We start from the raw sequence: 277,494 nt of genomic DNA, 5'->3' as shown, positions 1-277,494 counted from the left end.
CTAGTGCTGAAGGGGCCTGGCTGTGGGAGGCAGGTGGGCGCTTCAGGTCTCAGGCAGAGCTTCTCACCTGGGTGGCTCTTACCCCGGGGCACACTTAGCTGGGCAGCATCTGGGGACGTGAGTGGTTGTTGCAATGGTGGGGGTGGAGGCCAGGGTTGTTGCTCAGCACACTGCAGGGCCCAGGACGGCCCCCTCCAGAGAATGATCTGGCCCCAGTGTCCACAGAGCCGGGGCGGTAGAAGGGGAACCCTGGATGAGCGATGCATTTTAGACTGTCCTCAGCTCAGCAGCAGCAGCGTGGCCTGGGGGCGCAGTAGAAACACCAAGTCTTGGGCCCCACCCCAGGCCTAAATCAGACACTCCAGGCCAGGCGCCCTGGCTCACACCTTCAATCCCAGCACTTTGGGAGGCCAAGGCGGACGGATCACCTGAGGTCAGGAGTTCAAGACTAGCCTGGCCAACATGGTGAAACCCTGTCTCTACTAAAAATACAAAAATTAGCTGGGCGTGGTGGCGCAAGCCTGTAATCTCAGCTACTCAGGAGGCTGAGGCAGGAGAATCGCTTGAACCTGGGAGGCGGAGGATGCAGTGAGACAAGATCGCACCACTGTACTCCAGCCTGGGCGACAAGAGCGAAACTCCGTCTCGAAAACAAAAAATAAGATGGTGAGCCTCCATCTGTACCAAAAAAAAAATTAGCGAGACACGGTGGTGCTCACTTGTAGTCCCAGCTCCTCAGGAGGCTGAGGCAGGAGGATCACTGGAGCCTGGGAGTTTGAGGTTGTAGTGAGCCATGATCACAGCACTGCACTCCAGCCTGGGCAAAAGAGCAAGACCCTGTCTCGAAAAATTAAAAATAAGTCAGGGCCGGGCTCGGTGGCTCATGCCCGAAGCAGGACAGAGACGGACCACTGGGTCTTAAAGTTTGGTGGGTGTCAAGAGTCACCCAGAGGGCTTGATGAACACACAACTGGGGCCCACCCACATGTATCTACATTTTTTTTTTTTTTTTGGAAATGGAGTTGGCTTTGTCGCCCAGGCTGGAGTGCAGTGGTGCGATCTCGGCTCACGGCAAGCTCCGCCTCCTGGGTTCATGCCCTTCTCCTGCCTCAGCCTCCTGAGTAGCTGGGACCACAGGCGCCCGCCACCAAGCCCGGCTAATTTTTTGTATGTTTAGTAGAGACGGGGTTTCACCGTGTTAGTGAGGATGGTCTCGATCTCCTGACCTCGTGATCCGCCTGCCTCGGCCTCCCAAAGTGCTGGGATTACAGGTGTGAGCCACCGCGCCTGGCCTACATTTTTTTTTTTCTTTTGAGATAGAGTCTCACTCTGTCGCCCAGGCTGGAGTGCAGTGGTGCCATCTTGACTCACTGCAACCTCTGCCTCCTGGGTTCAAGTGATTCTCCTGCCTCAGCCTCCCCAGTAGCTGGGATTACAGGTGCCTGCTGCCACGCCCAGCTAATTTTTGCATTTTGGGTAGAGATGGGGGGGGGTTTCACCATGTTGGCCAGGCGGGTCTTGAACTCTTGACCTCAGGTGATCCACCCGCCTCGGCCTCCCAGAGTGCTGGGATGACAGGCGTGAGCCACCGCGCCGGGCCGGATCTGCACTGTAGACAAGCAGCCCAGGTGATCGCGATGCCTCTGTTTGGAGAATCCCACTCCCGGAAACACCTGTGGACACTGTCGCAGGAGCCGCGTATCCCAGCCGCAGCCGGCACGCTCTTCAGTCTTCGTAGACGACCTCGGCTCATTTCCTCCCATCTCGTGTCCATCACCGGGAAAGCCTGCACAATCTCTTCCCAGTTGACCCCAAACCCAGCCCAAGCCTTTGAGAGACCTCCAGAAAGTTTCTGTTTTGGAATCACCAAGGGGTGGAGAAGAGGAGGGGTGGCGAGGGGGAGCTGTCATCTCATCCCAGAACCAGCGGCTTCTCTGCGCGACTTGATGAGAAGCGTGTCATAGATAATGGCTGCTTGATCCCACACAAATTTGAAATAGGGTAGTTCTGAATATTCCTGTCAGAGATGCGCAGAGCAAAGAAGCGGTAATTAAACTTGGGTTTCATGTAAGTCGTGACTTAGGGCTCCAGGAGTAGGTTGAACCTCCAGGTGTAATCGTGGAATTAGGAAGGCTCTGCCCTCTGCTTCTCTGCACGCTTGGGGTGCAGTTCCTACAAAGCCTGACCCAGCAGGGACTATGTTGCAAACCCCTCCAGGGTAAGTCCCAGGAAGCCACGAGGAGGAAACAAATAGTGTTTTTCTCTTTTGCAGAATTGGTGCTTCTCAACGGGCGCAGTTGTCCTCCCCGGGACACAGGGCGATGTCTGCGGACATCTGTGGTTGTCACAACTGGGGGGTGCGCCTGGCATGGAGTGGGTGGAGGCCAGGGACGCTGCTCAGCACCCTGAAGTGCCCAAGATGGCCCCACCCCAGAGAATAATTCAGCCCCAAATGTCCGCAGCACAGAGGAGGAGAAGCCCAGCCACATGGTACTCTCTAGATAAATGTGTCAAATCCATGTCCCAAACCGTTTTGCCATTAGGAAAAATAATTTGTCACTGACTCTGGAATGTCCCGGTATCTTTGAAGGAAAACATTTCACCCCAAACTGAGTAACTTGAAAACCTAAAACGAAGTGACCTTCCCCATCCTGTTCTCCATCTTGCAAAAATATCTTATTTCAAATTATTCTTTTTAGAGACAGGGTCTGGCTCTGTTGCCCAGGCTGGAGTGTAGCACCGTGAGCATAGCTCACTGCAGCCTCAACCTCCTGGGCTCAAGTGATCCTCCCACCTCAGCCTTTCAAGTAGCTGGGACTACAAGCATGGATCACCATGCCCAGCTAATTTTAGTTATTATTTTTAAATTTTATTTATTTTTTGAGACAGAGTCACGCTCTGTCACCCAGGCTGGAGTGCAGTGGGGTGATCTCAGCTCACTGCAGGCTCAACCTCCTGGATTCAAGCAATTCTGCCTCAGCCTCCGCAGTAGCTGGGATTACAGGCATGTGCCACCATGCCCGGTTAATTTTTTTGTATTTTTAGTAGAGATGGGGTTTTGCCACGTTGGCCAGGTTGGTCTCGAATTCCTCACCTCTAGTGATCCACCCACCTCGGCCTCCCAAATTTCTGGGATTACAGGGGTGAGCTGCCGCGCCGGCCTGTTTTTAAATTTTAGATTCAGGGGTACATGTGTCCTCCCTCCCTCCCTGCCTCCTTCCCTTCCTCCCTCCCTTCCTCCCTTCCTCCCTTCCTTCCTCCTGCTTTACTATGGTATCAAGATGAACCTGGTCAACATGGTGAAACCCCATCTCTACTAAAAATACGAAAATTAGCTGGGCGTCTTGGCAGGTGCCTGTAATCCCAGTTCCTCGGGAGGCTGAGGCAGGAGAATCGCTTGAACTGGAAGGCGGAGGTTGCAGTGAGCCGAGATCACACTCCAGCCTGGGCGACAGAGTGAGACTGTCTCAAATAAAATAATAAAATTAAAAATAATAAAATAAATAATAAAAAGGCCGGGCGCAGTGGCTCACGCCTGTCATCCCAGCACTTTGGAAGGCCGAGGCAGGAGGATCACCTCAGGCCAGGAGTTCGAGGCCAGCCTCACCAACATGGAGAAACCCCATCTCTAAAAATACGAAATTAGCCCGGTGTGGTGGTGCACACCTGTAATCCCAGCTACTCAGGAGGCTGAGACAGGAGAATCGCTTGAACTCGGGAGTTGGAGGTTGCAGTGAGCCGAGATTGTGCCACTGCACTCCAGCCTGGGCGACAGAGTGAGACTCCGTCTCTAAATAAATAACTAAATAATAAAAAATTAACATTGGATTGGAGACCAAGCATCCGGGATGTGGTCTCGGAAATGGGGAGCCGGGGCGATTCCGCACAGAGCCGCAAGGGGGCGCGGCAGCCACGGCCTCTCCCGCGGGCACCCACGTGCGTCCGCAGCTGCCAGGGCTGTGATCGACAAGGCGTGGCTCCTCCTGCAGCCACCTGGGCCAGAGCCTAGGGACCGCCCTGCTGCTAGAGTTTTGCTTTTAGAATCGGGTCTCCTTTCAGAATGACACGGAGAAAACATCCTCCGAAGCAGGGATGTCCTACCGGGTGCTCGTGCTTTGATGGAGCCAAGAGGATGCACGCAGTGGACCAGGGAGCCGGGCTGGCCCTGAGATACCTGTGGGATGCAGGGTCAAAGACATGAGGCCCGGCAGCGTGGGCGCGCGAGAACCCGCGAAGCCCACCAGAAACCAGAAATTCTCATCAGCTCACGGTGGTCCCGAATTCTTGCCAAGCCCAGGTAGACTTGGGGAGCCCCGTTCCTCTGTCTCCCTCTCTTTTGTTAATGGTGCTTTTTCAACCTTTATACATTTTTATTTACTTATTATTTTTTAATTTTAATTTTTGTTTTTTTGAGACAGAGTCTTGCTCTGTCACCCAGGCTAGAGCACAGCCCCATGATCTTGGCTCACTGCAACCTCTGCCTCCTGAGTTCAAGTGATTCTCATGTCTCAGCCTCCAGAGTAGCTGGGACTACAGTCACACACCACCATGTCTGGCTATTTTTTTTTTTTTTTTTGTATTTATAGTAGAGACGGGGTTTCTCCATGTTGGCCAGGCTGGTCTCGAACTCCTGGCCTCAGGTGATCCACCTGTCTCGGCCTCCTAAAGTGCTGGGAATACAGGCGTGAGCCACCGTGCTCAGCCAGTTTTTATTTTTGAGACAAGGTCTCTCTTTCTGTGTGTCTTCTTTCCAGGCTGGAGAGCAGTGGTGCAGTCACAGCTCATCGCAGCCTCGACCTCCTGGGCTCAAGCAATCCTCCCTCAGCCTCCTGAGTAGCCAGGACTAGAGGCATGTGCCATCATGCCTGGATAATTTTGTTTTCTAGAGATAGGGTCTTGCTGTGTTGCCCAGGCTGGTCTCAAACTCTTGACCTTAAGCGATGCTCCCGCCTTGGCCTCCCAAAGTTGGGATTACAGGTGTGAGCCACTGTGCCAGGCTTCTCCTTCTTCTCCTTCTTCTTTTTTTCTTTAAGAGATGGGTTCCCCAGGCTGGAGTGCAGTGGCGCCATCATAGCTCACGGCAGCCTTGAACTCCTGGGCTCAAGTGATCCTCTTACTTCAGCCTCCTGAGTAGCTGGGACTACAGGCATTTTAAAGACTTAATGCAAGTGTAACATACCTACACCAAAGTGTGAATGATAAGCAAACATCATGGGTGGGGTGCTGTGGCTCACACCTGTAATCCCAGCACTTTGGGAGGCCGAGGCGAGTGGATCACCCGAGGTCAGGAGTTCGAGACCAGCCTGGCTAACATGGCGAAACCCCATTTCTACTAAAAAAATACCAAAATTAGCCGGGCGTGGTGGTGGGTACCTGTAATCTCAGCTGCTCGGGAGGCTGAGGCAGGAGAATCGCTTGAACCCAGGAGGCGGAGGTTGCAGTGAGCCGAGATCATGCCACTGCACTCCAGCCTGGGCGACAAGAGCGAGACCCCGTCTCAAAAGAAGCAAACATCATGATGAATTTTCACGAGGGGAACACGCCCATATCATTGGCACCTACACCAAGAAACCAAACCTAAGCAGTGCCCCCACATTCCCGCTACTCACTGCCTCCCAGTACCCCCACACTCCCGCTACTCACTGCCTCCCCAGAGGGTGACACTGACCTAGCGTTTGATACCATGGGTGGGTGCTGCCTGTTTTTGAGACTTATACAAATACAATCTGCAAAAGGTAAAGCCACAAGGGTTTCAGAAGAAAATATAGAGTCTATTTTTGGTTAGGCAAAATTTTCTTAGAGAGAAAGCAAAAAGCGCTAACCATAAAGTTTTTTTTTTGTTTTTGAGACAGAGTTTCACTCTTGTTACCCAGGCTGGAATGCAGTGGCGAGATCTCGGCTCACCACAACCTCTGCCTCCCGGGTTCAAGCAATTCTCCTGCCTCAGCCTCCCGAGTAGCTGGGACTACAGGCACCTGCCACCACGCCCGGCTAATTTTGTATTTTTAGTAGAGACGGGGTTTCTCCATGTTGGTCAGGCTGGTCTCGAACTCCCAACCTCAGGTAATCCACCCACCTCGGCCTCCCAAAGTGCTGGGATTACAGATGTGAGCCACTGCACCTGGCCAAGTTTTTTTTTTTTTAATCAACAATTAGACTTCATTAAAATAATGATGCCATTAAAATAGAGGGATAAATTGAGCCATTGAGTGGGTGAAGAAATTTGCAATATGTACTTTATAAAAATATCAAGTACTCCTACAAATCAGTGAGAAGAGAGATGACCCAATTCTCTTAATGGGCAAAACACTTAGACATTCCAAAAAACAGGATAGGCAAATGGCCCATGAGTATGAGGAAAAGAGCTCAATGTCATTAGACATCAGGAGAACACTAATTAAACCGATAGTAGTGGCTGGACGCGGTGGCTCACACCTGTAATCCCAGCACTTTGGGAGGCCAAGGCGGGCGGATCACGAGGTCAGGAGATCGAGACCATCCTGGCTAACACGGTGAAACCTCATCTCTACTAAAATACAAAAAATTAGCCGGGCGTGGTGGCAGGCACCTGTAGTCCCAGCTACTCGGGAGGCTGAGGCAGGAGAATGGAGTGAACCTGGGAGGCGGAGGTTGCAGTGAGCTGAGATCGCACCACTGCACTCCAGCCTGGGCGACAGAGTGAGACTCCATCTCGAAAAACAAACAAACAAACAAAAAAACTATAGTAACAAACAAACAAAAAAACCATAGTAGCAAACAACTACACCAGGATAGCTCAAGTTGAAGGACCTGAAAAACAAGTGTTAGCCAGGTGTGGTGATACGCACCTATAGTCCCAGCTATTCGGGAGGCTGAGGCAGATGGATTGCTTGAATCCAGGAGTTCAAGACCAGCCTGAGCAACATGGGAAGAGTCTGTCTCTACACACACAAAATAATTGGTTGGGCTTGGTGGCTCATGCCTGTAATCTCAGCACTTTCAGAGGCTGAGTCAGGACGATCACTTGAGACCAGGAGTTCAACACCAGCCTAAGCGACACGGTAAAACTCCAGCCTGGCCAACATGGTGAAACCCCATCTCTACTAAAAATACGAAAAGTAGACAGGCATGGTGGCGGGCACCTATAATCCCATCTACTTGAGAGACTGAGGCAGGAGAATTGCTTGAACCAGGTAGGTGGAGGTTGCAGTGAGCTGAGATCATGCCATTGAACTCCAGCCTGGGCTACAGAGGGAGACTCCATCTCAAAAAAAAAAAAAAAAAAAAAAAAAAAAAGAAAAGAAAAGAAAAGAAAAAAAGAATAAGGATCTTTACAGTAGAAAAACCTGACAACTATTATGTCAGCCAGGTGACCCAGTCAGTGTCAACAGTGGTAAGCCATGTTGACTGCATGGACTTTGCTATGATGTGATGTGATGGGGACGGCCTCTCACTTCTATAGTCTTCCTCAAAAACAAACAACAGAAACACAGCTCTAGTCCAACGATGAGAAAACTATCAGGAAACCCCAGTCAAGAAATATTCCACAAAATATCTGAACCGTCCTCCTCAAAACTGTCCAGATCATGAAAAACAGGGAACATCTGAGAAACTGTGACAGCCAGGAGGAGCCTAAGAAGATGTAATAATGAAATGTCATGTGAGGCCGGGTGCGGTGGCTCATGCCTGTCATCCCAGCACTTTGGGAGGCTGAGGCGGGCGGATCACTTGAGGTCAGGAGTTCGAGACCAGCCTGGCCAACATGGAGAAATCCCGTTTCTACTAAAAATACAAAAAATTAGCAGGGCATGGTGGTAGGCACCTGTAGTCCCAGATACTTGGGAGACTGAGGCACGAGAATCGCTTGAACCTGGGAAGTGGAGGTTGCAGTGAACCAAGACTGCACCACTGCACTCCAGCCTGGGCAATAAGAGTGAGACTCCGTCTCCAAAAAAAGCCCCCAAAAACCAAAAACCAAACCAAACCAAAACAAAAAAACCACGTTTATATTTCAATGAATTTCCTTCCTTCCTTCCTTCCTTTCTTTTTTTCTTTTCTTTTTTTTTTTCTTTTTGGAGACGGAGTTTGCTCTTGTTGCCCAGGCTGGAGTACAATGGCGTGATCTCAGCTCACCACAACCTCCGCCTCCCAGGTTCAGTGATTCTCCTGCCTCAGCCTCCTGAGTAGCTGGGATTACAGGTGCATGCCACCACGCCTGGCTAATTTTTGTATTTTTAGTACAGACGGGGTTTCTCCACGTTGGCCAGGCTGGTCTTGAACCCCTGACCTCAGGTGATCCACCCCCCTCGGCCTCCCTGGGATGATAGGCGTGAGCCACCGCGCCCGGCTTTCAATGAATTTTCTTATGCTTTTCACCTAGATTCACTTATTCTTCACATTTTGCCAAATTTCCTTTTTTCTCTTCTTATGTGTGTGTATACGTATAATTATTATTATTTTTTTGCCGAACAATTAAAATGAAAGTTCCAGACATCATGTATTTTGTATCTCCTAAGAACAAGGACATTCTATTACATAAATACAGTATAATTGTTAAATTCAGGAAATTAAACATTACTGAATATTGACATGATTATTTAATAAAGTCTACATTCAGATTTTTTCAATTTTTTCTGTTTTTTTTGTTTTTGTTTTTGAAATGGAGTTTTGCTCTTGTTGCCCAGACTGGAGTGCAGTGGACCAATCTCAGCTCACTGCTACCTCTGCCCCCTGGGTTCAAGTGATTCTCCCACCTAGCTGGTATTACAGGTACAGCTAATTTTTGTATTTTTAGTAGAGACAGGGTTTCACCACATTGGTCAGGCTGGTCTCAAACTCCTGACCTCAAGTGATCCGCCTGCCTTGGCCTCCTACAGCACTGGGATTACAGGTGTGAGCCACCTTGCCCAGCCCTTTTTGTTGTTGTTTGTTTGTTTTGGGTTTTTGAGACAGGGACTTGCTCTGTTGCCCAGGCTGGAGGTCAGTGGCATGATCACAGCTCACTGTGGCCTTGATCTCCTGGGCTCAAGCAATCCTCCCTCCTCCCAGTAGCTGGGGTGACAGGAATGTGTCACCACACCTGGGTAATTAATTTTTTTTTAATTTTTTATTTTTTTCTTTTGTAGAGACAGGGTCTCACTATGTTGCTCAGGCTGGTCTTGAACTCCAGGGCTCAAGTTATCCTCTTGCCTCAGCCTCCCAAAGTGCTGGGATTATAGGCGTGAGCCACCGTGCCTGGCACCTTGTTTTATTTTGTATTTTCATGATTATCTTCATGGATTGAGACTCTTTTCTTATATTTATTCACCTCTTATATTGGTTCCCCTGTGAATTGCTCATTCATCACCCTTCCCATTTTTATTTTAAGATGTTTATTTTCTATCAAGGGCTCTGTCTCATATAGTATCAACATTTTTGTCCCAGCCTGTCACTTGTCTATTAAGCCCATTCATGGTGTTTTTTATTATGGAAGATTTTTGAAATACTGAAGTCAGTCAATTTGTCAGTGTTTTTTTTTTTTATATAGAGAGATAGGGTCTCATCATCTTGCCCAGGCTTGTCTCCAACTCCTGGGCTCAAGAGATCCTCCTATCTCAGCCTCCCAAAGTGCTGGGATTATAGGTATGCACCACTGTGCTGCTTTTATGTTATTTTATATTTTATTAGTATTTTTTTTCTGTTGCGCTCTGAAGACATCTGCTCCTACATAGCTTCTGGTGCACAGGAGGTTTTCAAAAACACGTACTGAATGAATCAAAGCCCAAAGCTTACGTAGCTCTTTCCCTGAGCAGGCTGATTCTCCAAAAAATTATGAATAAATATCGCATGCTATGAATTCCCCTTAGGAATGAGTCGTCCTGTGGCATCTACCTGGTGTGCTTATGTTACAAGCCATCTTTTTCTTGTCGTGAGTTATGGAAAACAGAAACAGAGTCAGATCACTCTGCATCTAATAATAAAAATAGCTACCAGAAACAGTGTGTTCCACATGATGACATCAGCTCCACGCAGGCAGAAAATGGCATTAAATGCTAAGAACTTGTAGATGTCTCATTTATAGCCTCTGTGAAACTGAACTCTGTCTTTTGACGCTTTCAATCTCTGTGCCTCCTCCAGTCTTTCCTATTTTAGTGAGCACCAGAATCCATCGGATGGCTCAAAGCAGAAAACCAGAAGTCACCCCCAACACCTCCTTCTCCTGCAACCCACACAGACAAACCAGTGCTAAGTCCTGTCAATTCACCCTCCAAAATATTTCTCAAATTCACCCACTGTCCTTTCTCCTGTCAATGCCCTCAGCTAAACTACCATCAAGTCTTTTCTTAGAAATAGAGATAGGGTCTCACTATGTTGCCCAGGCTGGTCTCGAACTCCTGGGCTCAAGCGATCTTCCTGCAATGGCTTCCCAATGTGCTAGGATTACAGGTGTGCACCAAGGCACCCAGCCCAACTCTTGCCCAGAGGACTCTGAAGTAGTCTCCCTGCTTCCATTCTTGCTTCTCTATAATTCAGCCTTTCTTTACACACGAGTCAAAATAATCTTAAGAATTAAAATTAGATGACAACCTTCACCTACTTAAAATCCTTCAATGAATCACACTGTAATTACGGTAAAATCCAAGTTCCATAGCACGGTCTATGGGACTGTCCCTAATCTCCCATCTCCCTACTGCTCACGAACATTCAGCCAGGCTGGCTTTCCAACTCCTCAAATGCAGCAAGCCCTTCTCCATCTTTTTGTCAACTATCCTCTCTCCTCTCCCCACTTCTCAGTACTTTTTTTTTTTTTTTTGAGACGGAGTCTTGCTCTGTCGCCCAGGCTGGAGTGCAGTGGCATGATCTCGGTTCACTGTGACCTCCACCTCACAGGTTCAAGCGATTCTCCTACCTCAGCCTCCCGAGTAGCTGGGATTACAGGCGCCCACGACCACGCCCTGCTAATTTTTATATTTTTGGTACAGACAGGGTTTCACCATGTTGGCCAGGCTGGTCTTGAACTCCTGACCTCAAGTGATCCACCCACCTCAGCCTCCCAAAGTGCTGGGATTACAGGTGTGAGCCACTGCACCCAGCCTTCTCAGTACATTTGACTTGGCTAATTCCTGCACAGAAGTCTCTCTCATTCTTTCTTCACAGAACTTAGTACAACCTATAGTTTTTCTAGTATGTATGTGTATTAGTTACCTATTGCCATATGACAAATTTTCCCCCAAACTTAGTGCCAGCAGGCATTGTGGCTCATGACTGTAATCTCAGCACTTTGGGAGGCTGAGGTGGGAGGGTTTCCTGAATCCAGGAGTTCAAGACTGGCCTGTGTGACATCAGGTAAAAAATTAGCCGGGCATGGTGGCACATGCTCCCAGCTACTCGGGAGGCTGAGGTGGGAGGACTGCTCGAGCCCAGGAGGTCATGGCTGCAGTGAGCTGTGATTGCACCACTGCACTCCAGCCTGGGTGATGGGGCAGGACCCTGTCTCAAAATACAAGCAAACAAACACAAAACTAAGTGGCTAGAACAGCATGTGTTATCTCAGTTTCTGTGGGTGAGGAATTCAGATGCAGTTCATATGGGTCTTCTGTTTTCAGGGTCTTTGTTTTTCTTTCTTTCTTCTTCTTCTTTTTTTTTTTTTTTTGAGACAGGGTCTCACTCTGTTGCCCAGGCTGGAGTGTAATGGTAATGATTTCAGCTCGCTGTCACCTCTGCCTCCTGGGTCCAAGTGATTCTGATGCCTCAGCCTCCTTAGTAGCTGGGACTACAGGTGCCTGCCACCATGCCTGGCTAATTTTGGTATTTTTAGTAGAGATGGGGTTTTGCCGTGTTGGCCAGGCTAGTCTCAAACTCCTGACTTTAAGTGACCTGCCTACCTCAGCCTTCCAAAGTGCTGGGATTATAGGCATGAGCTACCACATGCAGCCCTGTTTTAGGGTGTTTCAAAGGCTGCAGTTGAAGTGAAGCAGTCATCCAAAGGCTCAACTGGGGCAGGACCCTCTTCCATGATCACGTTCATGGCTGTTGGTAGCATTTGGTTCCTTATGGACGCTTGTGCTGAGGGTCTCATTGCCTTGCTGACTGTTGGCTGGAGGACACCCTCAGTTCCTTTCCCTCTGGATCTCTCCAGCATCTTAGCTTGCTTTGTCAAGGCACGTAGGCTGAGAAGGCGAGAGACAGGCTCTGCTGGCAAAACAGAAGTTACAATCTCTCATAGCCTAATCGCAGAATGACATCCCATTCATTTGCCATTTTCTATTTGTTAGAATCAAGTCATCAGGCTAAGCGCAGTGGCTCATGCCTGTAATCCCAGCACTTTGGGAGGCCAAGGTAAGAGGATCACCTGAGGTCAGGAGTTCAAGACCAGCCTGGCCAACATGGTGAAACCCCGTCTCTACTAAAAACACAAAAATTAGCCGGCATAGTGGCACACGCCTATAATCCCAGCTACTCGGGAGGCTGAGGCAGGAGAATCGCTTGAACACGGGAGTCGGAAGTTGCAGTGAGCCAAGATCGCGCCATTGCACTCCAGCCTGAGTGACAAGAGCGAGACTCTGTCTCAAAAAAAAAATTTTTTTTTGTAGAGATGGGGTCTCACTATGCTGCCCAGGCTGGCCTTGAACTCCCGGACTCAAGCGATCCTCCCGCCTCGGTCTCTTAAAGTGCTGGGATTACAAGTGTGAGCCACTGCGCCCTGCCAAGATTTGGTTTTTAACTTATGCGTTACCTCCTATACTTATTTTTTCATGGTTTGAACATGTAACATCTACTTTCTTAGCAATTTTGCAGTATGCAATGCATTGTTACGAGCTGTAGCCACCATGATGTACAGTCGATCTCTTGGACTTACTCCTCCTGCCTATCAACAGAGATTTGTTGAAGGGATGAATCTGCTTCTTCAGCCGTCGGTAAGGGGATCAGCAGCGAGGACGCTGAGAGAGGAGCCGCCTCCGTTGGAAATCGCTTCCCATCCACCTCCAAGCCTCTTTCCAAGCGGGATTCAGCACCAGGCGCCCCTGGACAGCTCTGGAAACCCAACCCTGCCGGAACCGTTCCTCGCCAATCCGAGTTTCCCGCCGGGGCCGCTTGGTGGCTGCGCCCGCCGCTCAGCGGGAGGAAACCCCTTTCCTGTGCCGGTAGGAGAGGTGGAGTCGCATATGAGTGGCAGGTTTCGCAGCCAATAGTATGGAAAGTTCTGCCAGCGGGTCTCGGGGAGGCCAATGGGCAGGGGCGTGGGCGGGGCGTGAACCAGCCGCGCCGAGCGGGGCCTCTCCGGGCCGCGTCTGTGGGGTCGAGACTGCGCGGCGGTTGGGCGTGCAGCGGCGCCAGTCGGCGGACGAGGGGCCCCCGGGAGGTAGGTGCGGGCAGAGAGAGGACCTGGGGCGGCGGGGCGGGGCGGCGCTGAGCGGCCGGGGGTCTGTTGGACTCTACCCGCACGTTAGCCGAGGCCCGTCTCCGGTGTCCGGTAGCGCGAGGCACACAGAAGGCGCTCAATAAGTGCTGATTGAATGAATGAGCCCGTGCCCTCCTCATCCCGGCCCAAGCAGCCTCCGGTTTGAGAGCGTGCAGGCCACCCTCACCTTCACTGTACAGACTGAGGCATCCAGATGCCGGACAGGTCTTTATTGGGCACCTACTGTGTGCCTGGGTGGCTCTGCGCTGGCTGCAGCTGGCCCTGAGCAAGACAGACAGCCTGGTCCCGCCCAGCTCACCGCCTGGGGGGAGGGACGACTTTAAATGACTTAAAATAATGTAATTCCTAGCTCCCTCTGTAGCACAAAATAAAAGAAAATAACACCAGGGAAGGGGGCGGGGAGAGCTCTGAGTGGAGACATCTGAGCAGTGACCCGAAGACCTGAATGCAGTGAGGTAGCGGGGCCATGAGGCGCTTGGGGCTGATGGTGGGGGAGAAAACCCAGTTGGGGAAAACTCAAGGACAGGGGAGGAGCTGAGATTCCTCCTAAGAACGGTGACATTTTGGGGTCCAGGGTGAAACCGACTTCACCTTGGCCCATTGCATCAGGTAAAATGCGGCCCTTATCAGTGGCCACACGCTTCCCCTCGTCCATGTGTTCAGCCAGCGGTTTTTGAGTATCCGTTCTGCAGCAGGCCTTTCGGCGGGTACAGGGATATGGTTTAGGGCAGGAGTCAGCCAGGGGCAGAGAAGGAGGCCCTTTTTTTTTTTTTTTTTTTTGAGACGGAGTCTTGCTCTGCAGCCCAGGCTGGAGTGCAGTGGCGCGATCTCGGCTCACTGCAAGCTCCACCTCCTGGGTTGAAGCAATTCTCCTGCCTCAGCCTCCCGAGTAACTGGGATTACAGGCGCGTACCACCATGCCCAGCTAATTTTTTTTTTTTTTGAGACAGAGTCTTACTCTGTCACCCAGGCTGGAGTGCAATGGCGTGATCTTGGCTCACTGCAACCTCCACCTCCTGGGTTCAAGTGATTCTCCTGCCTCAGCCTCCCAAGTAGCTGGGATTACAGGTGCCCACTACCACACCCAGCTATTTTTGTATTTTTAGTAGAGACAGTGTTTCACTGTGTTGGCCAGGCTGGTCTCGAACTCTCGACCTCAGGTGCTGGTCTCGAACTCTTGACCTCAGGTGATCTGCCCACCTCAGCCTCCCAAAGTGCTGAGATTACAGGTGTGAGCCACCACTCCCAACTGAGGAAGGCCCTTTTGAGGGGTCCTGGATGCAGAGAAGCAAGAAAGAAGAAGGAGGCCTCGTTGGAAGTTCAGGGGAAAGAGAGCAGTGTTCCAGGTGGAGAGAGGAGAACCCATGCAGAGGTCCTGAGGCACGAGCAAGCTTGGCACAGAAAGGACCAGTGAGGGCCGAGGCGAGGCAGGAGCTTGTCATGCAGAGCTTCAGCCTCAGGGTACAGAGTTTAGACTTTATTTCGGGGCATGGGGAAGCCATGGACCACCACCATCCAATAGCACATTCTGCAGTGATGAGAGTGTTCCCTTTGCTGTCAAATACGGTAACCACAGAAGTCAAGTAGGCTTGTGTGACTACTGAGCGCTTGAAATATGGCCAGGGAGACTGAGGAGCGGAATTTTGTATTTTATTTAGTTTTTTTTTTTTTTTTTTTTTTTTTGAGTTGGAGTTTTGCTCTTGTTGCCCAGCCTGGAGTGCAGTGGTGCCATCTTGGCTCACTGCAACCTCTGCCTCCTGGGTTCAAGCGATTCTCTTGCCTCAGCCTCCAGAGTAGCTGGGATTACAGGTGCCTGCCACCACGGCTGGCTAATTTTTGTATTTTTGGTAGAGACGGGGTTTCACCATGTTGTCCAGGCTGGTCTCGAATTCCTGACCTCAGGTGATCCACCCACCTCGGCCTCCCAAAGTGCTGGGATTGCAGGTGTGAGCCACTACACCCAGCCTGGATTTTTTTTAGTTTTGATGAACTTTTTTCTTTTTTTGAGACAGTGTATTAGTCAGGGTTCTCTAGAGGGACAGAACTAATGGAATAGTTATATATATAAAGGGAAGTTTATTAAGTATTAATTGCACACGATTACAGGGTGTCACAATACATTGTCTGCAGATTGAGGAGCAAAGAGAGCCAGTCCGAGTTCCAAAACTGAAGAACTGGCCAGGTGCAGTGGCTCACGCCTATAATCCTAGCACTTTGGGAGGCCGAGGCAGGCGGATCACGAGGTCAGGAGTTCGAGACCAGCCTGGCCAACATGATGAAACCTCGTCTCTACTAAAAATACAAAAAAAATTAGCTGGGAGTGGTGGCGCGTGTCTGTAATCCCAGCTACTAGGCAGGAGAATCGCTTGAATCCAGGAAGCGGAGGTTGCAGTGAGCGGAGATTGCGCCATTGCACTCCAGCCTGGCAACAGAGCGAGACTCTGTCTAAAAAAAAAAAAAGAAAAAAGAAAGAAAGCTAATGCAGTGCCCCTGCTGTTCACAGTTGCTGGACTGAGACATGAGCCTCCAACTGCGTGGTTGGGCTCGGTAGCACGTCGTGGGACTTGGGTGTGCGCCCACAGATGGTTTGGCCCTGCGGTGACCAGAGCAGCCCAAGCCGCCACCATGGTGAAATTGCTAGTGGCCAAAATCCTGTGCATGGTGGGCGTGTTCTTCTTCATGCTGCTCGGCTCCCTGCTCCCCGTGAAGATCATCGAGACAGATTTTGAGAAGGCCCATCGCTCGAAAAAGATCCTCTCTCTCTGCAACACCTTTGGAGGGGGGGTGTTTCTGGCCACGTGCTTCAACGCTCTGCTGCCCGCTGTGAGGGAAAAGGTAAGGGCTCCCGGGGCGCTGGCAGCAGCCCTTGGCACCTTATGGCCAAGGGACTCTGATGCATTTTCAACACTGATGCCAAGTTCAGTGGAGGCCTTGATGCTGTAAGGGTGACGGAAAGTAGGAAGTGAATTTGCTGTGTGATTGTGAACTGGTTACTTTCTGTCTCTGTGCTCTACCGGCCAAACAAGGGGTTTGGACCAGACCTGGGATTCCCAACAGGTGGACTTGTCGGTTGTCACCTGATAATCAGACCAGACTACCCACCTAGGTAGGGCACACTCTGTCCTGAAGCTGGAAAGCATGGCCTCTCTTCGGTTCCCATATCAGTCAGCTACTGTTGCGTAACAAATTATAGCAAACTGAGCACCTTAAGACTACAGACGTTTATCATCTCACAGTTTCTGTGAGTCAGGGGTCTGGGCACTGCTTCAGGAGCTCACAAGGCAGCAGTCACAGTGTCTCCTGGGCTGTGGTCTCATCTCAACGTTCAACCGGGGATGGGTCGGCCTCTAAGCTCATGTGGTTGTAAGCCAGGTTCAGTTCCTCATTGGTTGTCAGACCGAAGGTGTCTGTTTGTCAGTGTCTTTTGGCTGGGGCAGCCCTCAGAGCCTGGCCACGTGGGCCTCCCCAGCATGATCAGTTCCTTCATCAGCAAATGGAGAAGATGGCCATGACTCTGTGTAAGACAGAGGGCACAGTCCCATGTCATGCAGAGGTGACAGGGTATCCCTTCCCCTCTGCCCCAGTGTCCTGCTGGTTAGAAGCAAGTTCAAGTCCTTCCCATACTCAAGTGGCCAGGACCTCACAGGGTATGGCTGTCAAGAGGCAGGGGCTTCTGGGGCCATCTTGGAGTCTGTCCACCCCAACTCCTGACAGCATCATCCTCTGCTGACCTGTTCCTTGAGCTCCCCCATATCAGCAGCCCAGAGTGTGAGTCCCCTGTCAGGCCACAGTGTGACCAGCCCTGGCCATGCTTGCTGGGTGACCCTGGGTGAGTGGCTTCCTCTCTCTGGGCCAGTGCCAGATGTGACATTGAATTTGTGTTGGTTACATACTTGGTGGAGATGTGAGGACCCCCTGTTCTTCCTCCCAACGAAAGCACGGAAGCCCTAAGCTTACCTCCCAACCCCTGGCCCTGCTTTTCCTCGTGCCTAGTGTCCAGAAAGGAGGAGAAGGGCTGTTGTCTGGGATTAAATCATCTGAGCCTGTTAGTGTGGCGGAGTAGAGTTCCAGGGTGGCTCCCTGAGCTTCCAGCCCCTGCTCCGCATGCCCCATGCTTTTCCCTCCCCTCGAGTGTGGGTAGGGCTGGGACTGCCGTGGGTGTCACTCCTGTCATTATGTCAGAATCCCAGCAGAGGGGATGTTGCAGCTGTGATGACCGCCCCAGATCGGTTAGCGCTGAGTTCATCAAAAGGGAGGGGGTGGGCCCGGCCTAATCAGGTGAGCCACTCACCCTCCTGCTGGCCTTGGAGAAGCAAAAAGCCAGGGTGTGCCAGGAGAAGGGCATGAAGCGAGGACCCGAGGGCAGCCTCTCGGTGCCAAGAGCCGTCCCCGCCAACAGCCAGCCAGGACACGGGGGCCTCAGTCCACAGCCACCAGGAGGTGGACTCTTCCGACCTCCAGTGAGCTTGGAAGAGGACCCTGGGTGTCAGTGAGATCTCAGCCCTGATGACACCCTGCGAGACCTGGAGCGTAGGGCCCAGCTGGCCCGCACCTGGATTTCCACCGTTCAGAGCCGAGACACCGCATTCCTGCTGTTGCGCGTGGCTGAGTCTGCATTCGTTCGTTACGCGGTGTGTGAAGACTGACATCTGCACTGCGAGGATGGAGATCTTGGTCATCTCTGACGTCTCCTGCATCCCAGAGGCCACTGCCAGCCCCCCTTTTCCCCCATGGTCATGGTGTCACCCCCGTCACCCTCTGACTGCAGGCCTGGGTGACTGCGGGGAGCTTGCTCTTCCCCCCCCCTCATCACAGTGGCCTTCTCATGGCACCCAAACCTTTCCCGCCGTTCTCCTGCCCTCGGGCTGGTCAGGCGGATGAGGTCCCTACTCCCGAGCCCCCAGCCTCACCCACTGCAGGGCCAGGCTCTCAGTCACCCCTGGAAAATGGTGCCTGGTTCACAGCTCCCGTGCATCTGCCTCATCTCTCCTGATCAACGTCTGTCTCTTGGGAGTAGCTAGAGTTCCTCGTGAGCTTGTCCTCAAGCGAGGCATGCGTGAGGCCTCCAGCCGGTGGTCAGTGAGGGAGTTAAGTGGCTTCTCCGTGGAAACACAGCCTTCTGCTGCAGCAGAGGCTCACCCAGCGTGAACTGCCCCCAGGGAACACTGGGCGATGCCTGGGGACATTGTGGTTGTCACGATGGGGGGTGCTCCTGGCCTGGAGTGGGTGGAGGCCAGAGACACTGCTCAGCAGCACCCTGCAGTGCCCAGGACGGCCCCGTCCCAGAGAACAATCCAGCCCCGAATGTCAGCACCTTCCCCCTACCCGAGTTGTGAAAATAAAAAATGTTTCCAGACATTGCCAGGTGTCCACACGGGCAGAATCGCCCTGGTTGAGAACCACTGTGTGCGCGTGCTTGTGTGTGCACCTGCGTGTGCGCGTGTGTGTGCGTGCATGTGTGCACATATGCGTGTGTGTGTGTGTGCACGTGCGCAGGTTGTAATGAAGTCTCCGCTGGGAAGGAAGCAGGGAAGCAGGCATTGTTGAGTGTCGAGCGTGTTGTGATTTTCCTCCACTTTGGTCTCGAGGTCTCTCTGGAGGGTGGCTGTGAACTCTGGCCCTGCCGTGACGAGGCTCCAGGGAGCTGTTGTGGGCGTTTACAGCCTGCCTTTCATGAGACATTTCATCCTGGCGCATAGCCTAATGCCTGCGTGTCCGCCCCGTGAGCAGCTGTCCCTCCCATAGGAGTGTGTACCTCTTGCAGACGCCCTGTGGCTCCCGTCTGACCCACGTCTAGTTTCTCCCCACCAAAGTCTCCCCTCGCTAGGAGAGCCCTGACCAGGAGGAGAGTCGGGCCCAGGCATGTCGGTCAGGGAAGCAGAGAGGAGGCCCCGCGGCAGAGCACGCAAGGCCAGTGCAGCTCTATGTGTTTATTTTGAGCCGGAGTCTCCCTCTGTCGCCCAGGCTGGAGTGCAGTGGCACGATCTCGTCTCACTGCAACCTCTGCCTCCTGGGTTCAAGCCATTCTCCTGCCTCAGCCTCCTGAGTAGCTGGGATTACAGGCGCTCGCCACCATGCCCAGCTAATTTTTGTATTTTTAGTAGAAACATGTTTCCCCATATTGGCCAGGCTGGTCTCGAACTCCTGGGCTCAAGCAATCCGCCAGCCTCAGTCTCCCAAAATGCTGGGGTCACAGGCATGAGCCACCGCGCCTGGCTGGTGGTGGTGGTGTTAATTCATCACAGGCGAGCCCTTCCTCTCCCACTTGTTTTAACCTCTGTGTGAATCGGGGATTTCTGGACTTTGCTTTGAACGGTGACATCTGGCCAGCCCTGTCGCCGCCACCCCTGAGCGTGGGTCTCTCTCTCTCTCTCGGGTGTCCCCGGCTGCAGCTCCAGAAGGTCCTGAGCCTCGGCCACATCAGCACCGACTACCCGCTGGCCGAGACCATCCTCCTGCTGGGCTTCTTCATGACCGTCTTCCTGGAGCAGCTGATCCTGACCTTCCGCAAGGAGAAGCCGTCCTTCATCGACCTGGAGACCTTCAACGCCGGATCGGACGTGGGCAGCGACTCGGAGTATGAGAGCCCCTTCATGGGGGGCGCGCGGGGCCACGCGCTGTACGTGGAGCCCCACGGCCACGGCCCCAGCCTGAGCGTGCAGGGCCTCTCGCGCGCCAGCCCCGTGCGCCTGCTCAGCCTGGCCTTCGCGCTGTCGGCCCACTCGGTCTTTGAGGGCCTGGCCCTGGGCCTGCAGGAGGAGGGGGAGAAAGTGGTGAGCCTGTTCGTGGGGGTGGCCGTCCACGAGACGCTGGTGGCCGTGGCCCTGGGCATCAGCATGGCCCGGAGTGCCATGCCCCTGCGGGACGCGGCCAAGCTGGCGGTCACCGTGAGCGCCATGATCCCCCTGGGCATCGGCCTGGGCCTGGGCATTGAGAGCGCCCAGGGCGTGCCGGGCAGCGTGGCCTCCGTGCTGCTGCAGGGCCTGGCGGGCGGCACCTTCCTCTTCATCACCTTCCTGGAGATCCTGGCCAAGGAGCTGGAGGAGAAGAGTGACCGTCTGCTCAAGGTCCTCTTCCTGGTGCTGGGCTACACCGTCCTAGCCGGGATGGTCTTCCTCAAGTGGTGAGCGGCCTCGCCATTGTCCCTGCCGCCGGAGCCCGCCGGGAGCCCCGGGCCGGACACAGGCCGCGTCCCCCGGCCCCGCGTCTCCCAAGAGTGAGCACTGTGGCCCTGGGCCACCACCTGTGCACAAGGGGCCTCCCGGGACCAGGCTGTGCCCCCGATCCTACACCCTGAGCCTCAGAGCACTGCTACTTTTTCAAATACTTCTTTCTCTTAAAAGTCTTTACCAAAGCTGTGTGGCCATGTCAACCTCGGGCCGTGGGGTGCGGCAACCCACGGGCGGGAGGGCCAGGGCCTGGGTCCCGGTGAGATCGGTCAGGACCCTCCTCTCCCTGCCGCACACCCCCAGCCTGTGAATAAGGACAGGAGCATTTGGCTGCTGTGACCAGAGTGAGGGCCGCGCCGCCTGTGCCTCAGGAGCCAGCTGGGGGCCCTGAGGCCCCATCGTCTACCCTGCTCTGTTGCCAGGATCTCGCCGCCCGAGCCCCGAGTGTCTTGAGGCTTATTAGAGGTTGGAGTCACTGCGATGGGACAGCCGGGCTCCGTCCCTCCTGCCACACAAGGCTGTACCCCCTGTGAGTGGGCCGTGTACCCTCAGGAGTGCCCTCTCCTTTTCCCTTTGCTGGGTGGCTCCTGGAGCGGGGACCCCTGGGCCAGGACCCCCCGGGCCAGGTGAGTGTCACAGTTTCCTGAGACTCACGAGCAGGGCCAGGAGGCAGCTTAAAGATCAGTCCTCAGCTCTGCTTGCACACGCCGGGGCCTCCAGAGGAAGATGGACCCCACTAGCGGTGGGGCAGGGGCCCCGCGGTGCGATCCCTCCCGTGGACACAGGGACGCTGCTCCCGAGAGGGCAGGAGCACGGGGGACGAGCAGCCGGGCGTGGGCTGGGGCAGCCCTGGGCTCCTGGCTCCGTGGCAACCTCCGGAAGGCCTGAGCCGTCGTTGCGGCAACCCTGCCGGGTCTGGGGAGGTGAGAGCTGGGGAGGGACGCCTTTCCTCGGGGATTTTGCTCTGCCTGGCTCGAAGCCGCTGTGGCGCCGCGGAAGGGAGCCGGGCCTGCCCGCCTGGGCTGGGTTTTTCCACGGGCTTCGCCATCTCCTTGATCTGACCTGGAGCCCCGGACCCCATCTCTGGGCCTTGGCGTCTTCCAGCCCCATCAGGGCTGTGAGGGCCTCTGGCTGTCCCCACCTCCTACCTCGTCACTCATCTTTGAGCGCCAGGCCCCAGGTACCCTTCTCCCATCCCATGCCCTGCCTCGCCACCACGTCTCCCTACACCTACCCACAAGACTGACTGTGGGGGGCTACACGGAGAGGTCCCCATCTGGCCTGTGGGCTTGGGCCTGGCGGGGCCTCCTATCCATCAGTCCATCACTCTAGTCAGATGGGGAGCTCCAGGGCCAGCCAGTGACTGCTCTGTGGCGTGTCCCGGCCGGTGGCCCTGCTGCAGCCAGCTCAGCTCCCAGGTGCCAGTCACAGGAAGGGACGACCTCGAGAGGGCGGTGGCTGCCTGAAGCATTGCCATGGGGGTCCCAGGAGGCCAGAGTAGTCACACAGCCCCTGTAAGTAACTTCCACTCCAGGGGGTCGGTACGTAACCTGGGGTTCCGCCTCTGTTCCTGAGACCCCCCAACTTCCACTCCAGGGGGTCGGTATGTAACCTGGGGTTCAGCCTCTGCTCCTGAGACCCCCCAACTTCCACTTTAGGGGGTCTGTAAGTAATCCGGGGTTCAGCCTCTGCTCCTGAGACCCCCCAGCTTCCACTCCAGGAGGTCCTTACCCCACTGCTGTTGGAAGCTTGGGGCCTGTTCTGGGAGCCTGTGTCTGAACCTCTTACCGGGGATCCATCTCTGAACCCTGTGCAGCCTGGCCCTGGCCCCAGGGGTATAGGAGCTTCGCAGTGTCCTGAACCTGATGTGGTTCTGCCCGTCCCTCCCCTGGCTTCACCCCACCTGGGCCATTTGTCCTTTATCCCAGGTGGGTGGGTTGTGAAGCTACTGGGTCCCTGCACTGGTGGGGGATGTGGCTTGAGTTTCGTGACTGCCAGGGGATAGAGACATCCAGGACCCCCACATGGGAAGGCTCAGGGTCCCCGTCCCCTGAGTCCAGCAGGAGCCCACGTGGGGCAGAGCACCGGCTGCTCCAGGGATCCCCATCCACCTTCGCCCATCACAGCAGGAAGCACAAAGTGGGGCCCTACCCTCCACCAGCCATCAGCTCCCCAGGGTGGCCCGAGGGACCCAAGCTGTCGACCCCTGCAGGCCCAGCCACCCCACCCCAAGGATCCCAAGCGGCTTCTTTCCCTTCCCTCCAGAGGAGCCTCTGACACCACGTTGTCCCCCACTGGTGCTGGGTGGGAGCTCAGGGCTGGCCCTGCTCCTTTGACTGCAGCAGACTGGAGGCAGCGGCCAGAAAGCAGGATGCAGGCGGGGGCGGGGGCGAGCAGGCTGTGGCCTCCAGACCTCTCCGTCCCAGAGTCCTCAGGAGGCACGAAAGGAGCTTTCCTGGGGCCAGCGGGACCCTAAGGCAGGAGGATGTCTCTTGAGCCACTTTTGGTCGGCTGTCACCACTCTTTTTTTTTTTTGAGATAGAGCCTTGCTCTGTCGCCCAGGCTGGAGTGCAGTGGCGCGATCTCGGCTTACTGCAACCTCCACCTCCCGGCTTCAAACAATTCTCCTGCCTCGGCCTCCCAAGTAGCTGGGATTACAGGCACGCACCACCACGGCCAGCTAATTTTTGTATTTTTAGTAGAGACAGGGTTTCACCATGGTGGCCAGGTTGGTCTCGAACTCCTGACCTTGTGATCTGCTGGCCTCGGCCTCCCAAAGTGCTGGGCTTACATGTGTGAGCCACTGTGCCCGGCCCACTTTTTTTTTTTTTTTTTTTTTTTTGAGATGGAGTTTCGCTCTGTCTCCTAGGCTGGAGTGCAGTGGCATGAGCTCGGCTCACTGCAACCTCCGCTCCCGGGTTCAAGTGATTCTCCTGCCTCGGCCTCCTGAGTAGCAGGGACCATAGGTGCCCGGCACCACGCTCGGCTAATTTTGTATTTTTGGTAGAGATGGGGTTTCACCGTGTTGGTCAGGCTGGTCTCAAACTCTTGAGCTCAGGTGATCTACCCACCTCGGCCTCCCGCGGTGCTGGGATTATAGGCGTGAGCCACCGCGCCTGGCGGCTTTACCCGCTTTTGAGGAGGAACCCAGCATATGTCCATGTTGGGGTAAAGACGTGGAGTGGTCGTCTCGCCCGTCCGATATAGAGTCCAGAGGCGCAGGGCTCATTCCCAAGGTCCCTTGGCCGACGGCGGCTGGGTCCGGCCTAGACCAGGCTCCTGTGAGACAGCCCAGCGACTCTGTCTCCTCTGGCTCTGCCCACAGGCACACTGTCACCCAGTGCTAGGAGCCACTGCTTGAGGAAGCCCGGGTTTGTCACTGCCTGCAGCCACAGACTACTCCTGCCTCAAAACGACGTCACGACACTGCAGAGCAGGCCAGCTCCAGCTGCACATGGCCGCCTTCATCTCTACACAGCTTTGAGTCACAGAAATGTCACGTGACCTGCAGAAGCCAAGGGTCCTCCTCCTTGGGGGTCTCTTTTACTGACTCTGTGACTGCCAGCCGGGGATCTTCTGCCCCCAGGGGACACCGGGCCATGTCTGGGGACATCTGTGGTTGTCTTGACTAGGGGTGCTCCTGGCATGGAGTGGGTGGGGGCCAGGGATGCTGCTCAGCACCCTGCAGTGCCCAGGACGGCCCCACCCTTGAGAACAGTTCAGTCCCAATGTCCACAGGGCCCAGGGGGAGAGACCCAGCCCAACTCACAGAAGACTCAGGAAAGGTGATGGTGGGCTGTGTCGACCACCTGTTCATGAGAGAGACACAGGGAGGAGAGGGGGCACCTGCCAACCGTTTCATGCGCTGGCAGAGACCGGGAATAGCTTGGACAGATCGTTCCTGGATAACACAAGACAGCTTCCTGTTTAAAAAACAAAACTCCGGCCGGGAGCAGGAGCTCATGCCTATAATCCCAGCACTTTGGGAGGCTGAGGCGGGCAGATCACTTGAGCCCACAAGTTGGAGACCAGCCTGACCAACATGGCGAAACCCCGTCTCTACTAAAAATACAAAAATCAGCTGGGTGTGGTGGCAGGTGCCTGTAATCCCAGTAACTTGGGAGGCTGAGGCAGGAGAATCGCTTGAACCTGGGAGGCAGAGGTTGCAGTGAGCCGAGATCGCACTACTGCCCTCCAGCCTGGGCGACAGAGCAAGACTTGGTCTCAAAAACACACATAAAAAACCAAAACTCCAAGCGCAGAGCACCCAGTGCCATCTTCGTCCGAATGCAGCACTCCTGGCTGGGTCACGGCCACCCCTAGGCCCATGCCTGGCCAGGGGCTTGTCTTGTCTATGACCAGGCAGGTCACAGGCGGGAGGGACCCAGGTCAGGCTCAGCTGCTGCCCCACCGGAAACAGACCCAGCAGCCTTGCCTAGACCCCAGGCGGGTCCAGGTTTTTCTATTGGGACAGAGAGGGTGGGCCAGGATGGGGGCGTCTCTCAGCTCTGCAAGCTGGAGAATTAACTCCGGGACTTGAGCTCGGGGTCCCCGCTGGGCGCAGGCGTGGGCTTCAGTGGGAAGGAAGCCCCTCGTTGGGTTCTCAGCACGGACAGCTGGATGGCATCGCTGGATTCCCTCACCTGGATCCGGAGACAAAAGGGGAGAAAACGATGAGGCAGCGCCCAGGCCTGCGGGGTTGAGTCAGCCGTAATAACAGCCCGTTGGCCCTACGTGTCTGTTGTTTGCATTTCTGTTGCACAAGTTATTAGCTCGGGGCGGGGCGGGACGGGGAGGTCGGTGGTAGATGGGACGGTGTCTCCCAGCCCTTGGCACCATCAGACTGTCCTGGCCAGCAGCTCTGGACCCTCTGCCCCACCGGGAAGAGAGGGGGCTGCGTCCCACCTGTTCCAGATGCCAGCCTGCACGCAGCTTGTGCCCTGAGCTGTGTCTGCTTTTGGGACAGCCGGTGAGCAGCCTGTCACCAATAAAGACTCCTCGGCCTTCACCTCGATGCTCGGAGGCTGCCCCAGCCTTTCCAGGGTCCCCCTGCAGGTGGCAAGGAGGCGGAGGCTCCCGAAGGTAGAGGAGTCACCTCCCTTTCGAGGGAGCACAGGCTGCTGCAGGATGTGGGGGCTTGTCTGGAAGACCCCAGAACTCTTCTCCTGGCTGTCGGGTGCTGAGGCCAGACGGGGCTGGAGTGGGAAGATGCCCCCACCTCTCTCCCTGCCACCCCTCAGGCCTCGCGGCTCGGCACCTGCAACCCCTCGGGGCAGTGACACAGCTGGCCTCGGTGTCCTGGCGGAGGGCAGGAGTGATGGCGGGTTGCGGTCCTGTAGGGTGAGAATCGGGTTAGACGAGCGAGCGCTTCAGAGCCGGGGAGCTGCACGCGGAGGGGAGGGAGTGGCCAGCGCTGCGTCGGGCTTCTCCACGAAGAGGCGAGCGGGCTGGCTGGGCTTCCGTCTCAGCTAGTGGAGGTCCAGCCAGACCCAGGCTAGATGAGCTGGCCCCCAGAACAGGCTTCTGCACCTCGGCTTTGTGGACATCTGGGGCCATCCTGTGCCTTGTGGGAAGCTGAGCTGCAGCCCTGGCTCTGGGGTGAGGCCTGAGAACTTGCATGCCACCGAGTTCCCAGGCAACGCTGGCCATGCTGGGGTGGGCAAAGTTTGAGACGCATGGACCCCTCCAGGGTCTCTGCCTGTGGGCACTGTGGACACTGGGGCCAGATAGTTCTCTGGGGTGGGGCTGTCCTGGGCACTGCAGGGTGCTGAGCAGTATCCCTGGCCTCCACCCACTCCATGCCAGGCGCACCCACAGCTGTGAGAACCACAGACGTTCCCATCTAGTGCCCAGTCTCCCCTTGGGACACAATCACCCCCCCGTGGGAACTGCTGCCCCAGAACTAAGGCGGCTCACATTCTGGAGAGGGAGCCGACGCCAGCATGTTAGGCAGTACCAGGTAGCAGTAAAGGCCCTGAAAAGAATCGGGACACGGTGAGAGACGGCAAAAGGAGATGATTTTAGTTCTGTGGTCTCCTCAGGAGCAGTCTCTGGGGTGACGTGAGGGGGACTGGAGGAAGTCAGTGAGAAGGAGATGGGGGAGAGAGAGCTCGTCTGGCTGAGGCAGCAGCATGTGCAAAGGCCCTGGGGCCTCTCTGTAGTTCTCAGCCTTTTTTCTCTGATGATCAGAGTGGCTTCTTCTCTCTAAGAAGACCCAGGCGTTACCGGAGTTTATCCTGCCAATGCTAAAGATTCAGTAACCCCACTCCTCAGAGGTGGTGATGAAACAGCACCCTGGCCAGGCGCGGTGGCTCACGCCTGTCATCCCAGCTCTTTGGGAGGCCGAGGCGGACGGATCACCTGAGGTCAGGAGTTCCAGACCAGCCTGGGCAACATGGTGAAACTCCATCTCTACTAAAAGTATAAAAATTAGCCGGGTGTGGCGGTGGGCGCCTGTAATCCCAGCTACTTGGGAGGCTGAGGCAGGGGAGTTGCTTGAACCCGGGAGGTGGAGGTTGCAGTGAGCCAAGATCACACCACTGCACTCCAGTCTGGGTGACAGAGCGAGACTCTGTCTAAAAACAAACACAAAAAATCATAGCACCCTGATGTTAGAGAGGAACCCAATGCTGACTCTAGGGGCCAGGCAGGGTGAGGCGTGGGTCTTCCATGGTGGCCTGGGGGCTGGGGGAGCAGCGGTGAGCAGCTCTGCAGATGCCGAAGGGCAAAAACAAACAAACCAACAACAAAAAAAATGGGCTTGGGGATGCCAGCCTGTTCATCTTTGAAGGCAAACTGGTTTTTGACAAATGGTCTCTGTATTTTAAAATATTGATGCCACCAGCCTGGGCAGTATAGTAAGACCTTATCTCTACAGAATTTTTTTTTTTTTGGAGACAGAGTCTTGCTCTGTCGCCCAGGCTGGAGTACAATGGCGCGATCTCGGCTCACTGCGACCTGTGCCTCCCGGGTTCAAGCGATTCTCCTGCCTGGGCCTCCTGAGTAGCTGGGTTTACAGGCGCCCGCCAGCACTCCTGGCTAATTTTTGTATTTTTAGTAGAGACAGGGTTTCACCATATTGGTCAGGCTGGTCTCAAACTCCTGACCTCATGATCCGCCCACCTCAGCCTCCCAAACTGCTGGGATTACAGGCGTAAGCCACTGCGCCCAGCCCAGAATTTTTTTTTTTTTTTTTTAAGACAGAGTCTTGCTCTGTTGCCCAGGCTGGAGTACAGTGGTGTGATCTCAGCTCACTGCAACCTCCGCCTCCCAGGTTCAAGTGATTATCCTGCCTCAGCCTCCCAAGTAGCTGGGATTACAGGTGCAAGCCACCACATTGGGCTCATTTTTTATATTTTTAGTAGAGACGGGGTTTCACCATGTTGGCCAGGCTGGTCTTGAACTCCTGACCTCGTGTGATCCACCCACCTCAGCCTCCCAAAGTGCAGGGATTACAGGCATGAGCCATCGTGCCCGGCCCAGAAAAATTTTTTAAAATTAGCTGGGCCTGGTGGTGTGTGCCTGTAGTCCCAGCTACTCAGGCGGCTGAGGAGGAAGGATTGCTTGAGCCCAGAAAGTGAAGGCTGCAGTGAGCTGTGACCTCACCACGCACTCCAGCTTAGGTGGCGGAGTGAGACCCTGTCTCGATAGATAGATAGATAACTTATCTAGCATCTAGTAGATGATTGATAGATAAGTAGATGATTGATAGATGATTGATAGATAATAGATGACGAATAGATGACAGATGATTGATAGATAATAGGTAAATGATTAATAAATGATAGATGATAGATTATTGATAGGTGATAGATTATTGCTAGATGATAGATGATTAATAGATAACAGATGATTGATTAATTGATAGATGACAGATAGATGATTGATAGATGATAGGTGGTAGATTGATTGACTGATTGATTGACAGATGCTAAACTTGAAAAGCAACTGTGTGGCTGAGCCCCTGGGGTGACTCTGCCCCCTGAGGCCAGGATGTGCAACCTCGGCTTTGCCCACATGGTCCAGAGACCACTGAAGAGAGCTGAGGCCGGACCCCACTGCCCTCCTCTCCAAAGGCTAGCCGGGGCTCAGTGAGGCCCACGTGGCCCTGGTCAGGGCAGCAGGGTGAGGAGAGCGGTCGTGGAGCTGCAGGGCCGGGTGAGGAGCCGGACATTGCAGATGAACGCCGTCCCTTGCTGTTCTGCTGAAAGGAGATCTGTAAGGCAGGACGGGCCGAGTGTCCCCAGGACAAGACTGCAGATAGCCAGGGACAGGGCAAGAGGATCACAAGGGGGTGGCCGTCCATCCCCAGCAGGCTGGGCTATGGCTTCAGAGCCTGATGGATCCGGACCGACCTCTTCCCCACTAGGCCACTGTGGGCGAGCCGCTTCCCTTCTCTGAGCAGCATTTCCAGATGGGAGCAGGGACAGTGGCCTTGTACAGACTGCTGAGGGCCCAGCACCCACTACACTGGCACTTTGTGTTTGCAGGACCCATGCAGACTGCCCCGGTGGGTTTCACCCTGGGGACTCAACGTGGACGCCTGTGGATCCTGCCCAGCTCGCGAGCTGGAGAGGTTGACAGGTCCTCTTCTCTTTGGCAAAGATGCAGCCGGACTCAGTCCTCCTCGCCCACCTCTGTGCCTCTCAGGACGCCGAGGGACTCTCCAAAGAGGGACTCGGCTATGAGAGGCAGCAGGGAACCCAGGAAACTCCAGTGCCAGCCCCGGCTTGCTCAGTGCCCCAGTGTGCAAGTGCCCTGGCCCCTGAGATTTGGATCACAGACCTTTCCATGGAGAGGCAGAGCTGGGGCGCCCACCCACCCCCACTCACAAAGGCCAGGCGGAACCCTCTGCTCCCCGGCCCACCATGGGGGAGAAGCTCCTGCTGTCCTAGTTTGGGTGCTCGGAAGAGCTCACTGCCATCTGTGGCCTGGGCACCGCGGGCCATGTGTGGAGACCCCGTTCCTCAGGGACAGCGAGGAGGGGAACAGGGCCTGGCCTCGCCGGCTCATGCGGCCCACAGTCTGGCCTGGGAGCTATAAATAGCAGCCGCAGCGTGGAGTTACCGCCCTGCCCACTCTCCTACGCATGAGTCAGCCTGCCCCGGCCTGAGCTGGTGCCCGGAGGAAACAGGGAGCCGGCCCGACGCCCTGCCCCACGCTGGTGGGTCACTCAGGAGACGAAGGCAGGCAGGCGGACTGGGAAGGGGCAGGGCTGCCGTTTGAGTGCTTGGGTGCCCAGCAGCCCCGTGTAGGTGGGCACCCTGCCCATGTGTTCCCAGCAACTCTACAGGCGGGCAACAGTGACGTCACTCACAGATGGGGGAACCGATGCTTGAGAAGGCACATCCCTGCAGACAGCCACGTAGAGCAGAAGCTGGGATTTGTCTGCCCTCAGGGCTGTCTCCATCTCCTGCTGAGGGCACCCCCAGATGAGGGTCAGGGGCCGGGCCATGCTCTGAGGTGCTCCCGCGGGGCTGGGGTCAGGGTGGGAGGGAGGTGCACGCCAGGAGCACTCAGGCCGGGCCATGGATGCCAGGCTGAGAAGCTGGACCTTGACCTGGGAGAAGGGAGCCATGGGTGGCGTTAGAGCAGGGGAGGCCCATGTTCCAGTTGGAGCATTGAGTGGCAGAGTGGAAGGAGGGCTGGAGGAAGGGGTCTGGAGGCCAGGAGGGGGAGTGGGGTCAAATCAGGGAGAAATAGAGCTCTTTGAGCCCCAAAGCCGCATGAACCTCAGTGCCCCAGCCTCAGTGGCAACAGGAGAGGGGACTGAGTGGTCTTGGGGGCAGTGCCAAGTCTCCGCAGAGGCAGATGGGCCCACCTCATCCAGGGCCATGGAAATGGTGGGTCATGGAGAACCCAGGAGCTGAGGGCCCAAGGGGTTCCCCGGGCTGCAGCACCTGCTCACAGGCCTGGTGATGGGGAGCTCACCACCTTCCAGACCAGCCTCTCACCCACTGATGGCTCTGACTCTGGAGAGACCCCTGTGGGTCCCAGAGTTGGCCTCTCTACCAAGGGGCGCCTTCCTCTGACAGCCTTGCGGCCTGGGACTGTCCCGCACCCACCCCTGAGAGCACCTTCTGGCCTGGTCACTAGACCCCAAAGTCCAGTCTCCTCTGGGATCTGCCCGATGAGGCCAAAAGGAACCTCGGCCTCCCGGTCTCCAAAATGGAGGTGGAGCCATGGTCTCTTGTGGACACACAGACGCATCAGAAAAGCCAGTGCTCCCCTAAGATGCCTCCTGTTGGGGGAACACAAACATTTTCCTAACCGAAAACGGCAAACCCATCCTCTGCAGAGCAGCGCCAGCCCCCTTTGCTCACCCCCCCACCTCCCTAGGCCTGACTGCCATATGCTGCCTCCGCCTCCACAAAACCAGCCCTACAGAGCGCTGAGTCCGCTTCTGCCCCCATCCCGCCCCTGCCCAGGCCCCTGGGATGGGTGGGCCTCCAGGTGCACCCCATTGACCTGAACCCTCCCGCCTCTGCCCGCTTCTAAACCTGTTCATTGATTGTTGATTATCGACTTACTCATTTCACAACGCACCCCTCTGATTCCCCGCCCTGCGTGTGACCGGGCCCCAGCCGGCCTCAGGGGTCCCATTCTGCACCCCCTTTATCCGCATTTCTGCCAAAGCCCCCCACCCCCGGCTGGACTCTGCTCCTCCCAAGCCGGGCTCCTGGCCCCCACTCGGGGTTTCCCGGGAAGCGGCCCCAGCTCCCACCCCGAGGGAGGGAGCGCGCAGGTGGCCACGTGGCAGGGCGGGGGTCCCGGATCCTGGCGACCTCTCCCACCCCGGGCGCGGGCAGGGGTCCCGCGTGGGGCGGCGGTGACCTTGGCCGGGCGGCGCGCGGGCCCCGTGGGCGCGGGTCCCCGGGGCGGGGCGGGGCGGGGCGGGGCGGAGCGCGGGGCCCGGCGGGCGGGGACGGCGCGGGCGCGACTGCGGCGGCTCGGGCGGGCGGGGGGCGGCGGCGCCAGCGGACACCGGAGCGGGCAGGAGCAGCGGCCGCGGCGCCGCAGGGACCAGAGGGCCCAGGTAGGCGGCCCGGGGCGGGGAGGGGGTCCCTGTGCAGCCCCCAGCCGGCCGTCCTCCCCGCCGCGCGTCCCTCCTTTGTCCCGGCCCCACCCTCCCGGGCCTTGGGGCCGGGCCCTTCCCCGCGTGGCTCCAGGGCCCCTCGCCGGGCGTCCCCCGTCCCTTCCCGCCGGGCCCGGCCGGCCCCTCCGCGCTCACCTTGGACAGCTCCCGGCCGCCTCCCCTCCCCCACCCGGAGGGCGCCCCCCTGCCGAGGCCGCCCCACCGAGGCCCACCCCGCCGCCCCTCTCCGCATTGGTCCCCTCGGGCAGGGCCTCCTCCCTCCTGCAGCCGCCTTCCTCGCCCTCCGCCCCGCTGCCCAGCCAAGCCCCTCCCTCCGCGCCCCCTCCCCGGGGTGGGCTCCTCCTCTCCACCACTGAGGTCCCCCTGAGTCAAGGGTCGCCCCTGGGCTGGCCCCGCTCTGTGCCTCTGCGCCCTCGGGCCCCCTAGAGCAGGCCCTTTCTCCATCAAAGCCCTCACCGGCCAGGCGGCCCTGGGTCAGACCCCCGCCCCACCCTTGGTCAGGCGTGACCCCCGCTAGACCCCTGGGTCGCGGCTCTCTCTGCTTTCCTGACCCTGAGCTTTGCTTTGACACCCCCGCCCCCACCAACCACGCCGTGCCCGGCCGGGAGCCGGGCTTCAGGGACCCAGGGCTGGGGTAGATTGGCCCTGCCTGGACGTCTGGGGGTGGGCTGCCCCGCACAGGCGGGAAACCCCAGGAGTCTAGCCAAGCAGGGTGGGCTTCCAGCCCCGCTGTGCGCCTCCACCCCCCTGCTCTGTGACCTTGAGCCAGCCCCTCCTGCTCCTGCCTCGGTGCCCACAACCCCCTCCCTCCACCCGCACCCCCCAGGCGGTGGAGGTGGGAAGTGGCGTGGGCTTCGGGGCTGTTGAGTGCAAGCGCCTTTCTGGTCAGGGATTCCAGACCCAGCGGGGAGGACAGTACTGCTCATGGGGGCTGGAGCTTCAGTGCCCGCAGCAAGGCAAAGGCTGGATCTGGGTCCACAGAACCCATGGCCATTAGGACCCCAGGCCGGTCTTGGTGGCGTCTTTCTGCACAGCAGCGTGCCCGCCTCTCAGGGCGCCCACCCAGGAAAGGGCAGGGTCTGCAGCGCAGGCCGCCTCCCCCCCCCCAAAACAGCACCCCCAGCCTCCTCCGAATGCCGAGAAATTACTATGCATGTAGTCCACAAACCCAGCAGCCAATCACATGAGTTGGCATTGCCGAGGCGCCCAGAAGTTTGCCTGGCTCATCACAACTGGGGACTGTGTCAGCTGGCGCTTTCATCAGCCTCTTTTCTTTTCCTGGCAAATCTGTTACCCTTGATAATCCAGAAGGTGCCTTTGCAACCAACAGGCACAGCCAAGTGCCCTGCCCACCGGCCCTGAGCCCTTGTGACTGTGATCACAATTGTGATCGGGGTCTCCGCTGTACAGGGCACTGCCTAGGGCCTTTCTCCACCTTGTCACCTTACTTGTCCCAACAGTGGCTCACATTTCACAGAAGAGAAAACGGAGGCTTAGGGACTTGAATTTGCCTGTTTAGGTTCAAACCACTGACACCCGGGGAACCTCTGGACCCTCCCCATAAACACACCCCCACCCCCAGTGCAGCAGGTAGAAACTGGTTCCTCCTCCTCTCCCACTGTAGACCACCTTGCTGGGGAACACTCCCCCCCCCGCCCCCCACCCCTGCCCCAGAGCCTGGAAGGAGGAAGGGGAGGGGAGGACATCAATTCTGGAGATAAGCCACCCGCCCTCCCCCCAGCGTTCTTCCCCCACCTCCATCATTTCAGGATCTGCTGTGCTGTGTGACCTCCTCAGGCTGCTGGACCTCTCTGAGCCCAAGAGAGAAGAGAGGGGCTAAGAGGTGCCCCTCCCAGGAAGTGCTATTGTAAGGATCCGTCAGACCTGAACGGGAGGGGCTAGGGCACACCAGGCCATAGTTTGATTTTAGAGTTTAGGGAGTGGGGATTTTCCCGTTCAGCTTCTGGATTTTGTATTTTTGTCTCCCACCTGGGCTGCAAGACCCTTCCTCCCTGGGGCGGCTATTGGGAATCAGTGCCCTGATTTGCAAATTGTGGTTCTCAGATTCCCAGCCTCAGGATCCCATTTATGGCAGGTGAGGAGAGCAGGCTTGTAATACAATTTCCAGCTGGATGCGGTGTCTCACACCTGGAATCCCAGCACTTTGGGAGCCTGAGGCGAGAGGAGCACCTGAGGTCAGGAGTTCAAGACCAGCCTGGCCAACATGGCGAAACCCCGTCTCTACTGAAAATACAAAAATTAGCCGGGTGTGGTGGTGCACGCCTGTAATCCCAGCTACTCTGGAGGCTGAGGCAGGAGAATTGCTTGAACCGAGGAGGCAGAGGTTGCAGTGAGCCAAGGTTGCACCACTGAACTCCAACCTGGGCAACAGAGCAAGACTTGGTTTTTAAAAAAATAAGAAGGCCAGGTGCAGTGGCTCACGCCTGTAACCCCAGCACTTTGGGAGGCCGAGGTGGGTGGATCACCTGAGGTCAGGAGTTCAAGACCTGCCTGACCACCATGGAGAAACCCTGCCTCTACTAAAAATATAAAATTAGCCGGGCTTTGTGGTGCATGCCTGTAATCCTAGCTACTTGGGAGGCTGAGGCAGGAGAATAGCTTGAACCCGGGAGGTGGAGGTTGCGGCGAGCCAAGATTGTGCCATTGCACTCCAGCCTGGGCAGCAAGAGCAAAACTCTGTCTAAAAATAAATAAATGAGAAGAATAAAATAAAATACGAGTTCCCAGGGCCGTTGCCCTGGCCGACCGATTCATCACACCTAGGGCTGCGGCCCTGACATATGCATCTTAAACACCCGACCATGTGCAGCTTCCATGAGGATTAGCCATCTCTAGGTTGGCGGAAGAGCAGGGGACCCATGGTTGTTGGAGACGGGCACCGTTTGAGCCACCAAACAGGCTCAGGGTGGCATGATGGCTCAGCAGGGTCTCAGAGCCAGGCAGGTGTGGAGCGAGAGGTGGAAGCCAGGCCTGCTAGCTTCCAGGGGCCCCTGCCACGCTGGGAAGAGAGGGGGAAGCCGGCACAGGCTGGAAGGGACACCCACACCCAGGGAAGGAGTTTCGTGGGCATCCCGGCGTCTCCCACGCCTCTCCTAGCTCAGCGTCCCCCGGGGAAGCTCAGGCCCCAGATTTTGTTAGGGAGAAGTAAGCAAAGGGTGTTGGCTGTGCGCCCGCCTGTGGGACGGAACTGCAAAGTCAGCCACAAGCAAATGGGCCTTTTCAGGAGGCAGGAGGCACGGCAGCCACCTCCTCTGAGAAGCCGCCATGTCCTCCTCCCTCCCCGGGGCGTGGGGCTGTCCCCTCAAGCCTGGGTGGCCTTTGACGTCTGACCCTCCTCTCCGCACAGGCTCGGTCTGGGGTTCTTGCAGCTGGCACCAGCCCTCCCGGCCCCGGCCGCCCACCCGCCGCGGGGAAGATGCCGGAACAGAGTAACGATTACCGCGTGGTGGTGTTCGGGGCGGGCGGCGTGGGCAAGAGCTCGCTGGTGCTGCGCTTTGTGAAGGGCACGTTCCGCGACACCTACATCCCCACCATCGAGGACACCTACCGGCAGGTGATCAGCTGCGACAAGAGTGTGTGCACGCTGCAGATCACAGACACCACCGGCAGCCACCAGTTCCCGGCCATGCAGCGCCTGTCCATCTCCAAGGGCCACGCCTTCATCCTGGTGTTCTCTGTCACCAGCAAGCAGTCGCTGGAGGAGCTGGGGCCCATCTACAAGCTCATCGTGCAGATCAAGGGCAGCGTGGAGGACATCCCCGTGATGCTCGTGGGCAACAAGTGCGACGAGACGCAGCGGGAGGTGGACACGCGCGAGGCGCAGGCGGTGGCCCAGGAGTGGAAGTGCGCTTTCATGGAGACCTCGGCCAAGATGAACTACAACGTCAAGGAGCTCTTCCAGGAGCTGCTGACGCTGGAGACGCGCCGGAACATGAGCCTCAACATCGACGGCAAGCGCTCCGGGAAGCAGAAGAGGACAGACCGCGTCAAGGGCAAATGCACCCTCATGTGAGCCCGGAACGCCCGCCTGCCCGCCGCCCACCCCCACTGGCCCCCGCTGCCTCCCCCAACACCGACACCCTCCTCGGCCTCCTCCTCTTCTCTCATCCTTCCTCCGACACCTCGGCTGGGGAAACCGAGGCCACCCCCCCTCCACTGCCCCTGCCCACCCCGAGGCAGGGCTGGGGCTTTTCTTCCTCCCCTGCTCTCTCTCCACCCTCCTGTTCTGTCTGTACCCTCCAAAACCAAGAGCCGGAGGTGGCCCCCTTGTCCTGCAGATGGGAAAACAGGATGGGGAGCTGGCAAGAGGAGCTGCTTGTTCCCACCAGGACCAGAGGAGGCTGCGTTTCCCCATCTCCATCTCTTTCCCTGGGGTGTCCCCAGCCAGACCTGCGCGTCCTGTCCCTCACATTTGATCACTGTGACCTTCCGGGGGAGGGGGGAGTTGAAAATGCACATCAGCCTCAGATATTTTTTTCTTTTTTCTCCTATTTGGTGTTAACATACACCCAAGCCCACCCGGCCCCTCGTGACCTCTGATCTGTGCCCATTCCTCCGGTTCCAGAACGCACCTCTCTCCTCTGTCTTCACAGCGGGGTGTGGGGCCCGTGGGATGGGCCTCAGGCCACCAGGCAATAACCATAGGGCCTGCAGCAGTGCCCCTGCCAGCCCCGAATCCCACCCCCCGGACCAGCCACATCCACAGCACAACTGCCCCGCTGGAGAGGCACCATGGGCGTGGAAGGGCTTCCCGGACACCGCCCACCCGGGACCCGCCTCTTCCACCAAGACAGAGACGTTAGCAACGCATGGGGGGTGGGGACCTGGGGTGCTCAGGAGGGGGTGCCCGGGGCCCCGGCCAGAGATACATCAATTACACCCCCGTGGGGGGACAGCCGATGGGAGCCAGCACCAGCAGGATCCGAGGGTGCCCCGGACAGAGGTCTGCCCCACCCACTTCCTCCCCACCACCTGTGCCCCAGAGAGCAGGGCCTGCCTGGGAAGGTGGCGTCCTGGAGTCGAGTGTACCTGCAGCCATGAGGTTCTGGGTGTTTTTTGAGAGAGTCTGAGTGACACCACACTCGTGTGACCCCACAGGGTTGTGTCCAACATACACGGAAGTGGCTACGGAATGGTGTATTTGTGCAACCTGGGGTGCACGGATGGGTGACTTGTATCTAAGTGCATCTGCGTGTATACCTGTGTGTGTCTGTCTGGGATGATATGTTTTTGTGGCAGTCTGTGTGTGTAATAGTGGTGTAGGGTATACAGAGAGGTGGGTAGTTGTGGATACCTGTGTGTGGTTGTCAACAAGACTGGATATGTGTGATGTGTCTGTGTGAATCTTTGTGCCTGTTTGAGCATGACTATATTTTGGGGAGTGGGTGATATGGTTTACCTGAGAGCATTTATCTGTAAATATGTTTGTCCTGATTGAGGGACACGATCTGTGTTCCACTCTATAGCAACATGACTCTAGCAATGTGACTTTTGGTCCCAAATCTGTATCAGTCAGCTACTGCTGTGTAACAAATGACCACAAATGTAGCAACCAGAAACAACACAGGCTTATTATCTCATAGATTCTGTGGGTCAAGAGCCTGGGTGCAGGTTGGCTGGGTCCTCTACTTGGGATCTCAAGAGGCTGCCATCAAAGCATTGGCCAGGCAGAGGTCTCATCTGAAGGACTGATCGGGGAAGGATTTGCTTCTTAGAAGCTCATGTGGTTGTTGCAGCATTCAGTTCCTTGCTGTTGCAAGACTGAAGGCCTCTGTTCCTCGCTGGCTGTTGGCTGGAAGCTGCCCTTTGTTCTGTACCATGTGGGTCTCTCCACAGCGGGGCTCAGAGCACGGCAGCTAAGTTAGTGAGGGAAGGTGAGATGGAGGTTTTGGTCTTATTGGGTGTGAGGAAGCAACGTGTGTGTGTGTGTGTGTGTGCGCACACGCTTTTGTGCAGTGAGAGAGAGAGATTGCACACATGTGTCTCTGTAGTCATGTGGTCAGGTGGGACTATGTAGGTAACAGATTGCTCGTGTCTGATTTAGTACAAGCATGTTTGTTTTCCTCTGTGTTCATGTGAGTGTTTACTCAACAAATGTTTACTGGACACACTCAGAGAGAGGGAGTGTGCATACGTGCGTGTGTGTTGCTATCCAGCACGTGGACTGGGCTCCCAGAAGAGCTGGCATTGTGTCTGAGCAGAGCTGGGTCCCCCCAAAACTTGGGCTGGCCCAGGGCCCACCAGCATCTGATGTTGCCTCCTCTCCTGTCCTGGCAGTAGCTTCTGGGTTCTGAAGGTGCTGGAGAGAGTGAGGCTGGGTAGGGGTCTGCGGCCCTTTCTCAGGGACACACCCTGATAGCACAATCTCCTTGGGGCCCTGCCCACCTCCAGGCCTCTCCCACCTCAGGCCCTGCCCGACCCTGGGGAGAGAGGGGATCTGCAATACGAGGGGGCCCGAGCCTGCCCTGGCTGCTGGCCCATCCTGCCTGGGCATCCCTGGTGCCGGGGACTGTGCCAGGCCATGCTTGCTGTGACACCGCCCCTGCCCCCTCTCCCCCCGCATGTGGGTGCCCCCACTCCCCCATCGTGGGGTCTGTGTAGCCTTTGCTCTAGACATAGTCTTCCTGCAATAAAAAAGTGGATCCTGAATTCCCCATCAGCATGGCGCCCTGTCTCTGTGGTGGGTGTGGGGTGTCAGCTCACCGCCTGTAAAGGATCAAGAAGGGTGGGGAGGTGCAGGATGGGGTGAAGGGTGAAGGAGGTGATGGGTGTAGGGAGTGAGGGATGGGATGAAGGGTGGAGGAGGTGGTGGGTGTAGGAAGTGAGGGATGGGAGGAAGGGTGGAGGAGGTGGTGGGTGGAGGAAGTGAGGGATGGGATGAAGGGTGGAGGAGGTGATGGGTGTAGGAAGTGAGGGATGGGGTGAAGGGTGGAGGAGGTGGTGGGTGGAGGAAGTGAGGGATGGGATGAAGGGTGGAGGAGGTGATGGGTGTAGGAAGTGAGGGATGGGGTGAAGGGTGGAGGAGGTGGTGGGTGGAGGAAGTGAGGGATGGGATGAAGGGTGGAGGATGTGATGGGTGGAGGAAGTGAGGGATGGGATGAAGGATGGAGGAGGTGGTGGGTGTAGGAAGTGAGGGATGGGGTGAAGGGTGGAGGAGGTGGTGGGTGGAGGAAGTGAGGGATGGGATGAAGGGTGGAGGAGGTGGTGGGTGGAGGAAGTGAGGGATGGGGTGAAGGGTGGAGGAGGTGGTGAGTGTAGGAAGTGAGGGATGGGATGAAGGGTGGAGGAGGTGGTGGGTGTAGGAAGTGAGGGATGGGATGAAGGGTGGAGGAGGTGGTGGGTGTAGGAAGTGAGGGATGGGATGAAGGGTGGAGGAGGTGGTGGGTGTAGGAAGTGAGGGATGGGATGAAGGGTGGAGGAGGTGGTGGGTGTAGGAAGTGAGGGATGGGGTGAAGGGTGGAGGAGGTGGTGGGTGGAGGAAGTGAGGGATGGGATGAAGGGTGGAGGAGGTGGTGGGTGTAGGAAGTGAGGGATGGGGTGAAGGGTGGAGGAGGTGATGGGTGGAGGAAGTGAGGGATGGGGATGAAGGGTGGAGGAGGTGGTGGGTGTAGGAAGTGAGGGATGGGATGAAGGGTGGAGGAGGTGGTGGGTGTAGGAAGTGAGGGATGGGATGAAGGGTGGAGGAGGTGGTGGGTGTAGGAAGTGAGGGATGGGATGAAGGGTGGAGGAGGTGGTGGGTGTAGGAAGTGAGGGATGGGGTGAAGGGTGGAGGAGGTGATGGGTGGAGGAAGTGAGGGATGGGATGAAGGGTGGAGGAGGTGGTGGGTGTAGGAAGTGAGGGATGGGGTGAAGGGTGGAGGAGGTGGTGAGTGTAGGAAGTGAGGGATGGGATGAAGGGTGGAGGAGGTGGTGGGTGTAGGAAGTGAGGGATGGGGTGAAGGGTGGAGGAGGTGATGGGTGGAGGAAGTGAGGGATGGGATGAAGGGTGGAGCAGGTGATGGGTGGAGGAAGTGAGGGATGGGGTGAAGGGTGGAGGAGGTGGTGGGTGGAGGAAGTGAGGGATGGGATGAAGGGTGGAGGAGGTGATGGGTGGAGGAAGTGAGGGATGGGGTGAAGGGTGGAGGAGGTGGTGGGTGTAGGAAGTGAGGGATGGGGTGAAGGGTGGAGGAGGTGATGGGTGGAGGAAGTGAGGGATGGGGTGAAGGGTGGAGGAGGTGGTGGGTGGAGGAAGTGAGGGATGGGGTGAAGGGTGGAGGAGGTGACGGGTGTAGAAGGTGAGGGATGGGATGAAGGGTGGAGGAGGTGGTGGGTGTAGGAAGTGAGGGATGGGATGAAGGGTGGAGCAGGTGATGGGTGGAGGAAGTGAGGGATGGGATGAAGGGTGGAGGAGGTGGTGGGTGGAGGAAGTGAGAGATGGCATGAAGGGTGGAGGAGGCGATGGGTGTAGGAAGTGAGGGATGGGGTGAAGGGTGGAGGAGGTGATGGGTGGAGGAAGTGAGGGATGGGATGAAGGGTGGAGGAGGTGATGGGTGGAGGAAGTGAGGGATGGGATGAAGGGTCGAGGAGGCGATGGGTGGAGGAAGTGAGGGATGGGGTGAAGGGTGGAGGAGGTGATGGGTGGAGGAAGTGAGGGATGGGATGAAGGGTCGAGGAGGCGATGGGTGGAGGAAGTGAGGGATGAGTTGAAGGGTGGAGGAGGTGATGGGTGGAGGAAGTGAGGGATGGGGTGAAGGATGGAGGAGGTGGTCGGTGGAGGAAGTGAGAGATGGCATGAAGGGTGGAGGAGGTGGTGGGTGGAGGAAGTGAGGGATGGGGTGAAGGGTGGAGGAGGTGATGGGTGGAGGAAGTGAGGGATGGGATGAAGGGTGGAGGAGGTGGTGGGTGGAGGAAGTGAGAGATGGCATGAAGGGTGGAGGAGGCGATGGGTGTAGGAAGTGAGGGATGGGGTGAAGGGTGGAGGAGGTGATGGGTGGAGGAAGTGAGGGATGGGATGAAGGGTGGAGGAGGTGATGGGTGGAGGAAGTGAGGGATGGGATGAAGGGTCGAGGAGGCGATGGGTGGAGGAAGTGAGGGATGGGGTGAAGGGTAGAGGAGGTGACAGGTGTAGAAGGTGAGGGATGGGATGAAGGATGGAGGAGGTGGTGGGTGTAGGAAGTGAGGGATGGGATGAAGGATGGAGGAGGTGATGTGTGGAGGAAGTGAGGGATGGGGTGAAGAGTGGAGGAGGGGACCTGTGTAGGAAGTGAAGGGTGGGATGGTGGTGGGTAGGTGGAGGGAGCGGGGTGAGGACATGCAGCAGGGGAGGCAAGGCAGGACCCGTCTGGGACTCTGCTTGGAGATGTCTTTATGTGGCTTTTTTCTAGGGTGTTGGTTTCCAGATTCACTCTGTGCACATTAGCTGGGGACATCCTCCCAGCTGGACTTCCTGTGAACGTGGACAATTTCCTTGCAGGCCCAGTGGCGTTGGGGCAGAGGAGACTGTATTAGTCCATTCTTGCAATGCTATAAAGAAATACCCAGGCCGGGCACGGTGGCTCATGCCTGTAATCCCAGCACTTTGGGAGGCCGAGAAGGGCATATTACCTGAGACCAGAAGTTTGAGACCAGCCTGGCTCACATGGCAAAACCCTGTCTCTACTAAAAATACAAAAAATTAGCTGGGCGTGGTGGCGGGGGTCTGTAATCCCAACTACTCGGGAGGCTGAGGCAGGAGGATCACTTGAACCCGGGAGGCGGAGCTTGCAGTGAGCTGAGATCGTGCCACTGCACTCCAGCCTGGGTGACGAGAATGAAACTCTGTCCAACCCCCCGCCGCCCCACAAAAAGTAAAGAAATACCTGATACAGGTAAATGATAGAGAAAAGAGGTTTAATTGGCTCATAGTTCCACAGCCTGTACAGGAAGCATGGCAGCAGCTGCTTCTGGGAGGCCTCAGGAAACTTACGGTCATGGGGGAAGGCAGAGGGGAGCAGGCAGGTCACTCGGCCGGAGCAGGAGCACAGGGGAGGAGGTGCCATACCGGATCTTGTGAGAACTCTATTATGAGACAGGACTGAGGGGGTGGTGCTAAACCATTCATGAGGATCCACCGTCATGATCCAGTCGCCTCCCATCAGGCACTACCTCCAACACGGGACTACAATTCAACATGAGATTTGGGTGGGGACACAGAGCCAAACCATGTCAGGGGACCTTCCCTGCTTGTCCCATCTGCCAGCCCAGCCCCCACCCCTCACCCCTAACCCAGAGCAGGCTGGGGCAGGGATCTGAGCTGAAGAGGTAAGGCGTTGTTCAGGAACAGACTGGAAGGAAGGAAGAGCTGAGACATCATTCATTCACGTATTCATTGGTTCATTCATTCATTCATCCAGTATGTAAGAGGCACCACTCTATGCCGGGTCCTGCCCTGATGCTGGGGACACAGCAGTGACAGACACCAGCCCCAGAGCCCCCTGCCTGCTCAGAGAGCATAACCCACTGGGGACGATGATTCCCTATGACGAAGTGGATCAAATCATCGCAGACACATGCTCCCTACGCAGAAGATAAACCTGCATCACAGAAGTGACGTGGCTGGGAGTCCCAGGCCTTCTGAGGTCTGACTCAGAAGCCGACGTGTTTGCTGATGTGGGAAGCAGGGGGAGAGGCCAGCTCCAAGGGGACCTGGGACGCAGCACTGGACAGGGGGACCAGCAAAGGTGTCAAAGCAGGAACAGGTGAGGCCTGGCTGGCAGGAGTGGAGGGAGGAGAGGGAGGGTGGCCAGTGAAGTTGAAGGTCACCAGCAGGGGTCAAACAGTGCCTGGTGGGCTGTGGGAAGAGTTTGGACTTTCACAAGAAGGATGCCAGGGGGTTACGGGAACATTTCAGCACTTCCCTCAAGAGACCTCGAGGGCCCCGCTGTACCGTGTACTTACCGCAGCTGGCTGAGGAGGTTGGACAGGCACTAAGAGCCCTATTTTACAAAGGGAGGAACCCACAGGACCTCAGCTTCCCTATCTGTGTAACGTGAATGTATGGTTGGAGTCTGGCTTGCCAGGATCCCAGGAGGCGGGAGACGGCCGTGGTTAGTGATATGTCCTCCAGGTCAGATGTGAAGATGGTGGGATCCCAGCTGCAGCTGCAGGGAGCATAGCACCTGCCTGGGACCCCCTCCTCTATTTCTCCAAGTGACCATGGGTTTTGAGACACCCTCTTTTAAAAATTATTTTTTTTTTGAGACGGAGTCTTGCTGTGTCACCCAGGCTGGAGTGCAGTGGTGTGATCTCGGCTTCAAACAATTCTCCTGCCCCAGCCTCCCGAGTAGCTGGGATTACAGACGCCCACAACCATGCCCGGCTAATTTTTGTGGTTTTAATAGAGATGGGGTTTCACCATGTTGGCCAGGCTGGTCTCAAACTTCTGACCTCAGGTGATCCACCTGCCTTGGCCTCCCAAAGCGCTGGGATTACAGGCATGAGCCACCGTGCCTGGACTTCATTGCAATTTTTAAAACGTTTTATTTATTAATAATTATTGATTCACGGGAAGGTACAAGGAGGTCTGATGCACCCTTCACCCAGCCCCCCAGCTATGTTTACATCTTGCATAACTGCAGTATAACCTCAAAACCAGCACAGTGGAAGGATGCAAGCTTCACTGGATTTGCATGCACTCATCTGAGTGTGTGAGTGTGTGTGTGGTTTATGCAGTTTTATCACACGCATAACTTCCTCTAAACACCGTCACGAGATAATTTTTTTTTTTTTTTGTCAGGGTCTTGCTCCGTCACCCAGGCTGGAATGGTGCAGTGGTGTGAGCACAGCTCACTGCAGCCTCAATCTCTTGGGCTCAAGTGATCCTCCCACCTCAGCGTCCCCCGAGTAACTGAGTAGCTGGGACTACAGACACATGCACGTCACCACATGTGGCTAATTTTCTTTCTTTTTTTTTTTCTTGAGACGGAGTCTGGCTCTGTCGCCCAGGCTGGAGTGCAGTGGTGCGATCTTGGCTCACTGCAAGCTCCGCCTCCCAAGTTCACGCCATTCTCCTGCCTCAGCCTCCCGAGTAGCTGGGACTACAGGCGCCCACCACCACACCCGGCTAATTTTTTGTATTTTTAGTAGAGACGGGTTTCACCGTGTTAGCCAGGATGGTCTCGATCTCCTGACCTCATGATCCTCCCGACCTCATGATCCTCCCGCCTCGGCCTCCCGAAGTGCTGGGATTGCAGGAGTGAGCCAGCACGCCCGGCTAATTTTCTTATATATATATTTGTAGATATGGGGGGGGTCTTGCTATGTTGCCCAGAATGGTCTTGAACTCCTGGGCTCAACGGATCTTCCTGCTTCGGCCTCCCAAAGTGCTGGGATGACAGGTGTAAGCCACTGCACAAACAAGACACTTAAGCGACACCAAAGACTCTCTCGTGATATCCCTCCTAGCCACGCTAGCCACCCTCACTAATGCAATATGTATGTATTTGAGAGTCTTGCTCTATTGCCCAAGCTGGAGTCCAGTGGCATGATCTCTGCTCACTGCAAACTCTACCTGCCAGGTTCAAGCAATTCTCCTGCCTCAGCCTCCCGAGTAGCTGGGATTATAGGCATGCACCGCCATGGCCCAGCTAATTTTTATTTTTTGTATTATTAGTAGAGATGGGGGTCTCACTATGTTGGCCAGTCTGGTCTTGAACTCCTAGCCTCAAGCAATCCTCCCATCTTGGCCTTTCAAAGTGCTGGGATTACAGGCATGAGCCACTGCACCTGGTCCTAATGCAATATTTTTTTAAAAATTGACATGAGTACAAAAAATCTGCATTGAACAAAATTTTAAAGTCCCAAATAAAGACAGCATCCAACATTCCCCCGAGAGCCTCAGGCAAAAGGAAAAATGTGTGCATGTGTACATATACCAAATATTTAAGCATCTTTACATATCTTTCTATTTTTTTGAGACTGTCTCAATTGGTTGCCCAGGCTGGAGTGCAGTGGTGCAGTCTCGGCTCACTGCAACCTCCTCCTTTCCCGTTCAAGCGATTCTCCTGCCTCATCCTTCCGAGTAGCCGGGACTACAGGTGTGTGCCACTGTGCCCATCTAATTTTCTTTTTTCTTTTCTTTTCTTTTTGTTTTTTTTGAGATAGAGTCTTGCTGTGTTGCTAGACTGGAGTGCAATGGCACGTCTCGGCTCACTGCAACCTCCGCCTCCCGGGTTCAAGCGATTCTCCTGCCTCAGCCTCCTGAGTAGCTGGGACTACAGGTGCGTGCCACCACGCCCAGCTAATTTTTGTATTTTTAGTAGAGACGGGGTTTCACCATGTTGGCCAGGATGGTCTCGATCTCTTTTTTTTTTTTTTTTTTTTTTTTTTGAGACGGAGTCTCGCTCTGTGGCCCAGGCTGGAGTGCAGTGGCGCAATCTCGGCTCACTGCAACCTCCGCCTCCCGGGTTCAAGCGATTCTCCTGCCTCAGCCTCCTGAGTAGCTGGGACTACAGGTGCGTGCCACCACGCCCAGCTAATTTTTGTATTTTTAGTAGAGACGGGGTTTCACCGTGTTAGCCAGGATGGTCTCGATCTCCTGACCTCGTGATCCGCCCGCCTCGGCCTCCCAAAGTGCTGGGATTACAAGCGTGAGCCACCGCGCCCGGCCGGTCTCGATCTCTTGATCTCGTGATCCACCTGCCTCGGCCTCTCAAAGTGCTGGGATTACAGGCGTGAGCCACCGCGCCCGGCCCAGCACCTTTGTATATCTGTATGCATTTTTAGTGGTTGATTTTTTCCAGAAGTAGATTTTGAAAATATGACTGATGATTTAGTCGGATTTGCTTCTACTAAAACTAGGACAGTAAAATTATAATAAAGTCTATTTGGACATAAAGAAACTTAATAATAACATTGTAAAAAGACACATGACATTGTGAGTTTGAATACAACATCTTTTCAATCCTTGAATACTTTCAACTGCTTTAGTGTTCTGGAAAAAAATTAACCATTAAAAAATACAGGCTCATGCCTGTAATCCCAGCACTTTGGGAGGCTAAGGCAGGAGAATCACTTGAGCCCAGGAGTTCAAAACCAGCCTGGGCAACCTGGTAAGACCCTATCTCAAAAGAAAACATTAAAAAATATATAACTCTCTGGAAGAATATTTGGCAGTTTCTTCAAGAACAAATCATGCAGCTACCATATGACATAGCGATTGTGGTCCTGGTCATTTATCTCAGAGAAATGATTTATGTTCATACACAAACCCTTACAGGAATGTTAACGGCAGCTTTGTTAGTAAGAGCCAAACACTGGTCTTCAGTGGGTGGATGGTTGAACAAATTGTGCCCCATCCTCATTGTGGAATATTACTTAGCAGTCAAAAGGAGCAAAATACTAAGACAAGCCACCACCTAGATGAATCAGATAATCATAAAAAGTGAAAAAAGTTGGCCAGGTAAGGTCGCTCACACCTGTCATCCCAGCACTTTGGGAGGCCAAGGCCGGCAAATCACTTGAGGTCAGGAGTTCGAGACCAGCCTGGCCAACATGGCGAAACCTTGCCTCTATTAAAAATACAAAAATTAGTCAGGCATGGTGGCAGGCGCCTATAATCCCAGCTACTTGGGAGGCTGAGGCAGGAAAATCGCTGGAACCCGTGAGGCGCTGCAGTGAGCCGAGATCACGCCACTGTACTCCAGCCTGGGCAACAGAGTGAGACTCTGTCTCAAACAAATCAAATCAAAACAAAACAACATAGATGATGGGTAGATAGGTGCAGCAAACCACCATGGCACACATTTACCTATGTAACAAACCTGCACATCCTGCACATGTATCCCAGAACTTAAAATAAAATAAAAATACAAAATAACTAGCCAGACATGGTGGTGCACACCTATAGTCCCAGCTACTTTGGAGGCTGAGGCTAGAGGATCGCTTGAGCCCAGGAGTTTGAGGCTGCAAGTAAGCTACGAATGTGCCACTGCACTCCAGCCTGGGAGACAGAGCAAGACCTTGTCTCAAAAAAAAAAAAAAAAAAAAGAAGAAGGAGCCGAGCACAGTGGCTCACTCCTGTAATCCCAGCACTTTGGGAGGCTGAGGCAGGTGGAGCACTTGAGGTCAGGAGTTTGAGACCAGGCTGGCCAACATGATGAAACTCCGTCTCTATTAACAATACAAAAATTAGCCAGGTGGTGGGCGCCTGTAATCCCAGCTACTCAGGAGGCTGAGGCTGGAGAATAGCTTGAACCTGGGAGGCGGAGGTTGCAGTGAGCCTAGATCACGCCATTGCACTTCAGCCTGGGCGATAGGGTGAGACTCCGTCTCAAAAAAAAAAAAAAAGATAAAAATAAGTGAAATGGTGAAGAGATTGGTGATGGCCAGAGGTTAGGGATGGGGTTTGGGGATGGGAGGAAGGTGAGTGTGGCTCTTAGAAGGCACCAGGAGGGATCCTTGCAGGGATGGAAACATCCTCTGCCTTTGTTTGTTTGTTTGTTTGTTTGTTTCTTCCTTTCTTTTGAGAAGGAGTTTTGCTCTTGTCGCCCAGGCTGCAGTACAATGATGCGATCTCGGCTCACTGCAATCTCTGCCTCCCAGGTTTAGGTGATTCTCCTGCCTCAGCCTCCTGAGTAGCTGGGATTGCAGGCATGCGCCACCACGCCTGGCTAATTTTGTATTTTTAGTAGAGACGGGGTTTCTCCATGTTGGTCAGACTGGTCTCGATCACCTGACCTCGTGATCTGCCCACCTCGGCCTCCCAAAGTGCTGAGATTACAGGCGTGAGCCACTGCGCCCGGCCAACATCCTCTATCTTAAGCTTAACAACGTTAATATCCCGTTCATGACATTTCACTGCAGTTTTGCAAGAGTTTGCCATTGGGCGAAGCTGGGTAGAGGGTACTGGCCCTCCTTCTATGTTATGTCTTACAACTGCATATGAATCTACAGTGATCTCAATATTTACAACTTTAATTTAATTTTTAATGTTTCTTTTTTTGACCAGGGATGCTGCTAAATTTGAAAAAGGGAAATTGGGCCAGGTGAGGTGGCTTCAAACCTGTAATCCCAATGGGTGCCTGCAGTCCCAGCTACTCAGGAGGCTGAGACAAGAGGATCGCTGGAGCCCAGGAGTTGGAGGCTGCAGTGAGCAATGATTGAGCCACTGCCCTCAACCCTGGATGAGAGAGTGAGACCCTGTCTCAAATAAAAGGAAAGAAAGAAAGAAAATAAATAAGGCAGAGGCGGGAGGATCGCTTGAGCCCAGGAGTTCGAGACCAGCCTGGACAACATAGCAAGATCCCATCTCTAAAAAAAAATGTAAAAATTAGCTAGGCATGGTGGCATGCATCTGTGGTCCCAGCTTCTCAGGAGGCTGAGGTGGGAGGATTACTTGAGCCTGGGAGATCAAGGCTGCAGTGAGCTGTGATAGAATCACTGCACTCCAGCCTGGGCGACAGAGCAAGACCCTGTGTCCAAACAACGTCATCATCAACAACAACAAAAACCCAAAAAACAAAAGAAAGGGGCCGGGCACAACGGCTCATGCCTGTAATCCCAGCACTTTGGGAGGCCAAGGTGGGTGGATCACCTGAGGTCAGTAGTTTGAGACCAGGCTGGCCAACATGGTGAAACTCCGTCTCTATTAAAAATACAAAAGTTAGCTGGACATGATGGTGGGCGCCTGTAAGCCCAGCTACTCGGGAGGCTAAGGCAGGAGAAGAGCTTGAACCTGGGAGATGGAGTTTGCAGTGAGCCGAGATCACGTCACTGTACTTTAGCCTTGACGACAAGAGTGAGACTCCATCTCAAAACAAACAAACAAAAAACAAATAAACAACAAACAAAACAAACAAAAAACCAAAGGGATGTTGATGGGAAAATATATGTGAAAATATGTTTATTGGGATATGCCACCTTTTCCATTTGTCTTAGGCTCCAACATGGTTTCACATGACACTTTTTCAAAATTGTTACAAATACTTGTATCTATGTATGGGGTACATGTGGTATTTGTTATATGTATAGAATATATAATGATCATGTTTGGGTATTTGGGGTGTTCATAACTTAGACTATTTCTCATTTCTATATGTTGGAAACAATTCAAGGACTCTCTTCTAGCTTTTTTTTTTTTTTTTTTTTTTTTTTGAGACAGAACTTCTCTCTTGTTGCCCAGGCTGGAGTGCAATGGCACGACCTCGGCTCACCACAACCTCTGCCTCCTGGGTTCAAGCCATTCTCCTGCCTCAGCCTCCCGAGTAGCTGGGATTACGGGCATGTGCCACCACACCCGGCTAATTTTGTATTTTCAGTAGAGACGGAGTTTCTCTATGTTGGTCAGGCTGGTCTCAAACTCCTGACCTCAGGTGATCCACCCGCCTTGGCCTCCCAAAGTGCTGGGATTACAGGCGTGAGCCACTGTGTCCGGGTGGGCGCCTGTAATCCCAGAACTTTGGGAGGCCGAGATGGGCAGATCACGAGGTCCGGAGATCGAGACCATTCTGGCTAACACGGTGAAACCCCGTCTGTACTAAAAAATAAGCTTGGCGTGGTGGGACGTTCCTGTAGTCCCAGCTACTCAGGAGGCTGAGGCAGGAGAATCGCTTGAACCCAGGAGGCGGAGGTTGTGGTGAGCTGAGGTCACGTCATTGCACGCCAGCCTGGGCAACAAGAGCGAAATTCCATCTCACACGCAAAAAAAGAAAATAATAATAATAATAATAATAATTAAATAGAGATGAAGCCTCGCTATGTTGCCCAAGCTGGTCTCGGACTCCTGCCCTCAAGGGATTCTCCTACCTTGGCTTCCCAAAGTGTTTGGATTAGAGGCGTAAGCCACCATTATTCTAACCATTTTGAAATGTACAATACATTGTTGCTAACTACAGTCACCCTATTCTGCTATCAAACATTAGAATTTATTCTAATACTATATTTGATAGCAGAATACATCCTATTCTGCTATCAAACATTAGAATGTATTCCTTCTGTCTAACTGAATGTTTGTACTCATAACTCACCTCTTTTCATTTCCCCCCCACTCAACCTACACAACTTTCCAGCCTCTGGTATGGATCATTCTACTCTCTACCTCCATGAGATCGACTCTCTAGTTCCCACGTATCAGTGACAACATGCCCTATTTGTCTTCCTGTGTCTGGCTTATTTCACTTTTTCACTTAATATAATGACCTCCAGTCCCATCCATTTTGCTGCAAATGACAGGGTTTTATTCTTTGTTATGGCCGAATCATATTGCATTGTGTATTTAACACTTTTTTTTTTTTTTTTTTTTTTGAGACAGAGTCTCACTCTATCGCCCAGGCTGGAGTGCAGTGGTGTGATCAAAGCTCACTGCAGCCTCAACCTCCCAAGCTCAAGCGATCCTCCTGCTTTCGCCTCCGAAGTAGCTGGGACTACTGGTGTGCGCCGCCAGGCCTGGCTAATATTTTAATTTTTTTGTAGAGTTGTGGTCTCAGTATGTTGCCAGCCTGGTCTTGAACTCCTGGGCTCAAGCGATCCTCCCGCTTCAGCCTCCCAAAGTGCTGGGAATACAGTCGTGAGCCACCGTGCCCTGCCCAAGCTCTATCTAGACAGTCATTCCTCTTGGGGGTTGCCAGCTGGGGAGAGCCTGGAGGAGGGCAAGCAGGGAGATGGAGGTTTCTCTGTGCCCTGCAGGGCAGGCCACTGGAGCCCAGAGGATGAGCAGGGAGGTTCTTGCAGGGATGACAGGAACCCTGGGGAAGTTTATCTTGGATTTTGGCCAGCAGCTCTAATCCCAGGGCTCAGGTGGGGTGGCAAGGACACACAGTGTCAGCGCTGGATGAAGTCCCTGAGGTCACAGAATATGGTGGCTCCATCTTCCTTCCAGGGCTGTGTGCTGCTTTTGGAGACATACAAAGTGTTTTCCAATATTCCCAAGGGAGCTTGTGGAAAATGAAGATTCCAGGCCTGTAATCCAAGCATTTTGGGAGGCAGAGGCAGGAGAATCACTTGAGCCCAGGAGTTCAAGACCAGCTTGGGCAACATAGCAAGACCCCATCTCTAACAAAAAAAAATTAGCCAGGGCCAGGCACGGTGGCTCACGCCTGTAATCCCAGCACTTTGGGAGGCCAAGAAAGGTGGATCACCTGAGGCCAGGAGTTGGAGACCAGCCTGGCCAAAATGGTGAAACCCCGTCTCTACTAATAATACAAAAATTAGCTGGATGTGGTGGTGCGTGCCTGTGGCCCCAGCTACCCGGAAGGCTGAGGTGGAAGGACTGCTTGAGCCTGGGACTTCAAAGCTGCAGTGAGCTATGATTGCACCACTGCACTCCAGCCACGGCAATTGAGTGAGACCCTGTCTCAAAAACAAAACGAAAACAAAACAAAACACAGAATTCAGGGTCCAGTTCCCTATAGGATTCTGGTTCATTCCATCTGTGCTGGGGCCCAGGAATTTGTGGATCCAGGGCCATGAGTTAGGAAACTGAGAAATCTTGGAAATGATGAGACAGGCTTGGGCAAATGACCTTAGGTTTCACCTTTTTGAGACCCAGTTTCCACCTCTGTAAAATGTGGATAGTAATCTCGCCTTCTGGCCTTATGCAGAGGGTCCCACGAGAGGGAGCCTATAAAGTCTTCAAGAAAGCGGTGCAGCAGTTATGATCACTGACATTCTTCCCCAGCAAATGAGCCCCCGGAGCTGGCATGCAGGATTCGAACCAGCTCACCTAGCGCGGGATTCGAACTCGCGAAGCGACACGCGCCTTCCTGACGTCACGAAGTCACCCTGGAAAGCCGCTCTTCGCCCCGCCCCCGGCCCCGCCCGCGCCCGGGGCCCCGCCCCACTCTCCTGGGCGCAGCCTACCCCGCTGCCTGCCCCGCGCCCCGCCCCCGCTCCGGCCTCCCGCAGCCGGGGCTCCCGATTGGCCTTGCCGGGACGCCAGGGCCCGCCCCCCGAGTGTCGGCCCCGCCCCCGCAGAGGGGAGCGAGCGCTCGCGGGCCGGGGCGGAGGGTTCGGCTGCGCGGCGGGGCTGAGGCGGCCGCGGGGCCCGAGCGCAGGTAAGGGCGCCCGCGAACCGGGCCAGGGGAAGTGAGGGCGCGGCCGGCGTCCCGGAGAGGGGACTGGGACAGCTCGGATTCGGCTGCGGACCGAGTTGGGGGTCGGAGTCGGCTGAGGAGGGGGGCTGGGGCTGGGGACCCGGGCTGCAACTGGAGGCTGGGGTTGGAATTGGGGACGGGGCTGCGCTTGGGGGGTCGAAGTTAGCTGGGGAGGGGCTGGGGCTGGGGATTGGGACTGCACTTGGGGCTCAGGGCTAGCTGGGGAGGGGGCGAGAGTTGCAGGTCGAGGTTAGCTGGGGACGGGGCAGGAGGTGCAGATCGAGGTTAGCTGGGGAAGGATTGGGTCTGGGCATTGGGACTCCACTTAGAAATCAGGGCTAGCTGGGGAGGAGGCTGGAGTTGCAGGTCCAGGTTAGCTGGGGAGGGGGCTGGAGTTGCAGGTCCAGGTTAGCTGGGGAGGAGGCTGGAGTTGCAGGTCCAGGTTAGCTGGGGAGGGGGCCGGAGGTGGGATTGGAGGTCTGAGTTAGCTGAGGAGGGGGCTGGGGGTGAGATTGGAGGTCTGAGTTAGCTGGGGAGGGGGCTTGGAGTGGGATTGGAGGTCTGAGTTAGCTGAGGAGGGGGCTGGGGGTGAGATTGGAGGTCTGAGTTAGCTGGGGAGGGGGCTTGGAGTGGGATTGGAGGTCTGAGTTAGCTGGGGAGGGGTCTGGAATTGCAGGTCCAGGTTAGCTAGGAAGGGGCTGGTGGTGGAATTGGAGGTCTTGAGTTTGCTGGGGAGGGGGCTAGAGTCGCAGGTCGAGGTTAGCTGCCGAGGGGGCTTGGAGTGGGATTGGAGGTCCAAGCTAGCTGGGGAGGGGGCTGGAATTGTAGGTGGAGGTTAGCTGGGGAGGGGCTGGAGGTGGAATTGGAAATCTGAGTTAGCCGGGGAGGACGCTGGAGATGGTGTTGGGGGTTGAGATTAATTGGAGAGGGGAACAGGGGTTGAGTCAAGGGTGCAGCTTATTTGAAGAGGGAGCTGGGAGTGGGGTTGAGGTTTGCAGGGAGCTGGAGAGGGGGCTGGGGATGGAGTTTGAAGTGGGGTTCATTGGAGAGGGGGCTGCAGAGGGAATTAGATGTTGAGGTTGTCTGGGGAGAGGACTGAGGAATGGGGTTGGTGAAGATGGGGGCGGGGTGTGATTGACGGCCCAGGGGTTAGGGTTGGCTGAAAAGGGGCAGAAGGACAAAGTTGGGGTGAGCCAGGGAGTGGCTGGAGCATACAGGTGGGGGTCAGGCTTGTTCCAGAAAGGGTCTGGGGGCTATCAGGGGAAATGGGGAGCTTGTGAGTGTGTGGGGTGGAGGGGGGTTCAGGGAGAAGGAAGTTAGGGTGAGTTAGTGAGAAGGGAGGTGGGGGTAAGGTCCCAGGCTGGAGACACCTGGGGGCAGGTGTTTTGCTAGACATTGACTAATCAGGAGGAAAACGGGGTGTGGGGAGGTGTCTCAGGTAGGATCCAGTTAAAAGGAATTTGGAGAGGACTCACCCCTCTACTTTTGGGGGAGATGTTAATTGTTTGCTTTAGAACTGGGCAGAACCCCCGGGAACAGTGAGTTGAAGGAGACGGGAGTTCGGAATACTTTTTGAGGTTTATTTCTAGGATATAGGGTGCCAAGGAGAACGCTTCAGGAAGGAGAAAGGCTCCTGTCGGTGACTGAATTTTTCAGGAACTAAAGTGGGAGTTTTTGGGACGGTGCTATTGAGCGACGTGGGTGGCACTTTATTTTTCCTGGGGAGCGGGGGTTGCTAGGGGTTGGGAGGTGGGCGGTGGAAGACAGGCTTGATGAACAGAGGCAGCGGATCCCCAGCTAAGCGTCTTCACACGGTTGCTAGGTGTCAGCGAGGCAAATGCCAAGTTCACAAACTTGTTCCCGTCGTGGGATGCTGCGATCTTGCCTTGATGGAGTGTCGATCTTGCCTTGATGGAGTGTCGGGGGCCTCTGGGAGGTGCGCCTGTGTGTGTTCCGACCCAGCCTCTCGCTGCGGATTTGGCTGTATCATCTTTTGGAGGTGTTGTTTACTCCCCTGCAAAGCGGGAATAATAAAAACAGTAGCATGTGCCTCTCAGGGTCGAATTACAGGATGTATGCATGGACTATTTCCTAGCATATAGTGAGGGTACCTGAAGCATGGAGAATAATGGACTCAATCCAGTTTTTTTCTTTGGTGGGTTTGGAGATGGAGGAGTGGGATGACTGGGTTGTCACAGAGGAGAGGAAAGGAAGTGACTGGAACTTGACTCTAGTCCTGCAACCTCAGGAGCACACATCAGGGTCACCCCCAGAAGCTTTAAAAAATAATCTGCATGGCTGGTTGTGGTGGCTCATGCCTGTAATCCCCGCGCTTTGGGAGGCCGAGGCGGGCGGATCACCTGAGGTCAGGAGTTCGAGACCAGCCTGGCCAATGTAGCGAAAACCTGTCTCTACTAAAAATATCAAAAATTAGCTGGGCATAGTGGCGTTTGCCTGTAATCCCAGCTACTTGGGAGGCTGAAGCAGGAGAATCGCTTGAACCCAGGAGCTGGAGGTTGCAGTGAGCCGAGATCACGCCATTGCACTCCAGCCTGGGCGACAGAGAGAGACTCTGCCTCAAAAAAATAAAGAAAGAAAAAAAAAAGGACTGCAACAACAACAAAAATATGTCTTATTATTATTGTTATTATTATTGTTATTATTATTATTATGTTGAGACAGAGTCTCAAATATGGAGCCTGTTTCCATATTACTAAAAGTGAGTAAAAAACTGAAAAGAAAGAAGACTTTGCCCACACCTGGTGGCAGGAGAGTCTCAAAGCTCGTTAAGTAACAGATGCACCTGTTCAAGAGAAGGCTGCCTGGGTCATTCTGATTTAGGGGCACCCCGTAAGGAACCACATCGAGCTGTGATTATACGCTTGAAATTTTGAGTTTACAACTTCAGTTCATGGGGTGCGTTTGGGTCTCTCTATCCCAGCGCTGCGGACATTTGGGATCTGATTGTCCTCTGGGGTGGGGCCTTCTGGGCACTGCAGGGTGCCGAGCAGCGTCCCTGACCCCCACCCACTCCACACCAGGAGCTCCCCGCATTGTGACAACCACAGATGTCTCCGGACATCACCCAGCGTCCTGTAGGGACAGAGATACTCCAGTGTGGAACCCTTGTTATAGACAAAACTGATTTATTTTCTCCTTTAACGACCTCATCTCCCCTTTGATATGCAGGAAGTGGGGTCATTCAGAATTGGGGATTGTTTTTAAGTCATTTAGTGCTGTCGTTTTGAGAGGGGAGAAGTAAGGTCTCACTGCTTTTAGAAAACATTAGAAATGCCTACTTATGGCTGGGCGCGGTGGCTCACGCCTGTAATCTCAGCACTTTGGGAGGCCGAAGTGGGTGGATCACTTGAGGTCAGGAATTCAAGACCATCCGGGCCAACATGGTAAAACCCCATCTGTACTAAAAATACAAAAACTAACTGGGCGTGGTAGCACACGCCTGTAATCCCAGCTACTTGGGGGGCTGAGGCAGGAGAATCACCTGAACCCAGGAGGCAGAGGTTGCAGGGAGCTGAGATTGCACCACTGCACTCCAGCCTGGGCCACAGAGTGAGACTCTGTCTCAAAAAAATAAATAAATAAAAGGCTACTCCTTTCTAGGTGGGCCTTTTATGTGGCTTTTGAACACTTAGTACTGATTTAGAAGATGGGCTGAAGTTGTCAGTTGCAAGCATTGGAAGATGACAATGTTTGCAATGTGCTTTCTTTGTTTTAGCCTGGAACGTGAAGCTTCCAATGAAGTTCAGATTCTGCAGGTGTGTCTCGATCTTACAGAGGAGCTTTATTTAGAAAACATCCTTTGACTGATACCGTTATTTTCTGTTCTTGTTTCATGCTTAATAAACCCTGGGGCCCCACTGTTTGAAGGCAAAGAGAACTAAACACAAATTACCCTCACGTGTAGACAATTCAGCTTCGTGTTTACTGAATGGAGGCATTTTTCTTGTTCACTTGGTAGTAGTGGAAAACACTCCTTTCTTCATTCAAGGTGTTATTCGGATTTTTTCAGTTCCATCTGGAAGCAGCGATGGTCTTTAAAATCGTATCCAGAGTCATTTGTATTTTTGAAGATGCTTCATGGTTTCTTACAGGAAGGTCGTGCCTGGACTCTATAGGCTTGGGAGCTGGTGCTTTCTTTTTTTCTTTTCTTTTCTTTTTTTTTTTTTTTTTTTGAAACACAGTCTTTCTCTGTCACCCAGGCTGGAGTGCAATGGTGCAATCTTGGCTCACTGCAACCTCCGCCTCCAGGGCTCAAGCAATTCTTCTGCCTCATCCTCTCGAGTAGCTGGGATTACGGGCGTACACCACTGCACCCGGCTAATTTTTATATTTTTAGTAGAGACGGGGTTTCACCATATTGCCCAGGCTGGTCTCAAACTCCTGACCTCAGCTGATCCACCTACCTCGGCCTCCCAAAGTGTTGGGATTACAGGTGTGAGCCACCGCGCCCAGCCTGTCCTTTTTTTTTTTGAGACATGGTCTCGTTCCGTTGCCCGGGCTGGAGTACAGTGGTGCGATCTCGGCTCACTGCAACCTCTGCCTCCCGGGTTCAAGCCATTCTCCTGCCTCAGCCTCCCGAGTAGCTGGGACTACAGGCACCCACCACCACACCCAGCTAATTTTTGTATTTTTAGTAGAGACGGGGGGCGGGGGGGGGGGCCTCACCATGTTGGCCAGGCTGGCCTCGAACTCCTGACCTTAGGTCATCCACCCACCTCAGCCTCCCAAAGTGCTGGGGTGACAGGCGTGAGCCACCGCGCCCGGCCGCTGTGTCCTTTCACGGTTGATTTCTGCAATTCTGCATCCTTGTTGATGTCAGGCGCCTCTCCCCGCTCGTTGACATTTCTTGACTTCACTTGTCACTGCTTTTTATACATGCACTCTTTGGCCTGGCCTCTGTCTCTTAAGGGTTAGAGAAAAGTGTTCATGGTTTACGTCACCCAGGAGACCTTACAGATGAGTGTGAGAGCCAAGGAGAAGGGCTGACCCGTCCTCAGTCACACAGCGGCCCCCGAGGGGACACTCCTGTCCTCCTCCTCCTCCCCCATCCTGCGGCGTGAGTGGGCCACGCTCTCTCTGTGTGGTTGCTCCCCCACATCGGCTCCTGACACGGATGGGCGGTGGGGTTCGTGGGCAGCTCCGAGACGCTTCCACGAACAGTTACTTGAACCTCGCAAAAGGAAAAGTCTTACTGCTTTTTATGACAAAAATTGAGGTATAATTTACACTTCATAACATTCAGACCTTTTAAGGATGCAATTCCATCTTTTAAATAAGTTTATCAGCTGTGCAAACATCCCTATAAGCCCCTTTCAGAACATTCCTGTGATCCCAGCATTTTGGGAGGCCGAAGCAGGTGGATCAGTTGAGGTCAGGAGTTCGAGACCAGTCTGGCCAACATGGCGAAACCCTGTCGCTAGTAAAAATACAAAAATTAGCTGGGTGTGGTGGTGGGCGCCTGTAATCCCAGCTACTCAGTAGGCTGAGGCAGGAGAATCGCTTGAACCTGGGAGGCGGAGGTTGCGGTGAGCACTGCACTCCAGCCTGGGCAACAGAGCGAGACTCTGTCTCAAAAAACAAACAAACAAAAAACCATTCCATCACCTAGTAAAATCTTTTGTCCCCATGAGGGGGACTCACCACCCCCTCCTCCAGCCCTGGCACCCACGCCTCTCCCTCCTGTCTCTGGACTGGCCTGTCCTAGACATTTCAAAGAAATGGGTCACACACTGTGTGGCCTTTTGTGTCTGGTGTCTCTCACTGCGTGTGACATGCTCAAGGTGCATCCGTGCTGTGGCCTGCGTCAGAGCCTCGACCCTTTTCAGGGCTGAGTCGTGTTCCGGTGCGTGGACAGGCCGGGCTGTGCTCATCCATCCATCCAGCAACACACGCTCGGCTGCTTTTGCCTTTGGGCAATGAAGCACGGTGCTGGGATGTAAATGGCTGTTTCCTGGGCACAGGCAGCCCACTGCACTGAAGCTTGGGTTGTTTGTTTAGTGGTTTCTTTCTTTCTTTCTTTTTCTTTCTTTCTTTCTTTCTCTCTCTCTCTTTCTCTCCTTCTCTTTCTTTCTTTTTTTCTTTTTCTTTCTCTCTCTCCTGTCTTCCCTCTCTCCCCTCTCTTCCCTCTCTTCCCTCTCTCCCCTCTCTCCCCTCTCTCTCTTTCTTTCTTTTCTTTTTTTTGACGGAGTCTCGCTCTGTCTCCCGGGCTGGAGTGCAGTGGTGCAATCTCGGCTCACTGCAACCTCCACCTCCCAGGTTCCAGTGATTCTCCTGCCTCAGCCTCCCGAGTAGCTGGGATTACAGGCATGCACCACCACACCCAGATAATTTTTGTATGTTTAGTAGAGACAGGGCTTCACCATGTTGCCCAGGCTGGTCTCAAACTCCTGACCTCAGGTGATCTGCCAGCCTCGGCCTCCCAAAGTGCTGGGATTACAGGCGTGAGCCCCCATGCCCGGCCCCTTCTGTCTGCTTTCTTTCCCATCTCAGTGCTCCCTCTTGAGCCGAGAGCCTCATCATCCCTGGCGGGAGACTCCGAGGTGACGAATCAGCCTCTGGTTTCTCCAGCTCCAGCAGGACCTTCCTAGTAAGCTTCCTGGGCACTGATCAGACGGTCACTTCCCTGCCCCCTACCAAGTCAGCACCCACATGATGGCACCCCAGTTCCTCATGGGGTCTTCAGGGTCCTGCATGGCCTGGCCCTGCCCTCTGACCCTTCAAGTACCCCACCCCCACTTGGCTCCATCCACCTCCCCGGTGCCCCTGGGTTTCCTGGACGCTGCTGTTGCTGTCTCCTTTGTCTGAAACGCTCCTTCCTTCCTTCCTCTATCCGACAAAGGCCCGTTGTGTGCCTATTTTAAGCCTCAGAACTGGTGCCAGGCCCTGGGAGCACCACGTGAATGAGGCATCTGTGTGCTGGTGTGGGGGCCGTGGAGATGGCAGTCCGGGTCAGAGGGGCCTGAGCCCAGGGTGGCACAGAGGTGGGGGCCTCAGGCCTGTGTGTTCTAGGAGCTGAATAGGTGCAGGGGTGATAAGAAGTCGTCCAGGGGGGTAGAGAGGGGGCTGCGGAAGGTCCAGACAGGAGGCCACGGGGAAGCTTTGAGTAGAATACAAGTTTGCCAGGGAACGGATTGGTGGAGACTGGCCCATCTTGGTGGGTACACAGAGGGCGCTAGGTCTCCCCATGCCACTCACCACACATTTTCTCAGCCTGGCTCACTGCAGCCTCAAACTCTGGGCTCAAGCAATCCTCCCACCTCAGCCTCCCAGAGTAGCTGGGACTACAGATGCACGCCACCATGCCCAGCTAATTAAAACTTTTTTTTGTAAACATGGAGGTCCCCCTGTATTGCCTAGGCTGGTCTCGAACTCCTGAGCTTGAGTTCAACCCTACCCTGTGATGGCCTGAGTAGGGTCATTTTCTGGGGCAGGGCTGTCCTGGGCACTGCAGGTCCTGAGGTGCTGAGCAGCATCCCTGGCCTCCACCCACTCCACGCCAGGAGCACCTCCAGTTGTGACAACCACAGATGTTCCCAGACATAGCCCAGTGTCCCTCAGGGAGCAGATCACACCTGGGCTAGGGGATTCCACGTCCCCCCAAGAGACTCCGTGTCCCATGATCCTCTGCCCTGCTGAGGTCCCAGGAGGCTGCACACATTGAAATCCACACCCTGAGTGGGGAGGGAGAGAGGAGGTGAGTCCCAGAAGCTGGGGGTCCCCCTGATTTACACTGTCTGCCCCATCGGGAGTTTATTCTGGTGTCCAGTGTGATCAGGAAGCAGACTTGATTTTTTTCCCAAATAATGTAGGGGCTCCCTCTTAGCACTGCAGATAGGGGGGACTGGATTGTTCTCTGGGGTGGGGCCGTCCTGGGCACTGCAGGGTGCTGAGCAGCATCCCTGGCCTCCACCCACTCCACGCCAGGAGCATCTCTGAGTTGTGACAGCCACCGATGTCCCCAGACATTGTCCACAGTCATCTGGGGTTGAGAACCACTGCTCTATACCAGGCTATGGTAGAACAGATCCTTCCAACTAAAACTTTTTTTTTTCCCCTAAAAACTATGGTTGAACTAGTTAAGTGCTATTCCCTGCCCACCTCCCACAAAAAAAGCAACAAAAAAAATCTCCCCAAAATGTAGATTCCTCCAAAAAATAGTGTCACCAATTCCAGATAGCCTTGACATTTCTGACCCAAATCCCCTGTGCTTACCCAGCCTTACAATCTCAAATGTAGCCCAACCCAAGAGAGAGAAAGGAAGAGAATTTTATCCGCAAACAACCAAAATTTCTTAGGCATAGAGACATTGCCGTTTCAAGGTCAGAGTCATTTATTTTACAGACATTTATTAACGTTCACAACACAATATTAAGTGTCTGATATTGTGTCGAGTGATGGGTTTACAAGATGAAGACAGGGACCTCGACCTCTGAGAGCCTCCAAGAGGAGGCGGCATTTGATTAGAGACTTGAGGGGGTTGTGGTAGAATGTGGGCATTCATTCTTTAACCCTTGACGCATTTATCTGGTGCCGTCTCTGTCTCATGTCCAGCCATGCCCTAAATCAGAGCTTGTCCCTGGGGGCGATTCTGGCCTTCAGGGGACACTGAGCAACGTCTGGGGACATTTGTGACTGTCACGACCGGGGCTGCTCCTGGCATGGAGTGGGTGGATGCCATGGACACTGCTCAGCGCCCTGCAGTGCCCAGGATGGCTACACCCCAGAGAATGGTCCAGAGCCCCGATGTCCACAGTGCCCAGGGGAGAGACCCTGGTTTGCAGAAATGGCTACCTTTTTGGAGTTTCTGTACAGTTACTCTTTGGAAGATGGTAAAGTAGAAAAAGAGTACCTTTGATGTATGTTAATTAGTTGAAAGTCTGCTTTTCTTTTCTTTTCTTTCTTTTTTTTTTTTGAGGCAGAGTCTCGCTCTGTCACCCAGGCTGGAGTACAGTGGTGCGATCTTGGCTCACTGCAACCTCCACCTCCCTGGCTCAAGCAATCCTCCCACCTCGACCTCCTGAGTAGCTGGGACTACAGGCACATGTCACCATATCCGGCTAATTTTTTGTAGAGATGGAGTCTCACTATGTTGCCCAGGCTGGTCTTGAACCCCTGAGCTCAAGTGATCCACCCGCTTCGGACTCCCAAAGTGTTGGGATTACAGACATGAACCACTGTGCCTGGCTGAATGTCTACTTTTCTTTTTAATGAGATAGGGGCTTACTCTGTTACCCAGGCTGGAGTGCAGTGGCACAATCGCAGCTCACTGCAGCCTTGAACTCCCAGGTTCAAGTGATCCTCCTGCCTCAGCCTCCCAGATGGCCAAGACCACAAGCATGTACCACCAAACCTGGCTAATTTTTGTATCTTTTGTAGAGACAGGGTCTTGCTGCATTGTCCAGGCTGGTCTTGAACTCCTGGGCTCAAGCGATTCGCCCACCGCGGCCGGCCCACATTCTAGAATTACAGGTGTGAGCCACCACGTCGGATTTCATTGTTCATTTGACCTTTGTTGACAAGCCCAAGACTGCTGCCCCTGGCCTTCTTTTTTTTTTTTTTTCGAGATGGAGTCTCACTCTGTCACCCAGGCTGGAGTGCAGTGGCGCGATCTCGGCTCACTGCAAGCTCCACCTCCCGGGTTCACGCCATTCTCCTGCCTCAGCCTCCCGAGTAGCTGGGATTACAGGCGCCCGCCACCACACCCGGCTGATTTTTTGTATTTTTAGTAGAGACAGGGTTTCACCGTGTTAGCCAGGATGGTCTCGATCTCCTGACCTCGTGATCTGCCTACCTCGGCCTCCCAAAGTGCTGGGATTACAGGCGTGAGCCACCGTGCCCGGCCTCCCCTGGCCTTCTTAAAAAACTCCCTAACTTGATGGACAACAAAGCCAGGAGGAATCAAAGAAAAGAGGTGAATCCAGCCAAGTTCAAATGCAGATGTCCTGGCAGAGTCTGCTGGGCACAGAGACGGCTGTGGCTTCAATGTGGTCGGAAAGTAAGGCCTGGACTTCGCCGGCCTTGGCAGTGCCCAGTTGTAGGAGGAGCCTGGGGCTGCCGCCGTCATGAATGACCACAGACCGGGTGGCTAAAATAACAGAAATGTATTGTCTCATGGTTCTGGAGACCAGGAGTCTGAAGTCACGGTGTGAGCAGGGCTGCGCTCCTTCTAGAGGCTCCAGGGAAGGAGGCGTCCTGCCTCCCCCACCCCCTGGGGGCTCCAGGAGTCCTTGGCTTATGACCTCATTGATCCAATTTCTGCCTCTGTCATCACAAAAGGCCTTCTCCCTGGGTGTCCGTGGAAATTTCCCTCCTCTTTTTTTTTTTTTTTTTGAGATGCAATCTTGCTCTGCTGCCCAGGCTGCAGTGCGGTGGCATGATCTCAGCTCACTGCAACCTCCGCCTCCCAGGTTCAAGCAATTCTCCTGCCTCAGCCTCCTGAGTAGCTGGGATTACAGGCGTGTGCCACCACACCCAGCTAATTTTGGTATTTTTAGGAGAAACGGGGTTTCACCATGTTGGCCAGGCTGGTCTTGAACTCCTGACCTCAGGTGATCCTCCCGCCTTGGCTTCCCAAAGTGCTGGGATTATAGGTGTGAGCCACTGCACCCGGCCGAAATTTCCCTCCTCTTATAAGGTCAGTCTGGGCCAGCACTTTAGGACGCCAAGGCGGGTAGATCACTTGAGCCCAGGAGTTTGAGACCAGCCTGGGCAACAGGAAAAAATCCCATCGCTACCAAAAAGACATAAATTATCCGGGCGTGTTGGCACGCGTCTGTGGTCCCAGCTACTCAGGAGACTGAGGTGGGAGGATCGCTGGAGTCTGGGAAGTGGAGGCTGCAGTGAGCCGTGATTGTGCTACTGCACTCCAGCTTGGGTGACAGAGCAAGAGCCTGTCTCACAAAAAAAAAAAAAAAAAAAAAAAAAAAGAGGCCCTCGGTCGTTGGATTTAGGGTTCATTCTTTTTTTTTTTTTTTTGGATGCAGTGACAGTATGTTTCTTTTCTTTCTTTTTTATTGTTATTATACTTTAAGTTTTAGGGTACATGTGCACAGCGTGCAGGTTTGTTACATATGTATACATGTGCCATGTTGGTGTGCTGCACCCATTTTGGGGTTCATTCTAATCCAGCGTGACTGCATCAAAACTCATGTCATCTGCAAAGACCCCGATTCTAAGTAAGCTCCCATTCCCAGGTGTGCGGGGTTGGGTCGTGGACCGTTCCTTTGGAGGGCTGCACAGTGCAACCCCCAACGCCTTCGTCCCCTGTGTGCGGTGAGATTCAGGCTTTTCCCAGGCTGTGTGGTCCCGGGTGCTAAATCCCTTCCTGCTTCTTCCTCCTTCCTCCTGCCTTTCCCAACTACAGAAAAATTACACGTGCACCATCCCACAACCGGCGGAGAACTCTGTGCCTGCAGGGGCCCCCGGGAGCGCAGGCGGCTGCAGGAGGAAGTGGGAGTTTTGAGTTCGTGTCCTTCCCAGAAGCACCCGGGGGCAGGGAGGCCACAGGTGACCACGCAGCCCTCTGAGAAGTGCCCCCGACTGCTCCTGGTCTGTAAAACGGGGTGGAAACGCCTGGCCCTGGCCACATGCAGCAGGGATGCGCCAGGAATTTTAAAGCACTTTGTAAATATTAAGTGTATTGTTATTGCAGTGGTGAGGCCCGGATAAAGCAGGATCTCCCCACTGGGCACTGTGGACACTGGGGCTGGATCCTTCTCTGGGGTGGGGCCGTCTTGGGCATTGCTGGGTGCTGAGCAGCATCTCTGGACTCCACCCACTCCATGCCAGGAGCTCCCCCATCATGAGAACCACAAATGTCCCCAGACATTGCCAAGGGTCCCCCGAAGGCAAAGCCATCCCTGGTTGAGAACCACTGGTCTAACTTATTTCTTTTTCTTTTATTTTGCTTTATCTTAATTTTTTTGAGACAGAGTCTTGCTCTGTTGTCCAGGCTGGAGTGCAGTGGTGTGATCTTGGCTCACTGCAACCTTCGCCACCCCAGTTCAAGCAATTCTCCTGCCTCATACTCCTGAGTAGCTGGGATTACAGGCGTGCACCACCACGCCTGGCTAATTTTTGTATTTTTAGTAGAGAAGAGGTTTCACCATGTTGGCCAGGCTGGTCTCAAACTCCTGACCTCAAGTGATCCTTCCACCTCAGCTTCCCAAAGTGCTGGGATTACAGGCGTGAGCCACCGCGCCCGGCTCTTTTCCTTTTATTATTATTTTTTTAATTTTTTTTTTTTTGAGACAGAGTCTTGCTCTGTTGCCCAGGCCGGAGTGTAGTGATGCAATCTTGGTTCACTGCAACCTCCGCCTCCCAGGCTCAAGTGATTCTCCCACCTCAGCCTCCTGAGTAGCTGGGACTATAAGCATGTAACACCATGACTGGCTAATTTTTCCATTTTTAGTAGAGATGGGGTCTCGCCATGTTGCCCAGGTTGGTCTCAAACTCCTGAGCTCAAGCAATCCTCCGGTCCCGTCCTCCCAAAGTGCTGGGATTACGGATATGCGCCACTGAGCCAGGCCGAAACCATTTCTAATGATTTTATGATTCTTTTATTGCATTAAAGTACAAAGATACAGTTGGGTTTTTAAATAGACTTTATTTTTTTAGAGCTATTTTAGGTTTACAGCAAAATCGAGCGGTAAGAACAGAAAGTTCCCATACACCTCCCTGCAACCCACAGGCACAGCCTCCCCCATTACCAGCACCCCGTACCACAGTGGTGCATTCGTTATAATCACAATGGATGAACCCACGTTGACACATCATTGTCACCCAGAGTCCCCAGTCTCTACTGGAGTTTACTCTTGGTGTTGAAGATTCTACGGGTTTGGAGAAGGGTGTAAGGATACGTGTCCACCATGGTGGTATCCTATAGTTTCACTGCCCTGGCCGGGCGCGGTGGCTCGCACCTGTAATCCCAGCACTTTGGGAGTCTGAGGTGGGCGGATCACTTGAGGTCAGGAGTTCGAGACCAGCCTGGCCAACATGGTGAAACCCCGTCTTTATTAACAATACAAAGCTTAGCTGGGTGTGGTGGTGCATGCCTGTAACCCCAGATACTCAGGAGGCTGAGGTGGGAGGATTGCTTGAATTTGGGAGGTGGAGGCTGCAGTGAGCCAAGATTGTGCCACTGCACTCCAGCCTGGGCGATAGAGCAAGACCCTGTCTCAAGAAGAAAAAAAAAAGACCTGAGCCAACAGGTTGAAATAGAAAAACTCACATGGATTTGTAATCAGAGAATCTTAGAAAGGCAGCTGAGGAAGGGGCTTGGAGCAGGTCCAGTCCAGGAGTCAGTAACCACCGCCCTTGGGCCACCTCTGGCCCACAGCCTGGTTTCATATATGGCCCCTGGGCTAAGAATGATTATCCCATTTTTATTTTTATTTTATTTTTTGAGACAGAATCTCGTTCTATCACCTAGGTTGGAGTGCAGTGGTGTGATCTCAGCTCACTGCAAACTCTGCCTCCCGGTTCAAGCCATTCTCCTGCCTCAGCCTCCCGAGTAGCTGGGATTACAAGTGCCCGACACCACACTCGGCTGATTTTTGTATTTTTAGTAGAGATGGGGTTTCACCATGTTGGCCAGGCTGGTCTCGAACTCCTGACCTCAGGCGATCCTTTCGCTTCGGCCTCCCAAAGTGCTGGGATTACAGACGTGAGCCACCGTGCCCGGCCTCCATTTTTAAATGGTTGGAAAAAAAAGTCAAAGGAAGCCCTGCTTCTACCCGCCGCCAAAAGAAGCAAAAAACAAAAGTCAAAGAAAAGGCCATGACACATGACAATTATATGGCATTCAGATTTTAGTGTCCAGAAATAGTGTTTTATTGGCACACCGCTCTCTGTATTATGCTACCACGGTGTAGTTAAGTCGTTGCCGTAGAGAGTGGCTCCACCGCAAGGCTGAAAACACTGGGTATCTGGACTCTTACCGAAAAAGCGTGTTGGCCCTCGAGTCCATCTCGCACGCTTTGCACATGGGAAAACTGAGGTCTGGAGGTTTCACGAGTTAGTGGTCATGCTGGGACTTGATCTTGGAACTTTGTACTTTAGCATTTGTCATGTCATTTCAGCCTCTGTGTTGTCAGAGCTCTAACAGTTAACTTCAGAGAATTGCATCGAATATGGTTTTTTTTTTGTTTTTTTTTTTGAGTTGGAGTCTCACTCTGTAGCCCAGGCTGGAGTGCAATGGCGCCATCTCAGCTCACTGCAACCTCCGCCTCCCAGGTTCAAGTGATCCTCCTGCCTTAGCCTCCTGAGTAGCTGGGATTACAGGCGTCCACCACCACACCCGGCTAATTTTTGTATTTTTAGTACAGACGGGGTTTCACCATGATGGCCAGGCTGGTCTCGAACCTCTGACCTCAGGTGATCCACCCGCCTCGGCTTCCCAAAGTGCTGGGAGGCCCACCGAGCCCGGCCCAAATGTGGTCTTGTTAGGAGCGTTTATTCCTATAGCCTCCATAATGAGAAGGGCTTAATGATTTGGGAACAATTTGATATAATTATTTTTTTTCCCCTATAGCATGGTGCCATGCATAGTATGATTGGCATTTTGTTTTTTTCCCCTTTTTTTTGCATTATTTTTATTTTTGTTTATTTTTTTCTTATTTATTTATTTATCGTATGTATTTATTATGTTGGGGCAAACATAATTGTGGTCTTTGCCATTAAAAGTAATATTTTTTAAATTTACATTTACATTTTTTTTTGAGACAGAGTCTTACTTTGTCGCCCAGGCTAAGTGCAGTGGAGTGATCATGGCTCACTGTAGCCTCCAACTCCTGGGCTCCAGCGATCCTCCCACCTCAGCCTCCTGAGTAGCTGGGACCACAGGCACGCAAGCCCATGCCTGGCTAATTTTTGTTTTGTTGTAGAGATGAGGTCTCGCTATTTTGCCTAGGCTGGTCTCGAACTCCTGAACACAAGTGATCCTGCCACCCCGGACTCCCAAAGTGTTAGGAGGACAGACGGGAGCCACTGTGCCCGGCTAACGATGGGTTCATTTCTCTCAACTCCACACTTTATTCAAATGTCATTAATCTTCCCGTAATGTCCTTTCCTGCCCCAGGACCCATCTAGAATCCCACGTGACGTTTAGCCGGCTGGTCTCCGGGGGTTCTTCCGGGTTGGGACCATGTCTTAGATGTTCGTTACCTCTCGTGACCTGGACGGTCTTAGGGGGACCGGCTGGGTATTGTGCAGACTTACTTCTGATCTAGGTTTGTCAGATATTTCTCTCGTGATCAGACCGGGGTTACGGGTTTTGGGAAAGAACACGTAGGGGTGAGGTGCCCTGTTGCTCTCTCCCTGTTGGGGATCCCCGAGACCCTGGTGACTTCCTACTGGTGCTGTTAACCTGGTTCTCCCAGCCCAGGTGGCCTTAGCCCACCTACCAGCTACTCTGAGGTCATTCTTGCTGAGGGAACTCCCCACTTCCCCAGAGCACTGACACCGACTCCATCCTTCGTACTGCAAACTTTGCTTTTCATCTTTGCATCATGATTTCTTTTTTCTTTTGTTGAGACGGAGTCTCGCTCTGTCGCCCAGGCTGGAGTGCAGTGGCGCGATCTTGGCTCACTGCAAGCTCCACCTCCTGGGTTCACGCCATTCTTCTGCCTCAGCCTCCCGAGTAACTGGGACTACAGGCACCCGCCACCATGCCCGGCTAATTTTTTGTTATTTTTAGTAGGGACGGGGTTTCACCGTGTTAGCCGGGATAGTCTCGATCTCCTGACCTTGTGATCTGCCCAGCTCGGCCTCCCAAAGTGCTGGGATTACAGGCGTGAGCCACCGCGCCCGGCTATTTTATCTGGAGGCAGAGTTTTGCTCTTGTTGCCCAGGCTGGAGTACAGTGGCACGATCTCAGCTCACTCAGGTTCAACTGATTCTCCTGCCTCAGCCTCCCAAATAGTTGGGATTACAGGTGCGTGCCACCTTGCCCAGCTAATTTTTTGTATTTTTAGTAGAGATGGGGTTTCGCCGTGTTGGCCAGGCTGGTCTCGAACTCCTGACCATGTGATCTGCCTGCCTCGGCCTCCCAAAGTGCTGGGATTACAGGCGTGAGCCACCGCGCCTGGCGTCATGATTTAAACTTCTTGGCCAGGCTGGTGGCTTACTCCTGTCACCCCAGCACTTTTTTTTTTTTGTTTGTTTTTTGAGATGGAGTTTCACTCTTGTTGCCCAGGCTGGAGTGCAATGGTGCGATCTCGGCTCACCGCAACCTCTGCCTCCCGGGCTTAAGCGATTCTCCTACCTCAACCTCCCAACTAGCTGGGATTACAGGCATGGGCCACCATGCCTGGCTAATTTTGTATTTTTAGTAGAGGCAGGGTTTCTCCATGTTGGCCAGGCTGGTCTCGAACTCCCGACCTCAGGTGATCCACCCGCCTCGGCCTCCCAAAGTGCTGGCATTACAGGTGTGAGCCACCATGCCCAGCCTAACCCCAGCACTTTGGGAGGCCAAGATGAGAGGATTGCTTGAGCCCAGGAGCTTGAGACCAGCCTGGACAACATAGTAAGACACCATCTCTACAAAAAAGAGAAAAAAATTAACTGAGTATAGTGGCGCATGCCTGTAATCCCAGCTACTCGGGAGTCCGAGGCAGGAGGGTCGCTTGAGCCCAGGAAGTTGAGGCTGCAGTGAGCCAAGATCATGCCCCTGCACTCCAGTGTGGGTGACAGAGCCAGACCTTGTCTCAAAAAAAAAAAGAAAAAATGTGGCCAGGCGCGGTGGCTCACGCCTATAATCCCAGCACTTTGGGAGGCCGAGGCGGGCGGATCACGAGGTCAGGAGATCGAGACCATCCTGGCTAACACGGTGAAACCCTGTCTCTACTAAAAAATACGAAAAGTTAGCTGGATGTGGTGGCGGGCGCCTGTAGTCCCAGCTACTCGGGAGGCTGAGGCAGGAGAATGGTGTGAACCTGGGAGGCAGAGCTTGCAGTGAGCCGAGATCGTGCCACTGTACTCCAGCCTGGGCGAGAGAGTGAGACTCTGTCTCAAAAAAAAAAAAAAGAAAGAAAAAAAGTAAGTAAAGTCTCTTTTGACCCCACCCTACAAAGGCTCCGCTCCTTGGGATCGTTTCAGGGTGTTGGAAACTCGTCGTCTTCCCCATCTTGGCCGCAAACACTGAAGAGAGCTCAGGAGAGACATCTCCCTTCTGATTGGAGACATATGCGTCCTGCCGGTCCCGAATGTGTTGCGGGGATTGGCCGGGATCCCAGTGCTGGAGACTGAAGCAAGCAGGCGCCGGGCCGGGGTGTTGAGCGCAGCTTTGCCTGAGATGCAACATTTTTAAAAAGGAGGGGGGAGGCCGGGTGCGGTGGCTCACGTCTATAATCCCAGCACTTTGGGAGGCCGAGGCGGGTGGATCACCTGAGGCCAGTAGTTGGAGACCAGCCTGGCCAATGTGGTGAAACCCCGTCTCTACTAAAAATACAAGAATTAGCCAGGCGTGGTGGCGGGTGCCTGTAATCCCAGCTACTCGGGAGGCTGAGGCAGGAGAATCGCTTGAATGCGGGTGGCGGAGGTTGCAGTGAGCTGAGATCGCACCACTGCACTCCAGCCTGGGCGACAGCGTGAGACTCTGTCTCAAAAAAAAAAAAAAAAAGGCTGAGACAGAGACCACACACGGCTGGGAAACTGCCTGACCGCCGGCACTTTCCGCCCCCTGGCCTCTGGGACCAAGATGACACCCCTGGGTCCACATTCTCGCTCTGATGAAGTGTCTGGTAAAAGGCAGAGGATTGCTGGAAAGCAGGATATCGGTGGGGGCTGAGGTGGGGTTGGAGTGTCCTTGGAAAGTGAAACTGGGCCGGGACAGGAGAGCTCTGGCGAGAAAGAGCTCAGGCCTCCTCTCGCGGGGACAGAGAATGGGGCCCTTTGTTTTGCCAAGGCCCTTTTCTTAGTGGCCTCTTTTCACTGGGCAAACACCGGCAGGGTGTTGCTGGGTGTTCAAGGCCGTCCCCTGCCCACCAGGCCCTCGTCTCCGGAGGAGGACACCGGGCGGTCACGGACGTTACTGGGGATCCGACGTTTGGCACACAGTGGACAGGGCCTCGTGACTTCCCACCCTGTCCCCCGTCTCTGACTCTCAGCTGCTTCCCCTCTCTCACTTTGTTTGGTTTTGCTTCCCTTACTTTACTTCGAGACAGGGTCTCCCTCTGTCACCCAGGCTGGAGTGCAGTGGTGCGATCACAGCTCCCTGCAGCCTCTGCCTCCTGGGTTCCAGCCATCCTCCTGTCTCAACCTCCCAAGTAGCTGGGACCACAGGTGCATGCCACCACGCCCGGCTGATTTTTAAATTTTTTTGTAGAGATGGGGTCTTGCTATATTGGCCAGGCTGGTCTCCAACCCCTAGGCTCAAGCTATCCTCCAGCCTCGGCCTCCCAAAGTGCTGAGATTACAGGTGTGACCCACTGCACCCAGCCTTCTCTTCATTTTTCATTGTGGTAAATTATATGTAACATAAAATTTCCCCGTTTAACCATTTTTTGGGTACATTTAACCAACCACTGTCCCCTCCAGAACTTTCTCATCTTCCCAAACTGAAACTGTGTCCTCATGAAGTACAGACTCCCCAGCCCCTGGCACTCCCATCCTACTTTCTTTTCTTTTTTCTTTCTTTTTTTTTTTTAGACAGAGTCTCGCTCTTGTCACCCAGGCTGGAGTGCAGTCGTGCGATCTTGGCTCACTGCAACCTCTGCCTCCTGGGTTCAAGCGATTCTCCTGCATCAGCCTCCTGAGTAGCTGGGATTACAGGCGTGTGCCGCCACGCCTGTCTAATTTTTGTATTTTTAGTAGAGACGAGGTTTCTCCATGTTGGCCAGGCTGGTGTTGAACTCCTGACCTCAGGTGATCCACCCGCCTCGGCCTCCCAGAGTGCTGGGATTACAGGCGTGAGCCACTGCGCCCGTCCAATTTTTGTATTTTTAGTAGAGACGAGGTTTCTCCATGTTGGCCAGGCTGGTCTTGAACTCCTGACCTCAGGTGATCCACCCGCCTCGGCCTCCCAAAGTGCTGGGATTACAGGCATGAGCCACTGTGCCCGGCCCCCATCCTACTTTCCGTCTCTGTGAATCTGAGGGCTCTGGGAACCTCTTAGGAGTGGATCACGGAGGATGTGTCCTTCTGTGCCTGGCTTCTCTCACTGAGACTGACGTCCTCAAAGTGCATCCTCATCGTGGCCTGTGTCAGGATTGCCTGCTGTTGAAGGCTGAATCGTACTCCGGGGTGTGTATGGACCACGCTACGTTGATCTGTGCATCCGTCCAGGGCCACTTGTGTCACTACCACTTTGGGGCCTCCATCAATAGCACTGGTGCGGGCTGGGCACGGTGGCTCACGCCTGTCATCCCAGCACTTTGGGAGCCTGAGGCAGGCGGATCACGAGGTCAAGAGATCGAGACCATCCTGGCCAACATGGTGAAACCCCGTCTCTACTAAAAATACAAAAATTATCCGGGCGTGGTGGCAGGCCCCTGTAATCCCAGCTACTCGCGAGGCTGAGGCAGGAGAATTGCTTGAACCCAGGAGGAGGAGCTTGCAGTGAACCGAGATCGCACTATTGCACTCCAGCCTGGGCGACAGAGTGAGACTCCATCTCAAAAAAAAAAAAAAAAAAAAATGGCCAGGCTGGTCTTGAACTCCTGACCTCAAGTGATCTGCCTGGCTTCGGCCTCTCAAAGTGCTGGGATTATAGGCGTGAGCCACCGCGCCCGGCCCCATCATTTATTTTTAAACCCATAGACTTGCTGGTCGCGTTTCTGTGCCCGGTGGGATTTTTGTCCATTTGACGTCGCTTTTGCAGCTCGGCCCCCTGGGGCTGAGGGCGGATTTGAGCTCCTCTGGCCGATGCTGTCCACCAGCTCCCTAGCCAGCCCCTGCAGGAGCTCCTTTCTTGTTTCTGCACGGGTACCTCCCAGCAGCAAGCCCGTCCCTGCCCGAGCTGGCCCGTCCCTGTGCAAGAGCCGGTCAGCCCCAGGCAGGTTTTTCACAGCTCAGTTAATTTCCCTCCCTCCTCCTCCAGGGTCTCTCTCTTGTTTTTCTCCTCACCTGGAATGCCCTCGGTTCAGGCTTTCACCATCTCCGTCTGCTCCAGCTCCCCTGTTTCTTCTCCCTGTCTGATGTCACCTTGTGCTTCAGTGACACCTTGAAGTTTCCGGGCTCCCACCCGCCTCCCCACTGCCAGTCTTTATCAGAGCCTGCATCTTCTTCTTTGGCCTGAGCATCGTTTTTGTTTGTTGGCTTTATCTGTAGAAGAGGCTCCTACCTCAAGAGCAGGTAAGAAGACCACACAGAAGGCGTGGAGAGTATCTAGCAGGTATTCCGGGGAAAATAGTCTTTTTAAAAAAATTAGAGATTGGGGTCTTGGCCGGGAGTGGTGGCTCACACCTGTAATCCCAGCACTTTGGGAGGCCGAGGCAGGCACATCACCTGAGGTCAGGAGTTCGAGACCAGCCTGGCCTCCCACCCAGGCTGGCCTAGGGCAACATAGTGAGAACCCATCCCTATTTTTTTTTTTTTTTTGAGACAGAGTCTTGCTCTGTCACCCAGGCTGGAGTGCAGTGGCACAATCTCGGCTCACTGCAACCTCTGCCTCCCGGGTTCAAGCGATTCTTGTGCCTCAGCGTCCCTAGTAGCTGGGATTACAGGCATGCGCCACCACACCCAGCTAATTTTTGTATTTTTAGTAGAGATGGGGTTTCACCACGTTGGCCAGGCTGGTCTCGATCTCCTGACCTCGTGATCTGCCCGCCTCGGACTCCCAAAGTGCTGGGATTACAGGCGTGAGCCACCATGTCCTGCCGGGAGTCCTTATTCATTGAGCCCAGGATGGAATCTTCTAGAATGCAGTAGACTTTTATTCGAATGCCTCCCTCACTCCTACAGTTGCAGCTGCAGGTTTCCGATTGCCCCTCACCCCAGCATTGCAGTTACCCCCAGAGCAACCCCTGGCAGCTCTTCTGAGGCTCTGTCTTCAGATGAGGAAACCAAGGCTCGTGGCACGGAGTGGGAGACTTTACCGGATGGGGTGGGAGCAGGGGCAGGGATGACCCTGCCTCCCTGTAGCTCTTCTTTTTTTTTTTTTTTTTTTGAGATGGAGTCTCACCCTGTTGCCCAGGCTGGAGTGCAGTGGTGTGATCTCTGCAACCTCCGTCTCCCGGGTTCAAGTGATTCTCCTGCCTCAGCCTCCTGAGTAGCTGGGACTACAGGTGCGTGCCACCACGCCTGGCCAATTTTTGTATTTCTAGTAGAGACGGGGTTTCGCTATGTTGGCCAGGCTGGTCTCGAACTCCTGACCTCGTGATCCACCCGCCTTGGCCTCCCAAAATGCTGGGATGACAGGCGTGAGCCGCCGCACCCAGCTCGCCCTGTAGCTCTTTTATGAGATGGCTCTGTCTGCATTTTGCACAAACTCTTTCATCTCCGTGATGGAACCAGCCATGTTTCCTTGCACATTTTTCCAGGTAAAACTCCAGCTTCCTTCTAGCTGTGGAGTTGATTATACCAGGACCCCTCATGTTAAAAACTATCAGCTTCAGGCCGGGCGCGGTGGCTCACGCCTGTAATCCCAGCACTTTGGGAGGCCAAGGTGGGTGGATCACCTGAGGTGAGGAGTTCAAGACCAGCCTGGCCAACATAGTGAAACCCAGTCTCTGCTAAAAATACAAAATTAGCTGGGCGTGGTGGCGCGCACCTGTAATCCCAGCTACTTGGGAGGCTGAGGCAGGAGAGTCCCTTGAACCTGGGAGGCGGAGGTTGCAGTGAGCTGAGACTGCGCCACTGCACTCCAGCCTGGGCAACAGAGCAAGACTCCATCTCAAACAAAAACAAAGAAACAGAAACTATCAGTTTCACTTGAAAAAACATGCTCCGCGTCTGTCCTCAGGGAAATGCAAATCAAAGCCATGGTGAGATACCACTTCACACCCAGTAGGATGGCTAGAATTAAAGAAACCAAAACAACAGACAATCACAAGGGCTCACGGGGAGGTAGAGACACGGGGATCCTCATGCGTCGCTGCTGGGAACGTCATGTGGTACAGCTGCTCTGGAAACAGCCTGGCAGTTCCTGAAGTGGTTACATACAGCGTTTCCATATGACCCTGTGAGTCGACTCCTAGATGTACACCTAAGGGAAATGAAAGCGTATGTCCACACAAACACTGCGCAAGAAAGATCTGGCCCGGTGATGTGGCTCATGCTAGTGATCCCAGCACTTTGGGAGGCTGAGGTGGGAGGATCACTTGAGTCCAAGAGTTGGAGACCGGCCGGGTGAGGTTGCTCACGCCTGCAATCCCAGCACTTTGGGAGGCCGAGGCGGGCGGATCATGAGGTCAGGAGATCGAAGCCATCCTGACTAATACGGTGAAACCCTGTCTCTACTAAAAGTACAAAAAATTAGCCAGGCGTGGTGGCGGGCGCCTGTAGTCCCAGCTACTCGGGAGGCTGAGGCAGGAGAATCGCTTGAACCTGGGAGGTGGAGGTTGCAGTGAGCCGAGATCGCGCCACTGCATTCCAGCCTGGGCAACACAGCAAGACTCCGTCTCAAAAACAATAAAATAAAAACAGTTGGTTGCTACAAAAAAAATAAAAATAAAAATTAGCCAGGCCTGCTGGGGCACACCTGTAGTCCCAGCTACTTGGGAGGGTTACACAGGAGGATTAAAGAAACAAAAACTATCGGTTTCACTTCAAAACATGCTCCGTGTCAGTCCTCAGGGAAATGCAAATCAGAGCCATGGTGAGATACCACTTCACGCCCAGTAGGATGGCTACAATTAAAAAACCAAAACAAGAAACAATCACAAGGGCTCACGGGGATGTAGGACATGGGGACCCTCATGCGAGCTCGGGAGATGAAGGTTGCAGTGAACTGTGATCACACCACCGCACTCTAGCCTGAGCAACAGAGCAAGACCCTGTCTCAAAAAAGAATGAGGTCGGGAGTTCAAGACCAGCCTGACCAACATGGAGAAACCCCGCCTCTACTAAAATACAAAATTAGCCAGGCGTGGTGATGCATGCCTATAATCCTAGCTACTTAGGAGGCTGAGGCAGGAGAATCTCTTGAACCCAGAAGGCGGAGGTTGCAGTGAGCTGAGATCTCACCATTGCATTCCAGCCTGGGCAACAAGAGGGAAACTCCATCTCAAAAAAAAAAAAAAATTGTAAATTTTGTGTTAAGTGTATTTTACTAAAAAACCCACTGTTAGTCTATGTGGTCACTTTTCAGAGCTTTTAATTTTTAATTTTAAAATTTTTTAATTTTTTAAAAAATAGAGACAGGTGGCCATGCAAGGTGGCTCACGCCTGTAATCCCAGCACTTTGGGAGACCGAGGCGGGTGGATCACCTGAGGTCAGGAGTTTGAGACCAGCCTGGCCAAGATGGTGAAACCACATCTCTACTAAAAATACTAAAATTGGCCGGGCATGGTGGCGGGTGCCTGTTATCCCAGTTACTCAGGGAGGCTAAGGCAGAGAGAATCACTTGAACCTGGGAGGTGGAGGTTGTGGTGAGCCGAGATCGCACAACTGCACTCCAGCCTGGGCAACAGAGCGAGACTCTGTCTCAAAAAAAAAAAAAAAAAAAAAAAAAAAAGAGACAAGGTCTTACTATGATGCCCAGGCTGCTCGAACTCCTGGGCTTAAGCGATCCTCCCTCCTCGGTCTCCCAGGATGCTGGGATTACAGGTGTGAGCTGCTGTGCCTGGCTGACAGTCTTAGACTGTAAGAAGACGGTCCTGTTTTTCTCCCTGTGAGTTTCTCATCTTTCTCCACTGTGGGTCAAGCCTAATAGAGCTGTGGACACTGACTGGTTCTGTTTTAAGGGGTTCTGGCATTGGAGTTTGAGTTTCTTCACATCTGGGACTACTGAGCAGGTCACGTCTTTGATTTAGGTCTTGCCAAGCCCAGGTAATTTAGGAAGGTGCTACCTGGTGCCTGGAGTTAATACAATGAGTAAGGTGAAGATGCAGATGGGAATGCAAGGGGTTGAAAATTCTGTCCTGCTTTGAGGAAGTGGGACCTGGGGGAATAGGATATGTAAAAAGTGAAAGGTGGTGAATCATGGAGGGTTCTGGAATCTTCTGGAACCTTCTAGAAACTCCCAGAACCTTCTAGAGTTTTCTGGAATGTAGGCGTGGTGAGGCATTGGATTTAGAATGCCTACTTAGCCACCATGTGACTTTCTTTCTGTGTGAATTTTGAACAAAACATGGAAACTTTCTGTTTCCTGGTGTGTCAGACGGGATAGGAATCACTCCCTAGGGTCATTGAAAAGATTGGGATGGACTACGAGGCTGTGACCTGGATGGGTGGTGGTCCTGGTTATCACTGTTATTGCTGGAATCACTGCTAATATTATTCAATATATTATGTATAAATATTAGTATTGGCTGGGTGTGGTGGCTCACACCTGTAATTCCAGCACTTTGGGAGGCTTAGGTGGGAGGATTGCTTGAGCCCTGGAGTTTGAGACCAGCCTGAGCAACATAGTGAGACTCTATCTCTACAAAATTTATTAAAAATTAGCCAGATATGGTGGTACACACCTGTGGTCCCAGCTGCTTGGGAGGCTGAGGCAGGAGGATTGCTTGGAAGCCTAGGAAGTTGAGGCTGCAGTGAGCTATGATTGCACCACTGCATTCCAGCCTGGGCAACAGCAAGATCCTGTCTCAAAAAAATTAGCATTGTACTATATGTTACTTATGTTGTTATTTTTCCTCACGGACACCATGGGCATGGACCAAATTGAGAAAACGATGAAGTCTGTTCTTGGGGAGATGGGATAGGAGCTGTAGCTTGGCTGGGCTGGCTTAAGAATCAGGCTTGTCTGGAAATAGGAGGGACCGTCATGGGAAGCTGTTGGTTTCCGATCATTGAAGGCTGCGTGACGGAGGATGGGTGGGCTGGTGCAAAGGTCAGGGAAGGGATTCTGTTGGCATGGGGTGTAGACCTGGCGTTGAAGGCCACTCCTAGCTCTGAGAGCTGGGACCCCTTGAGAGAAGTAGTTACCAGGCTGGGGCTTGGCAGAATCAGGGTTGCAGTTGATGATCTTGGGGGCGCTGCCTGCTGCCCAGGACCCTCCGAGACTGGACACCTCATCTGATTCTTCTCCCTGTGTTGTGGATGGGGAAACTGAACCCGTATGCATTTATTACCCCATCCCAGGATTTGGTTCCTCCACCCATAATAGGTGACTGAGTTCAAAGAGCCAAGTGTGACCTGTGTACAGTGGGTGTGACCCACCTGCCCACTGTGTGGCAGCCATGTCATCCCTGGAAGTTTGCATTCCGTGGCTTTTCCTCTGTTACTTTTTTGACTCCATGCCCAAGCCCAGCAGCTTCCGAATCCAACGCCTTGCTATGCCACAATACCTACTATATTTCAGAAAATTCTGGAAGTTTCCAGAAGCTTCTGGAAGATTCCAGAACATTCTACAAGTCACCTTTCACTTCTTGTATATCTTGCTCCCCCCAGGTTTTACTTCCTCAATGTAGCATGTGCCCTGAGATGGAAGTGACCACAGTCACACCCACTCCCGTGTTTCTTGCTGTGACAGTGTTGGCGTCGGCCACTGCCACCTCCTCTTCCACTCAGGGCCACAGTGGAAGGTCTGGATGCCTGGTGTTCTGTTTTCCTAAGGCTGCTGAACCCTAACTAACATCCACACAGAGGCCACTGGTGGTCAGCACAGGTGGCAGGGTTAGAAAGGTTGGGACTGGCTTTGTCCTTTGAGTCAGAGGGACAGTCACACTCATGTTTGTGTGACCATATGCATGTGGCTATGGTCAGTCCTATAGATTATGGCAGCGGTTATCACTCTCTGTCACTGTGGACCTTGGGGCCAGATCGTTCTCTGAGGTGGGGCCGTCCTGGGCACTGTAGGGTGCTGAGCAGCGTCCCTGGCCTCCACCTACTCTATGCCAGGGACACCCCGAGTTGTGACAACCAAAGATGTCCCCAGACATTGCCCAATGCCCCATGGGGGGCAGAATCACCCCCAGGTGAGACCCCCGGGGGTTAGGGGATTCCACAGATCCCCAAGAAACTCTGTGTCTCATGATCCTCTGTCCTCCTGAGGTCCCAGGAGGCTGCACACATTGTAATCCACACCCTGAGTGGGGAGGGAGAGAGGAGGAGAATCCCAGGAGCTGGGGCCTCCCCTGGTTTCTGCCATCCACCCCATCGGGAATTTTTTCTGGTGTCTGGTGTGAACAGGGAGCAGATACAATATTTTTCCAAATAATTAAGGCAGAGTCTCTCCCCCTTGGCATTCAGGGCTGGGTCGTTCTCTGGGGTGGGGTTGTCCTGGCCACTGCAAGGTGCTGATCAGCATCCCTGGCCTCCACCCACTCCACGCCAGGAGCGTCCCTGAGTCATAACAGTCACAAATGCCCCCAGACACCACCTAGCATCCCCTGGGGACCAGAAGGACCCCTGGTTGAGAACCATGGTTGTATAGAAAGGAATTGAAGCAAAAAAAAAAAAAAAAAAAAAGGAATTCTCTGCTCCCCTGTGGCATCCTGTTGATGGATTAGATTCAGCCTCCATGCTCCAACACCGAGCTCAGCGTCTCCTGGAAGGCCCTGTCTCCAGAGGACGTTCCCAGATCCTGCTCCCTGGAAGAATTCTTGCGAGCATATATGCAAGTGTAATTAAGCGGCCGTTTTTCCTCTGTGGTGACACAGATTTGGGTCTGCAGTAAAGATATGGAGTCCCTTTAGAGCTGAGAGCCGGATCACGGCCAGGAGAACGCCTTGCTTTGAGATTCTTTGGGAATCGGGAGTCCTGCCTGGGTGGAAATCAGCCCTGGACAGGGAGGGAATGTGCAGATCGGAGCAAGTGGCTTGTTTCTTCCTGGCAACCCCAGAAGCTGTCTGAACAGCTTCTCTCTGCCACACATCTCTTTGAGTCTTGCAACCGCCCGGCTGAAAATTACACCCAACTCCTCCAGCCGGGTCTAGGAAGTGGTGCAAGCTCCTGAACCCCCAACTGCAGAATAACTAATTAGCTGTTCCTGAAAACCACCAAAGAGGCTGGGCGCGATGCCTCACACCTGTAATCCCAGGACTGTGGGAGGCCGAGGCAGGAGGATGACTTGAATCTGGGAGTTTGACACCAGCTCGGGCAACATGGTGAAACCCCATCTCTACAGAAAGCAAAAACAAAAATTAGGCAAGCATGATGGCGCGCGCCTGTGGTCCCAGTTCCTTGGGAGGCTGAGGTGGGAGGATCGCTTGAGCCAGGCGGTGGAGGTTGCAGTGAGCTGAGACTATGCCACTGCACTCTAGCCTGGGCGGCAGAGATATATCGCTGAGGGTTTGACGGACACTTCTAGATGGAAATCAATGTCTATCTGGTGCCTTGGGGGCTGTGCATGTTCACGAGGAGGGTGTCTGAACATGCCAGGATGTGGCTGCCTAGGGGAGGGTCTCTGTGGGGTGAAGTTTGGATATTTGAGGGCGCCCATGGAAAATGACCTCAACCTGCATGGCTCAAAACCACAGAAATGGATTTTCTGGCAGTTCTAGAAGCCAGAAGTCTGAGACGAAGGTGTGGGCAGGGCCGTTCCCGGCCCAGAAGCTCCCGGGGAGGATCCTTCCTGCCTCTTCCAGCATCTGGCAAGTGGCCGGCGGTTCTTGGCGCCCCTGGGCTGGTGACATCGCTCCAGTCTCTGCCTCCGTCCTCACACGGCCCCCTTCCCTGGGTGGGTCTGTGTCCAAACTTCCCTCGTCTTATAAGGACATCAGTTATTGGATTTAGGGCTCATCTTAATCCAGCACAACCACATCTTAATAATAAGTCCATCTGCAGAAACCCTGTTTCCAAATAAGGTCCCATTCTGAGGCATCTGGCTCAACAATATTTTCTTCCAAATAATTAACTTTGAGTCTCTTCTCCCTGGTGCTGTGGACATTGGGGCTGGATCATTCTCTGGGGAGGGGCCATCCTGGGCACTGCAGGGTGCTGAGCAGCGTCCCTGGCCTCCACCCACTCCATACCAGGAGCTCCCCCCAATCGTGAAAACCACAGATGTCCCCAGACCTCCCCCGCCCCATTGAGACCCCCCAGTGTCAGGAATATCTTTTCTGTTTTCATATGTTTTTCTTTGTATCTTATAGGATCCTGGGGAAATATTTCCCCCAGCAGTCCCTCATAGGAGCCAATTTAGGTCATCGCTGTCCTTCAGAACTGTCCTCTGCAGAGGGGCTGCGACATCTGATATTCTCTACTCTTTAACCAGCCTGGTTTGCTAAATAACGCTCCCTGCTTCTTTACCGTCAAGCGACCTCTCCTGCTCGGCATTGCTAGCATTTCCTGGTCTTCGTGGTTGCAGATTTTTGGTGGATCACACCGGGCTTGGTCACGAAGCTGTCCCTTCCTGGTGTCCCCTTGAGCCTGCAGGTTCCATAAAGCCAGATTCCCATTCCCGAGCCCGTGCACTTGCTGCTGTTCCTGGCTGGTTCCAGGGTTTGACTAGTCGTCCACTGTTGCAGAGAGAGAGAGACCTGTTAGTTCTTCAGGGGCACGACAGGAATTTCTGGCGTGCATCCGTCTCCGAGAACGTGATCTGTTTGGGTTCATTTATGAACACGTCCAACTGTTAGGAGTGCTTGGCGCCGTTGCGGATTTGTTTGGAGAAGCTAAAGCAGTCTGTAACCCTGTCGCGTTTTCCATGTGTTAAAACATTACCAGTCCCGAGTGTGTGAAAATCTGGATTTTTATCTATTCTAGTCTCAGCCAGAGGGGGAGGCGTTATGACAGTTCCGTTTTAGGAAAAGTAGTACGGTGTACATTACGAAAGAGCATTGTTTTCTAACCGAGTCCGTTTCTGGTGACGTACAATGGCACAGTTTTCAAACTTGACTATGTAGAAAAGCTGCCCGATGGAGTCGGCGCTGTCGAGGGTGGAAATGCGAGTTACGACCATCACATAAGGAGATCTCTGTTTTCTTCAACACTCCCTGACTTTGCATCTGAGCAGGTGTCCTCTGTGTTTTAAAACAGTCACCTTGCAGGCCAGACGCAGTAGCTCACGCCTGTAAACCCAGCACTCTGGGAGGCCAAGGTGGGTGGATCAGCTGAGGTCAGGAGTTCGAGACCAGCCTGGCCAACATGGTAAAAACCCGTCTCTACTAAAAATGCAAAAATTAGCCGGGCATGGTTGTGGGCGCCTGTAATCCCAGCTACTTGGGAGGTTGAGGCAGGAGGATCGCTTGAGCCCGGGAGGTGGAGGTTGCAGCGAGCTGAGATCGCACCACTGCACTCCAGCCTGGGCAACGGAACAAGACTCTGTCTCAAAAAAACAAAACAAAAACAAAAAACAAAAACACCAGTCACCTTTGGAGACCTTGCCCTTTTCCCAGCAGTGTGACGATTCTGATTCAAGAGTGGATTGTACTGCTTTTGTATATTTCAAACATACAATTGTGTGTATTTCTAATATATTTCAGATTTCTTTTTTCTTGTTTGTTTTGTTTTTGAGATGGAGTCTCACTCTGTTGCTCAGGCTAGAGTGCAGTGGGGTGATCTCGGCTCACCGCAACCTCTGGCTCCCAGGTTCAGGCAATTCTTTTGCCTCAGCCTCTGGAGTAGCTGGGATTACAGGCAAGGTGCCACTACACCTGGCTAGTTTTTATATTTTTAGTGGAGATGGGGTTTCACCATGTTGGCCAGGCTGGTCTCAAACTCCTGACCTTGGGTGATCCGCCCACCTTGGCCTCCCAAAGTGCTGGGATTACAGGCGTGAGCCACGGTCCCTGGCCTCAGATTTCTTTTAGGGTAGTTTTGAATTTTGGAAACAGCCTGTATTAGTTAGCTAATGCTGTGTAACAAATTATCACAAATGTATCCTAAGAAAACTCTGAAATATATTGGAAATATACACAATTGTATGTTTAAAATATACGAAAGCAGTACAAGGCCCTCTCTCTAAAAAAAGAAAGAAAGAAATTTTCTAAAAAGACCAGTATCCATACATTATCATGAACTCCACACTTTATTTACATTTTGTTTTTCTTTCTTTCTTTCTTTCTTTTTTTTTTTTTATATGGAGTCTCGCTCTTTCACCCAGGCTGGAGTGCAGTGGTGTGATCTTGGCTCACTGCAACCTCCACCTCCTGGGTTCAAACGATCCTCCTGCCTCAGCCTCCCAAGTAGCTGGGATTACAGGTGACTGCCACCCTGCATGGCTAATTTTTGTATTTTTAATAGAGGCAGGGGTTCACCATGTTGGCCAGGCTGGTCTCGAATTCCTGACCTCAGGTGAGCCGCCCGCCTCGGCCTCCCAAAGTGCTGGGATTACAGGCGTGAGCCACGGCGCCCGGTCTTTATTTCCATTTTCTTGTTTTTTCCAGGACCCCGCGTGCCATTGACTCCCCACATCTCCTTACACTCTGCTGGGACACTTCTCAGACTCATTGGTTATGATGACCTGGTGGTTTTTTTTTTGTTTTGTTTTGTTTTGTTTTTTGTTTTTTTTGAGACGGAATCTCGCTCTGTCACCCAGGCTGGAGTGCAGTGGTGCTATCTCAGCTCACTGCAAGCTCCGCCTCCCGGGTTCACGGCCATTCTCCTGGCTCACCCTCCTGAGTAGCTGGGACTACAGGCGCCCGCCGCCACACCCAGCTAATTTTTTGTATTTTTTAGTAGAGACGGGGTTTCACCGTGTTAGCCAGGATGGTCTCGATCTCCTGACCTTGTGATCTGCCCGCCTCGGCCTCCCAAAGTGCTGGGATTACAGGCATGAACCACCGCACCCGGCCAACCTAGTGGTTTTGAGGAGGACTCATCAGGAGTTTTGTAAAATGTCCCCCAACGTGAGTTTCCATGATGTTTGCTCTTGAATAGTCTGGGGTTCAGGGCTCTGGGGAGAACACATCAGGGGCACGTGATGTCCACACTGGTGGTGTTGACATTGGTCACCTGGCCAAGGTAGAACCCAGTGGCTTTAAACTTTGTATTATTGCCAGCATTTAAAAATCAGGGGTCACAGACCAGGCGCGGTGGCTCACACCTGTAATCCCAGCACTTTGGGAGGTCGAGGCGGGCAAATCACTTGAGGCCAGGAGTTTGAGACCAAGCTGGCCAACAAGGTGAAACCCCGTCTCTACTAAAAATACAAAAATTAGCCAGGTGTGGTGACACACACTTGTAATCCCAGCTACTCAGGAGGCTGAGGCAGGAGAATTGCTTGAACATGGGAGGCAGGGTTTGCAGCGAGCTGAGATCGCACCACTGCACTCCGGCCTGGATGACAGAGTGAGACTCTGTCTCAAAAAAAAAAAAAAAAAAAAAAAATCGGGCGTCACACCTGTAATTCCAACACTTTGGGAGGCTGAAGCAGGAGGATTGCTTGAGGCTGGGAGTTCTAGACCACCCTGGGCAGCAACACAGTGAGACCCCATCTCTACAAAATATTTAAAAATAGGCCAGGTGCAGTGGCTCACGCCTGCAATCCCAGTGCTTTGGGAGGCTGAGGCAGGAGGATGACTTGAGGTTAGCCTGGCCCACATGGCAAAACCCTGTCTCTACTGAAAATACAACAATTAGCTGGGTATGGTGGCAGGTGCCTGTGCTACTCGGGAGGCTGAGGCAGGAGAATTGCTTGAACCTGGCGGCAGCGGTTGCAGTGAGCTGAGACTACGCCACTGGGTGAGAGAGCGAGACTCCATCTTTTTTTTTTTTTTGAGACGGAGTCTCACTCTGTCACCCAGGCTGGAGGGCAGTGACACAATCTCGGTTCACTGCAAGCTCCGCCTCCTGGGTTCATGCCATTCTCCTGCCTCAGCCTCCCGAGTAGCTGGGACTACAGGTGCCCGCCGCCACGCCCGGCTAATTTTTTGTATTTTTAGTAGAGACGAGGTTTCACTGTGTTAGCCAGGATGGTCTCGATCTGCTGACCTCGTGATCCACCCGCCTCGGCCTCCCAGAGACTCCATCTTAAAAAAAAAAAAAAGAATAAAATAAAATGAAACTAAAAATCAGGAGATTTTACAATAGAACATCTCCCAGCTTCTCAGAGTAGTTGGAGGAGCTGATGACATTGGGCTTCACACCCACTGGGGCAGGAGCGGTGCCTGATGCCCTTTGAATGGGCCAGGTGTTGTCTCTCTGGGGCTCCGCATGCTACCCGTCACCTGCCCGCCTCAGGGCTGACCTCAAATTCATGACCCCTGGACATGGCCTCGGAGCTCAGCCAGGACGAACGTTCCCCTGCCTGGCTCCTCCCCAGCTCTCGGGTCTCGGGGAGGCGGCTGAAGCTGGGGGAAGCGTGTGAGGCAGAAGGCAGGCCGGACAACGTCACCTTGAGCCTCATTCACCTCGTTCGTCAGCACTTGGAGGGTTGGTCCTTTTGGCTGGTGTGAAGGACGCATTGGCTGGTGCTGGCCAGGCCGAGGCTCAGAGCCACCTGTGTCCAGGGGGATCCGGGGTGGTCCTCGGCCTTCCTGCAACCGCCAGGGTGGTCATCAGAAAGGCTGTAGCTCCTGAGCTGCTGGGAGTTGGTGGAAGGTGGGTTGTCTGAGATCAGCTGGAGAGTTTTAAACATAGTTGGGTACAGATTTGTGGCCGTCACAGTTAAGAGAGGGGCAGCTCCTGGCATGGACTGGGTGGAGGCCAGGGATGCTGCTCAGCACCCTGCCGTGGCCAGGGTGACCACAGAGAACGATCCATCCTTGAATTCCAAGGGGGAGAGACCCTGCTTTAATTATTTGGAAAAATATCGAGTCTGCTCCCTGCTCACACCAGACACCAGAATAAACTCCCAAAATCAGGGGGACCCCCAGCTCCTGGGATTCACCCCCTCTCTCCCTCCCCACTCAGGGTGGGGATATCAATATGTGCAGCCTCCTGGGACCTCAGCAGGGCAGAGGATCATGGGACACCGTCTCTTTGTGGGAGGGGTGGTCCTTGGAATCTGTAACCCAGGGGGTGTCAATGGTGGATGATTCTGTCCCCCAGGGGACACCTGGTAAAGTCTGGGACATTGTGGTTGTCACAACTTGTGGGGGGCGGGGCGAGGGCTCCTGGCATGGAGTGGGTGCAGGCCAGGGACGCTGCTCAGTACCCTGCAGTGCCCAGCACAGCCCCGCCCGAGAGAACACTCCAGCCCGTGTCTCAGCAGTGCCTAGGGGAGGAGACCCTGGACCAAAGTGACCCTCAGAGAACAGGGTGCTCTGTGAATCTCCACACCCGTCACACAGCCGTGTCCGAGGCAGCTCAGGGTCTGGGAAAACAAGCCACGTGGGACGCAGTGGCCGTCCTAGCTCAGCAAGTCTGACCGTCTGGAGGCTGCAGGGCTGACTTTGTGGAGTCAGGGTGACCTGTGTGCATGCAGACACTGGCGCTGGGAGCGCAGGCCTCAGCTCTGTCCCCCGTGACAGCGGGGTCGAGATGACAGCACGGCCCCCGCGGGGGCCTCAGAGGCAGGCCAGCTGCTAGTCTCTGCTCCCCCGACAGTGGGGTGGGTCTATCCCCACTGGTGCTCCTTCCTCTGGAGCCAGGCTGAGGGGAGGGTGGGTCTCCGTGGCCAGAACCAGGCTGCACCAGACAGAGCTTATTTCACCCCCTGGGGAGGCTGACCCTGCTGTTTTTGTTCCTCCAACAAAATATTAACGGAGCACTCAGAGAGAGAGAGAGAGAGAGAGAGTTTGAAAAGAAAACAGTCAGAGGCCTTGAAGTCATGATGTAGGGCTCTGGGGCTCTGTCTTGTGAGGTGTCCATACACCTTTTCTTTTTCTTTTTTTTTTTTTTTTGAGACAGAGTCTCGCTCTGTCACCCAGTCTGGAGTTCATTGGTGCGATTTCAGCTCACTGCAACCTCCACCTCCCGAGTTCAAGTGATTCTCATGCCTCAGCCTCCCGAGTAGCTGGGATTATAGGTACCCGCCACCACGCCTGGCTAATTTTTGTATTTTTAGTAGAGACGGGGTTTCACCATGTTGGCCAGGCTGGTCTTAAACTCCTGGCCTCAAGTGATCCTCCCGCCTCAGCCTCCCAAAGTGCTGGGATAACAGGCATGAGCCGCTGCACCCAGCCATCAACAGACCTCTTCTGTAAAGAGCCGGAGAGTAAATATTTTCGACGCTCTGAGCCAGGCACTCTCCGTTGCAGGCACTCAACTCTGCTGTTGATGTTGGAAAGTGCCCTAGATAGTACATAAACGGGCATGGCTGTATTTCAACAAAACTTATTGACGAAAGCAAGTGGTGGGCTGGATTTGACCCACAGTGGTAGTTTTTTTGTTTGTTTGTGTTTGTTTTTGTTTGTTTGTTTTGAGACAGAGTCTCACTCTATCACCTAGGCTGGAGTGCAGTGGCACGATCCTGGCTCACTGCAACCTCTGCCTCCCGGGTTCAAGCGATTCTCTTGACTCAGTCTCCCAAGTAGCTGGGATTACAGGCATGCACCACCACGCCCAGCTAATTTTTGTATTTTTAGTAGAGATGGGGTTTCACCATGTTGGTCAGGCTGGTCTCGAACTCCTGACCTCGTGATCTGCCCGCCTCAGCCTCCCAAAGTGCTGGGATGACAGGTGTGAGCCACCGCGCCCGACCCACAGCGGTAGTTTTCTGATTCTTGCCATGTTAGACCAGCATTGCCCAGCATAGGGGTCTATGTTACTAAAGTGGCAGTCAACACACACGACCACCCCCTTCTTTGAGACTTACTCCTAGGGTGGTGACCTTGAGCTGACTTTACCTCCTTTCAGTGTGTTTCCCCATCTGTGGAAGGAGGATTATATGTATCCCTTATGGGGTTGTCAGGTGGATTAAGCTGGATATTGTGGGACCGTGGTTTCTCAGCAGGAATGATCCTACTTCCCAGGGGACATTTGGCAATGTCTGGGGACATTTGCAGTTGAGGGGTGTTCCCAGCATAGAGCGGATGGTACTCAGCACAGCCCCCTACCACAGCCATTGGCCCCAAATGTCAGCACCAGGTGTGGGTGACAATATCTAACCCGCTGTGCAAAGATCAGGATGTCACGGCATATTATCAGTTGTCTTGCTTCTTCCTTCAGACCACAGCATCACCCTTATTTTCTAGAACTTTCCATCCATGAAACTGCAGCCCTCCTCCAGCCCAGGAGCGGCTGCACCCTTAGCAGGCATTCATTGAGCGCCGCCTGGATGCCGACAGCCTTGGTAGGGAATACACCATGCTGCCGAAATTGGCCTCGGGTGTTCCGGGGGCTCCCTCCAGCAGCCCCTCCATCTCCCTGGGGTTGGGGTCCTTGGTGGCCGTCACCGAGCCAGGGAAACAGGAGACAAGACCAACCGCCCAGCCACTGGTTCCCCCACCCCTCCCATTCTTTTCATAAGCGCAAATTTCCCCTGCCAATTTGCATATCCCGTTTTTAGCGTCTTTCTTTTCTAGGTTTTACATAATCATCTCATTATTAGATGCTGGCACATGAACTTAATGTTCCCTCAATCACATTTTACAGCATTTTCTAGCGTAAGTAGCTAATTGCCTGTCGTCCTTCTCTTCTCTCTGTCTCTCTCTTTTTTTTTTTGATAAACTTTTCATTTTAGAATAGTTTCAGATTTACAGAAAAACTGGGAATGCAATGCAGACAGTTTCATCTCCTCACCACCCAATTTTCCTTAGTATTCACATCCAATGGCATGGTGCGTTTGTCACAGCGAATAAACCAGTATTGATACATCTTCATTAACCCAAGTCTGCACTCTGTTCAGATTTCCTCAGTTTCCTCTAATGTCCTCTTCTGCCCCAGGGCCCCATCCAGGATCCCATCTCTGGCCTGTGACAGTTTCTCAGATTTTCTTTTTTGTTGTTGTTGTTTGCTTTTTCTTTTTTTGGGAGACAGAGTTGCTCTGTCGCCCAGGCTGGAGTGCAGTGGTGTGATCTCGGCTCACTGTAATCTCTGCCTCCTGGGTTCATATCATTCTCCTGCCTCAGCCTCCCCAGTAGCTGGGACTACAGGCACCCACCACCATGCCCGGCCTATTTTTGTATTTTTAGTAGAGACGGGGTTTCACCATGTTGGCCAGGCTGGTCTTGAACTCCTGACCTCAGCTGATCTGCCTGCCTCCGCCTCCCAAAGTGCTGGGATTACAGGCATGAGCCATTGCGCTCGGCCTACTTTTAAATTATTTTTGTAGAGATGGGGTCTCACTGTGTTTTCCAGCTGGTCTTGAACTCCTGGCCTGAAGCGATCCTCCTGCCTCGGTCTCCCAAAGTGCTGGGATGACAGGTGTCAGTCACTGCACCTGGCCCCAAATGAGATATTCCGAATGCCCTTTGCAGCCGAGGTTTTCTGGCGAGCACATAGAGGTGAGGTATTCACTCACAGAAGATAGATGGTAAGAAAAGAAACAGCCCTTTTCTGCATTTCAAAGAAACAAAACCTTGAGGCTGTGAAAATTTTTGTTGTTTGTTTGTTTGTTTTTTGAGAGGGAGTCTCACTCTGTGGCCCAGGCTGGGTTGCAGTGGCGTGATCTCTGCTCACTGCAACCTCCGCCTCCCAGGTTCAAGCGATTCTCCCGCCTCAGCCTCCCAAGTATCCGGGATTACAGGCACAGCACCTTGCCCGGCTGATTTTTGTATTTTTTGTAGAGACGGGGTGGGTTTCACCATGTTAGCCAGGCTGGTCTTGAACTCCTGACCTCAAGTGATCCACCCGCCTCAGCCTCCCAAAGTGCTGGGATTACAGGCGTGAGCCACCGCGCCCGGATGAGTGTGTGTTTTGTGTGAAGGGATGCTCTGTGCTAACTCTGCCGTGTGATGTTGAGGATCGGAGGTGAATCTTTTTTGACAGGACCCTCATCTAATTTCAGGATGAAAGACTGGAACACTGCCTAGATGAGAGTAGTTAGTGGCTGAAATGGTGCTATTTTGTCTTAGACTGTTTTGCGAGGGTCTCAACCAATGGCCTTGGGGGCAAATCCAGGCCACCGGTTATTATAAATAAAGTTTTACTGGCACACGATGGGCCATGCCCATTTATTTATGCATAGTCTATGGCTGCTTTCAAGATACCACAGCAGAACTGTGTAGCTGCAACAGAGAACATATGTTCCGTAAGGGTGAAAATTTTTACATCCTGCCCTAGACAGAAACACTTTGCTGTGCTCTGGTCTAGTCCAGAAAGGAGGTAATCCGGCCAGGCGAGGTGGCTCACGCTTGTAATCCCAGCACTTGGGGAGGCTGAGCAGGGAGGATCACTTGAGCCCAGGAGTTCAAGGCCAGTCTGGGCAACATAGCAAGATCCTATCTCTATGAAAAGTAAAAACTAAAAAAGCGGGCATGGTGGCTCACACCTATGTAATCCCAGGACGTTGGGAGGCTGAGGTGGGCAGATCACCTGAGGTCAGGAGTTTGAGACCAGCCTGGCCGACATGGCGAAACCCCGTCTCTACTAAAAATACAGAAATTAGCCGGGCATGTTGGCAGGTGCCTGTAATCCCAGCTACTCGGGAGGCTGAGGCAGGAGAATCCCTTGAACCTGGGAGGCTGAGTTTGCAGTGAGCCGAGATCGTGCCACTGCACTCCAGCCTGGGCGACAAGAGCAAGACTCTGTCTCAAAATAAAAATAAATAAATAAATACAATAAAAATTAAAACATAAGCCGGGCGCGGTGGCACTTTGGGAGGCTGAAGCAGACAGATCACCTGAGGTCAGGAGTTCGAGACCAGCCTGACCAACATGGTGAAACCCTGTCTCTACTAAAAATACAAAAATTAGCTGGGCGTGGTGGCGCGTGCCTCTAATACTGGCTATATGGGAGACTGAGGCAGGAGAATCACTTGAACCCGGGAGGCAGAGGCAGTGAGCCGAGTTCACACCACTGCACTCTAGCCTGGATGACACAGCAAGACTCCATCTCAAAAAATAAGTAAAATAAATTGAAAAAAAAATAATAAAAGGAGGTAATCCAGGTTCTAAATAATAAAGCCAGTATGTGCCATGACCCATGGCTCAGACACCACTTTAAACATTTTATAGATATTCATTTATGTAATCTCCAAAACCAGTCTCACAGGGTGGATGCTGCTTCGATGTGCATTCTACAGAGTGGGAAACTGAGGCACAGCGACAGTGGCAAGGGACTGAAGGTCACCCAGCCAGACAGCGAGTCGTGAAGTCAGAATGGAGTAGCTCTTGTCCAGCACTCCACCTTGGCCATACCAGAGCGTACGTCCCCACCCAGTCCTTCCTCGGGACTCAGTGGAGCTATTTTCACATTGAGGGGAAATAGAAATCCGTTCGTTCTCATTTTCTTTCTTTTTTTGTCCCGCATGGCCCTCTCCCCAAATCCTTGTGGCCCGTCTCACCAGGCATTCCAGTTCCAAGAGGTGGGGTGTGGTGAGGACTGTCCAGCACGTCAGGGTGATCCTGCCCCCCCCACCCCCGCCAGGGGACACTGGGCCATGTCTGGGGACATTTGTGGCTGTCACCATTGAGAAGTGCTCCGGGCATGCAGTGGCTGGAGGTCACGGGTGCCGCTCAGCGTGCTGCAGTGCTCAGGACGGCTCCATCCCAGAGAATGGTCCAGCCCCAGTGTCCACCGTGCCTGGGAGGAGAGACTCAGCATTCATTATTTGGAGAAGAAATGGAGTCTGCTTCCTGCTCACCAGGACACACTCCTGATGGGGCAGACGGTGTAAACCAGGGGACCCCAGCTCGTGGGATTCACCTCCTCTCTCCCTCCCCCAACTAAGGGTGTGGATTTCAATGTGTGCAGCCTCCTGGGACCTCAGCAGGACAGAAGATCAGGGGACAGAGTATCTTGGGGGTCCGTGGAATTTCCTAACTCAGGGGGTGTCAACTGAGGGTGATTCTGCCCCAGGGGACACTGGGTGTTGTCTGAGAACATTTGTCATTGTCACAACTTGAGGGTGGTCATGGCGTGGAGTGGGTGGAGGCCAGGGACACTGCTCAGCACCCTGCAGTGTCCGGGACAGCTGCACCCTAGAGAATGACCCAGCTCTGAATGTCCACGGTTTCCAGGGGAGAGACCTTGCATTAACTGTTTGGCAAAAAAAATGAGTTTGCTCCCTGCTCACAGTAGACACCAGAATAGATTCCCGATGGGGCAGACGGTGTCAGCCGGGGCCATCCTCCCAGAGTGACCTAGAGGACTGGGTGAGGAAGGTCTCTAGAGCACTGAGGGCGCAGGACACAGAGCCAACCGTCTCATTGTTCCTTCCCCTTCCTTGTCCTCGGCTCACAGAGACCTTGAAACCTCAGGGTCAAGCAGGCCTGCCCCTTTGTTCTGTGTGCCCCAGGGTGCAGTGGAGCCTGTTCCAGGTCACGCCCGGCCTGGCCGTCATCGGTCTCGTGGCTCTGAAGCAGCCACGTCACTCCCCCAGCCCCGGCACCTCCCCTGCGCCTGCACCTGGGTGAGAGCCCGTCCAGGCCTCTCTGCCCCCTTCCTTTGCAATCAGCACTTTGCTGGTGACATATTTAGATGGTTGCTGTGGTGATGAGTGAAGGCTGAGGTTGACAACTTCAGCGATGGCACAAAGGACAGGGCTGTGTTTCTATATCCAGCCTCCAACGAGACAAGACGCCCCTGCCACGTGCTGGCAGAATGTCAGCGTGGGAAGGGAAGGGGGCTCTGACAGCCCGTCCTGCCCACTCAGTTCCCAGAGGAGGAAGTGCAGCCGGGCCTGGGGGGCGGTGGAGGATAGGCCTGTCATCAAATATCAGGTCCCTGGCTGTCCTGCCCTTGAGGGACATGCCTTAGAGCATTGGGTCTCAACTGGGGGCAAGCCTGCCCCCTGGGGGACACTGGTAATGTCTGGGGACATTTGTGGGTACCGTGACTTGGGGGTGCTCCTGGCCTGGAGTAGGTGGAGACCAGGGATGCTACTCAGCACTGTGCAGTGCCCAGAACGGCCCCACCCCAGAGAATAATCAAGCCCCAATTTAATAGTGTCAAGATCAAGCCACCTTGCTTTAGTAGGAAATAGATAAAAAGCCAGTGGATTTGTTCAGTTTTAAAAACTGGTGCTGGCATGTATATCTTGATAATTTGCAAAATGCCGAAATGAATCATTTTCTTGGCCTGGTCATTTTTCTGATTTGCCCTCGCTGAACGTACCTTATCCATCTGGGCTTTTGCATCTCCCCCAATTATCAGGTTGATAGCTATTGGAAAAACAAGAAAATGAAAAATCCAATTGCTGGCTATTAGGAAAAGGTAATGTTTGTCTACACACCTGTCTTTATTTTGTGCTGCTATAATGGAATGCCATAGACTGGATAATTTATAAATAATAGAGATTTGTTTCTTACGGTTCTAGGGACTGGGAAGTCCAATGTCGAGGTGCTGGCATCTGGTGAGGGCCTTCTTGCTGCGTCAGAGGTGGAAGGGCAAAAGAGCACATATATGAAAGATTGGGGAACTGGGGAAGAAAGAAGAGGGGGGAGAGAGAGAGAGAAAGGGTGAGAGGGAGAGAGAAAGAGAGAGAGAAAGACAGATGGCATTAATGAGGGTAGGGCCTTCATAACCTAATCACCTCTTAAAGTTCTCACCTCTCAACATGGTGGCATTGGGAATTAAAGTTTCTACAATATGCTTTTTGGGAGGACACATTCAAACTATAGCAACATCTGCTTGGAGGAGTCATGTGGATCAGCCCTTCCTTCCCTTTGCAGATGTACCAGTTATCTATCACTGTGTAACAAATTACCCCAACACTTAGCTTAAACAGCAAGCATTTACTATCCTGCAGTTTCTATGGGTCAGTGGGATATTATATTACTTGCATTATATTTATTATATTATTTGGTCTTTGTCCTGATTTTTTTCTGGTGCAGAACTCCTAAAATCCTTGGAATCTGCAAAGTCATGTCTTTTTGTATGATGATAAGTCGACTGATGGCTGACAGCTTCTAGTTATTTTCAGGAATGGTCTGGCCACCAGAAAGATCAAGGCAGGATGAGAGGGCTGGAACCTTTAGCTGTACCCTCCAGCCTCTGGGGAGGGGAGAGGGGCTGAAGGTTGAGGTGATGACCAGTGGCCAGTGATGCGATCAGTCATGCCTATGAAGTAAAGCCTCCATAAAACTTCAAAAGGACGGGGTTTGGAGAGCTTTGAGATAGCTGAGCACATGGAGGTTCCTGAAGGGTAGCATGCCAAGGAAGCTTTGCCCTTCTTCGCTATACCTCATCCTATGCATCTTTTCGTCTGTATTCTTTGTAATATGCTTTATATTAAACCAGTAAATGTGTTTCCCTGAATTCCGAGAGCTGCTGTAGTAAATTAAACCCAACCCTAACTTGAAGCTGGTCAGTTGGAAGTTCTGGAGGCCCAAACTTGCTACTGGTATCTGAAGAGGTTGGGGGCAGTCTTGTGGGGGGATTTAGCCCTCAACCTGTGGGGTCCAAGGCTGTCTCCAGGTAGATAGCATCTGAATTGAATTGAACTGAATCGAATTAGGGGACAGCTAGCTGGTGTGTGGGGAAACTCCTCTCACATTTGGTCACAGAAATATCTTGTGTTGATTTTTTTTTTCTTTTTTTTTTGAGATGGAGTCTCGCTCTGTCGCCCAGACTGGAATGCAATGGTGCAATCTCTGCTCACTGCAGCCTCCGCCCCCCAGGTTCAAGTGATTCTCCTGCCTCAGCCTCCTGAGTAGCTGAGATTACAGGTGCCCACAACCACGCCTGGCTAATTTTTGTATTTTTGGTAGAGACAGGGTTTCACCGTGTTGGTCACGCTGGTCTCAAACTCCTGATCTTAAGTGATCCACCTGCCTTGGCCTCTGAAAGTGCTGGGATTACAGGCGTGAGCCACTGCACCTGGCCATGTTGATTGCTGTTGATGTGAGAGCAAGAGGAAAAACAATTTGAGTTTGAGTTTTTTCCACCCTCACTCAGGAGTTAGGAAGCAGCTCCACTGGGTGATTCTGGCAGTGAATGTGCTGGGGCTGTATCATCTGAAGGCTCGATTGGAGCTGGAGGAGCTGCTTTCAAGAGGGCGCCCTCATGTGGCTGTTGGTGGAGGCCTCAGCTTCCAACTGGCCTTGACAGGAGGGCAAAATGCCCAAATGAGTCTTTCCTTCCTTCTTTCCTTTTTTCCTTCCTTCCTTCCTTTTTTTTTTTTTTTTTTTTTTTTAATGGAGTCTCACTTTGTCAGCCAGGCTAGAGTGCAGTGGCACAATCTTGGCTCACTGCAACCTCCGCCTCTTGGATTCATGCAATTCTTCTGCCTCAGCCTCCCGAGTAGCTGAGATTACAGGCATAATTACAGTAATTAGCCAATTACTGGCTAATTTTTATATATATTTTTAGTAGAGATGGGGTTTCACTGTGTTGGCCAGGCTGGTCTCAAATTCCTGATCTCAAATGACCTGCCCTAACCTTGGCCTCCCAGAGTGCTGGGATTATAGGCATGAGCCACTGTGCCTGGCCTGGAGGGCCCATTTCTTTCTTTCTTTCTTTCTTTCTTTCTTTCTTTCTTTCTTTCTTTCTTTCTTTTTTTTTTTTTTTTTTGGGACAGAGTTTTGCTCTTGTTGCCCAGGCTGGAGTGCAGTGGCACGATCTTGGCTCACTGCAACCTCCGCCTCCCAGGTTCAAGTAATTCTCCTGTCTCAGCCTCTCTAGTAGCTGGGATTACAGGCATGCACCACCACGCCCGGCTAATTTTGTATTTTTAGTAGAGATGGGGTTTCTCCATGTTGGTCAGGCTGACCTCGAACTCCCAACCTCAGGTGATCCGCCCACCTCGGCATCCCAGAGTACTGGGATTACAGGTGTGAGCCACCGTGCCCAGCCTGGAGGGCCCATTTCTGCACCACATGGATTTCTTCACAGCACTGCCTGCGTTTCCCCACAACATGGCAGCTGGCTTCCCCCAGAACACATGACCCAAGAAAGAACAAGCAAAAGTCACTGTGTCTTTATTTATTTATTTGAGACAGGGTCTTCCTCCATTGCCCAGGCTGGAGTGCAGTGGTATGAGCATGGCTCCCCACAGTCTCGAACTCCTGGGCTCCAGTGATCCTCCTGCCTCAGGCTTCCAAGTAGCTGTGATTACAGGGGCACGCCACCACGACTGGCTAATTTTTGTATTTTTTGTACAGATGGTGGTGGGGTGTTGTTGGGGGGGGTCTCACTATGTTGCCCAGGCTGGTCTTGAACTCCTAGGCCCCCATCCTCCCATCTCAGCCTCCCAACGTGCTGGGATCACAGGCGTGAGCCACCACACCCAGCCTCGTCTACTTTCTAGCTTGTCTTCTTGTACCTTCGAGGGCAGGAACATGGTAAACAGAGGAAAAATATACGTCCAGTTTCTCCCTTCCCTGTGGTTTTGGAGCAGGAGGATGAAAAGGTCTTACCCACAGCGTCAACCCTTCAATGGAAGGAATTGTGTTTCTCCCACAGGGAATCAGGATTGGAAAGGGATGAGGCTCAGGGAGAATTACACAGAGCCTTGTGGGTGTAACGGGGATGAAGATGTGTTATCTCCCACTTGATGCCATCTTGCAGAAATAAGCTAATCATCTCCAGAATATGCTTTCGTTCGCCAAATGGGATTTACACATGCATCCTAGGCTAATCTGCCTTCCACGGATGGCAGGTTCTGTGAGTAATCCGACAGAGGCTAATTGGGACGGATTCCATGAGGACTGCTGTGTGATCCGCTCGCCGCCATGGCCCCTGGGTGAGGAGGATGGCTCTGGTGTGGGTTAATCCAGGCTTAAGTGGCCAGGAGATTTTGATCCTCATGGTATTACATTGTGATGATACTCACAGGGGCTCGGGGGAAAGCAGAAAATCCATTTGGCCAAGACTGACCAGTCTTCTCTCTGGGGCTTGTTCAGAAAGCTTGTGGAAGGGGATCCACTCATAAATGTCAGTGCTTACGGATCATGTTGTCTAAAGTGGGTGTCTCTCCTTTCCTCTTCCTTCCCTCATCCCTCCCTCCCTCCCTCCCTCCCTTCCTCCATCCCTCCCTCGCTCACACTCATTCCCCTTCCCTTCCTCTCTCCCTCCCTCTCAGTTTTCCTCTCTCTCCCACCCTTTCTCCCTCTTCCTCTCCCTTCCTCTTTCCTTCCCTCCCTCTTTCCCTCCCCTCCTCTCTTTTTTTTTTTTTTTTTGAGATGGAGTCTCACTCCTCTATTTCCCAGGCTGGAGTGTAGTGGCGTGATCTCAGCTCACTGCAACCTCAGCTTCCCAGGTCCAAGCGATTCTCCTGCCTCAGCTTCCCAAGTAGCTGGGATTACAGGCACGTGCCACCGTGCCTGGCTAATTTTTGTATTTTTAGTAGAGATGGAGTTTTGCCATGTTGGCCAGGCTGGTCTCAAACTCCTGTCAAACTCCTGACCTCAGGTGATCATCCCATCTCAGCCTCTCAAAGTGCTGGGATGACAGACGTGAGCCACCGCGCCCGGCCTTCCTCTCCTTTATTTAAAAAAAAATCAAGGCCAGGCGCAGTGGCTCACGTCTGTCATCCCAGGACTTTGGGAGGCCAAGGTGGGCGGATCACGAGGTCAGGAGATTGAGACCATCCTGGCTAATCCGGTGAAACCTCGTCTCTACTAAAAATACAAAAAATTAGCCAGGTGTGGTGGCGGGTGCCTGTAGTCCCAGCTACTCAGGAGGCTGAGGCAGGAGAATGGCATGAACCCGGGAGGTGGAGCTTGCAGTGAGCCGAGATTGCGCCACTGCCCTCCAGCCTGGGTGACAGAGCGAGACTCCATTTCAAAAAAAAAAAAAAAAATCAGAACGCTTGGTTCGTGATACAACTCTCACAATTTGTCTCTTCAAGTCCCCCTTTTAATAGACTATTTTTAGAGCAGTTTTAGGCCTAAAGAAGAATTGAGCAGAAGGCAGAGTTCCCACCTATCTCCTCTCCCCGAAAAGGTACGCATTTCCCCCAATGTTACCATCTCTCATTAATGTGCTACATTTGTTACAACTAATGAGCCAGTATGGATACATGATTATTGACTAACAGCTACAGTTTACATTTGGTGTGGCTCACTCTCTAGCGACCTCCTAAGCGTGGAGTTACACAGGATTTGTCCTTTTGCATCTAGCTCATTTCACTGGGCGTGATGCCCTCAAAGTTCATCCACTCTCTAGCCCATGTCAAAATTTCCTTCCTTTTTCAGGCTGAATCATATTCCATGGCATGAATGGATGACATTGTGTTTATCCATTCATCTCTCGGTGGTCACTTGGGTGTCTCTGCCTTTGGGGTGTGGTGAATCGTGCTGCTGTGAACACGGGGGTACATTTTGGTTTCCGGGGATGTACCACGTTTTGTTTATACTTGGCTTATTTTTATAAAGCTCGGGGCTAAAAAGCCTTTTCCATTTTAAAAGGGTTGTAAAAAAAACAAATAACAAAGAGGAATATGCAACAGTGACCCTTTAGCTCACAGAGCATAAAATACTTACTCTTTGTCCCTTTGCAGAAAAAATTTGCAGACCCCAGATGTAAGATACTAACATGAGGGGAAACTGGGTGAGGGGCGTCTGAGAACTGTAGGGTCCAGCCCTATAGGGCCTGTGGGTTTTTCTCCCCGTGTGTGGAGACGAGAGATCGTAGAAATAAAGACACAAGACAAAGAGGTAAAAGAAAAGACAGCTGGGCCTGGGGGACCACTACCACCAAGACACGGAGACCGGTAGTGGCCCCAAATGCCAGGCTGCGCTGTTATTTATTGGATACAAGACAAGGGGGCAGGGTAAGGAGTGTGAGCCATCTCCAATGATAGGTAAGGTCATGTGTCCACTGGACAGGGGGCCCTTCCCTGCTTGGCAGCCGAGGCAAAGAGAGAGAGAGAGAGGAGACAGCTTACGCCATTATTTCCGCATTTCAGAGACTTTTAGTACTTTCACTAATTCTGTTACTGCTATCTAGAAGGCAGAGCCAGGCAGCTCGTGCCCTCAGTCTCTTGCCTCGGTACCTAGGTTGCCTGCTGCCCATAGGGAACGTTGGACTAGCTTTGCAACTTTTCTGTAAATCGAAAATTTTTCCAAAACAGAAACAAAATTTTTTTAAAAGATGGTGTCTTGCTATGTTGCCCAGGCTGGTCTCCAGCTCTCCTGGCCCCAAATGATCCTCCTGCCTCAGCCTCTCCAGTAGCTGGGATTACAGGCACAAGCCCCTGTGCCTGGCTGAAACAAAAGATTTTTGAAAAGGATCCTTGGGGGCAGAATTCAAAAAGTCCTATAAAGCAGGACATGAAACCCAAAAGTCAGGAGTTAGAGACTGGCAGACGACTTTGAGTTTCAGCTCTGAGTGCCTTTGTACTGTTTCTCTTTTTAGGATAAATGTTATTTTATATATATATATATATATATATATATATATTTTTTTTTTTTTTTTTTAATTGAGACAGGGTCTTGCTTTGTCACCCAGGGTGAAGTGCAGTGGCACCATTTCAGCTCACTGCAGCCTTGAACTCCTGGGCTCAAGACATCCTCCTGCTTCAGCCTCCCCAGTAGCTGGGACTACAGGTGTGCACCACCACACCCAACTAATTTTTGTATTTTTAGTAGACACCGGGTTTCACCATGTTGCCCAGGCTGATCTCGAACTCCTGGGCTCAAGAAATCTGTCCTCCTAGACCTCCCAAAATGCTGGGATTACAGGCATGAGCCACCGCGCCTGTAATGAGCCAGTTTTAATTTTGAAGACAATCATTGAAAATTGATCTGATGCTGTTTCATGTTTTAAGGCCTCTCCACTGCCCCACCCCCAGAGGATTCCAGCACATGAAATCTGTAAACATTTGGTTTTACAGTGTTACTCTTTGCTAAAAATCATTAGGACTTACTCGTTTCTGGCATTCAAGGTCCTCTGAGATCTAACTCTAGTACAGGGATTATATCAACCCTTCCTAAAGGGCCGGAGGATAAATTCTTGGCGTTGCAGGCCATGTGCTCTCTGTCGAGGCCTCCCAGCTGTGCTGTAGGAGCTGAGAAGCAGCCATGGATGATATGTAAGTGAACACGCACGGCTGTGTGCCAATAAAACTTTATGTACAAAAGCAAGCAGTGGGCTGCATTTGACCCATGGGCCAGAGTTTACCAACCTCTGGTCTCGTTCATCTTTCTTTCTCTTTTTTTGATGGAGCCTCACTCTGTCACTCAGGCTGGAGTGCAGTGGCGTGATCTCGGCGCACTGCAACCCCCGCCTCCTGGGTTCAAGCTTCTCCTGCCTCAGCCTCCTGAGTAGCTGGGACTACAGGCGTGTACCACCATGCCCGGCTAATTTTTGTATTTTTAGTAGAGACAGGGTTTCGCCATGTTGGCCAGGCTGGTCTTGAACTCCTAACCTTGTGATCCGCCTGCCTTGGCCTCCCAAAGTGCTGGGATGACAGGCGTGAGCCACCGCACCCGGCCTCACATTTTCTGTATCCATTCATCCAACGATGGACATGTAGGTTGGTTTCCTATCTCGGCTATTGTGAATGAGGCTGACAGATTCTGATTTCATTTCCTTTGGATGTATACCCAGAAGTGGGATTACTGGATCATATGGTGGTTCTATCTTTAATTTTTTGAGGAACTTCCATTCCGTTCTCCAGAATGGCTGTGCTCATTTACATTCCCACCAACAGCACACAGGGTTCCCTTTTCTCCACATCCTTACCAATGTTTCTTTTTTTTTTTCTTTCTTTCTTTTTTTTTTTTGTTTTGAATCGGAGTCTCACTCTGTCACCCGGGCTGGAGTGCAGTGGCACGATCCTGGCTCACTGCAACCTCTGCCTCCCAGGTTCAAGTGATTCTCCTGCCTCAGTCTCCAAGCAGCTGAGATTACAGGTGCCCACCACCACGCCTGGCTAATTTTTATATATATATATATATATATATATATATATATATATTTTTTTTTTTTTTTTTTTTTTTTTTTTTTTTTTTCAGATGGAGCCTCTCTCTGTCACCCAGGCTGGAGTGCAGTGGCGCGATCTCGGCTCACTGCAAGCTCCACCTCCCGGGTTCACGCCATTCTCTTGCCTCAGGCTCCCGAGTAGCTGGGACTACAGGCGCCTGCCACCACGCCCCGCTAATTTTTTTGTATTTTTAGTAGAGACAAAGTTTCACTGTGTTAGCCAGGATGGTCTCGATCTCCTGACCTTGTGATCCGCCCACCTCAGCCTCCCAAAGTGCTGGGATTACAGGCATGAGCCACTGCACCCGGCCTAATTTTTATATTTTTAGTAGAGACAGAGTTTCACCATGTTGGCCAGGCTGGTCTCGAACTCGTGATCCGCCTGCCTCATCCTCCCAAAGTGCTGGGATGACAGATATGAGCCACCGCGCCTGGCCATCTTTACTAATGTTTTTTATCTTTTATCTTTTGGATCATAGCCATTCTAACAAGTATCTCATTTTGGTTTTAATTTGCATTTCCTGGCTGATTAATGATCTTCAGCGTTTTTTCATAATCCTGTTGGCTGCCTGCGTGTCTTTATTTGAGAGGTATCTAGTCAGATTATTTAACCACCTCTTTTTTTTGAGATAGGGTCTCTTTTTGTTTTTGTGTGTGTGTGGTTTTTTGTTTGTTTGTTTGTTTTGTTTTGTTTTGAGACAGAGTCTTGCTCTGTCACCCAGCCTGGAGTGCAGTGGTGTGATCTCAGCTCACTGTAGCCTCGACCTCCCAGACTCAGCAATCCTCCCATCTCAGCCTCCTGAGTAACTGGGATCACAGGTGCACACCACCACACCTGGCTATGTTTTAAAATTTTTTTTGTAGAGATGGGGTCTTGCTATGTGGTCCAGGCTGGTCTTGAACTCTTGAGCTCAATCAGTCCTCCTGCCTCTGCCTCCCAGGGGACACTGGGCAATGTCTGGGGACATCTGTGGTTGTCACAACTCGGGGGTGCCCCTGGCATGGAGTGGGTGGAGGCCAGGGATGCTGCTTAGCACCCTGCAGTGCCCAGGATGGCCCCAGCCCAGAGAATGGTCCAGCCCCAATGTCCACAGTGCAGAGGGGGGAGACCCTGCATTCATTATTTCGAAAAAAATAATTGAATTGCGTCTCTGCTCACAACAGACACCAGAATAAGCTCCCAATGGGGAAGACAACATAAACCAGGGGACCCCAGTTGCTGGGATTCTCCTCCTCTCTCCCTCCCCCAACTCAGGGTGTGGATTTCAATGTGTGCAGCCTCCTGGGACCTCAGCAAGGGGGAGAATCATGGGACACAGTCTCTTGGGGATCTGTGGAACCCCCTAACTGAGGAGGTCTTTCTGGGGATGATTCTGTTCCCCAGGGGACATCAGGCAATGTCTGGGGACATCTGTGACTGTCATGACTGGGGATGCTCCTGGCATAGAGTGGGTGGAGGCCAGGGATGCTGTTCAGCTCCCTGCAGTGCCCAGGATGGCCCCACCCCAGAGAGTGACCCAGCTCTAATGTCCATAGTGCCTGGGGGTTGGGAGGGGGACCCGTGCTGTTTCGGGTCGTGTCTAGGAGGCTGCTCTGGGAACCCAGGGAAGGTGGGAACAGAGCTTGTCATGAAGCGGGAGGGGAGGGTATGCGTCAGAAAAGAAATGACAGGTTTGAAATCTGCAGAAGCTCGTCTTTCCTCTCCGCCTCTCCTCCCCAGCCGGCCCCGCCCCCACCTGGCTTCCTAAATAAAGACCTTCCTCTGCATGGAGACCGCCTCACTCAAACTCACCCCCTCGTGCATATGCAGAGTCTCAAAAGACACGGCCCCGCCCCCGCCACAGCGAGGGTCTGAATGGGAGGTTTGGAGGAGAGCATCTGTGTCCCAGAACCGGTGGTGGGGGGCCCAGGGTGCTCGGCACATCTTCTGGAACCCGGGCTCGCCGAGGCAGGCGAGAGCTGTCCTCTCGCCTCTGTTGGGGATGCCTGCCAAGGTCAGCCATGGGCGAGGCCAGGGACAGCGCCCGGGTGGTGCCAAGGGGACTGTGAGTCACCTGTGGACAGGAGGGCTGAGTGAGGAGGGGACATGGGCCCTGGGCCTCAAGGGCACCATCCGAAGATCCCATAAGGATGAGGACAGGGGAGGTCAGAGGGCAGAAATTCAAGGCAACGGAACAGCTCTAGATGGGGGATGCCCCTGGCATGGAGTGGGTGGAGGCCAGGGATGCTGCTCAGCACCCCGCAGTGCCCAGGACAGCCCCACCCCAGAGAATGATCCGGCCCCAATGTCCACAGTGCCGAGGGGGAGACCCTACATTCATCTGGAAAAAAATAGACTTCGATCCCTTCTCACTCCAGACACCAGGATAAACTCCTGATGGGGAAGACGGTATAAACCAGGGGGCCCCCCCAGCTCCTGGGATTCTCCTCCTCCCTCCGCCCCACTCAGGATGTGGATTTCAATGTGTGCAGCCTCCTAGGACCTCAGCAGGGCCGAGGATCATGGGACTCAGATCGATCCCTCATCTGCCCTGCTGCGGAATTTCCCAGCTCTGTGTTTGTCTGTTGCAAATCCCCAGGTTTGGGAGCTGAGGGTCTGGCTGTTTGTGTCCTTGGGCACTGCTTGGAGATACTGGGCTATAAAATCTATCAGCCTTTTCAGAATTACGAGCAAAAATAACAACCAGCACCTTAATAACCCTAGAAGATGCATGCCTTCGACACTGTGGGTGAGGCCTGGTTTTTGTTTTCAGTTTCTATTATTTATTTTATTTTATTTTGATTTATTTATTTGAGTCAGAGTCTTGCTCTGTTGCCCAGGCTGGAGTGCAGTGGTATGATCTCGGTTCACTGCAGCCTCTGCCTTCTGGGCTCACGTGATCCCTGGAGCCACCATGCCCAGCTAATTTTTAAATTTTTTGTAGAGATAGGGTCTTGCTATGTTGCCCAGGCTGGTTGCAAACTTCTGGCCTAGGGTCTTGCTATGTTGCCCAGGCTGGTTGCAAACTTCTGGCCTTCAGCAATCCTCCCATCTCAACCTCCCAAAGCACTAGGATTACAGGCATGAGCCCTTGTGCCCAGCCCATAGTACAATATCTTTAGCTGGTTCACAGGCTGCAGTGACATCTCTCAGTGTTTCCAGCACAGCTGAAACTGTGTATCCTCTGACCCCCATCTCCCCCTTCCTTTCCCTCCTCTACCACTAACCGCTCTTCTGCTTTCTGTTTCTATGTATTTGGGAGGTTTTGATTGTGTGTTTTGAGATGGAGTCTCGCTCTGTTCCCCAGGCTGGAGTGCAGTGGCACGATCCCAGCTCACTGCAACCTCTGCCTCTCGGGTTCAAGCGATTCTCCTGCCTCAGCCTCCTGAGTAGCTGGGATTACAGGCATGCACCACCACGCCCGGCTAATTTTATATTTTTAGTAGAGACGGGGTTTCACCATGTTAGCCAGGCTGGTCTTGAACTCCCAACCTCAGGTGATTTACCCGCCTCGGCCTCCCAAAGTGCTGGGATTACAGGCATGAGCCACCGTGCCTGGCTGTATTTGGGGTTCTTTGCTTGTTTTGTTTTTGGACTCCACAATACGTGGGATTACGCAGTGTTTTTCTCTCTCAGCGTCTGGCCTATTTCACTTGGCATCGTATTCTCCAGGTTCTACAAGGGGGAATTTTATGGCATGCGAATATTTTAATTTTTTTTTTTTTTTGAGACAGAGTCTCGCTTAGCCGTCCAGGCTGGAATGCAGTAGTTCGTGATCTCAGCTCACTGCAACCACTGTCTCCCGGGTTCAAGCGATTCTCCCATCTCAGCCTCCCAAGTAGCTGGCATTACAGGCGCCTGCCACCATGCCTGGCTAATTTTTGTATTTTTAGTAGAGCCGGGGTTTCACTGTGTTGCCCAGGCTGGTCTTGAACTCCTGACCTCAGGTGATCTGCCTGCCTTGGCCTCCCAAAGTGCTGGGATAACAGGCATGAGCCACTGCGCCCGGCCTATTTTAATTTTTTAAAGAAAGAAATTGGTCAGGCACAGTGGCTCATGCGTGTCATCCCAGCACTTTGGGAGGCCGAAGCGGGTGGATTGCCTGAGCCCAGGAATTTAAGACCAGCCTGGCCAATATGGCATAACACCATCTCTACAAAAACTACAAAAATTAGCTGGGCGTGGTGATGGGCACCTGTAATCCCAGCTACTTGGGAGGTTGAGGCAGGAGAATCTCTTAAACCTGAGAGGTGGAGGTTGCAATGAGCTGAGATCGCACCACTGCAATCCAGCCTGGGTGACAGAGTGAGACTGTCTTAAAAAAAAAAAAAAAAAGAGCGAGAGAGAAAGAGAGGGAGAGAGAAAAGAAAGAGAAAGAAGAAAGAAGGAAAGAGAGAGAAAGAAAAAGAAAGAAAAGAGAGAGACAAAGGAAGACAGAAAGAGAGTAAGAGAGAGAAAGAAAAAGAGAAAGGGAGGAAAGAAGGAAGGCAGGAGGGAGGGAGGGAGGGATGGAGGGAAGGGAGGGAGGAAGGAAGGAAGGAGGGAGGGATGGAGGGAAGGTAGGGAGGGAGGGATGGAGGGAAGGTAGGGAAGGAGGGAGGGAGGGAAGGAAGGAAGGAAGGAGGGAGGGATGGAGGGAAGGTAGGGAGGGAGGGAGGAAGCAAGGAGGGAAGGAGGGAGGAAGGGATGGAGGGAAGGGAGGGAGGAAGGAAGGAAGGAGGGAAAGAGGGAGGAAGGGAGGGAGGAAGGAAGGAGGGAAGGAGGGAGAGAGGGAGGGATGGAGGGAAAGAAGGGAGGGAGGAAGGAAGGAAGGAGGGAGGGATGGAGGGAAGGTAGGGAGGGAGGGATGGAGGGAAGGTAGGGAGGGAAGGAGGGAGGGAGGGAAGGAAGGAAGGAAGGAAGTCGGACAGAGATCTGGAGAAGTGCCTCCAGGACACAGTGGGGAGGGCTGGGAGGCGGTGGCAGCCCTTCGTACACGAGTTCCCCTGACCACCACCACTGTCCATGGCCTCTGTGTCCCAAGGGGGACTGATCTCTCCCTGCTGACATTCGGCACCTGCTACCTGGAGTGTTTCTTGCCTGTGTCTGAGACTTGCCTGCCTGCTGGGTGGAAGGGCCAGCTGCCCATAGGTGCCCAGGGCCCTGAGCTGGGTTTAAAGCCGGGCTATTGGCGCCTTGAAATCCATACTAATTTATGAACAGGAGGTCCCAGCGGTTCGTGTTGCCCCAGCTCGGCAGTTTCTGAGAGGACCTAACCCCTGCGGAGAGGTCTCTCCTCCTTGTCTCCACTGCTGGCCGCCCGGGTCGATTGTGATTTGTCCACACAGGGAACATGAAAACGCAGCCTTTCTGTCAGGCTGAGTGAGCCGCTGAAGGTCGCTAGGGGACAGCCTGGCGCCAGCTGGTGCGGCTCAAGGCCCGAGGACAGAGCGGCTGGGATGCGGCTTCACCCACGCTGTGCTCGCCTCTGACCCAAGCTGCTCTGAGGCCGAGTGCAGACCGAGGGGCATCCGCGGGGATCGCCTCACTGCCAAGTCCAAGGTCTTGAGGACAGCCAGGGGCTGGGGTTAAAGGGCTGGGGACGGGGAGGTTTGCAGTGAAGGCAGAGAGTGAGAACTCATCTTAAAAATGATTCCTAGGGCTGGGAATCATTGTTGCCTGTAATCCCAACAACTTCGGGAGGCCAAGGCTGGCGGATCACCTGAGGTCAGGAGTTCAAGACCAGCCTGGCCAACATGAGGAAACCCCGTCTCTACTAAAAATACAAAAAAAGCTAGCCAGGCATGGTGGTGGGTGCCTGAAATCCCAATTACTCTCGAGGCTGAGGCAGGAGAATCGCTTGAACTCGGGAGGTGGAGGTTGCCGTGAGCCGAGATCGTGCCCCACTGCACTCCAGCCTGGGGGATAGAACGAGACTGTCTCAAAAAAAAAAAAAAAAAAAAAAAAAGATTCCTATGACATGAATATTCAAAGCAGCAGATTCACAATTGCCAACAAGTAGGAACGAGCCGATTGTCCATCCGCCGGTGAATGGATTTAAAAAACACATCCTTCCATACTCAGGAGGAGTAAGACTCAGCCATGGAAAGGAGCAAGTCTTTGACACAGGTCACAGCGTGGATGCACCTTGAGGACGTCACACCCAGTGAGAGACACCAGACACAAAAGGCCACACAGTGTGTGACCCCATTTCTATGAAATGTCCAGGACAGGCCCATCCACAGAGACAGGGAGGGATTGCGTGGGGCCGGGGCTGGGGATCGGGGGCTGATGGCGAGGGGGCTTCTTTGTAGGGTGATGAGAATGTTCTGGAACTACATAAAGGTGATGGTTGGCCAGTTTTGCAAATATACTGAAAACAATGAATTATACACTTCAAGTGGGCGAGTTGTATGGTACAGGCATTAGTTCACAATAAGGCTGTTTAAAAATAATGATTCCTGGCTGGGCGCGGTGGCTCACACCTGTAATCCCAGCACTTTGGGAGGCTGAGGCGGGTGGATCATGAGGTCAGGGGTTCAAGACCAGCCTGACCAACATGGTGAAACCCCGTCTCTACTAAAAATACAAAAATTAGCCGGGGGTGGTGGTAGGTGCCTGTAATCCCAGCTACTCAGGAGGCTGAGGCAGGAGAATTGCTTGAACCCGGGAGGTGGAGCTTGCAGTGAGCTGAGATCGCACTCCAGCCTGGGTGACAGAGCAAGGCTCCGTCTCAAAAAATAATAATAATATTAATAATAATGATTCCTAGGGGTGAGTGTCTACACTGAATGTATCCGCCTCTCTCAGTTTGCTGGTTTTGATAAGATGTGCCCTAGTTGTGTATGGTGTCGCTGGCAGGGTAGTGAGTTTAAGGGCGCACCAGACCACTTCAAATTCATTCAGTAATTTAAGGTTGTCCAGGTGAAATGGCTATGCCTGTAATCCCAGCGCTTTCAGAGGACAAGGTGGTGAGAGGATCACTTGAGCCCAGGAGTTCAAGACCAGGCTGGATAACATAGCAAAGACCCTGTCTCTATTTTTAAAAAATTAAAAATTAGCCCACAAATTAAGCACATTCCTTCCCCCTTCCCAGAACATAAAAACTACAACAGTGATGCCCACCTGCAGGCCCAGCTCCTCAGGAGGCTGAGGAAGGAGGATCGCTTGAGCCCAGGAGGTGGAGGCTGCAGTGAGCTCTGATTACAGCATTGCACTCCAGCCCGGGCAACAGAGTGAGGCCCTGTCTCAAAAAAAAAAAAAAAACAAAACATGATTCAAAGTTGAAGGATTATGTTCATAGCTGCCCTGCAAGGTGGAGGGCCTCCTGCAGCCCTGTGGGCATGCCGCTCCAGCCCTTTCATCACTCATCCCTGCTGCCCTGAGCTGCTGCTGTCCTGAGTGGCAGGCCCTGGTGTAGCAGATCCTGCAAGATTCCAGCTGCTGCCAGAGCCCAAGGGTGCCAGGACATTCCTGTGGCAAGGGCACCACCTGCAGGTGACAGTGGGGATTTCAGCTCCCTATCCCTACCTTTTATTGATGGTAAATTACCCTGAGCTCGTAGAACGGAAACCAGCATTTTAAAAAGTCTGCATTTTTTTAAATGAACTTTTAATTTTAGATTTTCAGAAGAGTTGCAAAGACATCCAGAGATTTCCTGTCTACCTCTCACCAGTTTTCCCTTATGTTAGCATCTTATGAAGTCACCATGCATTTGGGGTTGGTCTGTTTTTGAGACAGTGCCGTGCTCTGTTGCCCAGGCTGGAGTGCAGTGGCACAATCGCAGATCACTGCAGCCTCCACCTCCTGGGCTCAAGCGATCCTCCTGCCTCGGCCTCCCAAGTAGCTGGGACTACAGGTTTGCACCACCATGCCCAGCTAATTTTTACATTGTTTTTATAGAGATGGCAGATGGGGTCTTGCTATGTTGCCCAGGCTGGACCATATACTTGTGACCGCCAAGAAGTCCATGTGGGTACATTTCTATAAGCTAAATTTCACTCTTTATCCCAGTTTCACGGTTTTTTTCTTCTAATGTCCTTTTTCTGTTTTAGGATCCTATCCTGGATCCCAAGTGGCTTTTTTTTTTTTTTTTTTTGAGACAGGGTCTCGTTCTGTCACCCAGGCTAGAGTGCAGTGGCATGATCTCAGCTCACTGCAACCTCCGCCTCCCGGGTTCAAACGATTCTCCTGCCTCAGCCTCCCAAGTAGCTGGAATTACGGGCGCCCACCACCACGCCTGGCTAATTTTTGTATTTTTAGTAGAGACAGGATTTCAACATGTTGACCCGGCTGGTCTCGAACTCCTGACCTCAGGTGATCCGCCCACCTCGGCCCCCCAAAGTGATGGGATTACAGGTGTAAGCCACCTCGCCTGGCCCCATGTGGCATTTATTTTTATTTTTTCTCAGACAGGATTGCACTCTGTTGCCTAGGCTGGAGTGCAGTGGTGCAATCCTAGCTCACGGCAACCTTGATCTCCCGGAATCAAGCGATCCTCCCATCTCAGCCTCTCGAGTAGCTGGGGTCACAGGCGGGCACCACTACACCCTCCTAATTTTTAAATTTTTTTTGTCAAGATGGGGTCATTTTGTAGAGATGGGGCGACTCGCTGGGAGGACCCTGGACTCCGCACGAGGCCTTCTTGTGGCTGTGGTTTGTCCCAGCAAGAGGACATGGAGCACAGAGCAGAGTTTGGGAAGGGAAAGGCTCGTAGGGTGGGTCGGGGAGGCCAGGCCCGGCTTCCAGGCCCAGCTTCCAGGCCCTCTCCCCATGTGTCACGCGGGACACGCCACATCCCCAGCAGCGAGCTGGGACAACAGCCCAAAGTACTGTCACCAGCGAGGCTCCCAGAGACCCAGCACCCACGTTCCTATGGGGGCTGGTTCTGCGGCCCCTGCTGCCTGACCCATGCCAGGATTCCAGGCTCCAGAGGGAGGCAAGGATTTCATATAAACCACGGTGTTTGCGGGAACAGCTTTGGCCCTGGAGCTTGTCCTGTCAGTGATGGTGGTGGGGTCCCCCCGAGTCCCCCGAGGTGGAGAGTTCCTGGTCGCAGCCTCAGGCATGTGGTGCCAGCCTGGTTCTGCTCAGAGACTGCCCGTACCAGCTGAGCTGGGGCTGAGGGACTTCCCAGGATGCAGGACTTTCAGGCTAACTCTGGAGAAGTCCTGGGCAGACCTGGGTACATTGGGTGCCTTCTGGGCACTGTGGGACTAACTCAGCCCCTTCTCCTTCCTCCCAGGGAGATCGTGAGGCTCCAAAGATGTACAGAGATGTTTTTGATAAACTGTGAAGAGCCGTAGAAACATCAATCCTTGCACTCAGTTCAGTTTTCAAACACGTGGAAAATGTATTAGGAATAACGTCATAAATCTCTAATAACAAATATTTTCAGTGAATTGTCTTCTGCTTTTTTCCTTTTCTATTTTTTTTTTTTTTTGAAGCAGAGTCTTGCTCTGTTGCCCAGGCTGGAGGGCAGTGGCTCGATCTCAGCTCACTGTACCCTCTGCCTCCCGGGTTCAAGGGATTCTCCTGCCTCAGCCTCCTAAGTAGCTGGGACTACAGGCACCCGCCACCACGTTGGCTAATTTTTGTATTTTTAGTAGAGACGGGATTTTGCCATGTTGGCCAGGCTGGTCTCGAACTTCTGACCTCATGATCCGCCTGCCTTGGCCTCCCAAAGTGCTGGGATTACAGGCCTGAGCCACCGTGCCTGGTTGCCAAAATGATTTCTGCCCTTGTCCAATCGCAAGCGCGAGGCCGTTCTCCAATGCTGACCCCATCAACACATGCATGGTGCCTCCAGCCAAGCCACGCCAAACTAACTCTATGTGTTTTTTCCAGGGAGTGGAGCTTGGTTTCGGGATCTCGGTGCTGCAGACGGCGAGACCTCCTGCACAGGTCGGTGCTGTAATGCATTTCTTTGTTATGATTTGAGGCTCAGTTGGCTGTTTTGCACCCTGGATGTAAGACGTGGGGTTGCCGTCAAGGCGGGCGTCTTGGCCTTGACCTGGGTCTGTCGGCTGTTTTGTATCCACCAAGTATGGGTAATGGGGAGCAGGTGTGGGTAACAGCTGCTAGCTCCTGGCAGAGTTTCCTGCCCACAAGGCAGGGAACGTGGCACTCACTGGTTCTGCTGGTGCCAGAGCCCCTAGATGGGGTCAGGGTGGGAAGCCCACAGCGGTGCTGCATGCCTTTCCGGTGTCTTCGTGCCATGGTAGGGAGTTTTAAGGAGCCTTCACCCGTATCTCCCGTGCACCTGGAGAGTGACCCGTCGCTGGCCCTTTAGCTCTCCTCTGTTGATTTACTCCTCGTTTTTCTCCCTAAAGAATCATGAGTAGCTTTTAAAATGTAGGAAGAGGAAACCATTTAAAAATAAGTAGAAAGGAAGGCAGAAATGTCCATAAAAGGCAAAGCTGTAGGGACAGAAAGGGACTCGTGGTGGTTGGAGGCTGGGGACGTGAATGTGCGCCGGAGACTTGCCAGGGACGTGGAAATGGACCCGATGGTCGGGTGGGGGTGACCGCAACCTGGTGAACTTACTTAAAAATCTTAAAACAAAATTTTTTTTTAAGAGTTAGGGTTTTGACCAGGCATGGTGGCTCATGCCTGTAATCCCAGCACTTTGGGAGGCCGAGATGGGTGGATCACCTGAGGTCAGGAGTTCCAGACCAGCCTGACCAACATGGTGAAACCCCATCTCTACTAAAAATAGGAAAATCAGCCAGGCGTGGTGGCAGGTGCCTAGAGTCCAAGCTACTCGGGAGGCTGAGGTGCGAGAATCACTTGAGCCTGGGAGATGGTGGTTGCAGTGAGCCAAGATCATGCCACTGCGCTCCAGCCTGGGTGACAGAGCGAAACTCCTTCTAAAAAAAAAAAAGAGAGAGAGAAAAGAAAGAAAGAAAGAAAAACAGAAAAGAGTTAGGGTTTGCTTTGTTGCCCAGGCTGGTCTTGAACTCCCTGGCTCAAGTGATCTTCCTGCTTTGACTTCCCAAAGTGCCAGGATTACAGGTGCGTACCATTGCACCCGGCCCTGAAGTATCTTTGAGCAGTACACGTCACTTGAATTTTATGGCATGTAATGTGTACCTTAAAAATGCATATTTTAGCTAAGCCCAGTATAAATCATTTTGGTCTCATCCTTAGTAGACAATGGTCATGAGAGGTAATTCAGAAACAGATGTACTCAAAAGTCAAGAATATGTTCAAATTTAGCAATAAGGCAAAGACTCCAAATGTCCATCAGTGGGTGAATGGATCAGCAGAACATCCTCCATCCACACCATGGAGTGTTACTCAGCCATAAAAAGGAATGAAGCTTTGACACAGGCCACAGTGTGGATGTACCTTGAGGATGTCACGCTCAGTAAGAGATGCCAGACACAAAAGGCCACACAGCATGTGATCCCCTTTCTACAAAAGGTTCAGGACGGGCTGATCCACAGAGGCAGGGAGGGGATGCGTGGGTGCCGAGACTGGGAGGGGCATGGGAAGTGATGGTTGATGGGTTTCTTCTTCTTGGCATAATTAGAATGTTCTGGAATTAGTGGTGATGGTTGCAGGACTCTGAATGTACTAAATGCCATTGAATTGTGCGTTTTCTTTTTATTTTATGATTTTTTTCTTCTTTTTGGTGCCGCAGATAATACTCAGAAAGAATTATGCATTTTAAATGGGTGCACTGTATGTCATATGAATTACATCTCAATAACATGATGCATGTATAGACAGAGCATTTTATATATATATATATAGATATATATAAATAAAGTGTAGGCCGGGTGCGGTGGCTCACACCTGTAATCCCAGCACTTTGGGAGGCCAAGGCAGGTGGATCACCTGAGGTCAGGAGTTTGAGACTAGCCTGGCCAACATGGCGAAACCCCGTTTCTACTAAAAATACAAAAATTAGCCAGGTGTGGTGTTAGGCACCTGTAATCCCAGCTACTTGGGGGGCTGAGGTGGGAGGATTGCTTGAACGCGGAAGACGGAGGTTGCAGTCAGCTGAGATTGCGCCACTGCACTCCAGCCTGGGCGACAGAGCGAGACTCCATCTCAGAAATAATAAAATAAAATAAAATAAAGTGTAGATGCAAAAAGTGTAGATATAAAATATATGTATAATATTTATTTATGAAGCCAAACATAAAAATGTAAAAGACTTCATATTGTACAATTCCACTTACAGGAAAATTCTAGAAAAGGTGACAGATCAGAGGTGGCCTGGAGGCTGGGGGGTTGGGATCGGGGCAGCTCTGGGAGTCGATGACAGCGTCCCATTGAGATTATGCTGATGGTTGCATAGCTGTAGAAATGAATGGCAACCCTTAGAACCATGTGCGCTTGAAGATTAGCATGCCCAGTGTGCATCGCAGGGTGTGTAACTGCACCCCAGTGAAGCTGTGACACCAACAGAAAAGCTCAGCCCGAAAAAGGAGGCGCAGGGCTGGAAGGTGTGCAGAGCCCGGAGAGGTCTCGGACTTTGCATTTCCAGTGGACGTGGTTCAGGGCCGGAAGGTGTGCAGAGCCCGGAGAGGCTCAGACTTTGCATTTCCGGTGCCGACGGAGCCGGGCCGGAAGGTGTGCAGAGTCCGGAGAGGTCTCGGACTTTGCATTTCCGGTGCACATGGTGCAGGGCGGGAAGGTGTGCAGAGCCCGGAGAGGGCTCAGACTTAGCATTTCCGGTGCCAATGGCGTGAGGCGGAAAGGTGTGCAGAGCCCGGAGAGGGCTCAGACTTTGCATTTCCGGTGCCAATGGCGCGAGGCGGAAAGGTGTGCAGAGCCCGGAGAGGGCTCAGACTTTGCATTTCCGGTGCACATGGTCAGGGCGGGAAGGTGTGTAGAGCCCGGAGAGGGAGCAGACTTTGCATTTCGGGTGCCGACCGCAGGGCCAGAAGGTGCGCAGAGCCCGGAGAGGGCTCAGACTATGCATTCCCGGTGCTTCCTGGGGCTGCCACAGGTTTGGTGTTGGGCTTCTTCAAACATTCAGTTCTGGCCGGGCGCCATGGCTCACGCCTGTAATCCCAGCACTTTGAGAGGCCAAGGCAGGAGGATGGCTTGAGCCCAGGAGTTTGAGATCAGCCTGGTCAACAGAGCGATATCCTAATCTCTACAGAAAATTAGACAGGTATGGTGACACGCACCTGTAGTCCCTGCTAGTGGGGGGCTGAAGTGGGGAGGATCGTTTGAGCCTGAGAGTTTGAGACCAGCCCAGGCAACATGGTGAAACCCCATCTCTACAAAAAATACAGAAATTAGCCAGGCGTGGTGGTGCACACCTGAAATCCCAGCTACTTAAGAGGCTGAGGTGGGAGGATCGCTTGAGCCCCGGAGGTCGAGGCTGCAGTGGGCTATGATTGCACCACTGCACTCCAACCTGGGCAACAGAGCCAGACCCTGTCTAAAAACCAGAAACAAATAACCCCATTCATTTCGACAGGGAAACGCTAGCAGCTGCGGAGCTAATAGTGTTTGCAAGCTAGGATACGGCAATTCTCAGCAAGAAACATTGCGATTTCTGATCTCCCGTGGGCCCCTTTGGAAAGACTGCCTGTGATGGGGTCATCGTTCCCCATGACCTGTCCCAGAAACACGTGTCCCATGGTGGGGTTCTGTGAGAACAGCTCCCTGGCAGGCAGGCTGTGGGCTGGTGGGGCTGCCCACTAAGTCCCCAGGGCCTGGATTGGAGCTGCTAGATCCTCTTTGGGCACTGGTGGATGTAGGCACCTCCTGCCCCAGACGTAACAAGTGACCACTGATGTAGAACGGCTTCTCCCACACAGTTATTATCTGACAGCGCTGAAGCTCAGAAGTCTAACATAGGGCCGGGCGCGGTGGCTCACTCCTGTAATCCCAGCACTTCAGGAGGTCGAGGTGGGCGGATCACCTGAGGTCAGGAGTTTGAGACCATCCTGGCTAACATGGTGAAACCCCATCTCTACTAAAAATACAAAAAAACACAGCCAGGTGTGGTGGTGTGCATCTGTAGTCCCAGCCACTCAGGAGGCTGAGGCAGGAAAATCGCTTGAGCCCGGGAGGCGGAGGTTGCAGAGCCAAGATCACGCCACTGCACTCCAGCCTGGGCGACAGAGTGAGACTCCATCTCAAAAAAAGAAAAAATTAAAAAAAAAAGAAGTCTAACATAGGCCTCACTGGGCTAAAATCATGGAAAATCAAGGTGTGGGCAGGCCAGTCCCTCCTTGGGGCTCCAGGGGAAAATCTGGTTCCCGCATTTCCCAGCGTCTAGAGGCACCCACATCCCTTGGCTCGGGGCCCCCTCCTCCCCCTTCACAGCCACAGTGAAGCGTCTTCCAGTCTCTGTTTGACTCTCACCCTCCTGCGTCTTCTCCTGAGGACCCTATGAGGACATTGGGGCCCCCAGATCACCCCGGATGCTATCTGATCCTTAACTTATCCCATCTGTGGTCCCTTTTGACATGGAGCTCACCTGTCCACGGCTTCTGGGGTTAGGATGGGGCTGTCGCTGGGAGCCTGCTGTTCCTTCTGCTGACATGGGGAATGGGCTGGAGGGGTGAGCAGAGCCGACTTCCTCCCTTGCCTGGTCACTCACCCGCCTGTGACCTCAAGGAGAGAGGAAGAGGCTCCCCGTGGGGATCTGCCAGGCACAACTCTGGCCATCGCAGGGCTGAGTTCTCGAGGCTAAGAACCACTGAGGGTCAGCTGCGGGACCCGAGTCCCTTCTTCTTGTACCACCTCTGGGGACCATCTGCCAGCTTCTGGAGTGCCTCCCCTTCATTTCATAGACTTAAGTTTCTCAAGCTGGTCATTTTAGGGATGGCAGTTTGGCCTGAAGCCCTTTGATCCCTGATTGACGTCAGAACTTGGTGAGAGCCTGGGTGTGGTGGCTCACGCCTGTCATCCCAGCACTTTGGGAGGCCAAGGCAGGAGGATGGCTTGAGCCCAGGAGTGTGAGACTAGCCTGGGCAACATAGCAAGACCCCATCTCTACAAAAAAAATTAAACAATTAGCCGGGTGTTACAGTGTGTACCTGTGGTCCCAGCTACACTGGAGGCCAAGGCAGGAGGATCACTTGAGCCTAGGAGATCAAGTGGGGCAGTGAAGCCGAGATCACACCACTGCACTCCAGCCTGGGCAACAGGGCAAGACCCTGTCTCCAAAAAAAGCAAAAGCTAAAAAGGTAAAATGGAGAAAAGTACAAAGAAGGCCAAGCCCCTAAGTTCCCCAGCCCAGCACCGATGGGCCTCAGCATCTTGCCAAGCCTGTGCTGGGATTTTCGTGAATTACATTCACCTGTAGATTTCAGACGAGGAGGGCTCTGTTCTCTCATTCCTCACTCCCATCACTGGGCGTCTTTCCTTGTCGAGAAACCTCGACATCCACCCTCATTCTTGACGCTCGTTAAGGCACTCCGTGTGATGGGGGTGGTGACTTATCACTTTAAAAATGATTTTATAATGTGTTGAACTGGTCCCCCTAGCTGGGCTTTTGGAATGTCTCTCTTTTTCTTTATGTCTTTCTTTCTCTCTTCCTCTCTCTCTCCTTCCTTCCTCTCTCTTTCTTTCCTTCTCCCTCTCTCTTTCTCTCGCCTTCTTCCCTCTCCCCCTTCTCTCTCCTTCCTTCCTATCTCTATCTCCCTCCCTCTGCCGCTTCCTTCCCTCCCTCCTCCCTCCCTCCTCCCCTCCCTCCTTCCTTCCTCACTCCCTCCTTCCCTCCCCTCCCTGCCTCCTTCCTTCCTCCCTTTCTCCTTCCTTCCTCCCTTTCTCCTTCCTTCCTTCCCTCCCTCCCTCCTCCCTCCTTCCTTCCTTCCCTCCTTCCTTCCTCCCTCCCTCCTTCCCTCTCTCCCTCCCTCCTTCCTTCCTTTCTCCCTCCCCTCCCCTTCCTTCCTTCCTCCCCTCCCCTTCCTTCCTTCCTTCCCTCCCTCCTTCCCTCCCTCCCTTACCCTCTCCTTCCCTCCCTTCTTCCCCCTTCCCCCCTTCTTCCTCTCCTCTCCCTCCCTCCTTCCTTCCCTCCCTCACCCTCTCCTTCCTTCCCTTACCCTCTCCTTCCCTCCCTTCTTTCCCTTCCCCCCTCCTTCCTCTCCCTCCCTCCCTCCTTCCTTCCTTCCCTCCCTTCTTCCCCTTCCCCCCTCCTTCCTCCCCCTCCCTCCCTCCTTCCTTCCTTCCCTCCCTTACTCCCTCCTTCTCTCCCTTCCCTCCCTTCTTCTCTCCCTTCCCTCCCTTCCCTCCCCTCCTCCCCACTCCCTGCCTCCCTCCCTTACTCCCTCCTTCTCTCCCTTCCCTCCCTCCTCCCCTCCCTCTTTCCTTCCTCACTCCCTCCTTCCCTCCCTCCCTGCCTCCTTCCTTCCTCCCTTTCTCCTTCCTTCCTTCCCTCCCTCCCCCGTCCTTCCTTCCCTCCTTCCTTTCTTCCTTCACTCCCTCCTTCCTTCCTCCCTCCCTCCTTCCCTCTCTCCCTCCCTCCTTCCTTCCTTTCTCCCTCCCCTCCCCTTCCTTCCTTCCTCCCCTCCCCTTCCTTCCTTCCTTCCCTCCCTCCTTCCCTCCCTCCCTTACCCTCTCCTTCCCTCCCTTCTTCCCCCTTCCCCCCTTCTTCCTCTCCTCTCCCTCCCTCCTTCCTTCCCTCCCTCACCCTCTCCTTCCTTCCCTTACCCTCTCCTTCCCTCCCTTCTTTCCCTTCCCCCCTCCTTCCTCTCCCTCCCTCCCTCCTTCCTTCCTTCCCTCCCTTCTTCCCCTTCCCCCCTCCTTCCTCCCCCTCCCTCCCTCCTTCCTTCCTTCCCTCCCTTACTCCCTCCTTCTCTCCCTTCCCTCCCTTCCCTCCCCTCCTCCCCACTCCCTGCCTCCCTCCCTTACTCCCTCCTTCTCTCCCTTCCCTCCCTCCTCCCCTCCCTCTTTCCTTCCTCACTCCCTCCTTCCCTCCCTCCCTGCCTCCTTCCTTCCTCCCTTTCTCCTTCCTTCCTTCCCTCCCTCCCCCGTCCTTCCTTCCCTCCTTCCTTTCTTCCTTCCCTCCCTCCTTCCTTCCTCACTCCCTCCTTCCCTCCTTCCCTCCCTCCCTGCCTCCTTCCTCCCTTTCTCCTTCCTTCCTTCCCTCCCTCCTCCCCTCCCTCCCTCCTTCCCTCCCTCCTTCCTTCCCTCCCTCCTCCCTCCCTCCTCCCCTCCCTCCTTCCTTCCCTCCCTCCTTCCCTCCCTCCCTCCTCCCCTCCCTCTTTCCTTCCTCACTCCCTCCTTCCTTCCCTCCCTCCCTCCTCCCTCCTTCCTTCCCTCCTTCCTTCCTCCCTCCTTCCCTCTCTCCCTCCCTCCTTCCTTCCTTTCTTCCTTCCCTCCCTTCCTCCCTCCCCCTCCTTCCCTCCCTTCCTCCCTCCCCCCTTCCCTCCCTCCCTGCCTCCTTCCTTCCTCCCTTTCTCCTTCCTTCCTTCCCTCCCTCCCTCCTCCCTTCCCTCCTTCCTTCCTCCCTCCCTCCTTCCCTCTCTCCCTCCCTCCTTCCTTTCTTCCTTCCCTCCCTTCCTCCCTCCCCCTCCTTCCTTCCCTCCCTCTCTTCTTTCTTCCTTCCCTCCCTCCCCCCTCCTTCCTTCCCTCCTTCCTCTCTCCCTCCTTCCTTTCTTCCCTCTCTCCCTCCTTCCTTTCTCCCTCCCTCCTTCCCTCTCTCCCTCCCTCCTTCCCTCTCTCCCTCCCTCCTTCCTTTCTCCCTCCCCTTCCTTCCTTCCTTCCCTCCCTCCCTCCCTCCCTCCCTTACCCTCTCCTTCCCTCCCTTCTTCCCCCTTCCCCCCTCCTTCCTCTCCTCTCCCTCCCTCCTTCCTTCCCTCCCTCCCTTACCCTCTCCTTCCCTCCCTTACCCTCTCCTTCCCTCCCTTCTTCCCCCTTCCCCCCTCCTTCCTCCCCCTCCCTCCCTCCTTCCTTCCCTCCCTTACTCCCTCCTTCTCTCCCTTCCCTCCCTTCCCCCCCTCCTCCCCACTCCCTGCCTCCCTCCCTCTCTCCTTCCTTCCTGAATCCCTCCCCTTGGATGGTTGAGGTTTAAGTTAAATTCCTGCCAGTGGATGTGCTGCTGAGCTCTGTGCCTGTGATCTACATTTGACATCCAGCCACAAAAACCTCCAGAAACCCCATTCCTTCCTGGAGCGCTCGTTCCCCACCCTCCCAGCCGCAGCTGTGAAATCTTTGCCAAGCTGGCAAGTAGGGGCGCTCATCTTTGTTTTGTTTGGGTGTCCTTGGTGGCCGGTGAATCCGACCGTTCTCTGGGCATCCTTCTGTGGGCTGCCAGGCTGGGGTCTTTGCTGACCTTTCTGTTTCGGCGTCTCAGGCGCATTGATTTGTTTGAACAGTTTATAAACGTTTGTTTGAACTCTGCAAATATTTTCCTGAGCGTGTCTTTTGACTTTGCTTACGGTGGGTTTTGCCAAAGAGGAATTTTTTTTTTTTTTTGACAGAGTCTCACTCTGTTGCCCAGGCTGGAGTGCAGTGGCACGATCTTGGTTCACTGCCACCTCCTCTTTCCGGGTTCAAGCGATTCTCCTGCCTCAGCCTCCCAAGCTGGGATTACAGGTGTGCACCACCATGCCCGGCTAATTTTTGTATTTTTAGTAGAGATGGGGTTTCACCATGTTGGCCAGGCTGGTGTCGAACCCCTGACCTCAAGTGATCCTCCTGCCTCAGCCTCCCAAAATGCTGGGATACAGGTGTGAGCCACCGCGCCTGGCCAGGATTTTAAATGTTTGTTATACATGAGCATCTCCTTTGTTTTTTTTAATGGATTTCTTCCAGATTTTAAGATTATAAAAAATATCACCTGTATTGTGTTCCGATTGCATGTTTTACACTTAAATTCTGAACTACTTGAAATTTAACTATGCTAGTGGGGCTCACGGAGGAAGCAGGGGTGATTCTGACCCAACCCTCACCTCCCCTCCCCTCCCCAGGGGATGCTGGGAGATGTCTAGGGATGTCTCTGGTTGTCACGACTGGGGGGTGCTCCTGGCATGAGTGGTTGGAGGTCAGGGACACTGCTCAACACGGCCCCATCCAAGAGAATCATCCAGCCCCAATGTCTACAGCCCAGGAGGAAGAGACTCTTTCTCCCTTCCCTTCCCCTTCCCCCTCCCCTTCCCCACCCCTTCCCCCTCCCCTTCCCCACCCCTTCCCCTCCCCTTCCCCTTCCCCTACCCTTCCCCTTCCCCTCCCCTTCCCCTCCCCTCCTCCTTCCCCTCCCCTCCCGTTCCCCTCCCCTCCCGTTCCCCTCCCCTCCCCCTTCCCCTCCCCTCCCGTTCCCCTCCCCTCCCCCTTCCCCTCCCCTCCCCCTTCCCCTCCCCTCCCCCTCCCCTCCCGTTCCCCTCCCCTCCCCCTTCCCCTCCCCTTCCCCTCCCCTTCCCCTCCCCTCCCCCTCCCCTCCCGTTCCCCTCCCCTCCCCCTTCCCCTCCCCTTCCCCTCCCCTTCCCCTCCCCCCTCCCCTCCCCCTCCTCTTCCCCTCCTCTTCCCCTCCCCCTCCCCTCCCCTCCCCTTCCCCTCCCCTCCCCCTTCCCCTCCCCTTCCCCTTCCCTTCCCCTCCCCTTCCCCTCCCCTTCCCCTTCTCCTCCCCTTTTCTTTTCTTTTCTCTTTCTGACAGTCTCGCTCTGTCACCCAGGCTGGAGTGCAGTGGCACGATCTCACCTCACTGCAACCTCTGCCTCCCAGGTTCAAGTAATTCTCTGCCTCAGCCTCCCGAGTAGCTGGGATTACAGGTGCATGCCACCACGCCCGGCTAACTTTTGTATATTTAGTAGAGACAGGGTTTCACCATGTTAGCCAGGCTGGTCTTGAACTCCTGACCTCGTGATCCACCTGCCTCGGCCTCCCAAAGTGCTGGGGTGACAGGCGTGAGCCACCGCACCCGGCCCATTCATTATTTAAAACTGACTTCAGTCCCTGCTCACACTAGACACCAGAATAAACTCCCGATGGGGCAGACGGTGTAAACCAGGGGGACCCCCAGCTCCTGGGATTCACCTCCTCTCTCTCTCCCAACTCAGGGTGTGGATTTCAATGTGTGCAGCCTCCTGGGACCTCAGCAGGGCAGAGGATCATGGGACACGGAGTCTCTTGGGGGTCCGTGGAATCCCCTAACCCGGGGGGGTCTCAACCAGGGGTGATTCTGCCTCCAGGGGACATCTGTAATTGTCATGATGGAGGGATGCTCCTGGCATGGAGTGGATGGAGGCCAGGGACGCTGCTCAGCACCCTATGGTGCCCAGGACGGCCCCACCCCAGAGAATCATCAGGCTCTGATGTCCACACACCCAAGGGGAGGCCCCAGTAGAGGGGACGGAATTAGTGGTGAGCAGGTGTGGTGCCGGCTGACCTTGAAGGGGTTCTCTGTTACAAAGGATGGCGTGGGATGCGGGCTTTTCCTGATCTTTTAATAATGTTGCTAGTCATTCATTGAGCACCTCCTGTTTGCTGGGCGCTGGGCTGGGCGAGTGCGGCTTTGGCTCCTGCGGGCACAGGGTGGGAAGCTTGGAAACTCACCTCCCTACAAGGACGGACGGGGACGAGAGCGAGGCTGTGAGGGGTGCAGGCGCCTGCGGGGGTTCTCTGACCTCTGGGTGGCAGCCTCTCCAGGAGAGCAGGTGCGCCGCCAAGTGAGGGCCGTGGCTGCCTGTCCTGATGACAAAACCAGCACCGTGATCCCCTGCTCCTATCCTTCTGCAGGCCCCAGGGCAAAACAACAACGACAACAGCAAAGACGGCCCGGGCTCGCGGGGAGCCTGTTCCTGGGGCCTCTGACGCTCGATTTGCAGAGGGCTGTTGTTACCGCTGGCGGCCACCAGGGGGCAGAGGAGGCCCACGGAGTTTCCTGGACCCGGGCCTGGAGCCGGCAGGGGGCTGGAGATGCGGGGGGTGCAGGTAGGGACGGGGGTGCAGCGGGTGTGCAGGTGGGTGCAGGTGAGGACAAGTGGAGTTGGAGGTGCAGGTGGGGACAGAGGTGCAGGTGGGGACGGAGGTGCAGGTGGGCGCAGGTGGGCACAAGTGGGGACGGAGGTGCAGATGGGCGCAGGTGTGCGTAGGTGGGTTCAGGTGGGTGCAGGTGGGGACGGAGGTGCAGATGGGCGCAGGTGTGCGTAGGTGGGTTCAGGTGGGTGCAGGTGGGGATGGAGGTGCAGGCAGTGCATACTGACTGTATCCCAGATGTCTTCAGTCACCCCCGAGCCCCTCTTTAAGCTCTGTCACTACCCCCACTGCAGTTTGCTTGATACCTTCCTGGTTCAACACTGACAGCCCTAAGTCCCAGGCAAACCCAGATGGTTGGCCCCTGCCCTAGGGGCCCCTGTGCGCACACTCAGAGCCTCTCTGCCCAAAACCAGAGGCGGTCCCTGGGTGTTGTGCATGGCAGGAGGCGGGAGGCACTGGCTCTGCTCCCCAGGAGTGGCCTTAAGGCAGTCAGGGAATGCACTTCACACTCGGGCACAGAGGTGTCTCCAGAGCAGAGCTCGGACCAGAGAATGGAAGGCATAAAGCATCCCTGGAGGGCTGGGTGGCCCTGGGAGAGTGCAGGTCATCCTGCCATGGGAATCAGACCCTGGCTTGTCCCCACCATCAGGCCCTGGGGTGCCTGTCATCCCCCCTCCCAGATGTCATGCTCCTCAGGGTGAGAACTGGCTGTGGACCTGGGGCTGCCACTCCCCAGCTCAGAGAGGGGTCATTGTCCTGGGGGGCAGAGGGCCTGGATCCTTGCCTGTGAGTTAGAGACTCGTGCGCCCCTGAGTGAAGGCAGTAGAGAGCTGGTTCAGTTTGGCCAGAGGAGAATTCCATCCACCCCCTGAGTGGGAGGGAGAGAGGAGGTGAATCCCAGGAGCTGGAGTTACCCTGATTTATGCTGTCTGCCCCTTTGGGAGTTTATTCTGGTGTCCGGTGTGAGCAGAGAGCAGACTCTGTTTTTTTCCAAATAACACAGGGTCTCTCTCCCCCTGGCTCCTGTAGACATTGGGGCCACATTTTTCTCTGGGGTGGGGCTGTCCTGGGCACTGCAGGGTGCTGAGCAGCATCCCTGGCCTCCACCCACTCCATGCCAGGTGCACCCCCCAGTTGTGACAACCACAAATGTCCCCAAATATCACTCAGTGTCCCTTAGGGGACAGAATCACCCCAAGTTGGCCAGGCGCGGTGGCTCACACCTGTAATCCCAGCACTTTGGGAGGCTGAGGTGGGCGGATCACTTGAGGTCAGGAGTTCGAGACCAGCCTGGCCAACATGGTGAAAACTCCTCTCTACTAAAAATACAAAAATTAGCTGGGTGTGGTGGCGGGCGCCTGCAATCCCAGCTACTCCGTAGGCTGAGGCAGGAGAATCACTTGAACCTGGGAGGCAGAGGTTGCAGTGAGCCGAGATCGCACCATTGCACTACAGCCTGGGCAACACAGCGAGACTCCGTCTCAAAAAAAAAAAAAATCACCCCAAGTTGAGACCCCCTGGGTCTCAGGTGTGTCCCATGATCATATGGACCTCTGAGGTTCCAGGAGGCTGCACACACTGAAATACACACTCCGAGTGAGGAGGGAGAGAGGAGGCAAATCCCAGGAGCTGGGGTCCCCCTGTCTTACACCGTCTGCCCCACTGGGAGTTTGTCATGGTGTCTGATGTGAGCAGGGGACAGACTTGATTACTTTTTTTTCCCTCAAATTAAGGCAGGGTCTCTCACATTCAGCACTGAAGACTTTCTACCCCTTAGGAGACACTGGGGCTGGGGGTGGGGTTGGAGATGCAGAGGGTGCAGATGGAGATGGGTTCACGGGGCACCTGCACCCACCTGTGCCCACCTGCACCCACCTCCACCTCTGTCCTCACTCATCTGGGGCAATGTCTAGGGATATTTGTAGTTACACGACTGGGCGGTGCCCCTGGCATGGAGTGGGTGGAGGCCCAGGATGCTGCTTAGCAGCCTGCAGTGCCCAGGACGGCCCCACCCCAGAGAACGATCCGGCTCCGATGTCCACAGAACCCGGGTGAGAACCCCTCTTCCAGGATAAGCATTTCTTCAGCCTTTTTACTTCTTGCCTCACTGAGTGCGGAAGAACTTTGCGACCTCCAGATCACCGAGTGTGTTTTTCTGATAGCTCCTTGTTCTCCTGGCGAGGGTTTTTTTTTTTGGTAACATTTCTGCTGAGAGCTTTACTGGAGCCTCTTATCCTGAGAAGGGCTCTTGTGTGGTGAGCAAACTCCAGTCCCCGCGGCCAGTCAGAGCGGGTTTATTTCCCCCTGGTCGGTCACCAGATTTCAGCATGTCCTGGTCGTGTTGAAATTCACGTTATTATCAGTTCTTTTCGCGGACAAGTTGTTCCCCTGAAAGAATTGCCAAGATATACAGCCAGAGCCTGAAAACGCTCTGCTCCCGGAAGGTCACAGCTCATTGCTACCACCCTCCCCGAGAAAACGTGTGTGCAGCCCGCAAGTAATTACGGGGCGCTGTGCCGAAATCAGGGGCTCTGCCACAGTCTCCAGGACTCAGAAACCTCTCCCTGTACCCAGCAGCCTGCAGTGCCCGGGGCAGCCCCACAACCAAGAATGATTCAGCCCCAAATGCCCACAGTGCCGGGGGGAGAAGGCCCGGTGCAGAAGAACCTGCCTCCCGGGTGAGTTGACAGCAGGCTTCTGTCCTCTTCTGGACAGAATTACTACAGCTCCCACTCAAGCCCCGGTAAACAGACCCCCGTTTTCAAGCCCACGGATGTCCTCTCAATGAATCCCCGTTTCAGAGCTGTTATTGCGACCACTTGACTCTACTGATTAAGGCTCCGTACCCAGAGAGGCTCACACCCACGACCACCGGGCCCGGGGATCCGTCGGTGGGGCTGCGGGAATCTGAGCACCCCAGCCCAGTGTGCAGACCACAGCCACCTCTCGTGTGTGTGTGTGTGTGTGCGCGCGTGTGTGTGCGCCTGTTGCTAAGCAACCGCTTGAACAGTCAGCCTCCCACAGAACGAGGGATGAGGCACCAACTTGGTCATCGGCAGATTCATCGAGCCTTGGCCGCCTTTGACTCAAAATACACACGGCGGTGACGGTCGCATATGATAAGATGCTGGGGGCAGGGGACATGGGGGAGCCGAGTGGAGGCCAGAGAGGATGGCTCTGCCAATCTGTGGCTTGACCTTGACCCTCTCTGACCCTCTACAGCAGGGGTCAGAGTCCATTGCCCAGGACAGCAATGATGAGGCCCGTTGGATGCTAATTTTCCTCCCATCCGCTTCATCGTTTAAGTGAACCAGCACCCACCTGCGGGGCCCCTGCCAGGCTAACACCCTCGGATCTCTGTGCAGACACTCCCGGTGCCGCCTGGGGATGCGTGTCATAGATGGTTAAGGTGCAGCCTGGGGAGGCCCAAGGTGGGGTCTGTTGAGAAGTTAGGGGCCTGGTAGAGGGGCCCCCTGTCCCACCAGCAGGGTTCAAGGGGCTGAGGGCTCCTGAGTAGACATGGGCCAGGCAGAGGCCCAGGCGGGTGCCCCAGTGCAGAGCCCACTGTGGCTGGATGAGCCTCGTAATGACTTCATGTTAGAGCCTCAGCTTTACTTATTTATTATTTTTATCGGACATGGATCTGAATTATTATTCTTATATTCTTGTTATTATTATTATTTTAGAGTCAGAGTCTCACTCTGTTGCCCAGGTGCGAGTGCAGTGGTGCGATCATAGCTCAGTGTAACTAAGGGGTGCTCCTGGCAGGGAGTGGGTGGAGGCCAGGGACTCTGCTCAGCACCCTGCAGTGCCAGGGCAGCCTCACCCCAGAGATGGATCCAGTCCCGATGTCCACAGTGCTGACGGTGAGAGACTTCCCTGTAGATAGAAAGTCTCTGTTCGTCAGCTGTTTTTACAATTCCCAGTCTGTTTTCTGTGTGCGTGTGTGTGTGTGTGTGTGTGTGTGTGTGTGTGTGTGTTTTAGTTTTGTTTATAGCAGGTTGGGTTTTTTTGTTTTTTTTTTTTGAGATGAAGTTTCACTCTTGTCTCCCAGGCTAGAATGCAATAGCATAATCTCGGCTCACTGCAACCTCCACCTCCCGGGTTCAAGCAATTCTCCTGCCTCAGCCTCCCAAGTAGCTGGGATTACAGATGCCTGACACCACGCCTGGCTAATTTTTGTATTTTTAGTAGAGATGGGTTTCACCATGTTGGTCAGGCTGGTCTCGAACTCCTGACCTCAAGTGATCCACCTGCCTCTGCCTCCCAAAGTGCTGGGATTACAGGCATGATCCCACACAGCGCCAGGCCAGGAGTCTTACCTTTCTAGGAGGCAGAGTTTATCTGTTCTTTTGGGGCTCCTTTCTCTAGAGAATGGGGGAGAGGGCAGCACCAGGGTAATGATGTCCCCGCAGAACAGGCCGTCGCGGGATTAGCCTAGTCGATGCTAGTTGTCCTTATTGGAGATCTTGGGGAGACGCCCTGAAAATGCTGTAGTCTGCCTTGGCTGGTTCAACGTCCTTTCACCCCTTTTCTCTCTTCCTCTTTCAGAAATGGCACTTCTAGGGTCAGTCGACTTCATTTTAGAAGTTAGCAAAAGAAGGAAAAAACTGCTAAAGCCGGGGTCGAAAACTGTGGCCCCCAGGCCAAGTCCCCCATCTATTTCCTGTTTTTATAAATAAAGTTTTATTGGCATACAGCCACAGACATACTGTGCCCCCACCCCAGGCCCAGTCTGGCCCTCCACTTCCTGTTTTTCTAAATGAAGTTTTATTGGCACACAGCCACAGACAAACTGCAGCTCCCTGGGCCAAGTTCCCCCCTCCACTCCCTGTTTGTATAAATAAAGTTTTATTGGCACACAGCCACAGACATACTGCAGGTCCCTGGGCCAAGTTCTCTGCTCCACTTCCTGTTTTTATGAATAAAGTTTTATTGGCACACGGCCACAGACATTCATTTACCTGTCATCAGTGACTGCTTTCATACTACAAGGACAGAGCTCAGTGGCCTTTTGCAGAAAAGGTTTGCTGACCCTCAGCCTAGAGGCCTTGAGTTATCTGATTTCTTCTCATAACCACTCGTGAGGAAAGAATGATCGTCACTGGACAGATAAGGATGCTGAGACCTAGCGAGGTTAAGTGGCTTCATGAGGTGACATAACCAGCAGTTTAGGGCTTGGGCTCCCAACTCTGCCACCTACTGGCTCTGTGACCCTGGGCCATCTCTGTGCTTTTCTGAACCTCAATGCCCTCGTCTGTGAAAGAGGGGAGAATAGGCAGTGCCTGCCTCTCAAGGGGTTAATGCATGTCAAGCTGTCTAATACTAAATGCACCATTCTTCCTCTGGTCTTCATGCCTACTATGCCTCCTCAACCCCACACAGTGCTGTTGAGACAATCAGATAATGTCATAGTCATTAGACCTTTTTGATGATATACTCAGACATACTCAGGAGGAAACTGCTGAGTTGCTTGGCTGATTGTGGAGGGACATGATGTCCAAGCCCTTGTGTATGAATAAGTTTGAAAGCTGACCATAAAATCCCAGAGTGCTCTAGTCTGCAGCACATAAAGAGTGTATTAGCTAGCTATGGCTGCGTAACAACTACCATGAATGCAGTAGCTTAGAGTGACACCCATTTATTATCTCATGGTTCCATAGGTCAGAAGTTTGGATGTAGTGTGGCTGGGTAAGACCCTGCACAGAGGACCCAGCCACACTATGTCCAAACTTCCGACCTCGGAGATGTGAGCCAGGGCTGCATTCTCATCCGAAGGTTTGTGTGGTGACCGATCCCCTTCCAAGCTCATTCCAGGCTCATTCAGAATTCAGTTCTTTGTGGTTGATAGACTGTTTCTGTTGTCTTGTTAGCTGTCAGGAGGGGGCAACTCTCAGCTCTTTGAGGCCACTCTCAGGCCATGTGGCCTCCTCCATAGGCCCCTCATGCTTCCAGGCTCTCATTTCAGGAAAGGCCCAATCCCTTTTAAAGGGTCACCTGATTAGGCCAGGCCCACCTAGGATAATCGCCCTTTCAGTGAACTCAAGGTCAACTGATTTAGGACCTTATTTACCTCTTCAAAATCCCTTCTTTCCTGAAAAGCAACCTAATCAGGGGAGGGATATCTCATCATGTCCACGGGCCCTGCCCACACTCAAGGGGAGGGGGTTCTACAAGATGTGTTCTCCGGGGAGATCTTAGACTCCTCTTGGTGGCAAAGGGAAGGGGGGGCCCGCATTCGGCCTCAGCCAGGACCGAATCAGCAGGACCTTCACTCCCTTTTTCTGGCGTCCATCCCTTCCTCTTGCAGGAGTACTGCCAGGACTTTGGGGAGAGGGTGGGGGTTATTGGGAGAAAGGAGGCATTTGGAAAGTAGGTGGCAGGCTGTGTCCCAGTTACACCTAAATGTGTCTCCACTTATTAAAAAAAAAAAAAACCTTTATTTTGAAATCATTACAGATTCAGAGGAAGTTGCAAAAATCACACAGAGCAAAAAACATCACATGTATCTTCACAGTTTCCCCCAGTGGTGACATCTTATGTAACCATAGTACAAAACCAGGAAATGGACCCTGGCACCATGTATGTGCAAAGCTCTGTGCCCTTTTGCACACATACAGACTCGGCTTCACCTTATTTATGAATGTGCAGGAACATTGAGTGTCCATAAATGTGGACGGAGCTCCTCTTACTCGTGGGCATGGGGTCAGAGGGAGGCGGGAGTACAACCAAACAAAACCATCTAGACTTCGACCGTTGATGTGGGTGCCAGGTTCCAGTCACCGTGTGCCCCCACGCTGCGTTCAGGGCTACGCTCTTCTGTCTTTTCCCACTAGTCTGTGAGTCTGTGAGGTCTTGTCCACTACCTCTTTAGGCAGCCAGCCCTTCTGGTGGGCTTCGTCGTGGGGAGGGGGTGGCACTAGGTGTGTTCTGGGGCTCCTAGCACTAGAAGACTTGTTTCAAATCCAGAAGCACCTCCTATTCGTGTGGGCGCCCAGGCAACTTACCTGACCCGTCTGTGACTCTGTGTCCTTGGGGGCCTGCTATTCTAAACACAAGAGCGTGGCCTGCTGTCGCCGTCACCATCCTGGCATCTGCAGAAGAGCCACCAAGCGCTGCCTCCTGAGAATTTCTGGAAGGAAGAGATGACTGGTAGAGTGGAAAGTTATTGAAAGGGACATTTGGAGTTCTTTCCAAGGGACATAACCCATCTCCCAATATCCCCTATCCATTTGCTCAACCTTCAGAGAGACCTACTAAGATATCCAGTTGTTCACCTCAAGTCTTCAACTTTCCCCCAAAGTTCTTTGCTGTTTTCTCTGTGCCTTGCACAGAGCCTGATGCATCGTACGTGCTCCTTGGGGGCCACTTTGTGTGTGTTTCCTACTAATGGCACCTACAGCAGCAATGGCCACCATGTCTTTTACAGCTACAGTCCTAGGCAGAATTCCAAGATGGCGCCCAAGACCCCCACCCCCTGGTGCCCACATCTTACCTAATCCCCTGCACTTGAGGATGGGCTGGACCTGCGGCTACGACGGGGTGTCACTCCAGCGGTTAGGTTAATGCAGTTAGGTCGAGTGTTCGGTAAAGGGATTTTGCAGATGCGACGAAGATTCCTAGTCAGTTGACCTGGATTTTGCAGATGCGACAAAGATTCCTAGTCAGTTGACTTGAGCTCATCAAAAAGGAGACATCCTGGGTGGGCCTGACCTCATCAGGTGAGCCCATGAAAGAGGCCAGAAGCACATCCCGAGGTGTCAAATTCACAGAGACAGAAGGGAGAATGGTGGGTGCTAGGGGCTGGGGGAGGGAAGAGGGGAGCTGTTGTTCAGCGGATACAGTGTCTCAGTTGTACAAGATGGAAGGTTCTGGAGAGCCATTGCACAGCAGTGCGAGTATACTTAACATCACTGAACCGTACACATAAACGTGGTTAAGATGATCCGTCTTATGTTATATATATACACACACACACACACACACTACAGTTGAAAGAAAGAGAGAAAGGGAAGGGGTTTCTTGCCTTAAAGAAAGCAAACAGCTATGTCGTGAGCTGCCTGTGGAGGGTCCATGTGGCAGACACCTGAGAGTAGCCTCTAGGGGCTCAGAGCACTCACATCCAACAGCCAGTAGGTGAACAGGGACCTCATTCCTAGTGCTGCAAGGAAATGGATTCTGCCGATAACCAAACTAGCTCAGAAGAGGACCCCAAATTCCAGATGACAGCTCGGCCCAGCCCATACCTTGATTTTAGGCTTATAAGACTCTGAGCAGGGGACCCAGTTAAGCCAGACTCTTGACACACAGAAATTGTGAGATGGCAAATGGTGTCTTTGTTGCCGCTGTTGTTACTCAGCAGTAGCTGACTCATACACTTGCCATGTTGTTTGCCATGTTGAGATTGAGATAATGATCTCCACTTCACGTAGGAGAAAACAGTAGCGGAGAGGGGCTGACGTGCCCAGGGCCACATGGCAACTGTGTTGTGATCATCACATTAACTGTGCCTGTCACCCGGGCCGGACCGTCACCTCCTTCATCAAGATCAGGGATCTGGTCCAAGCCTTCACCAGATGTTTACTGAGTGAGTGAAAGAAACAAAGAATGAAGGTGCTGGGACCGACCCTCACCTGACCTCCTGCACACAGGTGAGTCTGTGTCTGCGACCAGGGCCAGTGACACCATAGGACACTGAGTGAAATCTCGAGAACATAACTGTGAGGCTCAGAAGGAGTAGTCAGCACATGCAACTCCCCGGGCTGAGTCAGCTGCCGGTGTTGAGGTCGGAGCTGATCAGCCTCCTGGAATGTGACATGCTGTACCCTGACTAATATTCCGGCTGAATCAGAGCTTTGCTCGTAATGAGAGGCAAGTCTCGAGCCAGTCACCCTCTGGCCCATGTGAGACTGGGAATTCAGAATCAGCCGGGAGTGACAGAAAGCCAGGTCTGGCTGGCACGCCTGGGCGGGTGTTTACGGCACGCGGGCTGCCAGCTGTGACCAGCTCTGAAGGGAGCCGGGGCCAGAGGATGCAGGTGCAGAGGACAGGCGCCCGGAGGAAGTGGGAGGAGAGGCGGCCACAGGGCTGGGGCCCCACTCTGGGTGCCCCTGGAGCCATGCAGGGGGTGGGTTCATCCCCTTACCGCCATTTAACATGTGAGGTGGATCGTTCTCTGGGGCGGGTCATCCTGGGCACTGCAGGGTGCTGACAGTGTCCCTGGCCTCCACCAACTCCATGCCAGGAGCACCCCCAGTCATGACAACCACAAATATCCCCAGACATCACCCAGCGTCCCCTGGGACAGAAACACCTTGGTTGAGACCCTCTGGGATAGAAGATTCCACAGACCCCAAGAGATTCTGCATCCCATGATCCTGTGCCCTGCAGTGGTCCCCAGGAGGCTGCACACATTGAAATCCACACCTGAGTGGGAAGGGAGAGAGGAGATGAGTCCCAGGAGCTGGGGCCCCCGGGTTTATGCCGTCGGCTCCATCTGGAGTTTATTCCAGTGTCTGGTGTGAGTAGGGAGGACACTCGGTTTATTCCCAAATAATTAAAGCCGGTCTCTCCCCCTGGGCACTGTGGACACTGACACTGGACTGTTCTCTGGGGTGGGGCCGTCCTGGGCACTGCAGGGTGCTGAGCAGCATCCCTGGCCTCCACCCACTCCATGCCAGGAGCATGGACCGATGTTAGTGAGGCAATATTAGTCAGGGAAGGTCCCACTTCCCTCCGTCATGACAATGACAGATGTCCCCAGACACCGCCCAGTGTCCCCTGAGGGGACAGAATTACCCCAGTTGAGACCCTCATTGAGTGAACCGATGAAGACAACACCACCCAAGAGTGAAAGCAGGTGCCCACACCAGGAGCTTTGTTCGGGAATTCAGGGAGGGCTTCCTGGAGGAAGTGACATGAGTTGAGTGTTGCTAGTGCCCTGAAGGTGACAGGTGGGGTGGGGGATACAGGTGCAGAGATGGTTCCAGGACCTTGAAAAGGTGAGAGGGAGGGAGTGAGGAGGCCGCACGGCAGAGGCTGCATTTTATCCCGAGGGCAGGAGGGAGCCATAGCGGGTTCCGGCTCCACCCATGACAACAATCAATTGGTTTGGGTCCAGCCTCCCTGTGTGACAGATTAGGAAACTGAGGCACAGAGGGGGTGAGAGATGCCCCAGCCTCCTGTGGGTGGCAGAGATCCCGGTGGGTTTCCACGGTGCCGCTGGTCAGGCTGGTTTGGGGCAGGAGGCCGGCTTCAGGCCTGGGGCGGGAGCAGCATCAGCTTCACGTTCCCGCTGGAGACACAGGGTCAGGTGGGCACCCGCGGTCACTCTCTGCTTCTGTTTGGTAAAATGGGGGGTGATCACCACCCCTGCAGTCCGGGTTGCTGCAGGGAGTAAATGAAATAATCAGGCCGGGCGCCATGGCTCACGCCTGTCATCCCAGCACTTTGGGAGGCCGAGGTGGGTGGATCAGCTGAGGTGAGGAGTTCGAGACCAGCCTGGCCAACATAGTGAAACCCCATCTCTACTAAAAATACAAAAATTAGCCAGGCGTGGTGGTGGGTGCCTGTAATCCTAGCTACTTGGGAGGCTGAGGCAGGAGAATCGCTTGAACCCGGGAGGCGGAGTTGCGGTGAGCATCAGTGAGCAGTCCAGCCTGGGCGACAGAGTGAGACTCCGCCTCAAAAACAAAACAAAAAAACAAACAAAAAACCCCAAAACCAAAATAATCAGCTCTGAAGTCCTTGTCTTGTGCCCAGCACGGTGAGGGCGCTACCTGCTCACCCTCTCACACCCTCATTTCCTCTCTGACCCAGCTTCCTCCTCCCCAAAGACTCTGCCCTTCACTGGCTTCCCTGGCAACCATGGAAACACTGGGAGGGGCATGGGTGACCCACGGCCCTTCTACAAGTTGGTGGCAGAACTTTGGTTCTCTGCTTCCTGATCCCCATGACCGAGGAGAAGAGAGAAGTCTGGCTAATCTGGGAGCAGTGGCTCACACCTGTAATCCCAGCACTTTCAGAGGCCGACATGGGAAGATCGCTCGAGGCCGGGAGTTTGAGACCAGCTTGGGCAACAGAGACGCCCCCTCTATTTCTGCAAAAAATAAAAATAAAAACCCTGGCTGGGCACAGTGGCTCACACCTATAATCCCAGTGCTTTGGGGTGCTGAAGTGAGAGAATTGCTTGAGGCCAGGAGTTCAGGACCAGGCTCAGTAAAAGAGTGAGACCCCCTTGTCTACAAAAAAATTTTAAAAAATTAGCCGGGTGCAGTGGTGTGCACCTGTATTCCCAGCTATTCGGGAGGCTGAGGCAGGAGGATTGCTTGAACCTGGGAGGCGGAGGTTGCAGTGAGCTGAGATCGCACCACTGCACTCCAGCCTGGCGAGAGAGCAAGATCTTGTCTCAAAAGAAAGGAAGGAAGAGGTCTGGAGGCCCCAGGGGACAACACATGCACCCTCGGCACAGAGCCCGAGCCCCCAGGGAGGTAAACCACAGGCGTCCACCCCTGCCTGGGGTCCGGCTCTGCACCCACAAGGAAAGGTGACAGCCAGGAGGTGGCTTCTGTGCCCTGAGCTGACCTTGTCTTCCTGTCTCAGGGCAGGAGTGGCCCAGCCCACAGCGTGGAATTCTGCAAGCTCAGTAAACACCCTGGAGCCTGTGGGATGGGCTGGAGGGGCTCGGGCCCCTGTGCCCGCCTGCCCTCTGCCTGGGGGTAATTACCAGAAAGCCTGCCTCCTTCCCTCCTTCCCAGAAGGCGCTGCTGGGCTCAGCCTCCCGCAGGTCAGGAGCTGCTAGGAATAGCTGCTAGGGCTGGCAACAGGTCACAGTCACCGCTCCGGAGACGAGGGGCCTGCTGTGCTGTGGCACCACCGGCAACCAGACAGAGGTGGAGCTCTGCCTGAGAGCCACTGGAGCGCCTTTCTTTCTTTTCTTTTTTTCTTTTTTTTTTTTTTGAGACGGAGTCTCGCTGTCTCCCAGGCTGGAGTTAAGTGGCACAATCTCAGCTCACTGCAAACTCCGCCTCCCGGGTTCTCGCCATTCTCCTGCCTCAGCCTCCCGAGTAGCTGGGACTACAGGCGCCCACCACCACGCCCGGCTAATTTTTTTTGTATTTTTATTGGAGACGGGGTTTCACCATGTTAGCCAGGATGGTCTTGATCTCCTGACCTCATGATCCTTCCACCTTGGCCTCCCAAAGTGCTGGGATTACAGGCGTGAGCCACCGCGCCCGGCCCTTTCTTTCTTTTTTTAATTGTGGTAAAATATATGAAACATAGTATTTACCATCTTAGCCATTTCTAAGGGCTCAGTTCAGTGGCATTAAGCACATTTGCATGGTGCTGCACCCATCACCACCGTCATCTCCAGAACTTTCCATCTTCCCAGACTGAATCTCTGTCCCCGTGAAACACTTGCTCCCCGTCCCCTTCCCAGCCCTTGGCACCCCCCATCCTGCTTCCCTTGTACTGTTCGCTCATGTTCACAGCAGCCAAAAGGTGGAAGCAACTCAAGCGTCCATCAACAGATGGACTGTCTCTGTGAATCTGACGGCTCTAGGGACCTCCTAGGCGTGCAGTCACACAAGATTTGTCCTTTTCTTTTAGATGCAGTCTCGCTCTGTGGCCCAGGCTGGAGTGCAGTGGTGCGACCTCGGCTCACTGCAACCTCCGCCTCCAAGATTCAAGCAATTCTCCTGCTTCAGCCTCCTGAGTAGCTGGAATTACAGGCACCTGCCACTACGCCCGGCTAATTTTTGTATTTTTAGTAGAGATGGGGTTTCACCACATTGGCCAGGCTGGTCTCCAACTCCTGACCTCAAGTGATCCACCTGCCTTGGCCTCCCAAAGTGCTGGGATTAAAGGTGTGAGCCACCACACCTGGCCAATTTGGTTTTTTGTGTCTGGGTTCTCTCACTGAGCGTGACGTCCTCAAGGTGCATCCATGTTGCAGCCTGTGTTGGGATTCCCTTCCTTTTCATGGCTGAGTAATATTCCATCATACAGATGCACCATGCTGTTTATCTGTCCATCTGTTGATGGACGCTTGGATTGATTGCTTCCACCTTTTGGGTGCTGTGAACATGAGTGAACAGTACAAGTATCTGTCCGAGCCCCTCCTTGCAATTCCTTTGGGTAAGGAACACCTTGTTTATTTGTTTTCTTGCTCTGTTGCCCAGGCTGGAGTGCAGTGGCACGATCACAGCTCACTGCAGCCTCAAATGCCCGTGCTCAAGCGATCCTCCCATCTCAGCCTCCAAAGTAGCTGGGACTACAGGTGCACCACCACGCCTGGCTAATTATTTTTTTGTAGAGATGGGGTCTGGCTATGTTGCCCAGGCTTGGAACACCCCATTTGTACTGGGTTTGATACTACAGCCCAACCTGTGGTCACCTTTTTGCCTCCTGGGACACAGAAGAGCTCAGACTGAGCCTGGGTGTTGAGGACCTTAGCCGGAAAGTGGCTTCTCCCTCACCCACCCTCACTTGGCCACACACCCCCAGGAAGAAGGACCAATGTTTTCTATCAGTGGCCGTGCCCGGGGTGTCAGAGCTCTAGTGGTATAAATGGTACACGGTGAAAATGAAAACAAAGCCCTCCTCTCTGCCACGTTGCTCGCATTGAACTCCCTTTCCCGGAAGCCCCCTCTCTGCCGTGTTGCTCGCGTTGGGTTCCCCTTCCCGGAAGCCCCCCTCTCTGCCGCGTTGCTCGCGTTGGGTTCCCCTTCCCGGAAGCCCCCCTCTCTGCCGCGTTGCTCGCGTTGGGTTCCCCTTCCCGGAAGCCCCCTCTCTGCCGCGTTGCTCGCATTGGGTTCCCCTTCCCGGAAGCCCCCCTCTCTGCCACGTTGCTCGCGTTGGGTTCCCCTTCCCGGAAGCCCCCTCTCTGCCGCGTTGCTTGCGTTGGGTTCCCCTTCCCGGAAGCCCCCTCTCTGCCGCGTTGCTCGCGTTGGGTTCCCCTTCCCGGAAGCAGCTGGTGTTGCCAGTTTCGGGGGCTTTCCCTGGAGATGGGCTGAATCCCCAGCCCTCATTACTGACCATTGACTTCTGCGGGGCTTATCCCGCACCCTTTGCAAGCTTAAAAACCACGAGGAGCCGGGCGCGGTGGCTCATGCCTGTAATCCCAGCACTTTGGGTGGCCGAGGCGGGCGGATCATGAGGTCAGGAGATCGAGACCATCCTGACTAACACGGTGAAACCCCGTCTCTACTAAAAATACAAAAAATTAGCCGGGTGTGGTGGCGGGTGCCTGTAGTCCCAGCTACTCGGGAGGCTGAGGCAGGAGAATGGCGTGAACCCGGGAGGCAGAGCTTGCAGTGAGCCGAGATCTCGCCACTGCACTCCAGCCTGGGTGACAGAGCAAGACTCCGTCTCAAAAGAGATAGAAAAAAAAAAAAAAGTTGATGAGGGTTTTGGGCAGGCAGAGGGAATCGAACTCACTCCTCCGTGGTGATCAGCATGAAGGAAGGGGAGAGAAAAGGGGCAGACAAGCCTCTTGTGGCTGCCATAACAGGTGACCACAGACCCGGAAGTATCAATTCGCAGACGTGTGTCCTCTCACGGTTCTGGAGGGCAGAAGTACTAAACCAAGCTGTCTGCAGAGCTGTGCTCCCCTGGGCGCTACAGGAAAGGATCCTTCCGCGTCCTCTGGCTTCTGGGGGCTCTGGCAAACCTGGCTTGTGCTTACCGTCGAATTGCTCCAGTCTCTGCTTCTGTTTTCTGCTGTCTCTCTGTGTCTCCTTCTTTGTTTTTGTTTGTTTGTTTGTTTGAGATGAGGTCTTGCTCTGTCACCCAGGCTGGAGTGCAGTGGTGCCATCGTGGCTCACTGCAACCTCTGCCTCCCAGGTTCAAGCAATTCTCCTGCCTCAGCCTCCCGAGTAGCTGGGATTACAGGCGCGCACCACCACGCCCGGCTAACTTTGTGTTTTTAGTAGAGATGAGGTTTGTCCATGTTGGTCAGGCTGGTCTCGCACTCCTTATCTCAGGTGATCTGCCCACCTCGGCCTCCCAAAGTGCTGGGATTACAGGAGCGAGCCACTGTGCCCAGCCATTTTTCTTTAATTAATTTTTTGTGTCTGGAGTCTTGCTGCTGTGTTGCCCAGGCTGGAGTGCAGTGGCAGCATCATAGCTCACTGCAGCCCTGAAATCCTAGGGCTCAAGCAATCCTCCCGCCTCAGCCTCCCGAGTAGCTGGGACCACAGGTGTGGACCACCACATCCAGCTTCAACATAAGTTTTAAGCAAATGCAATTAGTCCGTAACAGTCATTTTCCGAGGTTCCCCGTGGACAAGAATTTTGAAGGGACGTCACTAAACCCCTTGCAAGGGAAGTGAGCTTTACTCAGGTCTCAGGAAGCTCCTGGGGTGTGCAGGAAGGGGAGAGGTCACCCCAGGAGGAAGGCGCTGTGCTAAGGAAAGGTGACTGTTGATGGGGCCCCGGTTTGCAGAAACCTGTATGAGTCGTACCACCTCTGTGAAATCTGCCACCTTCAGAGCGCCTGCAGGAAGGCGGCCACGTCACCCCTTTTATAAATGAAACTGGAAGCTCAGGCTGGGAAACCCAAGGTCACAAAACCCAGCCTCAAAGGCAGCCAGCATTTCCACCGCAGGAGTCTGTTCTCTGCACAGAGCTGTCTTGCTCTGTTGCCCGGAGCCGGAGTGCAATGGCACGATTTCGGCTCACTGCAACCTCCGCTTCCCGGGTTCAAGCAATTCTCCTGCCTCAACCTCCCAAGTAGCTGGGATTACAGGCGCACACCACCACGCCCAGCTAACTGGCCAACCCATGTTGGCTGGGGGTGCTGACGGCATGAGCTCACCCCTAGGTCCCTCTAGGGTGGCCGATGACAGGACCCTAAGAAGCTCACCCCCAGCTGGGATGTTTCGTTGAAAATCTTCTCTTTTGCCTTTAGTTGCTTGAAAACATTGGACTCATACCCAAGAGCTTTCAAATTGGTTTCGATAGGAAACGGTTCTGAGGTTTCGCCTTTTTAAATATCCTGTTGGTCTGAGACTGGAGTGGCCCCTGGGGTGGCAGGTTTCCCGGTGCATGGGCCCAGCTCTGGTGTGTGGGTTGGGGGATCAGGACAGAGGTTTGTGAGGGGGGCAGTGACCTGCCTGCAGAGAGAGGGGTCGGGATGACGGCCTGTAGCCAGAGTGCAGGGGGATCTGCCTTTCTTTCATTCTACAGGGTCCTCTCCTCTCCCCTCCCCTCCCCTCTCCTCTCCTCTTTCCTTTTCTGTTTTTGAGACAGAGTTTCGCTCTTGTTGCCCAGGCTGGAGTGCTATGGCGCGATCTCGGCTCACTGCAACCTGCAACCTCTACCTCCCGGGTTCAAGCGATTCTCCTGCCTCAGCCTCCCGAGTAGCTGCGATTACAGGCGTGCACCACCACGCCTGGCTAATTTTGTATTTTTAGTAGAGACGGGGTTTCTTTATGTTGGTCAGGCTGGTCTTGAACTCCCGACCTCAGGTGATCCGCTCCCCCCCCTCGGCCTCCCAAAATGCTGGGATTAGCTTTATTGAGATATAATTGACACAGCATAAAACTCACCCTTTAAAAATGTGCAGCTCAGCGGTTTTTACATTCACAGAGTTGTGCAACCATCTCCTTTATCTAATTCCGGAACATCCTATCACCCCCAAAAGAAGCCCTGTCCCCCATGAGCAGTCACTCCCCATCTCCCCCCGGCAGCCCTGCCACACACGCATCCCCTCCCTGTCCCCATGGATGGGCCTGTCCTGGACATTTCGTAGAAATGGGATCACACACTGCGTGGCCCTCTGTCTCTGGCTCCTTTCATAGAGTGTGATGTCCTCAAGGTCCATCCACACTGTGGCTGGCGTCAGAGCCTTGTTCCTTTTCATGGCTGAGTCCTGCTCCATGGTGGCGTTTGCTGTACAAGGTGGGACAGAATGGACATTTCAGTGGTCCTCCGATGTCTGACCATGCCCTTCACCCTGATTAGGGCTCAGCCTTACTATAAACAAATACTTGCTATGAACTTACTATGTGTGAGGCCTGGGGTAGCAAACTTTTCTGCAGAGATCCAGATGGCAAATGTTTTAGCCTTTGCAGGCTGGACAGTCTCTGCCTGCCATTGTAGCAGGAAAGCCACCACAAGCAATATGTCAACAAGTGTGTGTGGCCGTGTGCCAATAAAACTTTATTTACAAAAACACACAGTCAGCTAGATGTGGTCCAGGGGCCGTAGTTAGCTAACCCCTGGCTTAGGACAAAGGTTCTCAAACTCTCTGGTCCTGACGATTATTCCAAGGAGCTTTTGTTTATATGCCTTCTACTTACTGATATTTGTTGAATTTGAAATCAAAACTGAGAAAATGTCAATCAAATAGGTATTCATTCATTTTAAAATAGCAATTATAAGCTCTCAGGGTAGCCAGAATGACATTTTTTGTTTGTTTGTTTTTCATGGATAGTAACCGTTTTCTTAAAGAGACAAACAAAAAAAGTTCATGGAAATACCAAAGAAAGACCAAGATACTGAGAGCCCAGAGGAACCCGCGGAGATGGGACGGTCAGATGCCACATGGGCTCCTGGATGGGGTCACAATGGGGCAGGAAAGGTCGTGAGGGGAAAACTGAGGGAAGCTGAATCGCTGTGGCATTTGGTTACTAGGAAGGTGCCAGCGTTCCCCAGCTGTGAGCAATGCCCTGTGGTTACACAGGGTGGCCCCTGAAGAGGAAGCTGGTGAGGCGTGGGCGGGGACTCTCTCTTTGCAACTTTCCTGTAAATCTAAAATTACTCCAAATAAAATTGTTTATTAAAAAAAAAATAGAACAGGCTGGGCACGGTGGCTCACGTCTGTAATCCCAGCACTTTGGGAGGCTGAGGCGGGTGGATCATTTGAGGTCAGGAGTTCGAGACGAGCCTGGACAACATGGCGAAACCCCGTCTCCACTGAAAATACAAAAATTAGGTGGGTGTGGTGGCACGTGCCTGTAATCCCAGCTACTTGGGAGGCTGAGGCAGGAGAATCGCTTGAACAGGGGAGGTGCAGGTTGCAGTGAGCTGAGGTTGCACCACTGCACTCCAGCCTGGGCAACAGAGTGAGACACACACACACACACACACACACACACACACACACCACACACACACAGGTAGAAAAGAGAAAAATGTGGCTGAGAGCTTTGCAAGGGGCATGGGTGAGGAGTAATCTGTGTCCTCAGTGCCCTGAGGTTGGCAGGGATTTGGGCAAGATGGAGAAGCTGGTGAGTGGAAGAGTAGATGGAAGGCCAACCCGTCGGTCAGTCACAAATGTTGACCCAACACTCACTGTGTGCCAGGGACAGCCTAGGTGCTGGGGGCCCAGCCTGATACAGGTGGAATCAAGTTCTGTTCTCAGGGAGCATGTGTCACACAGAGACAGCACATGCCCAGACACACTGGCAAACCAAACAGAGGGTCTTAGAAGATAAGGAAATAGTCACGCCTGTAATCTCAGCGCTTTGGGAGGCCGAGGCGGGAGGATCACTTGAGGCCAGGAGTTTGAGACCAGCCTGGGCAACATAGCAGGACCCTATCTCTACAAAAAATTTAAAAAATTAGCCGGGCATGGTGGTGCACACCTGTAGTTCCAGCTGCTCTGGAGGCTGAGGTAGGAGGATCACTTGAGCCCAGGAGGCTGAGGTTGCAGTGAGCTGTGACTGCACCACTGCACTCCAGCCTGGGCAACAGAGCAAGACCCTATCTCAAAAAAAATAAAAATAAAAAGGAAAAGACAAAATAGGATGAGGTGGCACCAAGAGGAGAGAGTCTGTGCCACGTGGTGTCCAGGAAGGTCTCTAAGGAGGGGACATCCTTGCCAACCCCTGCAGGATGGGGAGGAGCATTGAAGGCAGGAGGAAGGACATTCCGGAGGGCTCCCTGGAAGCGGAGGTCTGGGAGCCACGGGAGGGGACCCATGCCAGGTCTTTGAGGGCTGGAGGTGGAGAGGAGGATGGGGAGAAGAACAGTCATGAAGCATCATGGCAGAATGTCCTTGGTCTGAGGTGACCTAGTGTGGCTTCTTGATCAGATTGATGGGGTCCTCAGAGCTCACAGCCCAAGGCAGGCTCAGAGCTGCAGGGCTGGGCCGGGCTCAGTGCCTGGATGGCTGGTGAGCTCTGCCTCCCAGAAAGATCCAGTTTCTGGTCCAGGCCAGCAGTTCTTAAGTGGGACAGGTTTGCCTCCAGGGGACTCTGGGTGATATCTGGGGACATCTGTGGTTGTCACGACTGGAGATGCTCCTGGCATGGAGTGGGTGGGGGTCAGGGATGCCGCTCAGCACCCTGCAGTGCACCAGGATGGCCCCATCCCAGAGAATGATCCAGCCCTGAACGTCAGAGACTTTGGGTTAACGGAATGTAATTAGGCTGAAATAAGCTAAAGTTTTTCCGATAGTCACGTGCTGGGCAGCACACTGGTGGAAGGCTGGTGCAAAGCTTTCGTGCCAGAACCTTCTGATTCCAAGACACTGTCATTCACAGTCACCTGCATGACCAGGGAGGTGGAGCTGCACTTATCCCGTGACCCCAGATGAGGAAACAGTCACAGGAAGAGGTGGGCAGAACCCAGGCCCCACTGCTCTTGGCAGCTCTTGGAAACATCCTCCCCTAGGGCCCTGGTCACCAGCCTTGCCCAAGAACCCACCAGCTATATTTGTCTGGTTTTTTTTTGAGATGGGGTTTTGCTCAGGCTGGAGTGCGATGGCGTGATCTCGGCTCACTGCAACCTGCAACCTCTGCCTCCCGGGTTCAAGCGATTCTCCTGCCTCAGCCTCCTGAGTAGCTGGGATTACAGGCACCTGCCACCATGCCCGGCTAATTTTGTATTTTTAGTAGAGACGGGGTTTCTCCCTCTTGGTCAGGCTGGTCTCAAACTCCTGACCTGAGGTGATCCGCTCGCTTTGGCCTCCCAAAGTGCTGGGATTATAGGCATGAGCCACCATACCCAGCCTTTCTTTGTTTGTTTTTTAATAGAGATGGAGTCTCTAGCCTGGCTAACATGACAAAACCTCATCTCTACTAAAAATACAAAAATTAGCTGGGCACGGTGGCACACGCCTGTAATCCCAGCTACTCGGGAGGCTGAGGCAGGAGAATCGCTGGAACACAGGAGGCAGAGGTTGCAGTGAGTCGAGATCGTGCCATTGCACTCCAGCCTGGGCAGCAGAGCGAGACTCCGGCTCAAAATAATAATAATAAATTAGAGATAGGGTCTCACTATGTTGCCCAGGCTGGTTTTGAACTCCTGAGCTCAAGGGATCCTCTCGCCTCAGCCTCCCAAAGCACTGGGATCACAGGCGTGAGGTGCCATGCCTGGCCCACACCAGCTGTGTTTAATCAATGCTGGGCAGCCCTGCAGCTTGGTGACATCAGTGGGCCACTGGCTACTGGGTGTTTTTTCCATCCTGCCCTGTTCCCTGCTGGCACCAGGGGAAAAAGGCCCATACAGGAGTCTGTTCCAGGTCACCAGGTCCTGGGGTGGCCCGTAAGGATTTGAAGGGGACAGGAGGCGCCCCTTTGCCGAGGCCCTTCACTGTGTCAGGCACATTGCTGGCTGCTGTGGGTGCACAATCTTAGGGAACCCTCCTGCCTCCTCCGCCTTGCTGCTTCCTTGCAAAGAAAATTTCCCACTGCAGAGGGCAGCTTAATTGCTCAGCAGTGGCTCTTCAGAATCTCACAGATGGGCCAGGCGTGGTGGCTCATGCCTGTAATCCCAGCACTTTGGGAGGCCGAGGCAGGCAGATCATGAGGTCAGGACATCAAGACCATCCTGGCTAACATGGTGAAACCCCATGTCTACTAAAAATACAAAAAAATTAGCCAGACGTGGTGGTGGGTGCCTGTAGTTCCAGCTACTCTGGAGGCTGAGGCAGGAGGATCACTTGAGCCCAGGAGGCTGAGGTTGCAGTGAGCTGTGACTGCACCACTGCACTCCAGCCTGGGCAACAGAGCAAGACCCTATCTCAAAAACAAAAACAAAAACGGAAAAGACAAAGAAAATAGGATGAGGTGGCACCAAGAAGACAGAGTCTGTGCCACATGGTGTCCAGGAAGGTCTCTAAGGAGGGGACATCCTAGCCGACCCCTGCAGGATGGGGAGGAGCATTGAAGGCAGGAGGAAGGACATTCTGGAGGGCTCCCTGGAGGCGGAGGTCTGGGGGAGCCTGAATGGTGGGAACCCGGGAGGTGGAGTTTGCAGTGAGCCGAGATCGCGCCACTGCACTCCAGCCTGGGCGACAGAGCGAGACTCCGTCTCAAAAAAAAAAAAAAAAAGAGTGTCACAGATGGCACCTTGAGCCCAGACAGTGGCCGCCCAGTACCACGAAAGTGGCCTAGAAAGCGGGGCTATTCCACACACCTTGCCCAGCCCAGCACTGAAGCCAGGGAAGGAGGGCTTGGGCTGGAGCCGTGGCACAAATCACAGCTGCAAGTTCTGGCTCTGCCAATGGCTCTGGGGTGACCTTCAACAATCAGCTGCCTGCCTCCTGCCTCAGTGCCTCGTTTAAAAGCTGAGGAAGGCCTTGGCATTGAGAATTGATGTGTGATGCAAGATGGGGCAGCCGCCTTGGAAACCAGTCTGGTGGTTCCTCAAAAGGCTGAACGCGGAGTCGCCACATGACCCAGCAATTCCGCTCCTAGTTATGTGCCCAGAGGAATTGGAAGCAGGTGTTCAAATAGAACCTTGCCACAAATGTTCATACAGTACGATTCACAATGGCAAAAAGGTGGAAATGACCCAAGTGTCTGTCAGTGGGTAAATAGATAAACAGCGTGGCCCTCCACACACTGGAACGAGACTCAGCCGTGAATAAGACTCTGACCCAGGCCACGTGCAGTGTGGATGCCCCTTGAGGATGTCACACTCAGTGAGAGATGCCAGATCCAAAAGGCCACACAGTGTGTCATCCTATTTCTGTGAAATGTCCAGGACAGGCCAGTCTAGAGAGGCAGGAAGGGGATGTGTGGGTGCCAGGGGCTGGGGAGGGGGATGGGAAGTGACAGCTGATAGGGATGGGGTGTCTTTTTGGGGGGCTGAGAATGTTCTAGAACTAGCTAGAGATGATGGCTGCACGAATGCCACTGGATGTCTGGAAAGGGAGCTTTTTTGTTGTGTGCATTTCACCACACACGTGCCTGAGACCCGACGTGCAGGGCCCCCCTGCGGGTACACGGAGGGCAGGGAGAGGGTGCTAGGGAAAGTCGCCGCACCTGCTTTCTGGCGACCATGCTCAGGCTGTAGCTGGGGGAACTCTCTTCCCGCCCTCCTGGGACCTCTCGAGCCTCTTGAGTCTGCTCCCAGTGCCGTTCACCGGGTGGTGAGGATGTGGTCTCACAACAGACGCCTGCAACGGACCCACCTGTGCGAGGCCGGCCCCCTTTACCCCGGGGGTGGGCGCGGGGCCCGAGTTCCCTGGGTGGATTCTGCATTGCACTTGCCGGCCTTTAGATGTCGCTGTGGCCGTGGCCTTCGCTGGCCTTAGGCTGCGAGCTTCTGTCTGATTCGCACCTTTCTCATTCAGGATCCACACACTGCCGCAGTCCGAGTTTCTTGGCATAGCCAGGGTCCCTTGATCTTCCCCCCCACCAAATAATTAAATCAGGATCTCTCCTGCTAGGCACTGTGGACATCTGGGGCTAGATCCTCTGGGGTCTGGCCATCCTGGGCACTGCAGGGTGCTGAGTGGCGTCCTGGCCTCCACCCACTCCATGCCGGGAGCACCTCCAGGTGTGACAACCACAAATGTCCCCAGACATTGCCCAGTGTTCCCTGGGGGCAGGATCACCCCTGATTGAGACCCCCCGCCCAGGTTAGGGGAATCCACAGATTCCCCAAGAGACTCTGCATTCCGTGACCATCTCTCCTACTGAGGTCCCAGGAGGCTGCACACATTGAAATCCACACCCTGAGTGGGGAGGGAGAGAGGAGGAGAGTCCCAGGAGCTGGGGGTCCCCCTGGTTTATGCCGTCTGCCCCGTCGGGAGTTTATTCTTGTGTCTACTGTGAGCAGGGGACAGATTGCATTTTCCCCAAATAATTAATGCTGGATCTCCCCCTCTCCAGGTAGTGTAGACACCTGCTCTTTCAATGAGGCAGTGGCTTGAGACAATGGACTTTAGATGAGGGGCTGAGAGCCCAAAGCCCCCCTATGTGTTAATTCAACACCTAATTCAATGTATAGTTCAAGCAAATTCACCTAATTCAACGTAGGTGCTAATTCAGCAAGAGACAGTGTGCAGCCTGTAGCAGGAAGTAGGCTGCAGCCACCAGCTGGGTTAACCTCACATCAGAAATTCTTCGTCTGAATTCCTTTTTCACGTCCCTTAAACACCATCCCTTTCCCTGGCTGGTTCTACCTGGCTGCAGGGCCATGTTGGGATGCTCAGGGCCTGGGGCACATTTGCCCCCCTGGGCCACCTCCTCCGCTCTAAAAACGTCCGAAGTTGGCCAGGCACCGTTGTTCACATCTGTAATCTCAACACTTTGGGAGGCCGAGGCGGACGGATCACCTGAGGTCAGGAGTTCGAGACCATCCTGGCCAACATGGTGAAAACCCGTCTCTACTAAAAATACAAAATTAGCCGGGTGTGGTGGTGGGTACCTGTAGTCCCAGCTACCCAGGAGGCTCAGGCAGGAGAATTGCTTGAACTGGGTGGTGGAAGTTGCAGTGAGCTGAGATCGCACCGCTGCCTGGGCGACACAGCGAGACTCTCTCAAAAAAAAAAAAAAAAAAAAAAATTCTAAGCTGTATTTTACAATTGTCTTGGCATAAAGACAAACAGAATCCAGGCTGGATTCATGATTATACACTCACAAGTATTTTATTCATCTTTTGTCGACTGGATTTTAAAACATTTCCAGGAGCCCTGGACCTGGGGCTTTTGTGCCGTGGGAGCCTGGGTCCTGCCTGGGGGGCTCCTGGCTTCAGTCTTCTCACTGAGGCCCCTCCCCTCTCCCAGGCTGGGTCACCCCGATATGAAATGCCCAGGTCCCAGACACACCTTCTTTGCAGCCTGGACTGCTACCCTGGAACTGTTTTTAAATGTGGGTGATGCTGCCCCCCAGGGGGCACTGGGCGATGTTTGGGGACGTGTGGTTATCACAACTGGGGTGCTCCTGGCATGGAGTGGGCGGAGGTCAGGGATGCTGCTCAGCACCCTGCAGTGCCCAGGATGGCCCCACCCCAGAGAAGGATGGGGCCCCAGGGGAGACCGTAGACCAAAGTCAATCCAATTATTAAAAAGAAAGAAAGATTTGGCCGGGTGCGCTGGCTCACACCTGTAGTCCCAGCACTTTGGGAGGCCAAGGCAGGCGGATCACGAGGTTGAGAGATCGAGACCATCCTGGCCAACATGGTGAAACCCGGTCTCTACTAAAAATACTAAAATTAGCTGGGCGTGGTGGCGGGTGCCTGTAGTTCCAGCTACTTGGGGAGGCTGAGGCAGGAGAATCGCTTAAACTCGGGAGGCGGAGGTTGCAGTGAGCTGAGATCACACTACTGCACTTCAGCCTGGTGACAGAGCGAGACTCCATCTCAAAAAAAAAAAAGATTTTTATTTTTATTTATTTTTACTTTTCCTTTTTATTTTTTTAGAGACAGAATGTCCGTCTGTCACCCAGGCTGGAGAGCAGTGGCGCGATCAAGGCTCAGTGCAGCCTCCACCTCCCGGATTCCAGCGATTCTCCTGCCTCGGTCTCCTCAGTAGCTGGGATTACAGGCACCCGCCAGCATGCCCGGCTAATTTTTAATTTTTTGTAGAGACCTGGTGTTGCTCTCTTGGCCAGGCTGGTCTCGACCTTCTGAGCCCAAGTTATCCTCCCACCTTGGCCTCTCCAAGTGCTGGGATTACAGGCGTGAGCCATTACACCCGGCCTAAGAGATATTTTTAAATGGTATTATCAAATAAATCATTAAATAGATTCAGGCTATGCACCGTCTTGCCCACCTGCCTTCAAGCCCCACGCAGGACGGGACCCCCTCCTGCCACGGTCCTGGGACGGGGCACCTCGAGCTCACTCAGTGGTGACAGCGAGGCCGCCTGTCGGGCCATGACCAGCAGGTGGCAGCACAGTCCAGCTCCCGGGAGACCTGTCCTGGCTCCAGCTCCCAGCGTCCCAGAAACACCGCAGTCTAGACACTCGCCAGGCGGAATTCCTCGCCCCTGAAGTCAGTCTGCGTGTAGACATTCGCGATACCAGCTCCCAGTCATCATTTCCCACTCTGCGTCTCCCAGGCTGTCTCGCCAGGGCCCTGGATCCCTGGGCTGAGCGGCTTAGTAAGGGTCGGGGTGGCGGGGAACCCTGGGCGCCGCACCCGGTGCGAGGGGCCCACTTCCCAGAAAGCAGATTGCGAGAGGGAAGCCATCCAAGGCCGGTGCCGGGCGTGGTCCTTTCTGAGAATGTTTAGGACGCTTCCCCCGCCCCGAGCCTGGCACGTGAGCCCGTTCCCCCCCTCCCACCCGCCCCCTCGTCCCCACTGCCTGATAGGAACTGAAAGTGTCAAGTTTAGTGCCCAGGAGACAGGTGTCTGCACGCTCAGGCCGACTGAAACCAAACCTGGCCTGGGAGAAACGTATCCCAGGCGCCACCTGGGTCCCTGGGGCCACTTTGGTTCAAACCTCTTCTGAAACCTGTCAGCATCTTGCAACAATGAAAGAGGGTCTCTTGTGCCTGCAATCCCAGCACTTTGGGAGGCTGAGGCGGGAGGATCGCTTAAGCCCAGGAGTTTGAGACCAGCCTGGACAAGACAGCAAGACCCTGTCTCTACTAAAAAATAAAAAAATTAGTGGCCGGGCGTGGTAGCTCATGCCTGTGATCCCACCTCTTTGCGAGGCGGGTGGATCACCTGAGGTCAGGAGTTTGAGATCAGCCTGGCCAACATGGTGAAACCCCGTCTCTACTGAAAATACAAAAATTAGCTGAGCGTGGTGGCGTGCGCCTGTAATCCCAGCTACTCAGGAGGCTGAGGCAGGAGAATCACTTGAACCCGGGAGGCAGAGGTTGCAATGAGCCAGGATCACACCACTACACTCCAGCCTGGGCCACAGAGCAAGAGTCTGTCTTAAAAAATAATAATAAATAAATAAAAAATTTTAAAAAAAGCCAGGTGTGGCAGTGCACACCTATAGTCCAAGCTGCTCGGGAGGCTGAGGCAGGAGTATTGCTTGAGTCCAGGAGGCTGAGGCTGCAGTGAGCCATGATTGCACCACTGCACTCCAGTCTGGGCGACAGGGCAAGACCCTGTCTCAAAAATAATAATAATAATAATAATAATAAATAAAGAAGGTCTTTGTCATGTTGTCCGAGGCCACCTGAGCTGTCCCCTGGGGCAAGGCCCTTGCCAGAGGCTTCCCCGTGCTGTCATCATCTTGACCCGGTGATACTAACCTCTGAGAGTTTAGGGGAGGGAGGGGGCACTCTGCTTTTGGGAGCACTGGGTGGGGAGCCTGGCAGGTGCTCGGTGGTGGTGACGGACCTTGGCCATTTAAGGTGCATGCTCTCCTGCTTTTCCTGTACCGTTCAATTTCCTCACTCGTGGTCAGGGAGCTCCAGAAGTGCACTGAGTTCACTGGCTCACCGAGGGTCCCCCAATGGCCCAGAGGCACCCCCAGGTCCCACTGGATTGTCCTACGGTGGCCAGTCTGCAGCTGTGAGCTCTGGGGACCAGTTCCTTTAACCCAGCGTGATGGTTTGCTGGGGCTCTGTAACCTCAAGCCACAGACTGGAGGAGGGCTTTAGCAACAGAGATTTCTTCTCTCTCTCGGTTCTGGAGGCTGGAAGTCCAAGATGGTAACAGGTGGGACCCTGTCTGCTCTGGCACTCGGGACGTGGTGCGCAAACATCACTGCAATCCACCCAGCTGCCCTGCACAACGGGATTCCAGCAATGGCCAAAATAAAGCTCACGGAAGAGAGCCTGAGGTCCTCCAGCAAGTGAGCGGCTAAACTGCAGTTGTTACCCGGACCTGTCGGCTCCCAAATCCCAGGGCAGGACCAGGGTCAGGCAAGCAATGTATTCACACTGGGCACAAAATTGAAGGGGGTGCTAAAAAACCTCAGCGACCAAGGTGAAATAACACTTTAGTGTAAAACAAAAATTAGCTGGGTGGGGTGGTACGTGCCTGTAGTCCCAGCTCCACAGGACACTGAGGTGGGAGGATCATGAGGCTAGGAGTTCAAGACCAGCCTTGGCAACATAGTGAGACCCCCATCTCTACGAAAAATTAAAAATTAGCCAGGTGTGGTGGTGCGTGCCTGTAATCCCAGCTACTCGGGAGGCTAAGGCAGGAGGATTGCTTGAACCTGAGAGGCAGAGGTTGCGGTGAGCCAAGATCGCACCACTGCACTCCAGCCTGGAAGATGGAGTGAGACCCTGTCTGAAAACAAAAAAAGAGAGAGAGAGAGAGAGAATGTACAAGAACTAGGTAGGCATGATGTTTGTACAACGTTGTGAATGTGTTGAATGCCACTGAATTGTTCACTTTAAAATGCTTAATTTTACATTATGCAAACCTTACCTCAGTTTCTTTAAAAAGCGGGTCAGAAGGTGGCTTTGGAGAAGGCACACTGATTTTGGCTGTGGTTGCAGGCCTGCAGGGGTCTGATGAGGCCCTCAGTGCCAGCAGACAGGGTTACCTGGAGTGGGGAATGCAGCAGGCCCCCTGACAGCCTCAGTGCAGACCCCGGGAGAGTGTGTCCTCCGTGTCTGCCCCATGCAGGGAAGGCCTTTGAGACTCTGCCATTTGCATCCCCTGCTGCAGAGAGAGGGGGTTGCCCGGGAGGCACCCAGCCCCTTGCCCTGGGGTGTCCGGTGGCAGCCAGGGGAGCTCCTCCAGCTTTCCAGGTTGCTGGTCTCGTGACTCTGCAGATGACTTGAGAGGCACAGGTGTGCCTGCATCTGGGGACACATGAGCCTGCCGCCCGTCCCTGGATTACTGACCTGCGTCATTTGGGGGTGCAGGGGAGCTGCACCAAGGCCGTCAGTGTGCCTGCTGGGGCGCCCACCTCCAGAGATGATCTCTGTCCTCCCGTGTGTGTGAAGAGCCTGTCCCTCCAGCCCGCAGGCCTTGCCTTGCAGGGGCTTCGGGGACTTTTTTTTTTTTTTTCCCAGGGGCAAATCCCACGTGGGCGGAACCTCTCCGCAGCAGGTATTACTCTTGCGTTTCGGTCCTTCTGCTCCTCAGACATCCCCGCTCTTTTCCTCCACCCACGCTTCACCACCTGCGAATCGTTCTGACTTTTAGGTGTGAAACCGACGTGCCACGCTCTGTGTCATGAGTGGCAGGGCGGCGACCTCAGCCTAACCTTTATTTATTTATTTTTTTCCTCCACCTTCCCACTCACTTGGCTTAACCTTTTTTTTTTTTTTTTTTCTCAAATACCATCTGATCTTCTGATCTCCCTCAAAGAGCTGCGTCTCAGGTCGCAGGTGAACTTTCTGGATGGCGTGGTCTGCATGCGTGTGTGCGTCTGGCTGCCTGCCAGGAGGGAACCGGTGTTGCTGCCCTGTGTCGCTGTCGCCTGAACGTATTGCTGTCCTGGGGGGACTGCTCCCTAGAAAGCCTCCGTGCCGTGTCGTTGGTGAGCGCCGGTCTGTGCTGACACTGCAGGCTACTTCCCAGTGCCGACGATGACACCTCTGCCTCTGAAGTGAGAAGCGGAGACGCCACTGGGAGGGGCGGGGGGCGGAGGGCACGGGGTTCAAGTGCCAGGCTGAGCCTACATGGGAGGTACTTGCAGACTGGCCCCAAGTGGGTTTTATGTGTTGTTAAAATACATAACAATGTAGTTTAGCTTGCCCCGTCCCAATATGTATTTCTTTTTCTTTTTTCTTTTCTTTCTTTTTTTTTTTTTTTTTTTTTACCATTTTAGTCTTTCTTTTTTTTTTCTTTTTGAGATGGAGTTTCACTCTTGTCGCCCAGGCTGGAGTGCAATGGTGCGATCTCGGCTCACTGCAACCTCTGCCTCCCAAGTTCAAGCGATTCTCTTGCCTCAGCCTCCCAAGTAGCTGGGATAACAGGCGCCTGCCATCATGCTTGGCTAATTTTTTGAATTTTTAGTAGAGACTAAAAATGTTAGGGTTTCTCCATGTTGTCCAGGCTGGTCTTGAACTCCCGACCTCAGATGATCTGCCTGCCTCAGCCTCCCAAAGTGCTGGGATTACAGGTGTGAGCCACCACACCTGGCCTTCTTTTTTTTTTTTTTTTGACACAGGGTCTTGCTCTGTCGCCCAGGCTGGAGTGCAGTGGTGCAATCACAGCTCACTGCAGCCTCAACCTCCTGGGCTCAAGTTATCATCCCACCTCAGCCTCTTGAGTAGCTGGAACTACAGACGCACACCAGCATGCCCAGCTAATTTTTAAATTTTTCGTGGAGACAAGGTCTCGCTGTGTTGCCCAGGTCTCAAAATCCTGGGCTCAAATGATCCCCGCCTCGGCCTCCTGAGGTGCTGGGATTACAGGCATGAGCCACGGTGCCCGGCCCTTGTTTACTATTCAAAAGTTTGCAACTCCATGGCATTATTTACATGAACACTGCGTGCAAACACCAGCACTATCTATCTAGTTCCAGAAACTTGTCATCACCAAGAATGGGAACCTTGTCAGTTTAGTTTTGGAATGTTCCAAAGAGACTGCACCATCCGAGCATGTTGTTGATCTTCCTTGCCTTGGCTGCCTTCCCTCGTCCTGACTTTTTATTTTTGAGACAGGGTCTAACTTTTTTTTAAAATTAATTAATTAATTAATTAATATATATATTTTTTGAGACAGAGTTTCACTCTTGTTGCCCAGGCTGGAATGCAGTGACACAATCTTGGCTCACCGCAACCTCCACCTCCCGGGTTCAAGCGATTCTGCTGCCTCAGCCTCCTGAATAGCTGGGATTACAGGCATGCACCACCACACCCAGCTAATTTTTGTATTTTTAGTAGAGATGGGGTTTCTCCATGTTGGTCAGGCTGGTCTCGAACTCCTGACCTCAGGTGATCTGCCCACCTCAGCCTCCCAAAGTGCTGGGATTACAGGCATGAGCCACTGCACCTGGCCAGAAACAGAGTCTAACTTTGTCACGCAGGTTGGAGTGCAGTGGTGCAATCTCGGCTCACTGTAGCCTCCAACTCCTGGGCTCAAGTGATCCTCCCACCTCAGCCCTCCAAGGACTACAGGTGCACACCACCATGCCCAGCTAATTTTTGTATTTTTTGTAGAGACGGGATCTCACTATGTTGCCCAGGCTGGTCTCAAACTCCTGGGCTCAAGCAATCCACCCACCTCGGCCTCCCACAGTGCTGGGATTACTGGCGTGAGCCACCCAGCCTCTTCCTCACTCTTAAAAGCGGCTTGCTTGCTTGGAAGCTTGCCCGACTGCGGGGCATGGAGGCATTTCCTGTGAGCATCTATGTTTGCCCTGAAAAGAGACTTTGTGTGTCGTGTGAGTAATGCCCCCAAAGATATTGGCTCCTAAATCTCTGGAACCTGTGAATGTTCCCTTATATGACAAAGAGGTCGCAGAAGTGATTACATGAAGGATCTTCAGACGGCAGATTATCCTGGGTTCTCCAGGTGGACCCTAAACAATTACAAATGTCCTTATAAGAGTGAGATTTTGGCCGGTTGCGGTGGCTCACACCTGTCATCCCAGCACTTTGGGAGGCCAAGGCAGGCAGATTACGAGGTCAGGAGATTGAGACCATGCTGGCCAACATGGTGAAACCCCATCTCTACTAAAATACAAAAATTAGCTGGGCATGGTAGCACGTGCCTGTAATCCCAGCTACTCGGGAGGCTGAGGCAGGAGAATCACTTGAACCGAGGAGGCAGAGGTTGCAGTAAGCCAAGATCACGCCACTGCACTCCAGCCTGGGCAACAAAGCAAGACTCTGCCTCAAAAAAAAAAAAAAAGTGAGATTTGGCCAGGTGTGGTGGCTCACACCTGTAATCCCAGCACTTTGGGAGGCTGAGGCAGGAGGATCGCTTGAGGCCACAAGTTTGAGACCTGTTTGGCCAACATGGTGAAACCCCGTCTCTACTAATAATACAAAAATTATCTGGGCATGGTGGCAGGTGCCTGTAGTCCCAGCTACTCAGGAGGCTGAGGCAGGAGAATCACTTGAACCCAGGAGGCGGAGGTTGCAGTGAGCCGAGATGGTGTCTGATGCACTCCAACCTGGGCGACAGAGAGAGACCTTGTCTCAAAAAACAAACAAAAAAACAACAGTGAGATTTGACACATGAGGAAAGGCATGGGGAGATGGAGGCAGAGACTGGAGCCACGTGGGCTCAAGCCAGAGGATGCCTGGAGGCCCCAGAAGCTGGAGGAGGCAGGAAGGATCCTCCCCTGGAGCCTCCAGAGGGAGCACGGCCTTGCCCACATCTAGATTTCTGACCTCCAGAGCCATAGAGAATCCATTTCCATTGTTTTAAGCCGCCAGATCCGTGTGACTTGTTATAGCGGCTTCAAGCCACTCATACTGACAGCCAAAAGGACTTGGACTCCAACTACAGAATCTAGTTCATCCCAGGATTTCAGGTGGTTTCTTGGGCCTAATACTTCTAAGAGAGGGGAAGCCACCACTGGATTGTTTCCTTCTCGCCACTGCCCTGCATCTCTGTCTGGGAAAAGCATTCAAACAAACCACACTTTGTTCTTGAACTTGGGGTGGTGTGAAAATCACACAATAGGGCAGAAAACTTTCTCTTTTCCCTCCCTCCCTTCCATGCATTCTTTTTTTTTTTTTTTTTTTTTTTGAAGGAGGCTCTTGCTCCGTTGCCCAGGCTGGAGTGTCTAGGGCAGAAAACTTTCTCTTTTTCCTCCCTCCGTCCCTCACTTCCTTCCTTCCTTCCCTCCCTCGCTCCCTCCCTCCCTCCCTCGCTTCCTTCCATTCTTTTTTTTTTTTTTTTTGAAGCAGGGTCTTGCTCCGTTGCCCAGGCTGGAGTGCAGTGGTGCAGTCCTAGCTCACTGCAGCCTCGACTTCCTGGTTCAAGCCATCCTCCTGCTTCAGCCTCCAGAGTAGCTGGGACCACAAGCACACGCCACCACATCCGGCTAATTTATTTTTATTTTTTGTAGTGATGGGGTCTTGCTATGTTGCCCAGGCTGGTCTCAAACTCCTGGCCTCAAGCAATCCTCCTGCCTCGGCCTCCCAAAGTGCTGGGAGACGGGTGTATTATGCTGCACCTGGCTAAGACCACTTTTCAGTGTGTTAAAACAGGCACTTCTCGAGACCCGGCATGGTGGCTCACACCTGTAATCCTAGCACTTTGGGAGGCCGAGGCGGGTGGATCACGAGGTCAAGAGATCGAGACCATCCTGGCTAACACGGTGAAACCCTGTCTCTACTAAAAATACAAAAAATTAGCCGGGCGTGGTGGCGGGCGCCTGTAGTCCCAGCTACTCAGGAGGCTGAGGCAGGAGAATGGCATGAACCCAGGAGGCAGAGCTTGCAGTGAGCCGAGATCACACCACTGCACTCCAGCCTGGGTGACAGAGTGAGACTCTGTCTCAAAAAATAAAATAATAATAATAATAATAAAAGAACAGGCACTTCTCCCTTAAACGCTTAGTTCCTCCTTCTGTAAAATAAATCTAGGTGACACAAACTCTGAAATCCTTTCCAGCTTGAACACGCTAGGAAAAACTGGGAGATCTATGAACAGTGAATAAAAATGAACCGAAATGATCCTCCTAGCTGCAGGGGCTTCTGATGCCTGCATTCTCCAGATGGTTGGTTTCCTAAATTTAGCCGCCGCCCCGCAAGGGTGAGCCCTGCATAGTTTTTGGTCGGTCTCCAGTCCAGGCTGTGAATACACAGCCCTGATTTGCATTTCTGAACCCTCGGGGATGGCTGGATTCCTCGGGCTACTCTGCTTGGAATTTTCAGCCCCAGAGAGCCACCGCGGTCTCACCGGATGCCGGTCCCACCCGATGCGAGCAGCTCCGGGGGTTCCCCCTCATTCTGGCATCAGCTCCCTCTCTGCAGCCGGTGGAACAGAAAGAACACAGCTTTAGGCCGGGCACGGCGGCTCACGCCTGTAATCCTAGCACTTTGGGAGGCCGAGGCGGGTGGATCACGAGGTCAGGAGATCGAGATCACCCTGGCTAACACGGTGAAACCCCGTCTCTACTAAAAATACAAAAATTAGCCGGGCGTGGTGGTGCGCACCTGTAATCCCAGCTACTCGGGAGGCTGAGGCAGGAGGATGGCTTGAACCCGGGAGGCGGAGGTTGCAGTGAGGCAAGACTGTGCTATTGTGCTCCAGCCTGGGCAACCAGAGCGAAACTCCGTCAAAAAAAGAACGGAACAGAACAGAACAGAGAAAAAGAAAGAAAGAAAGGGAAGGAAGGAAGGGGAAAGGAAAGGGAGAAAGAAAAGAAAGGAAGGAAGGAAAGAGAGAGAAAGAAAGAGAAAGAAAGAAAGAGAAAGAGAGGAAAGGGTGGGTAGTGCATCTTTCCTTGCAGAGCCGCAGTGAGCCCCAGATGCCTCTATGTAAGGAAGTGTTTTCCACGATGTCCAACCCGGGCCCACCCTTCCACCCTTCCACCCGTGCAAGGCCCCTGGCCCTGGCCCCCTCTCTCGGCTTTCCTGAACTGAGCACCTGCCCCAGAGCCCAGAGTTTTGAGCCCAGCTTTCATCTCGTCTCTCCTCCTGCACCCAGCATTTCTGCTGCTTCCTCCTCTAGTCCTTTGACCCCCTTCCAGCTGTGAACTATCAACCTGCCTATAAAAGGCAATTCTGATTGAAGGAAAAGGGAGGGGTGGTGGTGAGGGGAGGGCCGGGTGGCCCTCTGCCCAGCCCGAGATTGGCTTCCGTTTCTGGCTTGCTGTCCAGCGTATGGGATTGATTTAGATTCCCAGAACACCACGGAAGGTAGCACATGCTGTGACGATTGCGTAGTGGTTCGTGCTCTGGGGCCCGGTTGGAGATCCCTGCTGCCCGTCTGTCCGCCTGTGCGAGGCCACAGATCTGCCTGCATTTCCCTGCAGGCTCGGGAGGAGCTGGCAGAACCTGCTGCTTCTGCACAGTGCATTCCTGTCTGCTGGCAGCTCCTCCCCAGCGCCCTGAAGGAAGTGCTGGATCTGTTTAAAAGCGTGCAGGAGGGGGTGGGTACAGGGGAGCCAGGGCCTGCAGAGGACGCAGCCCGCAGCCCAGTCCTCAGTGCTTCTTTTTCTGTTGTTGTTGTTTTGAGACGGAGTCTCGCTCTGTCGCCCAGGCTGGAGTGCAGTGGCGTGATCTCAGCTCACTGCAACCTCTGCCTCCCGGGTTCAAGCAATTCTCCTGTCTCAGCCTCCCAAGTAGCTGAGATTACAGGCGTGCACCACCACGCCCAGCTAATTTTTGCATTTTTAGTAGAGACGGGGTTTCACCATGTTGGCCAGGCTGGTCTCGAACTCCTGACCTCAGGTGACCTGCCCATCTTGGCCTCCCAGAGTGCTGGGATTACAGGCGTGAGCCACTGTGCCCGGCTTCTAGTGCTTCTCCAGATCCTAGCAGACTTTCTTCCCCAGGGTGCCTCCACAGTGCTGCTTGCAGATTCTGGAAGGATCATCTGGGATTCCACTGCTCTCCTCCCCTCTCCTCTCCTCCCCTCTCCTCTCCTCCCCTCCCCTCTCCTCCCCTCTCCTCTCCTCCCCTCCCCTCTCCTCTCCTCTCTTCCCCTCTCCTCCCCTCCCCTCCCCTGTCCTCTCTTTTCTTCTTTCTGAGACAGGGTCTTACTCTGTGGCCCAGGCTGAAGTGCAGTGATGAAATCATAACTCACTGCAACCTCAGCCTCCTTAAGTGAGCCTCCCGCTTCAACCTCCCTAGTAGCTGGGACTACAGGCTCACACCACCACACCCGGCTAATTTTTTTATAAAGACAGGGTCTCGCCATGTTGCTCAGGCTGGTCTCGAACTCCTGGGCTCAAGGGATCCTCCTGCCCCGGCCTCCCAACATGCTTGGGATTACAGACGTGAGCCACCATGCCTGGCCTTCACTGCCTTTCTTTTCCTCAATAAAAATCTGACATCGGGGGATTGCATTGCTCTGTTACCCTTTCTGCAGGCACCTCTCTTTTCCTGCTGCCAAACAGTGGAGACAGGAAGCCAAAAAAAATTGCCCAGTCCTTGTTCCTGGGGAGCTCATTGTAGAGCAGGGGAGACGGACACGTATATTGCAAGCATGTACATGTATCTGCAATAGGCACGAGCCGCGCCGTGGCAGGACTGAGTCCACATGGCTAGGGAAACACACTGCCTGGTAACTGGAGGCTGGTCAGATAGTGGTTGAGCTGAATTGAGGAGTTACCTACTCTGGGGTTTACCTACTTGTGCCCCATGGTTTTTAGGGACAACAGGCATCCCAGCTGTACCCCGGGCCATCTGGATGGAACTAGAATGGATGAAAAGAACACAGTTCTGGAGTCAAGCAAACCTTCCTTAGTTCTATTTTTTAAATAAGTAATAATTTGTTTTTGGAGATGGTGGCGGGGGGGAGGTCTCTCCTTGTCACCCAGGCTGGAGTGTAGTGGCATGATCCTAGCTCACTGCAGCCTCAAACTCCCGGGCTCAAGCGATCCTCCCACTTCAGCCTCCCAAGTAGCTGGGAGCACAGGCACACACCACCACAACTGGTTTATGTTTCTCTTTTTTATTCTCCTTCAGCCGTACTTTTCAGCTTTGAGGACTTGAGCAGGTTTATTACCATCTTGGATCGCATTTTCTCTTCTGTGAAGTAGAGAGAATACCTGTGTATTGGAGTTCTCAAAGTGTGGTCCAGGGACACCCAGGGGTTGGTCTCTGAGACCCTTTTGGTGGGGGACCACTAGGTCAAAACTGCTAAGATAGAAGCCAGGCACTGTGGCTCACACCTGTAATCCCAGCGCTTTGAGAGGTCAAGGTGGGCGGATCACCTGAGCTCAGGAGTTCGAGACCAGCCTGGCCAACATGGTGAAACCCCGTCTCTACTAAAAATTAAAAAAAAAAATTAGCCAGGTGTGGTGGTGGCACCTGTAATCCCAGCTACTTGGGAGGCTGAGGCAGGAGAATCACTTGAACCCAGGAGGCGGAGGTTGAAGTGAGCCGAGATTGCGCCACTGCACTCCAGCCTGGGTGACAGAGTGAGACTCCATCTCACAAAAAAAAAAAAAAAAAAAAAAAAAATGCCAAGATACTCTGGGTCTCCTTCCTCCCAGTCTCTCCTACACAGATGGTGGAGTTTTCAGAGGTTGCATGACGTTTGATATCACAGTGGATTGAACTCAGAGGCTTATACGAGAATCCAGCTGTCTTCTATTAAGCCAGACATGAAAGAAATTTGCAAAAATGTAAAACAATGCCACTATTTCCCCTCAATGTTTTTTTTTTGAAAAATAGTTACTTTTCACTTAAACGTGTCATCCTCCTAATATAAAATATATGGTTTAAAAAAATATTTAATGGGATTATGTTAACTTGTAACAGGAGTATAGCTAAAATCTACATAAACACAAGCTGTTTAAGGGCCTTAATAATTTTTTATCACCATATTTATGTATATATTTTGGCATCATATTTATATATATTTATTTTATATGACAGCTTTATTGAGATTTACATGCCATAGAATTCACTTTTTAAAGTGTACAATTCAGTGGTTTTTAGAATATCCAGAGTTGTGTAACCATTACCACAATCTAATTTTTTTTTTTTTTTTTGAGATGGAGTCTTGTTCTGTTGCCCAGGCTGGAGTGCGGTGGCGCCATCTCAGCTCTCTGCAACCTCCACCTCCAGGGCTCAAGCGATTCTCCTGCCTCAGCCTCCTGAGTAGCTGGGATTACAGGCCAGCACCACCACCCCCGGCTAATTTTTGTATTTTTAGTAGAGACGGGGTTTCGCCGTATTGCCCAGGCTGGTCTCGAACTCCTGACCGCAGGTGATCCGCCTGCCTTGGTCTCCCAAAGTGCTGGGATTACAGGCATGAGCCACCGCGCCTGGCCTAACCCCCGGTTTTCATGCACCGTCTTTGATGTTGCCTTTAGGCTGTGCCTGAACTCCGGTGTCACAAACCAAAGCCACAATAACTCAACAGCTTCATGAAATACCCAAACTCCCCCAGCTCCTGTGACATCAGGCAGGCGGAGTGACGCGGCTGCATGGCAGGGCTGCCCGAGGGCCCCCCTCCCAGGTCGGCACCTCCACCTCCTGGAAACCCACCCGGGTGGGCGGTGCTTTCTCCCGCCGAAGTCCTGGAAATGCTCTTCCCCACCAGCTGGGTTTATTTGGATTCATCCAGCCTCGGCTGGGAGGAGGAAGGGGTGGGCCCTCCTAGTATTTATTCTGCTGGAATGGAAACCTCAGATCTTCGAGATACTCAAGCAGACAGACAGATATTCACCAAGTCAGCGAGGGGAAAGTGCGGTGTTTTCGGAGGTCAGCCCAGGACAGCAAAGCAGGCAGGCTCCGGCTCTGATCAGTTCAAAAAGCACCACGTGGTGTCTGCAGCGGAGCAACCAGCGGCGCGCCCCCACCCCAGGCGTCCCTCCCACAAGCAAATAGCACAGCCTGGTGACATTGGCTTTTTCCAGCTGAGCGCGGGGCACCCGCTTCGCCTCGTGCCCGCCTCTCCCCCTCTTCATCATGGGCCCTCGGTGGAACTGTATGCTAGAAACTTCACTTTCCATTTTTGGAGATGCTTCTAGAAACTAGACTTCTTTCCAGCTTGAGGTGAGCTGGAAGTTAGATCAGTTTCCATTTCTTTCAACTGAAAACGTGATTACAGAAGTCGGTGTTTCATAAGCTTTCTTTTTCCATGATCACCTTCTTTTGAGACATCCTTTTCCTAGTGGCTCCTTAGAAAGAATAACGGTGGCAAGAGATTTAGATGTACCCGATGTCTGATTCTTTTGACCAAAGATGCCCAAGTAGCATTATTATTATTATTATTGTTATTATTATTATTTTATTACTTTTCATTTTTTTTGAGACGGAGTCTCGCTCTTTCGCCCAGGCTGGAGTGCGGTGGCGCGATCTCGGCTCACTGCAAGCTCCACCTCCCAGGTTCACGCCATTCTCCTGCCTCAGCCTCCCGAGTAGCTGGGACTACAGGCGCCCGCCACCACGCCCGGCTAATTTTTTGTATTTTTAGTAGAGACGGGGTTTCACCGTGTTAGCCAGGATGGTCTCGATCTCCTGACCTCGTGATCCGCCTGCCTCGGCCTCCCAAAGTGCTGGGAGTACAGGCGTGAGCCACCACGCCCGGCCAATTCTGTATTTTCAGTAGAGATGTGGTTTCACCATGTTGGCCAGGCTGGTCTCGAACTCCTGACCTCAGGTGATCCGCCCACCTTCGCCTCCCAAAGTGCTGGGATTAACAGATATGAGCCACCGCGCCCGGCCGCCCACTACTTTTGATAGTGAGTTCTTTTGGTCCTTGGTTTTCGTCAGCCTTGCTTCCTCCTCTGTAGTAGAGTAACAAGCATGCAGCATAGAGTCACCGTGAGAGCTGGATTCGGTCGTTGATGGACAGAGCCGAGTGGAGAGCCTGAGATGACTCAGTGCCACACAGGTGCTGCTCACACAGTTGTCCTGGTCATTGTCGTCTAACCACTGAAACTCCCTAGACTTTTCCTATGCACGCACACTCACATAGATACGTACAGCAATATGGAGCGCATTGTACATTGGCGGTCCTGAGCTGCTTTTTACCTTTTTAAATTTAATTTCTTTTTTTTTTTTTTTTTGAAACAGAGTCTCACTCTGTTGCCCAGGCTGGAGTGCAGTGGCGCAATCTCAGCTCACTGCAAGCTCCGCCTCCTGGGTTCACGCCATTCTCCTGCCTCAGCCTCCCGAGTAGCTGGGATTACAGGCGCCCGCCACCACGCCCGGCTAATTTTTTGTATTTTTAGTAGAGACGGGGTTTCACCGTGTTAGCCAGGATGGTCTCGATCTCCTGACCTCGTGATCCGCCCACCTCGGCCTCCCAAAGTGCTGGGATTACAGCTGTGAGCCACCACACTCGGCCTTATTATTATTATTTTTGAGAAGGAGTTTTGCTGTTGTCACCCAGGCTGGAGTGCAGTGGCGTGATCTCGGCTCACTGCAACCTCCACCTCCTGGGTTCAAGCGATTCTCCTGCCTCAGCCTCCTGAGTAGCTAAGATTACAGGTGCCTGCCACCACGCCCAGCTAATTTTTGTATTTTTAGTAGACACGGGGTTTCACCATGTTGGCCAGGCTGGTCTCAAACTCCTGACCTTAGGCGATCCGCCTGCCTCGGCCTCCCACAGTGTTAGGATTACAGGCGTGAGCCACTGTGACTGGCCCCAAGTAGCATTATTATATAATGGAGTTTTTGTTTGTTTTTATCTTAGAGACAGGATCTTCTTTCTCTGTCACTCGAGCTGGAGTGCAGTAACGCCATCTCAGCTCCCTGCAGCTTCCAACTCCCAGGCTCAAGCAATCCTCCCGCCTCAGTCACCAAAGCTGGGATAACAGGTGCACACCACCATGCCTGGATAATTTTTAAATTTTTATTCTTTCTAGAGATTGGGTCTTGCTATGTTGTCCAGGATGATCTTGAACTCCTGGCCTCAAGTGATCTTCCCACCTCAGCCTCCGAAAGTGCTGGGATTGCAGGTGCGAGCCACCGAGCCCAGCCTATACCTGTGAAATTTCAATATCATAGATAGACTGTGTATCTGTTTATGTTCTGTTTTCTGGGCTTAATCCATAGAACAAGTAAAATTTGTTTTCACCTCCCCAAGAATTGATGTTCACCCTGTTGAGAATATATTTGTAAAGAAGTCTCGTACCACAGGAGTGAGAATGGAGAAATATTCATCACAAATCTCACTCCCCAGAATTAACCACTGTTAACAGTGTGGGGTGGATGGGAACTGATCATCAGTGCAGAACGTGAAAGGAGAACAACTGGGTCGATATTTGCCCACTTTTTTTGGGGGGGTGGGGGGACAGGGTCTCACTTTGTCACCCAGGCTGGAGTGCAGTGGCATAATCATGGCTCACTGCAGCCTCAACCTCCTGGACTCAAGCTATCCTCCCACCTCAACCTCCTGAGTAGCTGGGACTACAGGTGGATATCACTACACCTGCTTAATTTTTTTTTTAATTTTAATTGAGACGGGGTCTCACTATGTTACCCAGGCTGGTCTGAAACTCCTGGGCTCAAGTGATTTTCCTGCCTCAGCCTTTCAAAGTGCTGGGATTGCAGGTGTGAGCCCCGTGCTGGGCCTGCCTACTATTTTTTTATTTTAATTTTAGGGACCGACTCTCACTCTGTCGCCCAGGCTGCAGTGCAGAGGCACGATCTCAGCTCACTGCAACCTCCACCTCCTGGGTTCAAGCGATTCTCCTGTCTCAGCCTCCCAAGTAGCTGGGATTACAGGCATGCACCACCGCACCCGGCTAATTTTTGTATTTTTAGTAGAGATGGGGTTTCACCATGTTGGCCATGCTGGTCCCAAACTTCTGACATCAGGTGATCCGCCCGCCTCGGCCTCTCAAAGTGCTGAGATTACAGATATGAGCCACCGCGCCCAGCCGCCCACTGGTTTTGATTGTGAGTTCTTTTGGTCCTTGGTTTTCGTCAGCCTTGCTTCCTCCTCTGTAGTAGAGTAACAAGCATGCAGTGTAGAGTCGCCGTGAGAGCTGGATTCGGTCGTTGATGGACAGAGCCGAGTGGAGAGCCTGAGATGACTCAGTGCCACACAGGTGCTGCTCACACAGTTGTCCTGGTCATTGTCGTCTAACCACTGAAACTTCCTAGACTTTTCCTACACACGCACACTCCCATAGATACACACAGCAATATGGAGCGCATTGTACATTGGTCCTGAGCTGCTTTTTACCTTTTTTAATTTAATTTCTTTTTTTTTTTTTTTGAGACAGAGTCTCGCTCTGTTGCCCAGGCTGGAGTGCAGTGGTGCGATCTTGGCTCACTGCAAGCTCCGCCTCCCGGGTTCACGCCATTCTCCTGCCTCAGCCTCCCGAGTAGCTGGGATTACAGGCGCCCACCACCACGCCCGGCTAATTTTTTGCATTTTTACTAGAGACGGAGTTTTGCCATGTTGCCCAGGCTGGTCTCAAACTCCTGAGCTCAGGCAATCCACCCGCCTCGGCCTCCCAAAGTGCTAGGATTACAGGCATGAGCCACTGCACTCGGCCCTTAAATTTAATTTCCTTTCAGCTGGGCATGGTGGCTCACACCTATAATCCCAGCACTTTGGGAGGCTGAGGTTTGTGGATCAATCAACTGAGGTCAGGAGTTCAAGACCGGCCTGACCAACATGGCGAAACCCTGTCTCTACTAAAAATACAAAAATTAGCCGGGCGTGGTGGCGGGCGCCTGTAATCCCAGCCACTCGGGAGGCTGAGGCAGGAGAATCACTTGAACCCGGGAGGTAGAGCTTGCAGTGAGCCAAGATCGCACCACTGTACTCCAGCCTGGGCAACAGAGCGAGACTCTGTCTCAAAAAAAAAAAATTTTTTTTAAGTTCTTTTGAGACAGGGTCTTGCTCTGTTGCCCAGGCTGGAGTGCAGTGGTGCCATCGTGGTTCACCGCAACCTTGACCACCTGGGCTCAAGCAATCCTCCCACCTCATCCTCTCAAATAGCTGGGACTACAGGTACGTGCCACTATGCCCAGCTAATTTTTTTTGTATTTTTTGTGGAGATGAGGTCTTGTTATGTCGCCCAGGCTTGTCTCAAACTCCTGTCCTGAAGCAATCAGCTCGCCTCAGCCTCCCAAAGGGCTGGGATTACAGACGTGAACCACCACGCCGGGCCATAAAAGACATTTTTGAGATAATCACGGACAATGGGTCACAGGCTGGTTATTGGTAACAGGAAATGATTGTTGATAATCATGGAGCAAGTTGATAACAAGACAGTGTTAATTTGATTGGGTGGTTCTGTGTTGGGAAATCAGAAGGCTTCAGTGATTAGAGAACATTCTGAAGGTTCTACAGGCAAAGTCATATGATGTCTTGAATTTGTGTGAAATACCCGTGCAAAGCTGGAGAGAGAAGTGAGAACAGAAGAAGGGCAGAATGTTAATTCCCGTTGCAGGAGGTGATGGCACTCAGAGAGACCTCGTCCTGGCCTGCGTGCTTCAGGCTGTGTTTGAAATTTTCCACTATATGTAATTTTTTAAATTTGCAGTTTCTTTCTTTCTCCTTCCTTCCTTCCTTCCTTCTTTCTTTCCTTCTTTCTTTCTTGAGGGAGTCTCACTCTGTCACCTAGGCTGGAGTGCAGTGGTGCGATATCTCGGCTCACTGCAACCTCTACCTCCCAGGTTCAAGCGATTCTCCTGCCTCAGCCTCCCAAGTAGCTGGGACTACAGGCGCCCACCACCACACCCGGCTAAGTGTTTTGTATTTGTAGTAGAGATGGGGTTTCTCCATGTTGGCCAGGCTGGTCTCGAACTCCTGAGCTCAGGTGATCCGCCCGTCTTGGCCTCCCAAAGCGCTGGGATTACAGGCGTGAGCCACTGTGCCCTGCCTTGATTTGCAGTTTCTGTAAACAACTTGTATAATAGAAAAGCAGAGAGATAAATTTTCCTCCCCTTCAGAAGCACCTCATGTTTGTTTTAAAGTATAGTATTTAATCCAGATTTGAGAAGGTTTGGGGTGAATGAGGTAAGAAAGTTTTGTGGGTTTTTTTTTGGCATCAAATATTTCTGCCTGCCTCTCAGCTTGCTTCAGAAAACTTAAAACATCACAATAGTAATCAAAACATATATAACATTGAAACAGAAGGAGATGGCATGGACCACAGAACTCCAAGGATTGTTTTTAAAAAAAAAAGTGCTACCCCGGGAAAAGTATTTGCAATTTTTTTTTTTTTTTTTTAGATGGAGTCTCACTCTGTTGCCCAGGCTGGAGTGCAGTGGCACAATCTCGGCTCACTGCAAGCCCCACGTCCCAGGTTCAAGCGATTCTCCTGCCTCAGCACCCCTAGTAGCTGGGACTACAGGCAGCCGCCCCCATGTCCGGCTAATTTTTGTATTTTTAGTAGAGACGAGGTTTCGCCTTGTTGCCCGGGCTGTCTCGAACTTCTGACCTCAGGTGATCCACCTACCTCAGCCTCCCAAAGTGCTGGGATTACAGGTGTGAGCCACCACGCCCAGTCCTACTCTTAATACTTTTGAAATCTTTAGAGCAGCTTGAAGGCTTGTAAATATATAGAACGAATATTTTAAAAAACAAAAAGAAATTGACTCAATACTATTTCTTTTCACTTTGAAAATATAAATCGCAAAATAAAGACAAACATTCCAAGTTTTTTTTTAAAAAAAGGAATTTTCCACTATAAATTTTTAAGAGAGGCAGAGATTAAGAACAACATCAGGCCGTTGGTGACCAAGACCAGAAGCCTCTCCCCTCAATCTGGGTGGCCACAGGCCACTTCTCACCACCCGGGGCCCTGTCCTCTTTGAAGTTTTTAGTCTGTGCCGGATTTTCTTACTTTTTTGTGACCTCAGCTGTTGGTTAGAAAGAGTATTCATTTTCTTTTCTTTTTTTTTCCTCCCTCCCTCTCCTTCCTTCCTTCTTTCCTTCCTTCCTTCCTTTTCTTCTTTCCTTTTTTCCCTTCTCCTCTCCCCTCCCTCCCTCTCTTTCTTTTTCTTTCTCTTTCTTTCTTCCTTCCTTCCCTCCCTCTCCTTCCTTCCTTCCCTCCCTCTCCTTCCTTCCTTCCCTCCCTCTCCTTCCTTCCTTCCCTCCCTCTCCTTCCTTCCTTCCCTCCCTCTCCTTCCTTCCCTCCCTCTCCTTCCTTCCTTCCCTCCCTCTCCTTCCTTCCTTCCCTCCCTCTCCTTCCTTCCTTCCCTCCCTCTCCTTCCTTCCTTCCCTCCCTCTCCTTCCTTCCTTCCCTCCCTCTCCTTCCTTCCTTCCCTCCCTCTCCTTCCTTCCCTCCCTCTCCTTCCTTCCCTCCCTCCCTCTCCTTCCTTCCTTCCCTCCCTCTCCTTCCTTCCCTCCCTCTCCTTCCTTCCCTCCCTCTCCTTCCTTCCTTCCCTCCCTCTCCTTCCTTCCTTCCCTCCCTCTCCTTCCTTCCTTCCCTCCCTCTCCTTCCTTCCCTCCCTCTCCTTCCTTCCTTCCCTCCCTCTCCTTCCTTCCTTCCCTCCCTCTCCTTCCTTCCCTCCCTCTCCTTCCTTCCTTCCCTCCCTCTCCTTCCTTCCTTCCCTCCCTCTCCTTCCTTCCTTCCCTCCCTCTCCTTCCTTCCCTCCCTCTCCTTCCTTCCTTCCCTCCCTCTCCTTCCTTCCTTCCCTCCCTCTCCTTCCTTCCCTCCCTCCCTCTCCTTCCTTCCCTCCCTCTCCTTCCTTCCTTCCCTCCCTCTCCTTCCTTCCTTCCCTCCCTCTCCTTCCTTCCTTTTCTTTTTTCCTTTTTTCCCTTCTCCTCTCCCCTCCCTCCCTCCTTTTCTTTCTTTCTTCCCTCCCTCCCTCTCCTTCCTTCCTTCCCTCCCTCTCCTTCCTTCCTTCTTTCCTTCCTTCGTTTTCTTCTTTCTTTTTTTCCTTCTCCTCTCCCCTCCCTCTCTCCCTCTCTCCCTCCCTCCCTCCCTCTCTCTCTCTTTCTTTCTTTCTCTCTTCCCTCCCTCCCTCTCCTTCCTTCCTTCCTTCCCCTCCCCCTCCTCTCCCCTCCCCTCCCCTTCCTTCCCTCTCCTTGTTGCTCTGTCACCCAGGCTGGAGTGAAACGATGCAATCATAGCTCACTACAGCCTCGACCTCCTGGGCTCAAGCAATCCTTCTGCCTCAACGTCCTGAGTAGCTGGGACCATGGGCACATACCAGCACACCTGGATGCTTTTTAAAAATTTTTTCTAGAGATAGGATCTTGCTATGTTTCCCAGGCTGGTCATGAACTCCTGGGCTCAAGCGATCTTCCTGCCTCAGTCTCCCAAAGTGCTGGGATTACAGGCGTGAGCCACTGCACCTGGCCTTTGTTCATTTCTTTCATCCAGTCTTGCTTGGGTTTTAGAGGAGGAGAGATTTAAAGTGATGTTTTCTGCCACATTGCTAGAAATAAAAATGCTGTGATAGAAGGAGCAATTTTTTTTTTAATGTAGCAACTCTACTTTTCAGCCTTTTAAAAAATGTTAAGAGTTGTTTTTGGTTGCCATTTTTTGTCAGTGTGATTAGTCAGCTTCATTCTTTTTAGTTAGCGCATTCTTGTGTATGGATATGCCAGAGTGACTTGAAGAACACACTACTGATCTTTACAGTTTTTCTTACATCCAAATAATGTTGCAGCAGAAACATCATGGTATACATCACTTTTGACCTTGTCTAAATATCTCAGGAGGTAAATTCCTAAAAACAGAAATGCAGCTTTAGAAGATAGTGGCATTTACAATTCTGTTAATCATTGACGAATAACCTTCCACAAAGTTTATAGCAACTTGAACTCCTGTCAACAGTGAGTGAAAATGCCAGTTCCCCCACAGCCTTGCCATAATGGTTATCAACTGAATTTAAAAGTTTTGCCAGCCAGTTATGTGAAATTAGTGTCTCTTTGATGTTATAATATTCATTTATTTGGCCATCAGTGAGATCAGTCACCTATTCCTTTCTTTTCTGATTGTTAGTATCTTTGCACTAAGTACCTCTGTATATCTTCTATTTGGCTATTGAGTTTTTTCTTGTTGATTTGTAGGTGCTCTTTACATATGACTGGCACTAACACTTTGTTACATATGCTACATATTACTATTTTCTTACTGATTTGTAGGTGCTCTTTACATATGACAGGCACTAACACTTTGTTACATATGTTACATATTACTATTTTCTTCCAGTTTGCTATGTGCCTTTTTACTGGCTTTGTGGCTCTCCTCCATCCTAACACACCCAGTGTAGAAGAGAGCTTCCTTTGGGCTGGAGCCTTGGGATAGACTTTCCCCCAACATTGGTTCTTTGGTTGAACAGCCTCAACAGGGAGTTTGGAAACAGACAAACTCAAGGCCACACACTCAGTCCCCTATAATCTCTCCCTTAAAAAAAAAAAAAAAAAAAAAAACCTTTATTTTCAAATTACGAAAACAATGACATACTAGAAAATCTTAAAAATACCAAAAGGTTTAAAGAAAGGAACGGAAATCATCCTGCATGCATTATTGCCATCTTACAAGAGAGGAAACAGAGAGGAGGCGGAGTAGTATGTTGGCAAATAGTATTGGCAAGTAGGAGTATGCCTTACAAATCTCATAAGAAACAGCAAGGAGGGATGATTATTCTTCCACATCATCGGTTGCCACAGCCTTCCAGTGTGGAACGGCTTGTTTGCAAGCTAAACCTACTGCGCGAGAGGTTCTTCTTGTTCTCTGTGAGGTGCTGAGTTGCTAGGTTACTGAGAGCATCAGGAATCCAAGGAATAACATACTTATATCGTGCTCAACTTTGAAAAATACAATAGATATTAACATTTTAAAATGAGTAAGAATAATATTTATTGCACCAGGATTTGCAAATATTGAATTCTAGTTGCAATTCTACCATTTCTAGTATGTACGTATGTGGATGGATGGATGGATGAGTAAATGGATGGTTGGATGGATGGATGAATGGATGGATAAATGGATGGGTGGGTGGGTGGGTGGGTGGGTGGATGGATGGATGGATGGATGGGTGAATGGATGGGTGGGTGGATGGATGAGTGGATGGATGGATAGTTGGTTGGGTGAGCGGATGGGTGGATGGTTGGTTGGGTGGATGGATGGATGGTTGGTTGGTTGGTTAGGTGGGTGGATGGGTGGATGGATGGATGGATGAATGGATGAATGGGTGGATGGATGGATGGATGAATGGATGGGTGGATGGATGAATGAATGGGTGAATGGATAGGTGGATGGATGGATGGATGGATGGATGAATGGATAGATAAATGGATGGATGGGTGGGTGGGTGGGTGGATGGATGGATGAATGGGTGAATGGATGAGTGGGCGGATGGATGGATGGTTGGTTGGGTGGGTGGATGGGTGGGTGGTTGGATGGGTGGATGGATGAATGAGCAGATGGATGGATGGATGGATGGATGGATGAACAGATGGGTGGATGTATGGATAGATGAGTGAATGGATGGGTGGATGGATGAATAGATATAGAGACATAGATATAGACGACAGCTTTATCAAGACATAATTCACACAATTCTACCATTTCTAAGCCTCAGTTTTATCTATAAGATATGGAAAATTGTTATGTGCCCGAGAGAGAAAAAAGGAAGACTGACCCATTCTCTTTACCTGTTCTATTTTTTGCCTTACCTCTTATAGTTTTGTTTTTTAATGGTACTTTAAAAAACTGATTCATTTGAAAAATCCACCTGGATAAGAGGCCCAACCTCTTGATAATGTTGTTACCTGTAGTTTATTTCCTAACAGCTTTATTGAGATAAAATTATATGCTATAAAGGCCAGGCACAGTGACTCACACACCTCTAATCCCAGCACTTTGGGAGGCCGAGGCAGGTGGATCACTTGAGGTCAGGAGTTCGAGACCAGCCTGGCCAACAGGGTGAAACCCTGTCTCTACTAAAAATACAAAAATTAGCTCAGTGTGGCAGTGCATGTCTGTAATTCAACCTACTCGGGAGGCTGAGGTAGAAGAATCGCTTGAACCCGGGAGGTGGAGGTTGCAGTGAGCTGAGATCATGTCACTGTACTCCAGCCTGGGCGACAGAGCGAGACTGGCCTGTTCTGAACATTTCATGTCAATGGGATCACACACCGTGTGGCCTTTTGTCTGGCTTCTCTCACTGAGTGTGATTTTTCGGAGTCATCCACGTTGTAGCGTGTATGCAGTGAGGTTTTAAGTGCTCCTAGACTTAGTACAACCCCCTACGCGCAGGGCCTAAAAGAGCTAAATCAAGGCATCATTTCCTTACTGCTGCCATCATCTGACATGGGAGGAGGGGACCAGAGTCAAACAGCGGAGGTGGGAATGACACAGGAAGATCCAGAGACACGTGGAAGACTCCGAGAGCTGCAAGAAATGACATCTGGAAGGCCAGGCATGGTGGCTCATGCCTGTGATCTCAGCACTTAGGGAGGCCAAGGCGGGTGGATCACTTGAGGTCAGGAGTTCAAGACCAGCCTGTTCAACATGGCAAAACACCATCTCTGCTATTTAAAAAAAAAAAAAAAAAAATGTGCACCTGTAGTCCCAGCTACCTGGGAGGCTGAGGCAGGAGAATCACTTGAACCCAGGAGGCGGAGGTTGCAGTGAGCTGATATCGCGCCACTGCACTCCAGCCTGGGCCACGGAGGGAGACTCCATCTTAGAAGAAAGAAAAGAGACGGCCGGGCGCGGTGGCTCATGCCTGGAATCCCAGCACTTTGGGAGGCTGAGGCAGGCGGATCACCTGAGGTTGGGAGTTCGAGACCAGCCTGACCAACGTGGAGAAACCCCATCTCTACTAAAAATACAAAATTAGCCGGGTGTGGTGGCTTTTGCCTGTAATCCCAGCTACTTGGGAGGCTGAGGCAGGAGAATCGCTTGAACCTGGAAGGGGGAGGTTGTGGTGAGCCAAGATCGCGCCATTACACTCCAGCCTGGGTCACAGAGGGAGACTCCATCTTAAAGAAGAGAAAGGAGACCTGGGAGTCAGCTAGCACCAGGGCCAGCAAGGGACGGCTGATGTCACACCTGAGCACCTGGGAAGAGAGGTGCCACCACCAAGACAAAGCAAGGGAGTCGGGGAGGAAAAGAAGCCGGTTTCCCCAGAAAGATGACCAGCTGATGGGGTCTGCGGTGTGATCAGCAAGCCTGGGTTTGCTGGGTCTGAGGACTTGGAGCCACTCCAACCAGGACAAGCCTGGGTAACCCAGCTGGGGTTGGTCACCCTGAGTCTGGAGTTCCCACGGAACGGGCCAAGGTTAGATGCGTCAGCAGGCGGTTTGAAATGAAGGTCAGAGGAGGATGGCTAAGAAATACGGCCCCTGACTGACGGGAGAAAGTTCCACGGGGCCTGTGTCCAGCTGCCGCCGCCCTGGGCTCCTGCTTTTTTCCCAGCCGGGGGAATGGGCCCTTTGACCGCCCTGCCCGGCCCTGTGCGATTCACCAGCTGTTGACTTTTAAAAGAAAAACAAACCTCATGACGTGAGTTAAGGTCTGTTTACTACCTGTCGCTTTGCAGAGAGCCACGTCGTGCTGGTTTATCTCATTGTGACTTTTTAATCTGATGTCTTTCGGGTTGTCCTCAGGGAGCTGATTAGGATGTAAAGGCCCAGTTGCAATTCAGCCGGACTCTCCCAGTGCACAAACAACATTGTCACCAGTCCCCGGCCACCCTCTCACGCCCCCACCAAGCTTAGGAAAATAGTTTGTGCTCAAGGCACTGGCTAGGTTTCTAAGCAGCCTGTGAAGTGCCATATTTCTGCTGCACAAATTGTACCCGGGGACCTTTTACACCAGAGCAGGCCGTTTGCAAATAGAGAGATGGTTTTTCTTCTCTTGCTCCAATCTGGATGCTTTTCATTTCCTTTTCATGCCCAGTTGCCCTGGCTTGAATTTGCAATAACGATACTGAATAGAAACAGTGAGAGTGGCCACCCTTATCTTGTTCCTGTTCTTTCTTTCTCTCTTTCTTTTTCTTTTCTTTCCTTCCTTCCTTCTCTCTCTCTCTTTTCTTTTCTTTCCTTCCTTCCTTCCTTCCTTCCTTCTCTCTCTCTTTCTTTTCTTGAGATGAGAGTCTTGCTGTGTCGCCCAGGCTGGAGTGAAGTGGCACGATCTTGGCTCACCGCAACCTCTGCCTCCCAGGTTCAAGTGATTCTCCTGCCTCAGCCTGCCAGGTAGCTCCTGGAGGCTGAGACAGCGTCCCCCTCCCTTCCATGCTTCCACGGTCGGTGTGATGCTGCCTCGAGTTACAGCTTTTTGTGACCTGCATGAGGCCCGGGTGACTCAGCAGCCCAGGCCTGCCTCCCCTTTGAAGCCCGTTTGTGGCCGTTACAAGGTGGCCGCCGGCGTACCAACCCCCGCGCTGGCGCCGGCTGTTGTCCTCACTGGCCAGAGCCTCTGCCATCCCAGGCGCTAGATCTCACAGCTCCTTTGGGTCCCAGGAACTTTCCCAGCCCCTTGCAGCTGCATCTCAGCAGCTGTGATTCTCATCAGAAGATATTGTGCCCGGGGAGCCCTCTGCCCTTCCGCCCAGGACCTGAGAGCGTGGGTGAGCTTCCCCGGCAGAGGAAGCAAAGCAGGGTACGCAGGTGAGGTCGGAGGGACAGGAGAGACCCCTGGGTCTGCATCTGGGAATGCTTCGGTCCAGGCAGAGACCCTAGAGCCAGATGCTCAGGGATGATCTGGTGATTGTGTGCAGGTCACTTCCTCCTGGTGTCTTCTTGCCGCCGCAACTCTCCGTGGTGAAACCTCCAACCCAGGGGTCCTAACCTGCGGCTGATCCTAGCCCCTGGGGGACATCGGGTGACGTCTGGGGCCAAAAATTAGCCGGATGTGGTGTCGCGCGGTAGTGGATGCCAGGATTCTCCACTGTCATTATGGTTTCAAGGTGATATTCTTTTTTTTTTTTTTTTTTTTTTGAGCTGGAGTCCCGCTCTGTCACCCAGGCTGGAGTGCAATGGCACAATCTCTGCTCACTGCAACCTCTGCCTCCCCGGCTCAAGCGATTCTCCTGCCTCAGCCTCCCGTGTAGCTGGGACTACAGGCACGTGACACCACACCCGGCTAATTTTTGTATTTTTAGTAGAGACAGGGTTTCACCATGTTGGCCAGGCTGGTTTCAAACTCCTGACGTCAAATAATCCGCCCACCTCGGCCTCCCAAAGTGCTGGGATTACAGGCGTGAGCCACCGCACCCGGCCAAGGTGACATTCTACTGGATCTACACACGATATTCACTGTGAGTTCCCATTGAGGGATGCTTGCGTGCGTGTGTGTAAATTCTACCTTCTTTTTCACTTGAGCCCTTGGCTGTCAAATGTCAGGGCTGGGATTTGCCCTCATTTCCAGAGTGTGTGAGTGTCCTTCCCTCCCCATCCTTCCCTTTCAGCCTCAGCTGAGCTCTTGGGGGACCGAGGTCACCAGCAGCTTGTCTGGGCCCGCTGGCTCCCAGCTCCCCAAGCCAGACGCGCCATCCCAGATTCCCCATTTGCGGCCCTCGCTTTGAATTTATGGGCCTGCTGAGTGGAATGGGAAACTCATCAGGGAGTGTGAAAGTCACTCTAGAAGGTGGGAATGCCAGCAGCCACCAGCCCCCAGCACCTGCACCAACAAGGGGTCTTGCCACACAGCTTGGGCTGGGGCGGGCAAAGCTGGAGGGTGGGGCAGTGGAAGGTGGGAGCTCTTGGTCCTCCCCGATCTCACCCCATCAAGACGGCTGCAAGACTGTGCTGAGCCATCCCCGGTTCCACAAGTCTACAAAGGGGGTGAGAGGTCCGTTTTTCATCATCAAAATCGTACGACTTTATGTTTACAAAAGTAACACTGGCTTGTTACTAAAAAAATATTTCAGAAAACTCACAAAGGTTTAAAGAAAAAGGGATACTGAAAAATCAATAAATTTTGGCCGGGGCACGGTGGTTCACGCCTGTAATCCCAGCACTTTGGGAGGCTGAAGCGGGCGGATCACGAGGTCAGGAGTTCGAGACCAGCCTGGCCAACATGGTGAAACCCTGTCTCTACTAAAAATACAAAAAATAGCAGGGCGTGGTGGTGGGTGCCTGTAGTCCCAGCTACTCAGGAGGCTGAGGCAGGAGAATCGCTTGAACCCGGGAGGCAGAGGTTACAGTGAGCCGAGATCGCGCCACTACACTCCAGCCTGGGCAACAGGGCAAGACTCTGTCTCAAAAAAAAAATTACTGAATTTTACACTTTATGAGGGTGAATTTTATGGTATATGCATGATGTCTCCATTTTGTTTTTAAAAGGAAAAGTTCCCCTGGTAATCCCAATCTGGAGCTGAAGACTGTTAAAATCTCTTCCAGGCTGCCTGTTTCTAACTGGCTGTTTTCAATATACTTTCGAACTTACGGAGAAGTTGCAAGAATAGCCGCAGGCACCTCATATACTCTTTATACTCAAATATGCCAACTGTTTACACTTGCCTTGCCCTATTTTTTCTTTTATTGTTCTCTCACTCCATCGTTCACCATGTGTGTGTATACACATTTATGTGTGTCTATGTATTTATGTATAAATTGCAGGTGGATATGTGTGTATGTATCTATATATACGCAGAAAGATAGTTACTTATATGGCATATATGCTAGATATATTATTATGTAGTTATGTATACACAGAATTATATGTATGTAATTATGCATGTATGCATATTAATTTATTTCCAGTCATTTGAAATTAAGTTGGAGACATCATGCCCCATTAACCCTAAAGATCTTGGTGGATATTTTCTAAGAACAAGGCCCTTCCTTCCTTCCTTCCTACCTTCTTTCCTTCCTTCCTTCCTTCTTTCCCTCCCTCCCTCCATCCCTCCCTCCCTCCTTCCTACCTTCTTTCCTTCCTTCCTTCTTTCCCTCCCTCCCTCCCTCCATCCCTCCCTCCCCCCTTCCTTCCTTCCTTCCCTCCCTCCGTCCCTCCCTCCCTCCTTCCTTCCTTCTTTCCTCCTTCCTTCCCTCTCTCTCTCTTTTTAAGGCAGGGTCTGCCCTGTCACCCAGGCTGAAGTGCAGTGGTGCAATCATGCCTCACTGCAGCCTCGACCTCCTGGGCTCAAGTGATCCTCCCTCCTCAGCCTCCCAAGTAGCTGGGACACATCACCATGCCTGGCTAATTTTTTTATTTTTTGAGACAAGGTCTTGCCTGTCACCTAGGCTGGAGTACAGTGATGCAATCACAGCTCACTGCAGCCTCAAACTTCTGGGATCTAGCAATCCTCCCACCTCAGCCTCCCAAGTAGCTGGAACTACAGTCACGTGCCATCGCTTTTTTTTTTTTTTTTAATTCTTTGCGGAGATAGGGTCTCCCTATGTTGCCCTGGCTGGTCTTGAGCTCCTGACCTTAAACCATCCTCCCACCTCAGCCTCCCGAAGTGGTAGGATTATAGGCATGAACCACTGGCACCCAGCCAAGCTGGCTCTGTGTCCTTCTGATACGTTGCCATAATTCTTTGAGTTTCCTTACTTTCTGGCCCAAAAAGATGCTCCAGAAATATAATATTTTTTTCTGCCTCAGTCCTGGAGCCAACCTCTTCTCCAACCCATCCTGGTGACTTTTAGTTCTTCCAAACATGTACTGTTAAAAAATATGCACTACACCCACACATGTATGGACTTTTCTGAATAATCATAGAATCACACTATTGATACTGTTCTTTAATCTGTTTTTTTAATTTAGCAATATATTATGGTAATCTTTCCACATTATCAAATATGGATTTGCGACATCCTTTTTAGTGAATGTTAAGTGTTTTATCTTATGGTTGTACCACAGATTACTGAACTAATCTCCTAAATTAAATAGGAGTGCAGGGCTCACTGTAGCCTGGGACTCCTGTGCTCAAGGGAGGCATCTAAGTTGTTTATTATTTCTTTACTTTTATCCATAATAATTCTTCAGGTAAAGTGCTTGCATATGCACCTCTGCACAATCCTATTTATGGGCCTGCTGAGCGGAATGGGAAACTCATCAGGAAGTGTGAAAGTCACTCTAGAAAGTGGGAATGCCAGCAGCCACCAGCCCCCAGCACCTGCACCAACAAGGGGTCTTGCCACACAGCTTGGGCTGGGGCGGGCAAAGCTGGAGGGTGGGGCAGTGGAAGGTGAGAGCTCTTGGTCCTCCCCAACCTTACCCCATCAAGACGGCTGCAAGACTGTGCTGAGCCAGCCCGGGTTCCACAGTCTACAAAGGGGGTGAGAGGTCCATTTTTAATCATCAAAATCGTACAACTTTATGTTTACAAAAGTAACACTGGCTTGTTGCTAAAAAATTTTTTCAGAAAACACACAAAGGCTTAAAGAAAAATATCCTTAGGACAGTTTTCCAGAGGGAGATTTGCTTTCAAGAACAGTTATTCCAATGTCCTCCACCCACTGTCTGCTAGTCCATGATTTATCACACCTTGACCATCCCTGGATATTATCTATTTTAAAAAAAAAAATACTTGCCGGTTAGACCAGGTGTAGTGGCTCATGCCTGTAATCTCATTACTTTGGGAGGCTGAGGCAGGAGGATTGCTTGAGCCCAAGAGTTTGAGACCAACCTGGGCAACATAGCAAGACCCCATCTCTACAAAAAAATTTAACAGTTTGGCTGGGCACAGTGGCTCACGCCTATAATCCCAGCACTTTGGGAGGCTGAGGTGGGCAGATCACCTGAGGTCAAGAGATTGAGACCATCCTGGCCAACATGGTGAAACCCCATCTCTACTAAAAATACAAAAAATAGCTGTGCATGGTGGCTTGCACCTGCAGTCCTAGCTACTCGGGAAGCTGAGGCAGGAGAATCGCTTGAACGTGGCAGGTGGAGGTTGCAGTGAGCCAAGATCAAGTCACTGCACTCCAGCCTGGGTGACAGAGCGAGACTCTGTCTCAAAAAAAAAAAAAAATTAACAATTAGCCAGTCATGGTGGCATGCACCTGTAGTCCCAGCTACTTCGAAGGTGGAGGTAGGGGGATCTCTTGAGCCCAGGAAGTCCAAGCTGCAGTGAGGCACGATTGTACCACTACACTCCAGCCTAGGCAACAGAGCAAGACCCTGTCTCAAAAAAAAAAATGTCATTTAAAGGCTAAAAGTAACAGCTCATTGTATGATCTATAATCTTTTTTATTACTGGAGAGCTTGAAATTTTTCATAATGAACATTTATAATGCTTTTTGTGGATTATGTTCACTTTTAACAATTTTATTTTTTACATTTTGAGATAATTTGTGAATTATAGAAGAGGTGCAAAAATAGTACAGAGTGTTCCCTTACACCTTTCATCCAGCTTCCCATTGGCTGATATCTTCCATAACTACAGAACATTTATCACCACTAAAAAAATCAACCTTGCTGCAATATTAAGTATAGGGCTGATTCAAATTTCATCCTTTTTTCCATTTCCATGTGCTTTTGTGTTCCGTGATCTGATCCAGGATCCCACATTTATTAAGCTGGTTTGTTCACTTTTATTGATTTGTTGGAGATCTTTATATATTAAGGACCTCAACTTTTTGTCTCTCGTCCCTTTGGCAAAGTATTTCCATTTTGCTTTTTCACTTTGGTGATGACTTCAAGAGATGGGTGGTAGGTGACATAGGATGATGCTGGCACCCTGGCTTAAAGTGAGGGTTATAGGGCACAGGCTGCATGCCAAACCCTCCACAAAGTGTTCTCACCTCCCTGTCCCCTCCCAGACATTCTCTGTTTCTCTAACACAAATTGAGCAACTGGCCACTTGTCACCTTGTGAAACCTTGATATTTTATTCCACAAAGTTGTGCCTATCTTGAGTAGAGCCTACACCTTAGACCATAACATGGTTCATGCATTGTTCCAACACCTGTTGGGTGATGCAGAGTGAATGGGGCCTGGCCAGGCATCTTGTTGAGGAACATGTCACAGTGTCCCCACCCTCGAGAAGGGGAGGTGTCCCATCCCTGCAGGGTGGGGTGAAAACACGTGCAGAAGTGGGCATTGGGAGTGCAGCCAGGAGCTTGGCTGCAGGCGTCCTGGCTGCAGACACAGCTTTGCTGCTGTGTTTGGTAAACAACACCAGGAACCAGGGAGGGGGCCCTCACATCCCACCCCACAGCCTCAGACCTGTTCTCACCCCCCTGTGGTTTGGGAACTCAGTATCTCTGCTGACCCCTCCTGGGCAATTTGCAAGTGAAGGAATTGACTGCTGGTGCTCCAGGCCACCCGAGAGACACCCTCCGCCCCCCACCCCCCCACCCCCATCACCCCTCCACCCCTGTGCCCCCCCCCCCCCGCATCAGTCTGTCACCCAGGCCTCTGGGCACTTTTAGACAAACTCTGTTGGGGGAGGGGAGAGGAGGAAGCAGAGATTAATCACTTTCAGGCTGGGCCTGCGGCGAAGGCACTTCTAGTGAGGGACATCATAGTGCATTTTCCCACGGCGTTCATGGAAGTCTTTCTTGAGGGCTGATATGGGGGGAAGATGAGGGAAGAAGACACCGGTCTCTGCCTCAACAACAAGGCAGGGGCCGGGCGCGGTGGCCCACGCCTGTAATCCCAACACTCTGGGAGGCCGAGGCGGGTGGAGCATCTAGGATCGGGAGTTCAAGACCATCCTGGCCAACATGGTGAAACCCTGTCTCTACTAAAAATACAAAAATTAGCTGGGCGTGGTGGTGCACACCTGTAATCCCAGCTACTCGGGAGGCTGAGGCAGGAGAATCGCTTGAACCTGGGAGGCAGAGGTTGCAGTGAGCCGTGATTGCACCACTGCACTCCAGCCTGGGAGACAGACTAAGACTCTGTCTTAAAAAAAAAAAAAAATGTAAAAATTAACTGGGCTTGGTGGCACCTGTAGTCCCAGCTACTTGGGAGGCTGAGTGGGGACGATCCCTTGAGGCCAAGAGTTTGAGGCTGCAGTGAGCTGTGATTGCACCACTGCACTCCAGCCTGGGTAACAGCAAGACCTTGTCTCTAAAATAAAATAAAACAGAACCAGGCACAGAGCTGGGCATGGTGGTTCACGCCTGCAATCCCAGCACTTTGGGAGGTCAAGGCAGGTGGAACCCCTGAGGTCAGGAGTTCGAGACCAGCCTGGCTAACATGGCAAAACCTCGTCTCTACTAAAAATACAAAAATTAGCCGGACATGGTGGAGCGCACCTATAGTCCCAGCTACTTGGGAGGCCAAGACAGGAGAATCTCTTGAAACCAGGAGGCGGAGGTTGCAGTGAGCCGAGATGACACCACTGCACTCCAGCCTGGGCAACAGAGTGAGACTCAGCCTCAAAAAAAAAAAAAAAAAAAAATAGAACCAGACAGAGAGCAGCAGGGCTGCGTCCTATCCCTGCCCCTTAGACAGAGAGGCATGAAGGGGTGAGCAGGCCAGGCCGGGACCAATGTCGGGGGCCAGGACTGGGACTGGTGGGGTTGGCAGGGCTCACTCAGCTGCGTGTGTGGGCCCTGACCCCTGGGCACACCTGCATTCCCCTGCCCTGGGAGTTGCTCCAGTGTTTATTGAGTGGGTCCTCTGGGACGGCACTGGGGGGGTGCAATGGTTTTTTTTAAAGTCCCAGTGGATTCTGGCCAGGTGTCCGAGGAGGACACAAGCTGAGAGACACCTGCGCCCCCAGAACTGGAGGAGGCAGAAAGCATCCTCCCCTGGAACCTGTGGAGGGAGCACGGGCTTGCAGACCCCATGATTTTGGACTTCTGGCCTCCAGAACTGGGAGAGGATCCGTGTCTGTGGTTTTAAGACGCCCCCTCCCAGTCCCCCATTTGTGGCACTTTCTTACGGCAGCCCCAGGACACCCATCCACAGAGTTCCTGGGAAATGGGGATGTCAGGCCCGTCGTCTGCATGTTTGGCAACCAGAAAAGCCCCTGTCCGTGGGGGTGCGTCCCCTGCTCCCCGCATGTCTGCCAAAGCCCCTTCCGTCGGCAGCTTGTCCTTGCGTGTCCCCGAGGAAGGTGACCAGCAGGCGGAGCTGCTGCCCGGCGGCGGCGGTTCCCCTCGCGCTTCTCCCTCCTCTTGTTACCATAAACACTTGGAGACCTCAGAGGAAAACACTCAAGGATTCCCAACCGCCAGGGCTGTGTGCTCAGGGCTTCAGAGGCACGCATAGGGAGCGCCCTTTCCTGCACCCGCCCTGTTGACTCTGCTGTCTTCCCGGTCGCCCGGCTTCCCGGGGCAGCCTGATGGCCAGGGTGCAGGTCTGGGTGGGTGCCAGGTGCCTGCCCTCCTGCCCGCCCGCCCCGGCCACCCTGAGCTGCAGGACACAGAGACCCGGACGGGAGCCAGCCGTGCTGGGAGTGGCCTGGACTCTGGGTTACGCTGGGGCAGTGAAATTTCAAAACAAACTTAGCCACGTGGTCCGAGTCAGGTGTGTCCGGGTGACCCCTGTGCAGACCTTGGCGTCTGGACCTGCCCGGCCGGGGGCACCCATCCCGCAGATGCTGAGGCGGAGCCCCAAATCACGGGACCCTCTGCTGCAGGCACCGGCGGGGCGGGCTGCCAGGGCCGGAGACGAGCCATGTGCATTCTTGGGATGTTTTTTCGTTTAACCGTCTCTCCCTCTCCCAGCCATTTCCTGGCATCTCGCAGACAAGCGACAGACAAGCAGGTCTGGCGCCGGGCCACGCTGGTGGTTTTCCATGCCGGGGGTCAGTCTGGGATCCACATCCCCACAGCTCGGCCCCCTAGGGGGCCAGGAGCCAGGGGTTTGAGGCCCCGATCCACCCCTTCCCAGCTCTGTGACCTTAAAATGCTTTAGCACGGGTTTCCCTACTTGTGCATGTTAACATTTGGAAGCTGATGATTCTTGGTCTCGGGGTGTTGGGGGGGTTCCTGGCAGGGAGTGGGTGGAGACCAGAGACGCTGCTCAGCACCCTGCAGTGCCCAGGACGGCCCCACCCCAGAGAGAAGGATCCAGCCCCAATGTCCGCAGGGCTGAGGGGGAGAGGTCCTGCTGAAAAGCTGCAAACAGGTGCTTTTCTGCCCAGCTTCTCCGGCCTGGTTAGCGATGAAACCTGTGGCTGCCAGCCATTGAGCCCAGCCCCTGGGCGGGCGTTGCTCGTGAATTCCTTAGGCCCTGCAGGACGGGCAGTCTCTCGCTTGTGGCTGGAGCACCGTTTTCTGTTGATTTATTTATATTCTGCCTCATTCCACAAAGGATCGGAGCAAGCATTCAGGAAGAGATTCAATCAAATAGAAAACTGCAAATAGCTTCCTAACATAGTAGAGAACAGGGCGAGTCAGGAGTTGGCACTAGGCTGCCCTCGGTCCTCTGGGTCCCGTATTGGGTTCTCCGAGGGCCCCCGGCTCTAACGGGGGATTTGTCCCAGCTCTGCCTACTCTACCTGTGTCTCAGCAAATCTCTGAGCCTCAAAGCCCTCAGAGACCCTCAAAGCCCCTAAGAATCAGCACCCTCTATGATGTCATAATGCTGAATAAGACAAGCACGTAGCCGGGCGCGGTGGCTCACGCCTGTAATCTCAGCACTTTGGGAGGCCAAGGTGGGAGGATCACTTGAGCCCAAGAGTTCAAGACCAGCCTGGGCAACAGCGAGACCTCCGTCTCTACAAAAAAATAAAAGAATTAGCCGGGCGTGGTGGTGCACACCTGTGGTCCCAGCTACTCGAGGGGCTGAGGTGGGAGGATCTGGAGCCTGGGAGGTTGAGGCTGCAGTGAGCTGTGATCACGCCATTGCACTCCAGCCTGGGTGACAGCAAGACTTCATCTCAAAAAAATAAAATAAAATAAAAAGGAAAATAACACCATAACATTTTATATAGGGATGTTCTACATTTTCTTTTTAGATTTATTCCTCAATATAAATATGTAGCAAATGTTTACATGCATATATAATATGTAAAATATTACACTGATTTTTTTTTTTTTTTTTTGAGATGGAATCTTGCTCTGTCACCCAGGCTGGAGTGCAGTGGCGTGATCTCGGCTCACTGCAACCTCCACCTCCTGGCTTAAAGCAATTTTCCTGCCTCAGCCTCCCAAAGTGCTAGGATTACAGGCGTGAGCCACCACGCCCACTCAGAAGACTCTAGCTTAGCAGAGTTGTGGGAAGACACTCCCCTGCTGGTTCCTGGTATGAAGAAGTGAGCGGTGCATTGTGAGAAGGCCGGAGGAGGGTCTGATAGCTAGGACCCAAGGGTGGCCCCTAGGAGCTGGGAGTGTCCCAGGCAACAGCCAGCAAGGAAACAGGGACCCCGGTCCTACAACCACAGGGAGGCAAATGGTGCCAACAGCCTGAGGGAATGCTGGATGAAGAGCCTTCCCCGGGCGAGCCTTGGATGAGATGCAGCCCCAGCCAACACCCAGACTGCAGCCCTGGGGGTACCCTGAGCAGAGGCCCTGGCTTGGCTGTTCCCGGACTCCTGACCCCACAAACCGTGACGTACTAAGTGGATGGTGTTGGAAGCCGCCACATGGATGGCGACTGGTTATGCAACACAGAGACTGAGCTCACTGCCCCACAGCCCCAGCCTGCGAGGTGGACCTTGTCCTGACCCTGCCAACAGGAATACAAAGACTTACTGGAACTTTGCACACGGGACAGCCCTGGTGACTCACGTAGCGTGAATGACTTAAGAGCAAATTCAGGCCGGGCACAGAGGCCCACGCCTGTAATCCCGGCACTTTGGGAGGCTGAGGTGGGAGGATCACTTGAGCCCAGGAGTTTGAGACCAGCCTGGGCCACATAGCGAGACCCTGTCTTTAGAACACATTTTAAAATGAGCCAGGGTGGTGCTGCACTCCTGTAGTCTTAGCTACTCAGGAGGCCGAGGCAGGAGGATCACTTGAGCTCAGGAGTTTTGAGACCAGCCTGGGCAACGTAGCGAGACCCTGTCTTTAGAACAAATTTTAAAAATTAGCCAGGGTGATGCTGCACTCCTCTAATCTTAGCTACTCAGGAGGCTGAGGCAGCAGGATCGCTTGTGTTCAGGAGTTTAAGACCAGCCTGGGCAACCCAGGGAGACCCCATCTGTAAAAAAAAGTTTTAAAAATTACCCAGATGGGCTGGTGCGCACCTGTAGTCCCAGCTACTCAGGAGGCTGAGGTGGGAGGATTGCTTGAGCCCAGGAGGTGGAGGCTGCAGTGAGCTGTGATTGCACCCCTGCACTCAGCCTGGGCAGTGAAGCAAGACCCCTGTTTCTTAAATAAATAAATAAATACATAATAAAATGAAAAAGACCAAGTTTAGTTCCCAAGGGTTCCTGGTTTCCCAGACGTGTGAGGGCGGCCACCAGCTGCTGCAGTGCCCGTCCCCCGCCTGCCGCGGCCCGCCCTGTCCTCCCTGGGGTCAGCAAGCATCCAGGGACCATGGTGAACTCTGGGAGGGAGTGGGTCAGCCCCACCCAGGGCGGATTCCCAGCACACCGTGTGCAGGCCTGGGTCGAAGGGTTCTGCTGGAATCAACCCGGCATGTTTGTTTTTGCTGCGGTCCCCTGGGGCCGTCCGGGCTGCACGCCTGCACGTCATCCGAGGCCGCCCCACTGCGGTGGGTTGGGAAACTCAGTCTTGGAGCCTGCCAGCCTCACAACTCCTGCTCTGGGAGCACGTGCCCGTGCCGCATGTGTCTGTGTGTGTCTGCATGCATCTGTGTGTCTGGTTCTGTGTGTGTCTGTGTGTGTGTCTGCATGTCTACGTGTACCTGTGTGTGAGCATGTGTCTGTGTCTGCCTGCATGTGCCTGTGTGTCTGCATGTGTCTGCCTTTGTGTGTCTGTATGTGCCTGTGTGTCTGTGTATGCCTGCGTGTGCCTGCGTGTCTGCGTGTGCCTGCGTGTGCCTGTGTCTGCGTGTGCGTGTCTCCGTGTGCCTGCGTGTGCCTGCGTGTCTGTGTGTGCCTGCGTGTCTGCGTGTGCCTGCGTGTGCCTGCGTGTGCCTGCGTGTCTGCGTGTGCCTGCGTGTGCCTGCGTGTGCCTGCCTGTCTGCATGTGCTTGCGTGTGTCTGCATGTCTGTGTGTGCCTGCGTGTCTGCATGTGCCTGCGTGTGCCTGCGTGTCCACACGCCCTGAGGAGGCGCCCGTTCTGCTTTGTGCACTTCCCTGGAGCTTTCCAGATCAATCCCAAAGGATGCCCAAAAAGACTAGAGCAGGGCACTGTGGCTCACACCCGTAATCACAGCACTTTGAGAGGCCGAGGCAGGAGGATTGCTTGAACCCAGTAGACCCTGGCAACAGCAAGGCCCCGTCTCTACAAAAAAATTTTTTAAATTAGCTGGATAGGCTGGTGCAAACCTGTGGTCCTAGCTACTCCGGAGGCTGAGGTGGGAGGATGGCTCGAGCCCAGGAGGTCCAGGCTGCAGTAAGCTATGACGGTGCCACTGCACTCCAGCCTGGGCAATAGAGCAAGACCCCATCTAAAAAAAAAAAAAAAAGAAAGAAAGAAAAAAAGGAAAGAAAAAGAAAAAAGAAAGAGAGATTCCAACCAGCCTTTCTTCCCTGGTTCCCTGACAGCTCAGAGTTAACCATTGTGCCCCTAAGCCTAACAGCAGCTGGAGCTGATAGCCTTTCACGGGGCCTGCCAGCAGCCTTGGAGAAACCACGAGCCCATTTAACAGGCAGGACGCTGAGGCTCTGATAACAAGTGCCGTTTCGGACAAGAGCAGGAGAGGAGATGGAGAAACAGACCCTCGTGCGTGGCTGGTGGGGATGGAACAAGGCCCAGCCTGGCAGCTTCTCACATGGTAAACACGGAATTACCATAGGGCCCAGCAATCCCACTCCTGGGGATAGACCCCACAGAACTGACAGCAGGGACTGAAAGAGGTGTTTGCACACACAAGTGCACAGCGGCATGATTCCCAACAGCCCCAGGGTGGAAGCCACCCCAGGCGCCCATCAGTGGAGAAACACAGCATGGTCCAACCAGACAGTGGAATATTACGCAGCCATGAAAAGGAAGGGAATCCAGACATGGGCTACAGCGTGGATGAACCTTGAGGACCTCACGCTCAGTGAGAGGATCCAGACACAAAAGGACATATCCTGTGTGATCCCACTCCTGGGAAGTCCCTAGAGTCGTCAGATTCACAGAGACAGGAAGTAGGATGGGTGAGTGCCAGGGGCTGGGGAGGGGGACAGGGAGTGAGTGTTTCATGGGGACACAGTTTCAGTTTGGGAAGAGGAGAAAGTTCTGGAGAGGATGGTGGTGATGGCGGCACAACATTGTAGTGAGAAAAGAGAGAGGGAGAGGAAGGGCTGAAAGCCCCAAGCCCCATCTTCCGGCTCCAGCGTCATATGAGATGCGTGTTCCCGCGGCCTCACCGTTGAGTTTGAAGGCGTGATGTCAGAACGCAGGCCCAGCAGGGACACCCCGGGAGATGGTGGGGGTGGCTGGCAGGGCGGGTTTCACCTGGACTGCACCAGCCCAGGTGTGACGGTCTCTGGGCCAGACCCAGGCACCCAAGATGAGAAGGCAGCATCTCTGGTCTCGGGATACCCAGGCCTCCCCGAGGCGGCAGAACTCCGGCCGTACCTCGCAGCAGCTGGTCCGTGGCACCCACGGTATGTCCCATTCATGCAGTGCCTTTCCAGCCTCTTCCAGAAAGAATTTAATTCACCCGTTCGCATATGACCATGGGAGGGAAATGCCAATCCCACTTTTATTGTTTGTTTTTGTTTTAAGATGGAGTCTTGCTCTGTCACCCAGGCTGGAGTGCAGTGGCGTGATCTCGGCTCACTGCCACCTCCGCCTCCCAGGTTCAAGCGATTCTCCTGCCTCAGCCTCCCGAGTAGCTGGGATTACAGGCGCCCACGACCACGCCTGGCTAATTTTTGTATTTTTAGTAGAGATGGGGTTTTGCCGTGAACAAGACACTAACTCTTTCGCCACGTTGACCAGGCTGGTCTCGAACTCCTGACCTCAGGTAATCTGCCCACCTCGGCCTCCCAAACTGCTGGGATTACAGGCGTGAGCCACCACCCCCAGCCCCAATCCCACTTTTAGATCGTTCTCCACAGACAGCGCAGAAGCAGCTTGTCCGAAGCCACGCAGCTGTGAGGGGACAGGGTACAGACAAGATCTTAAGTCTTCTAGCCGCTTCCCTCGGACTAGCGCCGCCTCCTCCATCAGTGCAGAAACCTGGTTGGGGAGTGGGCTCGGAACTGTGGTCCCTTCAATACCTATTTCATGAAGGAAGCCAGGCCAGGCGTGGGGGCTCAGGCCTGTAATCCCAGCACTTTGGGAGGCTGAGGCGGGCAGATCACCTGAGGTTGGGAGTTCGAGACCAGCCTGGGCAGCATGGTGAAACCCCGTCGCTACTAAAAATACAAAAAATTAGCCGGGTGTGGTGGCGCCTGTAATCCCAGCTACTCAGGAGGCTGAGGCAGGAGAATCGCTTGAACCTGGGAGGCGGAGGTTGCAGTGAGCCATGATCGCACCACTGCACTCCAGCCTAGGCGACAGGGCAAGACTCTGTCTCAAAACAAAAAAAAAAAAAAAAAAGGAGAAATTTCCAGAACAGGCAGATCCACAGAGAGTATGCATGGATGTGTGGTTGGAGGGGACGGGGGTGACTGCTAAGGCAGACGGGGTTTCCATTTAAGGCGATGAAACAGTTCTGGAATTCAGCCAGCACAGTGGCTCACGCCTGTAATCTCAGCAACCTGGGAGTCCGAGGTGGGAGGATTGCTTGAGACCAGGAGTTCAAGACCAGCCTGGGCAATATAGTGAGACCCCATCTCTAGAAGAAAAGAATTTTAAGTTAGCCGTGCATGCTGGTTCATGTCTGCAGCCCCAGCTACTCGGGAGGCTGAGATGGGAGGATCACTTGAGCCCAGGAATTCAAGGCTTCAGCGAGATAAGGAGGTGCCGCTGTAGTCCGGCCTGGGCGACAGATCGTTAACTCTTAAAAAAAAAAAAAAAAAAAAGGGCCGGGCGTGGTGGCTCACACCTGTAGTCCCAGCTACTCAGGAGGCTGAGGCAGGAGAATCGCTTGAACCGGGGAGGCAGAGTTTGCAGTGAGCCGAGATCAGGCCACTGCACTCCAGCCTGGCGACACAGCGAGACTCCGTCTCAAAAAAAAGAAAAGAAAAAGTGTTGGAACTACGTTGTGGTGATGGTTGCACAGCTCTGTGAAGGAATTAAAAACTTTCTCGACCAGCCTAGGCAACGTAGCGAAACCCGTCTCTACAAAAAACAAAAAAATTAAGCAAGCATGGTGGCATGCACCTATAGTCCCAGATACGTGGGAAGCTGAGGCAGGAGGATTGCTTGAGCCCAGGAGTTAAAGACCAGCCTGGGCAACACAGCAAGACCCTGTCTCTAAAAAACATAAAAAATGAGCCTGGTGTTGTGTTGTGCCCCTGTGGTCCCAGCCACTCAGGAGGCTGAGCTGGGAGGATCGCTTGAGCTCGGGAGGTGGAGGCTGCAGTGAGCTATGATCACACCACTGCACTCCAGCCTGGTGGACACAGTGAGACCCCATCTCAAAGAAAAACAAAACAAAACAAAACAACAAAAACACAAAGAGAGAGAGACAATGTGGCATTGTCAAAAGAACAGACAAATAGGCCAATGGGACAGGATCGGTAGGTAGCCCATATTTTATATGACTCATATAAAACGGTCAACTGGCCGGGCACAGTGGCTCACGCCTCTAATCCCAACACTTTGGGAGGCCAAGGTGGGCAGATCACCTGAGGTCAGGAGTTCGAGACCAGCCTGGCCAACACGGTGAAACCCCGTCTCTACTAAAAATACAAAAATTAGCCAGGCGTGGTGGCACTCGCCTATAATCCCAGCTACTCAGAAGGGTGAGGCAGGAGGATCACTTAACCCCGGGAGGCAGAGGTTGCAGTGAGCCGAGACCGCACCTCTGCACTCTAGCCTGGGCGACAGAGCAAGACTCCATCTCAAAAAAAAAAAAAAAAAAAAAAAGGAAAGAAATGAAAAGAAAAGTGATCACACATCTGATAACTCTTTCACTTAACGTAGCCTGCAGGCACCCTCCAAGCCACCCCTGCACACTACCCATCCTAGAAATGCAACGTGGCCTAACCACGCCTCTGCAGGCAGATTGAGATGGTTCCAGTTTGGAAGCATTCACAGTTCTGCAATCAGAACAAGGATAAGGATATAGGTAGACATCTTTGCCCACGTGTCCAACAAGGTCTTTGCAATAAATTCCTAGGTATGGAATTGTCGCATCAGCAGGTAGCACCTTCTCGGTTCCGATGATGCCGCCACATTTTCTTCCAAAAATGTTGACCAGGGACCCTCTGTTATCTGTGCCGGAGAGGCCCCCATTCCGCAGATCCTAGAAGACACTGGGCGTCGTCAGGCTTCCATCGGTGACAGTCCGAGAGGCCAGGGTGGAATCTTGTTATTGGTGCATGTGTTGTTTGTTAAAGCTGGACAACTCCGCCGGGCACGGTGGCTCACGCCTATCATCTCAGCACTTTGGGAGGCCAAGGTGGGTGGATCGCTTGAGTCTAAGAGTTTGAGACCCGCCTGGACAACATAGTGAGACCCCATCTCTACAAAAAAAAAAAATACAAACATTAGCCGGGCGTCGTGGCGTGTACCTATAATCCCAGCTGCTGGGGAGGCTGAGGCAGGAGGATCGGTTGAGCTCAGGAGGTCAAGGCTGCAGTGAGCTGTGATTGCACCACTGTACTCCAGCCTGGGTGACAGAGCAAGACCCTGTCTCAAAAAATTAAAAAGCCAAGCTGAACATCTGTTTTTAGGCTTGGGGTTTTGTTTCCTTGTGTGAATTGTGGGTTCACGTCCTTTACCATCTCTCCACTGTCCGAGGAGGGCTGTCTGCTCCTGGAAAACCTTCCAGTACCTTCTGCTCATGGCTGAGATTTGGCTCCTGGGCTGTCTGTCTCTCTCAAGCTCCTCCTGGGGCCCATTATGGGGCTGCGTCCTTAGGGATTTAGCTTCTCCTTTGCTCTCATGAGTTCCCGGCTAAGTGGGTGTGGAGATGCCCATTTTACAGATGGAAGAGCTGAGGTTTGCAGGTGCCACTTCCCCAGTGAACATGGGCCCCATCCACATGTGGCTGGAAAGGGAAGTTTCCTTCCTGACCTGAGGCCCAGTCAAGCTCTGCGTGTCTCCCCGTGCCTGACTGTCATAGTGTATTTTGTGTTGCTATAAAGGAATAGAGCTGAGGCTGAGGGGTTTATAAAGCATAGAAGTTTATCTGGTTCACAGTTCTACAGACCATACAGTTCTACAGACCATACAAGCATGGTGCCAGCATCTCCTGGGCTTCTGGTGAGGCCTCAGGAAGCTTCCACTCATGGCAGAAGGTGAAGGGGAAACAGGCATCTCATACGGCCAGAGAGGGAGCGAGAGAAAGGAGGGAGGAAGTGCCAGGCTTTTTTTAACAACCAGGTCGTCCGTGAACTAACAGAGTGGGAACTCGCTCATTCCCGAGGGGAGAGCACCAAGCCATGAGGGACCCCCCTCCCGCCACAACCCAAATGCCGCCCACCCAGCCTCACCTCCAACATAGGGGGTCGCATTTCAGCGTGAGATCCGGAGGCACAAACATTGGCCCCATGTCACTGACCTTGCTCAGTCCTGTGCTGCGGGATTCTAGGATTTTGTGGCTATTTTTGTCGCAGTTGTTCTAGTGTGGTGGTTCTCAGCTGGGGCTGATCCTGCTCCCAGGGGACACCGGGAGATGTCCGGTGATGTTTGTGGTTGTCATGACTGGGGGACGGGTGATGTCTGGGGACATCTGTGGTTGTCCCGATGGGGGATGCTCTTGGCATGGAGTGGGTGGAAGCCAGGGACGCTGCTCAGCACCCTGCAGTGCCCAGGACGGCTCCACCCCAGAGAACGGTCTGGCTACGGTGTCCACAGTGCTAAGAGAGACCCTATTGAGTATGATAGCGACATAATGATCATTTCTCACACTTTTTGTTTAAGAATGGAGATGATTGGCAGGTGCGGTGACTCACGCCTGTAATCCCAGCACTTTGGGAGGCCGAGGCGGGTGGATCACGAGGTCAGGAGATCGAGACCATCCTAGCTAACCCGGTGAACCCTCGTCTCTACTAAAAATACAAAAAATTAGCCAGGTGTGGTGGCGGGTGCCTGTAGTCCCAGCTACTCCGGAGGCTGAGGCAGGAGAATGGTGTCAACTCAGGAGGTGGAGCTTGCAGTGAGCCGAGATCGCGCCACTGTACTCCAGCCTGGGCAACAGAGCGAGACTCTGTCTCACAAAAAAAAGAAAAAGAGAGAGAGAGAGAATGGAGATGATCGCCATCCGCTGTGTAGCTGTTCCTGCTCCAGCAGTTATGCTGCACCCTTTGTGGAACTGATCCCCAGCAGGTGCCTCATGCTGGGGCCTCTCCCTTCACTGAGTTGTGTGTGTGTGTGCGCACCTGTGGGTATATGCATGTGTGCATTTGTGTGTGTGTGTGTGCATGCGTGCTTGTGTGTATGTGTGTACGCTTCTGTGTATATGTGTTTGTGCTTTTGTGTATATGTGTGTGCTTGTGTGTATATGTGTGCTTGTGGGTATATGTGTATAAATATGTGTATGTGTATGTGTTTTTGTGCATAGATCTGTATGCGTATATTTGTGTGTATTTGTATATTTGTATATGTATGTATATGTGTATAGTGTGGATATATGTGTGTGCACATGAGTATGTGTGTGTACTTGTGTGTATATTTGTGTGTATTTGCATATGTGTATATATTTGTGTGTGTATGTGTGTATGTGTATTTATGTGTATATGTGTATGTGTGTATGTATGTATATGTGTCTGTATGTGTATATGTGTGTCTATATTTTATGTATGTGTGTATGTGTATATATGTGTATGTATATGTGTATATGTGTGTGTATGTGTGTATATGTGTATTTGTGTATGTGTGTGTATGTTTGTATATGTGTATTTGTGTATATGTGTATATATGTGTGTATATGTGTGTATGTGTATATATATTTGTGTGTATGTCTATATGTGTGTATTTGTGCATGTGTATGTGTATATGTGTGCATGTATGTGTATGTGTGTATATGTGCACGTGTATGTGCACACACAGAGACCCTATGTGTATGTGCGTAAGTCTGTGTGTATGTGCATGTGTGTGTGTATGTATATGTATGTGTGTATGTATATGTATTGTGTATGTGTGTATGTGTGTATGTATATGTGTGTATGTATATGTATGTGTGTATGTCTATGTGTATATGTGTGTGTTTGTGTTGTATATGTGTGTCTATATATGTGTGCATGTGTATGTGTGTGCATATGTTTATGTGTGTAAGTCTATATGTGTATGTCTATATGTGTGTCTATGTGTATGTGCACGTGTGTGCATGTCTGTATATGTGTGTATGTCTATATGTGTATATGTGCTTGTGTGTATGTGTGTGTGTGTGCATGTGTATATGTGTGTATGTCTATATGTGTATATGTGCATGTGTGTATGTGTATGTGTGTGCATGTGTATATGTGTGTGTCTATATATGTGTGTATGTGCACATGTGTGCATGTCTGTATATGTGTGTATGTCTATATGTGTATATGTGCATGTGTGTATGTGTGTGTGTGTGTGCATGTGTATATGTGTGTATGTCTATATATGTGTGTATGTGCACGTGTGTGCATGTGTGCTCGCATGACTGTGTCTCTGTTTTTGGGTGGCTGGAGTGCCTGGTGAGGTGCATTTTCCAGGAAGGCGTTGTGAACGCCCTACTTCCTGAGTTCCTGCTGAATGGCAACGCCCTTCTCTCCCTTCCATGCCTGAGCGCGTGGTGCCCGGGAACAGATGGGTGACTTCCCTGTTGCCCAGTTGACATTGCCCTGCCCCCGTCGGAGTCTAGTGCTCTGAAGAGGAGACTTGTGACCTTTTAGGTCTCATCCTAGACCACAAGGCAGCGAGCTTTTCCTGTAAAGGGCCAGAGAGTTGCTGTTTTCGGCTCTGTGGCCCAGACAGTCTCCGGCTCCAGCACTCAGCTCTGCCGCTGGAGCACAGAAGCGTCAGAGGCAGTGCCTAAGTAGGATACGACAGAGGACACCCGCCCAGTGCAGCGGCTCACGCTTGCAATCCCAGCACTTTGGGAGGCCGAGGTGGGACAATCGCTTGAGCTCAGGAGCTCAAGACCAGCCTGGGCAAAATGGTGAAACCCCATCTATACAAAAAAATGCAAAAATTAGCTGGTGTGGTAGTGTGCACCTGTAGTCCCAGCTGCTCAGGAGGCTGAGGCAGGGAGGTCGCTTGAGCCTGGGAGATCGAGGCTGTGTGATTGCACCACGGGCACTCCAGCCTGGGTGACAGAGTGAGACCCTATGTCACACACACACACACACACACACACACACACACACACATAAATCGACGACAACTGAGAAGAAATAAACTTGCAGATGGAAAAGGTGTGTTCTGGAAGCATCACTACAGAAATGATCACGGCCAACCCAATGACTTGAAATTAAGGAGATTCTAGAGCAGAGGTCAGCCAGCAAGGGCCCATGATGGACAGTGTGGGTTTTTTGTTATTGTTTTTGTGGTTTTTTTTTTGGTTTTTTTTTGTTTTTTGTTTTTGAGACAGAGTCCTACTCTGTCGCCCAGGCTGGAGTGCAGTGGCGCAATCTCGGCTCACTGGAATCTCCGCCTCCCGGATTCAAGCGATTCTCCTGCCTCAGCCTCTCGAGTAGCTGGGATTACAGACGCCCGCCACCACACCCGGCTAATTTTTTTGTATTTTTAGTAGACACGGGGTTTCACCATGTTGGTCATGCTGGTCTCGAACTCCTGGCCTCAAATGATCCGCCTGCCTCGGCCTCCCAAAGTGCTGGGATTACAGGCTTGAGCCACCATGCCCAGCGACAGTGTGTTTTTGTAAATAAAGTTTTATTGGCACCCACCATGCCCACTCATTGAGAAATCGTCCACAGCAGCTCTCCTGCCTCTGTGGCCGAGTCGAGCAGTTGCAACAGAGACCATCTGACCCACAAAGCCAGAGAAGTTTGCTCTCTGGCCTTTTACAGGAAAATGTTGCCGACCCCGGCCTTACAACCTCTAGCCAGTGCTTTAGCAGTGGGGGTGGGAGGGGAAGGAGGTGTCCCCCGATCATTGCTGTGGCCCAAATTCTGGTCTGCTGTCTCAGACCCTTCCCCCGGAGCCAGGCTGAGCCGCCTCTTAGGGCTTTGTGTGAGTTTCATGGGGTGCTCGTACAAGGTCCACAGACCTAGCCGTTTAGACAACACGGGTTCATTCTCTCTCCGCTCTGCAGACCGGAAGTCCAAGGCCAAGGTGTAGGCAGGGCTGGGTTCTTCCGAAGCCAGGGGGGAGAATCCATCCCAGGCCCACTCCCAGCTCCTGGTGGTGGCCGGAGATCCTTGGCCTTCCCTGGCTTGTGGAAGTGACACCCCCAATCTCTGCCTTGTCACCCCAATCTCCTATCTATACAGCATTCTCCCTTCCATGTGCATCTGTGTCCAAATGTCCCCTTTATTTATTTTTTATATTTATTTATTTATGAGACGGAGTCTGGCTCTGTCGCCAAGGCTGGAGTGCAGTGGTGCTGTCTCGGCTCACTGCAACCTCTGCCTCCCGGGTTCAAGCGATTCTCCTGCCTCAGCCTCCCAAGCAGCTGGGACTACAGGTGCCCGCCACCACGCCCGGCTAATTTTTGGTTTTTCAGTAGAGACGGGATAGGGTCTCTCTCTGTCACCCAGGCTGGAGTGCATTGGCAACAGTCATGGCTCACTGCAGCCTGGACCTCCTGGGGCTAAAGCAATCCTCCCAGTCAGCCTCCCAAGTAGTTCGTTCACAGCCACACGCCACCACACCCAGCTAATTTTTACATTTTTTTTGCAGAGACGAGATCTTGCTATGTTGTCCAGGCTGGTCTCACGCTCCTGGACTCAAGAGATTCTCCCACCGTGGTCTTCCCAAAGCACTGAGATTACGGGTGTGAACCACCGTGCCCAGCCTCAGTTTATTTATTTTGCTTATTTATTTTATTTTATTTTTTTGAGACAGAGTCTCTCTCTGTCGCCCAGGCTGGAGTGCAGTGGCACGATCTCGGCTCACTGCGACCTTCACCTCCCAGGCTCAAGCAATTCTCCTGCCCCAATCTCCCGAGTAGCTGGAATTACAGGCACCTGCCACGATGCCCAGCTAATTTTTGTATTTCTTAGTAGAAACAGGGTTTCGACATGTTGGCCAGGCTGGTCTCGAACTCCTGACCTCAGGTGATCCACCTGCCTTGGTCTCCCAAAGTGCTGGGATTACAGGCATGAGCCACCACGCCCAGCCTTTAATGTCCTTTAAAATCAGAAGAATACCATCCGCCTGCCTTATATTTATTCTTCCACCAACGTGGTCATAAAGTAGTATTTTCTATGGATGGGGAATGGCAGATGTCATAGTGAGACGCTGAGGCGTCCCCTCCACCCTGAACGGATCCCTCTCACCGTTGAGACTTCCTCCGGCCCCAGCAAGGGGCTAAAACTCTTCACAAGGCAGCCAAGGCTTTTTTTTTGAGATGGAGTCTTGCTCTGTCACCCAGGCTGGAGGGCAGTGGTGCAATTTCAGCTCACTGCCACCTCCGCCTCCCAGGTTCAAGCGATTCTCCTGCCTCAGCCTCCTGAGTAGCTGGGATTACAGGCATGCAGCACCACGCCTGACTAATTTTTGTATTTTTAGTAGAGATGGGGTTTCACCATGTTGGCCAGGTTGGTCTCGAACTCCTGACCTCAGGTGACCCGCCCACCTCGGCCTCCCAAAGTGCTGGGATTACAGGTATAAGCTACTGCGCCCGACCTCAAGGCCATTTTTGACTCGACTCTGTTCTGGCTCTGGCCACCGGGCCCCCGTCCCCTGCACCCTTCCACACCCACGTCCCAGCTCTGAACTCAGGGTGCTGCCCCAGCCCAGGCCTCTCTGCACACAGTCTGCCCCCACAGCCTTTCCAACTCCATATCTGCACCCACGCCGCCCCTCTGGGTTAGGACATTGTCTCTGCCATGACATCTCCCTTTATTCCTTTTTTTCTCCTTAATTGAAATGTAATTCACATGCTATAAAACTCGCCCATTTAAGTCACTCGGTTTAATGTTTTTAGTATAGTCACAGGGTTTTGCAGCCATTACCACTGTCAGACCAGAACACTCCTTCCCCCCGAAGGAAACCCCAACCCCATTAGCAGTCATTTTCTATCCCCCTAACCCAGCCACCGACACCCACGCACCCACTTCCTGCCTCTGTGGATGGGCCTGTCCTGGACATTTCATAGAAATGGAATCACACGGTTGGGCATGATGGCTCACGCCTATAATCCCAGCACTTTGGGAGGCCAAGGCGGGCAGATAACCTGAGGTCAGGAGTTCGAGACCAGCCTGGCCAACATGGTGAAACCCCGTCTCTAGTAAAAATACAAAAAATTGGCTGGGCATGGTGGCGCACACCCGTAGTCCCAGCTACTCAGGAGGCTGAGGCAGGAGGATCACTTGAACCCGGGAGGCAGAGGTTGCAGTGAGCTGAGATCGCACCACTGCCCTCCAGCCTGGGCGATTGAGTGAGACTCTGTCTCAAAAAAAAGAAATGGGATCACACACTGCATGGCCTTTTGTGTCTGGCTTCTCTCACTGGGCGTGACGTCCTCAAGGTGCATCCATGCCGTGGCCTGTGTCCGAGCCTCATTCCTTCGATGGCTGAATACTGTTCCATTAAACGGATGGACCACATTGTGCTTATCCGTTCATCCGTTGACGGGCATTTGGGCTGTTTGCACTTTTGCCTGTTATGACTCATGCGTCTGTGAACTTTCCTATACAAGTTTCTGTGTAGACGTAACTTTCAGTTCTCTTGGGCGGATACCTAGGCCTGGAATTGCTGGGTCACGTGGAAACTGTGTTTAACCTTTTGAGGAACTGCCAGCCCTTAACTTCGGAGGCTGGTCATCTCTGCAGCTCAGGGTTCTGCAGACATGGCCTGTGCATGCGTCAAATCTGGCCCTCTGCCTGTTTTTACAAATAAAGTTTTATTGGCACACGGCCCCACCCACTCATTTACATATAATGCAAGACCGCTTTCTCGCTACTTGGGCAGGCAGAGATAAACAGTGTCCACAGAGACCTTCTGGCCCCCAGATTCAAAGTGTCTACTCTCTGATCGTTTACAGAAAAGGTGTGCTCATGATCTACCACCTGTGACATCCAAGGTAATTGGCTATTTGTGGGTTTTAATCCCTCCTTAAAAGTAAAATAAAAATAAATAAATAAAATAAAAAGAATGCTTCCTTTCCCTCACACTCTGCACAGAAAACTTCGTAAGGGCAGAATTTGATGTTTTAATTTTTAAATTGTTGTTTTCTACTATCATTTATCTATTTATTTATTTTTTATTTTTTATTTTAATTTAATTTTTTTTTAAGACAGAGTCTCACTCTGTTGCTTAGGCTGGAGTGCAGTGGTGTAATCTTGGCTCACTGCAACCTCCACCTCCCCGGTTCAAGCAATTCTCCTGCCTCACCCTCCCGAGTAGCTGGGATTACAGGTGCCCGCCACCATGTCTGGCTAATTTTTGTATTTTTAGTAGAGACGGGGTTTCACCATGTTGGCCAGGCTGGTCTCGAACTCCTGACCTCCGATGATCCGCCTGCCCTGGCCTCCCAAAGTGCTGGGATTACAGGCGTGAGTCACCGTGCCCGGCCTCTACCATGGTTTAAAATGTTTGCACACATCATTCCGCCCGTCCCCTGCAGAAGCACTGAGCACATTACACTCTGCAGACGCTTCCTGTAGGACTCGGCCGGCCTCACACAGGCTCCACCCTGAGCTGCCGGTAACTGTCACCTGGAGTCTCAACTGCCCTGTGCCCGGCACACCCCAGACCACTCAATCAGGTTCTTCCGGGTGGGATGGGCCTCCCCCAGTGATTGCAGGTTTTAGGAACCCTGGGCGAACTGGTTCCTAATCCTAAATTTCTGCAGTTCTCATGGATTCAGTCCTGGAGGGAAGGAACTAACCGACCCTTCCTTTGACGCAGACAGCTTTGGTTTTTGTTTTGTTTTCGTTTTTTTTTTGAGACAGAGTTTCTCTCTATTGCCCAGGCTGGAGTGCAATGGCACGATCTCGGCTCACTGCAACCTCCGCCTCTCGGGTTCAAGTGATTCTCTTGCCTCAGTCTCCTGAGTAGCTGGAATTACAGGCGTGTGCCACCACGTCCAGCTAATTTTTGTATTTTTTTAGTAGAGACGGGGTTTCACCATGTTGGCCAGGCTGGTCTCGATCTCCTGACCTTGTGATCCACCCGCCTCGGCCTCCCAAAGTGCTGGGATGACAGGTGTGAGCCACCGTGCCCGGCACAGCTTTGGTTTTTGAGCCTGCAGGGTGCACACGTTGTGTGAGGGTTGCACGTGTGTTTTCTGTTTTCCCCATGTAGTCTGAGCCCGTGATTCCAACAGGAAGGCGTCATATTCTCCACCTCAGGGTCTTCTGTTGTCATGGCTACAGGGAGACACAGAAGCTTAGCTGATATTTTATTGTATTTATTTCATTTCATTCCATTTCAAGAGAGGGTCTCACTGTGTTGTCCAGGGTGGTCTCAACCTCCTAGTCTCAAGTGGCCCTCCTGCCTCAGCCTCCCAAAGTGCTGGGATTGCAGGCATGAGCCACCGCATCTGGCCTGATTCTTTTTTTTTTTTTTTTAAATGACCAACGTATTCATTTCCTAGAGTGCCACGCAAATTATTACAGATTGCAGGGCTTTAAATAACAGACATTTTGTAACAGTCTCCGCTCCTACTTTTGGAGGCCAGAAGTCTGAGATCAAGGTGTCTGCAGGGCTAGGCTCCCTCCAGAGACTCCAGGGGCAGGGTCCTTCCTGCCTCTCCCAGCTTCTGGGGGCTCTAGGAGTCTTTGGCTTGTGGCCGTGTCACTCCAGTCTCTGCCTCCATCTCCACACAGCCATGTCCTCTCCTCTGCATCTCTAAATCTCTCCTTCTTGGTGTTTGTTTGTCTGTTTTGAGACAGAGTCTTGCTCTGTCACCCAGGCTGGAGTGCGGTGGCACCATCTTGGCTCATTGCAACCTCTGCCTCTTGGGTTCAAGCAATTCTCGTGCCTCCGCCTCCCGAGTGGTACAGGTGCACACCACCACGCCTGGCTAATTTTTGTATTTTTGGTAGAGATGGGGTTTCACCATGTTGACCAGGCTGGTCTCGAACTCCTGGCCTCAAGCGATCCTCCCGCCTCGGCCTCCCAAAGTTCTGGGTTTACAGGTGTGAGCCACCAATCTCAGCCTGTGTCTCTCCTTAAAAGGACACCAGTCATTGGATTTAGGGCCCACCCTACAAACAGGATGATGATTTCATCCCAAGATCCGTATCATCTTCCATCTGCAGAGACCCTATCTCTGAGAAGGTTATGTGCCAAGCTTCCAGGAAGACGTGAGCTTTTGCGGGACACTATTCAACCCACTGCATTCAATACACATTCTTTTTCTTGAGTTGAAAATTAGCTACACTCCTGTTTAGGAGCCCGCCCTTACACACACGAACACCATTCTCATTTGGCTTATCATCCTTTGATTTTTCCCTGCTGTTTCTCCCACCCCACCCAACACCCCCAAATACCACCTTCACCATCTCCTCCATTCCTTGATTTGCAATGCTGCTGTGTTGTTTATGTATGAGCTTCAAATCCTCTCTGGACCAAGGAAGTTTGGGTGCGAAGGTTTAAATAACAGTTGACAATTAGGCTAAAAATTCACACATAAAATGAGCCCACTGAAGGGTTCAAAGGTGTGACCTGGGCCGGGCGCGGTGGCTCATGCCTATTATCCCAGCACTTTGGGAGGCCGAGGTGGGCAGATCACTTGAGGTCAGGAGTTCAAGACCAGCCTGGGCAACATGGCGAAACCCCATCTCTACTAAAAATTCCAAAATTAGCCAGGCGTGGTGGTGCACACCCATAGTTCCAACTACTACAGGGAGGCTGAGGCAGGAGAATCACTTGAACCCGGGAGTCAGAGGTTGCAGTGAGCCAAGATCGTGCCACTGCACTCCAGCCTGGGCGACAGAAATGAAACCTATCTCAAAACAAAAACAAAAAAAAGTGTGACCTCAATAATGCTTGGGAGTGGTTCTCTTAGGATCCTGAGTAGAATGTGGGGACATTTCTGGTAGTCACGACTACGGGGTGCTCCCGGCATGGAGTGGGTGGAGGCCAGGGATGCTGCTCAGCAGCCTACAGTGCCAAGGACGGCCCCACCCCAGAGAATGATCCAGCCCCAATGTCCAGAGTACAGAACGGGAGAGACCTGTGTTCATTATTTGAAAAATACTGGGCCGGACGCGGTGGCTCACACCTGTAATCCCAGCACTTTGGGAGCCTGAGGCAGGTGGATCGTGAGGTCAGGAGATCGAGACCATCCTGGCTAACACGGTGAAACCCCGTCTTTACTAAAAGTACAAAAAAAAAATTAGCCGGGTGTGGTGGCGGGCGCCTGTAGTCCCAGCTACTCGGGAGGCTGAGGCAGGAGAATGGCGTGAACCCGGGAGGAGGAGCTTGCAGTGAGCCGAGATCACGCCACTGCACTCCAGCCTGAGCGACAGAGCGAGACTCTGTCTCAAAAAACAAAAAAAAAGAAAAAGAAAAAGATTGAATCTGTCCTTGCTCACACCGGACACCAGAATAAACTCCCGATGGGGCCGATGGTGTAAACCAGGGGGACTGCAGCTCCTGGGACTCACATCCTCTCTCCCTCCCCACTCAGAGTGTGGATTTCAATGTGTGCAGCCTTCTGGGAACTCAGCAGGGCAGAGGATCATGGACGCAGAGTCTCTTGGGGGTCTGTGGAATCCCCTAAGATTCCAGTGTACGCTGGGAGCGATTCTGTCCCCCCTGACCAGGGTACACTCAGTAAATGTCTGGGGGCACCTGCTGCTGGCATGGAGTGTGTGGAGGGCAGGGACGCTGCTCAGCACCCTGCAGTGCCCAGGATGGCCCCACCCCAGAGAAGGATCTGGCCCCAGTGTCCACAGTGCCCAGGGGGAAAAACCCTGTTGTAGGTATTGAAAGTGAGTGTAGCTTTCAGCTGAACAGAAATCATGAGTATTAATCATTTAAAAGAAAAGGAAAAGGAGCTGGGCGCGGTGGCTCACGCCTGTCATCCCGGCACTTTGGGAGGCTGAGGCAGGAGGATCACTTGAACCTGGGAGGCGGAGGTTGCAGTGAGCCGAGATCGCGCCACTGCACTCCAGCCTGGGCGACAGAGCCAGACTCTGTCTCAAAAAAAAAAGAAAGAAAAAGAAAGAAAAGAAAAAGGAACCCGCTGTAGATGTGTGTTCCTGGGGCTGAGCAGGTGGGGACCCCGGCAGCTCCGGGGCTGCGGTGACTCACGGGCTCTGTGTGAACCTGCAGATCCCAAGGGTGTTACTGCAAACCCCTGAGTGGGTGGAGGGCGTGAATGCCTGCCCCGGACCCTGGTTTCTTTCTGAGAAGCAGAACGCAGAGAGACTTCTCAGAGAAATGTCGGAGGAAGGGGATTACCCGCTGGTCTCCCAGAAGAGCCTGCGAAGCTCAGAAACAGGGTTTCCTGTTTCTCGGGTCGCCCCGGGGCAGCTGCCTCTGCTGGGCACTTTGCTCTCAGGTGCTTTTCAGAGTGCAAAGAAGAGAAAGAAGCCAGTGTCATTTCTTTTTTTTTTAAGACAGAGTTTTGCTCTTGTCACCCAGGCTGCTGGAATGCATTGGTGCAATCTCGGCTCACTGCAACCTCTGCCTCCCAGGTTCAAGCGATTCTCCTGCCTCAGCCTCCCGAGTAGCTGGGATCACAGGCGCCTGCTGCCATGCCAGGCTAATCTTTTTTTTTTTTTTTTTTTTTTTTTAGTAGAGACAGAGTTTCACCATGTTGGGCAGACTGGTCTTGAACTCCTACTTCAGGTGATCCACCCGCCTCAGCCTCCCAAAGTGCTGGGATTACAGGAATGAGCCACTGCGCCCCGCCAACCAGTGTCATTTCTATCTTTCTGAGAGAGGCTCTTGTGGGGATTGCGTGTCCAAGAGTGCTAAGAGCTGGGAGGGTCAAAGACTCAGGCCAGGGTGCAGAGAGGAAGGGACAAGGGGAGGACAGGGCCCCTCCTGGGCACAGAAGGGCAGTGGTGCTGACACCAAAACTGTGACAGGACCTAACCAGGGTCTCCCCAGGGCACCGTGGATATTGGGGCCTGGGTCATTCTCTGGGGTGGGGCCGACCTGGGCACTGCAGGGTGCTGAACAGCGTCCCTGGCCTCCACCCACTCCATTCCAGGAGCACCCCCAGTCGTGACAGCCACAGATGTCCCCAGACATGGCCCAGCATCCCCTGGGAGCAGAATCATCCTGGTTGAGCCCCCCTGGGTTATGGGATTCCATGGACCCCCAAGAGACTCTGCGTCTCATGATCCTCTGCCCTGCTGAGTTCCCAGGAGGCTGCACACATTGCAATCCACACCTTGAGTGGGGAGGGAGAGAGGAGGTGAATCTCAGGAGCTGGAGTCCCCCTGGTTTACACACCGTCTGCCCCATCGGGAGCTTATTCTGATGCCTACTGTGAGCAGAAATTGCATTCAACTGTTTTCCCAAAAAAAAATTTTTTTTTTTTTTTTGAGACAGTCTCCTTCTGTCGCCCAGGCTGGAGTGCAATGGTACGATCTCGGCTCACTGCAACATCCGCCTCCCAGGTTCAGGCAGTTCTCCTGCCTCAGCCTCCTGAGTACCTGGGATTACAGGCACCCACCACCACGCCTGGCTAATTTTTGTATTTTTAGTAGAGACGGGGTCTCCCCATGTTGGTCAGGCTGGTCTCGAACTCCTGACATCAAGTGATCCACCCACCTCGGCCTCCCAAAGTGCTGGGATGACAGGCGTGAGCCACCGCGCCCAGCTTTTTCCCAAATAATGAATTCAGGGTCCCCCCGGGCCCTGTGGACATCGGGGCTGGATCCTTCTCTGGAGCACGGCCGTCCTGGGCACCGCAGCGTCCGCCTACCCCATGCCAGGAGCACCCCCAAGTCTGGATAACCACAATGTCCCCAGCCACCGCCCAGGGTCCCCTGGGAGCAGGGCCACTCCCAGGTGAGAATCACTACCTCAAGGGAAGGGCTGGGTGGGACACAGAAATAAGATGTGGAGGTTCGGGGGTCCTGCTTGGGCCCCCTAAAGCAGGTTGGACCTCCTCTCCTGAGAATCGACTCTGGGGGCCGGTGGGAGACAGACCTGTGGGATGGGGTGATGTGGGGTCCGAGGCGGTCCCCTCCTTCCTGCCACGGCCAGGCCCTCAGCACACTGGGGGCGCGAGGGACAGGCTGGGTTTGTACTGCAGTCCCCTTGGTCGTTCACGGAGTCCGTATTTGCGAATTCGCCGGCTTGATGGTGTGTATTTGTGAACCCCAAATCAATGCCTGGGGTACTTTCCCTCTTATCCTTGGACATGCAGAGAGAGACAGAAATTAGAGTCATGGACCTGCGTTCCCTGAGCCCAGGCCACGCTCCGCCTCCCCGTTTCCCCTCCTAGGTGGACCGCGCCCTCATTACTGTCTAGCGAGAGCCTCGGGGTTTGCGTTTTTGTGCTCTTTTTGGTGATTCTGCTGTTTGCAGTGGCCCCAGGCATCGTGCTGAGGCCCCTTCTCGTGTCCCTCAGGGCCTCGTGGAGGAACTGGTAGGTGAGAAAAGCTTTGCTCAGGCAGGACTGAGAGAGCAGCTGCCCTATTCAACACTCACGTCATCGATAGGCATTCAAGAAGACACCTTTGAGCCAGGCACGGTGGCTCACGCCTGTAATCCCAGCACTTTGGGAGGCTGAGGCAGGCGGATCACGAGGTCAAGAGATCGAGACCAGCCTGACCAACATGGAGAAACCCTGTCTCTACTAAAAATGCAAAATTAGCTGGGCATGGCGGTGCATGCCTGTAATCCCAGCTACTCGGGAGGCTGAGGCAGGAGAATCTCCTGAACCTAGGAGGCGGAGGTTGCAGTGAGCCGAGATCCACCATTGTACTCCAGCCTGGGCAACAAGAGCCAAACTCCATCTTGAGAAAAAAAAAATTAGCCGGACATGGTGGTGGGTGCCTGTAATCCCAGCTACTTTGGAGGCCAAGGCAGTAGAATCACTTGAGCCCAGGAGACTGAGGCTGCAGTGAGCTGAGATTGCACCATTGCACTCCAGCCTGGGCAACAGAGCGAGACCCTGTCTCCAAAAAAAAAAAAAAAAAAAAAAAAAGACGCATAGAACAGGTCATGTATTGATCAGATAAAGGAAAGTTTCCTGAAACTCAAAGGAAACTACCCCTGCAAAAATGTTCTCTAGGAGTAATGATTTGTGTTCGCAAACTCAGTTTTTGTGGTGACTTCACAGAACAGAACTACCACAAATAATGAGAATCGAATCAACTGTGGATATATGTGTGTGTGTGTGTGTGTGTGTGTGTGTATTCTTTGTGACTATGAAAGGAATATAACTGGCTGGGCGCGATGGCTCACGCTTATAATCCCAGCACTTTGGGGGGGCCAAGGTGGGTGGATCACATGAGGTCAGGAGTTTGAGACCAGCCTGGCCATGTTGGTGAAACCCCGTCTCTACTGAAAATACAAAAAGTAGCCAAGAGTGGTGGTGCATGCCTGTAATGCCAGCTACTTGGAAGTCTGAGGCAGGAGAATTGCTTGAGCCCAGGAGGCAGAGGTTGCAGTGAGCAGAGATCACGCCATTGCACTCCATCCTGGGTGACAAAATGACACCTGTCTCAAAAAAATAATAAAAAGGAAAGAGAGAGAAGAAAGAAAGAAAAAAGAAAGAGAGAGAAAGAAAGGAAGGAAGGAAGAAAGAAAAGAGAAAGAAAGAAGAGGAAAGAAAGCTATATAACTTCATTTTACAGAATCTGAGAATCACATAAGGAGAGGAAAATCATCCACAATCCCAGCACTTTATCCTTTCCCCAGACATCTACACACACAGTCTTATTTTTAAAAATTGAGGTTCTACAACATGGTTTGATCATCTGCCTTTAAACCCATTTTTGCTGGCCAGGTGCAGTGGCACACACCTGTCATCCAGCACTTTAGGAGGCCAAGGTGGGAGGATCGCTTGGGCCTAGGAGTTTGAGACCAGCCGGGGCAACATGGCAAAACCCCATCTCTACAGGAATAAAAATTAGCTGGGTGTGGTGGCATGTGGCTGTAGTCTCAGCTACTCAGGAGGCTGAGGAGGGAGGATCGTTTGAGCCCAGGAGGTTGAGGCTGCAGTGAGCTGTGATAACGCCATTGCACTCCAGCCTGGGTAACAGACCCTATCTCAAAAAAAAAAAAAAAACCAAAAACAAAAAAAACGGTGCCCATCGGTGGCAAGGATGATGAAAATAATACAGTGTGCTCATGAAAAGCAGTATTTCCAGCCACCTAAAAGTAAGCCTGAGAGGCCGGGTGTGGGGGTTCACGCCTGTAATCCCAGCACTTTCGGAGGCCGAGGTGGGCGGATCACGAGGTCAGGAGATCAAGGCCATCTTGGCTAACACGGTGATACCCCCTCTCTACTAAAAACACAAAAAATTACCCAGGCGTGGTGGCCCGTGCCTGTAGTCCCAGCTACTTGAGAGGCTGAGGCAGGAGAATCGCTTGTACCCAGGAGGCAGAGGTTGCAGTGAGCCAAGATCGTGCTACTGCACTCCAGCCTGGGCGACAGAGTGAGACTCTGTCTCAAAGAGAAAAAAAGTAAGCCTGAGAGAGAAATGCACCGACTCACCCCATCAGAATAAGGAGCTGTGGTTCCCTGGTCAAGGGCCATGGCCTGGGGCAGGGTCAAAGTCCTGTGGGTTCTGAGGCTGACCCGGGGCTGCAGGTGAGGTGGCCCCAGCATCCTCGGTCACTGTCCTGATTTTATGGATCAGGAGCTGAGGTCACACCCGGCTGGCCTGGGCACATCGCACTTACTCAGAGTTTGTGACGGGTCAGAAGTCTAACTTCCCGTCTTTCTCTATCACGGTCCTGAAACGGTGCTACAACTCCATTGGCTGACCCGGCCAGGCGGAGCCTCTGAGTCTTTTGTGAGTGCAGGTGTCTTTGGGCAGGAGGAGGAAAAGTCCTGCAGCCCCTTGTTTCTTGAGTCTGTGCATGTTTACTAGCAGGACCTTGCTTTACGTGCAGGACTGGGTGGAGGCTCTCGCTCCTGCGTGCATGTGTGCGTGCACGTGTGTGTGTCTGTGTGTGCACGTGTCTGTGTGTGCACATGTGTGTCTGCGTGTATGTGCACGTCTGTGTGTGCACGTGTCTGTGCATGCAAATGTGTGTGCACGTGTGTGCACATGTGTGTCTGTGTGTGCATGTGTCTGTGTGCATGCAAATGTGTGTGCACGTGTCTTATGTGTACACGTGTGTGTGCGCGCCTGTGTGTGGATGTGCGAGTGTGTAGTACGTGTGTGCATGTGTGTGCGTGTGTCTGAGTGTTCCTGTGTGCACGTGTGTGCGTGTCTATGTGTGCGTGCATATGTGTGTGAGTGTGCGTGTGTCTGTGTGTGCGTGTGTGTGTGTGTGTGTGTAGAGGTGGGAGGGGAGGCAGCCCCCTGGATGTCTCTAGGTCACAAAGAGGTCAGGGATCTCACATGGAGTGATTCTGCCCCCCAGGGGACCCTGGGCAGTGTCTGGGGACATTTGTGGCCAACACGTCTTGGGGGTGCTCCTGGCATGGAGCAGGTGGATGCCAGGGACGCAGCTCAGCACCCTGCAGAGCCCAGGATGCTCCCGCCCCGGAGAACAATCCGGCGCTGGTGTCCGTAATGCTGGGTGGGAGAAGAGACCCTCGCTTAGGAGAAGGTGACCTCAGTCACCGCCTTCCGACAGCTGAGACCCGGGAGCCTCTGGGAAAGCCGGGACTCGGCCTCCCCAGCTGGGCTGCCAGGTGAAGAGGCTTCCCGCCGACCTCAGCTTCCTTGGCCTCCAATGCAGCCCCGGGGCGCAGGGCTGCTGAGGAAGTGTCGTGTGTGGGTGGCCCGGACTCCAGCCCAGGAGCAGCAGCCATGTGGCTCTTCTTTGTGTCGGTGGAAAAAAACCCACTGGTTTGTGGAAATAGCAAATGTTTGTGACGGAAGGGGGGCCTGGCCGGCTTCAGAGACCACAGGGGCCCTTCAGGGCAGGAGGGAAACAGCCTTGGCCACGTGAACCCGGCCCAGCCCGGCCTCGAGCAGCTCAGGAAGCTGGGCCTGGGTTGGGCCCGGTGCAGGGGCGTCTGCTGACCTCGCCGGGCAAGCCCACTGCAGGGTGAGCCCCGCTAGGCAGGACGGGGCCTCCCCTAGAGCTGACAGTGGTGCAGCTCCTGGCTTCTCCAGGTGGGGCTGGCGGCTCAGCAGCAGAGCAGTGGTGGCCTAACCGGGAGACACAGAACCTGGCATCTGGGTTCATTGTGCCCAAGTCCCGGCCCCATGACCTCGGCCGGTGTAGACGCTCAGCAAGGCAGGGGCCTTTGCCTGCCTCGGGCCTCCTTGTCCACGAAATAGGAGGCTGCCGCGAAGCTGGAGGGGGCAGATCGCTGCCTGGATCTCCCTCCAGACCTTAGTGGGAGTCAGGAAAGACCACGGAAGGTGGTCCCCGTGGGCCCCCCCCCTCGCGATCCGTGCACTCTGCATCGAAGACAGATACGGGGCCTGGCTCTGTGCCGGGTCCGGCTTGGAACAGAGGATTCCGTTCCATGGAAAACCGCAGCTCCAAAGGCCCCAACCGCCCCGACCCCCGGAGACCAATCACCGGGGCCTGGAGCCGTTCTTTCCTTCCTATTGACCTCCTGGCCCTGGGCGGCTCGCATGAGACCCCCGGCCTTCCTGCCCCCCGTATACCTGTCACTTCCTCCATTCGGGGTTAATTGGTTTGTCCCCAGTTTCCACTTTCCACCTCTCCCTTTGCCCGGCACGTGGCTTACATAAAAGTAGAAATCAGAGATGGAAAAACACCGAAGTATTCCATGGGAAGGCGCCGTGCCTGGGTATTTTGTTTTTCTTGCACTGGTGTGTCTGATGGACTGGACTTTGACTGTGGGGTTGGGGCTTCCTTGTTCTGAAATGGAATAACACAAGTTTCTGGAAGATAATTTGCCCTGTTGTCCAGCAAGAGAAGCGTCCGGGTCTTTTCCGCACGGATCGGTGGTAAAGAATAAAGTGGATTCTGCCCCCGTTTTCTCCGGAGGGCACGGCCGTTTCGAATTCCCATGCCTCATTTTTGGGGACAGCAACATCGTTCTCCGATAAAAGCTGGAGGTAGCTCTGTGAGTTCCTTGTAAGTAAAAAATATGTAACCATGCTTTTCTCTTTCTCTCTCCTTTTTTAAACAGGGTGTACAGCAAGCCGTGATTCCTGGGAAAACTAAAAAAGGTATGTGGCATTTTCTCTTACTTCATGAGGTTGGAATCTCTTGTTTTTTAGAAAAAGGAACAAACAAGCCCCAGTCTTTTATGTGTGCCTGACACATTGGGAGGTTGAGTCATCCCATAAAAGGGCTCCGGGCTCAGAGCCAGGAAACCTGAGTTCAAATCCCAGATCCCCTTTTACCAGCTCTGCCCCGTTTGGGTGGGTTCCCGTCAACTGTCTGCAGTGGAGATGACGTTCTCCGTTTTGCAGGAAGGTTGCAAAGATTAAACAAGCATATAGATACAAAAATATAAAAATGGCCAGGTGCAGTGGCTCACGCCTGTAATCCCAGCACTTTGGGAGGCTGAGTCAGGTGGGTCACCTGAGGTCAGGTGTTTGAGACCAGGCTGACCAACACAGCGAAACCCCGTCTCTACCAAAAGTACAAAAATTAGCAGGGCATGGTGGCAGGTGCCTGTAATCCCAGCTACTCTGGAAGCTGAGGCAGGAGAATCACTTGAACCTGGGAGATGGAGGTTGCAGTGAGCTGAGATCATGCCACCGTACACCAGCCTGGGCAATAGAGTGAGACTCTGTCTCAAAAAAAAAATATATATATATATATAGCATATATATTTTATACACACATATACCTATATATATGTATACACAGTGGCGTGCGCCTGTAGTCCCAGCTACTCAGGAGGCTGAGGCAAGAGGATTGCTTGAACCCAGGAGTTCGAGGTTGCAGTGAGCTATGATTGCACCACTGTACTCCAGCCTAGGTGACAGAGTGAGACCCGGTCTCTTAAAAAATATACCCAGTGTGGTGGCACGTGCCTGTCATCCTAGCATTTTGGGAGGCTGAGGCAGAAGGATCACTTGAGCCCAGGAGGTGGAGGCTACTGTGAGCTGTGATTGTGATTGCACCATGGGACTCCACGCTGGGCAACAGAGTGAGACCAGGTCTCTAAAGAAAAGAAAAAAATATATATCTATTTTATATTATATATAATATTATATTATAGTTCACTGCTATAATATACTATTATATCATAGCTCACTGCAATCTTGAACTCCTGGGTTCAAGCAATCCTTTTGCCTCAGCCTCCTGAGTAGCTGGGACTATAGGTGCACGCCACTGTGTATACATATATACATATAATATATACATATGTGTAATATATTATGTTACATATAATATATTACATACAATATATTACATGCAATACACACACGTATGCAATATTACATATAATGTGTACATGTATGTAATATTACATATAATATGTACGCGTATGTCATATTACATATAATATGCACGTGTATGTAATATATTATATATGATATGTACATGTGTGTGATATAATATATTACATATATGTACATATATGTGATGTAACATATTACATGCAATATGTGCATGTATGTAATATATTGTATGTAATGTGTGCATATATGTGATACATTATATGTAATGTGTACATGTGTGTAATATGACATATCACATGTAATGTGTGCATGTATGTAATATGATTATTACATGTAATGTGTGCGTGTATGTAATATGATATATTGCATGTAATGTGTGCGTGTATGTGATATGATATATTACATGTGATATGTACATGTATGTAATATGATATATTACATGTAATATGTACATATGTGTAATATGAGATGTAGTACATATAAAATATATATATTGCATATAATACATAACATATAATATATGGCATATAATATATAACATATATATTGCATATAAAATATGTATTACATATATACATATATATATATATGCTCAGCACCATGCTGGCATGTCAGTATCTAAGAGATGTGAGCTGAACCTGAAACCATCGCTGATCTGTTTCATTCACGTTTTTCTAGGAATTTGTCCATTTCGTGTAGATTACCTAATTGGGTGTCATACACTGGTTCATAATGCTACCGTGTTCTCTGATAATGCCTTTTATTTCCATAAAGTTGGTAGTAATGTCCTCCTTTCGTTTCTGCGTATAGTTATCTGCATCTTATTTCCTCTTTTTTTTTTTTTTTTTTTTTTTTGGTTTTGCTTTTGGTCAGCCCCGCTAGAGGTCTGTCAATCTCCTAGCTCTCTTCAAAGAACCAACTTTTGGTTTCGTCGACTCGCCAGTTTTTCTCATCTCTGTCTCGTTTATCGCTGCTCTGATCTTTACAATTTCCTTCCTCCTGCTGTCTTGGGGCTGCCTTCGTTCTTCCTTTTCTGGTTCCTTAAGGCAGCAGTCCTCAACCTTTTTGGCCCCAGGGAGTGGATTCGTGGAAGACAGTTTTTCCACAGACAGTGGGGAGGTGGGTGGGGTCAGGGGGGAGCCGGGAGGATGGTTTGGGACGATTCAAATGCATTACTTTTTTTGTGCACTTTGTTTCTGTTATTATGACATTGTAATATATAATCAAATAATTCCACAACTCACCATAATGTGGGATCACTGGGAGCCCGGAGCTTGTTTCCTGCAACTAGATGGTCCCTGGGCTGGGTGTGGTGGCTCACGCCTATAACCCCGGCACTTTGGGAGGCTGAGGCGGGTGGATCACTTGAGGTCAGGAGTTCGAGACTAGCCTGACCAACATGATGAACCCTCATCTCTACTAAAAATACAAAAATTAGCCAGGCGTGGTAGTGGGCACCTGTAGTCCCAGCTACTTGGGAGGCTGAGGTAGGAGAATTGCTTGAACCCGGGAGGCGGAGGTTGTAGTGAGCCGAGATCGCACCATTGTACTCCAGCCTCGGCAACAGAGCGAGACTCTGTCTCAATAACAAACAAACAAATAAAAACTAGATGGTCCCATCTGGAGGTGATGAGAGACAGTGACAGATCATCAGGCATTAGATTATTTCTGTTTGCTTGTTTTGAGACAGAGTCTCTCTCTGTTGCCCAGTCTGGAGTGCAGTGGCATGATCTTAGCTTACTGCAAACTCCGCCTCCTGGGTTCAAGCAATTTCCGGCAGATTTTTTGTATTTTTTAGTAGAGATGGGGTTTCATCGTGTTGGCCAGTCGAGGCCATTAGGCATTAGATTCTCATAAGGAGCGTGCAACCAAGATCCCTTACATGCACAGTTCACAATTGGGTTCACGCTTCTATGAGAATCTGATGCCACTGCTGATGGGACAGGAGGCGGAGCTCAGGCGGGAACGCAAGCGTTGGGGGGCAGCTGTGAACACACAAGCAGTCAGGCGCCGTGGCTCATGCCTGTAATCCCAGCACTTTGGGAGGTCAAGGTGGGTGGATCGCCTGAGGTCAGGAGCTCGAGACCAGACTGGCCAACATGGCAAAACCCCATCTCTACTGAAAATAAAAAAAATTAGCCGGGCGTGGTGACACATGCCTGTAATCCCAGCTACTTGGGAGGCTGAGGCAGAAAACTCACTTGAGCCCGGGAGGCAGAGGTTGCAGTGAGCTGAGATCGTGCCGTTGCACTCCAGCCTGGGGGCCAGAGCGAGACTCTGTCTCAAAATATGTGTGTGTGTATATATATATATTTTAATATATATTTTATTTATAAATATGTATATATGTTTTTATATATTTATATATATTTGTTTATATATTTATAAATACATATTTATATATTATAGATAATAGATAAATATATATTAATAAATACATATCCTTTTAAATATATTTTTATATAAATAATAAAAGATTGTATGAAAATATAATTTATCAGCATGGCAGGGCTTTTTGGCGTTCCCTAGATTTTGCCCCCAAGGTGAGTGCCGCATGGCCTCACCCTAGTCCCGGCCCCCACACACGACACTCAGGATGACGACGAAGACAGTGATGATTTAAAACCTGGCCGATGGCCGAGGGGTCGCACGTGCCCGTGGTGTCTGGTCTGGATCCTTCTACGTCCTTCTCCGTAAATATATTCTCCGTGGAGAAGTCCCTGCCCTCTCTCCTGTTTTCTGACCGGGAGACCAGACCTCCTTTGCTGGAGGTCAGACGGCCAGGGCGAGGTCCCCGGAGCCCGCCCTGAGCCCAGTCCTCTGGGACACACAAGTGCTGGCTGATGGCAGCGTGGCTGGACGGCAGGTGGCACGGAGCTGCCTGGGCAGGGCTCAGGTGTCTCCAGGCCGCAAGCTCAAGCTGCCAGCCACGTGGCCACGTGCGGTGGGGATTAGGTCCCTATGCTGCAGCATCTGCTGGGAGGGATGACAAGAGGCTCCAGCAATGACATCAGGCAGCTCTCGTTGGGCCCTGGCTAAGTCCCCTGGCCCTGTTCCCAGCAGCCGGGCCATCCCCACCACTGACGCCTCCCTGGTCCTCAGCTCCCCCTACTCAGCGACTCAGCAGATATCTCTCCCATGCCCCCTGCAGGCCAGGTCCACTGCTCCAATTCCTTTAGTTCTCCTAGGATCCCTGGGGAGCAGGGCTCATTGTCCCCATTTTATAGGTGGGGAAACTGAGGCTCGGCAACCAAAAGATGTGGCAAGGCCCGGGGGCTGGCCAGAGGCAGAGCGGGATTGGAGTCACGAGACTCGCCACAGAGCAGCTGGTGGTCCCTCAGGCTGTGCAGGCCACCTGCTCATCTGCACAAGCCCCTCAGAGCCCAGCAGGGCCATGGTCACTCTCCCTGGGGGACAGTCACAGAAGCTGGGGCTTGGTGAGGAGGTGAGCAGAGGTGGCCGGGAGCGGTGGCTCCTGCCTGTAATCGCAGCACTTTGGGAGGCTGAGGTGGGCGGAGATCACTTGAGGTCAGGAGTTCAAGGCCAGCCTGAACAACATGGTGAAACCGCGACTCTACCAAAAAATAAAAAAATTAGCCGGGCTTGGTGTTGGATGCCTGTAATCCCAGCTACTAGCTACTCAGGAGGCTGAGGCAGGAGAATCGCTTGAACCCGGGAGGCGGAGGTTGCAGTGAGCCGAGATTGCGCCACTGCACTCCAGCCTCGGCGACAGAGCAAGACTCCGTCTCAAAATAAGCCAGCAAGGAGGGTCGCCACGGGGGCTGGATGAGAGAGTGCCTCCCAGCCGCTCCTTCTCCTGCATTCTACCCACTTCCTGTGAGCCAGTCTCAACCCAAACACTCTTTCCCCATCCTGCAGGGATTCTGAGAATCAGGGCACCCCAGACCCAAGGCAGCCACGTTTCCCTTTTCCACTGAGAGCGGCAAGAGGCCTCGGCACTTCCTGGGGCAGCCCAGGACTTGGCCGTGTTTCTGCATTAGCAAGAAAAGGCGTAATGGAATTTGGATAGACAAGAAAAGGGGATGTAAGCGTGAGCAAAACCACACACTCCATTTCATTGTTAGAAATTCCGTGCGTGTCATCAAAACCTCATCTTGGGACAGAGGCCAAGACGAACTCACTGTCACAAGGAACTTTGTGCACAACAAGTGTGCTGGTTCCCCTGTCACCCCCGCCCTCACCCCCGGCCTGCTGGCTGACCCCAGACACAGCAGCCTTGTGGTTCCTCCCTCCTGGTCAGCTGGTGCCTGGTGCCTGGTAGCTGCAGTGGTGGTAGCTGCAGTGGTGTCTCTCCAGAGGGTTCTGGGGGAGAGACTGAAATTCCCATGCTTAGCCTTACAATGCCCCGGCCCCGTGCAAACCTCCAGATGAAAACACAGCCCTGGCCAGTGCGGTGGCTCACGTCTGTCATCCCAGCACTTTGGGAGGCCGAGACACGTGGATCACAAGGTCAGGAGTTCAAGACCAGCCTGGCCAAGATAGTGAAACCCCGTCTCTACTAAAAATACAAAAATTAGCCGGGTGCGGTGGCAGGCGCCTGTAATCTCAGCTACTCAGGAGGCTGAGGCAGAGAATTGCTTGAACCCAGGGGGTGGAGGTTGCAGTGAGCCGAGATCCGCCACTGCGCTCCAACCTGGGTGACAGAGTGAGACTCCATCTAAAAGAAAAAAAAAAACACAGCCCTGTTGAAGCCCTCCGTCCATGTCCTCCTCCACCTCCACCCCCACGGCTGCCATTTTTGCCAAAACATACATCCTGGACTTGCTTTCTTGCCGTTTGCTGTGTTTGAGCATCGAGCGTCGAGCCAGACACAGTTGGGTTGGCACAGGAGTCAGGGTTCTCTCCGGGGGTCCTGACAGCTTGCTGCCAAACCTTCATGTCCAGACCTAGTGTCCCCCCTGGGGTCCCTCGGGTCTGCAGTTGCCTTGGCATTGAGGATTCAAGGTGTGTGGCAGGAACAGGGACCCAGGAAACCCTTTGGTGGCCTCAGCCTGCCCAGCTTTGTCACTTGAAGCTGTCGGAATGCAAACAACATGCACAGTTCACGAGAAAGCCGCTCCTGGCTGGAACATCCCTTCGACCAGGGTCTCTGGGTCTCAGCATCTCTGACATTAGGGTCAGATTATTCTTGAGATGGGGTTGTCGCTGTTTGTTTGTTTTGTTTTGTTTTGTTTTTTGAGACAGAGTCTTGCTCTGTCACCCAGGCTGGAGTGCAGTGGCATGATCTCAGCTCACTGCCACCTCCGCCTCCTGGGTTCAAGCGATTCTTCTGCCTCAGCCTCCCAAGTAGCTGGAATTTCAGACAGGCGCCACCACCCCCGGCTACTTTTTGTATTTTTAGTGCAGATGGGGTTTCACCATGTTGCCCAGGCTGGTCTTGAACTCCTGACCTCAAATGATCCACCCGCTTTGCCCTCCTAAAGTGCTGGAACTATAGGCGTGAGCCACCGCGCTGGCCATCCCGGGCACTGCAGGGCACTGAGCAGCATCCCTGGCCTCCACCCACTCCATGCCAGGAGCACCCCCAAGTCATAACAACCACAAATGTCCCCTGACATCACCCAGTGTCTCCTAGGAGGGGGTCACGGTCCCCTCTAGTTGAGACCCCTCCCTTAGACTTAGCTCTTCACAGCGGCAAGTCTCTAAAACTTACATTCATCCCATTATTTGCTATTGGGTTTTTTTTCTTTTTTTCTTTTTTTCTTTATTTTTGAGACAGAGTCTCACTCTGCACCCAGGCTGGAGTGTAGTGGCACGATCTTGGCTCACTGCGACCTCCGCCACGTGGGTTCAAGCGATTCTTCTGCCTCAGCCTCCCGACTAGCTGGAATTTCAGACGCGCGCCACCACACCCGGCTAATTTTTGTATTTTTAGTAGAGATGGGGTTTCACCACGTTGGCCAGGCTGGTATCGAACTCCTGACCTCAAGTGAGCCACACACCTCAGCCACCCAAAGTGCTGGGATTACAGGTGTGAGCCACTGGGCCTAGCTAGGTTTTTTTTTTTTTTTTTCCAGACAGAGCCTCGCTCTGTCGCCCGTGCTGGAGTGCAATGGCGCGATCTCAACCCACTGCAACCTCCGCCTCCCGAGTTCACGGCATTCTCCTGCCTTAGCCTCCCGAGTAGCTGGGATTACAGGCACCCGCCACCACACCCAGCGAATTTCTTTTGTATTTTAGTAGAGACCAGGTTTCACCACGTTGCCCAGGCTGGTCTCGAACTCCTGAGCTCAGGCAATCCGCCCTCCTCGGCCTCCCAAAGTGCTGGGATTACAGGCGTGAGCCACCATACCTGGTTTTTTTTTGTTGTTTTTTGTTTTCCATTGTTAACATGAAAACATCCCTAATGATCCCTAGCCCTCAGGGAGAAGCTCCCTGGGCCTGTAGTTTTCCGGGACTTTCTAACAACACCAGGGCTGGAGTGGGGTGGCCCTGGAGATGTCACACATGATACTGGTGACCTCTAGCCATTCTGATGACGTGACCTGGAGCCCACGGGCCACAGCAGAGAACCCCAGGCTCGAGGTCCATCCTTGGCCATGTGTGTGCCCGGACGGGCCGGCCCCTGCTGCAGAGCCCAGAGGGGTGGGCGTACCAGGCCACGTATGCCCATGCACAGCAGCAGCACCTACTATGGATGGAGGTGGGGCAGGCACTCCACATCTGAGGGCTGCCTGGGCCTGGGAGCCTCTGTCCTGGGAAGGAGATCGGTCCTGGGAACAGAGTGGGTTCCAGGAAGTAACACCCTTTGTGAACTCCCTGCGCCACGGCCTCCAGCCCCTTCCATCCAAGTGGCGTCTTTGGTACCCAGCGTCTGGGATGTGCTGGGGTTGGCAGAACAAAGGCCTCAAAGACATCCATGTCCTAATCCCTGGGAGCTGTGGCTGTGTCACCACACATGGAAAAAGGGACTCTGCAGGTGGGATTGAGTGAAGGACCCCCTGAGTCATGAGAGCACCACCGTGGATGATCCAGGGTGGGGGGGCGCAGTGACCTCACAGGATCCTCACGAGAGGAGGCAGGAGGGTGAGAGTCAGAGAGACTGGAAGAGGCTGTGCTGTGTCTGTGAAGGGGGAGGAAGGGTCCCGAGCCGAGGGATACGGGCACCTCTAGGCGAAAGGCGGGAAAGAGATTCTCCCCTGGAGCCTCCAGGAGGGACCAGTCCTGCCCGTGCCTTGATTTTAACCCAGTGAGGCCCATGTTGGACTCTGAGCCCAGAGCTGTGAGATGAGAAACGTGTCGTGTGCAGCAGCCACAATGTCACAGGACACAACGAACGTCCAGGGAGCTGCCAGTGTGCCGAGAAGGGGTTTTAGTGCAGCCTGGCTGTGCATAGATGATTGCAATCAGGGGCTTCTCAGAGGGGATGACATCGGTGGGGCTTTGCAGGATGTGTAGGAGTTTTCTGGTGGGGGGGGCCTGAGTGGAGAAAGACCCACCTGTGCTGAGGTGGGAAGGCCCGGTACTGCCCTCTGGTATCTTCCTAACCCTCCTGCCCTTCAGCTCCCGAGCACCACCGTCACGAGGCCGGTGCTGCCCCTTGCCCTGGCCCGGGGCCAGGGTGACAGCATTTCCTCAGCCGGAAAGCCCAGAACTGGAGTGACAGGAGCCACGGGGTTCAGTGTCCTGGCCCGGCCCCGGTTCCCGGGCTTGCAAACTCTCACATGACCGTGGTCATCCCCCGCCCCCGCCGACCCCACCGCCGGGTGGACAGAGAGCAGCTTTTCTTTTCTCCTGCTCCCGTCACCGCGGCGACCAAACCCACACTGGCGGCGCGTCACCCTCTGTCATCGCGGCCTCTTTGTCTGAACAAGCTGGCTCATTCTTAGGCTCCAAGCTCCGGCCGAAGGCAGCGGCGGGACCTGCCCCGCTGGTCTATTTTTCACTTTCTCGTGGGCACCTCATTCATTCCCTCTCTTTAGCCCCTTCTAAATATAGCTGCCCCGGGGACCGATTTAGCCTGAGAGCAAAGGGCCCGCACTGACAGGGTCAGTCACAAGGCGCTATTTTCCAGCCAGGGTGTGGCCTTCCCTTCCGTGTGGCAGAGGCCCTCCCCCTGCAGCCCTGGGCCCCACGGCCCTGCCTTGAGGTCACAGAGCCACCAACGGTCAGAGCTGGCACGGAAGGCCCCACACACAGCTGCCCTCCCAGGCCCTGCTGGGCGACCTGGCCCTGGAGAGGCTGCAGGTGCAGGGTGGGTGCCCACCCTGGGTGCAGGGTCTCTGCATGCAGACCCAGGCCCTGGGGTTCTGTGGAGCGGGCAGCAGGTGTGGCCAGTCTCAGACCTGTCTCTTGTATTGAAGTTTCCATCTCAGTCGGGCTCCCCGGGCTCTGCGTGGGTCCCCTCTTTGGCGTCCTGGTGAGAACATGGCAGGCCGTGGGGGGTCTGCATCCCAGCTGCCAGGGGACACATCAACGCCTGATCGTTGCCCTGTGCCTTCTCACCCTGATGCCCTGTGTCTGCTCTCGAAGCTGTGTGCACCTTTCTTTTTCGTTTGTTTGTTTTGTTTTGTTTTGTTTTGTTTTGTTTTGTTTTTGAGGCAGAGTCTCGCTCCGTTGCCCAGGCTGGAGTGCAGTGGCGTGATTTTGGCTCACCGCAACCTTTACCTCCCGGGTTCAAGCAATTCTCCTGCCTCAGACTCCCGAGTAGCTGGCATTACAGGTGCCCACTACCACTCACGGCTAATTTTTTTGTATTTTTAGTAGAGAGGGGGTTTCACCATGTTGGTCAGGCTGGTCTCAAACTCCTGATCTCAGGTGATCCACCCGCCTCAGCTTCCCAAAGTGCTGGGATTACAGGCATGAGCCACTGCACCTGGCCTTTTTTTTTTTTTTTTTTAAGACAGTTTCACTCTTGTTGCTTAGGCTGGAGTATAGTGGCGCAATCTTGGCTCACTGCAACCTCTGCCTCCCAGGTTCAGGCAATTCTCCTGCCTCAGCCTCCTGAATAGCTGGGATTACAGGCATACACTACCATGCCCAGCTAATTTTGATTTTTTTTTTAGTAGAGATGGGGTTTCACTATGTTGACCAGGCTGGTCTCGAACCCCTGACGTCAAGTGATCCGCCCGCCTCGGTCTCCCAAAGTGCTGGGAATACAGGCATAAGCCACTGTGCCCGGCCTATGTGTACATCTTTCTGCAGAGTCTAAACCAGGGTCCCCTAGGCACTGTAGACATGGCGGCCAGATTGTTCTCTGAGGTGGGCCTGTCCTGGGCACTGCAGGGTGCTGAGCAGCATCCATGGCCTCCACCCACTCCATGCCAGGAGCACCCCCCAGTTATGACAACCACAGATGTCGCCAGACAGCGGCCAGGGTCCCCTGGGGGGCGGAATTACCTCTAGGTGAAACCCCCAGGGATAGGGGATTCCACGGACCCCCAAGAGACTCTGCGTCCCATGATCCTCTGCTGTGCTGAGGTCCCAGGAGGCTGCACACAATGAAATCCACACCGAGCTGGGAGGGAGAGAGGAGGTGAATCCCAGGAGTTGGGGGTTCCCCTGGTTCACACCATCCCTCCCATTGGGAGCTTATTCTGGTGTGGGTAGGGATTTAACCCCATTTTCCCCAAATAATTAACTCAGGGTCTCCTCCCTCAGCACTGTGGACAGTGGGGTAAGATCCTTCTCTGGGGTGAGGCTGTGCTGGGCACTTACGGTTGCTGAGCAGCGTCCTGGCCTCCACCCACTCCATGCCAGGAGCTCCCCCAACCCCGACAACCACAGATGTCTCAGGCATCGCCCAGGGTTTCCTGGCGGGGCTGAATCACCCACCCCCCCCCCAATTAAGAGCCACTGTTGGCCCAGCACGGTGGCTCATGCCTAAAATCCCAGCACTTTGAGAGGCCAAGGTGGGCAGATCACCTGAGGTCAGGAGTTTGAGACCAACCTGGCCAACATGGTGAAACCCCATCTCTACTAAAAATGCAAAAATTAGCTGGGCGTGGTGGGGATGGGGGGCGCCTGTAACCCCAGCTACTCAGGAGGCTGAGGCAGGAGAATCTCCTGAACCCGGGAGGCGGAGGTTGCAGTGAGCAGAGATCGCGCCACTGCACACCGTCCTCAGGGGCTTCTGTGAGATGCACTGAGGTCCACATGGCTCCCGGGGGTGCTCACGGCTGAGGCCCTCGTGCCCACAGCAGGTGTGCAGATGTGCACATTGACGCAGGTGCCCGGGGACACAGCTCTCTGCAAACCCAGCTGCCCCAGCCACTGTACGAAGGCGACTTGTTCCTCACAGTGCGTCGGAGCCTTCTCTTCTCTCCCAAACTACTGTTCCGTTTTGTTTGGGTTTGGATCTTTTCCTCTCTAAACATAACACCCTGTCTCTCTTGTCTCTGAACACTGTGTTCTCAGAAGCAGTCATCCCTCCACGGGGAAGGGCTGACGTTTCCACTCCAAGCATTGTCTCCCCTCCTGCCAAATCTGGTTGCTGGTTTTGTTGCTTGGGGTTTATTTTTCTTTCCTTTTTCGAGGCAGGCAGAGGTTTGGAGGGGTGAGAGGTGGGGGATTGCCAGACCCCCAGGAGGAAAGAGTCCAGGAGCTCTGCGAGCTATAAAGCTACTGGTTCTGGAAGTTTTAAAGCCAGATGAAGGTTGCTTCTGTTCTCACGTTGCTGCTGCAGGCCGGCCGCCCCTCCCGCCTTCAAGGCCACCTTCCCCCGGGGCTGACTCACCCCGGCACGCCGCGCCACACAAGGCTGGCTCTGCTTTGATGAGCAGACTGGAAAAGCGCAGCCGCCTCATTGTGGAGCTGCCTGGAAGCCATCAGAGCCCGCTCTGAGCTGGAATTCGCTGAGCCTGACTTCCTGTGCCATCAGGAGAGCAAACGCACGCCGGCCTTAGGAGCCGGTTTACAGGAAGCAGCCGTGGGGGGACGGTTTGCTCGGCTCATGGAGAAGCAGCCACCCTCTGCACGGGTTTTAATGCTGCACCCTCATCTCAGGGCTGTGAAAAGAAAAATTGCAGGCCGGGAGTGGGGGTCCATGCCCGGGATCCTAGCACTTTGGGAGGCCGAGGCAGAGGGATTGCTTGAGCCCAGGAGTTTGAGACTGGCCTGAGCAATACAGTGAGGCCCCAGCTCTAAAAGAAAAAATATTAAAAATTAGCCGGGCATGGTGGTGCACACCTGTAGTCCCAGCTACTCAGAAGGCTGAGGTGGGAGGATCTCTGGAGGCCAGGAGGTCAAGGCTGCAGTGAGCTGTGATTGCACCACTGCACTCCAGCCTGGGTGACAGAGCAAGACCCTGTGTCAAAAAAAAAAAAAAAAAAAAAAGGAGGCCAGGCACGGCGTCTCATACATGGAATCCCAGGACTTTGGGAGGCCAAGGCGGGTGGATCACTTGAGATCAGGAGTTTGAGACCAGCCTGGCCAACATGGTGAAACCCTGTCTCTACAAAAAAATAAAAATAAAAAATAAGCCTGGTGTGGTGGTGGATGCCTGTAATCCCAGCTACTCGGGAGACTGAGGCAGGAGAATCACTTGAACCTGGGAGGCGGAGGTTGCAGGGAGCCGAGATGGTGTCATTGCACTCCAGCCTGGGCGACAGAGCGAGACTCTGCCTCAAAAACAAAACAAAACAAAACAAAAACCACCAAAAAAAAAAAAAAGGAAAACAGCAGAGATGATATGTGCAGCATGCTCAGTCCAGCGTTTAACACCTAGCAGCAGCAGATGGCAAATAAGAGCTGAAGCTGTCCTGGGCTGTGGGACCCATGCCTGCTCACCGGGGGGCCCTCCAGCCTGGAGACCCCAACCAGTCCCATCCTGGCCTTGCGTATCAGCTCCTTACACTGCGTAAGGAATTACTGCACACGTGGTGGCTTAGAGCAACACGCCTGCCTGAACTTACAGTTCTGGAGGTCGTGGTGCAATGGCGTCCTCTGCCCAGGGTCTCCCAGGCTGAAACGGAAACGTGAGCCGCCTGCTGTCTGACGCAAAGCTTCCAGTTGTCGTCCCCAGCTCATTCAGGTTCTTCCTGAATTCACTTCCTTGCAGTCGTAGGGCGCAGTCCCCCTTTCCTTGCTGGCTGTCAGTAATAAACATTCAGTGCACAAATGAAAAAACCCACCCCAGGCCAGGCGCGGTGACTCGCACCTGTAATCCCAGCACTTTGGGAGGCCGCGGTGGGTGGATTGCTTGAGGCCAGGAGTTCAAGACCAGCCTGGGCAACATGGTGAAACCCCGTCTCGACTAAAAAATACAAAAGTTAGCTGGATGTGGTTGTGAGCGCCTGTAATCGCAGTTACTCGGCAGGCTGAGGCAGGAGAATCACTTGAACCCGGGAGGCGGAGGTTGCGGTGAGCCGAGATCACGCCATTGCACTCCAGCCTGGGTGACAGAGCAAGACTCCATCTCAAAAAAAAAAAAAAAAAGAACACACAGCGCTGCCTCCCATGAGCCTAGCCAAGGCCCGACTGTGCACCTGCCACAGGGAGCTCTTTGGAAGGGCCGCCCTGCAGCCAGCCCCAGACAGGAGGCCCGGCAGCACTGGGTACAGAAGCACCATTTCTTCCCATCTCAGCCCTCGGCCCTGATCAGCCTCTCTTATTTTATTTTTATTTTTATTTTCTTGAGACAGAGTCTCACTTTGTCCCCCAGTCTGGAGTGCAATGGTGAAATCCTAGCTCACTGCAACCTCAAACTCCTGGCCTCAAGCCATCCTCCCGCCTCAGCCTCCCAGAGTAGCTGAGACTACAGGCTTGTGCAACCACACCCAGCTTACCTTTTAATTTTTTTTTTTTTTTTGATGGAGTCTTGCTGTGTCGCCCAGGCTAGAGTGCAGTGGCGTGATCTCGGCTCACTGCAACCTCCGCCTCCCAGGTTCAAGCGATTCTCCTGCCTCAGCCTCCTGAGTAGCTGGGATTACAGGTGCCCACCACCATGCCAGGCTAATTTTTTTGTTTTTTGTATTTTTAGTAGAGACGGGGTTTCACCATCTTGGCCAGGCTGGTCTCGAACTCCTGACCTCGTGATCCACCCACCTCGGCCTCCCAACCTGCTGGGATTACAGGCGTGAGCCACTGCCCCCGGCCTTGATTTTTTTACTTAGAGACAGGGTCTCGCTGTATTGCCCAGGCTGGAGTGCAGTGGTGCCATCCCAGCTCACTGCACCCTCATTATGTTCTCCTGAAATTCGGCTTCGCTTCCCCAAGAACTTTTATTTTTATTTTTTTATTTTAGAGACAGGGTCTCACTGTGTTGCCCCAGGCTGGCTTTGAACTCCTGGCCTCAAGCAATTCTCCTGACTCGGCCTCCCAAAGTGCTGGGATTACAGGCACGAGCCGCCGCACCCAACCTGATCAGCCTCTTTTAACAGGGTCTGGGGGACTCAGGACCTTCCCTGCTGACGGAGGAACCCTCGGTAGCTCCCGCTCCCTCACCTCTCTGGCCGCCAGGCCCAGGAGCCGCTCGGTAAAGTCCCTGTCTCTGCCAGGCTGGGTGCATTCTTGACATTCCTGTCCTTTTACGCAGGCCGCCCCGGCCAGCTCTCAGAAGCCTCCACCGGCTGCACGCTCTCTCCCTGCTGGTGAGAAGATGGCCCTGGCGGCGGCGGCTCCTGGTCGGTTTATCGAGCCGGGAGTGGCACTTTCCCAACTATGAGAACTATGCTTGGAATTCAGAGCCACCGCCAGCCTCTCTGGGTCTCGCTGTCACGGCTTCCTGTGCAGCTGGAAAACACCTCCAAGAGTGGCCGTGGCATCACAGACCTAAAAAAGGAGCTGGGTTTGCTCCGGCAGGTCTCCCCGGGAGGAGGGAAGCCAGTCTGTCCCGCTGCCCGGTGGGCCTCGCTGTCTGCTCGGCAGAGACAGGCCAGGCAGGTTTGGACTTCTCGGGATGCTCCAGCCTCAGCGCCCCCAGGGTCCCCGCGAAATCTCCAACCACCCCAGGCCTGCTGTCTGCTTCTTGGCTTTACAGCCCAGGACACCTGGATTCAGCCCATCCACCCCCGAGCAGGGGCCCACGCACCCACCCTCTGCACAGGCTGGGCACGCCGTCGGGCTAAGGGTCCCGACAAGAATCAGTCTTAGAGCACAGGCCGAGTGTGGAGGCTCCGTCTGTAATCCCAGCACTTTGGGAGGCTGAGGCAGGAGGATCACTGGAGGCCAGGAGATCAAAACCAGCCTGGACAACATAGTGAGACCCCCATCTCTACAAAAAATTAAAAAATTAGGGGGCCATGGTGGTGTGTGCCTGTGGTCCCAGCTACTTGGGAGGCTGGGGCAGGAGAACGGCTTAGGCCCAGGAGTTCAAGTTTTCAGTGAGCTGGGATCACACTACTGTACTCTAGCCTGGGCAATAGAGTAAGACCCCTTCTCAGAGAAGAAAAAGAAAGAAAGAGAGAGAAAGAGAGAGACGGAAAGAAGGGAGGAAGGAGAAAAGAAAAGAAAGAAATTGAGAAAGAAACAGAGAGAGAGAGAGAGAGAGGGAGGGAGGAGGGAAGGAAGGGAGGGAGGGAAGGGAGGGAGGGAGGGAGAGCCAGAGAGAAAGAGAAAGAAAGAAGAAAGAAAAAAGGAAGGAAAGAGAGAGAGAAGGAGGGAGGAAGGAAGGAAGGCAGGAAGGAGAGGGAGAGAGAAGAAAGAAAGAGAAAGAGGGAGGGAGGAAGGGAGGGAGGAAGGAAGGAGAAAGAAGAGGTGTGAGTCCCTGGGATGGTGTGTATTTGGAATGCAGAACTTTAGGCCACTGGATGAGCAAGCCCTCTAGGTGGTTCTCCCTAAATCCTTTGGCCAATGTGACAGGGCAGCTGGGGGAGGGACGACACCCAGCCTCCAGCACAGAGGTCCATTCAGGGCTCCACTGGGACCGTGTCAGGTGTGTGTCCATCCCCCATTGGATATCGTATGCGTCTAAAATTGAGCTTATGGCCGGGCGCGGTGTCTCCCGCCTGTAATCCCAGCACTTTGGGAGGCCGAGGCGGGCAGATCACCTGAGTTCAGGAGTTCGAGACCAGCCTGGCCAACATGGTGAAACCCCGTCTCTACTAAAAATACAAAAATTAGCCAGGCGTGGTGGCAGACACCTGTAATCCCAGCTGCTCGGGAGGCTGAGGCAGGAGAATCGCTTGAATCAGGAAGCAATGGTTGCAGTGAGCCGAGATCACGCCTTTGTACTCCAGCCTGGGTGACAAGAGGGAAACACCATCCAAAAAAAAAAAAAAAAAGTTGGTATATATGTTTATTTCTCAGTTTGTGAAACTATCCTTAATTTATTGTCGTCACAAACAAATTTCAATTCTGATTACTATGCAAGAAAAAAACAGAAGATAATCTGCTTTGCAACACAGTTTATAGTTCATTTGTATACAGGAACATGCAATATATGAAAAATTACTAACTAAACTACAAGTATTAAATACCTAAATTAGTTAACAGTTTATTATAATTTATTTAACAATCTAGGGCTGGGTGCCGTGGCTCACGCCTGTTATCCCAGCACTTTGGGAGGCCGAGGTGGGCGGATCATGAGGTCAGGAGATCGAGACCATCCTGGCTAACACGGTGAAACCCTGTCTCTACTAAAAATACAAAAAAAAATTAGCCAGGCATGGTGGCAGGCGCCTGTAATCCCAGCTACTCGGGAGGTTGAGGCAGGAGAATGGCTTGAACCCAGGACGCAGAGTTTGCAGTGAGCTGAGATTGCGCCGCTGCACTCCAGCCTGGGAGACAGAGTGAGACTCCATCTCAAAAAAAAAGAAAAAAAAGAAAAATATATATATCTAAGAAGTCTGAAGCCATCAGCACTTCCAATGCAGTGAGGAAATCAGGAATCTCAGCGGAGCTGTTAGAGTAGTGAACCTTGTAAGTAAAATACATGCATGCCTTTCTATTGTGTTTTTTTAAAGACAGGGTCTTGCTCTGTTGCCCAGGCTGGAGTGCAGCGGTGCAATCATAGCTCACTTCAGCTTCCAACTCCTGGGCTCAAGCAGTCTTCCTGCCTCAGCCTCCCAGGTAGCTGGGACTACAGGTATGCACCACCATGCCAGGCTAATTCTTTTTTTTTTTTTTTGTAGAGACGGGGGTCTCACTATGTTGCCCAGGCTGGTCTCAAACTCCTGGCCTCAAACAGTCCTCCTGCCTTGGCCTCCCAAAGTGGTAGGATCACAGGCATGAGTCACCACCACTGCTGATGGCCTGACACATGCTTTGGTTAGCATCGTGGAGGGATCTCTCTAAAATTGACCTGGTCGGTTTCATTCTCAGCAGATTGACCTGGGCCACTCAGCACGGCTTTCCTTGTTCCTGATGCTCGTGTATGTTCTCTTTTTACAATAAAGTCATCATCGTCAGAAGATACCAGTTTACCATCCATGGCATCAGGGCCTCCATAGCCACTGCAGCTTTTCTCCTCTCCATTCATTGTTGTTTTGTTTTGTTTTGTTTTGTTTGAGAGAGAGTCTTGCTCTGTTGTCCAGGCTGGAGGGCAGTGGCGCAATCATAGCTCACTACAGCCTCCGCCTTCCAGGTTCAAGCAATTCTCCCACCTCAGCCTCCCGAGTAGCTGGGACTACAGGCATGCACCACCACATCCGGCTGATGTTTGTATTTTTTGGTAGAGATGGGGTTTCACCGTGTTGGCCAGGCTGGTCTGGAACTCCTGACTGCAAGTGATCTGCCTGCCTCGGCCTCCCAAAGTGCATTCATTATGTTCTTTTGAAATCTGTGTCGCTTCCCTCAAGACCTTTCATAATTTCTCGTCAGCCCCGCAGTCACCGTAACCGGGTCCCAGCCTAACACCACAACCCCCACTCCAGGGCCAGTTTCCCGCCTCCAGCTTCCTGTCCCATCAGAACCGTACACTTTGAGCATGCTCAGTGTATTATATGTTGATTACATTTATATATTATGACCCTATTCTATATTCTATATCAGATTTATTTTATTATAGCCAGGTGCCATGGCTCACGCTTGCAGCCCCAGTGATTTGGGAGGCTGAGGCAGGAGGATCACTTGAGACCAGCCTGGGCAACATAGCTGTAGAGACTTCATCTCTACAAAAAATAAAAAACTAGCCAGGCCTAGTGGCATGCACCTGTAGGCCCAGCTACTCAGGAGGCCCAGGCAGGAGGATCGCTTGAGCCCGGGAGTTGGAGGCTGCAGTGAGCTATGATTGCACCACTGCACTCCAGCCTGGGCAACAGAGTGAGAACCTCGCTCTAAAAATATGTATGTGGCCGGGCGCGGTGGCTCATGCTTGTAATCCCAGCACTTTGGGAGGCCGAGGCGGGCGGATCACGAGGTCAGGAGATGGAGACCATCCTGGCTAACACGGTGAAACCCCGTCTCTACTAAACAAAATACAAAAAATTAGCCGGGCGCGGTGGCGGGCACCTGTAGTCCCAGCTACTTGGGAGGCTGAGGCAGGAGAATGGCGTGAACCCGGGAGGCGGAGCTTGCAGTGAGCAGAGATCACACCACTGCACTCCAGCCTGGGCGACAGAGCGAGACTCCGTCTCAAAAAATATATAAAAATAAAAATAAAAATATGTATGTATATATATTTTATTATCTGTATAATAAAATATACACATACACAAATGGAGTCTGACCAGGAAGCACAGACTGTACCCCAAGGCCAAGAGAGCCCCTCCCGAGAACCCAGGGTGGCCCAGCCTCTGCACAGAACCCCTAGAGTGTCGTGGAGCACAGGGGAAACCGCTGTCTAGTTCTGAACTTTACAGCCGAGAAAGCTGAGGCTCAGGGAAGTCCAGGGGACGTGCTCAGAACCAGGTCTCCAGCCCAAGAAAGTCCTCCCTGTCGGGACCTCACTGCAGGCCTCCTGTGCTCTGTCACATATACGACCCACACACGCTTCAGTGCGGCAGTGCTCTTGTCTGCAAGCCAGAAACACAGATCTTATATTTCTTGCTCCAAGACAAACAAAACATCGATTGTTTTAATCTTTCACTTTAGTTCTGATTAGGAAGAAAACATGTGGCTTCAGTTTCAAAAACAGCAAGCTGAGGCCCTTTTCTTTTCTTTTCTTTTCTTTTCTTTTTTTTTTTTTGAGATGGAGTTTCGCTCCTGTTGCCCAGGCTGGAGTGCAATGGTGCAGTCTCGGCTCACTGCAACTGCCGCCTCCCAGGTTCAAGCAATTCTCCTGCCTCAGCCTCCTGAGTAGCTGGGACTACAGGCGCCCACCACCACGCCCGGCTACTGTTTTTGTATTTTTAGTAGAGACGGGATTTCATCATGTTGGCCAGGCTGGTCTCAAACTCCTGACCTCGTGATCCGCCCACCTCGGCCTCCCAAAGTGCTGGGATTACGGGCGGGAGCCACCGCGCCCAGCCTTCTTTTCTTGTTGAGATGTGTCTCACTCTGTTGCCCGGCTGAAGTACAGTGGTGTGGTCATAACTCACCGCAGCCTCCAACTCCTGGACTCAAGCGATCCTCCTGCCTCAGCCATCCAAGTAGCTGAGACTATAGGCACACACCACCACACCCAGCTAATTTTCTTATTTTTGTACAGGTGGGGTTTCACTCTGTTGCTCGGGCTGGTTTCAAACTCCTGGGCTCAAGTGACCCTCCCACCTTGGCCTCCCGAAGCACTGGAATTCCAAGCATGAGCCACCACACCTGGCCCAGGATTTCAACATATGAACTTGATGGGGTCAGAGGAGGACACAAATATTTAGTCTGCAACAAACAGCCCATATGACTTTCCGAGTGTACCGTGTTCTAGGAATTCCGAGTCAAGGTCACCTGGTGCTAGAAGCCATTAAAAAACATGTGTTCCAAAAAGAAATAACATTTGAAGCCTGCATCGTAAAGAAGGAATATGTCACAGGGGAAAGAGATCTTCCAGGGTTGAGGTCGACATCTGCAGAGACAGGCATAGCCCCCGCTTTAGGCCCCAAGCAAATGTCTCTTGAGCATTTATATACCAGGTTCTGGGGACAACAATTCAGATCTTTTTTTTTTTTTTTTGAGACAAGGTCTTACTCTGCTGCCCAGGCTGGAGTGCAGTGGCATGATCTCGGCTCACTGCAACCTCCACTTGCTGGGCTCAAGCGATTCTCCCACCTCAGCCTCCTGAGTAGCTGGGACTACAGGTGTGCACCACCACACCCAACTAGTTTTTTGTATTTTTTTTTTTTTTTGTAGAGTCAAGGTTTTGCCATGTTGCCCAGGCTGGTCTCGAACTCTTGGGCTCAAGTGATCCTCCTGCCTCAGCCTCCCAAAGTGCTGGGACTACCAGCATGAGCCACTGCACCCAGCCCCCAGATCTTTGGCCTCATGAGGCTGACAGTCCAGTAGGCATACAACTCAAATATCAAATTATAAATACTACAAGAAAAGAAACAGAGGGCCATGAGAGAGTGATGTGGTGGGCTGAATGACTGGCTCCAAGATTGTTGTAACTGTTAATTTTATGTGTTAATTTGACTGGTCCATGGGGTGCACAGATATCTGTTTAAATGTTATTCTGTGTGTGTCTGTGAGAATGTTTCTGGATGAAATGAACCATTGGCTGTGTAAAGCATATTGCTCCCCCTCCCCAATGTGGGGGCCTCATCTAATCAGTTAAAGCCCTCAATAGAACAAAAATGCTAAGTAAGAGATAATTCCTCCTGCCTGGCAGCCTTCAATCTGACAGATAGGTTTTTCCAGCCTTTGAACTCCAGTGGAAACATCTGCTCTTGGGTCTCAAGCCTGCTGGCTTTCAGACAGAAACTATCAGTTCTCGTGTCTCTCTAGCTTGCCAATTGTACATCTTGTGGCTTCTCAGCCTCCATAATTATGTGAGCCAATTTCTTATAATAAATATCTTCTGGACAAGCCATCTACCTTCTCTGGGTCTTAGTTTCCCAGGGACAGCCATCTCCCTCATGGCCCCCTCCAGGGTTTCCGAATCTGGAAAATGCTGAGCTCATGAGGCCACAGGGTGAGAAAGGAGATGATCCTGGAGCCATGCATCAGAGAAGGCAGTTCTTTGATGGGATTGGAGCTGGGGGAAGAATTCCTAGCAGTGGGAATTGAACAATAAGCCTTGATTTTTGCACTTGATTTTGTAAGGAATTGGAAGCTGCTGGTGGTTTCTGAGTAGGGGAGGAACAGATTCAACTGCATTTTCAGAAGCGCACTCTAGCTGTTAGGAGATGGAGGGAGTGGGGAGTGGAGCGGAGGCCACTGGTGGAGTACACGGGGATCTGCCTGAGGCTGCAGAGCACTGCTGAAGTGGACATCCAAGGAGGGGCTGGCTGGACTGAAGAAAAGTCTCTGGGGACAGCTGGCATTGAGTCTTATCACACTGACATTGGACCAGTCACAGCGGATGGGGATGTATATATATATTTTCAGATGCTGACTTCATTTTGTGTGTGTGTAGAATTGCAAAATTCAATTAATGTCACTAGTAAACTCCTGAAGTAATATTTATAACTCCTATCACTGGAATCCAGTGACCAAAATTATATAATAAAAATCGTATAATAAAAATGTGAAGGCAGAAGCATAGAACATCTTCTGTTGTGGGTTGGTTGGAGGTGAGGACTGAGCTGAAGGCTGATATGATTCATGTGTGTTTGTTCTAAGGCTTTTGCAGAGTTTTTCACTTCCTGTTGATCTTTCCACTGGAATTTTAGAATTATTTTATCAAGCTCTTTCCTCTCTACAACATTTTTGTTGTTTTTCACTTCTTTCTGCATTTTCTACCTTTCATCTGGAATTATCTTTCTCTAGTTTTACCTTTTAAAAGGCAAGTCTGTTGGTGAGAAAGTCTGGTTTTGTTTATCTGAAAATGCCCTTATTTCCCCCTAATTCTTGAAGGATATTTTCACTGGGTCCACCTAATTGCTGCTGTTTTTTCCTCTGGCAACTTTTGTTTGTTGATTTTTGTTTGTAATTAACTGATTTTATCAAAGTCCAATTCAAATGCAGTAAGATGAACAGATCTTAAAGATACAGTTTGATGGATTTTAGCAAATGTGTACACCTGTGTACGCCAACAGCTCAACCAACATAGAGAACATCGCCATCACCCTAGAAGTTATTTCATGGCCCTTTCTAGCCAACACCCTGGCAAGAGGCAGCAACCTCTGTTTTCATTTCTATCACCATAGTTTTGCCTATTCTTGAACTTTATATAAATGGAATTATATAATATGCACCTCTAATATCCAGCTTCTGTTGCTTTACTTTTTTTATTTTTGAGAGGCATTTATTTTTTAAATATTTAATATTAATATTTAATATATTAATATTAATTAAATACTAATATTTAATATTGAATAATGTATTATCTTTTATTTTTTTAGAATACATTTATATTTTTGAGAATCATACACGTTGCTTGATCTCTCAATAGTTTATTCTTTTTTTGTGTGCAGCCGTATTTCATTGTGTGAAATGCCATGGCTTGTTTATTCTCTCGTTGACAGGCATTTGGGTTGTTTCCAGGTTTTGCTGTTATGAGTAAAAGCTTATGAACATCTCGTACAAGTCCTTTTATGGAGACATGTTTTTATTTATCTTGAGTAAATCCCTAGGAGTGGAATTGCTGGGTCATAGGTGAGGTATGTGTTCAGCCTTATAAGAAACTGCTAAGCCATTTTCCGTGGTGGTTGTACTATTTCACATTCCTGTCAGTAATGGATGATGCCTCCAGTTCTTCTACATCCTCCCAAATATTTAATGTTGTCAGTCTTTTAAATTTTTGCCACTCTAGTGGTTGAGAGGCAGTCTCTCTTGATGACTTTAATTCATATTTCCTTCATGACTAATCATTAGACACCATTTCATGTGCTTATTGGCCATTTCTCTGCCACTTTTTAGGACATTTCTTTTGCCTGAGGTTCTAGGGATTCTGAAATCTGTGGCTTGAGGTCTTTTTATCAGTTTTAGAAAGTTATTGGTCATTTTCTCTTCAAAGATTGTTCCTGCTTCATTCTCTCTCTCCTCCTTCTGGTGTTCCAATAACACGTATATTATACGTCACTGCATCTTCTATGTCTTTTGCTCTTTCTTCTGTAGTTTCTTTCCCTTTGTGTCTTCTTGCTTCATTCTGGATATTTTTCTCTGTTCTGTCTTCCAGTTCACTAATTTTTATTTCTTCCATTGAGTTCTTACTTTTCAGATATTGTCATTTTCTCCATATCCACTGGTTCCTTTTTTTCCCTATTCCAATTTGCTGCTAAAATTCCAATCTCATCTTTTTATCTCCTTGAACGTAATTAACACAATTAATTTAAAGTCTCTGTCAATTCCCAGTATATGGAAACCCTGTGGGTCTCTTTGTAGTGCTGGTTATTATTATTATTTTTTTTTTTTTGAGATGGAGTCTCGTTCTTTTGCCCAGGCTGCAGTGCAGTGGCGCGATCTCGGCTCACTGCAAGCTCTGCCTCCTGGGTTCATGCCATTTTCCTGCCTCAGCCTCCCGAGTAGCTGGGACTAGAGGTGCCTGCCATGGCGCCCGGCTAATTTTTTGTATTTTTAGTAGAGACCGGGTTTCACCGTGTTAGCCGGGATGGTCTTGATCTCCTGACCTCGTGATCCGCCTGCCTAGGCCTCCCAAAGTGCTGGGATTACAGGCGTGAGCCACCGCGCCTGGCAGTGCTGGTTATTTCTGCTGATTTTTGTTTATGTGGTCCTGGCTCCTCGTATGTCTTACTTGCATGCCAGATATTGTATTGTGCATTTTTTTTTTTTTTTGGGACAGAGTCTCGCTCTGTTACCCAGGCTGGAGTGCAGTGGCACAATCTCGGCTCACTGCAAGCTCCACCTCCGGGGTTCACGCCACTCTCCTGCCTCAGCCTCCGGAGTAGCTGGGACTACAGGCGCCTGCCACCAAGCCTGGCTAATTTTTTGTATTTTTAGTAGAGACGGGGTTTCACCATGTTAGCCAGGATGGTCTCGATCTCCTGACCTCGTGATCCACCCACCTCAGCCTCCCAAAGTGCAGGGATTACAGGCGTGAGCCACCGCGCCCGGCCTGTATTGCGGATTTGCATGTAGAAATAATTTGAGGCCTGGGATCGTATTATTTTCCTCCAGAGGGGATTTATGTTTACTTCTTCCAGGCATTTGGGGCCACCAGCAATCTCACATCACCTTAATCCAATATTAGGGATTGAGATTATTCAAAACTCTGCTGTAGTTGCTATAAGGACCTGTCTGCTTCCTCTTGATCTTTACTCCTTTTTTTTTTTTTTTTTTTTTTTTTGAGACGGAATCTCACTCAGCTGCCAAAGCTGGAATACAGTGGCACGATCTCGGTTCACTGCAACCACCGTCTCCCGGATTCAAGCGATTCTCTCATCTCAGCCTCCTGACTAGCTGGGATTACAAGCGCCCGCCATCATGCCCAGCTAATTTTTGTATTTTAGTAGAGACGGGGTTCCACCATGTTGACCAGGCTAGTCTTGAACTCCCGACCTCAGGTCATCCACCTGCCTCGGCCTCCCAAAGTGCTGGGATTCCAGGCGTGAGCCACTGTGCCCAGCTGTGACCGTTGCTCTTACAGTGCAATATTAAGTTGTCCCAATTCACACCAAGGGGGAATTTACCAAGCCGTCTCTCCTCAGGAAACCCTGGACCTCAATTTCTGTACCCTTGGCCTCGTGAAGCTGATAGAAATATCACTCGGCCTCTCAGCAAACCCTCCCAACCCCAGGAAAAAGTGACCCCAAACCCAGGCTCTCTTGCGATCCTCCCCTAAATCCTGGCTGGAAATTCTCCATTATCTTAACAACCCTAACCCTGCAGGCCCTTGAGCAGATGCTTTGACATTCTGTCCAGCTTTTCTTTCTTTTTTGAGACAGGGTCTCACTCTGTCACCCAGGCTGGAGTGCAGTGGCACAACGTCAGCTCACTGCAACCTCTGCCTCCTGGGTTTAAGTGATTGTTGTACCTCAGCCTCCCGAGTAGCTGGGACTACAGGCACCCGCCACCACATCCAGCTAATTTTTGTATTTTAATAGAGACGGGGTTTCACCATGTTGGCCAGGCTGGTCTCAAACTCCTGACTTCAAGTGATCCTCCCACCTCGGCCTCCCAAAGTGCTGGGATTACAGGCGTGAGCCACCACGCCCAGCCCTGTCCAGCTTTTTTTTCTTTATTTGAGACAGGGTCTCTCTCTGTCGCCCAGGCTGGAGTGCAGTGGCACAATCTCAGCTCACTGCAACCACTGCCTCCCGGGTTTAAGTGATTCTTGTGCCTCAGCCTCCCAAGTAACTGGGACTATAGGCACACGCCACCATGCCCAGCTAATTTTTGTATTTTTAGCAGAGATGGGGTTTCACCATGTTGGCCAGGCTGGTCTCAAACTCCCGACCTCAAGTGATCCTCCCGCCTCGGCCTCCCACAGTGCTGGGATCACAGGCGTAGCTGCCGCACCTGGCCATGTCCAGCTTTTCTAGTGGACCTCATCAACAGAGTGGGTTTGTCCTTAGCTGCTAATCCACCATTGTGCAAGCCAAAATCTGCCAATAGAGATTTTTAACCCAAAGTCCAAGTCGTTTAGAAGGAGGTCATGGATATTCTAGATCCTCTTGATCTTAGAGCCACAGGATGACAAATGGGGACCCATCCTCAGCCTTGAGAGGAGCCCTCTCATCTTCCAGCTGAGGAAGCCAAGACCCAAAAACCAGGAGCAGAGCCAGAGTGTGAGCCCGGATTTTCCATTTCCAGGCAGGCACCGTGTGGTCCCTCTTCAGGAGCAGGTGTCAGCCTTTATCCCTTGAACAAGATCCCTGGCAATGACCTCACCTCTCCCTGAAACCTGAATGTTCTGTCAGTTCAGCAAGAGGCTGATGCAACTCACAGTCCCCAGAGGCCCTTTTGTCTCTCATCGAGTCCATAAATGACACGGAAATGATCTAAGCATGACTGGTCACCCTGGACTTCTGGAACTCATCACGGAGCTTACAAGACTCTCCTCTCACCTTTACCCTATGGCTCAGAAGAAGAAGGGATTTGCCCAAGCTCATGCTTTAAGTTCAACAACACAAAAACGGGCCGGGCGTGGTGGCTCACGCCTGTCATCCCAGCACTTTGGGAGGCCCAGGCAGGTGGATCACCTGAGGTCAGGAGTTCGAGACCAGCCTGGCCAACATGGCAAAACCCCGTCTCCACTAATAGTACAAAAATTAGCCGGGTGTGGTGGCACATGCTTGTAATCCCAGCTACCCAGGAGGCTGAGGCAGGAGAATCGCTTGAACCCGGGAGGCGGAGGTTGCAGTGAGCCGAGATGGTGCCATTGTACTCCAGCCTGGGCGACAGAGTGAGCCATCATCTCCAAAAAACAAACAAACAAACAAACAAAAAAACCCACCAACACAAAAATGGGTAATTTCAGGACACGCAGTTTGTGGCTCTATCCCGAATCCGATCCATGCTGGTTTTTAATCTGATCAGCTTCCAGCTCTGCCCAGGTCTCTCCAGGGCCTGCGGCGGGGGGGCTGTTGCAATTCCCTGCTGCACCTCAGCCTCAGGGCAGGTCAGGGGAGTGGCGACAGGGTGCAAGTCCACGGGGAGTGAGATTTCTCAAGAGCTCCGGGCAAACCGGCCCTTCCACATTCGCTGGGTGCAGGATGTTCCAGCCACCTTGTCTTTCCCGCAGCTGTGTTTATATTTGGCAGTTGCCACAGGTCCCTGGAAGAGGGTTCTCTTCCTGCCTGCCAGACTCTGGAACCCCTGTTTCCTCACACAGGAACCTGGGGGCCAGGCCTGGTGCAGAGATGAGAGTGTCCCTCTGAGAATTCCAACAGAGGTCACTGGGGCTCAGAGAGGGAAGGAAACTTTCCCAAGGCCACACAGCTTGGTAGAGCCAGGGCAGATTTCTGGCCTACCACCTTCCCGAGTTCCCTCCTCTGTGGGAGCTGTGGTCTCACTCCCTTCAAATGCGACAGGGCTGACATCTGGGGGAAGACTCCCGCCCTGTGGGGCCTCTCCTAGTCACAAAGCGTTCTGGGATGCTAATAAAATTAAAGCCCTTTTGGAAACACCCCTGTATTTACTTTTTTTTTTTTTTTTTTTTTTTTTTTTGAGACCATTCTCCTGCCTCAGCCTCCCGAGTAGCTGGGACTGGGACTACAGGTGCCCGCCACCGCGCCTGGCTAATTTTTTTGTTTTTTTTTTTTTTTTAGTAGAGACGGGGTTTCACCGTGTTAGCCAGGATGGTCTCGATCTCCTGACCTCGTGATCCGCCTGTGTCGGCCTCCCAAAGTGCTGGGATTACAGGCGTGAGCCACTGAGCCCGGCTTTTTTTTTTTTTTTTTTAGACAGGGTCTCACTCTGCCACCCAGGCCGGAGTGCAGTGGCGCAATCTTGGCTCACTGCAACCTCCACCTCCTGGGTTCAATCGATTCTTGTGCCTCAGCCTCCCGAGTAGCTAGAATTACAGGCACGTGCTACCATGTCTGGCTCATTTTTTTGTATTTTTAGCAGACGTGGGGTTTCACCATGTTGGCCAGGCTGGTCTTGAACTCCTGACCTCAAATGACCCACCCGCCTCAGCCTCCCAAAGTTCTGGGATTACAGGCATGAGCCACCACGCCCAGCATATTTTCATTCAGTACCATTTATTTTTGGGGCCTTCAGTCAGCTGGGGGCCTTCAGTCAGCTGGGTTCAAACTCTGCGTTTTGCCTAAGGGAACCACTCTGAGCTGCAGGATTTCTCCTGATAAGGGAGTTCCATAAAGGCCTAAATTTTTCCCCCAGGGGACACCTGTCCAAGTCTGGGGACATTTGTGCTTGTCATGACTGTGGGCGCCCTGGGGGGGGGGGTTCCTGGCATGGAGTGGGTGGAGACCAGGGGTGCTGCCCAGCACCCTGCAGTGCCCAGGACAGCCCCACCCCAGAAAAGGATCCAGCCAGAGGGAGAGGGCCTGTACTGGAGTGAGTGAAACTTCCCGGTATAGATCAGGTCTCTTTAGGATTTTAGGAACTTCGGAGTTCAGCCCATTTTGCAGACTGGGGCCCTAGGCTGTGTCTCTCTTTACTGACACCACTGTCAATTTTGTCGCAGTTTTGGGTCTTTGTCTGCTCAGCCATCTGCTCAGCAAACGTTTAGGCCACACCTCCTCACCTCCTCTCCTCCTCCCAGTGGGGACAGGTTCCAGGGCGGGGGCACAGCTCCAGAGGGGCGATGCCTCCAGGCAGGAACCCAGGCCCCCTTCCTGGAGGGATGCGCGACACCAAAACTCCCTCTGCACCCCCAGATGAGGGCCAGGGGGAGTGGTGACGTCTGAGTGAGACACAGCATTGGGCTGACCTCAGGGTCCCGGTTCTGATAGTGTCTCATAGTCACAGGTGACGTCGCCCTGGAGGGGACCGGGAGAGGGTGCGTGGGGCTCCCTGGACTATGTTTGCAACTGCCTGAGTCCATAATTGTTTCAAAATAAAAAGTTAAGATAGGGCTGGGAGCAGTGGCTCACGCCTGTAATCCCAGCACTTTGGGAGGCTGAGGCGGGTGGATCACTAGGTCAGGAGTTTGAGACCAGCCTGACCAACATGGTGAAACCCCGTCTCTACTAAAAATACAAAAATTAGCCCGGCGTGGTGGCGCACGCTTGTAGTCCCAGCTACTCAGGAGGCTGAGGCAGGAGAATCGCTTGAACCCAGGAGGTGGAGGTTGCAGTGAGCCGAGATTGTGCCACTGCACTCCAGCCTGGGCGACAGAGCGAGACTCCCTCTCAAAAAAAAAAAGTTAAGATAAACGATATTCAATAAACCTATAATAGATTATATAACTATATAGTACATATATACAGATATAAAATAGTAATCTAAATATATTATAAATACAAATATAAAATCAATAGCAAACAATGTAAATGTCAAAATAGAAATCAAACTATATAATTAATAATGTATAAATTATGTAAATGATGAATAAATATAAAATATGTATGCAATAAGTGTGTAATACAAATACTAAATACTAATAAAACTATATATTAGTAATACAAAACTGATATGAATGTATAGTGAATGAATCTTCAAATATGTAATAAATGCATGATAATGACATAAATATAAATATGAGTATAAATATAAATATGAGTAAACAAATATATAAAATATATAAATATGTAATAAATGTATAATATTATACTATATTATAACATAGTATAAGTTTATATTATAAACTAATAGTAGACCAGGCGCGGTGGCTCACGCCTGTAATCCCAGCACTTTGGGAGGTCGAGGTGGGTGGATCACCTGAGGTTAGGAGTTTGAGACCAGCCTGGCCAACATGGTGAAACCACGTCTGTATTAAAAATACAAAAATTGGCCAGGCGCAGTGGCTCACGCCTTTAATCCCAGCACTCTGGGAGGCCGAGGCGGGCGGATCACAAGATCAGGAGATCGAGACCATCCTGGCTAACACGGTGAAACCCCGTATCTACTAAAAATATAAAAAATTAGCCGGGCATGGTGGCGGGCGCCTGTAGTCCCAGCTACTTGGGAAGCTGAAGCAGGAGAATGGCGTGAACCCTGGAGGAGGAGGTTGCAGTGAGCCAAGATCGCGCCACTGCACTCCAGCCTCGGAGACAGAGCCAGACTCTGTCTCAAAAAAAAAAAAAAAAAAAAATTGGCGTGGAGGCAGGCACCTGTAATCCCAGCCACTCGGGAGGTTGAGGCAAGAGAATCGCTTGAACCCGGAAGGCGGAGGTTGCAGTGAGCTGAGATCGCGCCACTGCACTCCAGCCTGGGCAACAGAGCGAGACTCCGACTCAAAAAAAAAGAGGCAGAGCAATTGCTTTCATTCTAACTTTTCACTCTTACACATAACACAATTATAAACGCCCTTCTATATGTAGATTTTTATTTCTTTTCATTTTTTGCCCTCGGGATAACTGCCGGAGCAAGGGGTTAGAGGGCGGCTGCTCCCTGGGGGTCCCTGTGGTCCCACCTCCCTCCCTGCCGGTGCTGCCAGCTCCTGTCCTGCGGTTTTGTTCAGCCCTTGTGTGCACTAGAGCCTCGTGTCTGATCAGCTCAGGTCTGCTCTGTTTCGGGGCTGGTCACCCTTCCTTGAGCGACCACAGATTTCCACTATGTCCTGGGGTTGGGGGGGTACCCTCATCCTTCTTGACTTTCAGGCGCGAGTGGGATTTTTCTGCACGAGGCGGGCTTAGACTCGGGTGTGGCTAGGAGCCTTTTGCTAGGAGGCCAGCGCGGGGCCGGGCGGCGTCCCTCTTCGGTTTTATTTTTGGAGAGCCTGGCCTGGAGCCTTGCCTGCCTGCAGGGGCCTGTGCACCGAGGCAGAGCCCGACCGTCAGGACGGAGCCGTGGGGACTGTGTGCACCTTTGACCACCTGGCCCTGCCCCCGGAGCTGCCTGCTGCCGCCCCTCCCACAGCTTCCCCGGGCCACGGGCCCCGAGGCAAGCTCATTCAGGTCGGGGTGCCCGGCACCCGTGCGCCTCTGCAGGGAGGCAGCTGGGAGGGGCGTTCCTGGCTGACTCAGCGCGTGGCCAGTTCTGCTGCTGTTGGCTTAGTCCTCTGCTGGGGGCATGGCTGCTCCTGAGTCAGTGCCGGCTGGTGACACCACCGAGACGGGGACTTAGGGAGGCGACTGCATGGGTGATGCAATCTGTGTCTGAGTCTCGGCATCTCAGCCCGAGCATCCACATGCACGCCCGTGCGCACACACACGCACACGCATGTACACATGCAGACACATGTACACACCCACGCACGCACATATCCACGCACCTACAGTGACATATACACACGCCCACACACATGGACACACCCATAGTGACATGCATGCCCACACACATGTGCGCACACGCACATGCAGTGCCGCATCCACACACGTGCACACACACACGTGCACACTGGCATGCATGTCCACACACATGCACGTATGCAAATGCACCTATGCACACACTCATATGCAGGCGCACACACGTAGATGTGTACATGCACTCATATAGACACAGGCACATGTACACACATTCAAGGATGCACACTCATGCATGCTGACATGCACACCCATGCATATGCAGGTACACATACACATGCAGATATGTGTGCACACACACGCATATATGCACACTCATGAATGCCAGTATACACATACACACATACATGCACACGCAAGGTACATATACATGCACATGTGCACACACATACATGTGCACACTGACATGCACACCACGTGTACACACATACGTGTACAGTCACATGTGCATCATTGACATACATGCAAATAAACATAGACACACACACACACACAGCGCAGTCCTCTCTGGCCTTCCTGGCAGGCCTGGGTTATTACCCAGCCCAAAGGGAGCATCTCGCAGGGAATTTCGCCCAAAACAGAAAAGCCAGCACGGCTCAGGGCCTGATGCTCACATGGAAATTGCGGGGGGTGGCTGCCCAGGGCAGCAGGGGCCCAGGGTCTGGGTGGACACTCCTGACTGTGGATGCTAAATAGGACCCCCTGGCCTTCCAAGGAAAACAGGAGGTGGGGCCAGCCCGTTTGTTCTCTGCGTGCACGTATTTTTAGCACTGAGTAATTTAGGTATTTTTAAGCCCAACCAAGGGCGGTTTTCCCTGAGTTGGATGTTTTGTGGCTGCTTTGAAGCTCTCTGGAATCAGAGCCCTCTGAGCGGCCACACGTGGGCTCTGCCTCCAGAGCAGACAGATTGGGCCTTCTCTGCCCCCAAAAAGTGGGGGTGGGACGTCTGCTGGAAACCAAGGAAGCTGGGCGGTGTCAAAGGGATTTTTTGTTTAATTGACCCTTTTATTGAGATCGCCGTGGAGTCACAGCCAGTGCTAACAAAGAATGTAGAGGAATTCTGTGTGTCATTCCCCGGCCGTCCCTGGTGGTGACATTTGGTAAAGCTATGGGCAGGATCGCAGCCAGACAGTCACACACCCACCAGCCTCACTCAGGTTCCGCAGTATTCAGTGTTGTGCGCGCTGGCGTGTGAGTGTGTGAGACTCTTTGTGAGTTTATCACTCATGTAGGCTTGTGGATTCATCACCGTAGTTGAGGCACTAACAGGGATCGTTCATGTTGCCCTTTTATTATTTATTCAGAGATGGGGTCTCACTAAGTTGCCCAGTCTGGCCTCAACCTCCCAGGCTCAAGCGATCCTCCCACCTCAGCCTCCCAAGTAGCTGGGACCACAGGAGTGCGCTACCCATGCCCAGCTAATTTTTTAATTTTTTGTAGAGAGGGGCTCTTGCTATGTTGCCTAGGCTGGCCTCAAACTCCTGGACTCAAGTGATCCTCCCATCTCAGCCTCCCAAAGTGCTGGTATTATAGGCAAGAGCCACCGTGCCTGGCTGTGTTGCCCTTTTATACAGAGACCTATCTCCCTCCCAGCCCCTGCCCCTCCCTGATCCCTGGCAGCCGCTAATCTGTTCTCCATTTCTAAAATTTCGTCCTTGAGCGGGGCATGGTGGCTCATGCCTGTAATCCCAGCACTTTGGGAGGTCGAGACAGGCAGATCACTTGAGGCCAGGAGTTTGAGACCAGCCTGGCCAACATGGTAAAACCATGTCTCTACCAAAAATACAAAGATTAGCCAGGCATGGTGGCGCATGCACCTGTAATCCCAGCTACTCAGGAGGCAGAAGTGGGAGTATCGCTGGAGCTGGAGAAGCGGAGCTTGCAGTGAGCTGAGATCGCGCCACTGCACTCCAGCCTGGGCAACAGAGCGAGACTCTGTCTAAAAAAAGTCCTCTTAAACACATTACACAAACAGAAGCATACTACACATCCCAGGCCCTGGAGATTCCCCTGCGGTGTGGTATGCATGGACGGTCCTTTCCTTCTTTTTTTTTTTTTTTTTTTTTTTTTTGAGACAGAGTCTCACTCTGTCCCCCAGGCTGGAGTGCAGTGACACGATCTCTGCTCACTGCAAGCTCTGCCTTCCGGGTTCACCCCATTCTCCTGCCTCAGCCTCTCGAGTAGCTGGGACTACAGGCGCCCGCCACCACGCCTGGGAGACGGGGTTTCACCATGGTAGCCAGGATGGTCTTGATCTCCTGACCTTGTGACCCAACCGCCTCGGCCTCCCAAAGTGCTGGGACTACAGGCGTGAGCCACCGCGCCCGGCCAGTCCTTTCCTTCTTATCACTAAGTAGGCATTTTTTGAGAACTCTGGAATCTGCCTTGACTTCTCTGCGGCTGCCTGGCTCTGCAAAACAGCGATGCCATGAGTTATGACAGAGACAGGGTGCGGCTTAATTAACTGCTCACAGATGCCCGGCTGGGACTGCGGCTGCCCAGGACTCTTGAACCTGGCCCCTGCCCCTGCCACCCCCATCAGCACCAGTCCCCTCGCTGGGTCCTACGAAGCAGGTTTCTCTAGGCTGGACACTGCTGACACGTGGGGCTGGATCGTTCCCTGGAGCGGAGCCGTCCTGGGCACTGCAGGGTGCTGAGCAGCATCCCTGGCCTCCACCCACTCCCTGCCAGGAGTACCCCCAAGTCATGACAGCCACAAATGTCCCAGACATCACCCAGTGCTCCACGGAGGGCAGAGTCACCCCCAGATGAGATCTGGGGATTCCACAGACTCCCAAGAGACTCTGCGTCCTGTGATCATTGGCCCTGTTGAGGTCCTGGGTTTTTCCAGGAGAATTCAAGAAGCAACAGCATGGGCTCCTGACTGGTTCAATATGAAGGACACGGAGGAGAGGCCGGGCTCACGCCTGTCATCCCAGCACTTTGAGAGGCCGAGGAGGGTGGATCACCTGAGGTCAGGAGTTCAAGACCAGCCTGGCCAACATGGTGAAACCCTGTCTGTACTAAAAATACAAAAATTAGCCGGGTGTGGTGGTGGGCGCCTGTAATCCCAGCTACTCGGGAGGCTGAGGCAGGAGAATGGCTTGAACCCGGGAGGCAGAGGTTGCAGTGAGCCGAGATCACGCCACTGCACTCCAGCCTGGGGGACAGAGCAAGACTCCGTCTCAAAAAAAAAAAAAAAAAGACACGGAGGGGGACAGTCACCAGGGGTTCTGCTGTGATCCCTGCCCTGACCCAGGGTCTCCCCTGGGTACTATGGATATCGCGTTCGGATCCTTCCCTGGCGTGGGGCCGTCCGGGGCACTGCAGGGAGCTGAGCAATGTCCCTGGCCTCCACCCAACCCACTCCATGCCAGGAGCACCCCCCACAGCCACAGATGTCCCCAGACATCACCCAGTGTCCCCTGGAGGGCAAGAACCCCTGCCATGGACTGAGGCAGGCCACCCAGGAGCCTGCGTGGGTCCTCCCTTCTCCAGAGGGCCTGGCCTATTGCCTTTGCCCTTTCTTTATTTTTTCTTTATTTATTTTTTTGAGACGGAGTCTTGCTCTGTCACCCAGGCTGGAGTGCAGTGGCGCCATCTCGTCTCACTGCAAGCTCCACCTCCCGGGTTCACGTCATTCTCCTGCCTCAGCCTCCAGAGTAGCTGGGACTATAGGCACCCACCACCATGCCTGGCTAATTTTTGTATTTTTTTTTTTTTTTTTTTTAGTAGCGATGAGGTTTCACCGTGTTAGCCAGGATGGTCTCGATCTCCTGACCTCATGATCCACCTGCCTCAGCCTCCCAAAGTGCTGGGATTACAGGCGTGAGCCACCACGCCCAGCCTGCCTTTGCCCTTTCATTCTCTCGTTCTGCAAACTCCCACAGAGGATTGTGACGGCTGACCGCGTGCCAGGCTCTATGCTGAGAGTTAAACGAGTGCCAGCTCTGTGTACACGGAGGCCCCTGGTCCCCACCCAGAGGCAAAGTGGCCGTGCCTAGAGTCGGGAAGGTTGAGCCAAGGCCGGGCGCCCCTGCGGCCACCCAGAGGCCTGACCTGAACTTTGACCCACACCCCTCTGCTTCCCCCACAGCTCTCTGGACAACGGGGCCCAGAGCTGATGGCAGACAATGTCAGCCACTAACAACATAGCCCAGGCCCGGAAGCTGGTGGAACAGCTACGCATAGAAGCCGGGATTGAGCGCATCAAGGTGAGCCCAGTGGGCATCAGGAAGAGGAGGGGAGAGACCCTTGGGGGCCCCGCAAATGATGGACAGGAGGCTCGGCAGGAGGGCAGAGGCTTGCACCCCAACTGTGTCTCTTGCTGTGTGACCTTGAGGCCCTCCCTTAACCTCTCTGAGCCTCCATTTCCTCGGCAGAAAGAGGCAGCTGATCTAACACCTATCTCCTGCCTTCGTGCAGCAATGTAACGTGCTTTGTAAACACACTGGGGCCCCGTGGAGACGGTCATCGTGACAGAGCGCTTTGTCGTCCTCATCTGCATTGATCTGTCCAGCTCCTTGGCAATGACAGATGCAAATTAAACTGAGAGACACAGTCCCAGGCGGGAGGAGACTGCATGTCCTATCTACTTTTTTCACTTCTGTGTTGTTTGAAGGATTTGTTTGTTTTGTTTGTTTGAGACGGAGTCTTGCTCTATCACCCAGGCTGGAGTGCAGTGGCGTGATCTCGGCTCACTGCAACCTCTGCCTCCCGGGTTCAAGCAATTCTCCTATCTCAACCTCCCAAATAGCTGGGATTACAGGCATGCACCACCATGCCTGGCTAATTTTTTGTATTTTTAGTAGAGACGGTGTTTCGCCATGTTGCCCAGGCTGGTCTTGAACTCCTAACCTCAGGTGATCCGCCTGCCTCGGCCTCCCAAAGTCCTGGGATTCCAGGCGTGAGCCACCATGCCTGGCCCGTTTGAAGTTTTTTACAAGGATCACACTTGAGGCTGCGCCTTGTCGAGAGAGATTTATTTTAAGGCAAGTTCTGAAATCTGCAGTGTAGGCCAGCAGGCTGGAGACCCAGGGAAGAGTTGGTGCTGCAGCTGGAACCCCAAGGCCACCTGGAGACAGAGTTCCCTCCTCCTGGAAGGACCCCAGGCTTTTTCTCTTAAGCCCTTCAACTGATTAGATGAGGCCCATCTGCATTACAGACGGTCACCTGCTGTGCTTGAAGTCTACGGATTTAAATGTGAATCACATCAAAAAAAAAAAAAACTTTTGCATGCGAGGCACAGTGGCTCACAGCTGTAATCCCAGCACTTTGGGAGGCCGAGGCAGGAGGATCACTTGAGGTCAGGCGTTCAATTCCAGCCTGGGCAACAACATAGCAAGACCCCATCTCTACAAAATAAAAAACAGGCTGAGCGTGGTGGCTCACACTTATAATCCCAGCACTTTGGGAAGCTGAGGTGGGCAGATCACCTGAGGTCAGGGGTTCGAGACCAGCCTGGCCAACATGGTGAAACCCCATCTCTCCTAAAAATACAAAAAAAAGATTACCCGGGTATGGTGGTGCATGCCTGTAATCCCAGCTATTTGGGAGGCTGAGGCAGGAGAATCGCTTGAACCTGGGAGGCGGAGGTTGCAGTGAGCCGAGATCGCACCATTGCACTCCAGCCTGGGGAACAGAGCGAGACTCTATCTCAAAAAAAAAAAGAAAAAGAAAAAAGAAAAAACAACCTTCACAGCAACATCTAAAAAAACATTTAACCGGCCAGGCACGGTGACTCACGCCTGTAATCGCAGCACTTTGGGAGGCTGAGGTGGGCGGATCACAAGGTCAGGAGTTCGAGACCAGCCTAGCCAATATGATGAAACCCCGTGTCTACTAAAATTACAAAAAAATTAGCCAGGCGTGGTGGCAGGCACCTATAGTCCCAGCTACTTGGGAGACTGAGTCAGGAGAATAGCTTGAACCTGGGAGGCAGAGGTTGCAGTGAGCTGAGATTGCGCCCTGCCCTCCAACCCCAAGCGACAGGGTGAGGCTCCATCTCAGAAAAAAAAAAAAACAAAAAAACATTTAACCAAACGCTGGGGCACCATGGCCCGCCCTAGTGCACCCATAAAATCAGCCATCACCCCACGTATCCACTCAGAACTCAGCTCTCCAGCACCTGTCACCAGCTTGTCATTATTGGCCACGGGAATTTATTAGGAAGGGGTGACCGGCCCTTGCTTTGCTCCCAGCGGGGAGGCGGACAGAGTCGTCCCTGCTGGCCAGGTGGCACAGGTGGTTCTGATCGGCCAGTGGGCCTCCCTCCAGCGCAGCTCTGAGCCCTCCCAGACCCCATCACGCTGCTGCTGGCCGGGATCCAACCAGGAGGGGAGGGGTCTGCCTCCCACGAGGTGTCTGAATGTTCCAGCAATCTGACTGCTGAGGACAGACCTGAGCATTCAAAGCATTCCTTCGGGCTGAAGAGAGAGAAAGCCCTGGTTGAAGTGGTTTTCCTTTTATGAGTGGGTGCCAGCCCCCAGCCCGGGCGGAGGGCAGTGACTCATCCTGTCCTGTTTGATGTTGAGGAGGGGCCCCCACCGCCCCTTTGAATGTCGGGCCTCGGGGGGAGCCAGGATTTGACCCGTCCCCACTCCCAGTCCCGCCTGAGGTTTTACATCCCCAGCTCCAACGCGGCGACCAGAACCACAGAACCTCAACGGCGACGATCTTGGGGCTCACCAGCCCAGCGCAGTGGGCATGGGGGGTGGTGCCAAGGGGCCACGTGCTGGAGCCACAATGCCGGCTATTTTCGGGGTCTGGAAGCTATTTCTGTCGTCCAGGAGGGCCGCTTCCCACATAGAAGTCTAGAAAGCAGGCCAGGTCCGAGTCATCACAGGCTGCGGCCGGCGGGCTCACTCTGTGGGCATGAGCGTCCCCCGGCTTCCCAGCTGGGCAAGACCCCAAAGCTGTCCCACAGGCTCCTGGCCGTTTGAGGGGCCCAGGTCCCAGGTATCTTGGGGTCCAAAGGAGGACAGAGGATCTGGGATGCAGAGGTAGTGGCCAGGCGAGGCGGCTCATGGCTGTAACCCCAGCACTTTCAGAGGTCTAGGCGGGAGGATCGCCTGAGCCTAGGAGTTTGAGACCAGCCTGAGCAACATAGTGAGACCCTCATCTGTACCAGAAAATTATTCTAAAAATTATGGCCAGGCCAGGCACGGTGGCTCATGCCTGTAATCCCAGCACTTTGGCAGGCTGAGGTGGGCGGGCCACCTGAGGTCAGGAGATTGAGACCAGCCTGGCCAACATGGTGAAACCCCGTCTCTACTAAAAATACAAAAATTACCCTGGCGTGGTGGCGTGCGCCTGTAGTCCCAGCCACTTGGGAGGCTGAGGTGGGAGAATTGCTTGGATCCAAGGGGCGGAGGTTGCAGTGAGCCGAGATCACGCCACTGCACTCCAGCCTGGCTGACAGAGTGAGACTCTGTCTCAAAAATATAAATAAATAATAAAAATAAAAATTATGGCCAGGTGTAGTGGCTCACTCCTGTAGTCCCAGCTACTCAGGTACTCCCAGCTGAGGCGGGAGAATCGCTTGAGCCCAGGAGGTGGAGGCTGCATTGAGCTATGATAGCACCACTGCATTCCAGCCTGGGGGACAGAGCGAGACCCTGTCTCAAAAACAGATAACAAAGGCACCTCCGTGAAGCGACACTGCGATCCTTCTCGGATCATCCCCTCATCTCTGCCACGTCTAATCCTCCCCCTGTGATCGCCCTCTCGCCTTCCAGGAAAGAAAGCGAGGAGAGAAAGGTCGCTGAGTCCCACAGAGACACAGTTACCGGTTACGGGATGAGATCCAGGGCCAGACGGACGTGTCCCCGTGTAGTCTGACCCAGGACACCGGACATCCCAGCCCCAGCCCTGCTGGGGTGAGCTAAGCGGGGAGTGGCAGCGGCACCCCCAAAGGCATGGCCAGGAGAGACGGGCGTGTAGCCTGGGGCGGGCTGGCAGCAGCCCGGGGCAGGGAGTCCCTCCTGTGACTGGAAGCATCAGCCCCTCAGAGGGTTGGAGTCATCAGGGGGTTCAGGCTGCAAGAGAAACATGGAGACGGGCTTATCTCGTCCTCACCGGGCCCAGCCCCCTGGCCGGGTGTCACCGTGAAACCTCCCTCAAGCTCATCAAATGTGCAGGCAGCGTTTTCCTATCAGGACCTTCCTTCCTTGGGGTGAGAATGAGGTCTTGGACTCCGAAAGCGGGGTCCATCTGTCCCTGACCCTTTGTGTTCAAAATCTGGCAACGCTTGCTGAAGGAAGCTCAGCCTTTTCTTTTTTAAAAAAATATTTTTTAGGCCAGGTGCCGTGGCTCACGCCTGTAATCCCAGCACTTTGGGAGGCTGAGGCAGGTGGATCACTTGAAGTTAGGAGTTTGAGACCAGCCTGGCCAACATGCTGAAACCCGTCTCTACTAAAAATACAAAAATTAGCTGGGCGTGGTGGCAGGCACCTGTAGTCCCAGCTACTCAGGAGGCTGAGGCAGGAGAATTGCTCGAACCCGGGGAGCAAGAGATTGCAGTGATCACACCACTGCATTTTTCTTTTTTTAATTTTGGGAAAAGACACACATAAATTTATTTATTTATTTATTTATCTTAATTGAGACAGGGTCTTGCTCCATCCCCCAGGCTGGAGTGCAATGGTGTAATCTTGACTCACTGCAGCCTTAACCTCCCAGGCTCAAGCAATCCTCCAGCCTCAGCCCCCCAGTTAGCTGGGACTACAGATGCCCACATCACTATGCCTGGCTCATTTTTGTATTTTTTGTAGAGATAGGGCCTCACTGTGTTGCCTAGGCTGGTCTCAAACTCCTGGGCTCAAGTGATCCTCCCACCTCCGCCTCTCAACATGTTGGGATTACAGGTGTGAGCCACCGCACCTGGCCAAGACACATATAAAGTTTACCACTAGTGATATTTAATATAGTCACAATGCTGTGCACCCAATCACGTTTATTCCAGGACATTCCATCACCCCAAAAGGAAACCCTGTCCCCCATCAGCCATCACTCCCCAGCACCGGCACTCACGCATCCCCTTCCTGTCTCTGTGGATAGGCCTGTCCTGGACATTTCATAGAAATGGGATCACATGGCCGGGCGCAGTGGCTCACACCTGTAATCCCAGCACTGTGGGAGGCTGAGGCAGGCATATCGCGAGGTCAGGAGTTCGAGACCAGCCTGATCAACATGGTGAAACCCTGTCTCTACTAAAAATACAAAAATTAGCTGGGTGTGGTGGTGCATGAAGGTAATCCCAGCTACTCGGGAGGCTGAGGCAGGAGAATCACTTGAACCCGCGAGGTGGAGGTTGCAGTGAGCCGAGATCGTGCCACTGCACTAGAGCCTGGGCGACAAATAGAGTCTCTGTCTCAAAAAAAAAGAAAGAAATGGGATCACACACTGTGTGGCCTTCTGTGTCTGGCATCTCTCACTGAGCGTGAGGCCCTTGAGATGCATCCACGTTGTGGCCTATGTCGGAGCCTCGCTCCTTTTCATGGCTGAGTAATATTCCAGCGTGTGGACGGGCCGCACTGTTTGCCCACGCCCCCGTCGATGGGCTCCTGAGCTGTTTCCGCCTGTGGCTCTTGGGAATGGTGCTGCTGTGAACCCGGGTGTGCCAGCCTCTTCTAATATCTCCTCTGTCTCCTCCTTGTGCTCAAACACAGGTCTCTAAAGCGGCGTCTGACCTCATGAGCTACTGTGAGCAACACGCCCGGAATGACCCCCTGCTGGTCGGAGTCCCTGCCTCCGAGAACCCCTTTAAGGACAAGAAACCTTGTATTATTTTATAACTGTGTTCTCATATGTTCTCTCTCTCTCTCTCTCTCTCTCTCTCTCTCTCTGTCTCTGGCAGGGCATCATTCAGTAATTAGCTCAAACAAAACATCTCAAGTCCCCAAAACCTTTAATTCCAAAAGAAATCCCCCCTCTCCCCGCCAAAAAAGGCGTTCCCACCGCCCAGATGGGGTAGAATGGACCTTGTAGGTGGAGATGGATTTTCAGGTCCGACCCCATGGCCCTCTCAGTTTGGGCCAAAAGGGATGGAGGCTTTACGGCCACTTCCCGTTCGGAATAACTGAAATCCCCCAGAGATGGGGTAACAATTTTTTAAAACTCTCGATTGCCGTTTCAATTGTGGACCGGCGCCGAGGGGGAAAGGGAGGTGACTTCGCCCGGTGGCAATAGTTCCGGCAGAATTGGCCATTGGTAAAAAGACTTCATAGGGTCACTGGAATGCTTTGTGTTGTTTTTAAGTAGAGGTAAAATTGAGATGGGGGGCGGGAGGTGACATCATGAAGTTTTTTGGAAATATCTCTTTATTTAAAAAATTGTTACTCCATACGGCTAAACTCGGATTGTGATGGTTGAACCCGTCGCTAAACTGCACGATCCTGCAATGAATGCACGATGGAGTGTGGGGGTCGGGAGGGGGCTTCGTCTATGAAAAGTTGCCAAGTGTGACTCCCCTGCATGATGTTAGCCATGGGTCCTTTCTGCAGGGTCCCCTCTGTGCCAGAAATGGGTTTTCGGGACTTGCCCCAGGGAAGCCGTCACCGGCCCGGCCCATCATGTTTTTGGATTTTTTTTTTTTCTTTTTTTGAGATGGAGTTTCATTCTCGTTACCCAGGCTGGAGTGCAGCTGCATGATTTCAGCTCACCGCAACCTCCGCCTCCCCGGTTCAAGCGATTCTCCTGCCTCAGCCTCCCGAGTAGCTGAGACTACAGGCGTGTGCCACTACGCCCGGCTAATTGTTGTATTTTTAGTAGAGACGGGGTTTCACCGTATTGGCCAGGCCGCTCTCAAACTCCTGACCTCGGGATCCGCCCACCTCGGCCTCCCAAAGTGCTGGGATTACAGGCGTGGGCCACCGCGCCCAGTGTGTTTTAAGCATGAGGCATCCGCATGGCTGGGAAAGGCTTTGACCATCCTTGGCTCTTCCAGGTTGTCCTACCCTCTGACATCCACCATAGACGTTTTTCAAACAGAAAATGCAGGCTGGGGAGCCGCGGCAGGGCGGGTGGGGCTACCCTGTGCTGCTGTGTGTACAAAATTGTTCCATGATCTTGGAGTGACTCTGAAGGACTCTGGGAGGTGAGACGTTGTCCCGGAGATCAAAACGTCCGCTCAAAACGTTACCCTGTCGCTCGAACCCGATCTTTTTGCTTTTCCACCCCCCGTGCAACCCAGGACGGCTGTCTGAGGCCGGGAGATGCCTTAGACGCAGGATGGGCCACTCCTCCCAGCGGCAAGTGGAAATCGAAGATGTCATGGGGTCGGGGGGAGGCTTCTGAAAGATGACTGCGTCCTCCTCTGCGGCACGGACGGGAGCAGGTGCAGCCACATCTTCCAGGGCCTGCCGGCATCACCTGCGGCCACACCTGAGATGGACCCCACGCAGCCCTGATCGCAGGAGGCCTGGCCGCCCCGACCCCCTCCACGGGGCTGGCCTAGAAGCAAGTAGTAGAATAAAACTAGCCTAGTCCTGTCCCTCCGGCCCCAGTGGAGACGGGCGCCTAAGAACCCGTGCTGAGAGGGTTCCTGGACGGCCCCCGGGTCCTCCGTGCAGGCCCGTGAGGCGGGGATCCCTGCTTGGCTCACTTCCTGAGCTGGTGACTGCCAGGGTTCCCACCTCCCAAGGCTAGCTAGAGGGCTCCGTGTGTGTGTGCAGGTGTCGGGGGAGTGACCTCCACTCCTCAACCTCGGGCAGCTCCCACAGGCCACAGCCGGGCTCCCCACCCCCGGCACCCAGCTCTCTACGGCAGGTCCAGGAGGGCTGGGGCTTCGGGGAGCCCTCCCCGCCAAACCTGCTGTTGGCCCAGGAGAGCCCCAGAGGCTCCCGGAGACTGCAGCCTCCTGTGGTTGGGCTGGGAGCCGGCGGGGTTTGGGGTGTGGGCGTCCCCACCACGCATAGCAGGAATGGCAGGAAGGGACAAAAGCCTATTCCAGAGACCCTGGGAGGACCCCAGGCAGGGAGAGCCCGCCTGCCTCCACCCTTTCCAACGAGCCATCTTGGTAACTGGGAACAAACACACCCCACCCCGTTTTTCCTTAAAAGAGGCCTTAATCCCCGAGCCCCCGCTGCCAGGGCAGAGGGAAGAGGGGGCACAGCTGTGCCAAGCCCGGCCCCACTGGTGTGTCCTCACAATGTGACCCCAGAAATGCCAGCAGGGAACGGAGGCTGCTGCAGAGACGCAGCCCCAGGCAGCCGGGGCTCCTAGGCTGGTGCAGATGGTGGGGTTAAACGGGCTGAGCGTTCCAGGTAAACTGAGGCTCGGGGAGGGGAAGGACAGGCTGGCCTCTCCTTCACTGTCCACAGGGCCTTGGGTTCCCTGAGCTGTCCAGACCCCACCATCTCCTGGACCCCAGGGAGGCGGCCATTGCCAGAAGCCTGTGGGTTTCTTTCTAGCTTGGGGGATTAAAAAAAAAATTCTCCACTTTTTTTTTTCTTGAGTAGACTTCAGTGACCACACTGTGGAAAATACCTTTGCAGACATGGCACCCGAGTGCACACACCGACCGCCACATGTGCTTTTCTGCCGGGAATCCCTGGGGTGAACGCATGTTTTATGGGCGTTTCCAGGAGCGCGCGTGCACCTCCAGACGGGGAGCTGGCGGGCGGGGGTGGCAGCAGCAGCTCTAGCCTTGGGGGGACAAGCCTCTCTCAGCCACGCCAGGGGAAAAGAGAGTTAAGGACACTCACCCCCACCCACGCACACACAAGGCAGCGTCGGGTGGGAGAGAGAAGGCCGTTTCTCCTTCTGTAGCCTGGGTCTCCCACGGGCCTTCCCCAGTGCTGAGCGAGACACCAGTTGCCGGGTGAAGGGCCACAGCGGGCCAGGCCCCGACCCTGTCGTGACCCACCTGGGCACCTTCCCGGACCAGCTCCGCCTCCCCTGCCCTCCTCTCTCCAGGAAGGAGCCAGAACCCTCACCCCTCTCCCACCCTCCCCAGGGGTAACCCCAGGCCAAGCACAGATAGCTCAGCTGCGACCTCTGGCCTCTGGGGACATAAACGGGGCAGCTGGGCCAGGGCGGAAGGTGCTCCTGTTTCCCTCCTTCTGCGTGGTCCCTTTGACGGGCCGGCCACCGTGTCCGAGGCGCAACGCTAGGCCTCCAGGCCACGCATCCATCTCCAAGTTAACAGCCCCTGTCCTGCCCAAGTTCTGGGGCAGGTAGGAGAGGGCCGTCACACACCTGTCCGCCCGTGAGTGACCCGGGGGGGCTTCCGGGTGGAGGTGGCGCCACCACGCCCTTCCTCAAGGGGTCACTTATTAAAAAGTCCACAGCCTGAGGCCGGGCCCTCTGCACAGAAGCCATATGCCGGCCAGCCGCGCCTCCTCCTCTGTCCACGGAACCGTTGCCTATCTAACCTTTGTAAAGACCTGTCTCCTGTTAACAGCCGCCGCCTGTGGTTCTAGCAGGTTCTATGCCATCTGCATTGGGATGTCTGGTTGTTTTTATTTCTGACTTTTTTAAAATTCCAGGTGTGCCGCACCCACTTTCTCGCAGTGTTTTAATATTGTGTGGAGTTGTAGATACCACGTGAATTCATACACAATAAAAAGCCTCACTCTCCCTTTTCTCCTGGCTCTGGGCTGTTCCTTCTCTCTCTGGCCCGGGCCTTGCTGGGGAGGGAGCTCCTAGCATGCAAGCAGATGCCCCAGGCTTGGCTCCAGGCATGGGGACCCGCGGCCCCACACCATCCCGTCCACCCTCCCTTCACCGGCCCAGGGAAGAGGTAACAGGAGGGGACCCCTGGAGGCAGCACCACAAACCAGGGACGTTCAGGCCCAATTGGGCTTTCGGATTTGTACTTAGAACATCTAGGAGGGGCCGGGCGCGGTGGCTCAGGCCTGGAATCCCAGCACTTTGGAAGCCCGAGGCGGGCGGGTCACCTGAGGTCAGGAGTTCGAGACCAGCCTGGTCAACACGGTGAAACCACGTCTCTGCTAAAACTATAAAAATTAGCTGGGCGTGATGGCAAGTGATTATAATCCCAGCTCCTCAAGAGGATGAGGCAGGAGAATTGCTTGAACCCAAGAGGCAAAGGCTGCAGTGAACCAAGATCATGCCACTGCACTCCAGCCTGGGCAGCAGATCAAGACTCCATCTCAAAAAAAAAAAAAAAAAAAAAAAAAGGCCGGGCGCAGTGGCTCACACCTGCAATCCCAACACTTTGGAAGGCTGAGGAGGGCGGATCATGAGGTCAGGTGTTCGAAACCAGCAAGGCCAACATGGTGAAACCTTGTCTCTACTAAAAATACAAAAAAAAAAAAAAATTAGCTGGGCGTGGTGGTGGGCTCCTGTAGTCCCAGCTACTCGAGAAGCTGAGGCAGGAGAATCACTTGAACCCAGGAGGCGGAGGTTGCAGTGAGCCAAGATTGCGCCACTGCACTCCAGCCTGGGCAACAGAGTGAGACTGTGTCTCAAAAAAAAGAAAAGAAAAGAAAATCTAGGAGGAAGGCTGGGCTCCATGGTTCACACCTGTAATCCCAGCACTTTGGGAGGCTGAGGTGGGCGGATCATCTGAGGTCAGGAGTTCGACACCAACCTGGGCAACACAGTGAAACCCCGTCTCTACTAAAAATATAAAAATTAGCTGAGTGTGGTGGCGGATGCCTGTAATCCCAGCTGCTTGGGAGGCTGAGGCAGGAGAGTTGCTTGAACCCAGGAGGCAGAGGTTGCAGTGAGCCGAGATCGCACCACTGCACTCTAGCCTGGGAAACAAGAGTGAGACTCCATCTCAAAACAAAACAAAACAAAGAAAGATTAAGAAAAGCTTTTGGGCTCTATGCTGGCAGCAACACAGGAGGATACAAGCTGTCACATGCTGCCAAAGGACCTCTAAGTGGGTACAACCTTCCTAGAAAGTGTTTTGGCGGCTGGGCGCAGTGGCTCATGCCAGCTATCCCAGCACTTTGGGAGGCTGAGGCAGGTGGATCACCTGATGTCAGGAGCTTGAGACCAGCCTGTCCAACATGGTGAAAGCCCGTCTCTATTAAAAATACAAAAATTAGCTGGGAGTGATGGCGGGCACCTGTAATCCCAGCTACTCAGGAGGCTGAGGCAGGAGAATCACTTGAACCTGGGAGGTGGAGGTTGCAGTGAGCCGAGATCGCACCACTGCACTCCAGCCTGGGTAACAAGAGCAAGACTCCGTCTCAGAAATAAATAAATAAATTAATTAATTAATTAAATTAAATGTAAAATGTAGGAGTTGTGTAACCATCACCTCTGTGTAGTTCCAGAATACTGTCATCACCCCAAAGACATCCCATCCCCATCAGCAGTCACTCTCCACCCCTCCCCAGCCGCAGGCCACCGTGAATCCCTTTACTGTCTCAGTGGATTAGCCTGTCCTTCGCAGTTCACATAAATGGGATCATGTATTGTGTGGCCTTTTATGTCTGGCACCTCTCGCTGGCCGTGACGTCCTCAGGGTTCATCCAGGTGCTAGCCTATGTCAGAGCTTCGTTCCTTTTCATGGCTGAGTAATATTCCTTTTTCCAGACAGACCACCTTGTATTTATCCATTATGATTTGTATTTAAGGACATGGAAGATGCTTAAATATTAGGTTGGTGCAAAAGTAATTGTGGTTTTCACCTTTTTAACGGCAAAATCGCAATTACTTTTGCACCAGCCTAATAATATAGTCACTGAAAAACTTACATGCAAAATCGTACACATTATTAGCAATGGGTTTTTTGTTTTATTTTGTTTTGTTTTTTGAGACGGAGTCTCGCTCTGTCGCCCAGACTGGAGTGCAGTGGCGCGATCTCAGCTCACTGCAAGCTCCGCCTCCTGGGTTCACGCCATTCTCCTGCCTCAGCCTCCCAAATAGCTGGGACTACAGGCACCCGCCACCACACCCGGCTAATTTTTTGTATTTTCAGTAGAGACAGGGTTTTACCGTGTTAGCCAGGATGGTCTCAATCTCCTGACCTCATGATCTGCCCGCCTCGGCCTCCCAAAGTGCTGGGATTACAGGCGTGAGCCACCGCGCCTGGCCTTGTTTTATTTGTTTTGTTTTGTTTTAATGCACAGAAAAAAAGACATGGGAAATAAGCCAAAAAGGTTTACAATTTCTTTTCCTGGTCCCCAAAAGAAAATATAATAACTATAGAAGTTACATAAAATAGGCCGGGTACAGTGGCTCACGCCTGTAATCCCAATGCTTTGGGAGGCCGAGGCGGGCAGATCACCTCAGGTTGGGAGTTCAAGACTAGCCTGACCAACATGGAGAAACCCCGTTTCTACTAAAAATACAAAAAAATTAGCTGGGCGTGGTGGCCCATGCTTGTAATCCCAGCTACTCGGGAGGCTGAGGCAGGAGAATCGCTTGAACCTGGGAGGCGGAGGTTGCAGTGAGCCGAGGTCGTGCCATTACACTCCAGCCTGGGCAACAAGAGTGAAACTCCGTCTCAAAAAAAAAAAAAAAAGAAGAAGAAGTTACGTGAAATCATACAGGATTCAAAAGTCATCCTTGGCTGGGCACTGTGGCTCATGCCTGTAATCCCAGCACTTTGGAAGACTGAGGTGGGCGGACCACCTGAGGTCAGAAGTTCGAGACCAGCCTGGCCAACATGGTGAAACCCCGTTTCCACTAAAAATAGAAAAATTAGCTGGGTGTGGTGGCATGCACTTGTAGTCCCACCTACCCAGGAGGCTGAGGCAGGAGAATCGTTTGAACCTGGGAGGTGGAGGTTGTAGTGAGCTGAGATCACGCCACTGCACTCTAGCCTGGGCAACAGAGCGAGACTCTTGTCAAAAACAAACAAACAAAAAAACACAAAACACACACACACACACACACACACACACAAAGGACATGGAAGATGCTTAAATAATATCCATTGAAAAACCTACATGTGGCCGGGTGCGGTGGCTCACGCCTATAATCCCAGCACTTTGGGAGGCCGAGGCGGGCGGATCACGAGGTCAGGAGATGGAGACCATCCTGGCTAACACGGTGAAACGCCGTCTCCACTAAAAATACAAAAATTAGCCGGGCGTGGTGGCGCACGCCTGTAATCCCAGCTACTCAGGAGACTGAGGCAGGAGAATGGCATGAATCTGGGAGGCAGAGCTTGCAGTGAGCCGAGATCGTGCCACTGCACTCCAGACTGGGCGACAAAGTGAGACTCTGTCAAAAAAGAGAAAGAAAGAAAAGAGAGAAAGAGAGAGAGGGAGGGAGGGGAGAGAGAGAAAAAAAGAAAGGGGGGGGAGAGAGAGAAAGAAAGAAAAGAGAGGGAGGGAGGGGAGAGAGAGAAAAAAAGAAAGAAAGAGAGAGAGAGGGAGGGAGCGGAGAGAGAGAAAGAAAGAAGAGAGGGAGGGAGGGAGAGAGAGAGAGAAGGGGAGGGGCGGGGCGGGGAGGGGAGGGAAGATCCCTCCACGCCCTTCTTCAGACCCATTCTCAGCACCTGTAGCCACCATTTGTTCACAGCTGAGGCAAATCCTTCAAACTTCTAGGCGTGCCCAAACGTTGGCCTCAGAAGAAAGCAGTGACAGTAAGTAGCAATAATGGTTCATTTCCTCGGATTGTGTCATCTGATCCTCCCGGAAACGCTGTGAGGTAAGGGCTATGATTCTACGCGTTGATTGTGCAGATGAATAAACATGGACTCACAGAAGGTAAACAACTCCCTTGAGTCCACAGCTAGAAAGTGGTACGGCCAGAACTGGGCAGCATTTTCAGCCAGACCATAGGGCTCCTGCACACGTGCCCAAGACCGTCTTCTGTAATGAAGATCGGCACTATTTCATACCAACACTTGCCATTTGTTTTTAAAACTGGACTCACTCAACACAGACTGCTCTGAGGCTGGCTTAGCTTTTTTTTTTTCGCTTAAGTTCCTATGACCGACAGCTTGCTAAGTCATTGCATTTTTATGAAGGAAAACAAAAAATATAAAAATAATAATTTTTTAAAAATCAGTGCATTTTAACAACTCCAGAGTAATTTAATTTACATGCTTAGCCGGACGCGGTGGCTCACACCTGAAATCCCAGCACTTTGAGAGGCTGAGGCGGGAGGATCACCTGAGGTCAGGAGTTCAAGGCCAGCCTGGTCAACATGGTGAAACCCCGTCTCTACTAAAAATACCAAAATAAAAAATAAAAATTAGCCAGGCATGGTGGCAGGCACCTGTGATCCCAGCTACTCAGGAAGATGAGGCAGGCAATTAACCTGGGGGGCAGAGGTTGCAGTGAGCCAAGATTGTGCCACTGCACTCCAGCCTGGGCAACAGAGCGAGACTCCATCTCAAAAAAAAAAAAATTATATACTATTGATGGACATTTAGATTATTTCTGAGTTTTGCTACTTTTACACACTATCTTTCAATAAAGTGCCTTATGAACATGTTTCTTTCTTTCTTTTTTTTTTGAGACGGAGTTTCACTCTTGCCGCCCAGGATGGAGTGCAATGGCGTGTTCTCGGCTCACTGCAACCTCCGCCTCCCGGATTCAAGTGATTCTCCTGCCTCAGCCTCCCGAGTAGCTGGGATTACAGGCATGCACCACCACGCCCAGCTAATTTTGTATTTTTAGGAAAGACGGGATTTCGCCATGTTGGTCAGGCTGGTCTCGAACTCCTGACCTCAGGTGATCCGCCTTCCTCAGCCTCCCAAAGTGCTGGAATTACAGGCATTAGCCACCGTACCCAGCCTACATATTAATTTCTGTACACACACTTGTATGTGTGTGTGCATTCCAGCATATGTGTGTGTACTGGTCCCTAGAATTATGAGACATTTTTATTCCCTCATATGTAAAATGCCTATTCATACTTTTTGTTTCTTTTCTTTTCTTTTTTTTTTTTTTTTTTTCTTTTTTGAGACAGGGCCTGCTGGCTCTGTCACCCGGGCTGGAGTCCAGTGGTGCTATCATAGCTCACTGCAGCCTTGATCTCCCAAATTCAAGCAGTCTTCCCACCTCAGCCTCTCAAGTAGCTGGGACTACATGGAAGCACCACCACACTCAGCTAATTTAAAAAAAAATTTTAAAGATGAGTTCTTGCTGTGTTGCCCAGGCTGGTCTCCAACTCCTGGGCTCAAGTGATCCTCCTATCTTGGCCTCCTAAAGTGCTGGGATTACAGGTGTGTGCCACTGCACCCGGCCTGTTTATTTCCTAATTAAATCACTTGCCTATTTCTTTGGGAAGAAAGACACTTTTTACGCAGGCTTGTTAATTCTGGTCTGTTACAAGTGTTGCAAATATTTTCTCCTAGAGTATCATTTAGATTTTTATGTCTGGCACACAAAACTCATCAACATGATCCTTTCTTGATGCTCTAGGTTTTGTGACATGCTTAGTTAGAAAACTGTTCCAAAAACTAAGATTTAAAATGATACATCCTGGCTGGGTGCGGTGGCTCACGCCTGTAATCCCAGCACTTTGGGAGGCCGAGGCAGGCAGATCATCTGAGGTCAGGAATTTGAGACCAGCCTGGCTAACATGGCAAAACCCCGTCTCTACTAAAAACACAAAAATTAGCTGCACGTGGTGATGCATGCCTGTAGTCCCAGCTGCTTGGGAGGCTGAGAGGCAGGAGAATTGCTTGAACCCGGGAGGCAGAGGTTTCAGTTAGCTGAGATCGAGTCACTGTACTCCAGCCTGAGTGACAGAGTGAAACTCTGTCTCAAAAAAAAAAAAAAAAAAGTTGGGCCGGGCGCGGTGGCTCACACCTGTAATCCCAGCACTTTGGGAGGCTGAGGAGGGTGGATCACGAGGTCAGGAGATCGAGACCATCCTGGCTAACACGGTGAAACCCTGTTTCTACTGAAAATACAAAAAATTAGCTGGGTGTGGTGGTGGGCACCTGTAGTCCCAGCTACTCGGGAGGTTGAGGCAGGAGAATTGCTTGAACCCGGGAGGTGGAAGTTGCAGTGAGCTGAGATCGCGCCATTGCACTCCAGCCTGGGTGACAAGAGCAAGACTCTGTCTCAAAAAAAAAAAAAAAAATGTTGTACATACACAGCATGGAATATTATGCAGCCACAAAAAGGAACGGGATCATGTCCTTTGCAGGGACATGGATGGAGCTGGAAGCCGTTATCCTCAGCAAACTAACACAGAACAGAAAATCAAACACCACATGTTCTCACTTATAAGTGGGAGATGAATACTGAGAACACATGGACACAGGGAGGGGAACAACACACACTGGGGCCACTGGGGGGTGAGGTGAGGGGGAAGGGAGGGAGGGCTCCAGGATAAAGAGCTGACGTACGTGGGGCTTTTTGTTTGTTTGTTTGAGACGGAGTCTCGCTCTGTCACCCAGGCTGGAGTGCAATGGTGCAATCTCAGCTCACTGCAACCTCTGCTTCCCAGGTTCAAGTGATTCTCCTGCCTCAGCCTCCTGAGTAGCTGGGATTACAGGTGACCGCCACCACACCCAGCTAATTTTTGTATTTTTAGTAGAGACGGGGTTTCACCATGTGGGTCAGGCTGGTCTCGAACTCCTGACCTCGAGCAAGCCACCCACCTCGGCCTCCCAAAGTGCTAGGATTACAGGCATGAGCCACCATGCCCAGCAACATGTGGGGCTTAATACCTAGGTGACGAGTTGATTGGTGTGGCAAACCACCATGGCACGTTTACCTATGTAACAAATCTGCAGGCTTGTGAATTCTGATCTGTTACAGGTGTTGCAAATATTTTCTCCTAGACTATCATTTAGATCTGCACATGTATCCCAGACTTAAAATTAAATTATTTTAAATTAAAAAAAAAAAATCCAACTCCTCGTCTTTCCCAGCGTCGAGGGGCTCACATCCCTCAGCTCGGGGCCCCTTCCTCCACCTTCGCAGCCAGGAGCGCAGCCTCTTCCAGTCTTTCTTATGAGGGACCCTGTGAGGACACTGGGGCCTCCAGATCATCCAGGCTGCTCTCCCATCTCAGAGTCCTTCACTCAATCGCACCTGCAGAGTCTCTGTTGCCGTGGAAGGTGACATACCCCTGTGCTCCCGGAATTAGAACAAGGACATCTTTGCCAGCCGCTTTTCAGCCAACCACAGCTTGGGCTCCCCAGAGGCAGAGCCTGAGACAGAAGGTTCATATGCTCTTGTTTTCTGGGGGAGTCCAGTCTGATCCTCCATACGAGAGGGAGGGACCAGGACAATGAAGCAGGGAGCGAGAGCAGGCCCATAAGAGGGTGTGTCACTGCCTCAGCCTTGGCTTAATATAGGTGCCCTCGTCCCTGCAAGCTCACGGAGGCGGCGTCTCAGGGCCCATAGGCGGGAGGAGGTTGACTCACCGGCTCCTCACTGGCCACAGGCTCACCTCTGCACTGACTGGTTGTGGCTGCCTGTGTGCAGGGGGGAGCTCAGGTGCAGAACTCACACCTGAGTGACATCCGTCAACACCCGACGGAGCTAGCCCGTGAGTGGGTGAGGTCGAGGGGCTCTGCAGGGGAGCATAAGAGGGTCTCATACCAGGACCGGCCACGTAATTTGCAGGGCTCAGTAGAAAATGAAAACACAGGGCCCTTTTTCAAAAATGTTTAAGAATTTCAAGACAATGACAGCAGCATTAAACCAAGGGTGGGGCCCTTCCGACCACACAGCGCTTCTGATCATGGGGCCCTGGGTGACTCACAAGTCGCACACCCATGAAGTCGGCCCTGTCTCATACACCCACCAAAATATTTTTCAGATATTCCAGAAGGGGTTTGCTTAAGCTATTAGGACAGAAAAAAAGTCACAACAGATTGAAGTCATTAAACATTTAAAGCCTTTACTGGCCGGGTACAGTGGCTCATGCCTGTAATCCCAGCACTTTGGGAGGCCAAGGTGGGTGGATCACCTGAGGTCAGGAGTTCGAGACCAGCCTAACCAACATGGCGAAACCCCGTCTCTACTAGAAGTACAAAATTAGCTGGACGTGGTGGCTCATGCCTGTGATCCCAGCTACTCAGGAGGCTAAGGCAGGAGAATCACTTGAACCTGGGAGGCAGAGATTGCAGTGAGATGAGATCGCATCATTGCAACGAGAGCAAAACTCCATCTCAAAATTAAAAAAAAAAAAACAAAAAAACAAAACCTTACCCTTATAACATGCTCACTTCAGGAGCACATATTCAAAAAGTTGGAAGGATGCAAAGATTAGTATTGCCCCTGCGTAAGGATGACATGAAGCATTTCATATTTTTAACAAAGAAATAATAATAATTAAAAATTGCCAGGCGGGTGGCTCACGCCTGTAATCCCAGCACTTTGGGAGGCCAAGGCGGGCGGATCACGAGGTCAGGAGATCGAGACCATCCTGGCTAACACGGTGAAACCCCGTCTTTACTAAAAAAAAGTACAAAAAATTCGCCGGGCGTGGTGGCGGGCACCTCTAGTCCCAGCTACTCGGGAGGCTGAGGCAGGAGAATCGCTTGAACCCGGGAGGCAGAGGTTGCAGTGAGCCGAGATGGAGCCGCTGTACTCTAGCCTGGGCAACAGAGCAAGACTCTGTCTCAAAAAAAAAAAAAAAAAAAAATCAGAGATCTTGTCTGGATTATCCAGGTAGGCCCAATGTCATCACAGGGTCCTTGTAAGAGGGTGGCAGGAAGGTCAGTCAGAGAAGGAGGCATAACAACAGAAACAAGAGGCTGGAGTGATGTGAAGTCACAAGCCGAGTTGTACGAATAACTCCTGAAAGCTGGAATACACCGGGAAACAAGTGAAAGAAGCTGCAGCCTTCACAGCCTCCATGCTACGATCCCAACTAGAAAAGATTCCGCAAAAGGCAAAGCTATACATGAGTAAAAACATCAGTGGTGGCTCACGCCTGTTATCCCAGCACTTTGGGAGGCTGAGGCGGGTGGATCACCTGAGGTCGGGAGTTGGAGACCAGCCTGACCAACATGGAGAAACCCTGTCTCTACTGAAAATACAAAATTAGCTGGATGTGGTGGTGCATGCCTGTAATCCCAGCTACTCGGGAGGCTGAGGCAGGAGAATCGCTCGAACCCGGGAGGCGGAGGTTGCAGTGAGCCCAGATGGCACTGCTGTACTCCAGCCTGGGTGACAGAATGAGACTCCATCAAAAAAAAAAAAAAAAAAAAAAATCAGGGGTTACCCAGGTTGAAGGAAGTGGGGATAAGGGTGAATAGGTGGAGCACAGAGGATTTGGGGAGCAGTGAAATTACTGTATGTGACACTGTCATGGTGGATATGTAACTTCATGCATTGGGTAAAACCCACAGAACACAGACCTCCAAGGGTGATCCCTACTGTAAACTCTGGACTGGGCTGGGTACGATGCCGAATGCAGACACCCTGCCTCTGCAAAGCAAAGAAGGGTCCACGCCACAGATGCCACAGAGCGCAGACTGATGGAGGGAGGGCACGATGGCCTCCTCAACCAGGCTGGAGAAGCACACCCAAATTAAGTATACATTGCCTCCCAAATCCAATGAGATGCATTTGGCGTCGTGCCTTCTCTTTGGTCCTGGGAAGGGCCAGAGGCAACAATTTATCTTTCACCTGACGTCAAGCAAGAGAAGGATAATGAGTACCAACAGCCAGCCTCCACATTGCACGCATTTTGTTTATAATAATTAGAAAATTTGTTTTCATGCTAAAGAAAGGGTAAAAGAGCCATTTACAGGCAGCAGAAGCATAGTGCTTATCTAAGCAGAGACTTTTATTTTTATTTATTTATTTTATTTATTTTTTTTGAGACAGAGTCTCACTCTGTCACCCAGGCTGGAGTGCAGTGGCACAATCTCGGCTCACTGCAACCTCCGCCTCCTGGGTTCAAGTGATTCTCTTGCCTCAGCCTCCTGAGTAGCTGGGATTACAGGCGCTCACCACCACTCCTGACTAATTTTTGTATTTTTAGTAGAGACAGGGTTTCAGTATGTTGCCCAGGCTGGTCTCAAACTCCTGACCTCAAGTGATCTACCCGCCTTGGCCTGCCAAAGTGCTGGAATTACAGGCATGAGCCACCACACCCTGCCTTAAGCAGAGACTTTAAACCTGTCCATCTGGCCTTCCGTCTCTGACCCACTGCCAGCCTCAAATCCCTCCCACTGGGATCTCCCCTCTTCCAGAATCCTTGCCTGCTCTCCAGTTCCCAGCCCTTCTGGCCAGTCCACGTGATTCCCAGAAAGTCCTCCACAAGCAACGGCAGGGCTCTGGAGCCCAGGCAGCCAATGAGGCAGGCTCAGGGTTTATTCTGCGCCCTCCCACACCCCCTCCGACCCCCGCCAGGGATCCAAAGAAAAGAGAAAAAATCCCACGAGGGGCCTGGGAAGGCACAGCAAAGTCTCCGGGATGGGGGCTCCCCCTGGGTGGTCGCGTCAGGTTCAGCGCTTTCTGCAGTGCACTTGGGGCTGATCTGTAGCAGCCACCACAGGGTTTACAGTGGAAAGAGTGATGTAGGGCCTCACGGGTGAGCTGGCCCTAAGAATGTGCCACTCCTGGCCGGACGCAGTGGCTCAAGCCTGTAATCCCAGCACTGTGGGAGGCTGAGGCGGGCGGATCACCTGTGGTCAGGAGTTTGAGACCAGCCTGACCCACACGGAGAAACCCCGTCTCTACTAAAAATACAAAATTAGCCGGGCGTGGTGGCTCATGCCATAATCCCAGCTACTTGGGAGGCTGAGGAAGGAGAAGCGCTTGAACCCGGGAGGCGGAGGTTGTGGTGAGCCAAGATCGCACCGTGGCACTCCAGCCTGGGCGACAAGAGTGAAACTCCGTCTAAAAAAAAAAAAAAAAAAAGAATGTGCCACTCTTTCTCGCCAACATTTATCACTCTGGGGAGAACTCCAAGCCAAGGTTGAGAAAGAAACATCTCCCCTGTTCAGAACGCAGACTGCCAGCGTACGCCAAGACAGGCCAGGGTGTCGTTGGGGGAATGAGCTCACTGACAGGTGTCCAGTCTCGGCCCCGGCTCCGCCTCTCACTTACAGGATCTTTGGCGACAACATTCACTCTGGTCCCTTGGACCTTCCAGAGGTCATCCCAGTGTCTTCTAACTGCATTTGTCTGTCTCAATCGATCAGTAAAATGAGCAATTACAGTCGGAGCAGCATTGGGATTCTGGAGCAAATGGCAGTGACAATTCCTGCGTCTAAAGCCTCAGATCCTAGGGAAAAGATCTGCTTTCACCTAGGATGAGCGACCTACTCCAGAGAACATTCAGGAAAACCCGGCTTGCATTATCAGGTGCTTTACGTGCCTCCAGCCCACTCTGTGAGAATCAGGGGAATCTAAAAGGGTTCTGCCTTTGGTAACTACTCCTGTCCCCACGACCCCTCCCCTCGAAGGCCACATGCAGCGGCCTCTAGAAAGGAAGAATTCTCAGCCAGGCGCGGTGGCTCACGCCTGTAATCTCAACACTTTGGGAGGCCGAGGCAGGCGGATCACGAGGTCAGGAGATCGGGACCATCCTGGCTAACACGATGAAACCCCGTCTCTACTAAAAAATACAAAAAATTAGCCAGGCATGCTTGCACGTGCCTGTAATCCCAGCTACTCAGGAGGCTGAGGCAGGAGAATTGCTTGAACCTGGGGGGCGGGGGGGTTGCAGTGAGCTGAGATCGCGCCACTGCACTCCAGCCTGGGCAACAGAGCGAGACTCCGTCTCAAAAAAAAAAAAAAAAAAGACGAAAGGAGGAATTCTCAGGCCAGAGTCTAAACGTTTCATGGGACAGATAATCTGCGCAAAACTACAGGGTCAGAGCTGCAGACAGCCATCTAGCAGAAGGCATGTCACGGGCTGGCTTGGGGATAAAAGAAAGCCAAAGTCCCATCCTCGGGTCATGGAGCTGCTCTTCCAGTTACATCCCCACATTGGGAGGAAGTAGTGGAAGCCGCCCTTTTCCGATGCTCCTGTTGTCTTGTCTATCTGGCAGCCTCCTCCCGACCACCTCTGGCGCAGACATCTGGAGCAGAGGGAGGGAGGAAGTGTGGTTCACGTCTGGTCTCTTTCCTGGCCAGCACACTTTCGAAACGTTCCCTCCGTGGGCTCTGGCAGGTCCTTTGTTTGCAGAAGACACCTGAGGGTGGGAGAGCTGCACTGAGCTTGGGCTCAGGATTGTGGAACCCACTAACTTCCCAAGACTGTTGCTGGAGGACCAGAACAAGGGGATAGCTGAGGAGTGTGCCTGCATGGTCCCTGAAAGCATTCAAGCAAGAGGCAGCAGCAAGGCCAAATGGAAACAGAACCGGCTGGGTAGCTTCTGCCACCAACTTGGCTGAGGGACTTTCTTTCTTTGTTTTTTTGAAACAGAGTCTCTCTGTCGCCCAGACTGGAGTGCAATGGCGCGATCTCAGCTCACTGCAAGCTCTGCCTCCCGGGTTCATGCCATTCTCCTGCCTCAGCCTCCCGAGTAGCTGGGACTACAGGCGCCCACCACCACGCCTGGCTAATTTTTTGTATTTTTAGTAGAGATGGGGTTTCACCGTGTTAGCCAGGATGGTCTCAATCTCCTGACCTCAGATGATCCACCCACCTCAGCCTCCCAAAGTGCTAGGATTACAGGCGTGAGCCACCACGCCCGGCCGGGGACTTTCGACAAGTCATGGCTCCGTGTCAGTTTCCTCGTCTGTAAGGTGAGGATGACTATTAGCATTAAGGTGGCTGTGAAGACATTAAATTGGCATTAAGTACTTAATAAGCATCCAATAAATAAAACTGGCTGATGGTCTTAAGATACAGAAATGTACTTGATATCCAGCTGGCATATAGGACAGATAAATGACAGTTGCCTCCTGAATTCCACAAGCATTTCCTGCCAAATGCCAAACCCACATTTACTATCTGTTCACGGGTGTTATCCCGGTCAGGCCATCAGCCCTTGGAGAGAAGCAATATACTCATAAAAAATCAACTTGCGGGCCAGGCGTGGTGGCTCACGCCTGTAATCCCAGCACTTTGGGAGGCCAAGACATGAGGATCACTTGAGCTCAGGATTTGGAGACCAGTCTGGGCAACATAGCTAGACCCCGACTCTACAAAAAATAATTTTTAAAAATTAGCCAGACATGGTGGTGAGTGCCTGTGGTCCCAGCTACTCGGGAGGCTGAGGTGGGAGGATTCCTTCAGCCCAGGAGTTTGCAGCTTCAGTGAGCTATGATTGCATCACTGCACTCCAGCCTGGGCTACGGAGCAAGACCCTATCTCTTAAAAAAAAAAAAATCAACTTGCACAGTGAAAAAGATTTTTCTTAAAACAAACAACCAGGTGCAGTGGCTTATGCCTGTAATCCCAGCAATTTGGGAGGCCAGGACAGGCAGATCACCTGAGATCAGGAGTTCGAGACCAGCCCGGCCAATATGGTGAAACCCCATTTCTACTAAAAATACAAAAAGTAGCCGGGCATGGTGGCGGGCACCTGTAATCCTAGCCACTTGGGAGGCTGAGGCAGGAGAATCACTTGAGCCCAGGAGGTGGAGGTTGCAGTGAGCCAAGATGGCACCATTGCACTCCAGCCTGGGCAAAAAGAGCAAAACTCCACTAAAATTAATAATAATAATAATAATAAATAAGAGGTGGTGGGAGGTGAGAGTCAGAGACTGGAAGAGGCTGCACTGCCAGCCGTGAACGTGGAGAAAGAGGCCCCAGGCCGAGGGAAGCAGCTGCCTCTAAATGCTGGCAAACGTGGAAGCCGGGTTCTCCCCTGGATCCTCCAGGAGGGCCCAGCCCTGCTCACAGCTTGATCTGGAGCCCAGTGAGACTGATTTTGGACTCCTGGCCTCCAGACTTGTCAGATAATAACTCTGTGTTGTTTCCAGCCACTGGGTTGGCAGTGATTTGTTACAGCAGCGGGAGGAAACTCATACGGTGCTCACAAATGCTTGCTGCATGAGTGAGGGCACCGGTGAAAGAATGTGGAGCAGCTGTGGAATACGGCCCGGGAGCCAGGGGACTGTGCTGGCCTCCTGTGTGTCACCTGTCATGAGACCCTGGGCCTGGGAAATTATCCCAGGGTCTCAGTTTCCTGATCTCAAACACGGGGGTCACTCTCGCCAGCCTCGTGGACTGGGATAAGTAAGGGGGTGTGTCCTCTCAAAATGTGGAACCAGCCAGCACCCAGGATGTTCCTCTGTCCTGCAGCCAGGCATATCCCAGCGTCCTTTCCAGGACCCTCAGCTCCATTCTGCCAGGAGCTTGTTCTAAGACCTTTCATATATTCCCTCACCTATTTACCATTAGTCCATGTGACTGTCACCCCCTTTCCTGAAAGAGGCACATAGAGGTGAAGTCATCGCCCCAAGGTTGCTTAGCTGTTAAAAGGCAGCATGAGGGCTGGTCCCGGTGGCTCACGCCTGGAATCCCAGCACTTTGGGAGGCCAAGGTGGAAGGATCACTTGAGCCCAAGAGTTCAAGACCAGCCTGGGCAACACAGAGACCCCATCTCTACTAAAAATTTTCAAAAATTAGCCAGTCATCGTGGTACATGCCTATATAGGCCTCACTACTCAGGAGGCTGAGTTGGGGGGATCACTTGAGCCCAGGTGGTCAAGGCTGCCATAAGCTATGACGGCGCTGCTGCCAGGCACAGTGGCTCACGCATGTAATCCTATCACTCTGGGAGGAGAGGCAGGTGGATCACCTGCAGTCAGGAGTTTGAGACCAGCCTGGCCAACATGGTGAAACCCCGTCTCTACTAAAAATACAAAACTTAGCTGGGCATGGTGGCGTGCACCTGTAATCCCAGCTACTCAGGGGGCTGAAGCAGGAGAATCGCTTGAACCCAGAGGACAGAGGTTGCAGAGAGCCGAGATTGTGCCACTGCATACTCTTCCAGCCTGGGTGACAGAGTGAGACTCCGTCTTGTCTCAAAACAATAAAAAAAAAAAATTAAAAACAAAGGTAGAATGTGGAAGGAAATGAAACCATCAGGGAATGAGCCCAAGATGTGTCCCATCCCAGTGTTCCCTCTGTGCCTCAGTTTACCCTCATCACACTGATCTTCCCCTTGGGAACATGGGAGCCCCTAGCCTAGGGATGTGGGAGTCAAGGTCTGTTCTCAGCAGGCCACTCTCCTGTGACAACCCTGAAAGGAGGTGAAAGGTCAGAGGCTGCTGGGTGGCCCCACCCTGCCCTGGAGACAGAATTCAGATACCTGGCGTCATGGATTCCCAGAGGTCTGAAAGTCCTGCTCACCTGGAACGTGGGAACGCCCTTGAGAGCTCCCTTCCCTCCCCCACCCAGGAAATACAGGGGTCTCCCCATTCTGGGTCTGGCTCAGGGACTGTGTGTCCCTGACTGCCCTCCATGAAGGAGGCCGGCCTTGGGTCTGCCGGGAGGAGGACGAGGACTAGGAGGAGGAGGAGGAGGAGGAGGAGGGGCAGGGCGGCCAGCCTGGGTGGAGGAATCCCCGAACCGGCTAAAAATAGCCAGGGAAATTATTCCAACACCTTCCCAAAATAGAAAGCAGTCTCTCGGCCCAACAAAAGGCCAGGGCGGGTCGGCAGCTAGAGAGGAGGTGGGGTTTAAGAAAGGTGACCTGCGACAACCCCTCCACCGCCAGACGGCGGCCCCCCCACCCTGCCCTCCCTCTACGGCCCTTCCTCCCCTAGAGTCTTCCAGGGCCAGGTGTGGGCAGAGGGGCAGGCCCAGGCGGGTGTGGGGCCCCTGGCTCCCCCTCGCCCCTGCCCCTCCCCAAAATCCTGGACCAAAGGGCTCCTGACCCGGGAACTGGGAGGGGCCAAGCCACTCGCGCTAAAAATAGCCCTTGCCTCCTCCCAGGCTATATTTAGATCCCTTGGCCCCGGCGTCAGCAGGAAGGCAGCGGCTGGGCGCACCCCACCGGGCCGCCCGGGCGCCCTGGCTCAGGCACCGCCCCTGGCCACCGCAGCTGGGCAGAGACCAACTGTATGGACAGAGCTGGCTGCAGCACCCAACTTGCTGGGTGGTGCCAGGACACCCGCAGACCCTCTCTGAGCCGGCTTGTGCAGGAGAGAGCGGGAGACAAGCTGGTAGGACTCTACACTGCAGAGGGCGCTGGGAAAAGGCTGCTCCCAGCCCCGGGCCCTCACTCTGGGGGCCCAGCGGGGCGGGCAGTGCGCCGGCCTCAGTTTCCCCATCTGTGCAATGGGACATTAACAGCACCCGCATCACAGCGCTCAGCTCACGGTCGGACACGCACTAAGCGCTCTGCACGGGTTGGCAGTCAACGAAAGTGGGTGTCACTGCTCTTTCTCCAAGTCCCCGTCCCGCCCGGGCCAGCTCCAGAAACGCAGGGGCTGATGTCATCCCCAGGCTCAAACCTCCCAGCGCGGCCGACGCAGGCAGGCGCCGCCGTCACGGGCGTTCCTGCGCCAGGGAATCCCGGCCCCCACACCGGGGCCCCAGTGGAAACCCGTGACGCCAGCGCCCGCCGCCGTGGGTCTTCCGGGCTGGCGGTAGCGGGGCGGGGCGTTCCCCGCGCCGCTGACCCCACCTCCGCGCCAGCCCCGGGAACGCGCACGGCCTCTCTCCACCCTCCGCGAGCCCAGTGCGCTTGCGCTTGCCCCGCACTCAGTCGCCCCCCCCCCCCACGAGTGCACACTCCACTCACGCGGGATGCGCAGGACGCCGACAAGCAGGCGTCCACAGTGGGTCTGCAGGGACGCATCGCATGGGCAGGCCTGGTGGGTGTAGGTGTGCAAGAGTTCGTGGACATGTGTGTGCACGATCTCGCGTGGAAGGCACGGTGGACATGCGTGTGCACAATCCCGCGTGAAATGCAAAGGTAGGCATGCGTGTGCACGATCCCTCGTGGAATGAACAGTGGGTATGCCTGTGCACGTTCCTCTTGGAAGGCGCGGTGGGTACCTGTGCACGGTGCTGGCCCTTTGCAGGAGGATGGGGAGCCCTGGCTGGAGAGTACAGATTCCGGACACACACACACACTCACACACACACTCACACACACACTCATTCATCCTCTCTCCCGGTGCCCGTGGCCTGTGGGCGTGGAGCCGTGGGCGATGACTCTTAGGCTGTTCACCGTCTCCCCACCAGTCTGGGAGCTAATTACTGTCAGGACCAGACGGGGTGGCTGGAAAGATGAACAAATCGCTGTGTGTCTGCAGCCCGTCTGGAGCTGCAGGCCTCATAGGCGTCTGTTCCGGGGGTGTCGGGCGTGACGCGGCCCTGGGTGGAGGGCGGGCAGCCTGGGTGCTGCGTGCGCCGTGGGGGAGCCCTGGGTTTCTGCGTGGGTCCTGGAGGGTCTGCGGTGAGTGATGGGTAAGTGATGGATGAGTGATGGGGGTCCGTGTCTGCCGTGTGTGCCTTTGTGTGAAAGCGAGAGACAGGAGGCCTGGCGGCGTCTATTCTCCCGATCAACAAAGTGGATGTAATAATAGTATTTACCCTATAAGGTTACGGGGACCCAGCAACCTCACTTCTCTTGGTACTATCTGAAAGAAATGCACAACTTAGGAGCACACAGAGACCAGGAGGTAAATGCACGTAGCGGCTTTGTTCCTCATCACCAAAACCTGGGAAGAGCTCAAATACCCCTCCATTCAGAGGGGAACAGGTCAACGGAGGTCCGTTCATAGAATGAAAGTTCAGCAGTCAAGAGGAACGCACTCGCCTTCAAAACATGCTCAGTGAGGCCAGGCGCGGTGGCTTATGCCTGTAATCTCAGCACTTTGGGAGGCCCAGGTGGGCGGATCACTTGAGGTCAGGTGTTTGAGACCAGCCTGATCAGCGTGGTGAAACCTCGTCTCTACTAAAAATACAAAAAATTAGTCGGCCATGGTGGTGGGCACCTGTAGTCCCAGCTACTCCGGAGGCTGAAGCAGGAGAATCGCTTGAACCTGGGAGGCGGAGGTTGCAATGAGTTGAGATAGTGCCACTGCACTCCAGCCTGGGTGACAGAACACGACTCAGTCTCAAAAAATGAAATGAAATGAAATAAATGAAATGAAAATAAAAATAAAGCATGTGCACCCAACACACAAACACACAGGTATGCACACTCATGCCAAAACAATTGCAGGGGCCCCAGCAGCCCCTAGAATCCCCATCAGAGGCTGGGGAGGAAGATCGGCGGCAGGAGGGACAGACAGTGCCTATGTGCCCCAGATTGTGCCTCTGTCACCAGCTGCCAGAGCCCGTGCCTGTCTGAGGAGGTGGGTGTCTCCGGACCGCCCACCTCTGTATCTGTCTGCAGGACATAGGCTCCACCTCCCCCCAGGGCCTCACTCCCATCTCCTCCTCCCACCCTGGTCCCCCACCTTCCTGTCCCCACCCTTGTTGGCGGTAGGAACCTACTGTTTCTGGCTGCAAGAGGAGATGGTTGAGGGGGCCCAGTCAGGGCATCCGTTTATCATCTCTCTACTTCTCTTCTTAGCTCAACAAGAAGACCCTCCTGTCTCTGGGCCTCGGTTTCTCCAGCTGTGAAATGGAAGGATAGTTTCTTAGGGTATATGGGCATCACCTCCCCACCTGTGCGGTTCTAATCCCACCAACCCTGGCTGTTTCTGGAGCTTTCTGCAGGCAATGGTCTAAGCCATAAGAGAACTCAAATGATGGAAAATCACAAGTGGGGTGTAGGACTCCCCACACTCCCATGAACCCCTTCAGGCATGGAAGGACAGACACCTCAGGAGGGGATGGCTGGGGTGGGTAGCACAGGTAGGCTTGCAGGGGAAGAGAGGGGATATTTGTGTGTCCAAAATCCTGGCCGGGCACGGTGGCTGACGTCTGTTATCCCAGCACTTTAGGAGGCCAAGGTGGGCAGATCACTTGAGGTCAGGGGTTCAAGACCAGCCTGACCAACAAGGTGAAACCCTGTCTCTACTAAAAATACAAAAATTAGCCAGATGTGGTGGCATGCACCTGTAATCCCAGCTACTCGGGAGGCTGAGGTGGGAGAATCACTTGAAGCCAGAGGCGGAGTTTGCGGTGAGCCGAGATCACACCATTGCACTCCAGCCTGGGCGATGGAGCGAGACTCCATCTCAAAAAAAAAAAAAGAAAAAGAAAAGAAAAAATAAAATGCGGCCAGGCGCAGTGGCTCACGCCTGTAATCCCAGCACTTTGGGAGACCGAGGTGGGCGGATCACAAGGTCAGGAGATCAAGACCATCCTGGCTAACAAGGTGAAACCCCGTCTCTACTAAAAAAATATGAAAAATTAGCCGGGCGTGGTGGCAGGCGCCTGTAGTCCCAGCTACTCGGGAGGCTGAGGCAGGAGAGTGGCGTGAACCCGGGAGGCAGAGCTTGCAGTGGGCCGAGATCGCGCCACTGCACTCCAGCCTGGGCAACTGAGCAAAACTCCATCTCAAAAAAAAAAAAAGAAAAAGAAAAAAAAAAAAGAAAATGCGTGTCTCTGCATGAGGGCCTGTGTGTGGGCACCAGGCTCTGGCTTCTGGAGGTGAACAAATCAAAGTGGACTCAGGTGTTTCCTGGACATGAGTGTGTACTCTCAGGCGTGGGCTTATTCCCACCCCGTGGATGTCTAGAATGTCGGTTCCCGGAATCTTTTTGTTGTTTGAAGATGTGCAAATGCCTGGTATGCAGAGTAGAGACATTCAGTACATATTTGCAAAATGATGTGTTCATGTATTCACTCATTTGTCCACTCAGCAAATATTCACCGAGTGCCAACCAGCTGTGGGGTGCTGGAGACGCACAGTGAGCAAAGCAGACAGGCATCTCTTTCCTGTCACCGCTATGGGTGAATTACCCCCGGGCCATTGCCTGTGCTGCACGGTTCATGTGCCAGGGTGACCCTGCACGTGTTCATGAGCACACCCGTTTGTAGGTGGGGTACAGAACTCACATCAGCATGGCCCATGCACGTGTGCACACATATACATGCACACGCGTGTGTGCGCACAGGTTCACCGGCAACTCTTGTGCAGGCTGGGCCTCGCCCGTCCTTGGCATTGCCTGCCTGCCCCGCCCATCTTCCGAAAGCGCCGGGGGCCAGGTGGGGCCAGGCGGGCCCGGAAACCTCTCCCAGCTGCTGTGCCCAGTTTCAGGGAAGCCAAGGTCTGGCGCCCTGCCCACGGAGACTGCCTGCCCTTGCACCTGCTTCCCGGGCTTCCGGGAAGGGCCTGGAGGCCCAGCCCCCAGCCCTGCTAGCCTGAATCCACCACCCAGAGGCACACAGCAGAGAGGGAATGCAGCCCCCTTTCCCCCCACACCTTGGAGCCCTTCAAAGTCAGAACCAGAAGAGACTCCAGCAGGGCAGAGTCTCTTACCCAGGTGGGGTAAACTGAGGTGCACACAAAGGGCCCAGAGAAAGGGGCTGCACACAGATGAGTTCCCTGCACTCTACTCCCACCCCAAATCAGCACGTGCAGGCTTCCACAGTTTGAGTACTGGCACCTCATGGATCTCTGTATACCGCGGGTATTCGCAGGCCTCGGGGCTCTGTGGAGTGAGCATTGGAGCTTAGAAATATTTGCATTTCCCTAGTGGGTTCACGCAGTGCAGGTCAGAGTGCAGGTGTGCACACCAGGGTCTTAGACACATGTGGGTGCTTGTGCTTGCATGGACAAGGCTGTTTGTGCCGGGCACCATGGCTCACATGCCTGTAATCCCAGCAGTTTGGGAGGCTGAGACAGGCAGATCACCTGAGGTCAGGAGTTCGAGACCAGCCTGGCCAACATGGTGAAATGCCGTCTCTATTAAAAATACAAAAATTAGCCGGGCGTGGTGGCAGGTGCCTGTAATCCCAGCTACTCAGGAGGCTGAGGCAGAAGAATTTCGTGAACCCAGGAGGTGGAGGTTACAGTGAGCCGAGATTGCGCCATTGCACTCCAGCCTGGGGGACAAGAGCGAGACTTCATCTCAAAAAAAAAAAAAAAAAAATGAGGCTGGGCACGGAGGCTCACCCCTGTAATCCCAGCACTTTGGGAGGCCGAGGCAAGTGGATCACCTGAGGTCAGGAGTTCAAGACCAGCCTGGCCAACATGGTGAAACCCCATCTCTGCTAAAAATACAAAACTAAAAATACAATACAAGCTGGGCATGGTGGCGCGCGCCTGTAGTCCCAGCTACTCAGGAGGCTGAGACAGGAGAATCGCTTGAGCCTGGGAGGGGGAGGATGCAGTGAGTTGAGATCGTGCCACTGCACCCCAGCCTGGGCGACAGAGCAAGATTCCATCTTAAAAAAAAAAAAAAAAAAAGACAAAAAGACAAGGCCGTTTGGGAGTGTGGGAGCTTGGGGGCTCCTCACATGAATGTTTGTCAGTGGGTGCCTGTGCACGGTGGGTGTTTGCACGAGTGCAGGTGCAGGTGTTTGCATGTAGGTGGATGCCTGCACACAGTCGGTTTTGTATGTATCTGGGTGTCTGCACACAGTAGGCATTGCGGCCAGGTGGGGCTCTGCACACAGTGGGCTTTGCATGGAAGAGAGGTGCTGCATACAGTAAGCCCAGCGCGAAGACAGCGATCTGCACACAGTGGACGTCTGCACGCAGGAGAGGGGCTGCACCCTGTAGGCACTGCAAGAAGGTAGGGCTCTGCACACAGTAGGCCTTGCATGCAAGAAAAGGGTCACACACAGCAGGCGTTTGCACGCAGGAGAGGGGCCGCACACAGTAGGCATTGCAGGCAAATGGGGTTCTGCACACAGTAGGCTTTGCATGGAAGGGGGGTGCGGCGCACAGTAGGCCCTGCACGAAGACGGAGATCTGCACACAGCGGGCGTTTTCACACAAGAGATGGGCTGCGCACAGTAGGCCCGGCTGCACGCGGCCAGTGCCGGCCCAGCGGAGAGTAGCGGCTGCAGCCCCGTGCAGCTGAGCACGCACCCGGTTCCTGGCCACCGCGGCCCCAGGCTCCTCTGCGCCCGGCCGGGCAGGTCAGGCGGCTCCGCCGGGGCGTGGGGCGGGCGGCCGGGCAGGGAGGCTATTCCGGGCCCTGGCGCAGTGCCCGAGCCCTGCGCGCCAGGCCGCCCGGGGAAGGCGCCGCTCACAAAAGGAGGGTCTGTGCAGACGCCCCGCCCTCGGCCCGGCCGCCCGCCGCCAGGGGCTTGGAGGAGGGAGACGCCGCCGGAGCTGCCGCCGGCCCGGACCCCCCAACCCCTCCTGCCGGGGCGGCCGCAGACACCGCGCCTGGCGGGCAACAGAGGGAGGCTGGCACCGCCGGGCTCTGGAGGGGGTCGACGGCCGGCGCTGGGGGCTCCCGAGCGCACAGACTGCGCGCCCAGGGCGCACCGGAGGGAGCGCTGGCGAGGGTGGGGGCCCCCAGTGCAGGGAAACTAGGACAGGCCCCTTGCCTTTCGCCCACTTGGGGATTTCTCCGTCTCGAGCACCCGCCTCTGTCTCCAATTATCCAATTTAAGGAACGGGAAAGCCGGGACTCCTGCCTGCTAGGGAGGGCGGACGGGAGGGGCGTCTGGGGCCTGGGTCAGCGCCCCTCTCCACCCCCGGAGTGTCTGGCGAGAGGGTGGGGTGGAAGGAAGGAAGGCGTAATAAGGGTTCTCAAGGCAGCGCGTTTTGCTAAGTGCCTTAGTGCACTGTCTAGTTTCACCTCGACACGTGGGAGGGCGATTCGGCTTTCCCTTTTATGGACGAGGGAAACTGAGTCACGCTTTTGCTGAGTTGCTGGAGCTAGTAAGCCGCGGAGATTCAAACCTAAAGCCAGGCCTCCGCCCCTCCCTTTTCCTCCCTGTAGGGCCTGAACTCTGCCCTCCCTCCCTTCCCTCTCATGGAGCCATCCAAAAGGCGTTTATGGCGTGCCTGCTGTGTACACGGCGGCCCAAACACTTCCCCACGCACACGCCTGTGAGCGCAGGCCGAAGCTCCCACACTCGTGCGCTCTCGTCACATGCGCAAGAGGGTCTTGGCCCGCAGCGCTCTTCACGAGGCCCCTCACTCTACCCCACCCCCACCCCCAATGCACTCCGGCTCCGGGGCCTGGGAACCGCCGGCGTCCGGGTGGAGGGAGTGGGGTGGGAACTGGGAGCACGGAACGGAACAATGTAGGGAAAGAATAGGGAGGAGCGGCGAGAGGAAACCCCCCACCCCTTCTCCAGATGCAGCTCTGGTGTGGCTGTCCCGTGTGCCTGCGGTCTCCCTGGCCCAGCGTCCTGGGGAGCAGGTCCTTGGCCTTCGCACTGTGTGGCTATGGGGCGTTCTGGGTCTCGGGGGGCCATCCTGGGTCCCTAGGGATCTGTAAAGCTGTGGGTCGCGTGACCTACATGTCCGGGGAGCATGCTCCAGGCTCTGGGGTGGGGGCTGGAGAAAGTGACATGCAGGGCTCTGAGCCTCTCTCTGCAAGACTCCGTGACTCTCTGCTTCCTCCAAGGAGACCCACCCTGGTTCCTCCCTCGCCTCCCTGGAGCCCTGGCTGGGCACTGCCCCGACCATGAGGTGGAGATCACAGGGGCCAAGGCCTAGAGCTGGGAAGCTGCAGGGAGTTCTGGGGCTCTGAGGGCCGGGCTCTTGGCGGTGGTCTGCAGAGAGAAGGGGTCCCGGGAGAAAGTAAGGAAGAGTGACGGCTCAGGAAGCCTCTGCATTCCTTCTGCTGTGTCCTAGAAAAGGGGAGACCCGGTTTAGGGTCCCCTGCCACGACATCCAACCCACCACATTGAAAGTGTACCCAGGGGTCGGCCATGGTGTCTCACACCTGTAATCCTCGCATTTTGGGAGGCAGGAGGATCCTTTGAGCCCAGGAGTTCCAGACCAGCCTGGGCAACATAGGGAGATCCTGTCTCTATTTTTTTTTTAAAAAAAGGGGGTACCCAGGGGGTTGCCAATGCACCCTGAAGTCTGAGAACCAGTGTTTAAAGTGCACAAAAGGGCGTGGCAGACGCTGCTATGTCCGCTTGGCCACCTGGGAGCTGGCTTCCGACAATTTCCTACAGTCCAACGGCTTCCCGTGTCCCTTTGCCTGGGGTCTTTCTCTAACGGTGTGCAGACCTACTGCGTGCAGCCCCTCTCCTTCATGCAAACACCTGCTGTGTGCAGCGTCTTTATTGCACGCAAGGCCTACTGTGTGCAGAGCCCCACCTGCGTGCCATGCCTACTGTGTGCAGACACCCAGAGACATGCAGCACCTACTGTGTGCAGGCACCCACCTGCGTACAGACACTCACCGAGAACCCCCTTTGGGTAGGCAGGAAGTACCAGGGAGTCAACACCCCAGAACACCCCTCAAACGGGGGATGCAGTTGGTTAATAAGTAGATGCCAGCCGGGCACGGTGGCTCACACTTGTAATCTAGCACTTTGGGAGGCCGAGGCAGGCAGATCACGTGGTCAGGAGTTCGAGACCAGCCTGGCCAACATGGCGAAACCCCATCTCTACTAAAAATACAAAAAATTAGCCGGGCAAGGTGGCACGCACCTGTAATCCCAGCTATTTGGGAGGCTGAGGCAGGAGAATCGGTTGAACCTGAGTGAGCTGAGATCGTGCCACTGCACTCCAGCCTGGGCAACAAGAGCAAAACTGTGCCTCAAAATAAAATAGCCGGGCGCGGTGGCTCACGCCTGTAATCCCAGCACTTTGGGAGGCCGACACAGGCGGATCACAAGGTCAGGAGATCGAGACCATCCTGGCTAACATGGTGAAACCCCGTCTCTACTAAAAAATATAAAAAAAATTAGCCGGGCGTGGTGGCGGGTGCCTGTAGTCCCAGCTACTCGGGAGGCTGAGGCAGGAGAATGGCGTGAACCCGGGAGGCGGAGCTTGCAGTGAGCCGAGATCACGCCACTGCACTCTAGCCTGGGCAACAGAGCGAGACTCCGTCTCAAAAATAAAATAAGTAGATGCCCCCACTGGCTGTCTTGCCCCATTGTGACCACACCTCTCACAGTTCCCTACGGGGCTCAGCCCCAGATGCCCACAGCAAGGACCTCTTCAAGGAGGCACCATCGTCTCTTTCCTTCTGTGCTCTGGACACAGTGCAGATGCACGTTCACCCGTGAATAGGGGGTTGATATGCAAATGCACACATCTGTGTGTCTGAGACCAGGTGGCCCTGGGTGTGTGCTTTGATTCCTTCAGTGTTTTTTGAGACATGCCACCATGCCAGGCTAATATCTTTTTTTTTTTTTATTTAGATGGAGTCTTGCTCTGTCGACAGGCTGGAGTGCAGTGGCGCGATCTCGGCTCACTGCAGCCTCTGCCTACCGGGTTCAAGCAACTCTCTTGCCTCAACCTCTCGAGTAACTGGGACTACAGGTGCACTCCACCACACTCAGCTAAATTTTGTATTTTTAGTAGAGACAGGGTTTCACTGTGTTGGCCAGGATGGTCTCAATCTCTTGACTTCGCGATCCGCCCACCTCGGCCTCCCAAAGTGCTGGGATTACAGGCGTGAACCACTGTGCCCGGCCATATCTTTTTTTATTTTTTGTAGAATCAAGGTCTCTCTCTGTTGCCCAGACTGGTCTCGAACTCCTGGCCTCAAGAGATTCTCCTGCCTTGGCCTCCCAAAGCGTTGAGATTACAAGCGTGAGTTACCATGCCCAGCCTTCCACATCTTTTGTGGAGGACACAATTCAAACCATAACATCCTCACACAAAAACACCCACCCGTGTCCTTCCAGCCATGCATGCTGGAAACTTGAATGAGAATTCATACTCAACATGCAACAGACACCCACACAGCCATACACACAGATGCCTCTCTTTATCTCGTTCTCTCTTGTTTTTCTAAGCCTAACACAGGCCCTCGCACACAGTAGGGGCTCAATAAATATTGAATGAGTCAGGCAGGGTGTGATGGCTCAGGCCTGTAACCCCAGCACTTTGGGAGGCTGAGATGGGGACATCACCTGAGGCCAGGAGTTCAAGACCAGCCTAGGCAACATAGTGAAACCCTAGCCAGTCATGGTGGTACTTGCCTATAGTTCCCGCTACTTGGGAGGCTGGGGAGACTGAGGTGGGAGGATTGCTTGAGTCTGGGAGGTCGAGGCTGCAGTGAACTGTGACAGCACCACTGCACTCCAGCCTGGGTGACAGAGGAAGACCCCATCTCTTAGAAAAATAAAAATAAAAAATGGCAGGGCTCGGTGACTCACGTCTGTAATCCCAGCACTTTGGGAGGCCGAGGCAGGTGGATCATTTGAGGTCAGGAGTTTGAGACCAGCTTGGCCACCATGGCGAAACCCTGTCTTTACTAAAAATACAAAAATTAGCCAGGCGTGGTGGCAGGCACCTGTAATCCCAGCTGCTTGGGAGGTTGAGGTGGGAGAATTGCTTGAGCTGCAGTGAGCTATGATCATGCCACTGCACTACAGCCTGGGCAACACAGTGAGACTGTCTCAAAAAATAATAAATAGACCCCCAAACCACCAGCCACAGAGGTTGTGCCCTGGGGCCACTCTGGGGGAGAGGTGAGCAGCATCAGCAGCTAGGGACCTCCTATTTGGGGTGATGAGGAAGGTGCAATCATGAGTCCCCAGTTGGTCAGGAGTTCTGGGTGTCCAGGGCTCACTCCAAGGATGCCAAGAATTGTAGCAGCAGCCACACGTGTACGTATATTGCTGTGTTCCCACGTAGCAGCACAAGTCCTCATGGCCCAACACATGGCGGGGTGCAGAGATTCAGAGACAAATTCCAACTCACATTAACAGGCAGCTATGCAGATATTCATGTAGAGGCAGAAAGCATTGTATGGTGTACTAGCTCACTAATAATAGCTAACTTTTCTGCAAGCTTCTCCCCGTTCTAAATGCTTTGCATAATGTAATTAATTTAATGTTCACAACAGCCCCAAGAGAGATGGGCACCACCATTGGCATCCCCATTGCACCAACAAGAAAACTGAATGCAAAGAGGTGAAGCAACTAGCCCGAGGCCACACGGCTGGCCTCCTCCACAGAGCCAGGTTCCAGCCTTCCTGAGCTGAGAGGTGTCACTGTACCTGGCCAGGACCCAGCACCTGGCAGATCAACGTGTGTCCCTTAGGGACGAAACTGTCTGTGCTGGAGCATGGACACAGAAGGTCATCAGCAGTTCAACCTCTCATCATACAGACTTGACTGAGTCTTTATGCCATAAGCATTTATGAAGTGCCACCTGTGTCCCAGGTTCTGGGCTAGCCACTAGGGATCTGGGGGTGAGAAAAACAGATCTTCTCCCATCCCTCTGGGAGTCTGCAGCTTCACGCAGAAGATAGACAAGAAGCAAATAACAGGACTATAAATATGTCATTACAGATGGGTGCAGGGGCTGGGCATGGTGGCTCACGCCTGTAATCCCAGCACTTTGGGAGGCCGAGGTGGTTGGATTACCTGAGGTCAGGAGTTCAAGACCAGCCTGGCCAGCATGGTAAAACCCCATCTCCACAAAACTACAAAAATTAGCCGGGGGTGCCTGTAATCCCAGCTACTCGGGAGGCTGAGGTGGGAGAATCGCTTGAACCCAGGAGATGGAGGCTGCAGTGAGCCAAGATCGCG

At 53.0% G+C, this 277,494-nt stretch overlaps 5 protein-coding genes and 1 pseudogene across 8 annotated transcripts; 5 read left to right on the top strand and 1 right to left on the bottom strand.

Moving 5' to 3' along the window:
- Positions 1–13,169: 13,169 nt before the first annotated feature.
- On the top strand, positions 13,170–20,735 carry SLC39A3 (solute carrier family 39 member 3). The gene is made up of 3 exons (XM_008972594.4): positions 13,170–13,321; positions 15,885–16,216; positions 19,774–20,735. The coding sequence occupies exons 2-3, from the start codon at positions 16,007–16,009 to the stop codon at positions 20,506–20,508; spliced, it is 945 nt and encodes a 314-aa protein (XP_008970842.2). The 5' UTR covers positions 13,170–13,321; positions 15,885–16,006; the 3' UTR covers positions 20,509–20,735.
- Positions 20,736–25,056: 4,321 nt separating this feature from the next.
- Positions 25,057–31,392, bottom strand: LOC117977041 (uncharacterized). 2 transcript variants are annotated; one of them, XM_063600754.1, is made up of 4 exons: positions 29,867–31,392; positions 26,467–26,524; positions 25,456–25,883; positions 25,057–25,193 (listed from the first exon to the last, which is right to left on the bottom strand). In XM_063600754.1, the coding sequence occupies exons 1-4, from the start codon at positions 29,896–29,898 to the stop codon at positions 25,190–25,192; spliced, it is 522 nt and encodes a 173-aa protein (XP_063456824.1). In that variant the 5' UTR covers positions 29,899–31,392; the 3' UTR covers positions 25,057–25,189. The 2 variants fall into 2 exon arrangements, with proteins under 2 accessions (XP_063456824.1, XP_063456823.1); XM_063600753.1 differs by lacking the exon at positions 26,467–26,524.
- Positions 31,393–31,461: 69 nt separating this feature from the next.
- On the top strand, positions 31,462–38,324 carry DIRAS1 (DIRAS family GTPase 1). 2 transcript variants are annotated; one of them, XM_034945856.3, is made up of 3 exons: positions 31,491–31,585; positions 33,415–33,512; positions 35,013–38,324. In XM_034945856.3, the coding sequence occupies exon 3, from the start codon at positions 35,082–35,084 to the stop codon at positions 35,676–35,678; it is 597 nt and encodes a 198-aa protein (XP_034801747.1). In that variant the 5' UTR covers positions 31,491–31,585; positions 33,415–33,512; positions 35,013–35,081; the 3' UTR covers positions 35,679–38,324. The 2 variants fall into 2 exon arrangements, with proteins under 2 accessions (XP_034801746.1, XP_034801747.1); XM_034945855.3 differs by lacking the exon at positions 33,415–33,512 and having other exon boundaries at positions 31,462–31,585.
- A 13,249-nt stretch (positions 38,325–51,573) lies between these two features.
- GNG7 (G protein subunit gamma 7) lies at positions 51,574–249,777 on the top strand. 2 transcript variants are annotated; one of them, XM_063600752.1, is made up of 5 exons: positions 51,574–51,672; positions 109,377–109,433; positions 205,261–205,300; positions 240,290–240,407; positions 245,862–249,777. In XM_063600752.1, the coding sequence occupies exons 4-5, from the start codon at positions 240,327–240,329 to the stop codon at positions 245,985–245,987; spliced, it is 207 nt and encodes a 68-aa protein (XP_063456822.1). In that variant the 5' UTR covers positions 51,574–51,672; positions 109,377–109,433; positions 205,261–205,300; positions 240,290–240,326; the 3' UTR covers positions 245,988–249,777. The 2 variants fall into 2 exon arrangements, with proteins under 2 accessions (XP_063456822.1, XP_008970839.1); XM_008972591.6 differs by lacking the exon at positions 51,574–51,672 and adding an exon at positions 71,998–72,021.
- On the top strand, positions 247,423–249,777 carry LOC106634052 (uncharacterized). The gene is given in 4 exon segments (XM_034946222.3): positions 247,423–247,469; positions 247,905–248,055; positions 248,665–248,906; positions 248,908–249,777. Coding segments are annotated over 4 exon segments (687 nt in total). The 3' UTR covers positions 249,155–249,777.
- An 8,479-nt stretch (positions 249,778–258,256) lies between these two features.
- On the top strand, positions 258,257–258,349 carry LOC112437945 (U6 spliceosomal RNA; annotated as a pseudogene).
- Positions 258,350–277,494: the final 19,145 nt, after the last annotated feature.

The sequence above is a fragment of the Pan paniscus genome, chromosome 20 (assembly GCF_029289425.2).
Source record: "Pan paniscus chromosome 20, NHGRI_mPanPan1-v2.0_pri, whole genome shotgun sequence".
Classification (NCBI taxonomy): domain Eukaryota; kingdom Metazoa; phylum Chordata; class Mammalia; order Primates; family Hominidae; genus Pan; species Pan paniscus.
The sequence above is the reverse complement of the archived record's forward strand: the minus strand, read 5'-3'. Positions and strand labels throughout refer to the sequence as shown.

Excerpts from the sequence above, each read along its gene's own strand:
- SLC39A3 (XM_008972594.4), top strand. The coding sequence starts at position 16,007 with ATGGTGAAATTGCTAGTGGCCAAAATCCTGTGCATGGTGGGCGTGTTC. Across the intron at positions 16,217-19,773 it reads TGCCCGCTGTGAGGGAAAAG|CTCCAGAAGGTCCTGAGCCT; the intron begins GTAAGGGCTCCC and ends CCCCGGCTGCAG.
- LOC117977041 (XM_063600753.1), bottom strand. The coding sequence starts at position 30,127 with ATGGCTCCCTTCTCCCAGGTCAAGGTCCAGCTTCTCAGCCTGGCATCC. Across the intron at positions 25,884-29,866 it reads AAGCATCGGTTCCCCCATCT|GACCGCAACCCGCCATCACT; the intron begins GTGAGTGACGTC and ends CTCACCCTACAG.
- DIRAS1 (XM_034945855.3), top strand. The coding sequence starts at position 35,082 with ATGCCGGAACAGAGTAACGATTACCGCGTGGTGGTGTTCGGGGCGGGC.
- GNG7 (XM_063600752.1), top strand. The coding sequence starts at position 240,327 with ATGTCAGCCACTAACAACATAGCCCAGGCCCGGAAGCTGGTGGAACAG. Across the intron at positions 240,408-245,861 it reads CCGGGATTGAGCGCATCAAG|GTCTCTAAAGCGGCGTCTGA; the intron begins GTGAGCCCAGTG and ends GCTCAAACACAG.